The sequence below is a fragment of the Urocitellus parryii genome, chromosome 12, assembly GCF_045843805.1.
Source record: "Urocitellus parryii isolate mUroPar1 chromosome 12, mUroPar1.hap1, whole genome shotgun sequence".
Lineage (NCBI taxonomy): Eukaryota > Metazoa > Chordata > Mammalia > Rodentia > Sciuridae > Urocitellus > Urocitellus parryii.
In genome coordinates, this window is record NC_135542.1 from 55874899 (window position 1) to 56090684 (window position 215786).

General features: G+C 37.1%; 4 protein-coding genes and 1 pseudogene across 9 annotated transcripts; 3 read left to right on the top strand and 2 right to left on the bottom strand.

The window, feature by feature from the left end:
* The first annotated feature begins 18191 nt into the window (after positions 1–18191).
* On the top strand, positions 18192–77230 carry Spast (spastin). 4 transcript variants are annotated; one of them, XM_026392023.2, is made up of 17 exons: positions 18192–18871; positions 30606–30692; positions 34099–34182; positions 41174–41269; positions 46994–47181; positions 47768–47901; positions 48318–48411; positions 52973–53047; positions 53722–53793; positions 57635–57710; positions 57949–58040; positions 58555–58634; positions 61287–61329; positions 63483–63562; positions 67021–67091; positions 69125–69165; positions 74380–77230. In XM_026392023.2, exons 1-17 carry the CDS (start codon positions 18457–18459, stop codon positions 74500–74502), a joined length of 1851 nt encoding a protein of 616 aa, XP_026247808.2. In that variant the 5' UTR covers positions 18192–18456; the 3' UTR covers positions 74503–77230. The 4 variants fall into 4 exon arrangements, with proteins under 4 accessions (XP_026247808.2, XP_026247888.2, XP_026247971.2 ...); XM_026392103.2 differs by having other exon boundaries at positions 30609–30692; XM_026392186.2 differs by lacking the exon at positions 41174–41269.
* A 3964-nt stretch (positions 77231–81194) lies between these two features.
* On the top strand, positions 81195–129081 carry Slc30a6 (solute carrier family 30 member 6). Of its 3 annotated transcripts, XM_026406736.2 has the most exons (14): positions 81195–81255; positions 87384–87470; positions 95926–96010; positions 97115–97157; positions 101799–101864; positions 108377–108457; positions 109653–109688; positions 110612–110706; positions 112649–112697; positions 113608–113727; positions 116737–116839; positions 118210–118257; positions 119657–119725; positions 125577–129081. In XM_026406736.2, exons 1-14 carry the CDS (start codon positions 81253–81255, stop codon positions 126075–126077), a joined length of 1386 nt encoding a protein of 461 aa, XP_026262521.1. In that variant the 5' UTR covers positions 81195–81252; the 3' UTR covers positions 126078–129081. The 3 variants fall into 3 exon arrangements, with proteins under 3 accessions (XP_026262521.1, XP_026262597.1, XP_026262661.1); XM_026406812.2 differs by lacking the exon at positions 113608–113727; XM_026406876.2 differs by lacking the exons at positions 81195–81255; positions 87384–87470 and adding an exon at positions 95371–95444.
* On the bottom strand, positions 93713–95328 carry LOC144249732 (coiled-coil domain-containing protein 126 pseudogene; annotated as a pseudogene).
* Positions 129082–129432: 351 nt separating the features above from the next.
* On the bottom strand, positions 129433–173870 carry Nlrc4 (NLR family CARD domain containing 4). The gene is made up of 9 exons (XM_077791737.1): positions 173617–173870; positions 172659–172858; positions 157612–157872; positions 154381–156375; positions 148602–148694; positions 147018–147188; positions 144913–145005; positions 143522–143689; positions 129433–129747 (listed from the first exon to the last, which is right to left on the bottom strand). Exons 1-9 carry the CDS (start codon positions 173868–173870, stop codon positions 129455–129457), a joined length of 3528 nt encoding a protein of 1175 aa, XP_077647863.1. The 3' UTR covers positions 129433–129454.
* Positions 173871–185184: 11314 nt separating this feature from the next.
* Positions 185185–209558, top strand: Yipf4 (Yip1 domain family member 4). Its single transcript, XM_077791804.1, has 6 exons — positions 185185–185497; positions 198028–198181; positions 199772–199943; positions 201643–201720; positions 205818–205931; positions 208630–209558. The coding sequence occupies exons 1-6, from the start codon at positions 185419–185421 to the stop codon at positions 208765–208767; spliced, it is 735 nt and encodes a 244-aa protein (XP_077647930.1). The 5' UTR covers positions 185185–185418; the 3' UTR covers positions 208768–209558.
* Positions 209559–215786: the final 6228 nt, after the last annotated feature.

Consider the following 215786-nt stretch of genomic DNA (forward strand, 5'->3'; position numbering starts at 1 on the left):
CAGTTGTGGAGTGCTTACCTAGCATGTGTGAAGTACTGGGTTCAATGCTCAATACCACCAAAAAAAAAAAAAAAAAAGGAAAAAAAAAAACAGGAAGATGATAACCAAAGGATTTATCAAGAAAATAACTTCTGAAAAGGCTTGGAGGATTGGAGGATGTTGACAGCTGGGGTAGGAGAGAGCATTCTAAGGGAAAGAAAAATGACCTAAGGATTAATAGTGGTCCTGGAAAAGGGGAAAAAAATATCAGACACATTTGCCAATAGTCCACTTTAGTTAGGTTACAGTATATGTGTAGAGATACTATTCTTCATTCAACAAATATCAAGCACCAATTTGAGTGGAAGCACTGTCTGCTATACTAGTCAATATGTATCAGATCTGGAAGCAGAGTCACTACCCCAAAATTACAGAAAGTGTTAGAACAGGGATGTGAATGCAATTAGTCTACTCCAGAACCACTCAACCACTCTATTTTGGGGTGATATTATGGAAAACTTAAAAATAAAGGTCCAGTTGGGCATGGTAACACATGCCTGTAATCCCAGAAGCTCAGGAGGCTGAGGCAGAAGGATTCAGAGTTCAAAGCCAGCCTCAGCAACAGTGAGGCGCTAAGCAACTCAGTGAACCCTGTCTCTAAATAAAATACAAAATAGGGTTGGGGTTGTGGTTCAGTGGTCAAGTTCTCCTGAGTTCAATCCCGGGTACCAAAAAAAAAAAAAAAAGGCTATCAACAACTAAAAAAAGTTAATTATAGGACTGGAATTAACTCAGTTGTCTACCATGAGCACTTGTGTACCATGCATAAGTACCTGGATTTGAGCCCCAGTATCTCAAAAAAAAAAAAAAAAAAAAAAAAAAAGCAGGGGCTGGGGATGTGGCTCAAGTGGTAGCACGCTCGCCTGGCATGCATGCGGCCCAGGTTTGATCCTCAGCATCACATACAAACAAAGATGTTGTGTCCGCTGAAAACTAAAAAATAAACATTAAAAAATTCTCTCTCTCTAAAAAAAAAAAAAGGTGGGGACAGAATTAATTACTTAAGGAAAATAGCACCAAAACAAATGTCAGTCAAAAGTTGACAGGGCTGGCTCAACAGTAGAGCACTAGCCTAGCATGTGTGAGGTCCTGGGATCGATCCTCAGCACCACATTAAAAATAAATAAATAAATAAAATAAAGGTATTGTGTCTGACTATAACTAAAAAAAAAAAATTTAGAAAATAAAAGTTGACAAATATTTAACAATTGAGTAGAAAAGCAAGTTAAGAATATAAGAATTATACAGTCAAGATCAGACAAAACTGTTTCAACATATTCTTTTATGAATACATTGTGAAACTAAAATGAAAAGGGAAAGAATGATTAATAAAAAATTCAGAATAGTGGCTTCCTCCAGAGTGGGAGAAAAGAGGTTGAGATTGGAGGGGCTCACAGCATGCTGCAAGCATATTCTTTTTTTTTTTTTTTTTGGTACCGAGGATTGAACTCGGGCACTCAACCACTGAGCCACCTCCTCTCTAGTCCTATTTTGTATTTTATTTAGAAACAGGGTCTCACTGAGTTGTATAGTGCCTCATTGTTGCTGAGGCTGGCGAGGATAACAGGCCTGCACCACCATTCCTGGCTTAATATTCATTTTTATTAAATTTGATGCTGTTTATTATTTTTTTGAATTGTACATTTAAGTTGTATACATCTCATTTACATAATATATATTACATTTATATGTAATAAATTTCACACAACCACAATTACTAGAAAGTTTAAAAGAGAAATCAAGTTTATTGGAAGGAGATCAGGAACTGAAATAAGTCAGATTTGAGAGAAGAAGGCATTTCAAAATGATAAGATAAGCACAGAGATAGAAAAGAGGAAACAGTAAGAGGAAAATCCAGTATAAGTCTCTTTTGCAGCAGCCTATGATGTTTGTAGGGATCGGTGGGGTCTAATTTAGATAAAGTTGGGGCAGCATGTGGAGCTCCCCTGGCCACTTCAGTGCTGGGAATCAAACCCAGGACTTCATGAATGCCAGCCAAGCACTCTGTGAAGATTGTTGAAAGTTTTCATGAGACATTTGTAAACCTCAGTCTGTAAACAATAGGAACTTTGTATTAGTTAGCATTCCTTAGAAATTAGTTAGCATTCCAAGAAACAACTGTGGCTAACTCAAGTAAAAAGAGAAAAGATTTTTTTTTTTTTAAGAGGGAAATAGATAAGATAGAAAAAGGGAAAGGAACAAGGGAGAGAGAAATCAAAAAAGACTGAGCAATTAATTGGCTAGGTTATGTAATCAAGTGACCAGTCCAAGAAGGACCCCAGCAGATCTGGGATTTTCAATGGGATGAAATCAGCAACCAAATTGTGGAGCTCTCATTTCCAACTACCTTCTGTTTCAGTGTGTCTCCATCCAAGATGCCATTTCCCAGGAGAATCTGATTGACCTGGGTGTATGTTTTCACCTTTGTGATCTGGATTCTGTGCCTGCAGCTCATTAGAATAGAGGAACAGCTGGGCATGGTGCTGTTACTGTTGGGATGTCCGGTAGAAGTCCAGGTCCTTGGTGTCCCAAACAAAGAACTGAGTGAGACACAGGAAAGTAATAGAGTAAAGATTTACTGAGGGTGAAGATAGCACTCCATTAGTTAGAATAGAGTAGGCCAATTGGGGTTCAATGCCCCAATGTTTGGAAATTAGTGTTTTATATCCTGAACGGTGGGGTGTTCTCTACCCTATATGGACTTGGTTGAAGACTTTACTCAATTTTCTCCTATTGGTTATTTTATGATACCTGATTAGAATATTTTCCAGTCCCCCTCCATTGGTTACTTTAGTAAACCTAATTAGAATACTGCCCATTTTATTTCCATTGATCAATTTAAAATTTCAATCTCTGGTGGGAGTTGTCATGGTAATGAGATTTATTGTAAACAGGGACAGGACTGTCTCCTTGTCCTCTAGCTGCTTCTTTTTAATACCCTGTCTCTGCCATCTTGGTGTCCCTGTACTCCTACCCAACAGTTGCAAATGCCTGCAAAACCAGTGACTCAGGAGGCTGAGGTAGGAGGATGGCAAATTCAAAGCAAATTCAGCAACTTAGCAAGGCCCCAAGAAACTTAGTGAGACTCTATCACAAAATAAAATATAAAAAGAGCCGGGGATATGGCTCAATGATTAAGTGCCCCTGGGTTCAATCCTTGGTACAAAAAAAAAAGGGGGGGGGGACAGAGATGATAGGTAGTTCCCCCAAAGGAAAGAAAAGAACACCTACACACACAAAGAAACAGCACAGATTCCTTAGTAAAACTATGGGATGGTTATTGTACAAAACCTAAGAATTACCTTATTCAAATAATTAATTTTTCAGTTTAGATATATAAGCATGTACTAATTTAGTTAAACCTTTAGAATCATTAAACTTATCACACTGAGTTAACATTTTTCATTTTTAATTTCTTCTTTATTTTTTCTTTCCAGTACTGGGTATTGAACCCAGGGGTGCTTTATCACTGAGCCATACTCTCAGCCCTTTTTATTTTTTGAGAGGTCCTCACTAAATTGCTGAGGCTGGCTTTGAATTTGCAATGCTGCTTCCTCAGCCTCCAGAGTAGCTGGGAGTATAGGTGTTATGGAAAGGTCAGTCCTTGTCCCCCATGACAATGTAATAAGGAGAACACAGTTTTGAGGAAAAAGGAAAAATAATTGCTATTGCTGTGCTCAAGGACATATAACTCTGCCTAGCATGAGGAAGAAAGGTGATCCTATTTCCCTTGAGATTAGGGAAGGGGAGGAGAGATTAAGGAAGAGGAAGAAAAAGAAACATGTCAAAGCATAAAGTGGACCACTGTTTTGTCTCCCCACTGTCCATTTCTATGGAAAAAATGGATGGCAACATCTCCAAACTGCTTCCTGCTGAAAGAGGGCAAAGTTGGGGGAAATGACCCAAAGTCCTTGTTCTCTATCATGTGGGGCATGGACAATTAAGGCTATTCAGCATCAGGGCAGTCCAGAGGTCCACAGTGGCAGATGCAGGTGACTGGATAAGGCATACATAAGGCAGGGATCATGCTTGGACAACAATAAACAAGACAGCAAAGGATTACTTTTTTGTAAACAATTAGCACAAAAGCAATTAGTATTTCAGCCAGTCTCTGAAAACAGTAACTTATAATCATACCAATAAAAAAGCAAATCAAGTTTATATATATATATAGATAGATAGATAGATAGATAGATAGATAAGGAAGATTTGTAGGTCTATGAGACTAGGCTCAAATTGATCAGGTCAAACATGTGACTCTGGAGTCTTTGGTGATCATTATTATTAGGCACTCCCACATAAGAACCCTTCCTTTATAACCTCCAGTTTTATTTCCTTTTGGTAGGGCTGACACAAGTATATGTCTTAAGTTTTATATATATATATATATATATATATATATATATATATTTTTTTTTTTTTTTTTTTTTTAATATTTATTTATTTTTTTAGTTCTCCGCGGACACAACATCTTTTGTTGGTATGTGGTGCTGAGGATCGAACCCCGGCCGCATGCATGCCAGGCGAGGGCGCTACCGCTTGAGCCACATCCCCAGCCCAAGTTATATTTTTTTAAAAAAATATTGTTTTGGGGCTGGGGATGTGGCTCAAGCCGTAGCGCGCTCGCCTGGCACGAGTGCGGCCCGGGTTCGATCCTCAGCACCACATACAAACAAAGATGTTGTGTCTGCCAAGAACTAAAAAATAAATATTAAAAAAAAAATTCTCTCTCTCTCTCTCTTTCTCTCTCTCTCTCTCTCCTCTCTCACTCTCTCTTAAAAAAAAAAAAAAAACTATTGTTTTTCCTTATAAATATCCATGTAGAACTGTGCTTTGGCTATACTCTCCTGCCAGGTGTTTAAGACAAGTTAGTCAAAACTGACCATGTTCCTATCTACCCTTAAAAAGCCAGCTGAAATTCTTCCAAGATCACTCTTGGAAACATGTGAGAAGTCTCTTGGCTCCTTTATCTTTCCTCTACTGGTGGTACCAGGATGGGTCAGGGTCTTGTGGGACTATACATGACTACTCTTAGATGCATTAGGGACATTCCCTCTCTAGATCCTCCACTTTGCAGAGTGTGTAGTAGTTGACTTCCTCTTCTCTATGGTCCTCTCTGATCAGCATATCAGGTAAACTCACTGTAGTTGCTGGGCTCTTAGAAGGTTTCCGTCATTCTCTGGGTCCTGGTTGAACTTAGAGGGCAATGGCTAAATATTGGCTGCTTTTTCCTTGGCCCTTTTATTTCCTTGATTTTGTTCTCCCAAGTTTTTTTGGTTTTAAATATCCAGCAGGCCAGTTTCACCAGTCTTAAAGTGGGAACAACTGGTTATAACTTTAATATCTAGAATTTTACAATTACCCTTTCCATTTAATTCAGTAAATTAGAAGTTAGCTTTATATCCTGTGTGTCCTATAAGTTATATGACTTATTATCTCAAATTAACTCAGGTTGGGGGCTGGGCTTGTGGCTCAGTGATAGAGTGCTCGCCTAGCACTTGTGAGGCACTGGGTTCGATTCTCAGCACCACATAAAAATGAAATAAAGATATTGTGTCCACCACCTACAACTAAAAAATAAATATTAAAAAAATTAACTCAGGTTGTTTTATTAGAAGCAGAACCTATGCAAAACACTAAAAATGTAACAGTTATAAAGTTTGCAAGGAAAATGCAAAATGAAATTAACAGACCAAAACACATTCAGTTTGTGTAATAGCTGTAAACCAAGAAACATGATTTTTATAATATTAAATCTTTACTTAGTTATGTATTTATGCCCTGTTTATTTTTGTAAATTAAAAAAATTTTAGTTGTACATGGACACAATAACTTTATTTTATTTATTTATTTTTTTTGTGATGCTGAGGATCAAACCCAGTGCCTCATGTGTGCAAGGCAACATTCCACCATTGAGCTATAACCCCAGCCCTTCCCTGTTTATTTTGAGATCACAGCATCTTTACAACAAAAATTAATCTTTGGAACATGATTTTTTTAATTGTATTTTTTTGTCATTGTAGATGGACAGAATACCTTTATTTTATTTGTTTATTTTTATGTGGTGTTAAGGACTGAACCCAGTGCTTCATGCATGCTGCTAGGCAAGTGCTCTGCCATTGATCTACAGCCCCAGCCCTGGAACATAACTTTAAATGCCTTATAGTCTAGCACATGTTGGAGCCATTCTAATATGGAGTAGGGGGAGAGGCACAGCCTTATCTCAGGTAAGGTGGGACTCATGACAAATAACACAATAGAACATTACATCTGAAACAAGAATCAAACAAAGGCTAAGAGAGCTTTTAACTTTCCTTTTGTGGAAAATGTGGCAAACTGCTTCTATGTCTTACAATGTCACCTCTAAACAGATCCAGGTAATAAGATCTCCTTATTACTTTCCAATTCTAGTATAAATTCCTAGAAAAACTTGGGGTATATGATTAAATTGGCTAAAATTAGCACAGTCAACTATATTCAAATTTTAATGTAATGATATGAAGCAAAGTCTGAAACACTTAACTGCTCTTATCTATATAATTTTCTTGTATCTGTTAGGTTTAAATTTAAATTCCTATTCTAGTATAAAGAGTAACCCAAAATTTTATGTATAACTTATTGACAACAGATTATATTTATCCAGTTATTAAACATTAATGACATAAATAAATGTCAATCAAATTTGTTATTTCTGTATAAATTTGAAGGAGACTATTGCTACAGACAATTTGAGTTTGGAGAACACCAATTTGGTAGTTAATGTGCTCCCCTAAGGTTTACATTTAATTAAGTTTAACTTTTAAAGTAAAATTTAGAATCCATAGTATACAGTAAGAATAATCACAAGTCTGCATGGGTTAGCAGTACTAGCAAAAATCAAAAGATATGCTTAAATCTCTTCTACATTTAGGAAGTACTGTTATGATCAGAAATAGACTTAATTGTGGCTAGGGTTGTAGTTCAGTGGTAGAGCACTTGATTAGAATATGTGAGGCTCTGGGTTCAATATCCAGCACCACACAAGACTAAATAAACAAAATAAAGGTATTGTGTCCATCTATAACTAGAAAATATTTTTAAAAACAAAGAAAGAAATAGACTTAGTCAAAACAACAGATATCAGATAGGTCTTCAAATGGCAGTGTGGCCCATCTATGTATAAAAAAACAATATATAAAAGAGAACACTTATTGATTATCTTGCTGGTAAACCTGCAAAAACTTTCATTTTATAAACTCTTACATAATACACAAATCTCATACAAATATAGTTCTCAGATGTATACATATATCTATCTATCTAGTCACACATATTTAGGGTGTAAACTATATATTTTTTTAAGGATCCAATATTCATGATATATTAATTTCACATGTATTTCTTAATATTATTAGGCACTAAACTGGTCAATGTTGATTAAAAAAAATCAACATAAATAAGGCAGAAACAAGTAGGACTGAATCAAAGTAAAATCTCCCGTATAGCAAAGGATACTGGGCAAAAAGGCAACCTATAGAATGGGAGAAAATATTTACAAACCATGTATCTAATAACATTTAGGATCAAAAATATACAAGTAAATTATAGAATTCAACAGCAAAAACACTAATAAGCTGATTGATTTTATTATATTTTTTTCATTTGTTCTAATTAGTTATACATGACAGGAGAATGCATTTTGACACATTGTGCACAAATGGAGCACAATTTCTCATTCCTTTGGTGTCCATATAGCATCTCATGGTGCAGAGTCACACCAGTAGTGTAATCATACATTTTTTTAAATTTATTTTTATTTTTTAGTTGTAGTTGGACACAATACCTTTATTTTATTTACTTGTTTTTTTATGTGGTGCTGAGGATCGAACCCAGGGCCTTGCACGTTCAAGGCGAGTGCTCTACGGCTGAGCCACAACCCCAGCCCCAATCATACATGTTTATAAGGTAATAATGTCTGTCTCATTCTACCGTCCTTCCCATTCCCACAACCTCATCCTCCCCTCATTCCCCTCTATTGTAAACTATATCGTTATAACCTGAAATAACAGTTTGTTTATTTAACCAGTTATGAAGAGATCATTTAAATGATCTTTAAAACAGGTAAAAAGACTAATTCCTTTCAGATTTAGTTCATCTAAATAATAAAACCTAACAGATACAAGAAAATTATACAGATAAGTGCAGATCAATGTTTCAGACTTTGCTTCATATAATTACATTAAAATTTGAATATAGTTAATATATGTGTTGAGTTTAGCCAATTTAATCATATACCTAAACTTTTTGAGATTTACCTTCCATAAACCTTCTGCAACTTACTTTCACATTGTACCACTTGTTTACTTCCTTAGATTTGTCTTCTCTTACATCTTGGACTTTAGCACAAAAATATTACTTTACCAGACAAAACGTTTTCTTATCCAGAAACATTTCTTTTACTTTCTAATTTTCCATACTAAAATATATCTCCATACCTATGTGACACTGGTCTATTTTATGCTTTGAATATAGCCCTTGCTGGTAGACACAAGTAAAATTTTTTTCAACAAAATACAAATATTCCTGGTGATTCCATACAGAAACTGAGTTTGATAAAACATGTAGTTATTTCATTATTTTCAGACTCCCATATTGATAGGGTTCCATCCAGTGTAACCCCTGTCAGAGGTTGGAAGGGGCCATGGGACTGGTCTGGGATTGTTTCCAAGGTTTTATTTTCCCAATGCAAGGAGTTCTTTTTATGTCAATTAGAATCTATTTGTTTGAGTTTTGATAATTAGGGACAAGTAAGCACTCAGTAATGGCTGGGTTGGATCAGATCTCCCTAGGGAAGATGTCTCTATAGGCAGAGGATCTATTTTGACAATAGCCTGAATTTTTATTTAATAATGTGTCCTTCTTTAAAAATGGTTTCAATGAGAATCATACACGTTTTCTAAAGGGGGCAACTTGTATCACAATGGAATTAAAGTGGCCATTCTGTGGGGTAATTTTTAAGGTATGGTTGCAAAGATGGCTTTCTAATGTTTCCAAGTTATACCCAGAATTTTATTCCCTCTGGACATAGGGGGGCACGGGAACCTGAGCCTGGTTTGGGTTATAATAAGTCCTCATATTAGCAGACAAGATGAAGTTTTAGTAAGATTATTTTGATAGGACTGGAGGAGTTAAACTGTCCTTCTATTCATTGTGGGTTTTGGTCATCTCTGCAATTTGGAAGTTGTAAAAAGCATCTAAGGTCATTAGCTGGAATGCAGGACCACCTTCATATTTATGATGGAGACTCATTTTGCTAGTAGCACATATTGGGGCAGAGACAGGAATGGCAGTGTTTTCTATAGAGTTTGATGACAGGCATAGCCAACAGTCCTGTGTCAATCCAGGATGTGATTGTTTTAGGAGTTGACAAGTAAGGTTTAAGGTTTTCAAAAGGTACATTCAATCCCAAAATTGAATTGAAAGCGGTAGCTCGATTGCCTGGCATGCGTGCGGCCCGGGTTCGATCCTCAGCACCACATACAAACAAAGATGTGTCTGCCGAAAACTAGAAAATAAATATTAAAATTCTCTCTCTCTCTCTCTCTCTCTCTCAAAAAAAAAAAAAGAAAGAAAGTTAAAAAAAAAAAAAGAGACAGCAAAGGGCCATATCCTTGAGAATAGAGTCTTAGAAGTAGCACAATCCCAGACACAAGAAACCCACAGAGGAAGATAATTCCCAGAATTGGAGCCCACCTTAGGTGGGGTATAAGATCAGGAGACATTCACATATCTTTTGGTGGTTGCTTCTTGAAAATGAACTTGACAACTGGCTCACTGGTACATGTTTCCTCAAGAGGGGTGTGATGGTCAGGCAATGCTTGCTTCACCTTTGGCAGGTGAATCCAGTTGTTGATCTCCACTGCTTTTATAGTTGTGGGGGTAGCCAGAATTCCTGATAGGTACCTTTCCATTTTGGCTTCCACTGATCCTCTGAGGATCCTTCCTTCCATGTTTATATTAACATCTGTTCTCCAGGTAAACACCTGATCTTCAGGTAAAACCTGAAAGGTTTCTCCCTCTTTAGGAGTTGAAAGGACATGGTTTCCTATGGCTTGAATATCCAGTTGGAATTTGCCCAAATTCTTAGGTATTTAATGAGTTCAACAGATTCTCATCTGGCACAAGTTCTTTTGATAGAAATGGCTGCTCATATGACATCTCATAAGGGCTGATATTTAGCTGGGTCCTATATGCATTTCAAATTCTCACGAGGGTGATGGGTAGTAAGGTCACTCTATTTCAGAGGTTTCCTGACAGAGTTTATCTAAGGTCTGTTTTAGGATCTGGTTAGTTCTTTCTACCTTCACTATGATTGGGGTTTCCAAGCTGAATGTAGATGCAATGTAATTCCCTAGGCTTTGGCAAACCCTTGTCTGACCTGGGATACAAAGTGCACTGTTACTCTGTAAGCTTTAGGGAAGCCCAAATCTAGGAATTATTTCTGTTAGTAGGGCTTTCACTGCTTCTGTGCCCTTTTCTGTCCTTGAGGGGTAGGCTTCAACCCACCCAGTAAAAGTGTCTACTAGGACAAGCAGATATTTAAATCGTCAGCAAGCAGGCATATGGGTAAAATCCATCTGTCAGTCTTCTCCTGAGTATGTTACCCTGTGTTGTTTAGGTTCAACCAGTGGGGGGAGTCTGGGCCCAGGATTATTACAGGAGCAAAAGAGCAATCCCTGAAGATGTCTGTCACTGTTGTTTAGGCCAGCATCCAGAAAAAGTCCGATAGCCATTCCACAGGTGACCTCTCACCCTGGGTGGAAAGAGTCATGTAACATTTTAATGGTATTCCATTGAATTGACATGGCAGATAAAGTTGTCCATCCCTTTCCCACCATTTTCCTTCTTTAGTGACTCCTGCCCTGAGAGCAACCTATTCCTCCCCTGGAGTATAGATTGGGTGTAATTTGTCTTCCTGGAATGGGAATAAAGCCATAACCAGGGTTGGACCTACAATCATGGCTGCCTCATTGGCTATTTGATCAGCTCTTTTGTTGACTTGGGATGCTTTTGACATGTCCTTTTGATGTCCCCAGAAGTGTATGACAGCCACTCTTTTGGGGAGAGTCACAGCTTCCAACAGCTGCAATATTTATTCTGTATTATTAATGGGGGACCGTCAAGTGGCCAAGAGGCCTCTTCCTTTCCAAATGGCTGCGTGGGCACAAAACACCAAAACCACATATTTGGAGTCATGCATATATAGTGAGCATTTTATCTTGTCCTTTTATTAAGGCTCTAGTTAGGGAAATTGGCTCAGCCTTTTGAGATGAAGTCCGAGAGCAAGAGGTGAGCTCCTATTAATTTTTCTGTTCTTACTATTGCATATTCAGCCTTCCCTTGACCATTGCAGACAAAACTACTACCATCCATGAACCATTCTTCCTCTGGGTTAGGCAGAGGTTGGTCAGATAGGTCTGGGTGACTGGCATAGGACTGGAGCATTACTTCCTCACATGAATGTTCAGCTAGGAGGTCAGTGGGAATTAGAGAGGCTGGATTGAGAGTATTATATGTTCTGATATTATCCTCAGCATTATCCAAGACAACTGTCTAATATTTTGTAAGTCTTTATCCTGTTATCCATAAATGCCTTTCTGTTTCCAAGGTGGTTTTAACCTGGTGTGGGGTGAAAAACTTAAGAGGTTGCCCTAAAGTAATCTTAGTAGCCTCTATTATCAGAAGGGTTGTGGCTACCACCACTCACAAATATCCTGGTCACTTTGTAGTTACCCACCTCTAATTTCTTAGAGAAATAAGCTACTGGCCTGTGTTGGACCCCCAGGTCTTGTGTTAGTACCCCTGTAGCTATTCCCTTTCTTTCTGCCACATAAAGGGTAAACGGCTCAGTTAGTTTAGGTATTCCTAGGACTGGAACCTGGCTAAGTACCTGCTTCAATGCCCCCAAAGTCAGTTTCTTTTTCTGCATTCCATTCTAGGAGCTCTGAGTCTGGCCCTTTTATGCTCTTATAGAGGGGATTTGCAATAAGGTCAAAGTTTGGGATCCAGATTCTATAGAACCCTTCCATGCCCAAAAGGAGCACAGCTGTTGTTTATTAACTGGTGGACCCAACTCACAAATGACCCTTATCCTATCTGGGGAAATTTGTCTGGTCCCTGGAGTTAGTATATATTCCAAAGATTGCACCTTATTTTGGAGATTTGGACTTTCTTTTTAGATACCTTGAATACTCCTTCTGCCAAGAAATTGAGTGTTTGTGTGGTGTTTTGGTAGAGATATCCTTAGTTGGATTACATATTAGTATGTCATCTACCTATTGAAGGATTCCTCTCCAATTGAATTTGAGATCCCTTATGTCCCTTGTCAGGACCCAGACAAAACCTATCCCTAAACCCCCAGGGAAGGATTGCCCATGAATCTTGTTGTCTTTCCTTATTAAAAAGATTTTCATTCAAAAGCAAACAGATATTTGGGATGAAAAATGCCATAGGATTGAGAAGAATGCATTCTTGAGATCCAATACTGTAAACCAAGTAGTATGTCCTGGTATTTGGGAGTGCAAGGTATAAAGGTCTGCAACTAAGGGGTATACAGCTTCATTAACAAGTCTTAGGTCTTGTACTAGCCAGTATTCTCTGTTAGGTTTTAGAATGGTTAAAATTGGGGTGTTATGGGGGGATTGCCAGGTTTAAGAAGTCTATATTGAACTAGCTCATGTATAATAGGTTGTAATCCCCTTTTTCCCTTTTCTTTTAAAGGTTATTGTTTTTATTTGGGTAATGGCTAGCATCTTTTAGGGTTACATATACTGGAAAAGTGTAAATAACTTTTCCTGGCCTTCCTGCTTACAAGCTAAAGTATTTACTTGAGAATTAATCTCTTGAGGTACAGGATCACAAATGGCCATGAGGAGTGTTTGGGGTTTGTATCCCCAGTGGAGGAATACCCCCAGTGTGGCCATTTTATCTTATCCTAGCAGTGTAAGAGAAGAGCTGGGGATTATTAGAAATTCATGAATAAAAAACAGATTATCAAATTGGCAAGGTATGAGATGGGTAAAGTTTGTTTGTTTTTTTTCTACCTTCAAGGCCTACCACAAAAATGGACCTTGAAGAAGTCTTTCCTGTATAAGCAGTCAGAGCAGAGCAGTTCGCCCCGATATGGACAAAGAATTGGATTTCCTTACCCATAACATCCAAGATTACCTGACATTCCTCAAGAGAGATGGTAATGTCACATGGGAGCTTCTGTGGCCACCTCTGGTATCCTCAGTCAACATTTTCTCCATCAGGAGGGTCTGTGCTGCTTTGGTCTTGACTGACCTAGTCCATCTTCTGGAGTGGGGACACTCAATTCCCCAGTGCCCGGGGTCTTCTGAGGTGTTTTTACACCATTTGCAGGGACCCAGTGGTGGCCTTTGGCAATCTTTTGCCCAATGACCTGTGCTTTTACACTTAAAGCAGAAAATATTTTCCTGAGGTCCTCTTATATTTCTTCTGGACAGTTTATAGGTTTCAAGGACATTACCAATTATAGTAGCCATAAGCCTGACTTGCCATCTGGCTTTGCTCTGATTCTTTCTACTTTCCTCCAAATCCCTGTTGCAGAATTGGCTTCTGTTTTTCTGTGACCATATTTGGAGATTTTGTAATTTTCTCCTAATGTCTGGAGCTGACTGGTAAATGAAATGTTGGCCCAATAGGGCAATGCCTTCTATAGAGGAAGGGTTATATTAGTATATTTCTGGAAGGCCTCTTCTACCTTGTAATAGAATGCTGCAGGGCTTTCATCCTTTTCTTAGGTAATACTTCTTAATTTATCATAATTTTTATTTTTGCATGCCCTTTTTCATCTCTGCCCTGAAGGCTCATATCATCTGAGTTATCCTTGTCATTACTATAGGATTATTATAATCTCAGTTGGAGTCATTTGTTGGAACTGTCTCTGCCCCAGGGTGCTTTCCCTCTGGAGTATGGGCAAAGATTTCACCAGCTTCCCTGTGGGTTGCCTCAGTGATTTGTTTTTTCTCCAGTGGAGTGCTGCATACTCTTAAGATAAATTGAATATCTCTCCTAGACAAATCAAAGGCCATGGTTAGGGTCTGAAGCCCACTGGCAAATTTGTCTGGGTCTTCTGAACATTTACCTAGTATTGTTTTACACTGTTGAATTCTGTAACAGAGAAGGGGACTTGAACCCTCACAGTTCCCCTGCTTCAGCCACATCTCTGAGGGGTAGCATGAGGTAGTGGGGTCATAGGGACCATAATGAATCCCACTTCTGGTATGTTGGAGGCTTAGAAGCTATGGAGAAGAGGGTGGCTTGTGGGGTTCCTTCCTGGAAGGATCATATGGAAGGTGTTGCCATAGCTGTTCCCCCTAAGAGAAAGGAGGGCAGGTTAACAATGGGTCATCTAGGGTATTGGGATTTGGGGCAGTTTCCCTGGGGTCCCTCGTGTGGAATCTTGTCATGACATAGTAGTGGATTTTGATGTAGGGCCATGAAGGCTTGGATATAGGGGACTTCTAACCACTTGCCTTGTCTCCTGCAATAACGGTCTAGTGGCAGAATGGTATTATAATTTTGGCTTCCATTCAGAGGTCAATGTTCTAAATCCCCTAGCTCATATTGGGGCCAAGCATTATTACAATAAAAATATCAGTCATTTTTCCTCAAATTGTCAAAATGTTTCCAGTGATGGAGGATACATTCAACTGGGGAGCCCAATGAAATGGAGGTGGTCCCTACCATGTTGACTATTCTGTAAGAGAGGAGAATTTTTAGGTCCTGTAACTAGGGACCTGAATTCCACCTGAGGCATCCCTCTGGGGAATTAGGGACCTTGGGATTGGGTATTTCCTGGGTCTTCCCATAGAAATCCCACAATGAGCTTTCTAGCCAGACATCTCTGGTCCCTATGTTGCGTGCATACCACTTTCTTTTGAGTTCCTATGACCAAGACCATGAACTCTGTCCACTAATTTTGGAACACAATTTTTCTCTTTCCATTTTGAATATAGACTGTCCTTTTGGTCTGGCCCTTGGCCATGTAACTCTCTGGTGTTTTCTTTTGCTCCTAACAACTTGGTAACAACTCCTTCCTTTTCCTCTTCCTCTTCTTTCTCTTCCTCATAGCAGTGTTTAGCCTCTCTATTCACAGACCAAAAAGTACCCATGTAGTCCTATTTATGAGCAGTTGCTAAATGGCATCCCAACTTGTCCCTATCCTACCTTATGTAATCTTATTAAGCCCAGAAAATGGGGGGGGGGGGTGACCCAGTTTTATTCTGGCCTGCTTTCTTTTGACCAATGGCTAAAGATATGTGTAATAACCACAGCTAAGAGGTCCCAACTCTCATAGGAAGTTTCAGGAAAATGATTAAAGAAAAGACAACAGGTGTTTTGGAGGTGATGCCCACAATCACTTGCTTACAAGTGATTGACAGAGAAGGAGCAACTTTCCACATGAGGTAGGAAAAGGCTGTAAACTAAGCAGAAGTGGAGACAGAGCCATGTTGAGCTTGATTCAGCTAATTTCCTTTTAGAGAAGCCACAGGGTTGGAGTAACAGGATTATTGTACAATGTGCCTGTGTTAGTGAGCTTTGTCTTGTGTCCAGCATAGATTAAATCTAACTGCAGCTCACTACCAGATTATCCTGTCATGGGAGTCTTCAAGTGGCAGGTGCCCTAGTGGCTTTTAGCTGCCCGACCTGTGCCCACTGATAGTGTGGCAAAGAACCCAGAGCTCTGACTTGACATTATAAGCAAGTAAAGTGGTTGAGAAGTGGAGAAAGGGTCATGAGGAGATAAAAAACACAAACAATGAAAAATCCCAACAAGCCAGGTCAAGCACAAGGTAGGCACACTAAGCAGTACCTTCGAGTTTCATAAGGTCTCAGGATATCCACCCTTTCTGGCTAACAGAGATTCCAACATTCTGAATAGAGGTAACTTCTGATCACTCTGGGGATGACCCAGATGACTGTCAGTTGCTTTTCAGTCTGAATGTGGTACTATTGGAAAGCCTGATGAAAAGAGAGTTGGATTTATGCAGGTGCAATGGGGTGCCCTTGGAAAGGGGCTCACCTTCTGGCTGGCTCATCAAAATGTTACCATTATGATATCCAATCAAATTCCATTTCTTTGGTGTCCCGAACAAAGAATTGAATGAGACACACAGAAGTTAACAGAGTATAGATTTATTGGAGGTGAAGATGGTAACTCCATTAGGTAAAATGGAGTGGGCTGGAATAGAGAGAGAAAGGTGGGGGGAGAGAGAAAGAGGGGTGGAGGACTCAAGGTCCCAGTGTCTGGAAATTAGGGTTTTATATCCTGAACTATGGGGGTGTCTCTTCCTTATATGGATCTGATTGAAGACTTTACCCCATTTTTTCCCATGGCACCTAATTAGAATATTTACCAATTTTGTTCATTTATGAATACCCCACCAGTGAAACTCCACATCATGTATGACTGTAAGAATGAGATCCTAGGGGGTGTGGTTGTAGCTCAGTGGTAGAGCGCTTGCCTAGCATGCGTGAGGCACTGGGTTGGATCCTCGGCACCACATGAAAGAATAACAAATAAAATAAAGGTATTGTTTCCATCTACAACTAAAAAAAAATTTAAAAAAGAATTGGATCCTAATTAGAATAACTTATATTCCATGTATGTATAATATGTAAAAATATACTCTACTTTCATGTATATCTAAAAAGAACAACAAAAAAAGAATATTTTCCAACTTTCCCCCCATTAATTACTTTAAAAACCTAATTAGAATACTTTCCACTTTACTTCCATTGGTCATTTTAAAATTTGAACATGTGGTGGGAGTTGTCAGGGTAATAGGATTTATTGTAAACAGGGACAGGGCTGTCTCCTTATTCTCCAGCTGCTTCATTTTAATATTTTGTCTCCACCATCTTGGTGTCCCTGAACTCCTACCTAACAGTAGCAAACGCCTGGACTCAGAAGGCTGAGGCAGGAGGATGACAAGTTGAAAGCCAGCTTTAGCAACTTAGTGAGGCCCTGAGAAACTTAGAGATACCTCTCACAATAAAATATTTAAAGAGCTGGAGTTGTAACTTAGTGGTTAAATGACCCCTGTGTTCAATAATACAAGGAAAGAGATGAAAGGTAGTTCCCCCAAAGGAAAGAACACAAAACACACACACACACACACACACACACACACACACAGAGAAACAGCACAGATTCTTTAGTAAAACTATGGGATGGTTATTGTACAAAACCTAATAATTACCTTATTCAAATAATTAATTTTTCAGGTTAAGATATATAAGCATGTACTAATTTAAGTCTTTGGAATCATTGAACTTATCACATTGAGTTAACATTTTTCATTTTTTCTTTCTGGTACTGGGGATTGAATCCACGGGAGTTCTATCCATGAGCTCTATCACTGAGCTACACCCCCCAGCCCTTTTTATTTTTTGAGAGAGCCCTTTTCGGTTTTTATTTTTTTTTTAAGTTTTATTTATTTATCGGTACAGGGGATTGAACCCAGGGGCGCTTTATCACTGAGCAACATCTCCAGCCCTTTTTATTTTATGAGAGGGCCTCGGTAAATTGCTGAGGCTGGCTTTGAACTGGCGATCCGGCTGCCTCGGCCTCTGGAGTAGCTGGGATTACAGTCGTGCGCCAACTCGCCTTACTGAGCTAACAATTTTTATATGAGGTGACCCGAAATGTGTCAGCTTTCTCTCCAGTTAATTCCCAGATTGATATGCACGTCCTCTGAAATGGAACTCAGATCAACCACCCTTTGTATAAGAGTTAGGGCAACTGGTAGAAAATTACGAAAGAAAGATTGAAAACAATGACACCGTGAGCTAGGAGTCCTGCGAGCAAGCTGGGCGAGTCACCACAAGTCGCAAATCCTGCTTTGCGGGTGTATTACCAGGTTCCCTATTCTCATCCCACAGCAGCAGAGAAGTTGGACAAGCCTCTGGGGCTCAAGACCAATGCCGGCGGAACTACAAGTCGTGGACTGTAGTTCCCCGGGGAAGAAGTACAGAAGAGGAAGCTACACATGCGCATAGATCCCCAGGTCAACAAAGACGGCGGCGTGAGCGCGCGCCGAAGAAAGACACAGGAGGGCGTGCGCGTGCGCGTGTGCGGCCGCCACTCGCAGCTACTAGGAGGCAGAGGACACAGAGAGGGAGGGGCTGGGGTCACCGACCGCTGGAAGAACAGAAGGGGTTGTGCTCCAGGCCGGGGAAGGAGAAAGGGGCGGGGCCAGCGGGCAGCGCGTGGAGGTGTCGAGCTCCTGGGACCCGCCGGTGCGCGGGGGTCCGTGGCCCTCGCTGACGCCTTGGCCGCTGCTGCCACCGCTTGGTCGCCGTCGGTCTGCGGGAGGCGGGTTATGGCGGCCGCGGCAGTGGGCGCTGTGAATGAGTTCTCCGGGTGGACGAGGGAAGAAGAAAGGCTCCGGCGGCCCCAGCAGCCCGGTGCCTCCGAGGCCTCCGCCCTCCTGCCAGGCCCCCGCCCCTCAAGCTGCAGGGCCGGCCCCTCCGCCCCGGTCGCCGCATAAGCGGAACCTGTATTACTTCTCCTACCCGCTCATCGTAGGCTTCGCGCTGCTGCGTCTGGTGGCCTTCCACCTGGGGCTCCTCTTTGTGTGGCTCTGCCAGCGCTTCTCCCGCGCCCTCATGGCCGCCAAGAGGAGCTCCCGGGCCGCGCCGGCGCCAGCCTCGGCCTCGTCCCCTGCGCCGGAGCCGGGTGGCGAGGCCGAGCACGTTCGGGCCTTCCACAAACAGGCCTTCGAGTACATCTCCATTGCCCTGCGCATCGATGAGGACGAGAAAGGTAACTGGGGGTTGGGGGCGGTGGTCCAGGGAGGGCAACACCTGCGTTCCTTTCCTGCGGGAGGGGTGGTGCATCCCCAGATTTGGATCAGCTCCGGGACTCTTTGAGTTCCTGCAAATTGGGAATTCACAATTCCCAATTAAATCTCTCCCCTTTCAGGGCACCTCAGTTATCGACTTTGTTGCAGACACCATCCTTCTCCCTATACTTTTTCATGTCCCAAGTCTTTATAAGACACCCAGACAAGCTGGTGATAGTGACAGTTGTCCTAGAGTGACCACACGGATTCTTTCTAGCATTGTAAACCATGACTTCTCTGAGCCAGGTTTCCAAAAGTTTTTTTTTTTTTTTTTTTTTTTTGTACCAGAGATTGAATCAAGAGGCGCTTAAACATCAAACCACATCCTCGACCCTTTTCATTTTTATTTTTTTTTTGAGACAGGGTCTCACTAAGTTGCTTAGGGCCTTGCTAAGTTGCTGAGGCTGGCCTTGAACTTGGAATCCTCTCGCCTCAGCCTCCAGAGTCGCTGGGATGACAGGCGTGCGCCACCATGCCCGGCTTCCAAAAAATTTTTGCTATTGGAGAAGCTGGGTCTTGTTACAGATTTTATATATTTGTTGTATATGGACACAGTGCCTTTATATATTTTTATGTAGTACTGAGGATCAAATCCAGTGCCCCACACATGCTAGGCAAGCACTCTACCACTGAGCTACAACTACAGCCCCATTGTTACAGGTTTTTAATGAAAGCAAATACTGTAATGTCAGAATAAAAAGAACAGATGATTTAAGTTTTAAAGGAATACTTGAGTGTGATTACAGCTGAATTTGCTTTCTGTTTCATGATAGTCATCAATATAGTTGTATTTTAGCATAATACTATTGCCCTGGTTGCTTTGATTTTAATTAAATCAGTATTCCAAGGTAGCCTCTAAGTTTCTAAGTTGAAATGTTAAGTGAGTGAGTTGGATAAATTAATACATATTTTACAACAAAACCAAAAGCAGAGGTTTATGTTTCTATTATTACGTTTGGTACCAGGTCCTTTCTAGTATTTATTTATTTATTTATGAACCTTTATTTTTTATTTATTTATATTTGGTGCTGAGAATCTAACCCAGTGGCTCACACATGCTAGGCAAGTGCTCTACCACTGAGCCACAACCCCAGCCACTCTAGTTTTTATTTTGAGACATGGTTTTGCTAAATTGATGAGGATGGCCTCAAATTTGTGATCTTCCCTACAGGTGTGGGCTTGGGAGATTTATGTTTCTTTTTTCCTTTTTTTTTTTTTTGTGTGTGTGTGTGTTTACCTTTTTAAAATTTATTTTTATGTGGTGCTGAGGATCAAACCCAGGGCCTCATAGGTGCCAGGCAAGCACTCTACCACTGAGCCACAACCCCAGCCCCAGCCCCAATTTATTTTATGTTTAAAAATTTATTATTTAGTACTGGGAATTGAACCCAGAGGTGCTTTTTCCCTCTGAGCTACACCTCAGCCTTTAAAATTTTTTTAGTTTGAGATGGGTTCTTAATAAGTTGCTGAGGTTGGCCTTGAATTTGCACAGATGTATGTTTTCTAAATGAAAGCAAGAATACTACATTCTTCAGGTTTCATAACAGTTTTTTTGTGTTGTTGTTTAAATTCTGTGTGTCAGGCATTATGCTATCAACTTTGCTTGTGTTATTTAATCCTCACAGTTAACCCTATTAGGTGAAGGCAATATTGATATCAGCATTTTAGAGATGAGGGAACTGAAACTCAAAAGATTAAAGTGGGGGTACTGGGTGTTCTCATTGGTAGAGCCCATGTGTAGCATAAGTCAGGCACTGGGTTCAATTCCTAGTACCAGGAAAAAAAAGGCCGGGCGGGGGCTGGGAATGTGGCTTGTTGGTTAAATACCCCTGGGTTCAATCCCCAGTACCAAAAAAAAAAAAAAAAAAAAAAAAAAAAAAGAAAGAAAAAGAAATTATCTAAATAAAATTCTGTTTATTCCTAGTCTGTTTTAAGATACACATATTTAAAACAGCAGACTTTAAAACATTACTTGCCATAATTTAAAAATTCTGTATCCAACTTTGTGGATAAACATAAAATGTGGATAATATAAAATGCTTGTTAATATCTATTTTCCCAAGTTGAGGATAGTGAGTAGAAATCAAAGGTATCTTGGTAACTTTTACTCCTGAAAATTGCTGTGTATTAACCATTTTGAAAGGATTGATTTCAGACCTAATTTTCTTGGGCTTAATGATTCTGCTTTAATGTTTCCATGATTAGAATAAGGAAAGAATTAATCTAATAAGTGGACATTGAAATGATAACCTTTTTAAAAAAATGGACTTTTTTTTGTTTTTTTTGGTGGAGGGGTATTGGGGATTGAACTCAGGGGCACTCAACCACTGAGCTACATCCCAGTCCTATTTTGTATTTTTATTTAGAGGGAGGGTCTCACTGAGTTGCTTAGCACCTCACTGTTGCTGAAGCTGGCTTTGAACTCTAGATCCTCCTGTCTCAGCCTCCCAAGCTGTTGGTATTACAGTCATGCACCTTTGTGCCCTGCTGACATTACTTTTTAATAAATACATTTCACATTTCTCATCAAAAATATTTAGTAATGGTCTGGGGCTGTAGCTCAGTAGTAGAGCACATGCCTTACAGGTGTGAGGTCCTGGGTTCTATCCTCAGCACCACATAAAAACAAATAAATAATGTGTTCATCTACAACTAAAAAAATTTTTAAAAAATATTTAGTAGCATTTTCACTAAAGAGAGAAAAAGCCACTCTTAGGGACTTTATACCTTATTCTGTTTCAGGCTGTTCTTTTTTAAATTGTAGTTTATAGTTTCCTCAATGTTAAGTACAGTTAAACCTTATAAACTCACCTGGTATCTGGAATCACAAGATTATTGTTAGTTGTCTTGATGATAATTAAGGGATAATCAGTAAATGGATATTAAGTTATTGAAGAATGGCCTTCCCTAATCCTTCCTGCATCTTTTCCACAAACTTACTCTCTCTGTTCTACTTAATAGTGGTTCGGATTTCTGGCAAAGTATAGATTATCTATTTTTCTATACTAGTTTTCTTTATTTTTGACCTATAATAGCCCTGCCAAGCCAGTGAAGATATTAATATGCAGATGCAGCATTTTTTCCTCATTGTGAATTATTAATTACTTACACCAGCTGTAGAACAAAAAGTCTTTAAGCACAATCACATTCAGCAATTGTTCATTCTGATAAATGAGGAAACTAAAACTTCAAAATCTATAGTTTTCTTAGAGACTTAGATATTTTGCAGTTATATAAGTTTAGCATAGACATGCTGTACTTATTCACATATTTTCTGCTCCTCTTTATATATTTTTTGTTGTTAGAAGTTATGTTTTGTTTTTTGTTTTTAATGGTGTTGAGTATTAAACACAGAGCCTTGGTCATGGTAGGCAAGCACTCTGCCTCTGAAATTTATTTCTAGCCCTTAACTATTGTTGTTAAATGGACTTTGTCAGAATTCTCCAGTCAGTGATTGCCAAGATCACACCTGTGATTGAACAAGTGGGACTTGTTACTTATTCAAGCCAGGGAGAATACACACCATGTGGAACTGGGGTACTAGGAAGATCTATGGGATTTGGGATGATATTAGGTGATATCAAGGAGCAATTAAAGGAAGCAAGGTTTTGCTCTGGAGTTGGTGCTGTCAGGAATTAGTAATAATTCTATACTTTAGTTTTTAAATTCTGTCTACAAGGAAAAAAGACTAATGTGAGGGCTAAAGGTGTAATTGGTTAAAAAGCAAGGGTCCCTCAGCTGTAAGAGGGACAACAAGTTCAGTATTTCATGGATTGGACATGTTCATATTTTTTTAAAATATTTTTTTAGTTGTAGATGGACACAATACCTTCATTCTATTTGGTTTTATTTGTATGTAGTGCTGGGGACCAAACTCAGTGCCTCTTGCATACTAGGCAAGCACTCTACCACTCAGCCACAACCCCCCACCCAATGTTCATATTTTGTCTGTGTTTAAGTGTTATTATAAAGTGATATAGAGTTCCATCACCATTATACAGTGGCCTTATCTGATGTTGATATTCTTTGAAATTGTTCAGTAATTACTGGCTGTAAATGGCAGATCAGTTCCTACTTTAACCAAGGCCTAACTAATTACTAGGCCAGCTCCTGGATGTTGGAAGCTGCTTTTTATTTCTTAGCTCCAAAGTCTAATTTTACCCCTTTTCAGTTGCAGTACCTATCCAAATTGACATTTGAATCCTGACTATATAGCATTGGGCAAGTTACTGTGTGAGATAACATTTGTAAAGTGCTTAGTGCCCATGCATAGTAGGTTCTCAGTAAATAGGAACTACTATTATTTATTCAGCAGTCCTTTTAAGATTAGAGCCTCTTGAGGTTATATTAGAATATTGATTGGGCTGGGGTTGTGGCTCAATGGTAAAGCGCTCGTCTAACATGTACGAGGCCCTGGTTCGATCCTCAGCGCCACATAAAAATAAATAAATAAAGGTATTGTGTTCAACTGCGACTAAAAATATAAAATAAAATATTAAAAAAAGAATATTGATGAATCTTGAAACTAGTTTTTCTCTTTTCTTTTTTGTACTGGGGATTGAATCAGGGGCAGTCGAACACTGAGCCACATCCCCAGCCCTATTTTGTATTTCATTTAGAGACGGGGTCTCACTGAGTTGCTTAGGGCCTCCCTTTTGCAGACTGGCTTTGAACTCATTTTCCTCCTACCTCAGCCTCCCAAGCTGCTGGGATTACAGGCGTGTGCCCCCATGCCTGGCTTGCAGTTAGTTTCTGTTACTCTTTTTAGAATGCAATAGCAGCATAAAATGGGTTTGGAGAGGAAGTATCTAAAGAAACAAAATACTTGTGCTATTTGTGGTTCTTAGACATTAAAAAAAAAGGAATTCTTCTATCCTCACATCTCAATTAGTATCCATGTTTATATATTATAAAAAATTAGAAGTGGATTTTTTGTGCTCATACATAAATATAAGATCTTGGTATAGAAAATACAACTTCATTTGTGTAATGTGTCAAAATGCATTTTATTGTCATTTATAACTAACTAGAACAGATAAAAAATAAAATAAAGAATTTGGAAAATACACAGAATATTAAAATTGTCCAATACCCATAATAAATACACAGGTTGGGGGAGTGGCTTATTTGTTTTGTTTTTTATTTTTCTCTTTTTTTCCCCCTTGCTATTGGGGATTAAAATTAGAAGCATTCCCACCAGTGAGTTAAGTCCCCAGACTTTAAAATTTATTTTTACAGTATTGGGGTTAACCCACAGTGCTCTACCAGTGAACTGTATCGCAGTGCTTTTTAATTTTATTTTCTTTTATGGTACTGGGTATTGAACTCATGGTGCTTAATTGAGCCACATTCCCGCCCTTTTTATTTATTTACTTTTTAAAATTTTGAGACAGGTTCTCAATAAATTGCTTAGGATCTTGCTAATTTGCTGAGGCTGGCCTTGAACTTGCATTCCTCTTACCTTAGCCTCGTAAATTGCTGAGAATTCAGGTGTGTGCCTGGCTTAATTTTGCTGATCTTGAGCTTTACAAATGAAATCATCTGGTATGTGTTCTTCATGTGCTGAACATTATCCTTGTCAGACTAATCAATGATGTTATATGTGGCAGTGGATCATTTTCATCGCTGTATGCCAGCGATTGGCCAACTGCCTGTGAAGGGTCATTTGCCTTTTTAAAATATTATTATAGTAGTAAAATATACGTAACATAAAGTTCATCATTTTAAGTGTAGGTTCACTGGTATTAAGCACATTCACAGTGTTGTGCCGCTATCACCACTATCCATTTCTACAACTTTTTCATCATCCAAACAGAAATTCTGTACCCTTTAAACAGTAACTTCCCAATAGGTGCTCCCTATTCTCCCTTTCCCAGTTCCTGGTAACCTCTCTTCTATTTTCTGTCTCTGAATTTGCCTAGTCTGGGTATCTCATTGGTGGAGTCATACAGTATTTACCATTTTGTGTCTGGTTTATTTCATATAATTTCTTTTTTTTTTTTTTTTTGTACTGGAGCTGGGTGGAGGCTTTACCACTATGTCACATCCCTAGCCCTTTTTCATATTGGCACTGGGGATTGAACCCAGAGGTGTTCAACCACTGAACCACATTCCCAGCCCTTTTTTTTTTTTTGAGAGAGAGAATTTTTAATATTTATTTTTTAGTTGGCGGACACAACATCTTTGTTGGTATGTGGTGCTGAGGATCGAACCCGGGCCGCACGCATGCCAGGCGAGCACGCTACCGCTTGAGCCACATCCCCAGCCCCCCTTTTTCATATTTTTATTTAGAGGTAGGTCTCATTAAGTTGCTTAGGGCCTTGCTAAGGTGCTGAGGCTGGCTTTGATCCTCTTGCCTCAGCCTCCTGAGCCACTAAGATTACAGGTGTGTGCCATCATACCCAGTTTATTTTCTATTTTGAGACAAAGTCTTGCTAAGTTGGTTAGGGACTTGCTCAGTTGCTGAGGCTGCCTTGAACTTGTGATCCTCTTGGCTCAGCCTCCTGAGTTGCTGGGATTATAGGCATGTGTCATTTTGCCTAGCAGCATGTTTTCAAGATTTATCCTTATTGTAGCAATTATCAGATTTTCGTTCTTTTTTTTTTTTTTAAGTCTGAATAATATTCTGTCATCTGTATATATAAACATTTTGTTTATCCATTTTGGACATTTGGGCTGTTCCCATGTAATGAGGATAATTCTGATATGAATATCAGTATATTACCAGTGTATAAGTATTAGTTTGAGTGCCTGCTTTTAGTTTTTAGGGTGTGAAACCTAGGAGTGGGATTACTGGATCATATGGCAACTCTGTGTTAACTTTTCAAACTTTCAAATTTTTCCATAAAGGCTATACTATTTTCTCTTCCCACTGGCAGCATACAAAGGTTCCATTTTCTCCACATTTGTTATATTCTATTTTATCAGATTTTTCTTGATTCTTGAGATTGAATCCAGGGGCACTTTACCACTGAACTATATCCCCAGTCCTTTTTATTTTTTGTTTTGATACAGGGTATTGCTAAGTTTGATTATCTCCCTAAATTGCCCAGTCTTACCTCATACTACTTGTGATCATCCTGCCTTAGCCTCCCAAATTGCTGGGATTATAGGCATGTACCACCACACTTGGCCTTTCTTTCTTTTTTTCTTTTTTTTTTTTAAATAGCCACCCTACTACATAGAGTGGTATCATTTGACTTGTAGGTTGGACATCTTTTCATGTGATTAATGGCTATTTGTGTATCTCATTTTGAGAAATGTCTATTCAGGTCTTGTGTGTGGGTTTGTGTGTATGTATGTATATGTTTTTGTGGTGTGGGAGATCAAATCCAGGGCTTTGTGTGTGCTAAGGAAGAGCTGCTACTGAGCCATACAGCTTCTTTTGTCCATTTTTTTAACATCTTTATTTAATTTATTTATTTTTATGTGGTGCTGAGGATCGAACCCAGAGCCTTGCATGTTCGAGGCAAGCACTGTATCGCTGAGCCACAACCCCAGCCCCCTTTGTCCAACTTTAAATTTAATTGTTCTTATGTTGTTGAGCAATTAGTACATATTTTAAACAACTACTCGATTCTGCCATGTGACTGGATTTGAACTTTGGACCATAGTTTGCTAACTCCTGCCTTAGATAATGTAATTTATTTATACTTCATATTATTGGTTAATAATTTTAAACTACAACAAGAAGTAGTTGTAAGTTCCTGCCACCCCAATTCTTTTTCTAAAAATATTTTTAGTTCTAGATGGAAACAAAACAAAATTTAATTAATTAATTTATGTGGCGCTGAAGATCGAACCCAGTGCCTCACGCATGCAAGGCAAGTGCTCAACCACTGAGCAACAACCCCAGCCCTGCTTTCTTGATTTGATGTAGTTTGGTTATTTGAGTATGAGTTATTTGACATTGTTGGGTAAGAGGGAAATGTGTATGGAAATTTAGGAACTGTTGGGAACTATATTAAAGTAACTTTGAGACCTTTGTGCACTGGAGACCATTGGAAGATTTGATTTTCCTACCTTAAATTCACCAAAGGATGCGCAGTGGAGGTTATGGTCTGTAGTTTGCCAACTCCTAATGTAAGAGACTGAAGTAATTTAATTTGAATGTGGACTTCAGTCATTTACAGGCTAGAACTAGTTCTTCATATTCAGTGATGCAGGGTCTCAACCATGTTCCTTTGCCATAACTGCTTCTCTTTAGCATCTCTGGAATTATTATTATTATTATTATTTTGTCAGCTTAGTTATATGAGTTTGTGGGAAGTTCTGCTTAGTTGTTGGCCAATTCTGCTTTCAGAATTGCCGATGAGTTCAAGTAGGAAAGTATAGTGCCCTGGGGGGTGGGAATAGGAAAGATAGTAGAATGAATCAGACGTAACTTTCCTGTGTTCTTATATGAATACATGACCAATGGAACTCCACATCGTGTACAACTACAAAAATGCCAAGTTATACTCCATGTATGTATGATATATCAAAGTATATTCTACTGTCATGTATAACTAAAAAGAACAAATTTAAAAATTCAGATCTTTTCATGGAAACATAAAAAAAAAAAAGTGCCCAAAGTGCCATACTTGATTCTGTTGGCTTCCTTTTTCCCCCATAGTTTGGCATTTTTTAAAATGATAACCACTATAAGAATAGAATAATAGCCATTCTAATGGGTGTGAAGTGGTCCCTCTTTTCCAAATTTTAGTAATTTTCATTGTTTTGGGATCTCTCCCATTCTTTCTTGAAGATGTTTTTAAAACAGAGCTCTTCTAGTTTTTCTCTTCTTACTATTATAATAAAAAATTTAGTTCTGGGATCATAATCCAAGCTAATCTGTATATACAAATCTTGGAATATTATACTTTTTAAAAAATCAGATTTATTGAGGTAGTTATGCACAGTAAAATTTACCTGGTGTAAGAGTATAGTTCAGTGAGTTCTGATAAATAGTTGGGTAACCAACACCACATATTCAATATGTTGAATGTTTCATCACAGCAAAAGTTTCCTTGTATCCTTTCTAGTAATTCCCCTCAGCTCCTGGCGATCACTGATATGATCTGTCCCTATAGTTTTGGGCATCTTTTTACGAATTTATTGGTCGTTTATGTCTGTTTTTTGGCAAATATGTAGTAATTCATTCTTCTGCCTATTCTTCTTTATTTATTCTTTTTTGTGGTAGTGGGGATTACCCAGGTGCGGTCTACCTCTGAGCCATGTTCTCTCCCTTTTTAAATTTTATTTTTGAGACAGGGTCTCTCCAGTAGCCCAAAATGGCCTTGAACATGTGATCCTCCTGCCTCAGCCTCAGGTAGCTGGGATTACAGGCATGTGCCTCCATGCCTAGGTCACTTTTGTTTTTAAAATTTTAAGCAAATATGATATTGTTACAAATATTCTCACCACTTACATTGCAAATGCTATTATACTATTTTCTCCTTTTTTTCAAATTAAGAATCCCAAAATACATGTAAACAGATATTTTCTTTATTGAAAACAGGAAGATGAGCATCCAAACGTTTTGAGTTGATTTATAACAAACTCTTAATAATTTCTTCATGTGTCATTATTGAGTATGTATTAAACACTTATTCTCTATCAGGCACAGTAAAAAATACTATTGATAGTGTAAGAAGAAATTGGAACTGAGAGAACAGCTTAGCAGTAAAGCACCTGCTAATCATGCACAAGGCCCTGGGTCCAATCCCCAGCACTGCCACCCCCACCCCACCCCCCAAAAAAGAAATTACATACAAGAAACTGGTTAGTGATTTATTTTCAGGATAAAGAAATGAAGGGTTAAGATGTACACACTCATGAGATAACATTTTTTGGTTGCTGTATGTGATGTTTATTTAAAAAAAATCTTTCTCTATGTTATCAAAACACTCATGATATTTATTTTTAAATTTCATATTATAAAGAATTACGTGGAGATGGGGTGCTTAACCACTAAGCTACATCCCCAGCCCTTTTTTTGTTTGTTTATTAGAGATAGGGTCTTGCTGAGTTGCTGAGTCTGGTTATGAACTTGAGGTCCTCCTGCTTCAGCCTCCTAAGCCACTGGGATTACATGCTTGCACCACAACACCCAGCTTTGTTTTGATTTAATGGCATCATGAGATGAGAAAAATGAAAAGTGTTTTTTTATATATGTAAACAGATATTTTCTTTATTGAAAACAGGAAGATGAGCATCCAAACGTTTTGAGTTGCAGGCTTGCACCACCATACCCAGCTTTGTTTTGATTTAATGGCATCATGAGATGAGAAAAATGAAAAAGGTGGTTTTTGTTTTGTTTTGTTTTTGTACTGAGGGTTGAACTGAGGGACACTGGACCACTGAGCCACATCCCCAGCCCTATTTTGTATTTTATTTAGAGACAGGGTCTCACTGAGTTGCTTAGTGCTTGAAGTTGCTGGGGCTGGCTTTAACTCGTGATCCTTCTGCCTCAGCCTCCTGAGCTGCTGGGATTATAGGTGTGCACCATCACGCTTTTTTTAATCAGTGATTTCTACCTTTGCTTTACTGTATTCCATTACTAGCCACTCATGAGGCTTTGCAGAGTCCACAGACTAAGAAATTAATTTTCAAAATGAGATTTGCACATAATTATTACTTTGTAGATGCATGCTAAACATACTGACTATGCTGAATTTTTAAGTTCTTTTTAGGTTTAACTTAGAACAAGAATTAATGTTTTAAACCAGTCACTTGATTCAAAGAAAGTAGATTTATGCTTCTAAATACCACACTTGTAATCTTATATACCATTTTTTTATGATGTAATCATATGTTAAGTAGAAATTTGCTTTAGCAAGAAGGCATCTAGGGGCTGGGGATATGGCTCAAGCGATAGCACGCTCACCTAGCATGCGTGCGGCCCGGGTTCGATCTTCAGCACCACATACAAACAAAGATCTTGTGTCTGCCGAAAAACTGAAAAATAAATATTAAAAAAAAAAGAAAGAAAGGAGGCATCTAACAATGAACACATTATGTAAGATTGGATATAAACTGTGCTTTTTTCCCCTCATTTACTGAAATCTTGTTTATATTTTACAACATTATATGTTATGAACTATTTATTTAAAATAAGTTTCCCCTAAATGAAATTGATTTCACTAGTATAACCTTGCAGTGGTTATAAGCATTACTGCAATGAGACAGTGAGTAAAATGGATTCTCAGTCCTAAAATTTTGAAGAACATGTGACTATATCACTTCTCCCCCCCCTTGAAGATTCACATACATATTAAGATGTCAAAAGGACTCAGAAGTAGCCAGGCACGGTGGCATACACCTGTAACCCAGCATCTTGGGAGGCCAAGACGGGAGAATTGTAAATTTAAAGCCAGCCTCAGCAACGTCGAGGTGCTAAGCAGCAATTTGGAGACAGGAGATCCTGTCTCCAAATAAAGTACAAAAATAGGAAAATAGGGCTGGGAATATTGCTCAGTGGTAAAGTGCCACTGAGTTCAATCCCTGGTACCAAAAAAAAAAAAAAAAAAAGACTCAGAAGTCATAGTAATGTTTTTCAAACTTATTGATCACAACCTACTTTTCTTGTAGTGTCTGTCAGTGGTATGCTTTGGGAAATAAATGGCATACTCTTCATGTTTGTGATACATACAAATAATGATTTCTATTTTGAAGCAGGACAGAAGGAGCAAGCTGTGGAATGGTATAAGAAAGGTATTGAAGAACTAGAAAAAGGAATAGCTGTTATAGTTACAGGACAAGGTAAGGTTATGTTTATATTTATTTACAGCCATCCCAAATATACAGCCATCCCCTCTTATCCACCAGGCCCCTAGTGGATGCCTGAAACTGCAGACATTACCAAGCCACATATACTATGCTAATAGCCAGCATGACTTCTTAAAGTGCAGTGTAGATATGGTGAAAAAAGGCATGATTCCTGTCCTGGGTGGGACAGACAGGACAGGGTGAGATTTTATCTTACTACTCTGAACAGGGAGCAGTTTAATACTTATTACCTGTATGTTTTTGAAATTTTCCATTTAATATTTTTGGACTGCAGTTGACCACAGGTAACTGAAACTGCTGAGAACAAAACCATGGTTGGGGACAAGGGCATATGATTTCCCTGGTTTTAAATCTATTTATCTTAATAAAGGCATTTCTAACCTTTTTGTGTGTGGTAGGGAGAAGGTCCTCGAGATTGAACCCCATTGGTACTCTACCACTGAGCTATATCCTAACCCAAAATTTTAAGATCCTCAAACTTGTGATCCTCCTGCTTTAGAATCCCGAGTTGCTGGAAATACAGACATGCACTACTGCACCTGGCTAAATATTTTTAGATGTTAATATTAACATTGGTAGACATACAGTTTATTACCTATTCTAAAAATGAAGTTGTAACCAATATGCACAAACTTGTTTACCCATAGTAGTCAGGCAACAGCTACTATATTACTTGTGTCCTTCTTAGAGTTTTCTATTGGTTATCAGACATATATTTTAGCCGTGTTTTTGACACCCAGTCCTTTCTTTATTATCAAGGAGAAAAGGAACAGTTAATCCACAAATGCCCTTTGCACTTGTGTGTAATGCTCCTCCAGCCCCGTACTGGAGATTGACCCCAGGATCTTGCATCGTGCTAGCCAAGTGCTCTACCTTTTAGCTACATCCCCCAGCCTGATAATACATCTTAACTGTATGTTAGTTAGTAAATGTCTTATTTTGATTTATATTTGGCTTTTAAAAACAAAACCAGCCAGGCACAGTGGTACACAACTGTCATCTCAGCAACTTGAGAGACTGAGGCAAGAGGATCCATCTCAAGTGTGAGGCCAGCCTGGTCAATTTAATGAGACCCTGTCTCAAAACAAAAAATTTTAAAAAGGATTAGGGATATAGCTCAGTGGTAGGGTACCCTCAGTACCAACAAAACAAACCCAAACCAGTTATTTCTCATCTTTTCTATTACATCAAATTAAAATTAGAGCTCTGGCCAGGCATGGTAGCACGCACCTGTAATCCCAGCAGTTCAGGAGGCTGAAGCAGGAGGATTACAAGTTCAGAGCCAGTCTCAGAAACTTAGTGAGGCTGTAAGCAACCTAGTGAGACCCTGTCTGATAAAGGGCTGCGAATATGGCTAAGTGGTTAAGTGCCCTTGGGTTCAACCCTGGTACATACATACATACATACATACATACATACATACATATATACATAAAATTATAGTCTAATATCTTTAAATACATTTATTGCATACTTTACCACATGCCCAAGCATCATTTTTTAAGTGCTTCATATGCAGTATCTTTTTTTTTTTTTTTTTGTAGTTGTAGACTGACATAATGCCTTTATTTTATTTGTTTTATTTTTATGTGGTGCTGAGGATCGAACCCAGTGTCTCATGCACGCTAGGCAAATGTTGTGCCACTGAGCTACAGCCCCAGCCCTGTAGTATCTCTTAATTTTCTCTACAATTCAATGCTCTGTAGCTGTTAGTATCTTTATTTTTCAGATGAATAACCTGAAGTATAGAGAAGTACATTACTTAAGGTCTCTTGGCTAGCAAGTGATAAAGTCATGATGTGAACCCAAGCAGTAATTGATAGTCAAAGCCTGAATTCTTAAATAACATGTAATGAGTGTAGTATAGTATGTGAGTGACACTGTTAAATAGAGACATGTTACTTAATAGCAGGAATACATTCCAATAAATGTGTCATTACACAATTTTCTCATTGTGTGAACATCTCTGAGCATACTTACACAAACCTGGATGATACAGATCAATCATTCTATATGATTTTTGATGCAATCAAAGGATAATGGTAAACATGAGTTATGTGAGATTGCTACCTGTATAGTAGTAAATTTTTTTAATATATATTTTTTAGTTGGAGATGGACACAATACCTTCATTTTATTTATTTTTATGTGGTGCTGAGATTCGAACCCAGTGCCTCATGTGCGAAGGCAAGTGCTCTGAAACTAAGCCACAATCCCAGCCTCAGTAAATTTTTTATAACTAAAGAAAGTATAATATAGAAGTGTGGTAAATAAAACAATAGCATAGTTTTTTGTTATTAACAAGTATTATTTATACTATATGAACTATATTTATATACTACTGATAGCAGAGTAGGTTTGTTTATACCAGCTTCTTTGGAACTTTTGTCATGTGTTTAGCTATTGTTAATCAAACTGACATTATGCAGCACATGACTATACTTCAGTTTATCATAGCTAAAATACATTCAGAAGCAAAAAGTATAATATTAAGTTACAAAAAAATTCAGTATTTCAGTTAAGAATCAGTAGATGTTTTTGGGTAGCTAGATGACTCTACTATCTAATATTAGTTAAACTCTAGTAATTGTAATGTGTCCAGTATCTACCCTGTTTTCTTCCTTTCCCTTTTATATTTTGACTACTTCTGTAGCTACTGGTCTCCTGTATAAGAGAAAGCAGAATAAAACATAAATATGGGTGTGTAGGCCTTTGAGAGACTTTAAAGAACATGACTATGAATTATGTGAAAAATATATTTGCAGCTGTCAACTACATGGAGAATATTAGAAGAAAATTAATTTGTTATAAGAAAACCAGTATTTCATCAATAAAAAATGCCTTCTGTTGCATCACAAAGAGAAAAAACTGTTAATTGAACTATGATACAGTTTCTATTTAGGGATTAGAATTTTGATTTCAATTTTATTGAGTAGAATGTATTAGTCTTAATTTGCTATAGTAATAGTGTTAATATCTGTGACAGATGTGTGCATGGACAGGCAATGACAAACTATGTTCTGACTGCAGCCAGGTTGATAGCATTAGTAAGTTGGCAGTGATGATAAAATGAATCCCAATTTGAAATGTAGGTAAGAAATATCATAGGTTTCATTAAAAAAAAAAAAAAGTGATAGGTTTCATGAATTGTGTATGAAATACATAACCACAGTAGGTCAGAACCATCATTACATGGCTTCAATAGTATTATTTGAAAATATCAAAATTTATTAGCTATTATTTGAGCACATTAATTTCTTTGTAAAGACTTTGACTCTTCTTGATTAAATTGGGCTGATCTATTATCTGGAAACAATATTAGTAGAGAAAGGTAGATATTTTAATTCATCTTTTTTTGTTTGTTTGTTTTCTTTTTTAGGTGAACAGTGTGAAAGAGCTAGACGCCTTCAAGCTAAAATGATGACTAATTTGGTTATGGCCAAGGATCGTTTACAACTTCTAGGTATCAGTTAATGTGTAATTGGATATGAGATGTATTTGAAATATATGTTTAATGAATGTCTTAATTGTAGATAGAAGTAGATTAGTAATTGAAATGTGGCCTAAGCTTTTTTTTGTTTGTTTGTTTTAAATATGCTCAGGGTTTCCAAACATAAACTAAATCAGAAAGAAGAATATTTCTAAGTGTCTATTAGCTTTGATAATAATCAGTTCATGGCCATTCTTGATTTATTCATATCAGGGGCAGGCAAACTGCAGTCAATGGACAAACCCAACTTGCTGCCTATTATTATGATAGCTTTATCGATCACACAGGCACTTCTGTTTCTCTTTTTTTTTAAGAGAATTTTTTTTTTTTTAATGTTTATTTTTTAGTTTTCGGCAGTCACAACATCTTTGTTTGTATGTGGTGCTGAGGATCGAACCCGGGCTGCACGCATTCCAGGCAAGCGCACGAGCCACATCCCCAGCCCAACACTTCTGTTTCTTTATGTATTAGCCGTGACTTTCATGCTACAGTGTCAGAATGGAATAATCCATACAGAGATCATACAACCCTCAAAACCTAAAATATATAATACCTGGTCTTTTATAGAAAAAGTTTAATATATAGGACTACCTGCTTTGCTTTTCTTCTTGCATTTTGTGTGTTGAAACCAGGTCTTTGTCATATAGTTTTCCCTGCATTCTGACTGTTGTTGCATACATCTGTGTGGTGTTTTTAATTTTTATTTATTTATTTATTTATTTATTTACTTACTTACTTAGAGAGAGAGAATTTTAATATTTATTTTTTTAGTTTTCGGTGGACACAACATCTTTCTTTGTATGTGGTGCTGAGGAATCAACCGGGGCCGCACGCATGCCAGGCGAGCGCTCTACCGCTTGAGCCACTTCCCCAGCCCTGTATGGTGTTTTTTAACATGCTTTTCTGTCTTTCCTGTAAATTGATTGTTGAATATAGAACACTGATTAGATTGAAAGTTGATTTTAATTTTTTAATGACAGGACTTCTTCATAGATGGCTATATATGTGTTCATCAGTAGTTCTTCCATCTTCTTATAAGATGAGCAGAAGTTAACTAAGGCCTGATGACGTTTTAATTCTATCATTCTGTCAGAATTCATTAGCTGAAATGATATAAGGTTTTTTTTTTTTCTGTTTGTTTTTTTTTTGGGGGGGGGGAATACCAGGGATTGAACCCAGAGTCATATCTGCAACCCTTTTTTTTGGGGGGGGGTACTAGGGATTGAATTCAGGGATACTCGACCACTAAGCCACATCCCCAGCCCTATTTTTTATTTTATTTTGAGACAGGGTCTCACTGAAATGTTTAGCACATCTCTGTTTAATCTAATTTTTAAATAAGGCTAATAGATAATATCTACCTCCTATTTGTGACCATTGTGTTATTGAAGGAACTTAACCTATAGTAAGTACTTTTAAAATGTTGAGGATTTTTCAGCTGTGCTGGTGATCAAACCCAGGGCCTTTCACAAGGTCAGCAAGCATTCTACCACTGAGCTAACCTCCAGCCCCATAATATTGGTTTTTATTTTTATTTTTTTTAAATCTGTCTACCTCCCCTGCTTTAGTAGAAAAATATTTACATGTCTGTGTACTTATTTACTTATTTTGTAGTTGTTTTTTTTTTCCCTATGTAGTTAAAAAACCAACCTTCACTACAGAGGGCTAACAAGATAATGTTCCCTGACTTCTGTGGCTGAAAGGGTTTTCCTTTTTACTTCCTTTATAAAGGCTATTATATATCAAATATAATTAAAAGTTAGGGCTGGAGAATGGTACAGTGCTTGCCTAGCAGGTGTGAGGCCCTGTGTTTGATCCCCTGCAATACACATATGTCATGTGTGTGTGTTTATATATAATAAAATATTATATCAAAGGTTGTCATAGTAAAATAGTTAATTGTTCTAGTAGGTAATTTATATGTGTTTTAGCTATGAAGCCTTTCAAAGTATATTTAAAGTGTCATATGATGCAGAATAAATATGATTATGGAACAGTTTGTAACATGTTTCAAATTGAATGGGTTGACTTTTATCTTTTATTTAAAGTTCTGATACAGTATAATATTAAAAGTATATTGTCAATTATAGACCTCTTTTCCCCTTCTTGTTTTGGGGGATTAAACCCAGACCTTTACATATACTAAGCATGTTCTCTAACTGAGCTATATCCCCAGCCATTTTTATTTTGAGATAGTATCTTGCTAAGTTGTCCAGGTTGGTCTTGAGCTTGAGATCTTTCTGCCTCAACTTTGTGAATAACTAGTATTGCAAGCATGAACCACCACACCCAGCTGTATATATGCTTATTTTTCAATGTGACTTTGTAATTTATTTGCATTATTAGAAGATAGGACAAAAAGAATACAACATAAAGCTAGCTATTAAAATAATACTTTGTATGTTTTGAAATGGGTATCTGTTTTCATTCTCAAAAAAATATTTATAAAAGATATTACTTGCATATTGCAGTGTTAGGGATCAACCCCACAGCCTTATACATATTAGGTAATGAGAGAGATGTTACTTTAAAAATAGAGAGGAGATACCAGGTGTGGTGGCACGTGCCTGTAATCCCAGAAACTCTAGAGGCTGAGGCAGGAGGATCACTGTTGGAATAGCAACAGTATTATTCAGTGTTAATCAGGAATATCACAAGTTGGAGGCCAGCCTCAGCAACTCAGCTAGACCTGTCTCAAAATTTTAAAAATGGGCTGGGGATGTAGCTCAGTGATAAAGCACCTCTGGGTTCAAGCGCCAGTACAAAAACAAAAATAACAACAACAACAACAAAAAAAACCTGCAGAGGGTGGATCAAAAAGCAGACATTAACATATTCCTGTCTTCCAAGAACTGACAAGGTGTGGGAGTGGTGATACAAAAGTAGTAAAATAAACAAAAAACTGTACAGTTGCATAGTAAAGCATATTTGTGTTAAAATCTATGCTGGTTAAAAATCATTTTCCTAGAGGTGTGGTACCAGATGAATGGGGAGAATGATCCTGTGAGTTCCTCAAACAGACTGGTTTGAGAGGGAACAGCCTCTCTGATAAAGGTGGGGAGACTTTATTTATCTTGGGGTTAGTGATAATGAAAGCTAGAGTAAAGCTTAACTGCATAAGAAAGATAATTTGGCATTAGCATTTTGATATTCCTGATGGTTACACTTCATTAAACATCAGTTTTCTTATGTCTCTCTGTTCTATGCTAGGTATAGTGCCAAGAGATATAAACTGAATTTACTTGTTAACTCAGCAAATACTTGATGATGACTATGTGGTAAGCTCTGTTTTAGGCATTTGGGATATAGACAAGGATCCGACCTCCATAGAGTTTGTATTCCATCCAGGAGAAGACAGTATTTGAAAACATAAATGATAAGTTAAACAGTATTATAGAGGAAAAGTAAAACAGTAGGAGTGGATTGGGAGGTGCTTTGAGTTTTTAGTTTTGAGCAGGATGGTCAGGGTATTCTTTTTTGTGAAGGTGATATGAGTTACGCAGGAGGATATGTAGGAGAAGAATGGTTACAGAGAAGTAAGCGCCCGTGCCATTCCTTGAAGGAACATACCTGGTATGTTTGTGAAGCAGTAGAGACCACTGTACGTACAAGTAAAGTGTTAAAATAGATGAGGTCAGAGAACTAATGGGGGCAGAGGCTGTCATAACACATGGGGCTTGGATAGGCCACCATGAGGATTTGAATTTTTACGATCTGTGAAAAGAAGAGCAGCTATAAGGAATTGGGAGAAAGAAATGGCATAAGCTGGCATAAGACTTAAGTTTTAGGAATATTGCTCTGATTGTCGGGTTGCATGTAGACTATGAGGGATGAACCAGGGAGATCAGGTAGGACACTGTTACGACAATCTGAGAAAAATAATGGTGGCTTGGGCCAGCATGTAGTAAGAAAAAATGGCAATAGGTAGTTGAATTATAATATTTGAAGGTTGAACAATTTACTGGTATATTGGTTGCAGTTCTTCTGTTTAAGGATCTTATAATGGGAGAAACAGACACAAAAGTCATCATCATTGTATGTAGCATGAGCATATGTACATATTTTATAGGAGTAGAAAACAGATACCTGAGAAAGCAACCTAGAAGAAGTGAAATCTAAAATGCAGATATTAAAAGATAAATAAAAGTTATTAAATAACTCAAGAAAAGACATCTCTGGAAGAAACAGCAGCTTGAACAAAGTCTCAAGGGCAGGGTTGGGGATATAGCTCAGTTGGTTGAGTGCTTGCCTCACATGCACAAGGCCATGGATTCAATCCCCAGTACCACACACACACACACACAAAGAAAAAAACGGGTTGGGCTGGAGTTGTGGCTCAGTGGCAGAGCGCTTGCCTAGCATGTGTGAAGCTATGGGTTCGAGTCTCAGCACTGCATATAAATAAATAAAATAAAGGTCTATCAACGACTAAAAAAGAAAAAAAAAATATATATATATATATATATATATATAGAGAGAGAGAGAGAGAGAGAGAGAGAGAGACAGACAGACAGACACACTGACACTCAAGGGCAAGAAATAGCATGATGAGTAGGGAAATGTAGGTGCTGATAGAGCATAAAGTAGAGATTACTCAGCATAGGAGATGGAGACAGATCGTGGATGACCTGGATTATCGTTTAAAGGAGCTTGAGGTGCAGTCTGGGCATTTGGAAGTCATTAAGGGTTTTAAGAAGAAGGGTTATGTGTTAATATTCTCCCTCAGAGTATATCAAATAGATGATTATGTAGGGTTTGGGTATGGGTAGTTCATGAATCACTGTTTTAATTAATTATTTTTAAAAAATTATTTTGTGGTACTCGGGATAGAACCCAGGATTCATGCATGCTAGGCAGGCACTTCACCATTGAGCTATATCCCCAGCCCATCACTGTTTTAATTTAAATCATCAATTAGTCTGTAAAACCAATTCATTCTAAAAAGAAACAGTATTTTTTGGGAGTGGGGGGTGCTGGGGATTGAACCCAGAGTCTTGTTCTGTTAAGCAAATGCTCTACCACTGGGCTACATCCCCAGTTGTTTACCCTTTTTTTTTTTTTTTAAACAGAAATGAATTGGAGTAGAATCATAGTAGCAGTATACTGCTATAGTGTATGTGTATGGTTCCACACAAATAAATATAAACTCTTTGTACTTAAAAAAAGCAAGTTCTATGACTTTTTGTTCCCAATTAATGTGAAAAGAAACTGTTTAATTACTGTTTACTGTATCATGAATGTCTGTGAACTTTTTGTTACATTTAATTGAAGTGAGTATTAACTGATAAAGATGACTTATACAGATCAGTATTTTTTTTCTAATTTATGCTCTTAACACAAGTGGACTGTGTCTCATTATGGCAATTTAAAGAGTATTATTGAGAAAAATCAAATGACCTACCTGTTAGCTAAGCAAAAAAAAAAAGTCTCCAAGGTATATTGTATCAGCCAGTTCTAGAATACAAAAGGTGTGCAGTACTTTGTGCTTTGTGTAGAAAGGGTAGCTGCTATTTAACCTGTCCCAGAGGCATGTGTTGTTGTACCATAAACCAAGCATGGCGCCTGCTTGTCTGACCTTAGAAATAAAAGTTTGAGTTAGTATGTATGAGCTACTCCCCTGCCCCCTTTTATATTCTGGAGATCAAATCCAGGGTTTTGTGCATGGTAGGTAAGTGCTCTATCACTGAACTAAACCTCTACCCTCTGTGCTACAGTTTTAAATGTGTTCAATGACTTGCTAGTAAAGAAAATAAACTGTTATGGGAACTTGGACTATTCAGCAAAATAAACATGATAAAAACAGCCTCTATTACAGGTGAAGCAGAGTACCTACTTTATTATGTACATTATCTAATCTTTGAGAATTCTTAGAAAACTGAGGTTAAAAGCATGGTCGTATCATTAGTAAGTGGTGGAGCAAAGTATGCATTAGCTATCATATTAGATTGACTAATAAGAAAGAGAGTGCAACAGTGGTGGAGAATACCAAAAATCAAACTGCTGCTTTCTTGGGCTTTTGGTGTCAGATTTAGAGACTCAAGACAGTTGCAGGGTTTTTGCTGTTTGAGGTAGAGGTAGGATTGAAATAATCATGAATTGATTTATTTAATAAGTATTACCATATACACACATGCCACAAAATTTAAAAAATTCAAGTATGAATGGCATCCATTTTGAACTCTGCCCCAGCCACCCATTCCCCTCCTAAGAGGCAGCTGCATTACCAGTTTCTTAGGGTCCTTTTTAGAGTCAATCTTCCTATATACAACTGCACATGTATGTTTAAACAAATGGTTGGGTACTAAACACAAACTTCTGCAGCATGCTCATTTCACTCTGCTTTATTGCCTTTGTTTTTTTGGCTGACTTAATGTTAGTTCATGTAACCAAATATAGCATTTCTTACTCATTCCTTTTGTTTCCTTTTGTGTAATTTTAAGTGCTTTTCTCTCCTGAAATGTCCCTTCTTTTTATCTTTTCAAATCTTAGCCAACTTATCGTTGACTTACTCTGTAAAAACTTTTCAATGATGTCTTCTATACTACTTAGTCCTTTTTAAAAAATATTGTTATTTGCCAATTATATTTAGTAAGTTTATGGATGGTAGAGACCATATTCATTTTTTTATCTGATACTTTCCCAACACAGTTGATTTGAATGTATGTGATAATTCAATAAATATTTGCTGGGAGTAATGCTGGTATGTAACTGTTCAGGTTGCCAAATCTGAATAAGTCATATTTTGAACATAACCTTTCACCTGTTGGTTTCTGTTGCTATTTTCATGTCTTGAGTTTTTACTAATTACGTTTTTGAAGAGTATTTATATAAATGGAAAAACTCTTCATCATAAAATAACCTTGTAACGCCTTGAATAATATTTCATTTTCACATGCAAATTTTATTTCATTATATTTTTTCTTTTTGTTTATTTTGTCCTTTTTTAACCCCCTCTATTGCATAGAGAAGCTGCAACCAGTTTTGCAATTTTCCAAGTCACAAACGGACGTCTATAATGACAATACTAACTTGACATGCCGAAATGGACATCTTCAGTCAGGTAGGTTTAGGTTAACTAACATAAAATAATAAAAGCTTGTGTACAAACTAGAGTCTTACTTAATCTGATAACATCGATTTGCTTTTATATTGGAAGATTGAATTGTTTTTTGTTTTCATAGGGATGTGTTGAAAACATATATATCTGTCATTGATAGTGTATTTGAACACGTAAAAATAAAATACAGCCTTTCTAAACATTTTTTGCACGTTTTGCAAATTCCAATTTTTGAGATTATAAAATGAGTATACATTCTCTTAAAATATTCTTGTTTCTATTGTCTTAAGTTTTTGTATTTTTTTTTATGAATAGCTGTACCAATTTTTGGTGAAAGTTTAAGACAGATTTTAATTTTTCTTTATCAATTTTCATTGCATTTCAGAATTTCTGTATTTTATACATGAACATTTTAGAAAAAATTTGAAACATCACATTGAGGAGAAACATAGTAATATTGTTACTATGGAGTAATCTTTTTTCCATGAACTTTTAGATATCAGTTCCTGTGGAAGATTAAATGTTTTGTTTGTTTGGTTGGGTTTGATTGGGAGAAACTTCATTTCCTAGACACTCTAATATTTCAGCTCGGTTTTTCTTTTTCTTTTTGTTGTTTGTTTGTTTGTAGTGCTGGGAATGGAACCCAGAGCTTCATGCTTGCTAAACATGCAGTCTACCACTCAGCTACTCCCCCAACCTTCTCAGCTAGTTATTTTGGTGACTTTTTCAGCAATAGTTTAATGTCCAGGGCTTAAATTTTACTAAAGTAAATATTACTTTGATCAAATTATAGTAGAAAAAACTTAGGCTGTAAGACAATTGCATTTTTTATTTATATGTAATTAACAACTTTTAAGGTTTTAATAGAGAAGAGGTAGAATAAATGGATTTCTGTGGAGAGAAGAAATAGCTGGTCATCAGCTCTTTTTCCTTGTGACTTTACCTCAGCCTTTTTTTTTTTTTTAAAGAGAGAGTGAGAGAGGAGAGAGAGAGAGAGAATTCTTAATATTTATTTTTTAGTTCTTGGCGGACACAACATCTTTGTTGGTATGTGGTGCTGAGGATCGAACCTGGGCCGCACGCATGCCAGGCGAGCGCACTACCGCTTGAGCCACATCCCCAGCCCACCTCTGCCTTTAAGGAGTTCTCACTGTGGTTTAGTCTTCCAGTACAGAATCAGTGACTGTATTCCTCTGCCCATTCTTTCCTTTGTCTGATTTAAAATGCCATTTCAAGTATAGATGTTAGTATTTTGTGTGTTCTCTTAGCATGGCTGTGAAGGCATGACATTTTCATAAAGAACTTTAAAACAAAGAAATGTGAGAATGTACCACATACAGACAGTTAAATTTCCAAAGTACATATTTGAGATCTTAATACTTTTATCAGGATAAACAGTAAAAATTTTCTGTCCTTGAAAAACTAGTATGATAACTAGTAAGTATGTTATCATAATTGTCTTCTACTTCATTGAACATGTTAGATCCCGTTACATTTTTATGTCATGCCAAAAAAGTAAAGAAAAGGCAATATATTTTCTTCCTGGCACTCATTTTAAAAGCATCAAACTTTGTCTTATTTCAAATCCCAATAATCTGTCCCACTAATTCTGTATTCTTATTGGAGGGACGTTAACTTCACAACTAATTTATATAGTGTTGATATTTGATATGCAGTAATCCCTAGTGAATGAACTGTCTCACTGAGACCTAATTTATTAATATCATTCACTTCTGGAATATTATATACTTGAATGATTTATTTCACCTCTTTTTGAAAGAAATCATACCTGTCTACTCAATACTATAATGTGTTATTTATAGTATCCAATTTTCAATTCAAATTACTAGACATGTAAAGAAATCAGGAAGTGCCAGGCGTGGTGGTCCACACTTGTAATCCCAATGACTCCTGAGTCAGAAGGATAACAAGGTCAAGGCCAGCCTGGGCAACTTAGTGAGACCCTATCTCAGAATAAAAAGGGATGGGGATGTAGCTCAATGGTACAGCACCTCTGGGTTCAATCCGTAGCCCAGGAAAAAGGGAGGGAGGGAAGAAGAGAGACGGAAGGAAGGAACGAAGACCCTTACTCAAAAAAGATAGTTAATAGAAATTGAGTAGACTCAGATGTTGGGTTTAGCACTGTAAAGCACTTATTATCAATACAAAGAGTTAAAAGAAAATGTGACATTTAACAAGCAAGTATTCTCAGCAGATGATATAAACTAAGCAATAACAATAATGAGAAGCTGGGCACGGGGGTGCATGCCTGTAATCCCAGCAGCTTGGGAGGCTGAGGCAGGAGGATTGAGCGTTCAAAGCCAATAAAATATAAAATAGGGCTGGGGAGGTGGCTCGGGTCAAGTGCCCCTGCGTTCAATTCCCAGTACAACGCCCCCCCCCCAAAAAAAAAAACCAATAATAAGAAATCTTAGGGTTGGGAGTATAGTTGTAGGTCAGTGGTAGCAGTGGTAGAGCACTTGATTAGTATGCATGAGGCTCTGGGTTCTATCCCTGCACTGTAAGAAGAGGAATTGAAAATAATGAATAGTCTAAAGTTGGAAAGTATGGTTACTAAAATGAAAATTGAAAATGTGCTATTTAATCCTAACAGATTGAGACTGTCTACAGAATGATTCAGTGATATTGACCCTAAGTCAACAGAAATTACTAAATCAGTTGACTCCTGTAGTGTCAGAAAGCAAATTAATGGTTGCCTTGGACCAGCGGAGAAAGTGACAGGGAATAGCGTACCAGTGAACATGAGGAAACTTTCTGCTGGGATGGAAACATTTTATTTCATGATTTTTAGTGATTATTTCACTAACATATCTTAATGATATATATCTTTTTTAACTCTAAGTTGTTACTTTAATGGATGCGGTTCATTATTTGTAAACGATTATACTTCATAGTTGATTCAAAAATATTCAAAGGCTTATGCTGAAAAATAATAATCCCCTTATCTCTTTCTAGTTTTGCAGTACGAGGGATTGAACTCAGAGCCTTGAACATGCTAAGCAAGCACTTAACCACAGACCTACATCCCCAACCCTTTTTTATTTTGAGATGGGGTCTCATCTAGTTGTCTGGGCTGGCCTTGAACTTGTGATCCTCCTTTCTCAGCCTTCTGAGTGTCTGGCATTACATGTGTGCACCGCCACACCCAGCAACTCTGTTAGTCTTTCTATCTGAAAAAAATGCCTTCATTCTTACAACACAAGTGGCTTTTCTTTTCCCTGGACATTTTGAACATACTTATTGCCTAATGATATTTGGTATGTTTGATGAAAAGTGTGTTGTCATTCTCATAGGTGTTCCTTGAGAAACAATAATGAGAAGTCTTGAGGCCGGGGGTATAATGCTAGAGCACTTGACTAGTATGCATGATGCTCTGGGTTTGATCCCCAGCACTGCAAGAGGAATTGAAAATAATGGATAGTCTAAAGTTGGAAAGTATGGTTACTAAAATTAAAATTAAAAATTTGCTATTTAGCTGTGAAATTTTTATTCATAGTCTGACTATGAAATTTCTATTTATAGTCCCAGGACTATATATTTTCTGTCTGAAGAAATTCTTCATTTTCCTTTTTTTCCCCCTCTGAAATACTGTTTAGTACTACTCCAAAGAGGTCTTGCCTTTTTCCCCCCTACATCTTGGCTTTTATTTAAGTTGTTCCCTTTTCTGGAATGCTATCCTGCTTCTTTGCAAGAGTCAATATCTAATTAGCTCCTTGAATGTACCTTTCAGAATGTTACATTTATGTAAAAACCTTTTGATAAACTTTATTCTCAAATTCCCTGATTTTTGAGTTCTTATCATTTGAATATATATTTTCTGATTATTATAAATTATATTTGTCCTCTGTTTCTTTTCTGTAGATTGAATCTGTTTTTGTAGATACAAACTATATTTCCATTTTTTATTTTTTCTACATTTAGTATACTATACTTATTGGCCATTCGATACATTTGTTTTTGTTTTTGTGGTACTGGAGATTGAAGTCAGGGGCACTTTATCTCTGAGCTACATCCCCAGCTCTTGTTATTTTTAAATTTGAGACACTGTTCTCATTAAGTTGCTGAGGCTAACCTCCTGTCTCATCCCCTCCACCTCAAATTTCTTGGTTTACAGAGGTATGCCACTGTGCCCAACTACTTGTTAGTTTAATTAAATGGATCCCTAATCTTGAAATCTTGAGTTAGGAATGGTTTTACTTCCTGTGGTGACTAAAATAATTCCAAAAGTCATGAACGTTTATGTCTTAGAAAAACAATTCAAGATAATAAAGTGGGTCTATAATGATCCTCAGGATTTTCATAAATTTGATTATCATAATATAAATGAATGACTCAAAGTTGATCTAATATTATAAATATTTGTGTACATGGTTAAAACTGTCTCAATGCTATATATATATATATTCTACTTGTCTTAGAGGTCCTGATTTTAGTCCTATAGTGCCAATTAAAAATTCAGTCTTAAGGTTCAGATCCTCATTTGAAGGTATCCTGAAGGTAAGGTTTTTTAAAAATTTGAATTTTATTTAGTCTTTTTGATTTTATAACAGTTTACCTGAGATAAACTACTTGGTTCTCTAAATAAATAAGCTAATTTCTGGGGTTGGGGTTATGACTCAGCGGTAGAGCACTCGCCTCGCAAGTACAAAGCCCTGGGTTTGATCCTCAGCACCACATAAAAATAAATAAATAAAGTAAAGGTATTGTGTCCAACTATAACTACAAAATAAATAAATAAATACTTTTAAATAAGCTAATTCCTTATACTAGTTTAGAGTGCTTTGTTTCCTTAAACCATATTAAGGGATTTGATGACATAAAATAGGCTTTGTCTTTTCTCTTGGCCAGTCTAATTTGCTCATTGATATAATGTTTATATTTATAATAAACATTGCTATTAATAAACACTGACAGTTGCTATGTAAATCTATAAAAATATTATTTAGAAGCAGTAAAATTTTAACACTATATCATAATTCATATAGGGAGTATCAAAGAACTGGTAGCCTTCTGACTTAATCAGAGGCTTTCTATAAATGTACTGCACATAAAATACTTGGTGTGTTAAAAGTCACAACTTGATACTCTTTCTTTTTTTCTTTCTTTTGGGTACTGTCCATTGAACCCAGGACCACATCCCCAGCCCTTTTTTAATATTTTATTTAGAGACAGTGTCTCACTGTGTTGCATAGGGCCTGTATAAGTTACTGAGGCAGGCTTTGAACTGGTGATTCTCCTGCCTCAGCATCCTGAGCCACTGAGATTGATACTTTTTCAATATCAGTTAATTCAGAAAGTTCTTATAGTGGGCACAGGCTGAACTTTCATAGTAGTTTATAGTTGTTTTGGACCTTTAATGATTTATATGTGGTGTTGAGAATTGAACCCAGTGCCTCACATATGCCAGGCAAGGGCTCTACCACTGAGCTACAACTCCAGCCCCTTAGAAATACATTTCTTTATATAAAAAAAAATTAGAATATGCATCAAAAACAGGAAAAACTGAGTAATAATATTCCCGTTCACCCACTGAAAACCAGGACACCTTGGTATACATTCTAATTGAAATCTTATTTTTAAATATTTCTGAATGTAAAAAAATATTATTAGCTTTGTTTTGCAAATTTTTACTTGTCCTTATTAATACTTTTAAATTTTTTTAGCCACTATTTTCTAATGATGGTGGTTTTGCTTTTTCCTTGATAGAAAGTGGAGCTGTTCCAAAAAGAAAAGATCCCCTAACACATGCTAGTAATTCACTGCCTCGTTCAAAAACTGTTCTGAAAACTGGATCCACAGGTCTTTCTGGTCACCACAGAGCACCTAGTTGTAGTGGTTTATCCATGGTTTCTGGAGCAAGACAAGGACCTGGTCCTGCAGCTGCCACTCATAAGGTATCCTAGGACAGCAACTTTAATGATGTGTTTTTACAAATAGAAACTTTAATGTTATACTTGCTTAAGTTTATTATAAGTACTTACTTTACAGAATTTATGTTTCCACAAAGTTAAACATATAATTTTTTAATCTGCAAAGGTATCTTGCTATGAAAAAACAAATCTTTTTTATCTCCTCTTTTGGACCTAATTGAACATTTTTTTTAAAATTAAGTTCACTTATCCAGCCTATTGAATGAAATTAGTGATCTACACACACACACATATCAAATATGTACATTATATATATCACTTAGTTTATTTTTAAAAATTAATTTATGCACATATTAACAAGGATCAAAATTATATGACTATGTTGTCGTAGGGCCTTTTTCTTTTATAATAACTAAATCTCTTGGGATAATTTCTTTGTAAACCCTTTTTATGCCAGATGTTATTCAGTAGTGAATATATTTTAACCCTGGGTGAAATATATAATTTTGGGGAGTTTTATATAATTTTTCCTATTTTAATCCTTGAATCCTGTGAATTTTAAGATCAATGATAGATTGTATTTTCACATTAAATTTTTATATCCTTTAAGGGTACTCCGAAAACAAATAGAACAAATAAGCCTTCTACCCCTACAACTGCTCCTCGGAAAAAGAAAGACTTAAAGAATTTTAGGAATGTGGACAGCAACCTTGCTAATCTTATTATGAATGAAATTGTGGACAAGTAAGTTTTATTTTCTATAGTATTTCATTTTACAGTTTCTATATTAAAGTTTTATGTATAAAATGTGTCATAAGTGAAATGGTAAATACCTTATGTGATTTACATACTAAATGTTTATGCTGGCTTTCATTTATAAATGTAGAAAATAATTTTTGCTAATTAATTCAACTGTAGTTTCATAACATAAAAATGTCTTCATAGGGGCCCAGGTTGTGGTTCAGGGTTAGAGTGCTTGCTTCGCACGTGCAAAGCACTAGGTTTGACCCTGGCACCGCATAAAAATAAACAAAAATAATTTTGGGGAGTTTTATATCATGTCTGTCTACAATTAAAAAAAATGTCTTCATAGAGTTTATATTTCATAATTGTAATATCTATATTTCTGTTGTGAAATTAATTGAGTTATTGTTTCTTAGTGGAACAGCTGTTAAATTTGATGATATAGCTGGTCAAGAGTTGGCAAAACAAGCCTTGCAAGAAATTGTTATTCTTCCTTCTCTAAGACCTGAGGTAAGGGCTTTATTATATTGTCATTTTCTTATAATACCATCCATTGCTAAATCTGTTGTTGTATTACATATTTGGGCTATGCTAGAATGAATGATACATATAGGATAATCGTTGATTTAGTGTTTTTAAAAAGACATCATTAGCAACTGATGTTGGCAAGTTATTATTATAAGAGAATGAATGTGAGTGCCTAATTCCAAATCCTCCCCGCCACCCCCCGATTTTTTTTTTCTGGTATTGGGGATTGAACCCAGGGCATTTTGTCATTGAGCTACATCCCCAGCCCCCTTTTTTTTTTTTTTTTTGAGACAGGGTCTTGATAAGTTGCTTCCGGCCTCACTAAGTTGCTAAGACTGGCCTCAAACATGGGATCCTCCTGCCTCAACCTCCCGAATTGCTGAGATTACAAGGCATGCAACACTGCACTTGGCCTAAAGCCATTTTTAACTTTTGTAGAAAAATGGATAGTATGGTATAATATTTATATGAAGGTGAAAGGTTTAAAATTATGGTATAAAAATCATACTAAGAGAAGAAATTAAGATAAAAATAATTCTTCAAGTTTGAAGAATAATCTTTAAAAAAAATTTTAGAGTATTAAATCATTAAATAGATGGGGAGAGTTAGCCAATGATGTATAAGGATCTAACCTTCCATCTTATATTTTGAGACTCATTAGGAAGGTGAGTTATTGCAATTGTTTTTCCATACTTGTACTGTTTTGGGTTTTTGCGGTTCATAGATTGCATATTTAGTGCTCTTCCATTGGTATTACAGAAAATAAATCTGAGGATCAATTTTTGGGATGGTTTTTCTTCTTGAGCATGCTACTGTTATGGACTCAGTAACATCTAGTGGAAATACATAGGTACATTGTGAAAGATGCAGTTTTAAATGAATGTGCAAAGGTTGTAGGGCCCTGTGTTTTTGTTTGTTTGTTTGTTTTGTTTTTAATTTTGAAGATAGTGTCTCACTAAATAGCTTAGGGCCTCACTAAATTGCCATCTTCCTGTCTCAGCATCCCAAGCTGTGGGATTACAGGCATGACCCACCACTTCCAACTTGTAAATGACCTTTGGATATGAATTTGTTCAACCATCTCTAAGAATTATATATTGCCTATGTGTTCACTAGAGTGAAGGTAGAGAGAAGGAAGTGAGGTGGGAAAGGTTCAAGGCCAAAATGGTCATATTAGAAGAAACCTCACTGGTACATATACACAATGGAATATTACTCAACTGTAACGAAGAATGAAATTGAAGCATTTGCTGGTAAATGGATGGAACTGGAGACTATTATACTAAGTGAAACAGCCAATCTCAAAAAACCAAAGGCCATGTTCTCTCTGATATACAGATGTTGACTCACAATAAGGGTGGGGGGGTTCACTGGATTGGACAGGGTGGAGTCAGGGGAAGTTCAAGACCTGTCTCAGCAATTTAGTGAGGCCCTAAGCTATTTAGCCAGACCCTCTCTTAAACACTGAAAAGGGCTGGGGTAATGGTTCTAGTATTGCTTTGTTTCATATAAGTCTGACTTCATAACCTCAATCGTCCTCAGTAGCTGAGATTGTAGGTATGCATTAGTTTAGCAGGTTTTTGTTTTGGTAATTTACAAAATTTGGAAACAACCAAAATCACTGTCAGTATGCAAATGTTTTACAGACTGTGGTATATCCATATAATGAAATATTCAACAATTAAATATTATTCAAATGAGCTACCAAGCCACAAAAGACATAGAACCTTATTTAATGCATATTAGTAAATGAAAGAAGTTAATATGTAAAGGCTACATTTTGTATGATTGCATCTATTTGATACTCTGAAAAAGGCAAAACTATGATCAAGGATTCATGGAGAAGTAAGGAAGAATAAATTAGTGAATCACCAGGGATTTTATGGCAGTAAAACTATTTTGTATGATTCTCTAAGGATGGTATATGTTTGTCAAAACCATAGAATGGAACTGGGGCTGTGGCCTAGCAGTAGAGCGCTTGCCTAGCATGTGTGAGGCCCTGGGTTTGATCCTCAGCACCACATAAAAATAAAGGCATGTGTCCATCTACAACTACAAAAAGATAAGAATTAAAAAAAAAAAAAAAAAAAAGAATGTACCACCTTAAAGAGTGAACCCTTGGCCAGGTATGGTGGTGCACACCTATAATCCCAGGTCTCAGGAGGCTGAGGCAGGAGGATCAAGAGTTCAAAGCCAGCCTCAGCAAAGGTGAGGTGCTAAGCAACTCAGTGAAACCCTGTCTCTAAATGAAATACAAAATAGGGCTGGGGATATGTCTCAAAGTGGTTGAGTGCCCGAGTTCAATCCCCATTACCAAAAAATAAAAAAGTGAACCCTAATGTAAACTGTAGTCTTTACTTAATAATAATGTATCACAGTTGTTTCATTAGTTGTAACAAATATACCACACTAATACAAGATCTTAATGTAGGAGAAATGGGGAATAAGGGAGTGTTATGTGAGAACCTTGTATTTTCTACTAACCTAAAACTACTGAAAAACTATTTTTTAAAAAACTGAATTTCAGTCATTTCTTATGATTTAACTTAAAAGTACAGTCATCTGCCTTTGTGGGTGATTCGTTCCAGATACCAAAATCTATGGATATTCAAGTCCCTTGTATAAAATTTGTACCTAATGTACACATGTCCTCCTGTATGTTTTAAATCATGTCTAGATTACTTGTAATACCTAATATAATGTATATGTTATGCAATTAATATTATACTTCATTGCTTAGGGAATAATGATGATGAAAACATCTGTACATGCTCCGTACAGATCCAGGTTTTTTAAAAAAATACTTAAGCAGGGCAAAGTGGAGCATGCCTGTAATCTCAGTGGTTAGGGAAGCTGAGGCAGGAGGATCATGAGTTCAAAATCAGCCTCAGCAACTTAGCGGGACCCTAAGCAACTCGTCAAGATCCTGTCTCTAAATAAAATATCAAAAAGGGCTGGGGGTCTGGCGTTGTGGCTCAGTGGTAGCACGCTGGCCTAGCAAGCATGAGGCCCTGGGTTCGATCCTCAGCACCACATTTAAAAAAAAAAAAAGGGGGGTATTGTGTCCAACTACAACTAAAAAGTAAAAAAAAAATTTTTTTTTTTTAAAAAGGACTGGGGATTGCTCAGTGGTTAAGGACCCTGGGTTCAATTCCCGGTACCTAAAAAATAAATATTTTAAATTCACAGTTGGTTGAATCCGTGGATGCCAACATTTCATACACTCTCAATATGAAGTGTTCTCAGTGTAATGTTTTGCCCTTGACTCCTGCCGTCCCTAGTCTGGAGATGATTGATTTTTTTTTTTTTTTTTGACTGGAGATTGAACCGATGGGTGCTTTACCATTGAGCCACATCTCCAGTCCTTTTGATCTATTATTTTGAGACAGGGTCTTGCTAAGTTGCTGATGGTCTTGCCAGGTTGCTGGCCTCTGACTTGCAATCCTCCTGTCTCAGCCTCCCACATCACTGGGATTATATTATACACCCTGGTTGGAGATACTTGATTTAATTTAACTCCTGCTTGCTTTGATTGTTGTTGGTACTTGCCTAACTACCCTTGGTAGAAAGCAGGAACATGGGTTCAATTGCTCCTCTTACTAATTTTGACTTAGTTCTCCCTTCCTCCTGCTTTCTGTGGTCTGATGCCTCCAATTGCTGAGCTTTAGGGTTTTGTGTTCACTTCAGCTTATTTCTTGTTTCTAGGTGTCCTTTCATACACCAGTATTTAGGTTTTAGCTCATTAATCTCTGCTAAATAATATACCACACTTTATCAGTTCTCAGTCTTGCAAAAATTTGTTGTCTCCTATCTTTTAGTTTTATTTATTTATTTCCGTCCGTCATTCCTTGGAACACTGTACCATTGAGCTACATTCCCAGCCCACCTCCCCTTTTAATTTTGAGACAGTCTCTCTCACTCAATTGCTGAGGTTATCCTTGAACTTGCAATCTTCCTGCCTCAGTCTCCAGAGTAGCTGTGGTTTTAGGTGTACACCACCATGTCTTTCTTTTCTTCTTTTTTCCCACAGAGTAGGAATTGAACCCAAATTCCCACACATACTAGGTACATGGTTTACTACTGAGCCACACCCTCAGCTCTCTTTCCTGTTTCTGTTTGGAAGATTTATGACTTACTTAATATTTATTTATTTATTATTTGGTGGAATTTCTAAGTAAAGAGACATGCCCTGTTCAGTTTCTTATTTAACCAGGCTGTTTTTATTTTGGTCACTGATGACTTTTTTTTTTTTTTTTTAATTTTTTCTAGTTGTTGATAGACTTTTATTTCATTCATTTATATGCAGTGCCGAGAATTGAACCCAGTGCCTCACACTTGCCAGGCAAGTGCACTATTGCTGAGCCACAGTCCCAGCCCCTGATAATTTGGTTTTATTTATTTATTTATTTCTGTTTTAAATTATACTAACTTACTGATTTTGTGTCCCTTTAAAGCCTTAGGTATTTCTGTTTGGGATACATTTTAGATGTTGTAAAAAATTGTCTTCAGAATCACAGTTGTGAACTAATACACATTTTTAAAGTTGTTCACAGGGCTTAGAGCTCCTGCCAGAGGATTGCTACTCTTTGGTCCACCTGGAAATGGGAAGACAATGCTGGTAAGAAAAATTTTAAAAGAACTGAGTAATCTATTGAAATATTAGGGATAATATAAGTTTATTATTCCTGAGTCTGTTATGAATTGCTTTTTGCTATGATATCTTCTCTTTAAATTTTTAAACTAGTTTTCAAAGCAGAAAAAAATGGAAAACTATTTTATCCTCAGTAATGTTTGTGGTATTTTAGAACAGCTTAACTTAGTGTATTAAGTATCTCTCTAACCCCTTTTTTTAAAACTGTCTAAACAACTTAAATAATCAGTATGTTTTAGTTAGTTTGATTTTTTTATTTCCATTTCGTTTACCAATAGTTTTTACCAGTATCTGGATACCTCTTTCTTCTGCATCATTTTTCTAGATGGAAAAGATAAATAGGGAAATAGTAACTTTTCCCTTAGCTATTTGTGTTTTCACCAAAGAAGAGAATAGCATCCCCCACTACCACAACCATGCTATATATTCCCTCTTAGAAAAGAAGAGTGGGAAGAGACACAGTTCTTTCCAGAGCTTTTCCTTTTAGCTGAGAAGGAAGCATTTTTATTGCCATATGTTGGAAATTGTGTCATACCCTATATTTTTAGAGAATCTATTCTAGCACTTAAATTGATCAAATGTGGCTATGTTTTTAAAGTAAGATATTGAATTAATGTATTTGTTCTTCTGATTTTTTAAAGGCTAAAGCAGTAGCTGCAGAATCTAATGCAACCTTTTTTAATATAAGTGCTGCAAGTTTAACTTCAAAATATGTGAGTGTTCTTTTGCTGGTATTGTCATGTTTGTAAGTTAATGTCCAAATGTTACTGTGTTAAGTATAAATGATAATAATATTTTACAAAATATTTTTCTATAAATCTTTTAATCTATATATGATGAATGGTAGTCTTCAAGGTAGAAAGTTGGTATGCAATGTTAGGGTTCTTTAAAATTAGAGTCGTGTTTCAAATACCATAGTACTTTGCTAGGGCTGCATAACAAAGTACCATGAACTGGCTGGATTAAACATCAGAAGTGTATTGCCTTATAGAATTAGATTTAGGAGGCTGGCAGTCCAAGATCGAAGTGTGGGCAGAGATACTTTATTCTGAGGACTATGAGGGAGAATGTGTTAACATGCCTTTCTACTAGTTTCTGATATGTTGCTGGCAATCTTTGGCATTTCTTGGCTTGTGGACTCATTACTTTTTGGCAGGAGAGAGAGAGTACTGGCAGTTGAATCCAGGATGCTCTACCACTGAGCTATATACCCAACCATTTTTATTTTATATTTTTATTTTTATGTATTTAAAAAATTATTTTAATTGTTAATAGACCTTTATTTTATTTATTTATGTGCGGTGCTGAGTATTGAACCCAGGGCCTCACACATGCCAGGCAAGTGCACTACCGCTGAGCCACAGCCCCAGCCCCTTCAGATTTTATTTTGATACAGGGTCTTGCTAAGTTGCCCAGACTACCTTCAAACTTGCAATCCTCTTGCCTCAGCCTCTTGATTCACTTGGAATATAGGCATGCCCCACCATGCCTGACTAGATGCATCCCTTTCTTTATTTTCTTTCTCTGTACTCAAATTTCTACTTTCTTCTTTTATTTTTAATTTTTTTTAGTTGTAGATGGACACAATATCTTTTTTTTAATTTATTAATTTTTTTGTGTGGTGCTGAGGATCAAACCCAGGGCGTCATGCATGCAAGGCAAGCACTCTACCACTGAACTGCAACCCCAGCCATAAAATTGTAGATGGATACAATATCTTTATATCTTTATATATATATATATATAATTTTTTTTTTTTTTAAATGTGATGCTGAGGATCGAACCCAGTGCCTCAGGCACGTGAGGCATGTGCCCTACCACTGAGCCACAACTCCTTAAATTTCTACTTTGTATGAAGATACAGTCATTCAGAATTTGGTTCTACTCCTAATGACCTCAGCCCAACTTGGTCATCTAGAAAGACCCTGTATCCAAATAAGGTCAACTTTTATAGGTACCGAGGATAGGACTTCAGCATGGTTTGGGAGAACACAGTTCAACCCATAACTTATACCATCACTTTACACTTATACTTCAAGTGACTATCTCAGGGAATCTCATATTACCAGGTGTGAGAACAGATGGGCTAATGACCTAAACTGAGTATTTCTAGTTTTCTGATTTTGAACTAAAATGTAACACAATATTTTCCATGTTTTTAAATCATTATTATTTTACCCTGTGATTTAGATTTTTTTTTAGAGAGAGAGAGAGAGAATTTTTAATATTTATTTTTTAGTTCTTGGCGGACACAACATCTTTGATGGTATGTGGTGCTGAGGATCGAACCCTGGCCGCACGCATGCCAGATGAGCGCGCTACCGCCTGAGCCACATTCCCAGCCCCTAGATTTCTTTTTTTTTTTTTTTAATATTTATTTATTTTTTAATTTATCGGCGGACACAACATCTTTGTTTGTATGTGGTGCTGAGGATCGAACCCGGGCCGCATGCACGCCAGGCGAGCGCGCTACCACTTGAGCCACATCCCCAGCCCCCTAGATTTCTTTTTCATTTCACTTTTTTAAAAAATCTTTTTGTTGTTGCTCTTTTTAGATATACTTCATCCATTTACTGTCCACTGATCCTATAGTGATGTTCAAAGAAGAGCTCGTTCATTTTTGGGGAGTGCAGTCATAACTACAGGGCATAGCAAGAATAATTTTTCTGGTGTATAGAACCAGTGTATTGCAAAACTGTGAAGTAGATAGTGTATCAAAGCCTATACTGCTTTGTCTTTCTCTCCCCTTCCCTTCCTTTTCTGTTTGGTACCCAGTGACATATTAGTCTCTGATCCTCATCAAAATGTTTGTGGTTGAAAAGTATTTTGACAAACTTACTTAAATATAAATCTTTGATGAAAAAACATTACCTATAGCATTCTGGGGGCTGGGGATGTGGCTCAAGCGGTATCGCACTTGCCTGGCATGCGTGGGGCGCTGGTTTGGTCCTTAGCACCACATAAAAATAAGATGTTGAGTCCACCGAAAATTAGACGAGATCGGGCGCGTTCAGGGTGGTATGGCCGTAGACTGTCCACCGAAAATTAAAAAATAAATATTAAAAAATTCTCTCTCTCTCTCTCTCATATCTCTGGGATGTTGCCATTTGATTATTCATATTTGTTTCAAGTCTGTTTTCTTTCATCTTCATGATTTGTGAAACAATGTAAAGTCCATGATCTTATCCCCTAATCTGATAATTATCCCATGGCAAGGTTGTTTTTAGGAAGGTTGAAATGTCTAGACCATAATTTGGCCAGTTATACCCAATACATTTTTTTCTTATGTCCAACTGAAATATGTATTTTCTAATTTTTGTAAAGTGGATTAAAGCAGTGACACACACCTATAATCCCAGTGGCTCAGGAGGCTGAGGCAGGAAGATCATGAGTTCAAAGCCAGCCTCAGCAACTTAGATCCTAAGCAACTCAGGGAGACCCTGTCTCTAAATAAAATACAATAAATGGGCTGGGGCTGTAGCTCAGTGGCAGAGCACTTGCCTTGCACATGTAAGGCACTGGGTTCAATCCTCAGCACCACATAAAAAAATAAATAAATAAAGGCATGCTATTCATCTACAACTACAAAAAAAATTAAATTAAAAATACAATTAAAAAGGGCTGAGGATGTGGCTTTGTGGTTAAGTGGCTCTGGGTTCAATCCCCAGTACCACCCACACACCCACCCCCCACCCCCGCTAAAATTATAAAGTGGATGTAACAAAAATCTTTTCTTTTGTGAAACAGCCTTTTATACATAAAGGAATTTAGTGTTACATCTGCTTTTTTCCCTCTCTTATCTTAGTTATCTTCTTATGGTCTCATACCAGTTTGTCAGTATGCTTAGGGTATAAGAAAAGCTGAATATTTTACCCCAGACAGGATCTCAGATTTCAAGACTTAGAGTCATTTCTTGTTGTGCACCTTCTGTTTCTTATGATAAAACTTTTTGCAGAAACTTCCTCATAATTGTGGGCATTTATGTTATTAAACTAGATGTTTTTCTACAAAAACCAGTTACATATGTATCTTAATATGTTAAATTTTTATTTAACCTTGTTTATTGAATACATGTAGGAAAGTGTTTTTATACCATAAATATACAGCTCAGTGAATTGTCACAAAGTGAACACTTTCAGAATCACTATGCTGATCAAGAAGTAGAATGCTTGAGGCTAAAGCGGAGACTCACAAGTGTGAAGCTAACCTAGGCAACTCAGTGAGATTTTATCTCAAAGTAAAAAATAAAAAGGGCTGGGGGTGTAATTCAGTGGTAAATCACGCCTGGATTCCATTACAATACAGAAATAAATAAATAAGGAAGGAAGGTATTTAAGTAGGAAGGAGAGCTTAGCAATTAGGTAAATAGTCTCTTCTAAAATTATAAGGTACAGTTCAGTTACACACACTAGTACTCCCAGTTCCTTGTACCATATCTTTAGTTGTGAGGAAGAGAAATTAAAGTACTGAGTTCTAGATTGTCGATAATGAAATTTAAAGAACTGGAATAATGTTGCATTTTATTTGTTTAACAATAGATATGCTTTGTTTTAGGTGGGGGAAGGTGAGAAATTGGTGAGAGCTCTTTTTGCGGTGGCTCGAGAACTTCAGCCTTCTATAATTTTCATAGGTGAGAATGTTTTTCCAACTAAATTATTTGAATACTTGTGATATTCCCCTTTCCAAATATGAGAGGTATGATAGAAAAGATTATTCAGAAGGAAAAAGTTTTAAAGAGTGGTGACGTTGAAGACTACGTATTGAATTCAATAGAACAGGGTATGTTAATAACTTAAGTATGAACTAGATTTGTAAATGATCACATATATTGGCCTTTTATTAAAGTATTTTCCTTGTGTTTCCCCTAGATGAAGTTGATAGCCTTTTATGTGAAAGAAGAGAAGGGGAGCATGATGCTAGTAGACGTCTAAAAACTGAATTTCTAATAGAATTTGATGGTGTAAGTATATATGATTGTTGTTGGTAACAGAGTTTGAACCCAGGGGTGCTTAACCACTGACCCACATCCACAGTCCTTTTATTTTTTATTTGAGACAGGGTCTTGCTAAATTGCTAAGAGCCTTGGCCTCCCGAGCTGCTGGGATTATAGGACACCACACATGGCTATGATTTTTTTTCTTTTCTTTTTTTTTTTTTTTTTTTTTTTGATACTGGGGACTGAACTCGGGGGTACTCTACCACTGAGCCCTGTTTTGTATTTTATTTAGAGACAGGGTCTCACTGAATTGCTTAGCGAGACTGGCTTTGAGCTTGCAATCCTCCTGCCTTAGTCTGCCAAGCCACTGGGATTACAGGCATGTGCCATTGTGCCAGGCAGCTATGATATTTTTAATGTGGCAGAGTTTTTTTTTGTGTGTATTCCTATTAAATTATCCCAATTAGAAATATGTATGTATTTTTCTTTTTCATTACTTTATTTAAAAGTACTGAAAAACTTTTTTTGTGGTTTGTAGGTACAGTCTGCTGGAGATGACAGAGTACTTGTAATGGGTGCCACTAACAGGCCACAAGAACTTGATGAGGCTGTTCTCAGGTAGAGAGATTGATGTGGAAAAACATGTGTTTATTTTCTATATTTACTCATGTGTTTATCTCATATTTCTTATTTCATTACTCTTGGTTTTAAGACTAAATTATTTTCCTTCCTATGCTACCTCCTGGCCTCTTGTTATCAATTAAATAAGGAGTTTGTGGTCATGTATGGGATAATATGAGGAGAACTAGTCTTCACTTTATGGTTTTAGGCAAATTGCTTAATTCTTTCGGATGTCATTAAATTATCTTTAAATTCCAAAACTGATTCTTGCTGGGCTTCATGATTATAGCAGGATTCATGAGAACTGTCTAGTATGTTTGAACAAATTTATTCCCCTCCTACTGGAAAGACAATTTTACTCAGCATGAAATTCTTTGACCTGCTTTTTGTTTTCCAAATAATTTATAACATTGCTCCATTGTTTGTAGGATTGGATGTCACAGTGTAAAAGTCTACATAGATTCATTTCTTTCACACTTATAGATTAACTTGATTTTTTTTTCTTTTTACTAGATAGAATTTTCAACCATTTAAGTTTAATTGGACTTTGTTAATTATTTGTGGGATTCATTGTTTCTTTAAATTCATAGTTTGGAACTTCCCTTTTTTTGAAATTTATTTTAAATACTATATTTAACTTTTTTTTCCTAATAATTTTTTCTGGGTGTTTTTTTTTTCTGTTTTTGCATGTAAATTATGTATTATGTTGCATCTCTTTGTCCCTGTATCTGTAATTTTTCTTTGTTCCTTTTAAACTTTTTTGTTTTGTTCTGTTTTCCCAAGTCTGTTGCCTTTATTTCTTACTGAGTTAGTATTTATTCTCTTTCCTGTTACTACTTTTATAACTTGTTATAACCTATTCTGTGGTGATTTCTTTTTTCTTTGCATTCCTGATCCACCCTATTTTGCATCTTGTTTTTTCTTATTTCTTTGAGCCTTTGTATCCATTTCCTTAAACTCTTGTTTTAAAAAAAAAAAAAAACAACTTTTTTTCATTAAATTATTTCATTCTATGAAAAGATATTTGGTCATAATTTTAATTTGCTGTGTGACAGAATCTTATGCATGTTCTTCATTTTATCTACTTTGTTTATTGTAGGATTTCTCCTCTTCTTTTTTAAGTGAACCCTGTGACTTTTCCATTTTGCTTATTATTTTTCTTTGGATAAGAGGAGTTTTCTTAGAAAACCTACTTTTCTAAGGATATTGTTGGGTGAGGGCTAGAGAAGTAAGAGTTATCTTGAGCTGTCCCATGTATACTCTGAGCTAACAGGCAGTCATAGTGAAGCCCTACCTGCTGATGAAGGGTATGTGTGTATAAATAAGAGATAGAGTTGATTTATTATTCTTCCACTGAATAATATTGATGACAGCAAAACAGCTTGTCATCCAGCCAAAGTGGTTAGTGCCTTCTTACAAAGGTAATGTGTCTTTCAATTTCTTTGTGCAGTCTTTCCTTACATTCTTGTGTTATCAGTTCTCATGGTCTGCAGAGGTAGGCCGAACATGCTTACTTAAATAATAGGGAGTAGTTTTATTCCCTTCACGGTATGATGTCTCTGATTTCATTGAAAACTTGATGTTTGGGGCTGGGATTGTGGCTCAGCAGTAGAGGGCTTGCCTAGCACAGGCGGGACCTGGGTTTGACCCTCAGCACCACATAAAAAAATATAAAGGCAGTGTGTTGTGTCCATCTACACCTAAAAAAAATAAATATTAAAAAATAAAGAAAAGAAACTTGATATTTGGACAGTTATGTCCATTATCTGCAATAGTAGATCCTCTGTATCTTCATTTGTTAGTGTAATTTTTACCTCTACAGTAGCACTTCATATCTTTTAATTCCGTAACTGTTAACCTAGAATGATGATGATGAAGTTTCCATTCTTCTTCCTATAATCTTTTTTTTGTGTGGGTGTGTTTGTTTTGGTACCTGGGCTTGAACTCGGGGGCACTCGACCACTGAGCCACATCCCCAGTTGCATTTTGTATTTTATTTAGAAACAGGGTCTCACTGAGTTGCTAAGTACCTCACTGTTGTGAACTTGAAATCCTCCTGCCTCAGCTTCCTTGCCACTGGGATTACAGGCATGTGCCACCACTCCCAGCTATTGTATGTTATTATTGTGCATTATTACTATTAAAAACATACATCTAAATGAATGGCTGACTTAGCCATTTATTTTTTAAAATTTTTTTTAGTTGTAGTTGGACACAATACTTTTATTTGTTTATTTTTATGTGGTGCTGGGGATCGAACCCAGCGCTTCGCACGTACTAGGCGAGTGCTCTACCACTGAGCCACCGCTCCAGCCCCTTAGCCATTTATTGATTAAGGATTTTTAAACATTAACCAGAGAATTTTTTTGGGATTGAACCCAGAGGCAGTCTTTCTGAGTTGCCAAGGCCAATTCTCATCTTTCAGCCTCCCAGGTTGCTGGGATTATAAGGCATGTGCCATTGAGCCTGGCTAACCAGAGTGGTGTGGTTTTTAAAAAAATAACTAAAAATATTTTTTTTATGTTGATAACTACTATTATGTGTTCAGTTACTTTCACTATTAAAGCCTTTTCCTGTCATTTTTTTCCTGAACTGAGTTACCTTTAAATTCAAAATACTTGAATTTTTTTTTTGTTTTGTTTTTTTTAGGCGTTTCATCAAACGGGTATATGTGTCTTTACCAAATGAAGAGGTATGTATCCGAACTTCTTTTTATTAGTATAAACAAAAACCACCATCTTGATAATATTGAGTTTTCCAGTCCATGGTATAGCTACTTTCTAACAGTTTGGTAGTTAATTCAGTTTCCTTTCCCATTACTTTTCCTGTTCCTTTGTCCTTCCTTCCTTCCTTCCTTCCTTCCTTCCTTCCTTCCTTCCTTCCTTCCTTCCTTCCTTCCTTCCATCTACCTACCTACCTTTTTCTTTATTTTTTGTTTGTTTATTTATTTTTAGTTGTAGTTGGACACCACAATTTTATTGTGGTGTTGAGGATCGAACCCAGCACCTTGTGCGTGCTAGGCAAGAACTCTACCACTTACCTAGTATGCCTGGGTTTGATCTCCAGTACTGCCCCCTCCCCCCAAAAAAAATACCCAAGAGAAGTGGAAACATTCACACAAAGAAATGTGAACAGGAATTATTATAGCAGCTTTGCCATGTTAATAATAGTCAAAAACTGCTCATCAGTTGTTAAATGGATAAGCAAATGTAGTGTATACACACTAACAATAAAGGGAATTAGCCATATATGCTACATACAGTAATGTGAATGAAACTCAAAAACATTATGTTAAATGAAAGAAACCACGTGTGAACAATTTCATAGTATATGATACCATTTATATGACACATCCAGAAAAGTAAAATTTCTAGAAACATAAAAGCAAATCAGTGATTTACTAGGACAAGGGATAGATAGGAATGGGGATTAATTACAAACAGCCAAGAGTGAACTTTTTGGAGTAATAGAAATGTTCTGGACTGTGTTATTGTGATGATTGCACAACCCTGTAAATTTCTTATGTCATTGATTATATTAAACTTTATGGTATATAAATTCATACTTACATAAAACCGTTTTTAAAAAATTATGGCCACGGGGCTGGGTTTGTAGCTCAGCAGTAGAATGCTTGCCTAGCATGTGTGTTGCAATGGGTTTGATCCTCAGCACCACCTAAAAGTAAATAAACAAAATAAAGGTGTTGTGTCCATCTACAACTAAAAAAAAATTCTTTTTTAAAATTATGGTTGTAGGGCTGGGGATGTGGCTGAAGCGGTAGCGCGCTCGCCTGGCATGCGTGTGGCCTGGGTTCCATCCTCAGCACCACATACAAAGATGTTGCGTCCGCTGAAAACTAAAAAATAAATATTAAAATTCTCTCTCTCTCTCTCAAATAAATAAATAAATAAATAAATTACGGTTGTATAGCTCAGATACTTGTCATTCTTAGAGCTTTATTTGAATTGTCTCAAAAGATAGGTACCTTTTCTTTAAATAACACATTGTGGGGACTGGGGTTGTAGCTCAGTGGTAGAGCACTTGCCTTGCATCCATGAGGCACTGGGTTCAATCCTCAGCACCACATAAAAATAAATAAATAAAAAAAAAGATATTGTGTCCATCTACAGCTAAAAAAAATTAAAAACAAACAATGTGACCAGTGCAGTGGCTCACACCTGTAATCCTAGCATTTTAGGAGGCTGAGGCAGGAGGATCTTGAGTTCAAAGACAGCCTCAGCAAAAGCAAGGCTGTAAGCAACTCAGTGGTTAAATGCCTCTGAGTTCAATCCCTGGTACCAAAAAAAAAAAAAAAAAATCACATTGTATTTTGTTTATTAGAGCACTGTGATTTATATGTAGTAGTTATATTCATTTTGACAAAATCATAATGCAAGGAATTTTATTTCTGTCCCCATTCCTGCCCCCCTTTCCTTCCATCTTCAGATTCTTCCTCTGTTCTACTGGTCTTTCTTTTTGCTCCTTTAAAAATAGTTTTAAATTCCAGCCAGGTGCCTTGGCACACAGGAAGATCACAAGTTCAAAGCCAGCCTCTGCCAGGACAAGGCCTAGCAACTCAGTGAGACCCTGTCACTAAATGAAATACAAAATGGGGCTGTGAGGATGTGGCTCAGTTCTTGAGTGCCCCTGAATTCAATCCCTGGTACCAAAAAAATAAATAAAACAAAAAAGCTTAATTTTAACTATGTTTAACTGATAAAAATAAGGTTTCAATGTGACAGGATTTGAATCTGATTCCTGGACATTATATTGTTAATTCTTAGCTTATTGAGTAAGAATTATTAATTTTGACCGTAGTGATCATTCTTTATAATTTCATTTCAGACCAGACTACTTTTACTTAAGAATCTGTTATGTAAACAAGGAAGCCCACTGACGCAAAAAGAACTAGCGCAACTTGCTAGGTGAGTAATTTGATTTGGTTTATCTTATTTAATTTTTTTTAAGTAAAGTTTACTGTTTTCATTGTTATTTTAATTTTTTTAACCTTTATTTTATTTATTTTTATGTGATGTTTTAAGTGCCTCATATACACTAGGCAAATGCTCTACCACTGAGCTACAACTCCAACGCCTATTTTTTTTTAATTTTTGAGGTTAAGAATTCTCTTTCTGGCAGGCCACAGTGGTGCATGCCTGTGATCCCAGCAGCTTGGGAGGCTGAGGCAAAAGGCTCATGAGTTCAAAGTCAGCCTCAGCAACTTAGTGAGACCCTCAGCAACTTAGCAAGATCCTGTCTATAAATAAAACATAAAAAAGGGCTAAGGATGTGGCTCAGTGGTAAAGCACCTCTGGGTTCAATCCCCAGTACCAAAAGAGGAAAAAAAAAAAAAAGAAATTCTAGGGGGTGGGTTGTGGCTCAGTGGCAGAGCACTTGCCTAGCAAGTGCGAGGCCCTGGGTTCGATCCTTAGCACCACATAAAAATAAAATAAAGATATTGTGTCCAACTACAACTCAAAAATAAAATTTAAAAAAAGTTAAAAAAAGAGAAATTCTCTTTCTATATATAAGCTAAAATATAAAACAAGTAATTCATTTATCAGAAAAACTTCTCATCCTGTATCTCCTTACTATCTTAGCTTTTCTTCCTCTATATGTGGTATCTAAATTTCATATATGTGTATGTGTGTGTGTGTAATTAATATATATATATATATACATACATATATATATTAATATTAGTTGTAGATGGACTCAACATCTTTTTCTTTCTTTTCTTTTCTTTATTTATTTTCATGTGGTGTTGCGGATTGATTGCAGCGCCTCACACATGCTAGGCAAGTACTCAACCACTGAGCTGTAGCCCCAGCCCTTGTGTCTATGTTTTACTGGACTTGGCCTAAATATGTAATGATGGTGTTATTTATTTTTTTATAAATAAAACTTACGAATGGTACTAAAGTAATTTAAAAATTTCAAACATTTTGTAACTGCTCAAACCAACATAAACTATAAACTGTTCTTTTGAATTATGTAGAATAGTTTTTAAAACTTATACATCTTAAAAAATTTTTTAAGATGGTAAGGAAGACTTTTTTATTTAGAAAGGGATTAACATTATTAACATTTAGATAATTTACTAATCATATTAAAGGAATATGGTTCCAGCTCAACTTTTTAAATATAATCTCCTTTAATGGGAATGTTTTTAGAGTTCAAATGTTAAAGTTAAATGTTACGGGCTGGGATGTAGCTCAGTGGCAAAGCGTCTGCCTTGCATTCGCAAAGCCCTGGGTTCGACCCCCAGTTCCAAAAAAAACAAAAAAAACAAAAAAAAAAAAAAAAGAACCCCACCAAAAAAAATAAGATTAAAAAAAAAAAGTTAAATGTTAAACTCAGGTTAATATCATAAAAATTGAATCAAATTATGTTACTGGGGCTTGGGTTGTAGCTCAGTAGCAAAGTGCTTGCCTAACATTTGTGACACCCTGGGTTTGACCCTAAGCACCACATAAAAAAGTAGACAAGTAAAATAAAGGTTTTTTGTTGTTGTTGTTTTGTTTTTAAGAGAGAGGAGAGAGAATTTTTTTTTAGTATTTATTTTTCAGTTTTTGGCGGACACAACATTTTTATTTTTATTTTTTTTAATGTGGTGCTGAGGATTGAACCCAGCGCCCCGTGCATGCCAGGTGAGACCGTTACCACTTGAGCCACATCCCCAGCCCCCAAAATAAAGTTTTTAAAAAAGTTTTTAGGGCTGGGGTATAGCTCAGTTGGTATAGTGCTTGTCTCACATGCACAAGACCCTGGGTTCAATCCCCAGCACCAAAAAGATAAAGGAAAAAATAGTTTTTAAAAATTATATAACTGGGGCTGGGGATGTGGCTCAAGCGGTAGCGCGCTCGCCTGGCATGCGTGCGGCCCGGGTTCGATCCTCAGCACCACATACCAACAAAGATGTTGTGTCCGCCGAGAACTAAAAAATAAATATTAAAAAAAAAAAGCAAAAAAAAAAAAATAAAAATTATATAACTGCCTGAACATCCGTCCATGTATAAAAATTCTTTTGCTGATTAAGTCTGAATAATGCTAGTGCTAAAGAACTATTTTTAAAAGTTTTTTTCCAATTTTTTTTTTGTAGTTGTAGATGGATAGAACGCCTTTATTTTATTTGTTTATTTTTTATGTGGAGCTAAGGATTGAACCCAGTGCCTCACACATGCTAGGCAAGTGTCCTGCCACTGAGCTACAGCCTCATGCCTAAAGAACTATTTTCTATAATTTACTGTGACCAACAAAGGCCAAGAAGCAAGGTATGGAGGTCAGTAGATGGAAAATTACTAACAGGAAACATCATGAGTAAAAGGGATTCTTGCTGAAGGCAGGCCAGGATGATTAAGTATCAACGGTAGTCAGATACCAAGGGTGACATATATTTTCAGAATTCACTTAGCAAGTTTCTTGCTCAGGTGGATTTGTATAGCAAGTCTGAGGTTGGGCCCAGTTGAGGAGAGGGCTCACAAGAGCCTGATTACATTAAGTTATATCTTAACCTTTTTGTTTGTTTTACAGTGGACTTAAGTAGAAACTGGAGATAGGAAATTCACTCATTAACTTTAGTCCCTGAAAAATATCATGAAGTAATTTTAAAATTTTAACAAATACGTGAATAGTGAGTAATTTTTGTAAGAGCTCTGAGTTCCCAGATATCTATGAGAAGAGAATAAATTAAATACTTGAGAATATAGAGATCCTCCTTTGTCATTTCAATGAAGAGTTCTACTAATAATGTTACATCTGTTAGTTGTTTTAACATAGTACCTGATGAGTAAATACTTTTCTCCTATTTTATTTTCCTCTTCGCCTTTGTTTCTTAATTCCCTAGTTTTAATTCTCTTTAACAATCTCTTGGTTGCCCAGCACCCTTACTGTATTGTGGCATCCTTTTCAGATGTGCCTCATTCTGCCATTGTCTTTTTCTACATTTAATGAAATGTAGGAAATGTAGGTTTCATTAAATGTAGGAAAAGAAAAAGACAATGGTAAAAAGCTTGATACACATGATACACATGGAGATAAATAAGACTAATTAACTTACAGAAAAATAATTGTGGTTATGTGTCATTTGGCCACCAGTGGTTTTTACCTTTCCAGGTGATGTGTATGAAGTTTTCCACTGGGCCTCCTGGAGCGTATGCCTTAATCTAAAGGAATGGTTTTAATGTTGTGTATTAGAAGTATTATAAGGAACCAGTGGTAAATTGTTTTTTATTTATCAGATGGGCCTTTTTCTTCCCTTAAAATCAAATCACCTGTCAGCTTGCTGAAAAAGGCAGAATCATTTATATCCTCTTATTACATAAAGATTTTTAATCTGCAGAAATGAAAATGGTTTACTCTTTTTTCCTTCCATTTTTTTCAGAATGACTGATGGATACTCAGGAAGTGATCTAACAGCTCTGGCAAAAGATGCAGCACTGGGTCCTATCCGAGGTATGTGTACAGGAGCTTGAAACATTTGAACTATTTACTATTCCATTTTAGAGATTTAAAAAATCTCTACCCAGAGATCCTTTTTATTATCAGTGTGAAAGCAATAAAGCTGTCTCAGTGTAAAACTTCATACCAGTTAGTTTTTAGACTAGAGATCAACAGAGTTTTTCAGAAAAGACTTTATAGTAAATATTTCAGGTTTTGTGGACCACATCTGGTCTCTGTTGCATAGTCATCATAATTGTCTTTTCTCTTACAACAACCTTTTTTTTTTTTTAAAGAGAGAGAGAGAGAGAGAGAGAGAGAGAATTTTTAATATTTATTTTTTAGTTTTCGGCGGACACAACATCTTTGTTTGTATGTGGTGCTGAGGATCGAACCCGGGCCGCACGCACGCCAGGCGAGCGCGCTACCGCTTGAGCCACATCCCCAGCCCCTACAACAACCTTTTAAAAATGTAAAACCCTTCTTAGCTCACAGCTAATATATGAAAATAGTCCATGAGTCAGTAGACTATTACCCCTGTTTTAGACAAGAAGTTTTACTTCTTGATAATTTGTAGGGAGTGAGGAATTCAATGGAAAAGAAAACTCTTTATTTTGCCATGCAGAGGATATCCTGGGCCTTGTGCATGCTAGGCAAATGTCCTGCCTCTGAGCTACACCCCCAGCCCAAGAAAACTTTTTTAAGCAAGTAAAAAGTAATAATAAAGGGGAAAATGTTCTTGTCTGTTTTCTTTTTTCATTTTAGTAATCTAATATCATTTGAAATTAATGTGTCTGAATTTTTACGTAATATATCATTCTGTTTTGATTCAAGTAAATAATTTGTTGTTTCTGAATACCACAACTGATTTCTTTATAGTTTAGGTTAAACTCACTGTGATACACCTGAAAGTAGATGTTCTCAGCTGCTTTTCCACAGCTAGCTAGGCACTGAGTGGATGATGTACTCAGTTATGCACTCACATTGGCTATGATGATAAACAGCACAAAGAACACGAAACTTTCAGAGAACTAGATATATCTCTAGTCTTTTTCTTTTAAGAAAGTAAAACTGAAGGAAACTGAAGGAAAAGGATGTTATCTTTAGTCAAAATGTTTTGCTTTACAATAGTTCCCCATATCTGTAGTTTCACTATCTTTGGTTTCAGTTACCCACAATCACCTGTGGTTTGAAAACTCTACAGAGCACAATAAGATCTTTTGAGACAGAGAGTGACCACATGCATAGAACTTATTACACTATACTGTCATAATAATTGTTCTTTTTGATTATTATTATTAAAAGTTAAGCTTTTATGGTGTCTAATTTATAATTGAAACTTTATCACAGATATTTATATATAAGAAAAAGCATATATATAGAGTTTGATATAATCCAAGATTTAAGGCATTTATGGAGCTCATGGAATGCATCCCCCATGCATAAAGGGAAACTATAGTATTTGTTAAAAATTACTTATAGCACATCTTTCCCAGAGAATTGGAATAATATTGATTAAGAGAGGCTATTTTAAAAATAATAAATATAACCTTGTGTGTGTGTATACACATATATATAACCTCATGTATATTTTGAAACTGAGTAAACAAACTTTCTTACTATAAGAGGTATGAAATCTTGTTCAAATAGTAGACTCAGAAATAGTAGCTAATGTATAAATCATTTAAATTTTTTAGAACACTGTAGCTGTTATTCTAAAGCAGACAAAAATTTGAGATTTAAGGAAACAGACTAATGTCTTTTTGTGAAAAACAAGTTGAATTAAGTTAATTTTCAGATTCATGAACTCTATTGTTCACAGGCAGTTTGCAAGAAATCAAATGCCTCCTTCCTATTTACTTACTTCTAAGAGGGAGTATTTCTAAGCATTTATAAATTGCATATGCTCTCAATGTTAATATGTCTCTCTTAATAAAATGATTTATTAAACAGATATTATTAAACCATTGTACTTGGCATTGCCCTTAAGCCATTTAAACTTTAAAAATCTTTTATTTTTTTAAGTATCTAACTTTTACATTTTACAGAACTGAAACCAGAACAGGTGAAGAATCTGTCTGCCAGTGAGGTATCCTATTTTATGATTACTTTTCTTTGATTTTCCTCTATAAGTCTTACTTCATTTGTCTAGGGTTTTTTCATTTACTTGATCAGAAACTAGAAAAAATTAACTTTGCTTTATTTCAAAATATGGGGCCTGTGAAATTAGTATCTTATGGTGTGTGTGGTTTTTTTGGTAATGGTCAAAAATATACATAGTCATTAATTTTTTATCAAATTATGTAATGTAAATATTGAACAAAAATTATAGAAAACTTGATGCCATACATTATGAAAAGTACTCTATGATTATAATTAACCTCTATATTAAAATGTTCCATTTTGTTAGTTTTTCAATCTTTTCATCCTTCTTTAAAAAACAATATAGTCATTATTGTGCTGGGTATGGTGGCACAGGCCTGTAATCCTAGTAGCTCAGGAGGCTAAGGCAGGAGAATCACAAGTTCAAAGCCAGCCGCAGGGCTGGGGTTGTGGCTCAGTGGTAGAATGCTCGCTTTGCACGAGTGAGGCACTGGGCTTCAATCCTCAGCACCACAACTAAAAAAGCCAACCTCAGCAACTTAGCAAGGCCCTAAGCAGCTTATTAAGATCTTGATTCAAAATAAAAAGCAGAAAAGGGCTGGTTAAATGCCGCAGGGGTCAATCCCTGGTACCAAACAAAAAATTACTATTGTAATTTCTTGATATGGAAGGCTACCTCATTAAGACACTAAAGCATTTCTTTGGAAACACTTGCAAGCCAAATATAACATGAGATATGCAGGATGGTTATAGTTATATGAGAAAATTATTTATAGCAGGCTTGAAATATGTTTCTAACTCTTCTGCCAGAGATTTTTTTGTTTATTGCCCAAGTTTCAACAGCTTTTGAAGGGACAGTGAAGTGTTAACATAGAGAATGAGTATATTTGAGTGCGTTTTGGCAGTCTTTTTTCTTCAAGCTTAAGTAAAATTGAGGTTGCCTGATTAGGCAACTTGAACATTGTCAATTTAATCAACTACATTACTCAGAAAGCCCTCACTTGTCTTGTAGCCTCTCTTTATCCCCCACCTCCACAGGGCTGGAGCTCAAACCTAGGGCATTGTGCATGTTTAAGCACAGCTGCATCCCCAGCTCCACAGTATTATTTTTCTACTAAAAAAGTAAAGATTGTGTATGAACTGTTTCTTTACCACACATTACTCCCGCTAGTATTGATCAGCATAGGTACTCTAGACCCTTAGACTGAAGATGAGGAAATAACCATTTTATGCATGATTTTGGAACTCTGTCCTTTGGAAAAACTAGCAGAATAAAGGGAATAGTCACCATCTGGCATGTAAATTTAAACAGGAAGCAGTCTAGAAATTCCCAGTGTATTTAAAAGGCAAAATGCTCTGAGCTCCAGATCTGGATTTTGCCTTTTTAAAAATAGATTGGGAATTTATAGACTGCTTCTTGCAGTCTTGATGTGAGGATTATTGGGAAAGCTACTTTTGGAGTGGAATATTTTAATATACTTTTTAAAAATATACTTTTGTTAATGTCTTATAATAACTTCATGGAAACAAATAGGTGGCTCCTTGGGAAATAGACTGTCTCAGGAATCTGCATGATTAGTTCATGAGAATGATAGATTAATAGTGGGCTCTTTTAGCCATTAAGTGTGTTTCTTTTCCAGTCCTGAGAATATATCTATAACCAAACTTTGAACATTTTTATCTTCACTGAACAAAGTCAACCTAAATAAAATTACTGTTTTATCTGAGGGGTAAAGAACATTGCAGTCTATTTTCTTGTATTTTTGCAAGTGCTGGGGATAGAACTCAGGTCTTTGCACATACTAGGCAACAATGAACTATATTCCCAGCTCCTTTTTATTTTGAGACAAGATCTCACTAAGTTGCCCAGGCTGGCCCCAAACTTGGCAATCTTCTTGGTTCAGCGTCCCCTGTAGCTGGGATTATACCTGTGTGCCACCCCACCAAGATAATTATTTTCCTTTCTTAGAAGTAACTATTACGGATTCGTGACTCTAAAACAAGGTAATTCTGTTGCATGAGGTAGTTATTGCTACATAACAAATCATTCCTAAATTTAGCAGTTTAAGACAATACACATCTATTAGCACAATTTTATAGAATTAAGAGTCGAGGCACAGCTTAGACAAGTCTACTTCAGGCTATTTTTACAGGGCTGTATTCAAGATGATGACCCAGTATCTTTTACAGTGCTGTGATCAAGTTGTTAAGTCACTGCAGGGCTAGAGAAAGCTCTGCTTCCAAACCCATTGAGATGGTCATTTGCCGGATTCGTTTCCTTGTGAGTTGTTGGAATGAGTCTCAGTTTTCACTGGCACCTAGCCAGAGGCTGCTTTTAGTCCCTTGCTACTTAGGCCTCTCTGGCAAAGCAGTTAGCTTCATTAAGGCTAAAAAGGCAAGAGAATGCAACAGGATGGAGGTAATAGTCCATATAATCCAATACTGGCAGTGCTATCCCATCACATTTGCTGTATTTGGTTCTTCAAGGGGAGAGGAGTGCACACATGCATATGTAAAAGGTGAGGGTCATTTGGAGATCCTTAGAAGCTAGCCATCATATCTGTAAAACAATTTTTTTTTAATTGTTGTTGTTCAAAGGGTTACAGTTCGCCAGTGAAATTGGCTTAATTGGGATGAGCCCTCTCCACACTTTTAGAACTTTGAAAAGATAGGGATTCTGGTTCATTTTATTAGAGAACAATTTGTCTCTGGATATTGAAATGTATTCTGGATTTTTTGTTTTGTTTTGTTTTTTAAATCAGTACTGTTATTAGCTTACTAATAGTAACAAGACTTATTTATTTACTTACTTTGTTTTTGGTACTGGGGATTGAAACCAGGGGTGCTTATCCACTGACCCACATCCCTAGTCTTTTTTATTTTGAGACACAGTCTCACGAATTTACCTAGGGCCTTACTAAGTTCCTGAGGCTGGCTTTGAACTTGCAATTTTCCTGCCCCAGCCTCTCAAGTCACTGGGATTACAGGTGTGTGCCACCATACCAGCAAGACATTTTTTTAAAATGTCATGAGTTCCTCTCATTCTAATAGAGTGCATCTATTTCGGAATTACTATACAACATATCTAAAAAGATAATCATATTTGCCATTTTCAAAATGTCATAAAATTATATTTTACCAAAAAATTAAATAGCAAAACTAAAAATTAATGAATTATGAGAAGTAACATCAGTGGTACTTTTTGTGATCACCTTATTAACTATGTAAACCCAGGTTACATTCTTTTTTTTTTTTAATATTGTTTTTCAGTTATCAATGGACCTTTATTTATTTGTTTGTTTATATGCTGTTCTGACAATTGAACCCAGGGTCTCACATGTGCTAGGGAAGTTCTCTACCACTGAGCTACAACTCCAGCCCCAAGGTCACATTCTTATAATCTTTGGTTCTGCTATATACTTTATTCTTCTTTTGGTGGGGGTTACTAGGGATTGAACTCAGGGGGATTCAACCGCTGAGTCACATCCCCAGCCCTATTTTATATTTTATTTAGAGACAGAGTCTCACTGAGTTGCTTAGTGCCTCACTGTTGCTGAAGCTGGCTTTGAACATGCAATCCTCCTGCCTCAGCCTCACAAAATGCTGAGATTATAGGCATATGCCATTGTACCTGGTGGTTCTGCTGTATACTTTCATCCAGATGTGTTAAATTTATTTTTAATCTAGTGATTTTGGTATTAATAATTTGACAGTAACCTTCTGAATGATTTAACTTTCATAAAACACTTAAAATAGTCTGGAACACAGTACTACATCGGGTCTATTAAATAGTTTAAAAATATATAAATACTTAGTAGTGGTATTTGATTTCTTCTCCTCATGTTCCTCCTCCTTAATGCCAAGGATCAAACCTACGGCCTCATGCATGATAGCAAGCTCTCTATCAGTGAGCTATACTCCTGGCCTCAATAAGGGGGATTTTGAAAAGAATATAGATAAAAGTTGTTAAAGTTTTATCTAAATTTGTTTAACTTATTTTTTGTTCAAATACACAGGTTTTAACACAGATTATTTTGTGCCATACTCTCTTTTGCCTTTTAGCAATACTTGGATAGGGCAGGGGGGGAATAGCTTAGTGACAGAATATGTGCTTAACATATCTGAGGCCTTGGGTTCAATCCTCAGCACCAAAATAAATAAAAATACTTAGGTTAACCCAAGTGCAGTGGCTGTGCCTGTTAGCCCAGCTATTCAGGAGACTGAGGCAGGAGGACTGCTTGAGCCCAGGATTTCAAGCCAACATGGACAAAATAGCAAGACCTCCATCTCCAAAAAAAACCTTAGATACATATATTCATTAACTCAGCATCTGTGTTTCCAAAGGCAATGTAAAAATTGGAAAATAAGACCAAATTAAAGTAATACTAATTTTAGAAAATTGCATATACAAGCATCCTATATGTTACAGTTAAAGAACAATATTTAAATTTGCATTTGTTTCTTGTAACACCCCATTCCCCCTGAGCATAAATTTAGCTGGCGTGTAATGGTGGTAAGACTTAACAATACATAATTCCATGAAACAACATAGAAAAAAACTGAAAATCTAAGTGGTGGAATTGTGATTCCTTTTTCTGCTTGTATGTATTTTGTCAAGTCTTCTATTTTTCTTTACAGTATTGGGGATCTATCCTAGGGCCTTGCACGTGGTAGGTGACCACTCTATAATTGAGCTATATCCCCAGCCTGTGTCAAATTTTCTATAATGAGTGTGTGTTATAATGAGAAAACATTATGCTGCAAAATGTTAATACCTATGAAGTTAAACACAAGTAATAAAAGATATTAGTAGTCAAGCATGGTCATACTCTCCCGTGATTCCAGCGGCTTGGGAGCCTGAGGCAGGAGGATCACAAGTTCAAGACTAGCCTGGGCAACTTAGCAAGACCTCAAAGTAAAGAATAAAAAGAGCTGGGGATGTCGCTCATTGGCAAAATTACTTAGGTTCCATTCCCAGTACTGTAAAAGGGGGGAAAAAGTATATTTAGTATAGCATTTTTGTCAGGTATGTTATATGTCAAACTTGCTTATATATAGTAAAGAAAATATGTTAAATTGATTGGCATGATTTTCTAGGAATACATGTCTCCATAATTATAATGTTAATTAACAGCAGTGCCATTATTTTAACCCATAATTGTGTTAACTACTGTGTGTCATATGCTTTTTAAAAATCTAGATGAGAAATATTCGATTGTCTGACTTCACGGAATCCTTGAAAAAGATAAAACGCAGTGTGAGTCCTCAAACCTTAGAAGCGTACATACGGTGGAACAAGGACTTTGGAGATACCACTGTTTAAAGAAATGAATTTGTAAGCCTGCAGAACATTTTACTTAGCAAGAAAGAAACACATGATCTTCAGTGAACAATTATCAGTTACAGAAACTCAACCTAAGTTTACAAACTTTTCAAAGTCTTAAAATTATTTGTGCACCAAACTTGAAGATGAATGTGACAACAAATAAAGTACACAACATAAATGGAATATTTTGTTGTTTAAGGCCTTCTTGCCTTGATGTTCATGGTTATTTCAATGGGCACTGTAAGGTAGAGCACAAGAAAAGCTGATTCTGGTCTTCTTTACCAATGTAGTTGTAATGTAAATAATAATTTGTATATTGTGTTGCAGATGAAAGTATTCTAGAGACAGTGAACAGTAGAAGACACAGAGCCTTTGGTTATTTGTCTTATGTTTTTTTCTTAAAATAGTAATTTTTCCTATTATTCTTTCCTAATGTCTTAACTACCAGTGACTGGAAGATCAAGCATTCTTAGTTTCTTTTCTTGTTTTTCCTCATTGTTCTCTTTTTTTACAAATCCAGTGTGCCAAATGAAACTTTCCCTAATAGCAATAGGGAAAAGCTAGTTTGAGGCTTTTTTCCTTCATAAATCTACAAACATTAAACAGTTGTTTTATTCATTTTACTTTTTATTTTTCTATTACCTTACTGCCAAACAATTTAGAAAGCAATATCGAAACAAAGTAAATCTGGTAAAACAGAGGTTTGGGTTACTCTGTCATGTAACATGTAGATTAGTCTTCATATATCCTACAGGTTTTTTTTTCCTAAAATGTCAAAAATTTACTGTAGACTGTTACCTTATTCCAGATGGAATTTATTTTCTGATAGAATTATTCTGATATTTAAGAGAGCCAATTTTAACTGCTATAAAAGTGGCTCCAGTGGGACAGAAGGGAAATACTGGGAGCTAAGATGTTTCTAATTTATTGCTTATTACTTTCTTACTATTTACAGAATAATTATAAGCCTATAGAACTACCATCTTTTATCTTAATAATTATGAATCCCTTCAATGAACTTACAATACTGAATTTTTATACACTGCATACATTTTATAGGTTTCTTGTGCTTACTTTATTAAAAAGTTTTAGTCTGTTGGTTAACTTTTTGTTTCCCCAAAATGTACAGTAATTCTGTTTCTTGTTTGTATAAATATGCCTGGAGTTTTATTATAAAAATGTCATTGTAGGAAGTAGAGATTCATATCAAGGCCTTTTAAATATTATAATAAAGGCAAATGGATGTTTGCCCTAGGTTTACTGGTTAAAAGTTTGTTTACAGAATTTTTCTTTGGTGCTTAAATGTAAAATGTCGTAGTGAAAAAGAATAATTTTGTAGTAGTAACAAAGACTTTTCACTTAGGGAAAACGTTTTGAAAGAATACATTAAAATACAACAACTGCCCCTACTGGACAAGAATTTTACAATGAAGATAATACATTCTTCTTATTTGTATTCTTGGATAGAAGGTGTATGATTTCTTAGGATCAAATGCTGTTTGTACTCATAACTTAAATCATCTCTCTCAATCATGACTTTAGAACTCCCTGGCTAATAAAATGAGAGTTGAGATAAATACCAAAAGAAAAAAAAATTAAGCCAAACCTGTGCTCTTTTAGGTCATGGGTAGAGTGTATCTTTTTAAGGTATCAAATGTTAAAGCACCAATATAAAATACTGATAATGAAAAGAAGTAATAAACATATATATGAGAAGAATTGGAAAATCTCAAAACCTTTTCAATGAAGCTCACAAAATTCTTTTTTATTTAGAAAGGGATTAACATCAATATTTAGATAACTTAGCAATCATATTAAAGGACTGTGGTTCCAGCCCAAATTTTAAAATATGATTTCCCTTAAAATTATGATTTATAATTCTATTGGGAAAGTTTTTAGATAGCAAAGATTTCATAAAAGTCAAGTTAATATCATAAAATTGAGTCAATTATATTATTGTCTAAATATCTACCTACAAAAATTCCTTTGCTGATTAAGTGTGAATAATGCTAGTACTAAAGAAATATTTTCTGTGATGTACTACAACCAAGTTTTAAGTTGTGTTTCTTTTATAGAAGGGCCATGAAAGTAGAATAATTACATAGTAGGAGGTAAGGGATTGGTTTGGTCATTTTCAATAAAAATAGAAGCTGTGGATGTTTTCTGAATTAATATTAGCCATAGATTGTAACCTTTTATATTTCATGATGAGCTCTGTTATATTATTTTTTAAAACTGTTATATTCAGTGCTTGAATATGAAGCATTGGTGTGCTCTTCATGTTAATATGGCAGAGTTTTGTGAACTAAATTGAAACTTATTGTCGTTCTGAACTTTGAGCCTAAAGAAAAAAATCAGTACTATATTTCCAAAATGTATTGGGAGTGAAAGCTTATTCTGAAAACAGTATGCCCATTGAGGTTATTAGGTTTCTGGCTTGCATATGTATGCTTTGTGCTTGCGAAGAATTGGAGAAAAAGCAAGTAGAATTCTTATTTAAATACATATACAGCAGTCTTTGTTTATAGTGTAAAGTTCTTTATATTTTGTACAAAAACTAATTCTTTTGGTAAAATGAACCATTTACAGTTATTTTGGACTCTTGAGTCAAAGGATTTTCCTTTAAATGCTTGTCTCAATTTTAGTCTGGTCTTTTGTACTTATTTCAGAAAAAAAATGAATTAAAGGGTATAGCTGCATAAAATGGGTATTTATCCTAATGGATTGTAAATAAATGATAAACTTTATTTTGCCTTTATTTTATTTAAAATGTTTTTGAGATTTCAGAGTTTGCAGCCCCATAGTGGGGGCATTTTATGACTCTTTTGACAATAACATTTATAAACTCTGATCAAATATAAAAAGCAATGAGTAGAATGCCCCAATACAGCAATGAAAATCAGAGAGAAACTCTACAAAATCCTACATTAGGAGAAATTTACATTAAACAGCTTTTACCTACAGTGCAATTTATCTGGGAATAGAATTCAAGCCAAATGTGTCAGTCTTGCTGTGCTGAGTACTCATGTGGTACTTCTAGAACAGCTTGAAATTAGAGGGGATGTATTGGAAAGGCCTTAGAGAAGCAAGCCCCCAAATCTGCCTGTACATTCCTTTCAAATTCTTATTGAATTCCAAAATTGTACCTGTGTAGGGAGATATTCAAAGGAAGCCAGCACAAAGCAATAGTCTGAAGAACACAGCAGGAGATATCAAATGCTTGAGGATAGTTTTGAAATTCAAGTTCTAATAGGGGGTTGAGTAAAACACTTTGTGTTTATCATTTTAAATCAAAAGGAGTTGGGCTATAGGAATAATGACAATATACTAGTGGCTGTCCTTTACAACTAAGGGCAAAATAGATAGAAATTCATTATAACAAACCTTACTTCAACAGCATCAGGGTTATCCATTAGTAGATTAAAGCCAGAAGAAAATGGCATTTTTTAATCCTTGTCTTGTTATCTTTGCACTCTTTGCAATTACTTTGCAGTTATTGAGCATGCAAAGAAAAGTTATATGACCCATAATCAGTATATTAAAATATATAAGCTGGATGTCAGTGATGCATGCCTGTAGTCCCACCTGCTCAGGTGGCTGAGGCAGGAGAGAATCACTTGTACAGAAGTCCAAGGCCAGCCTAGGCAACACAGAACTTCATCTCAAAAAAAGAAACTGTTCGAGTAGACCCCTATAATAGCATCCTATTACAGAATGATTTTAAAATACATTTCAAAGAATTTATAGGAAAAGAGAAAATGATGAACAGATTGGGATTTTCAGCAGAGAAATAGAAATTAACCCAGTGGGAAGTCTGTTAACAAAAAGTGTGCTTTTTTGTGATCAGAAAAGTATGTTATCTGAAAAAGTTTCATTAGATGGCCATAACTAAATTGGACAGAGAGGAAAGACTGAACTGAAAGACAAGCCAATAAACTTAGCAAAGCACTGAGAAAGAAAAAAATGGAGGTTTGAGACCTGTGGGACAGTACTAAAGTATCCATAATTAGGCACAGAGAGGAAAAGATTATCAAGCAATAAATATTTGAAGCAATAAGTGAAATTTCCCCAAAATTGTCGAAAGATTTCAATAGATTCAAGCAACACAAGAATAGGTATGATGGTGGAATAACATTGCATAACCTCATGAGAAATGTTGAGATTCAGAAGATAATGAAATGACATCGATAAGTTACAAAATTAAGCAGAAGTTAAAATTCTGTAGTTATATTGTTCAAAATGTTAAAAGTAAACCCTTTTCCAGATAAACCAAAGCAAAACAATTTCTCACAGGTATACTGATGTAGAAAATACTTAAGGAAATTTTTAGACTGAAAGAAAATTATCCTTAATGAGAACTTGTATCTCCAGAAAGGAACTAAAAACTTTGGAAATTATAAATATGTTGACAAATTACTTTTTGCTGAATTTTTCTAAGTACTGCCTATTTAAAACAAAAGAAATTATAGTATTGTTATACTTGTAGAAGTAAAATACAGAACAAAAGCAACTGAAGAGAATAATAAATGGAATTAGATTTTTAAGAGTTATTTGTACGCAAAGTGGTCTAGTATTAACATAAGGTAGATTGTGGTAAATTGATGGTGCATACTATAATCTTTCACTGAAAAAACAGTGCAGTATATCTAAAAGCCATTAGAAAAAATGAGATAGCCTGCTAAGAATTATGATTCAAATTGAATCAAGAAAGGGGAAAAATAACAAGCAAATGAGATGAATACAATGAGACACAGTGGAAATGAAATACAACAACACTAACAAATTAAAAAGAATTGCCTTACTGACTTGCTTCCTGAACTACTGTTTTAAAGTCCCTTGGTGGTTGGACTCTCAAAAGACTATCAGAGATTTGATAATCCATTAGGAGCACTGAAGGGACTCAGCATATAATTATATTCATAACAGATGTTACAGCAAAAGGATATAAAGCAAATTTAGCAAAAGGTAGAAAGCACAAAGCCAAGCACCAGTTTCCATGACTCCTCACCCAGTGGAGTCAAAATACACTTAATTTCTTCAGCAGCAGGTAACAATTTGTGTGCAATTGTAAGCCTGACTGTTGGACATAGTGAGCCATTCTGTTAAGAGAATAAGGAGAACCCTCCAAATCCAGTTTTCCAGATGCCAGCCAGGAGTCAATCTTGCAAGCACGATTTTATAAAGATAATAGTCTCAGGCCTATTTTTTTTTTTTAAGGGGAGAGTGAGAGAGAGAGAATTTTTTAATATTTACTTTTTAGTTTTCGGCGGACACAACATCTTTGTATGTGGTGCTGAGGATCGAACCCGGGCCGCATGCATGCCAGGCGAGCGCGCTACCGCTTGAGCCACATCCCCAGCCTCCTGATTTTTTTTTTTTAATAACACGTTTATTTTATTTATTTTTATGTGTGCTGAAGATCGAACCCATGGCCTCAAGCAAGCTAGACACTGAGCACAACCCCAGCCCTCAGGCCTAATTTTTAACTCTTGGTGGCACAATGTTTTAGATCAAAGTTCAGTGAGGAGAGAGGTGGCTCAAATGGAGTGAGAAGGTTATCTACAATGGACAACTTAATATGGGTGTCAAGAGATAAAAAGGAAGGTAATCGGTGGGTAGGAGCATTCTGGAATAAGGTATATGAAAATAGAGGAGAGTCAATAACTGATTTTTCAATCTAATGGGAACTTGCAATCAATCATTAGGTCTTATGGCTTGCTTATACTGAAGTTTCATTGGGTTTATATGTCTGTTTAGCATGGAATATTCCCTTATAAAAATGGTCCCTAACTTAAAATGTTTTAATGATTTTTAGACTGCAATGCTATAAAAGCACATTCAGTAAAAAACATACTATAAATTTTTATCTTTGTGTGGGCTAGTAGGTACTTTCAGATCTTAAAATACAGTCTCTTTCGTCTCAGGATGTTTGCCCTACTTGTTTATAATGTCTGGAAAAAACTTCAAAGATTTTACCCAATCAGAAGTTAAATTTCATCTCCATAGAGCTTTTGATGACCACTACTGTAAATTAACCATCCAGTTAATCTGTAATGGCACTGTCCTATTTCCTACCTGACGCTAGTTAAGAATATCTTGTTTTTAAACTTATCGCTCTCCCGCTGATTTTGTCTCTTATTACCATATAATTTTCAAGAAACCAGTACCTCACACAGGTGCTCCATATTCAGTCTTCATCCAATATTAATGTATTTTTCAAGTTTTCTATAATTAATGTTATCTGCATAACAAAGTTAACTTTATAATGGTTTTAAATAATATTTTAGAGAGTCCACCACACAGTACTTGCTATTAGGCATTCCAAGTTTAACTTCTGCTACCACAGCAACCTAGTCAAGTTTCTCAATCTTCCTCTTTGTATTCACTTGTAGAACGGGAATACTATTCATTTCGTAAAAGTTTAATCACACAACATAGATATAAGTGCTTCAGCAGTCAGCGACATTTTCCCCGTGTTAAAATAAACTTTAACTGCTCCTTGTCACTGGCCTCAACAGCTCAAGTCATTGGCAAGACAGGGAAGACAGCGCAAGGAACGGTCTAGCCGCCGCCTTCACCTCCATTAGATGCTCAGCAACCGGGAAGGGGCGGGACCCCGAGGCCTGGGCACGTACTTCCGCCCCCGCGTCTTTCGCAGCCAATAGGCCTCTGGTGCCCCTCCCCTTCCGTTCTGGGCAAATTGAGCCCCCACAGCGTCTTCCGGCGGGAGCTGTGCAGCTCCTTATCATGGTGAGTTGGTCTCGGGGTAATGAGGGTTTCTGTCATAGGTGATTCCTGTTGTCTTCTCTCGTCCGAAGCTGACTTGAAATGCCTCAGCCTCTCAGAGGAGGGGTCGTCGGAGTTGCTGTCGGGCCCCCGAGGAGAAGCGGCTGTCGCCCAAATGGTTCCCCCCACATCCCTGGTCCCTTTCTGTTCTTCACCCCGTTCCTTTGCTTCTCGGGATCCGAGTTCCGCTCCAGGCCAAGCTTTCAGCTCCTGGAGAATTTCCTCTCTATAAAAATAAAAGCCTTTTCCGGCGTCAGCGACTACATGACCAGCAAAAGATCTGAAAACAAGTCCACAGCAACCACGACGATTTTGTGATGCCTAGAGAAGTGACAGTAACGCCAGGGGAAACAAAGTTAGGAGGAGGGTTTTATGACAGACACCCGAGCCTGCAACTTGGGTTTCTTGAGTGGCTGGTAGCTTGGTATGGCAGCATGTTCCGTAAGGAACAGTGATTACACAGAGCCGAGGTGTTAATAGAGCATTTTATTACTGTTTTTGTAGAAATTAGTGAACGATCCCACTATTCGTTATAATTGTTGAGATATGATGTTTCATCACAATTTATTAGAAGAATTAGTCACTTAAGGCCTTTAAAAATCAATATATAAGTGTTGCAATTTAATCTTGTAATGTCAGATGGCAAAGTGGTATGTATTTCTTGAAACTGAGAAAAATTTATTGACACTTATGGGTAGCCTATGTATGATAAAGGGATTACATTTCTTAACCTAAGCTGTTCTTCCTTAAGTGAATATGGTCGAATTTCTGTAAATTTTCTAAGTCTTTGAACAGGGAAAGTGGGTTAAAGTTTACTTCTTTCTTTTTTCCTAATGATCAAATAGTTTCTAGTTATGCTTTACTTCAAAACATTCACTATTGGATAGCTGAAATTATATTTCTAAAATTTGACCATGTCATGTCCTTGCTTAAAGTTTTTCCTTTTTTTTTTTTTTTTTTTTCTGGGCATGGTGGAACATGCCTGCCATTCTAGTTACTGGGGAGGCTGAACCAGGAAGATCAAAAGTTTGAGGCCAGTCAGAGCAGCTTAGCTAGGATCCTGTCTCAAAATAAACAGGACTGGGGGTGCAGCTCAGTAGCTTGGTGGTAGAGCACTTGACTAGCATGTATGAGGCCGTGGGTTCAATCCCTAGTACTGAAGGGAAAAAAATTTTTTTCCTGTAGCCCTCAAGGCAGAGTTATTATTTTGGTTATTACAAAACCATCCATAGTCAAGCTTCTTACCTTTTTACCTTATTAGACCCTTTTATACACACACACACACACACACACACACACACACACTCATTTCAGCCACAGTGAAAAACATGAAAAGCCTACTTTGTGCCTAATTTATATGTGGTACTCCATTTCCTGCATTGTTCTCCATCCCCAGCTCTCTATCCTTACTAACCTAACCTTTAAATATCCTTAATTTTTTCATGAACCTTTCCTTTATGACCTGGTGTCCTGAGAGCAGTTTTTCCTTTGTGCTCCTATAATTATAACTTATGCTTTTTTTCTGAAATGAATAAGCAGTTTTATTACATAAAGAAAACTTCACAAAATGCATATATATCTTAAAAACCTAACATGCCCTGAAACACTGATGAAGGGAGTGGAGGGTGAATTAAAAAGAAACTTAAAATTCAGAGGTTTTTCAGATTGTACACTTTGATTAACTTACAAATTTAAATTTGGATACCTTATGCTTTTTACCAATAGCATCTGTATCCCTTACCAGACTATATTAAAACTGTATATATGGACTGGGGTTGTGGCTCAGTGGTGGAGCGCTTGTCTAGCATGTATGAGGCATTGGGCTCAGTTCTCAGCACTACATATTAAAAAAAAATAAAGATCCATCGACATCTAAAAAAGTATTTTTTTAAAAAAACCTGTGTACTTGATTGTTCTTACCTCATAGACTGTGAGCTCATTGAGAGCAGGAACCATATGTGTCACTCTGATATTCCCAGAACTGTGTACAGTGTCCGGACCAGAGGAAGTTTTAAATAAATGTCTGTTTTTAAGTAAACTATAGCACTAAATGTTTATGCTTGAAACTTTATTATTAGTAATACAGGAAAATAATGGCATTCAAGGTTTCTGTGTATGTGTATGAGAGAGAGAGTTGCTAGAGATTTAACTCAGGGCCTCTCTCATATATATAAGGCAAGCGCTCTATCACTACACTACATCCCCAGTCCCTAGGTTTATCTTAAATATTTTAGGGAAAACACTTTTATGAGTCATTCATGGATTCATATTCTTTGTTAGAAAATATAGCCATTGTCTTTAGTGGTGTTACTAAAAATTTAACTTACAATAACAAAATGAAAATGACCCTTTGGCTAACAATAAAAATAATAAAAGTACATAGAAAGCACTACAGTTTGGAATGATCTAGGAAGAGTTCATGGAAGAAGTAAAACATTTGTTTCTTATTCACATACTTTTTTTTCTTTTTTGTATCCAGGATTGAGTCTAGGAGCACTTAATCATAGAGCCACTTCCCAGTTACTATTTATTTTGAGACAGGGTCTCCCTAAGTTCTTCAGGCTGTCCTTGAACTTGTAAGTAATCCTCCTGCCTCAGTCTCCCCAGTCACTGGGATTATATGTATGCTCCACCATACCCAGCCCTTATTCATATACTCTGAATCTAATATGTCTCTCATTTAGGTGAGGAATTAGGTGAACTGTGACAGGGTTAGTAGAGTTTGGATTACACAAGTCTCACCTTTTCACTTTGCAGTGATCAAGAGTAGGCCAGTTTAGCTAGAGTTGAGAATTTCTAACTGGAATAAGAAATAAGACTAGAAAGAAACAGGCTAAGTTATTGAAAACAAGTCAAGATTTCAGTTTGTGAAATTTGGAGTTTATCCTCATAGCAACGGAGAACCAATATAATTTTGGAAAGAATGATATGACTGTTAGAATTTTTGTTTCATTTTTAAACTGAGTATAGTATCAAAAGTAGACATCTGTCTTTTAAAAATCTTGTTGATTTTCTTAACCTGAAACTTAAAGTAATAAGCAAAATGGATTGAAGTCAAACAGAAGATTTTCAAGGAAAACAATATTAAGCAACATTTATTATCTTGGGACCAAAATATTCCACACATAATTCTTGCACAGTGTATTTGTTAACATTAACATTTATTAACATCTCAAATGAAAATAGCATATTGTACCTATCAAACTGAATTAGCTTAGCAGGGCCTTTGATTTACAGAAACACTAGTCACTTTTTTTTAATTTTGGTGGTTCTGGGGATTGAACACAGGGTCTTGTGCATGCTAGGGAAGCACTGTACCATTGAGCGACCACCACTGCCCCCACCTGTTTTTAAAATTTTGAGACAGTGTCTTATTAAGTTACTGAGGCTGGCCTTGAACTTGTAATCCTCCTGCTTCAGCCTCCTAAACTGCTGGGATTATGTGAATGTGCCACTGCACCCAGCTAAATACTAGTCTTTATTTGGATAACAAAATTAGTAACACTTCTAGTGTTTATTTTTACTTTTCAAAATGTTTTACTTTATTATTCTACTGCTTTTTAAAAAATTTTTAAATATTTTTATTCTACTTAGTTGTACATGACAGTAGGATGCATTTCAATTCATCATACACAAATGAAGTGCAACATTTCAATTCTCAGATTGTATTCTACTGCTTTTAATTATGACAGATTTCAAACATACACAAAAGTAAAGAGACTGTTAATGAGCCCTATGTACCCATATCTTGGCATCAACAATTTTTGACATCCTATTGATATTTTTCTTATACCACACTTTTATGCTTTGCCCATTCTCTGACAGGAAGTCTCAGCATAATGTAACTAATGCATGTCTAAGCTTTGAAGAATGGGACACATCTTTTTTTTTTTTTAATCTACTTAGTTATACATGACAGTAGAATGCATTTTGACACATTGTACACAAATGGAGCACAACTTATGGCTGTACATGGTGCAGAGTCGCACCAATAGTGTAATCATACATGTATATAGGGTAATAATGTCAGTCTCATTCCAAAGTCTTTCCCATCCCTGCACTCGCCCACACTCCCCTCTGCACAATCCAAAGTTCCATCATTCTTCCCTACCTCTCCCCACATTATGGATCAGCATCTGCTTATCAGAGAAAACATTTGGCCTTTGGTTTTTTGGGATTGGCTTATTTTGCTTAGCATGATATTTTCCAGCTCCATCCATTTACCCACAAATGCCATAATTTAAGGCAGAGTAATATTCCATTGTGTATGTACCACATTTTCTTTATCCATTCATCTGTTGAAGGGCACCTTCATAGTTTAGCTGTTGTGAATTGAGCTGCTATAAACATTGATATGGCAGCATCACTGTAGTATGCTAATTTTAAGTCCTTTGGGTATAAACCAAGGAGTGGGATAACTGGGTCAAATGGTGATTCCATTCCATATTTTTTGTGGAATCTACATACTGATTCCCACCAATTTGCAGTCCTACCAGCAATGAGAGGACATGCCTTCTTATAACTACTGAGATGTTTTCTTAACTGTGTAAGAAAATCATTCCTGTGTTTGAATTGAATCTGAAAGTTTTTCAGTTTTAATCTGTTAATAACCCAGTTCCAGTGTTTTCTGGAGCTTAAATAGTTGAGTGAAACTGGCCAACTTAGTGAGGTTGAAGTGTCCTATGGTTGTTAGAATGAGTGTGGCGTTTACCATCAAGGAAAGAATTTTTTTTTAAAATACAAATACTTAAGTTGTGACACATAGCAATCAAATTATTATAAATTGGGCTGTTGATATTGCTTAGTTGGTAAAGTGCTGGCCTCACATGAATAAAGCCTTGGATTCAATCCCAGCACCACACACAAAAAAATTATTATAAATTATGAAGGTCTTTGACTTAAAAGTAGCTGTAGAGTTTTGCTTATGGAAACCTATGCTAGACAGGGCCATGCCATATTTTCAGTATAAAAAGGTTTAAGTATTTTTAATGGAATAGTTAATGATCACAGATCTTTTGGCATTATTCCCATTATTTCCATTAAATATTATAACTTCATTTAACTGTAGCACACAACTAAAATACCCCTTTTGATCTTCCTCAGAGACATAAATTAGGTTTCTGCCTCTGTCCTATACCACATCCCCAACTCCAAGATGATGAAATTATAATCCATATTTTCTTCAGGCATAGTTTTGTATTTTAATTTTTAAATAACAAATCTGAATAAAGAATAGTAAGGATGCAACATTTCCTTCATTGGAATACATTTATTGAATAGCTCATATTTTCTCTCACTGCTATTAGATACTGCCTTTATCATAAGTTATTTTCTCATCTGTGTTTGAACCCTCGGTATTGGAAATCAAGCACCAGGGCACTCAACCACTGAACTATACCACCAGCCCTTTGCACTCTGTATTTTGCTAAGTTGCTGACACTGGCCTAGAACTTGAAGTTCTTCTGCCTCGTTCTCCTAAATTGCTGGGATTACAGGTGTTCTCTACCATGCCTCACCTGAACATTCCCTTAAAAGCTTTCCTAAACTTGGGCCAAAAATCTCCTCAAATTGTCACTTGGTCTGTCTCTCTGGTAACCCTACTGCCCGCCCTTTTCAGTGCTAGCCTCATGCTGTATACTGGCAGAGATCATGGATACTAGCTAGGGTGTCGAATGCTTTTGACTGAATGCCTAAGGGGTTTTACTATAATAGCTGCCAGAACTTTCATATGTTTAGGTTTGATTAGGTTAATTGTAATATTTTCTTTCTAGTGGAGCTATTTGGAAATTTCCATTTCCCCTTTCCTTTTCTAAGAGTGATCTAGAGCTAAAATGCCTAAATATGAAACCCTACCAAGATACTAGCTTTGTGACTTTGGACAACTTACCAAATGTAAAAATTGTTTCTACCACACAGGATTGTTTTGAGTATTAAATTGATAAATACATGTAAAGGGTCTAGAATAAGTGCTTTGTCATGTGGAGTACTCAATAAATGTTAGTTGTTGTTATTAGTACTATAACATCACAGGAACTAGGAAGAACATTAGATGCTTAAGTGCTGATATTATTTTTGTTTGTTTTGTTTTAAAGGGGACAATTCATCTCTTTCGAAAACCGCAAAGATCTTTTTTTGGCAAGTTATTACAGGAATTTAGACTTGTAGCAGCTGACCGAAGGGTAAGTTATCTCTTAACCCCAACTTTACTGTAAAACAACATTACAACATCTAAAAATGGTAATTTTTAAGGCAAATAGAAATCACTTTTGGCCCCACCATATTGTTCTCATTTTTCCATGTTGGATAAGTATTTTTTTAATTACAGTTTTTTTTTTAAATATTTTATTAGTTGTCAATGGATCTTTACTTTATTTGTTTACATGTGGTGTTGAGAATCAAACCCGGTGCCTCATATATGCTAGGCAAGCACTCTACCACTGAGCTACATACCCAACCTGAGTTACATTAAAGCATTTTAAATAAATTTTATTTTCTTTTATGGATTCCTTTTGTCTTTAATATTTTTTAAAAATTGAATGTAGTCTAAAGCCAAGTTTTCTCATTCATAACAGGAAAATTAATGAGGCAAGAAACTGTGTCATGCTTTGAGACTATAAATAAAAAGATAATTTTTCTCTTACTTGATCATATGTAGATCTTCTGGTTTTCATTCTTCTCAATATTAAATTATAAGCTCTTTGAGGGCAGTGACTATGTCTATTTTGCTCACCTTTTTATAGATACACAGAACAAGCACTCAATAAATGTTAATGAGCTTTAAAGCCGGTTTTCATGGAACACAGTAATAAAGAGTACCAGGGATAGTGCCCTTGAATTGTGAACTAGACTAGAAGCTTCTTTTTTTGTTATTTATCATTATATCTCCTATTCCTAAAAATTTGAAATATAGTCAGAACTCAGTAATCTAGCATTTGGAAATATTATCATCCCCTAAATGTTAGATTTAAAGAGCCAATGATAGAGGATTCATCTGTTTGATAGATACATATTTAATTTAGCATGATCTCAGAACAGATGGATATAGCACTGTAATATTGATAGAAAGCAGCTATATTATATAAGTAAAGAGACATTCTTTAACCATGCATTTTTTTTAAAAAAAAATTTTTTGTAGTTGTAGATGGATAGAATGCCTTTATTTTATTTGTATATGATGCTAAGGATCGAACCCAGGGCCTCGCACATATTAGGCAAGTGCTCTGCCATTGAGCTACAGCCCCAGTCCTAACCATGCACTTTTTTGAAGTACGATAAACCATAGAACAGGTAATAGGAACAAAACCAAAAAATAATATTTCCCCCTTATATTCAGATTTAGTTGTCTGAGGTCAACTGTAAAAATATTAAATGGAAAATTCCAGAAATAAATAATCCATAAGTTTTCAATTGTGTGCCATTCTGAGTAGCATAGCAGAATCTTACACTCTCCTACTTTGTCCCTTGTGGGACATGAGTCATGGGTTTGTCCAGTTTATACTACCCACCTGTTAGTCACTTATTAGCTGCCTTGGTTATCAGATCAACTGTCACAACATTGCTATTATAATGCTTGTGTTGAAATAATGCTAAAGTACAAGAACAGTGATGCTGGCAATTTGGATATGCCAAAGTATAGTACTTTCTTTAAATGGAAGTTGCTAATTCTAATCTTTTTTTTTTTTAATATTTTTTTAGTTGTTGATGGACCTTTATTTTTTATTTATTTGTATGTGGTGCTAAGAATTGAACCCAGTGCCTCACGCATGCTAGGCAAGTGCGCTACTGCTGAGCCATGACCCCAGCCCTAATTCTCATCTTAATAAAGAAAAATTATATGCTGAGGCTGCTAAGATACACAGTATAATAAGATATTTTCACACTCAACATAATTTTTAGTATCGTATATTATGAAAATTGTTCATTTTAATATTATTGTTATTTTTATATTCTGCTTAATTTTTAAGTAAACTTGTAGGTATATACATATAGAATAAAACATAGTGTATAGTTTATACAGGGTTCTATCCACAGTTTCAGTCATCTACTGGGACCTGGGAACAGATAATAAGGGGACTATTACATAGGAACACTTGAACTGTACATATATTCGCTATAAAAATTTAAATCTTAAGAAATACCTTGGTTCATCTCTTCACTGCTCATAAATGTTGGTTCATATTTTAAGATCCATCTCAGTTCCTTACCACCTACCACTCTCTTTTGGTGGTACTAGGGATTGACCCCAAGGCCTGCACATGCTAAGCAAGTACTCTACCACTGAGCTACATATTCAGTCCTTTGTATTTTATTTTATTTTATTTTGTTCATTTTTTTCAGACACATGGACTTAAACTTTTGTTTCTTCTCTCTCAACCTCCCAAGTATCTGGAATTGCAGACATGTGCCACCACATCCTGCTTCAGTTCCTTACTTCTTCATCATGAATAATCAATCTCGCCCTTGGTCACTCCCAGGAGTCCACTGCTCTGGTCATGTAGAAACCTTATCACTCATAAGAACTGTATCCTATTGTCTCAATTTCAAGAATTTCACCCAGCAGTCACCAGCACCTATCTTTCCAGTTTAAACTTATTACCCAAACTCCAGTCATTCTGCGATTTTACTATGACCTTCAATTTTGTGACTTCACCAAATCGTCACTGTTTTTCACCTCCCTTATCCTCATTCAGTTCCTTATCCAGGGTATTCTGTGCTCCATCATTATCATATTCTGCGCCCTTAACTGATTTGTGCCCCCATTCTATCATATTTCCTAGAAAATTCTAATGTGTACCTACATCTAAACTACAGAATCTAACCTGAGAGAAATGAAACTCTGCTTACTTGTGTCACTGTGAATTCGTGATCAAACAGGCTATTAGTGATGCTTATGCTAAAATTCCTTAGTTCATTCAGTTTCACACTTTCCTAGGTGACTATTTCATACCATTTCTTTCTTTTCTAATCTGAAACTTTCAAAACCACCGTTATCTTCCTTTTGCCTGTTTATCTTGTGTTTTTTTAAATATATTTTTAGTTGTTGATGGATCTTTATTTTATTCACTTATTTATATGTGGTGCTGAGAATTGAACCCAGTCCCTCACAAACGAGAGGCAAGCGCTGTACTATTGAGCCACAACTCCAGCTCCCTTGCTTCTTTTTTTTTAACTAAAGGAAAAGAAGTGATCTAGCTTGAGTGACAAACAATAAACAAATATATTAAGGTCAGATAGTGATAAGTACTAGGAAGAAAAAAAGTGCTGCGAATGGTGGCACACACCTGTAAACCAAGCCACTCGGGAGGTTGAGCAGAAAGAACACAAGTTCAAGGCCAGTCTGGGTGACTTAGAGAGACCCTGTTTCAAAAAAATAATAATAAGGGCTGGAGTTGTGGCTCAGTGGTAAAGCACTTGCCTAGCATGTGTAAGGCCCTGGATTTGATTCTCAGCACCGCATATAAATAAATGAATAAAATAAAGGTCCATCAACATATAAAAATAGTGCTACTGACAAAATGGGTTGGGGATGGAACTCAGTGTTAGAGTGCTAGCATGTGCAAAGACCTGGGTTCATAAAGTAGGATAAGAAGATAGTAATAGAAGATATGGAAAGGTTTATCTTCCAGATAGAGTGGTCAGAAAAGACCCTTTTGGTAAACTGACATGTGGACAGAAATCTGAATAAGGCAAAGGCAACAAGCATGCAGATATCTGGAAGAGAAAATGGGAACTGCAATGCAAATATCCTGGGGCAGAAGAGGCTTGGATGAGGATAGCTAGAGCAGAGTGAGTGAGAGGGAGTCTGGAACGGCATCAAGTATGTATTTTTTTTTTTTTTAACTGATCCATTCTTAGTTTCTAGAATAGTGTGTGGCACAAAATAGATAATGAGGCCTGAGGCTGTAGTTCAGTGGCAGAGTGTTTGCCTAGCACGTGTGAGGCGCTGGGTTCGATCCTCAGCACCACATAAAAATAAACGAATAAATAAAGGCATGCTGTCCATCTTTAAAAAAAAAAAAAGATAATGAGATATTTGTTGGGTGGATAAATAGTTTGATCCAGCAACAGAGTACAGAGTGTCATTTTTCAATATACATTCTTTTTTAACTTTTTTTTCCCCAAGACTGGGAATTGAGCTCAGGGACATTCTACAACTAAACTACACCCCCAGCCCTTTAATTTTTTATTCAAGACAGGGTCATGCCGAGTTGTTGAGTGCCTTGCTGTGTTGCTAAGGCTGGCCTAAAACTTATTATCCTCTTCCCTTAAGTCTCCCAAGTGTCTGGAATTACAGGCATGTACCATCATGCCCAGCTTTAGTGTACATTATCCTCTTTTTCTGATTGTTCTTGAATCCCTATCTTGACTAGACTCCAGGTCTGATCATTTCATTAAAGTCTTTACTAGCTTTAGAGTCTTTTGCCTCATATCACTTCTTAAAATGCAAACATCCTTACCTCACCTGCATCCCTGCTTCTGTTCTTGGCTGTAGAAGGTACAGAATGGTGTCTACCAAAAATTCTTGCTGGGCCCGGTGTGGTATTGCACGCCTGTAATTCCAGCTGCTCTGGAGGCTGAGCCAGGAAGATTGCAAGTTCAAAGCCAGCCTCAGCAAAAGTGAGGTGCTAAGCAACTCTGTGAGACCCTGAGACAAAATAGGGCTGGGGATGTGGCTCAGTAGTCAAGTGCCCCTGAGTTCAATCCCTGGTACCCTGCTTCCCCCAAAAAATAATACATGCTTGTTTTTTTTTTTAATTTTGTATGTGTGTGTGTGTGTGCACATGCACTTAGAATGAAACCTAGGGCCCTGCACATGCTAAGTACATGCTAAGCACATGATCTACCACTAAGCTGTACCCATGGTCATATACCTACGCAGGTAATTGTTGTTATCATCTTTGATGATTCAGTAGTGTGTTCATCATAATAACTCTTTGGAAGATTTACTTCTGGATTTAAATTTCCAGTTCTGCTTTTCCATATCCCTTAATTTTGGAAAATTCTCTTGTATTGTATCTTTTCTAGAGATTTGTGGACTACCAGCTTTGTGCTATTTCTTCATTCAGCCTCATAATTTCTCTGTCAGTCATCTCCTCGCCTCAGAGGGATTGTTCTTTTCTAAACCTATACTTTTCCATCTGAGTTCTAAGACCATCCTGTCCCACAACACACTTCACCTTTACAGCTAAATCTCTTTAATTTCAATACCTCCAAACAAAGGGCTTTCTTTTAATTTCTTTGCCCTCTACTTGGAAATAAGGATTGGTTTCCCTTCTTTGTATGAAGTATGGTAGGACAAAAGTTGAAAACACTTCACTTGATCTCTTCTTTCTTTTTTTTTTTTAAATACAAATAATATATTTTATTTCATCCCTGAAAACAAAAAAAAAACAAACAAAAATGTCCACATCTCAGAGAGACCAATTATTCCACACTTCACCTGGCAATTGTATATAATTAGTTTCTTCACATAAAGGTTCAGAAAAGACAATATGGAAATCATCTTTCATGAAATAATAACTTCTCACACATATTCAAACAAAAATATTATAATTATTGCTACTATTTGTGGTAGCATATTATAATGAATACAATATCTAAAACTAAATTCAATCTAGAAGCTAGCTGCACTTCAGCAGGTATTTAGAGTAATAAGTACTATGACATATAGGGGGTACCATATAGATTTGCTACAAGGGAAATTTAAATAAAGGTGTACTTCTTTCTATACTAAAATTACCCTAGATTGGTATTTCTTGTGCTGTATTCAGTATCTGAAAGGATAGCCAATTTTATAATTTAAATATATCTTAACTGTTCTTAATTATTTTAAGTGGTCTTATATTAAATGAAAACCTAATCAAAAAGGTTTCATAAAGCATGATACTCTTATATAACATCAAGTAATATTAACATTTTCTAAGCAGTGTTATATAGCACAAACACCTTCATTATACATATCTGATTAAAATCCTCAAGAGTATCTTCCTCTCCACCAACATAACAAAAGCAAACTCACCCAAACATAGAAATAATATGCATCCTGGTCATTTAAATACTCAAGGGGTCAAATGCTGTTTGTTTTGTTTGTTGTTTGTTTAGACAGGTTCTTACTATGTTGCCCAGGCCAGCCTTGTACTCTTGATCCTCCAGCCTCAGCCTCCTAAGCAGCTGGGACTGCAGTCATGGGACACTGCACCCAGCTAAGGGATTGAACTTTTAAAGCAACACTCATGTATGTGAAAAATCATGAATACTTTAGTTACTTTTAATTTCATCATAAAAATATCTCTTACTCTTTAGAATATATATAAGAAAATTTTATTTTATTTTATTTATTTTTTATTTTTTTTATTGGTTGTTCACAACATTACAAAGCTCATGAAAATTTTAAGTATGTGATTAAAGAATACTATTTTAATGTTGTTATTAAGTTGCCCTCAATGTTAAGAATAGCTTATGGACAGTGGCTGCTACCCATTTCAATATTATACTCTTACAAATGTAATTTTTAAAAATATACAATAATTAACCTTCAGTTATTTTGAAGGATAGTGCAAATGAAGACATTCTTTGGGTCATGATTTCAAAACATTTCAACATTATACTTCCTTTCTCTGCTCATATCTTAGTAACAAAATATAGTCCTGGAAGTAAAACATATTTTCTAATATCCTTAGTCAAACAGTTACATATACTGAGAACAAGTGACAGAATGAATCAATAACAATATTCTCCACTTGTCTGAAAAAAACAAGTTACATACGTAAATAAATAATTTATAGAAACAAATATGTCTTTAGTGTTTTTGCTTCAGCTTCACCTCAAACTCAAAAGATTTATACAAGATCACCTACCTGCTTAATACTACATTAACCATGTTATCAAATTCCCTTTAAGTATATATTACAGCAGTGAAGAGACTTGCCTGATAGCAAACTAATAACATTTTAAATTTTTATATACAGAATTAAGAGTTCCATGAATCCAGCACACTCCTTGAAAACACATGGAGCTTTTTAAAAGGATTCTTTTGTCCTAGCCAGCAATTCAAAAGGTTTTCTGCAATAGGATATAATCCACGGTGGATGTAGCAGCACAGGGTGATCTTCAACTGCTATCTAATGCTGCCTGATGCGTATATCCTTTTATTTGTGGTTACTGGCACCAAATTCCCACTAGTACCATTGGTTGTGTTGGTGGCAGAGCCATTCACAACCATGTAGTCGACTTTGTTTTCCAGCTTCACTAAGCGTTGCAAAATATCATCCAAAAGGACGGCGATTGTTCTTTTCAGATCCGCATATCCTGCCATAGAAGCACCATTCTCAACATCCACTGTGTTCTTATTTTCCTCTGCTAGAGCTTTAACGTATCTTTTGCTTAAATCTAGTATTTGTTCACGTAACTTGACACTGCTTTGATGTCTTGGTTGTTGAAAAGTATAATGTAATAACATCAATCCCCAAATGAGTCCAAATACAAGCAACAGTAAACTCAATTTCTGAGACATATTTTTTCTTGAGATTGTAAAAAACATTTCTGATGAAGCAAACAGACTTGATTTAAAAGCAGTAACTGGAGATAAGCCTCCGAACAATCAAGACTTTTGAAAGAAAAAACTCTTCTAATATGGTATAATCTTCATCTTCAGCAAAGTTGCCTCCACTCTTATATTAACTCTGTAAAACAGTAACCCAGGAGATGAGTTTTGAAGAGCGAGTTTAAAAAGGGCCTCTGACTTCCTCTCTCTTTCCCAAAGTAGAACAGAACTGAGCTGTCAAAAACAGAACAGGAAGTGAGAGCGGCCGCCGCCGGGCTCCCCATCGCTGCAGCTCAGGACTGAGCCCGCCCCGCTCCGCTCACGCAGCCAGAGCCAGGCTCGCTCCTCCGCCCCAGGCCCACGGGGTCGCCGCGGTGACATCCCGGGGGCAGGGTCGCAGCCGAAGGAAGAGAGGGACAAAGAGCCTTCCCGGCCACGGCAGGGGCTGCCGGCCAGTGGCCAGTCCCGAAGCCGCAGCGGCCCTCTTTCTTTACTTTTGGAATACAGTCCTCCTTCCCCTGAGTCCCGTTTTCAGGGCGTAATTCAGGGCCTCCCTGTTGTGTGAACTTCTGAACCATTGTAATTTTTCCTTTTTGCAGTCCTGTTTCATGTGAGTTATTTGGGAAATTATCAAGCATTGCCTTTTTAAAAAATTACTTCCCATTTTGCTATAATTTCCAAAGTATATAAAAGTTTCCAGATTAGTATAAGGAACGCCATTATTCCCTTTTTTTAGATTTACCAATCGTTTACATTGCCCCTTTTGCTTTATCATTGTCTGTATTTATAGATTTATAGAGAGAAAAATGATATACATATACATGCATAGTTTTCTCAACTATTTGAGAGTTTCTGTGCCAGAATTTATTTTCTCTTGAAAAATTCCCCTTTAGGAATTATTCCTTTAGATTTGTATATGATAATAATATAACAACTTTGTTGATGATAATTTTGGTGTAGAAAATGTAACATGAACTTTTTGAAGGAAGTTATGCTTGTTCTTTTGAATATCAGAGTATGAATTACAGCAACATGAACAGACCCAGTGAAATTATTACCACTGTACAAATCAAAGATTTTCCTTTCCACAGTCCTGGAAGATACTACTCTTTGGTGCAATTAACTTGATATGTACTGGCTTCCTGCTTATGTGGTGCAGTTCTACTAATAGTATAGGTATGTCATTGTCATTATTTTTACGGAGTTAGTTTAATTTTTATTTTTCTGATTTTAAATAAAGGTGTATTTTCCTTTACATAGAATATGTTCTTCTGAAATGTATATAACTCAATGATTTAAATTAAAGAATACATTTTTCCTTTGTTTTTTTAAAAATTTATTTTTTAGTTTTAGGTGGACACGATATCTTTATTTTTATGTGGTGATGAGGATCAAACCTAGTGCCTCATGCATGCTAGGCGGGCACTCTACCACTGAGCCTCAACCCAACCCCAGTCCCTTTTTTTTTTTTTAATGTCTTTAAAAACAGACCTGTGAACCATAAAGTTTTGTTGACATATTATGAAATTATCTGTTTGTTTATTTGTTTTTTATGGTACCAGGGATTGAATCCAGGAGCATTTAACCACTGAGTCACATCCCCAATTCTTTTTATTTTTCATTTTGAGACAGGGTCTTGCTAAATTGCTTAGGCTGGTTTTGAACTGCAATCCTCCTGCCTTAGCCTCCCAGTTTGCTGGGATTACAGGTGTGCCCAACCATCCCCTGCTAGGACATTATCATTTTAAATGAGCTGTTGGTTTTAAAAAACACCGTTCAATCTGGACATTTGTGAAACAGAGTTCTTTTTAGGATAATATATTAAAACCTTACATAATTTATAAGTAAGATTTTGAGGTTTGTTGACATTTCCTTAAAAATGAAATTCTGTAATCTTTTCTTGTGTCTTGATCTCTGATGTTTTGATGCATCATTATTTTCTTCAGGCTATTTAAAAGTTACATTTAAAATAGTACTGAAATGACAAAAGCAGGCAGATGTGACTATGAATATTTGGTGATTGATTTGTTCCAATGTAGAAATCTGATTCTAAAATGAGCTTTTGTGCTCACCAACCTTGGTTACATATATTAATCAGATTTACTATGTAATTTCCTATTGGAAATATATATATATTTTATATATATATGAGGGTTGCTAGTGAATCCAGGCTTTTTTTTTCGTAGTAGATAATCACTGATAAACAATTTTGGTGACTTTCTGTATTTTCTTAAGCATTAATTAAATAACATGTTAATTAGGTTTTTTGTTGTTTTGCAGCTTTAACTGCCTATACTTACCTGACCATTTTTGATCTTTTTAGGTAAGTTTTTTAAAACATCTCCTTAATGTTTTATAGCCAAAAATTGCTGCACTGAATATATGAAGAAGTTTTCTTTGCTTAAAGGAAATTAATTTAATAAATAAGTAAAATTATCAATGTAGACCATATGTACAAATTAATATTAAAGAATTATAACAGAAGAAAATATTTCATTGACTTACTAATTGAAAAGATAAATATCCAGGCATAAACATAAACTTACCTTACACATTCTATGTGAAGAAAACTTTAAAATGATTCTGCTTTCAAAAAAAAAAAGACCTGAAAAAATAAACCATATTCTTATAAAAATTCTCCCTAAATTAATTAAACCAGTCAAGCTATTCAAGTGATTATTGTAGTCCCACCTTGTTTATGGATTCTCTTTCTGCAGTTTCAGTTATCCATGACAACTGTAGTCCAGAAATATTAAATGGAAAATTCCAGAAATAAAAATTCATAAGTTTTAAATTGCTTATCTTTCTAGGTAGTGTGTTGAAATTTGGCACCATCCCATTATATCCAACCCATGATATGAATCATCCCTTTCTCCAGGGTGTCCATATCTCAGCAACTTAGAAATTGAGTCATTTAGGAGTTGTCTCAGTTATCAGATCAACTATCTATTGCAGTATGCCAGTGCTGTGTTCAAGTAATACTTACATAGTAGCATAACCCTGTGTTACAATGCCTTTGTCATTCACCTCACTGCATCTCATGATATAGGCATTGTATCATCTCACATCATCATTACAAGAAACAGAAGGGTACACTACAGTAAAATATTTGCCACATTCACATAAATCTTATTATAGTACATTATTATGATTCTATTTTATTATTATATCTCTTACTAGACTTAATTTATAAATTAAACTTTTAAAAAATAGATTTTTATTAGTTGTTGATGGACCTTTATTTTATTTCCTTATTTATATATGGTGCTGAGAATTGAACCCAGTGCTTCACACATGCTACACAGCAAGCACTCTACCACTGAGCCACAACCCCAGACCCTATAAATTAAACTTTATTATAGGTTTGTACCTATAGAAAAATCAGAGTATATGCAGTACAGGGTTCAATGCTATTCACAGTTTGGGGCATGCACTAGGCATCAGATCAACTATCTATTGCAGTATGCCAGTGTTGTGTTCAAGTAATACTTACATAGTAGCATAACCCTGTGTTACAATGCCTTTGTCCCCCCCCCCTTTTGAAATTCTAGGTAGCAAATATTACCACAAACAGAGAACAACCTGAGGAAATATTTCTTGGAAAAAAAACTAATGTTGCTGATATACTTAAAGGGCTTACCAGTTTAGTAGAATAAAGAAAACAAAACATTTAAACACAGAGTTCACAAAAGGAAAGAACTATAACTGGCTCTTATGAAAAGTTGCTCACTATATGGTGTACTATACTCATTTATTTTTATTTTTATAAATATTCATGGGAACAGTAAACAAGAAACTGATACTTACTAGGAGGAAGACTTAGTTGCAGAGGCACAAGTTTAGAATCTAAATAGCCAGGCATGGTGGCGCATACTTCTAATTCTAGCAATTTAGCAAGATTGTATGTCAGAAAAATAATTTTTTTTTAGTAATTTGCCTTTTTAATTGAAAAGATAAATTTTTAAATTTTTTTTTTTACTTGTAGATGGACACAATGGCTTTGTTTATTTATTTTTATGTGGTGCTGAGGATCGAACCCATTGCCTCACACATGTAAGGCAAGTGCTCTACCACTGAACTACAGCCCCAGCCCCCTTATGTCAAAAATTCTTAAAAGCTCTGGGAATATAGCTCAGAGGTAGAAACACTCCTGGGTTCAATGCCCAATACCACTAAATAAATAAATAAAGCAAGCAAGCTAGGCATGGTGGCACATGCCTGTGATTGTAGTGGCTCGGGGGGCTGAGGCAGGAGGATTCCTGAGTTTAAAGCCAGCCTCAGTAACTTAGTGAGGTCCTAAGAAACTCAGTGAGATCCTGTCTCTAAATAAAATCTGAAAATGGGCTAGGATGTGGCTCAGTAGTTAATACCCCTAAGTTGAATCCTCAGTACAGAGATAATAAAAATAATAAAGTATATAGAAAGGACTTGGGATGAAATCCAGCAGTAGAGTACTCTGTTAAATTCTCAGTACCACAAAAAAAAAAAAATATATATATATATATATATATATATATAGGCAGTACTGGGTGTTGAACGCAGGGGCACTTGACCACTGAGCCACATCCCCAGGCTTTTTTTTTTTTTTTCTTTTGAGACAGGGTCTCTCTTAAGTTGCTTAGGCTTTGCTAAGTTGCTGAAGCTGGCCTTGAACTTGCAATCCTCCTGCCTCAGCCTCCTAAATTGCAGGGATTACAGGCATGTGCCAGTGCATCCAGTGAGTTTTTTTTTTCTTTAGCAGTCTGTAATCTGCCATGTAATTCAATTATCAATATATAGTGTTTGAGACAAAAAGAGGTGTGATTTAGGTTTATTTAGATCTTCACTAGTCTCAGACACACACACACACACACACACACACACAAATGAATTTCTGATTTTAGAATATTAAATGTAAATAAAAGTTATTGTATTACATAGGAATATAGACATTTTAATGGAGCACATTAATACCATGATGATGTTATTAAACTATAGAGATTATTGAGAATTGATGTATACATATAAGTAAAATTAAACATTGAATGATTTATTAATGAATAGGTATTGATTTAGTAGATATTTATAGTAATGGGAAATAAAGTAGATCAGTATTGCTATATTTCATCAAATCTTTGATCTGAACAATTATGACACATAATTATGGGACATAATTATTTTATATATCCTTAAGAAAAAGAAAAAGGCTTCCAGTTCAACTGGGTGAGGTACCATAAATTCTAAGACTTATCCTGATTTCAGGATTATTACAATTTTTAAATTGTTTCTTAAAATTACTGAATTATAGGAAAGGTGTCAAAGATTTTCATTCACTTTTTAAAGGTAAAATTTTCAAAAATCAATATTCAGAAACACACATGAATTTTTTAGGTTTCTATTATTGAGGATTTTCATCTGCATTTACCAATAGCACAAAAACCATCTATCCATTCAAAATTAAACATTTTCATTATAACTTCAGTGTAAATACCAAATTCTTGTACTTAATTGAATTTGAAATGAAGTTAGCCTACTATAAAAACTTTGATGATGAATGTGAAGTACACTCGGGGAGTTAGCCAGGACCCTTTTAGTTGTAAGCATCAGATTCCCACTGAAGCTGTCTCAGGAGTGTTAGGGGCATTTCATGGAATCTGAGGACAGAAGTTTTACTGGGCTCAGAACAGAGCTCTGGATAATCTAACTTGTCCTCTCCATCTTTCATCTCTGGTTCTCTTTGCTGGACTCCCTTGAACTGCTTTTTTCCTGTAGATCTTATTTCCCTGCTCCAAAATTCAGGAATAGAAATATAAATGTTAGCTTGGCATGGTGGCGCAAGACTGTAATCCCAGCAGCTCGGAGGCTGAGGCAGAAGTATTGTGAGTTCAAAGCCAGTCTCAGCAAAAAACAAGGCGCTAAGCAACTCAGAGAGACCCTGTCTCTAAATAAAATACAAAATTGGGTTGGGGATGTAGCTCAGTGGTCGAGTGCCCCTGAGTTCAATCCAAAGTACCCCCCAAAAAAGAAAGAAAGAAAGAAATACAAATTTTGCTCCCAACTTTTACATTTGCATTTTGATTGTACAAGAAGCAGCCATATTAAGCCTAGAATGCTGCATTTCCAATTTCAGAGTTTTCTAGAGCAGGATTTTAATCGAACCTAGGTCTTTTGGAAGAGTCAGCTGTGGCCTGGGAGCAGGGTCATGTAAGAACGTACAAGTTCCCATTGTATGAGTCGGAAAAGAAATGAGAGACAGTTGATAACAGAGAAGTAAGGAATCATTATATTCCTTACAGAGATAGTCTGTTGACAATCTGCTTAATGAAACCTTTTATGTTTTCCATATGAGGATTATAAAATACTTAGACATAGATGCTTTCAAGATCCATATGATAGAAGTGTTATTATGTCTTTATATTAATCAGGTAACTAAACCTGCTTTATTAGATATACAACAGATATTGGTGACCTGAATTTCACATTGAGGAAAGTAGTTTTGTAGTGAATTTCCACTATACTTAGAAAAATAAATATAATTTTATTCCATCTAGATGTTATTAATATTTACTTTAAATTTTGATAAAAATTAAACAGAGCTTATCAATGTTAAAATGTATATGCTACAATGAAATATATTGTCGTTATTATTGTTGTATCTTTTTAAAATTGTTCTTGGCTTTGGAAACCATTTAGGGCAAATAACATTGTGTAAAGAAAACATGGGTTTAAGTTCTATTTAACTTAACAGTGAATTGGAAGTTTATTCAGTTTTTTCACATGTTAAAACTCATCATTTAGGTATACCATGTACTAGGATTATAAATTATTAGATTATAGCAATTGTCATTACATTATAAATTATTAGAATAATTTATTATTAATTTAATCTATGCCAGAATTGATCACTTTCAGCATCTTAGGAAAAAAATTATTTCTGTGTATTCTCCTCCAGGGTTCTAATGCTAAATTTTGTCTTTTTATTTAGTTTAATAACATGTTTAATAAGTTACTGGGTAATGGTGAGGAAACCTAGCCCTGTCTATTCATTTGGGTAAGTTCAAATTATTCTATTTTCTGCTATAAAATAATAATGTACTAAAGAGCAAGCTCTTGTATTTATGGAAAATAAATGCTACCTATTTACTGATATGGTGACCAAATAGTGAAAGTAGATAGAAAAGTGTCCTCTAAGAGGATTCTAGGAAAGAAACATGAATATTTAAAATATAGATCTTATTAAAATAAAATGTTCACATTTAGATCTTTATATTTTATAAAAATATTAACATAAAATGATCACATTAAGTTTTCTAATAATTTGAGAATCTCTTATTTTAGAGAAAGTATGAAGGGAAAAATGTATGAAGGATTTTAATGTAAATGTAACTTCTAGACGTTTAAGTAAATGTGATATATATTAATATGCATTGGTGAAGATGGATTTTTATTTTATCAATCACATACTTGGAGTATTATCTGTATTTAATGATGCCCTAAAATCTAGTTCTCCAGCCTTAAAACTCCCTGGAGTTGGTAGTTCTGACAGTTTCATATGGATGTCTAATTGGTGTCTTAAACTCAGCATAGAGCTGGGTACAGTTGGGCACACCTGTATTCCCAGCAACTCGGGAGGCTGAGGCAATAGGATCGAAAGTTCAAACCCAGCCTCAGCATCTTAGTGAGCCCCTAAGCAAATCAGCAAGTTCCTGTTTCTAATAAAATATAAAAAGGGCTAAAGATGTGGCTCAGTAGTTAAGCACCCCTGGGTTGAATCCCTGGTATCAAAAAAAAAAAAAAAAAAGAAACTTAGGATAGAATTCTCAGTTTCTTCCCAAAACATTCCTCTATAGTTTTCTCCATCTCAGTAAATGCCACCAGCACTCATTTTCTCAAACAAAAACTTTAAGATTTTTTTCTTTCTTATTACCCACATCTGTCCCTCAGCAGGTTATGTCAAGATAACCCACAAACATACCCAGAATTTACTCTCATAACCACTTCTGTGTCCACTGCTATCATCCCAGACCAAGCTACCTTCTTTTCGTGCCTTAACTAATGTCTGGCATCCTAACTGGTTCCCCATGCTTCTGAGCTTGCCTCAATAATATTTCATTCTCCATATAGCAATTAGAAGGTTTAAATCATACTCTCACTCTCCTACTTAGAAATATCTAATTCTTTTCCATCATACACAGAATTATATCTTGATTCTTTTCCCTAATTTACAAAAACCTTACATGAGCTGGCTTCTGCCTACTTCTTTTCAACTTGCCATTCTGAAGCTCTGTATACCACACTGACTTACTTTGTGTTATTTGAACACAAGTAACTCATTCTTTTGTTAGACCTTGGTACAAGCTGTGGCAAGATACTTTTTACCTGATCTTTGTAAGACTGGCTCCATCTTTTTTTTTTTTTTTCTTTTGGTAGTAATGGGGATGCTGCACCTTAGCAGCCCAGTGGTGCTCTACCACTGAGCTACATCCCCAGCCCTTTTTTAAAAAAAAAAAAAATTATTTATTTATTTTTTGTTCTAATTTGTTATACCTGACAGCAGAATGCATTTCAATTCATTGTATACAAATGGTTGTACACATTTTCATTTTCTCTGGTTCTACACAAAGTAGAGTCATACCATTCGTGTCTTTTTACATCTACCTAGGGGCTTGATGTCCATGTCATTCCACCAACTTTCCTACCCCCGTGTACCCTTCTTTCCCCTTCCTCTCCTTTGCCCTATCCAAAATTCCTCCATTTATCCCATGCTCTCCCCAACCCCCCATTGTGGATCAGCATCCACTTAGCAGAGAAAACATTCAGTGCTTTTTTTGGGGGATTGGCTTACTTTACTTAGCATGATATTCTCCAGCTCCATGCTTTACCTGCAAATGCCATGATTTTATTCTCTTTTAATGCAGAGTAATATTCCAGTGTGTGTGTGTGTGTGTGTGTGTATGTGTGTGTGTGTGTGTGTATTACAGTTTCCTTATCCATTCATCTATTGAGGGGTATCTAGGTTGCTTCCACAATTTTGCTATTTTAAATTGTGCTGCTATAAACATTGATGTGGATGCATCACTGTTATGCTGTTTTTAAGTTCTTTGGGTGTAAATTGAGGAGTGGGATAGCTGGATCAAATTTTCTGTGGAATCTCCATACTGCTTTCCAGATTGGTTACACGAGTTTGCAGTCCCACAAGCAATGTAAGAGTGTGCCTTTTCCTCCACATCCTTGCCAACACTTATTGTTGCTTACATTCTTTTTTTTTAATTGATTTTATTTTTTTAAATACATGACAGTGGAATGCATTATTCTTATTACACATATAGAGCACAGTTTTTCATATCTTTGTATATAAAGTTTGTTCACGCCAATTCATGTCTTTATACATGTACTTTTTTCCATTACAATTCTTATTACACATATATACCACAATGTTTCATATCTCTGTTTGTATATAAACTAGGTTGACACCCTTATATTCTTAATAACTGCCATTCTGACTGGAGTGAGATGAAATCTTAGAGTAGTTTTGATTTGCACTTCTGTAATTGCTGGAGATGTTGAACATTTTTTCATATATTTGTTGATTGATTGTATATCTTCTGAGAAGTGTCCGTTCAATTCCTTAGCCCATTTATTGATTGGGTTATTTGGTTTTTTGGTGTTAAGTTTTTTGATTTCTTTATAAATCTTGGAGATTTGTGCTCCATCTGATGTGCATGTGATAAAAATTTACTCCTATTCTGTAGGCTTTCTATTCACGTTACTGATTGTTTCTTTTGCTGAGAAGAAGCTTTTCAGTTTGAATCCATCCCAAGCCCTTTTTCATTTTGATTTTGATACAGGATTGAATTTGTGATCCTCCTACCTCAGCTTCTTGAGTTGCTGAGATTACAGGGATGGGCCAAAGCACAGAGAACTGTCTCCATCTTGTAATTCAGATCACAAATTATCATAAGTGATTGGATGACACAATCTCAAATAGCCACCTAGTTAGCCTTGTGTCACTCAGACTACTATAATTCTCAGTACAGAATTTATCAAATAAATTATTTGTTTTTCTTTCTCCTTCTTTAAATTATAAGTTTCATAGAAATAGGGACCCTATCTTGTTTCCTCATATCCTTGTGCACTTTGATGAATTTCAAAAAATAAATATAACTGTAAAGCTTCTATCTAAATCATTATATAAAATATTGCAAGTTCTCCCAAATTCTCTGGAAATCAGACCCTGTCAAAATTATGCAAATTTTTTATTTTTTTGACATTTTTTATTTGTTCTTTTTTAGTTATACATGACAGTAGAATGTATTTTGACATATCACACATACATGGATTATAACTCCTTATTCTTGTGGTTGTACATGATGTGGAGTTACCCTGAATATATTATGAACATAGGAAAGTTATGTCCAATTCATTCTGCTATCATTCTCATTCGCATCCCCACTCACTTTCCCCCATTCCACACCCCCCAATCTGGTGAACCTCCACTCTCACCCCCATTGTGAGTCAGCATTCTCATATCAGAGAGAACATTTGGCCTTTGATTTTTTGGGATTGGCTTATTACACTTAACATGATGGCCTTCAGTTTCATCCATTTACTAGAAAATGCCATAATTTCATTCGTATGCCAAAAGTATACAATTTTCTGATTTTTGTCATTACAGATGAATTTTGCATATTTCTAAATATCATATAGATGGCATCTCACATAGTAGTAGTACATTCTTATTCATTGCTCTAACATTTCATTGTATTAATATATGACAGGTTAACTATTGAAAGGCATTAGGGTGATTTTCAGCTTTCAGCTATTATAAATAAAATTACAAACAAACATACTTGGACATTTCTTTTGGTAAACCTGTGTACTCGTTTTATGTTGAGTATGTATCTTTCAAATTAGTCAAGATTGCATATGCTCATTATTAAAAGATAATTTTCCAGAATAGTTTCACCAATTTTCACTCCCATTGGCTGTGTTTTAAGTGTTTCACTAACAGTTGTCATTTTGTTTAAGGCCACTTTGGCATATGCAATGGTATTGCATTGTGGTTTTAAATTATTTCCTGATGATAGAGTATGTTTTAATATGTCTATTAATCATTCAGATTTCTTCTGTGAAATGTTAGCTAAAGTCTTTTAACTGTTTTGCCTTTTTCTTATTGAACTGTAAGAGTCAATCTACTTTATATATAAATATCTTCTTTTTCATAATAGTTTCTTATCATAAATGTAATTTTTTAAATCTCAATGATGAGGGGCTGGGAATGTGGCTCAGGCGGTAGCGTGCTTGCCTGGCATGCGTGCGGCCCGGGTTCGATCCTCAGCACCACATACCAACAAAGATGTTGTGTCCGCCGAGAACTAAAAAATAAATATTAAAAATTCTCTCTCTCTCTCTCTTCTCTCTCACTCTCCCTTTAAAAAAAAGAAACATTAAAAAAAATCTCAATGATGAGTTCAATTTGTCGTTTTTTTTCTTTTCTTTTGTGCTTAGTACATTTCATGTACCTGTTCAGAAATCCTGACCTTCCTCAAGGTCAAAGATACTCTGCTCTGCTATCAGGTAGAGAAGTCTTATTGTTGTTGTTGTTTTCAGTATTTTTTTTTTTTTTAGTTATCAGTACACCTTCATTTTATTTACTAATATGCAGTGCTTAGAATCAAACCCAGTGCTTCACACATTGCTAGGCAAGCATTCTGCCACTAAGCCACAACCCTAGCCAGAGAAGTCTTATTGTTTGACCTGTCATATTTAAGCTTATAGTCTAACTGGAGTTGATTTTTGAGTATGCTATGAGGCAGGGGTCAAGGCATGTTTGTTTTTATATAGATATTCAATTGATGCATCACTATTTAATAAAGGAAAACACCTTTGCTCTACTTCTGTGTGCTTCTTTTTCAAAAATCAGTTGACTGTATATGTATGGGTCTATTTCTGGATTCTCTTTCCCACACTATGTTAATTCTATAACTTTAAAGTAGGTCTTGATATGTGGTAGTATACATCATATAATTTTGTTCTTCAAGATTGTGTCTCTCTTGATATTAAAATGGTGATGTCACCTTTGAGAACATGAAAGAATCCATTGAGACACATTTAGTTTGAAGGATATGCATTTTAACATCAGCTTATCAATCTTTGCACATAACATTGTTGCATTTACTTATTTTTGTATTTTTTTATAACCTACTTTTTTCACTTTTACCTGACCATGTCAATAAACACACTTCTGAGTTTTGTTTTGTTTTGTTTTATTTTTTCTTCAGGCACTGGACATTGAACCTAGGGGAGCCTTATCACTGAGCTACATCCCAAGCCCTTTTCATTCTTTATTTTGAGACAGGGTCTCACCAAGATGCCGAGAGTCTCACTCAGTTGCTGAGGCTGGCCTCGAACTTGGGTTTCTCCTGCCTCAGCTTCATGAGTCACTGTAATTACAGGCATGTGCACTGTGCCATGCTCTGTTATTTTTTTTTTTTTTTAAGATTTTGTTAAAAGATGGATGCAATAGGTGGCTGGGGTGTGGCTCAGCGGTAAAGCACTGGCCTCCCACGTATGAGGCACTGAGTTAGATCCCCAGGACCACGTAAAAGCAAATCAACAAAATAAAGATGCTACGTCCATGTACAACTAAAAAATATTTTTTAAAAAATGGATGCGATAACTTTACTTTATTTATTTATTTTTTTATGTGGTGCTGAGGATTGAACCCAGTGCCTCACGTGTGCAAGGCAAGCACTCTAATGCTGAACTATAACCCCAGTCCCAAGCTCTGTTATGTTTTTAATAATGTATACTGTTATATTGTTGATTCCAACATTTTCCCCTTACAGACAGCAACATAATGAAGATCCTTAATTATATTATTCTTTTATGAACCTCCATGATTATTTCCTTAAGAAATCTTAAGCATTTACTTACCACAATTATTGGGTATGATTAATCTTTGTGTTGTGGAAGAATTAAGATGAATAAAACAATCACCCCTGACCTCCAATTTATAGTCCAGGGATATTATATATATATATATATATAATATTTATAGTGGATTATAATTATGTATAAAAATGAGAGATACTTAAAATCATGAACTCTGAAAGCAGAGTGCCTGAGTTTGAAAATCTTATTATTCCACTTGCTAAGTATATAACTTTGAACAGTTACTTTCCCTTTTAAGTTCCAAGCTCCTATATTTTCAGGAAAAGAAGAAGGGGGTAGGGTAATTCTCATAATTACTTATAAGTTTAGGTGAAGAAATAGGTTAGACACTGACAAAGTCTAACATAAGATAGGTCAATTGAGTGTTGGCTATTATTATAATAGTGGTTATTTCTAGAAAAATAAGGGCTATAAGTGGGTCCTGATAATATATGTTGTATTCTTTTTAAATGTTTATATGTAATTTTCATTGTTTGTTATCCTTCTGTTCTAACATTGTCTGACTAATAAGAGACTGCACATATGTATATTAATGAGTGTATAAATTAGTATAAATGTGTTCTACATAAACTGGTTTGTGAGTTGAAAATTTTAATTTTCTGATTTCAGGTTTGAAAGATTAGAAGTCCTTGCTGTATTTGCCTCCACAGTCTTGGCACAGTTGGGAGCCCTCTTTATTTTAAAAGAAAGGTACATTTGTATAATATGTTACTTTTTTTCCTGGTACTGAGGATTGAACCCAGGGGCACTCTACCACCAAACTGTACTCCTAGTTTTTTATTTTTAAGACAGGGTCTCACAAAGTTGTTGAGGCTGACCTTGAACTTGCAATCCTCCTGCTTCAGCCTCCTGAAGCATGTACCACTGGGCTGGCTGTATGTTATTCTAAATCCTACCTATGTCACCTTTGAGAACATGAAAGAATCCATTGAGACACATTTAGTTTGAAGGATATGCAAATTAAGACAAGAAGTGCTAGAAGTGCTTAGTACTACAATTTCTTCTTCTTTGAAACTTTTTTCCATTGTTTTTCACTTAGTTTCTGTATTTCTTCATTGTTACTAAATTCAGTCATGGCGAGGATTAATAAAAGAAAGAGATTCAGTCAAACATTTCTTTTTTGAGGGGAAGGGATACTTGGGATTGAGCTCAGGGGCACTTGACCACTGAGCCACATCCCCAGCCCTTTTTTTTTTTTTTTTAAGAGATAAGGTCAGTTGCTTAGTTCCTTGCTTTTGCTGAGGGTGGCTTTGAACACACACTCTTTCTGCCTCAGTCTTCCAAGCAACACCATGCTCAGCTAGTCAAACATTTCCTTCTTTCTTTTTCTTTTCTTTTTTTTTTTAATGTGGTGCTGGGACGAAACTCAGTCTCATGCATGCTAGGCAAGCATTCTACCACTGAGCCGCAACCCCACCTTAGTCAAACATTTCTTGATGTTTATTACAAACCTATTGAATCAGGATTGGTAGAGAAAGATTGACATTACATATTAAGGATAATTTGTGAGTCTCTGTGCTACAACACTGCTCACAATAGTTGATGATAATGTTAAAAGATTGTGAAGCTGGGCACGGTGGTGCACATCTGTAATCCCCAGTCACTTGGGAGGCTGAGGCAGGAGGATTGCAAGTTCAAAGCCAGCCTCAGTAATTTAGCAAGGCCCTGAGACAAACATGATTCAAAATTTTAAAAACTGTTTTTAAAAAAGGGCTGGAGATGTGGTTAAATGCCCCTAGGTACTACTACTATTACTGTTACTACTACTACTACTACTAATAATAAAAGATTCTGTGAACTTTCAGGTGTACTACTTATATATTCAATATAGCTTTTTAGTTCTATAATTTATAGGACTTATTTAATAAATTTTTCTTTCTTTTAGTGCAGAACGCTTTTTGGAGCAGCCCGAGATCCACACGTGAGACTCCATTGTTTACATAATATATATAATCTACTATTAAGTTTCATTACAATGATGTATTATTCAATAACAGTTACATTATCTAATATCAGTAGTTTAGAGTGTGACAATATACATTTTCACAGGCATTTCAAAAACAAAATCCCATGACTCTTACTTTTCACCCTTGACCTGTTCTTCCCAAGCCCTAGATGTTTTAATACTGCAGGAAGGTGTGTCTGTTTGGTTTCAAATCCTTTATTATTTACAGATTCAAGTCAGCACACTAAGCCGGTTCTCTCTAGTCTTCTGTAAGTTCAAATATGACCACCTAAATATTGTACTTAATCACCTATATAGTTGCCAACTGTATGGGCCTTACTTATTCTGATCAATTAATTCAAATGTTTGATTTGTCCATTGATTGTAAACCAAATACCATTAGTATTTATATAAATTATAATACTTATATAAATATTAATTATATTTTAAAAATATATTGTTGGGCCAGGCATGGTAGCACACGCCTGTAATTCCAGCAGCTTGGGAGGCTGAGGCAGAAGGATTGAGAGTTCAAAGCCAGCCTCAGTAACAGTGAGGTGCTAAGCAACTCAGTAAAACCCTGTCTCCAAATAAAATACAAAATAGGGCTGGTGATGGTGGCTCAGTGGTCGAGTGCCTCTGAATTCAATCCCCAGTACCAAAAAAATTTTAAAAATTTTAAAAAGATATTGTTACTTCTGATTCCTTTTATGTCCTAGGTAAGATAGTAGACAGGACATGGATTATGTAGGCATATTCAGATTTTGGCTCCAGAAATACCAAACCACTGAAGCAGACTATTCTTATCTTGCCTTCTCTTAGTCTTTCTACACTCTGAAATTGTAAATTAATATTTCCAAGAAAAATAAAGGTGAATATGTTACTGTTGTTCTTTTTAGGGGAAGATTATTAGTTGGTACTTTTGTGGCTCTTTCTTTCAACCTGTTCACCATGCTTTCTATTCGGAATAAACCATTTGCTTATGTCTCTGAAGGTATGTTTTTTATTTACTATTAATTTTAAAAATCCAAATAATTTCTCATTAAAACAGGTCTTTTCTTTGTTTCATTAACTCTTAAATCAACAAGAAAGTATATTCTGAAGAGAAGGGAGAATTACCTCAAAGGTTCTCAAGTCTTCTTCAAGCAGACAATCATCAAACAAAATCTTGGGCTGGGGTTGTGAATCAGTGGTAGAGCACTCACCTCACATGTGTGAGGTACTGGGTTTGATTCTCAGCACCGCATATAAATAAATGAATAAGATAAAGGTTCGTCAACAACTAAAAAAAAATTTAAAAAAAACACAAAACCTCAGTAACTTAAGCTTTAAAATAAAGTATTATTTAAAAATAGAACTGATGTATGTATTAAATGTTATGTGATGAAAAATTACATTTACCAAATACTATGAGATTTTAGATGTGTAATCTACCTAAGAAAAATCTATTGTATGCCTTTTTAGGAAGCATTATACGTAGAATAGTTGGTTTGCTAATTGGAAACAATTGTATTTTGTAAAGAAATAAGTTCTAAGAATTTTCCTTTGACATATATTTCAAAGTAGCACAGAATTATTTCTTTTGAAATATTATTTTATTTTGAAGTTTTTACAAGTTCAGATTGGTTTTTCACTTTAGTAGTGCTAATTATTGGCAATTTTCAAAATTTTGCAAGTTTTGAAATTCTACTAACCCGTAGTGTTAAACACTAAGTGATGTAGTGAGGTCAAAACGAAAGCAGATATGTGGGTCTGGAGGTATAGCTCAGTGGTAGAGCACTTGTCTAACATGCACAAAATCCAGGGTTCCATGCCCAGCACGAGGGGGAAAAAAGTGCTTTGGCATACACCTGTATGCTAGGGTCTCAGGAGGCTGAGACAGGAGGATCACAAGTTCCAGTCCAGCCTCAGCAACTTTTTGAGGCCCTATGCAACTTAGTGAGACCCTGTCTCAAAATAAGAGGGACTGGGGACCAAAAAAAAAAAAAAAAAAACCCACACTTTGAAGCATACAGAAGTAGATATAGACAAGAGTTTTTTTAGGTCTTTCTAACTTAAACAATGGGACAATCAAGAAAAGAAAGCAGCAAGGGTTGTGGCTGTGGTAGAGCACTTGCCTAGCATGTGTGAGGCATTGAGTTTGATTCTCAGTACCACATATAAATAAACTAAGCCCATTGGCAACTAAAAAAAATAATAATAAAAAAATAAATGTCCATTCACATTTAAACAGCCTCGTGTTATGAAACTGTATTGTACACAATTTCATATTCAGAGATAACATCTGTTAACATTTCTATTTTATTCCTTTCACTTTTTCTCTTTGTACACATACAGTTATTTTGCATACTTAGAATTGTACTCATTTGCAATTTTATGCCTGGAATTTTTATTAAAATTATATCTTAATATTGCTTAACTATGTCAGAACAGTATGTCTTCAGAATCTCATTAAATACTCTTTAAACAAGTGATATTTGAGTACTTGCATAGTATTCTGTCTCCTAATTTTCATTTTATAAATAATTCTGTAATCACCTTTCTATATCATATTCCTGGACTGCATTTCTATTTTTTCCTTTAAGATAAATTCCCAAAGAAGTTGAACTAGATTAAAAATAAAAAATTTTTTAACAGTTCTGGAAATTGAACTCTGGGCCTTGTGCATGCCTCGCAAGCACTCTATCACTAAGCTACACCCCTAGTTCATAATTTTTTTAAAAGGCTTTGATACATATAACCAAATTTACTTCTAAAAAGGTTAATCTATGTTTTATTTTCACTAGATGGAAATGCAGTTTCCCATAAATTTGGGGAGTAGGATTTTCTTTTGTAATTTTATGCAGTCACTGTTGAACTTACTTTTAAAAGGATAAAAAGTATTTCTAGAAACAGTTTATTCTTCTATATAGATAACAAGTATTTTCTTCTTAAAGCTGCTAGTACAAGTTGGCTTCAAGAGCATGTTGCAGATCTTAGTCGAAGGTAAGATGGCATCAAGTTTCATGATATCCATAATTTTTTAAATATTCACAAGAAATGCATCTATCAGGGCTGGGGTTGTGGCTCAGTGGTAGAGTGCTTGCCTAGCATGTGTGAGGCACTAGGTTCCATCCTCAGCACGTCATAAATGTAAAATAAAGATATTGTGTCCACCTAAAACTAAAATATATATATTAAATATTAATATTTAATATATATATTAAATATTAATATTTAATATATATTAAATATTAATATATATATTAAAAAAAGAAATACATCTATCATGGGGACTTAACATTATTTATTGCTGAGATTAGAGCATGAATCTCACATATTTGATTCTTATTCTCCCTTTTTTATTTTTAAAGAGAGAGTGAGAGAGAGAGAGCGAAAGAGAGAGAATTTTTTAACATTTATTCTCCAGTTCTCGGCAGACACAACATCTTTGTTTGTATGTGGTACTGAGGATCGAACCCAAGCTGCACACATGCCAGGCGAGCCTGATACCGCTTGAGCCACATCCCCAGTCCTCTCCCTTTTCTTTTTATTTGATTATATAGAAGTTTTGTTTCCAAATCCTTTGTGTTTTCTTTACGAGGTATATTATTTGAACTAAAATATAAGTTATCAATCTGGGTACAGTGGTGTATGCCTATTATCCCAGGGACTCAGGAGGGTGAGGCCAGAGGATCACAAGTTTGAGGCCAGCCTTAGCAACTTAGCAGAACCCTCAGCAACCTTGTAAGACTGTGTCTCAATAAAATAAAAAGGATTGGAGATGTAATGTAGTTCAGTGCTGAAGCACCCCAGTACCCTCCCTGAAGAAATATCATAAAATACAAGTTATTTTTTGCAAGGTTTTCATCAGTATTATATGAATTTTGCTAATGAATACTCTGTTTTTTCATAGCTTGTGTGGAATTATTCCGGGACTTAGCAGTATCTTCCTTCCCCGAATGAATCCATTTGTTTTGATTGATCTTGCTGGAGCATTTGCTCTTTGTATTACATACATGCTAATTGAAATTAAGTAAGTATTTTTTTATTGCCATCAAGTGTTTAGATTCCTAGGGCCTGGCATTTAAGAGCATCTGCAGGATGGATTGGAGTCAGGTTTCTAGCATTTTTGCTAATGACCTATGTAACTATGGTCAAGTCTTGTCATCAAGTGTCTTCATCTGAAAAATTAAGGGAATTGGGCTTGATAAGTATTTCTCACAACAATCTATAATGCAGACTGGAAAACGATTTAAATTCCCCACTGCTGACCTGATGAGTGAACAGAAGAGGACAGTAAGAGAGATCTAAGCTACAGCTGCTATTGCTGAGAGAGGGAGAAGAGGAAGTAGGTGTGAAGCAATTTTTTTAAAGCCTTTTAGGAAATAGATATTACCGCTCTTTTAACATTTTGACATAATCCTTTGATTCTCTTGCCCTTTAAATATTGGTGTTTATTAGAATCTTTCCTGAATTGTATTATTCTTGTTTTTTTGCTCTCCTAAAGCTGATCTACAATTACTTGTTTTTATTTATTACCTCCAAGGATTTCAAGATCTTTATTTCTAGCCTAGATCTCTATTGAAGTCCAGTAGGCTTATCTTCCTGGCTTCTATTCATGTCTGCCTCACTGGTTTCCCCTGTTGCTGAAGCTGCTTTTTCTTTTATTTCCCACCCTCAGTGAATACTATTATCTTCTATTCCAATAGATTCTTTTTTAAAAATTGTGTTAAAAGATGCACAACATAATGCATAACTATTTTGACATATATGGTTCATTGGCTTTAAGTACATTCATATTTTTCTGCAGTCATCACAACTGTCCATCTGCAGAACTTTTTCATCATCCCTTCACTGTAAGTGTGTCCAATAAACAATAACTTCAGTCTTCCCTTACCCACTGTCCCTAGCAACCACCATTCTAGTTTGTGTTTCTGATTTTGATTACTCTTAACTACCTCCCTCATATAGATAGAATCATTCAGTATTTGTCTTTTTGTAAATGGCATATTTTACACAGTATAATGTTTTTAAGGTTCATTCATGTTGTAGCATGTGTCAGAATTTCCTCCCTTTTAAGTCTGAATAACATTTTGATGTGCATACCACATTTTCTTTTCCTCATTCATCCATCAGTGGACATTTGGATTATTTCTATTTTTTTTTTTTGGCTACTATAAATAATGCCACTATGAACATAGGAATTCTTGGGAGTATATACTCAGAAATGGAATTGCTGGATCACATGGTATTTTGTTTGTTTGTTTGTTTTATGTTTTTTTGTGGTACTAGGTGAATTCTCAGTACATCTTCTGCCCTTTTTATTTTTTTATATTTTTTTGTGAGACGGAGTCTTGCTTAATTGCCAAGGCTAACCTCAAACTTGTGATCCTCCTGCCTTAGCCTACCAAGTAGCTGGGATTACAGGCATGTACCACTTCACCCAGTCCAGTGCATTCTCAAATACCTGCTTTTCTTCCCTTCTCCCCTTTCCCTCCTCTACAAATAAATTCTAATTGGTATCCAAGTCCTATTTAGTCTTTTCTTTATTTTTTACTGTCTTCTCTTTCCTATTCCTGACCCAATTAAGGCCTTTGTCATCATTACCTTGACTTAATTAGAATACTCTTCTAAACTTCTTTTTTAAAATTTGTTCTTTTGAGTTATACGTAACAATAGAATGTATTTTGACAAATCACACATACATGAATTATAACTTTGCATTTTTGTGATTGTACATGATATGAAGTTACAGTCTTCTAGACTTCTAATTTTAATTCTCATCCATCACCTGTTATTGTCTATTTTACTACTAACATGATTATTCAGAATTACTAATCTAGACATAGTGTTTTTCCACCTTAAACCCCTCTCCTTTGTATATTGGTAAAAATTCAAAGTTGTTACCAGGAACAGTGCTACACACCTATAAACCCAACAACTCTGGGAATGAGGTAGGAGGATCATAAAAGCCAGCCTGGGTAACTTAGCAGAACCCTGTCTCAAAATAAAAAGAGGAAAAAGGGCTGGGGATGTAGCTCAATAGTAGAGTATGATTCCATCCCCAGCACCACCACAAGTTTTTTTTTTTTTTTTTTTTAAGTTGTTAGCATAGAGTCCTATACAGGCAAGCTCCTGCCAACCTATCTAGCCACCCATGTGCCTATACCACATTGTTCGTGGTTTCATTGCTGTATCAGGGTTTTAATGCTCTTTTAAATGCTGCTTTTACTGTTTTGAATATTTCCCCCCTGCTTATTTTACTTGTCTTTGAAGACTTACCTCTTTTTTCATAATTAGACTTTCTGGATCATCCCCACCACAGTAGCTGCATCATTCACTCCTTTGAACATCCATGACACCATGTAGAAACTTTTATTTTAATACACAAAGTACTTCATGTTTTTCATATGTGTATTCCTGCTCTTTCTAAGGTGGAGATGCCTTATTTGTGTTTCTAGCCCCAGCATATAGCAAAAAGTTAAAAGGACAAGACCATCTTGTAACCATTGACATTTCGTTTTGTCTTCTTAATAGAATTTCAACAAAGTCTGAATTGTTCATGAGATGTTGTTCTTTATCCACAGCATTGCTATAACAGACTCCCGAAAATTTTGAAAATTTTTTATCAAAACAATTATTGTTTACAGGAAAATTGATAGAATCATTGAGGACTCCATTAGTCTCTCTATATCAGAAATTACTAGTTGAAGTTTTTTATTTGTGTATCTCAAGCAAATATATTTGAAATCTTTCTAGTTGACAAGTAGATTGAAATATATGTAGTGAGTAAATGCTTACATTTTTTCTTATCCTTTCTCTGCATGAATTAGCACAATTATTAGTTGTTTTTCTGCTGTAATTTAACAGGAAGGGACTCTAGATAGAAACTTTTTTTCTCCTTTAAGGTGCTCCTTTGTCAGTAGGGGCCATTTGTGATAAGAAACATTCTCTTGCCTTAAATAATTAGTGGTCAGTAGATTGAATTGTGAGATGCCTAGTGAAGCATACATTTAAGATTTGGAATTTTTTTTCTTTTCAGTAATTACTTTGCTGTGGACACCGCGTCTGCAATAGCCATTGCCCTGATGACATTTGGTACCATGTATCCCATGAGCGTGTACAGTGGAAAAGTGCTACTCCAGGTAAGGTTTTTGGAATATGCATGTTTACCCATGTTCTACCAATTGAAACTCTGGTTGCTAAAAATTTTATAGGAAAAAAATGATTTATTATGAAAATTTTATTAACTAGAGGGCTCTGTTAGCAATTAAGTCAAACAATACTTTCTGAAATCCATATAGTAAGAACCAGGTGGGATTTCATCAGTCCATAAAGTAGGTGAAAATCCTCCTGTGCTTCTGTGACATGCAATCATGAACTTAAAATTATTTGCCTTGGGTAATGTTTCCTAAAAAAAAAAAAAAAAAAAAAAAATTGGGGATTATCTTTTTTCCCTCAGTAAATAGGTCTTAGCTGTTATATAATCTGGTTATGATTTTTTTTCTTATTTCCTGTCTTTGGATCATTGAGATGTAAATAAATTTCAGATGTAAATATGATGAATTTCTACTTTTTAAAACAGTAGAAACACATTAAACAAGACTCAAACTAGAAAGGTGAACAGTTTCTTAGGGCTAGATAGGTATGTAAGCAATGCTCTTCCTTCTGTCTCTTACCTTCATGTCTTTTTCTTTTTAAATTTATGGGCAGTCACTCCATCTCTATAAGCAGTAATAACAATAGGATAAGCCAGACACAGCTGTACCCTAGCAAATTGAGAGCCTAGGCAAGAAGATCACAATTTTAACGTTAAGCCAGGCATGCTGGTGCACACCTATAATATCAGTGACTCATGCAGAAAGATTTCAGGTCCAAGGCCAGCTTCAGCAACTTAACAAGGCCCTAAGCAACTTAGTGAGACACTGTCTCAAAATAAATAAAAAGGGCAGGGAATATAGATCAGTGATAAAATGCCCTTGGGTTCAATTCCCAGTGCCAAAAAAAAAAAAAAAAAAGACGAAGAAGAATTGCAGAGTCCTATGCACTTACGAAATGTTACTTTTCAAACCATTTCTTGAAGACTTTTTATTGCTTGGTTGGTTCTTTGAGCTTTATTTGGTTCTAGCAATAGCAGCTTCTCTTCTTTGTGAGATAACATTATGAGTATGGACCAATTAGTGATGTTGTTCTATTAGTGAGCCAGTTGAAACCTTACTTTTTAAAATCACGATAGGGCACATGTGAAAACCAAAGATGGGTTTAAAATTCATATGGAGGGGGCTGGGGCTGTAGCTCAGTGGCAGAGCGCTTGCCTAGCATGTGTGAGGCACTGGGTTCCATCCTCAGCACCACATAAAAATAAATAAAGATATCAAAATAAGATTTAAAAAAAAGCTATGAGGTGATGGATATGCTAATTGAGTTTTAAAAAATCCAAATGGAGGGATTTCAGGACCATGGTTACAAAATTATTTTTCTCCATAGGCTATTCATATTTTATTTTTTCCCCCAGACAACACCACCCCATGTTATTGGTCAGTTGGATAAACTTATCAGAGAGGTAAGATTGAATGATAAATAAAATCATTTTAATTTATGTTAGGAATTGAAAGGGTGGGTGCATACAATATTTTATTGAAACCTACCTAAAATCTTACTCTAGGAGAGTTTGTGTTCTTTGTAGTAACAGAGTCAGAACATAGTAGCAAAAATGGAAAATAAATTGAGGAGTTGCTCAGTATGGAAGACAAATTCACTTTAAATAAGTGTGGAAGGTAATGATCTAAAGACCACCTGATTAATTTTATAAATGCTGTGATTTTTTTCTGACTCTTTATTCAAATCTAGAATTTTATAAACACAGAGTCTACTTTTATCTGTTAATTACTTCACCTGACATCTTGATCTAGACTTTAGACTTTCTATTGTTATAAATTTCAGCCTGCTTCCTAATAAAGACATAAGATAGGTGAATTATCTTGGTACTATTCTAAACTCCTGGTTGTTGGTATCACAAAGGTCACTTCTTCTAACATAGCTGTCCATGTCTCAGCTTATGAAATTGACACTGGATATGCCTTCTGTGCTACTGTACTTATAAGCCACACATTTTATGTCTGGCCCAGGAATTTCCTGACAGCCTACATTCAAATAATATTTTGTGTTGTATGGAGATTTGTTATAAGGAAATCCAGGGAAGGAATGATTGAGAAGATCAAAAAAAACTAATACACAAATGCTAAATATAAATATGTGCCATGTAGGTATAATTAAAAGAAGCATATGCTATTGAAGTGAGGGGAGAATAAGACTTAGTAGTCATGATTTGACTCTAGAAGGATTGGGGCAGTACTGTGCAATCAAGAATGTTTATCTTGCCGGGCGAGGTGGTGTACACCTGTAATCTCAGCGGCTCCGGAGGCTGAGGCAGAAGATCCTAAGTTCAAAGCCAGCCTCAGCTAAAGTGAGATGCTAAGCAACTCAATGAAACCTTGTCTTTAAATAAAATACAAAATTGGGCTGGGGATGTGGCTCAGTGGTTAAGTGCTGCTGAGTTCAATCCCCTGTACCAAAAAAAAAAAAGAATGGTGTCTTACTGGGTACAGTGGTGCATGCCTGTGATCTCAGTAACTTGGGAGGCTAAGGCAGAAGGGTTCTGAGTTCAAAGCCAGCCTCAATAACTTAGTGAGGCCCTAAGCAACTTAGTGAGAAAATTATATTCTCAAAATCAAATATAAAAAAGAGCTTGGAATATGGCTCAGTGGTTAAGTGTTCCTGGGTTCAATTCCTGGTGCAAAAAAAAAGGTGTCTTGGGTGGCTTAGTACTTCTGTTGGCTGAGTGACCTTGTGCAGGGCTCACCATAATATTCTAAGTTTAGATTAAGTCCATAATGCGACTGAAATGTGTTTCATATGTCAAATGCAGATAACTCTCATAACCTATTTCTGGTTTTGATTAGGTTTCTACCTTGGATGGAGTTTTAGAAGTCCGAAATGAACATTTTTGGACCCTAGGATTTGGTTCATTGGTATGTTTTCTACTTATTACTTAAAATATAATTTAAAACATAGTTTTTAATTTCTAAAACTGAAAAAGGTTTTTTTTTAGAATTTTTATAGGGCTTTTGATTTCCATTTCAAATCCAAATTTGGATTCAGTTACCTACCTGAGATTAATTAATTAATTTATTTTTTTAACCTTCAAACTACTGCTGATCTTAATACTGGACTGTCCAGAAAAGACAAGTCCATAGTCAGTGTTTCCTTAATATAAGAATGTTGCAAAAGTAAAAAATACAATTATGTCTTTTTAACCATAGTTCTAATTCTGTAGATTTTGCTGAGCATGTTAAAGAGTTGCAGTAACACAACTTGCTTCATCATAAAAGTCCATACTTCCTTTTGTCTTTTTGAACCCAGGCTCAACCCCTCAATCACTGAGCTACATCTCCAGTTACCACCCTACCCCACCCTCAACGACTTTTTTTTTTTTTTTTTTTTTTTTGAGACAGGATCTCAATAAGTGGTTCAGGCTGGCCTTGAACTTGGAATCTACCTGTCTCAGCCTCCCAAGTAGCTGAGATAACAGCAGGCACCACTATGCCCAGCTAAAATTCCATATTTTCTTATCCAGTTTGGACCTCAATACCAGAGAAATTTTATTATGGCATGGTTTCATTCCTGTGTCAGGATGACCAGAAAAATACAAAAACATATCCTCCCCCTAAAATTTAAATCACCCTATTATGTAGAGAAAACTGCTGTTGAAATTTTGGTGTTTATAGTTAAACTGGTTCTCCTTAGCAAATGAGACCATTCTGTTTTATAATTTGCCCTTTTCACTATTTTTTTGGTAGGATTTTTATTAAGATATCTTTAAGGGGCTGGAGTTGTGGCTCAGCAGTAGAGCACTCGCCTCACACGTGCAAGGCCCTGGGTTCAATCCTCAGCACCACATAAAATAAATAAATAAATAAAATAAAGTTGTTGTGTCCAACTACAAAAAAAAATTTTTTAAAAAAAGGTATCTTTAAAACCCTGAAACCTGGTTATTTACATCCACAAACTTTGTGTTGCCTGCCAATATTTAGGAGACTGGGATTTAGTACTGGAGCAAGACAGCTAAAATTCTTACGCAGGCTTTTCCTTATAGTGTGGGGAGACAGTAGGAGGGGGTCCAGATTTCCTTCAGCCTACTTATTACATCATAAAGTTTTCTATGTCCTTAAATACTCTTCTACAGTATAATTTTTAAAAAAGCAAAGTGGGTTTTATTTTTCTAACATGACATAAATTCCAGAAGTGGGCAGATCAGAGCTGGTCCAACAATTCAGATTATCAACCAAATTTGTAATCTTTAGTGTCAGATTTATGCACTCAGTGGAAAAATAGCTGCGTCACCTCTGCCTCTACCCACTCTTCCCCTCTCTAGTCACTTCAGATATCTAAAACTTATTCTCTGATAAACTCTTCAGAAAGGGCTAATGAGAGCAATATTTTTAAATGTTGAAAAGTTTGTAGACACTATACTTGAAAATCAGTTGGTTGGATATAAAATCACTAGTGGAGTTTGTTTTCTTGAGTTTCTTAAATACATTACCTCATCTACCTCTGGCATAAAGCACTGCTGGACAAATCCAAATGACAGTCTTTGTTTTTCCTTGTATAGGTGACTATCTTTTTGCCTGGATGTCCCCCAGCTTTTTTTCTTTAAAGGGTCTAGGAGTATTGCTCAGTGGTAGAGCTTGTGCTTAACATGCCTAGGTTCCATCCTCAAAACTAAAATAGATAGATAGATCAGTGGGTAGGTAGGTAGATAGATAGATCGATCGATCTTGGTATTGCTCATTCTGTGTCAGTTATTTCAGGTATAGTGTATCCTCTGATGAATGCTATTTCAAAAAAATTTTAAACAATATTTTCTTTAAGTATAGTTCTTAATATGTGTTCTGTTTTCTTGCTTTGGTTTCTTTCTTCCAGAATTCCTGTTCTATGCATGTTGGGGCTTTGCCTTTCTTTCATATTTGTTATTTTCTCCAAAATCCTTATCATCTTTTAATTTTTTTTCAATTTAAAAAATTTTTCTTTTTTTTGACTTTTTTTTCTTAAGGTATACTTACTTATTTTTTCATTTTGTTCTAGTACTAATCTTCATTTCTGGAATGATTTTGTTTTTCCTTGTATTTTAGCTGTCATCTCATTTCCACATTTTTGTAATTCTGATTCATGTTCTTGTTTCATGCCTTTTGACTTATTTTGAAAAAGCAGGTAATAGTTTTTACCTCATTCATAGTTACGTATTTTATATATGTGTGTGTGTGTGTGTGTGTGTGTGTGTGTGTGTGTGTGTATACACACTTCATTTTATTTATTTTTCATGTTGTGCTGAGGATTGAACCCAGTGCCTCCTCACACATACTAGGCAAGCACTCTACCACTGAGTCGCAACCCTAGCCCTCATACTAATGTCTTTCTGATCATCTTTTATAATCTCTTTTACATTTTTTTTCTTATAGTAATTTTATGTGATTTTTGACCTTGATTCTTTTCTGTTGTCCATCTTTATGAGAAATTAGCTTTCCTGTGTTTTATAATTAGGACTGGTTTAATAGTTCATATAAAATCATGAGTTTGAGCTCCCTTTTTTGATGATTTTATAAAGTGAACGTTTTTGTTTTGTTGAGTTTTTCCTCCTAACTCTTCTACTTCTGAATCTCCTTTATCCTTTGTCTCTGCTGGGCTACTCAATTGGATTCTCTTCCCAGTTGTTTCTACTTATTGTTGGGCTTTGTCCTAGAAGGGAGCTTTGCATGGCTACTTGAGAGCTCACAGGGCTCAGGCTCCTACAGCTCTTCAGACTTATGGCAGAGCCAGTGAACTCACCCAGGATTGAGATGTGGGAAGCCCCTCCTGGTTTCAGCTACCTTTTTCAGATTGACTGTCCTAGATTTCTGTTAAGTGCCATTTAGCTGCTTCTGGGTTTTTAGGTCAGTCAGGTGTCCTGTTACTTCCTTTTGTTCCTCCTGCACAGATTCTGATGCCTTGCAGGTTTTACCGATTATATTTGTAACTTCATAGGGGTACCAATGTTATTAAGTTTGGTAGTTTTTTTGGTTTTGCTTTTGTTTTCTTTTTAGTTGTAAATGAACACAAACACATTTATTTATTTGTTTGTTTGTTTGTTTGTTTTTTATGGTGCAGAGGATCAGACTCATTGCCTCACACATGCTAGGCAATGCTTTTACTGCCAAGCCAACCACAGCCCTTAAATTTTTGTTTGTTTTTTTAAACATTTTTTTTTAGTTGTGATGGACACAATATCTTATTCATTTATTTATTTTTTTATTTAGTGGCACCGAGGATCAAACCCAGTGCCTCATGCATGCAAGGCAAGCACTCAACCACTAAGCTACAACCCTAGCTCCCAGCCCTTAAGTTGTTTTGATCAATGTTGTTCATAGATTTTCAGTTTTGTTGTCTTAGCTTTTCTATTTTTGCAAGGATATTTGGGGATTTCAAAAACCACTGCCATCTTCCAAGAATCCCAACATAATTTTTAGTAGTTGCAATTTTACATTATATACATATGCCATATTTTATTATATCAATCCCCAAATGGACATTTAGATGGTTTTCTATTTTTTCCTAAACAGGATGGGATGAACATTTGGTGGAATGATCTTTACACATATCTGTTATTATTCCTTAAGATTAATTTTTAGAAGTGATTTTTGTAAGAAAATAATCACGTTTTTTGTTTTTTGGTGCAAAATGCCTTCTACCAACTTATATTCCTCCAGTTCTGCAGCTCATTTTTAACCATTCTTTTAATTATACTGACCATATTAATAAATAAGTAGACAAATGTTTCTTAAGCTGGATGGCTTATGAACACAAAGAATATAGTCATCTAAACTATTCAGAATTTTATTATCTAGAAACCATACCTACCTACATAGTCCCTCAGTAAGACCCAGGAAATTAACAGGCTTTTAAGCTGCCTAAAATGCATGTAACAAAAACCTTATATTAACACATGTAACAAACTCATAGGAAACTGTTCAAGCTCATATCCTGGAATGGTTTTTCATTTGTTTTGATTACTTTGCATTCCATGTCAAACCACAAAATGATAGTGTCAAAGAAAAGAGAGAATTAAAGATGACTTGATTTATTTTTTTAATATTTATTTTTTAGTTGTAGTTGGACACAATATCTTTATTTCACTTATTTATTTTATGTGGTATTGAGGATTGAACCCAGGGTCTTGCACATGTGAAGTGAGTGCTCTACTGCTGAGCACAACCCCAGCGCAAAGATGACTTGATTTATATACATAGCCTGTCTTACTTAAAAGTAATTAACTACAAGTCATGTTAAAGGAATATAAGGTTTTTTTTATGTTATGGTTGACAATAGCTTTTTTATTAGTATTCTATAATTAATGTTTCAAGTCATAGATTCACACACATTGTAATTAGATGCTAATTATGTACAGTTTATGTTTTGTAATAACTTTAAAAATTACTTTAAAGCTGACTTTATCTACAAATCAACAAAGCATGTTTGCTGGACATTTTATTTAATTTTATTCATTACATATTTTTATTTGGCAAATAATAGCTATTAGAAAACTAAAAACTTGTAACTTGTAAGTCACAAAGAATAGAAATCCTTAATAATTTTGCCATATAGAGATAATTGCTTTTCTTGATATTTTTCTGTTTGTCATGTGTTTTAACCAAAATAAGATCATTGTTATACCTACATTTTATTATTTACTTGAAAAATATAATGCGTGATAAACACCTTTTCATGTTAATAAATGTAATGCCTATGGCTCTCTATCCTTCTAGTATCTAGGATAGAAACCTTGAGATCATCTCAGATGAGTCCATCTCCTTCATCTATTAGTACCAGGTGGTATCAGGTCTTCTCACTTCTACCTCTGGAGTGTGACTAATCCATCTGTTCCTCTCTGATCCCACTATTTTTGTTGTAGCTCAGCTCTCCTCATTTCAAACCTAGACTGTTTCACTCATTTCCTACCTGGTTACCAGTCGTCCATACCTGCATTTTTTCCAAACTCAGATTATTTCACTTCTATTTGAATGCTATTAAATCAGAACTTCTTTATCATTTTTAGAGCCATGTATTAGCCTAACTTTTTAATGTATTGCCTACATATCTTCCCCCCTCCTTCTCTTTTCTTCTTTTTTTTAAAAATGTTTTATATTTGTAGATGGACAGAATGCCTTTATCTTATTTGTTTATTTTTATGTGATGCTAAGGATTGAACCCATTGCCTCACATGCTGGGCAAGTGCTCTGCCACTGAGCTGCAGCCCCAGCCCCTTCTCTTTCTTCTTATCGTTCCTTCTTCTGCCCCTCAAAATGTTTGTACTTCTTTATATATTAGTATAAATTACAATATTGCTTATTCTTAATAGGTATGCCATGTATTTTAATTGCTCTTCCCTCAGCACCAAATTCCTTTCTCCACTTTTTGAAATTCCATTTAATCATCCCTAGGTCAAATGCAGTCTTCTTTCGAAGTCTTCTCCAGTTGGAATTAATACTTACCTGTTGTTCCCATACACCATGTTTTCATATACTTTATTTTTTTCTGCCATGTGTCTTAACTTATACCTATCTTTGTCTTAACTGAATTTTTTATATTTTAAATAGTCAGAAATTATTTCTTCAACTTTTACATAATAATTATCAGTAAGTAGTCTTCCAGAAATAGCAAGACATTATGCTTTCTCTTATTTTAAAGAATTTTCCAAGAACTGACCAAATCATAAGTAAATTGTTTATTTCTAATGGAATTTTCAATAATATAATTCTAAGTGTTCTCTTATGATTTTGCCCCTTTTAGGCTGGATCAGTGCATGTAAGAATTCGACGAGATGCAAATGAACAAATGGTTCTTGCTCATGTCACCAACAGGCTGTATACTCTTGTATCTACTCTGACTGTTCAAATTTTCAAGGATGATTGGATCAGGCCTGCCTTACTGTCTGGGACTGTTGCAGCCAATGTCCTAAACTTTTCAGACCATCACATAATTCCAATGCCTCTCTTAAAGAGTACTGATGATTCGAACCCTGTCACATCAACTCCAGCTAAACATAGTAGTCCACCTCCAGAATTTTCGTTTAATACCCCTGGAAAAAATGTGAGTCCTGTTATTCTTCTAAACACACAAACAAGGCCCTATGGTTTGGGTCTTAATCATGGACACACACCCTATAGCAGTATGCTTAATCAAGGACTTGGAGTTCCAGGAATGGGAGCCACCCAAGGATTCAGGACTGGTTTTACAAATATACCAAGTAGATATGGAAATAACAATAGAATTGGACAACCAAGACCATGATGTACTCTAACTTATTTTTATGAAGAATATTGACTCCTAGGCTTCCAATATATTTAGTAATTCAACTTTGCATTGACTGTTCAATCATTTACACGAAATGTTAGAGAATCGTAGGCTTGTTCACATTTCATGAAACCTATAAACTATATTTTTGTAAAATGTTTTGTGGCAGTGAGATCCTTGTAAATGTTATAGTCTTTAAATAGACTTCCTTTAGAAAGCGTGTTTCTCTAAATTTGAATTTTGCTATCCTTGGTTTTGTAGCTGACTACAATGTGATACGACCCTACCTTTATAAGAGAGCCACTTCATGGAGTGGATCTATCACTTTACTAAGAAGACAATATTTTCTTTAGTGAAATTTATAAACATGCTTCTTAAATAATATACATTTTAGGAAAGGACAAAAATGCCATTTGAAAAGTAAAAGGCTCTTTTATAGCTTTTCCAAACTTACTTGCTACATTTTTTCTTTGAGGTCTTCCTGAATTATATCTTATAAAGTAAGCAAAAATTTTTATCAGAAATTTTGGGATACGTTCTACTATGTAGCACAATTTAAATTTTTGAATCCAGAGTTTTGTTAAAGTTTTTCTCATCATTTATAAGTTTTAACACATTTGTAAATAATCCATAGTGCCCAGTGTTGTAATTGGTTCAGTGAATATCAAACCTTTGGTGAAATGCAGTGAAAGAATCACAGTTTTCTATATTATATTTAATCAAATACTGACATAATAATATTTATCTCTTTAACAAATTTTAATTGGTTTACTTTAAATTTCTCATTTTATTAACAAAATATGTCAAACATGTTACTCCAAATATTTGGAATTCCAGACATCATATGGAATTTGATATCTTTTCAAATTTGCCTAAGGAATTTGACTATATATTATATCATTTTGTAGAAGTATAATGGAACTTCGATTATAGAATACAGTATTGTCAAGTCTGCAGTGAGCAGTTTCTGGCTTTTTTTGTTTTTCTTTGCTAAAGATAAAGATAGTGAATTGTTAACTGTGATGAACAGTGTGAGAATTATGTAGATTATATAATTTTTTTTGGTCATTTTCCAAATGCAGATTTTAAAGACTTTCCAATGTGGCCAGTATTTCTTTCAAAAAGTATAACAAGTAGCACTCACACATTACCTGCAAGGCTTCTTTTTGTTTTGTTTTATTATGTGTTCTATAATTGTGGTTTTGAAAAAGCATTTTGAGAATAGATTAAAGTTTTCTGGAATCCAGAGCTGGAGATTTATAACCTTCCCAGGTATCAACCAGCTATATAGACAAGAATTTTGTTTTAGTAGAATTTGCAACAATTTCTTCGGTCAACTTATTCTCTTTTAAGTAAGGACAACACTTCAAAATCCTTTCTTTAGAGTGGAATCGCAGACATTCAAGAAACCATCTCTGTCAAGCAGAATTGTAGTCATTTGTGGTAAAAAGTCAGCATGTTCTAAATACCTTTTGCTTAGTGAAGAGTGATTCATTGTCTTTGACATCTGCAACCCTGTTTGGCCACTTGACCCAATGAAGAAAAGATCCCAGACTACCTTGACTACTGGAGTAAATGAAAGCTTGTAAAATGTCATGAGGCAACCTTTTCTTGTCCTTTTTCGGTTGTTCTCCAACTATTTCTATGCCTATTGGTCTCCTGTTACTGGGTGATTTTTCCTCCACTGACCTCATCTAACTGTGAATTTGGGTCATAACATGAAATCTGAAGTACTGCCATATGCTGAGTGATAATTAAGAGGTATTTCCTGGGACTTGGGGATGTAGCTTGGTAGTTGAGTGCTTGCCTAGCATGCACAGGCCCTGGGTTCCATCCCTAACACTGCAAAACAAAAAGTATGTGCTGCTACCCCATACATGTCTTCTCCATCCCCATGGGATTTTAAAAAGTGTTCAGTTACCAACCACAGCTCTGTGTGAGGTTCTAGGCGTGCTTCCTCAACACTCATTCAGAGGCAGCACCTGCACAGCTGTCCCACCAAAGGTGCTTTAATACCTGTACTACTTGAGAAAGGACACTCAGTGACCTGTGGGTTGTGAAGGAACTGGCCCTTCTTGCTGAAAATCAGTAATGCCAACTGTTGCAGGTGATGTTGGCCTGTGTGTTATTAGAAGTGACGTCTTAGTTGCCAAGCTCCAAGAAACATGACCAGCACAGGCCTGTATAGAGCAGCCTTACTGGTAAATCCTATCACAGCACCTCTGGAAGCTAGACAAAGAAGGAAAAATCATTTCAGTGCTTGGCCCATGGTTTGTAATCAAGCTCAATGGAGTGTGATTAACCCTGCTTTTAAAAATCAATACATTATGGAAAACACTAGCCAGGAGGCAAGATGCTATGTCAGTAGTTTGTAACTAGGGTCAAGTTAGTCATTTAACTTCTCTGAGCTTTCTTATTTGTAAAATTAGGGAGAGCAGTGAATTTGTTTATTTGTAAAATAATACCTCAAAAACTTTATGACTTAATCTGCAGAATATGTGCCCCATTACTAAACAAATCTTGTGCCCAGAATTTCTGTCTAGTGACTACCTCAACACACAGGCCAAGTGTTGCCTACACCAACACCCAAGCCATTAATTTGAGGTGCCATGAAAACGAAAGGTGAATCACAGGCTAATACCACTTACATTTTGTTTTTCAGATTTGCCTCGACTTAAATCTGTAGATTAGAAAGATTTTTCTTAGACTTTTTTCTTTGTGGGGGAGGTAGAAAAAAATTAGGGCAGGGTATTCTTTGCTTCTGTGGGGTACAAAAGAATGAGATACATTTTTCCTTTCTTAGTTTTTGAAATCACAGTTGGAATTACATACAATGAATATTCCAGCTACTGGGAGAAGACCTAATTTTCAAGCCTCTGATTTAGCTGCTTGTAAATTACCAGTTTTTGTTTGACTCAAGAACGCTGCTCTTTTTTGGGAGTCTGATCTGCTTCTAAATGAGAAAGTTACATTCCACGTTGTTTGATTTATATTGTTTGAATTAAAGAGCATATATGAAGTTTTAGATAATTTTGGTTTGTTTATTTAATAGATATTTATCGGTAATTTAAATATCATATTTGGCAAAATTTGTTGAGTTTCTTACATACCCAGCACAGTACTAAATAAATATGCACACAGTATATCAATTTTTGTGACCCAGTATTCCTGGGGCTGAGAGTAACCCAAATATGAACAAGACTTCTTCAAGTTACTGATAATACCAGTTGGAGGGATGAGACACAAAGCTTACATGTAACAAATTAAACTCCCTTCCACTTCCTCATCGTCTTTGGCTCCTTTTGCAAGATTTTTAAACCATCAAGCTGAAAATAAAGGATCTAAAATGCTCATTGGCTTAGGGTACCCTTTATTTAAGCAATTACTAGTTTAAAAGCACCTTTAATAACACTGACATCATCATCATCAAATTGCCATCCAATAAGCCTAGCTTCTTGCAAAAAAGTTAACTTGGATAACACATGGCTAAGTTTTCTGACTAATGCTGCATCTGGTAAAAATCCTTCAGTACTGAAGTCAAAAAATACTAATTGCTTAAGATTCTCAAATACACTCATGAAGGCAAGCCATCCATCACTGCTCACACAATTTCCTGCCAAATCCAACTGCTGGAAGTTTTTCAGAGTCGTCTTTTCAAAAAAAGCACCTGGGTAAAGAAATAAATATGTTAATTGAAAGAAACCCGATTTTTAAAAAGATGTGTGTGTGTGTGTATATATTTGTATACACAAAAATACATCTAAGTTTTCCATTTTGAAGTGACTATGATTGTACCAGGGTTGTTATGGTTTGGATCTGGAACATCCCCCAAGCACGTGTTAGGCAATGCTGCAGTGTTTAGAGTTGAGAAGATTGGATTGTGAGGGCTCTGACCTCACTGATGGATCAATTCGTCTGATGAACTAATAATCTAAATGGACTACTGGGAGGGCAGGTGGAGCATGGCTGGAAGACGAAGGTCACTGGGGTATGATCTTGGGGATACCCCAAGGTATCTGTCCCCTGTTGCACTCTACTTCCCAGCTGCGCTGAGCTGCTTAACTTTTCTCAGCCACACCCTTCTGCCATGATGTTCTGTCTCACCTCAAGCTGGGAGCAATGGAGTAAGCTGACCATGCACCTCTGAAACAAGAGCCAAAATAAACTTCCTCCTCTAAGTTGTTCTTGTTGTGTATTTTGGTCACAAGGACAAAAAGGTAAGTAACACAGTTGTGCTTCAGAAAAAAATTAGAATTCTATAGATAGATTGTGAATATATCCCATTATATCTACAAATTTTATCTTTCCTAAAGTGTAAATGAGAACTTTTAAGTAGTAAACAAATATAAATGAATCATATTTTTCCCTTTTCCTGACTCTTCCAGGAAATGGAACTTGGCTTATATTTTGAAGTTTGAGTTTCTACTAAATATTCAGGACTTATTTTTGACACCGGAGTCAGTTAGGCAATAGTAGGTCATTTTTTTCTTTGGTGAAGTAAACATCTAACTATTGTTATCTTTGGGCATGCAGTGTTCCTAATTGTAAATCTGAGTAATCATGAGCTTCCGTCATCATCTAAAGATGGGTGCTTTTACTGGTTTTTTACCTTATCTGGCCTCTTCAGGAAATTCCTCCATTCCTTGCATAATAGGGCACTGGAAAGTACCTCCTATACTAGGAAGGAAGAAATCTTGTCCTGCTAATACATAGAGATCAGCAGGCTTTTTTAGTGTTTATGCTTTATTCCTATATGACCAGTTTAGATGCTGTCTTTCAGGTCATATTCCACCATGCAAATTGACCAACATAAAACATCAGGAGTTCGTAGAAACCCTTTATGAATTGTGTGCCTTAGGTCGTGTACAGTGTTACCCCTACGTCTTTCATGGCCTTTTCTGGGAGACTAAGTTCATTCTGATGTGTAGGTTGGAAAGTCTGGCACACTGAACAAGGAAACTCTATTTTTTGTTATGTTTATAGTTTGGACTATCAACACAAATTGCAGAAGATTTGTATGCTTGGTCTGTTAATCCACATTACTCTGCTGTTCCAGCCTCTCTTAGTTCTGTACTTCATCCTGCTTTGAGCACAGAGGTTATGTATTAAACTTACATTGCTTGAGAGGATGCATGTTATTAGATAACATTACAATCTTACAAAAATGAGTGTGCAAGGTTCAGTTTGGATTACAAATAGGAAAGGTATTTCCTGGAAAAGAATTTTTAAAACTCCCTTTCCAGGGCTGGAGTAGTGGCCCAGTGGTAGAGCACTTGCCTGGCATGGATGAGGCCCTGGGTTCAAACCTCAGCACTGCATATAAATAAAAGATCCATGGACAATTAAAAAAAATTTTAAGTCTCTTTCTATTGTCTTGGTGCCAAAGACCACTATTTCCCACAGACATATGACAAAGGAGGGCCATGGTGGTGCATAGAATCCCAATCACTTCAGAAGCTAAGGCAGGAAGGGTAGAAGTTCGAAGCCAATTTCAGCAACTTAGCAAGTTCCTGTCTCAAAATTAAAAAAAAAAAAAAAATAGAAAGGGCTGAGGATGTAGCTCAGTGGTAGAGCACCTCTGGTTTCTATCCCCAGTATGAAGGAAAAAAAAAAAAAACAGGAAACCAAAGAGTTCAGTTAGAGAAGGAAGTGTTCAGTGATATACAGCTTATGTTAAGGTTAACAAAGACAAAGCTCTGTGCCACCAATAAGGAGAGCTTTAGGACAGGAATGGTCATTCTTGTCTGACCAGTTTATGTGAGCTGAGGTCAACCTACGTATGTACTCTAACCCACTTTAAGTACAGAAATTGACCAGCCCCTTGGGGAGGAGGTCTAGGAATGTGGGGTCAGATGTCACTGTGTGGTCTTGTGTAATGTGCTTAATGCAAGTATAATATGTACTGTAAAGTGCTCACTCTAGACTGTCCTCAGTGTCAGTACTTTCATTACCTTCACAAGGCTTTGAGTTCTGAAAGCTCTCTAGGTTCTTCTTTAAATATACCTGAAGTGAATGAGCCCTGCCCGATACCGACACCAGATGCAAAAAAGGGCAGAACCAGGTAAGGGTATTTGCCACTGAGACCATCCTTGGCCCTTCCTTCTCTGCTTTTATTTCCTTCTCTGCTTTTATTTCCTTGAAAAGTGAGACAGACTACTAGTTGTTCTCCAAAACTGTCTCTCTCTCTCTCTCTCTCTGTTTTTTTAATACCAGGAATTGAACTCAGGGCACTTGACCACTGAGCCACATCCCCAGCCCTATTTTATATTTTAGAGACAGGGTCTCACTAAGTTGTTTAGTGCCTTGCCCTTGCTGAGACTAGCTTTGAACTCTCAATCCTTCTTTGTCAGCCTCCCAAGCCCCTGGGATTACAGGCATGAGCCACCACGCCCAGCGCAAAACTGTGTCCTTCTTCCATAGTGGCAGAGTTTTATCTGGGTATGTGGCCATTCATATTCCAACCTCTATTTCTACTAATTGGCTAAGTTTTTGTAAAGAAATATAAGTGATGTGTGCATCTATCATGTCACTCTGGAAAAAGATGCCTTCTGCTGCCACTTTTTCCCTCTTCCACTATGTGGAAATGCTAACATGCCAACAGCCCAGCTATGATCATGAAGTCAAAGAAAAAATATCTAAGGAATGAAAGAATTTAAAAAAAATGGTTTCTGGGGTCTAAATCAGATTCATAGAGCAAAGACACACCACCTGCCTGGACTGCTCATTTCTGGACTGACAGGGCTATCAATGTCAGCCACGGTATAGTCAAGCCTCTGCTTTATCAGTTCAGCCTGAGCCCACCTGACTAGTACATAGGTCCTCACAATCTCCTCCTTCCTCTGCCCTATAGGGGCACCTCTTTATTCCTTGCAGGGTGGCTGTCTCCCTGCTCTCACATATGTCTATGTCCTTTCTGCCCTGGCCTCCTTTCTGCATGTTCCTCCCAGCATGGTGGAGCTCAAGGTGCTTGTTGCCAGTTCCTGTGTCCATTAAGGCTCCACCCCCAAGGACCAGCTTCTGTTCCCCTCAAGTAGCAGAGCAGATTTCACCACGTGAAGGGAACTTAAAGAACTTAAAGCCAGCCAGGCACGGTGATGCACGCCTGTAATCCCATCGGCTGAGACAGGAGGATCGCAAGTTCAAAGACAGCCTCAGCAAAAGCGAGAGCCTGTCTCTAAATAAGATATAAAATAGGTCTGGGCATGTGGCTTAGTGCTCAAGTATCCCTGAGTTCAATCCCCTGTACCCAACCCAATAAAGGAAGTTAAAGCTCATTCCAACCTTGGGTAATTACTAGAATGTCTGCAAGCATAGGAACCAAGAACAAGTGACAGTTTTCATAATCCAGGGGCATGCCTCTTGCTCATTGAATTTGCAGTGCTTTTGCCACCACAAGGAGCAAATGAGATCTGAGAGAATCAGAATCACGACATTCAGAGCTATCAACTGTACGTGGACTGTGGAGATGGCAAATGGCACTACTAAATTTACAGGCAAAATCTCCAATGCTCTGGGTAGATTTGTGAAGGTCCCTGTGTCCTAACGATAACTAATATTACCCTGTAGTTCACCTGAGCCAGAACCTGAGCTCTCCACTCGCTGTTTATTCATTCTGCAAACACATTGCAGTGTCTGTTATGAATCAGATTGCGCTGGGTTCTGGGGAGATGTGAAAAAGACAGACATGGTCCCTGGCTCCCTGGGTTTACAACACAGTGTGAAGACATGCTGGAAAGTGATCAGATGGCTGATGGGTGCTGTGATAGGTGGAGTGTCCTGAGAGCACACACGAGTCTACTTTGTTCCCAGAACATCAGCAATGGGACCTGTATGCTCCAGGAGAAAGATTCGAGGATTCTTCTCAGGAGAAACCGATCTACTTCCAAGTACAGAGAACCCCCTAGTGAGACTGTTAGCAGTACAGCCAAAGAGCTGCCCCTCACTCACACTCAGAGCTTCCGACCAACTTGTGTCTCATTCTAAAATCTGAAGAGAATATACAGGATTACCAAACATAGGAGAATGGACTCCAAAAAAGACGTACAGGACCCTGGGTTCAATCCCCAAAGCTACAAAAAAATTTAAAAAATAATAAACAGAGGGACTCCCAAAGAAACAAGGTGTCTTAGCACAACCATGTTGTGAGGCTATAACACAATACCACAGATTGGGTAGCTTATAATGAACAGAAATGTATTAATTCATGGCTAAGACCAAGGTATTAGGCAAGGGCCTTCTTGGTGTGTCACCTCCTGGCAGAAGAGCAAAGAAAGGGAGAGAGTAAGCAAGAGCTCAAACTTCCAGCCTCAAGCAGTTTTATAATCAGCATGAGTCCATTCCTGAGGATGGGGCGCTCATGATTGAAATTCTTCCCCATCAGGGCCTCAACTCTCAACACTGTTGCTCTGAGGATTAAATTTCCAACACATGATTTTTAGGGAAACATTCAAACCACAGGCAACACAGAATCTAGGAAAAAACAAACTTCAAAATCTATTTTTTTTAAGAGACCCTAAAAAAGTTATAGTACACACTAACAAAGATAAGCTGCTTCCCCCACACACACTCCGGGGCTTGAACTCAGGGACACTCTAACTGAGCTCTATCCCCAGCCCTTTTTAGTTTTTATTTTGAGACAGGGTCTCATTAATTTGCCCAAGCTGGCCTCAAACTTTCAATCTTCCTGCCTCAGCCTCCTAAATAGCTGGGATCATAGGCTTGTGCCTTCATATCCAGAATTTTGAAGGACAAGAAAGAGACCTTGGAAAATAAGAATATTTATTGAATGTGGGGGAATGATTGGACCCAGATTTGTCCAAAAGCTGTCGGAACATGAGTCAGGTGTGTGACAGCTCTCTTTTTGAGAACAGGCTGAGGAATAAAGCTCAGCCTCAAATATTTAAACAGAAAGATCCCATTAACAAAGGGTTTTGATAAAGCAGATGAAATAAATCCCTGAGCTAGCAGTGATTTTTTTGCTGGTAGTTCTAAATTGCTGATGAGCTACAAGCAAAATTTTGAGGAAGAAGAGCAGAGAGCCTAGGACCAAGCTCTTGAAAAGCAGGAGCATTTAGTGCCTGGGGAGAGGAAATGCTGTTGGAAAGGACGAAGTAGGAGCCAAGGTGGCATGAAGTCAAGAGGACATTCTGAAGAGGAGGGAATGCGAAGTGTCACCTCCTCCAGATCCAGTAGGTTAAACATTTTTGAAAAGCATCCTTTGAATTAAGTCACATTGATGTGTGTTAAGAGTCAGATGGAGTGAGTAGGAAGCAGCAGATGATCAGGAAGTAGAGATACATTGGCAGTACCTAAATTCTCAAAGAGCTTTTCATCTTGCAGAAGAGAGAACGATAACCATGGGAAGTAGATAGGACTCAGGGAATTTTACCTAAAATGGGAGAGGTCTGAGCAACTTTAAAAACTGATAGGATGGCTGGACCTGGTGGTGCACATCTGTTATCCCAGCTGCTCAGGAGGCTGAGGCAGGAGGATCCTGAAATCCAAGCCAGCCTCAGCCTTTAGTGAGGACCTCAACAACTTAGTGAGACCCTGTCTCTAAATTAAAAACAAAAAGCCTGGGGATGTGGCCCAGTGGTTAAGCATACTTTTTGGAGAGAGTGTTGAATACAGAAGCACAGTAAGTTTGCCAAAATGTTCATAAAGATGTTTTTCTATTTGTTGGCGTCAGGTGTGCAGAGCCAGACTGCTCTCTAACTCACCCATCACCCATTCCCTCTCTCATGCACCTCTTGCTCAATCTGAGATCAAGAATGCAAACCATACTTGGCATCTGCCTCCTTCCTGACCAAAGGACGCTCTGTTCTGGTTTGGAATTTGTCATTCCTTTGTATTTTGACTTGGTCTACCGACCCAAATATTATTCCCTTCAAAACATCCTCACCGAAATAATGTTTTACCAGGTATCTGGGTGTCCTTTAGCCTATTCAGATTGACATACAATTCAATCAACAAAATAAATAGGTCTCAGCCAGGCATGGTGGCATATGCCTATAATTCCAGTGGTTTAGGAGGCTGAGGCAGGAGGATCCTGAGTTCAAAGCCAGCCTCAGCAAAAGCAAGGCACTAAGCAACCCAGTGAGACCCTGTCTCTAAGTAAAATACAAAAAATAGGGCTGGGAATGTGGCTCAGTGATCAAGTGCCCCTGAGTTCAATCCCCAGTAACCTACCCACCCCCCCAAAAAATAAATAGGTCTCCATTTCAATTAGTGAAATCATGATACTATTTTTTCTTGATCAGTTTTGCTTTGGTTTATTTTGTTACTCTTTTTAAAGAATTGACTTTAAATATTGTGAATCTTTTCTATTGTATTTTTTCTGTTTCATGGATTTATACTCATATTTATTGTCTTGGGGTTTACTCTACTCTTTTTCTGATTGCTTAAAGGAGAAACTTACTACTTTTCAGCTTGTGTTGTTTTGTTGACAGTACTGGGGATTGAAGCCAGAGTCTGGCACATGCTAGGCAAGCATTCTGTCACTGAGCCACATCCCAAACCTTTTTTGAAAATTTTATTTTCTTACCGTTTCTCTAAATCGCCAAAGTTGGCCTTGAAATTGCAATTCTCCTGCCTCAGGCTTCCAAGTTGATGGGATAACAGGCACGCGCCACTGTACATGGCTCCTAATTTTTTTTGGGGGGGGTGGGGATGGGGAGAGTGGTATTGGGGATTGAAGCCAGGAGTGCTTTACCACTGAGCTTCATCCCCATTCCTTTTTATTTGTTATTTTAAGACAGGGTCACACCGAGTTACTTAGGGCCTTGCTAAATTGCAGAAGCTGGCTCTGAATTTGGAATCCTTCTACCTCAGCTTCCTCAGACACTGGGATCACAGGTGTGCAACACTGTGCTCAGCTCTTATTTTTAATGAAGTATCTAAGCCCATAAGAATTTCCTTCTGTCCCTGATTTGCTGCATGCCACAGAGTTGGCATATAGTGTTTTCTTACCATTTGGTTTTAAACATTTTTGTTGAAGTTTGCCAGTATGAACTTGTAAATTATCTATCTGCCAAATTGTGGGACTTTTTTTTTTCTCTCCAGCAGCTTACACATAGGTACAGAAAAAGGATAAATTAAGGACTACTCAGGACTGGAGTTTTGCCAGGAAAGTACACCCCATCCCTTGTATTTCATTTCATATCTCCTATCTCCTATCTCACTTTCTCCTTGCATCTCCTGAGATAGTCTTTCTTTAATTAGAGACTCTGTCTCTCATTACCTCTTCATTTGATTATTGATCTAACACACATATCCTTCTCTAATTGTCATTGCTACCTTGACTTTTGATACTGGACCATGAGTTCCATCTGTTGGCTCAAGAGTGTTTGCAAGGATGGGAGCGGACTCTAGGTAGTGAGGAAAGTCAACATAGAAGGGCGCTGAGAGAAAGCAGCGAGGTGGAGAGACTGGAAGACCCAAGGAAGTAAGGAACTGGTGATCAGGAGCCACTGAGCAAGCACAATGGAAAGGAAGGAGATTACTGTTTAAGAGTGGAATATATGGTCCAGGGACATAGCTCAGATGGTAGAGTGCTTGCCTCACATACACAAGGCCCTGGGTTCAATCCCCAACACCTCAAAAAAAAAAGTGGAATATCTAAAGTTAATATCTTGGAGATAGAACAACTTTAAGTGTGAATTAAATGAATTATCATAATCTGGTCAGTCATGATCATTGAGCTGGATGAAGGAGAGTGGATGGGAAAGAAGGTCCAGGGTGCGGCTTCATTTGAGAAGGGAGGCCTGGTAGGGGAATGAGAGGAGTCAGGGCAAGGGTTCTGAAAGAACATGCTAAAGTCTTCAGTGAATAAGAAGCGGTGGCAAAAATTTCATAGCAATAAAATGGGACAGAATGTGTCCCAGCCAATGGCTGAAACCTGGTGGAAGTAGGAATATTTAATGAGGTTAGAAAAGGAGTGGACTAAAGAAGTATGCAGATTTCTTAGAAAATTGGGAATGGCACCACCATTTGACCCAGGTATTCCTCTCCTCTGTCTATACCCAAAGGACTTAAAAACAGCATACTACAGGGACACAGCCACATCAATGTTCATAGCAGCACAATTCACAATAACTAAACTGTGGAACCAACCTAGATGCCCTTCAATAGATGAATGGATTTAAAAAATGTGGCAAATATACACAATGGAATGTTACTCAGCAACAAAAGAGAATAAAATCATGGCATTTGTAGATAAATGGATGGAGTTAGAGAAGACAATGCTAAGTGAAGTTAGCCAATCCCCAAAAAACAAAATGCTGAATGTTTTCTCTGGTATAAGGAGGCTGATTCATAGTGGGTTAGAGAGGGGGGCATCTAGACAAACTGTAGATAGGGCAGAGGGGTAGGAGGGAAAGGGAGGGGCAGGGGGTGAGAAATGATGGTGGAATGTGATGGATATTATTAGCCAAACTACATGTATAAAGACATGAATTGGTATGAATATACTTTATATGCAACCAGAGATATGAAAAATTGTGCTCTATATGTGTAATAAGAATTGTAATGCATGCCATTGTTACATATAAATTTAAAACTTAATTTAAAAAAAGAAAAAAAAAAAGGAGTGGACTAGAAGAGCAGTGAGAACCAAGGAAAACCTAACTTGCCTTTTGGACTTCAAGAAGCTTGAAAATCAGAATGAGCTGGGCGCCATGGCAATTGCCTGTAATCCCAGCGACTCAGGAGGCCGAGACAGGAGGATCACAAGTTCAAGGCCAGCCTCAGCAACTTAGTGAGGCCCTCAGAAACTTAGTGAAACCCTGACTCAAAAAAAAAAAAAAAAGAAAAAAAAAAGGGCTGAGGATGGAGCTCAGGGGTAAAGCACCCCTGGGTTAGATCCCCACTACAAAAAAAGAAAGAAAAGAGAGTACAAAGTGACTACTTATGAGGCCAGGTTTCGGTTGGGACCAGGGAATGTCTAACACCTTTGATAAGAAGGCTCTTTTTTCAAAATAACCACTGTTTTCAATTCATCTCAGCCGTCCTGTTTCTCATTATGCACTGCCTCCCTCCTCCTCTTACAGAGCCTGTATTTCATTAGCCTGCCCATCGCCTATAACTGACCTGCATTCATTACCCCATTGGAGGGCACATCGTGCCTCATCCATCATGCATAGCATGTCTAAATGGGGATAGGCATCCCCAAGCCAGGTCTGATCCAGGACAGGTGTTATAGACCAGAGGCAGGAAACTTAATTAAGACTGAGGCTTTCCATTTGAACAGTCAGTTGGCTGGATATTGTAAAGAGGTTGTGAAATCATACAAATATGTTTTAGATTTAGAGATGATTTTATATGAAGGAAGACAGCATTTACTATAGCAAAGTTCAAGGCCCTAACCCACAAATACCTGAGCTTATGCTCAGGGCAAACTGCAGAACTCCTGTAGGCTTGTTTGTTCATTCATACAGTATGTATTTATTGAGCATCCACTATGGGTTATACACTCAAAACCAAGTCCAACGGCATGGCCTGTTCTCAAAGAGCTCACAGCTTACTGGGGAGCTCAACATATGAACACATTCTCTAAACACATTCTTTATTTACATAGTAGGTGCTATAAAAAAGCATTGTTTTCTGTGTGGAATAAAGAAACCATTATTTTTGTGTGTGTGGTGAGGCGTACCAGAGATTGAACTCAGGGGCACTCATCCACTGAGCCACATCCCCAGCCCTATTTTGTATTTTGCTTACAGACAGCGTCTCACTGCCTCACTTTTTTTTTAATGTTTTTTTAGTTATAGATGAACACACAGTATCGTATGGTACTGAGGTTTGAACCTGGTGCCTCACTTGGGAGGAAAGTGCTTTACCATTGAGCGACAGCCCCAGCCCAGCAGCGGTCTCAGTTTTGCTGAGTCTGGCTTTGAATTTGCTATCCTCCTGTCTCGGCTTCCAGAGCTGCTGGGATTACAGGTGTGCACCACAGCGCCCAGCCAAGAAACCATTATTTTTAAAGCTAGTGTTGGATACAGGTACATTGGAAAATTGACGCTTCTACTAAACATAAAACATGTTTACCAACAATCCAAACATATTCACAGCATCTGTTTTATTCTTTTTCTTTTTTTTTTTTTTTTTTGGTGGTACGTGGACATCAAACCCAAGACCTCACACACACTAAGCAAACACTCTACCACTAAGCCACAACCTCATAGAATCCCTTTTCATCTAGAATTACTCAACAGCAGAATGGGAAAATCAGTTGTGGTATAGTCACATAGAAGTTTTTGTTTGTTTGTTTTAAATTTTTTGGTTGTCAATAGACCTTTTTTAAAAAAACTCATTTTTATGTGGTGCTGGGGATCAAACCCAGTGCCTCACACATGCTGGGCAAGTGCTCAACCACTAAGCTACAACTCCAGCCCCACACAGAAGATTTTATTGTAATGAGGATGAACTGCAACTACACATAGTCACATCTCACACACATAGGAAGCAGACACAAAAGAATGTATACTGTATCATTCCATGTACATAAAGTGTAAAAACAGCCCATACTAATGATTGCCATTCAGGAAGAGGAAGCTATGGAGCTGATCATCTTCCATCTTTTGATCTAGGTGCTGGTATATATTCACCTTTTGAAAATTCATTGTACTATGTACTTTCATGCACTTTTCTGTGAGTATATTATGCTTCATTAAAAAAGGAAAAAACATACGATTTGAGGGTGGCTCAGTGGTAGGGCACTTGCCTAGCATGCTTGAGGCCCTGAGTTCCATCATCAGCAACACACACACTCACACACACTCACACACACACTCACACACACATACTCACACTCACACACACACACTCACACACACACTCACACAGAGTACAAAACAAAATGAACCCTATCTCTGGCTTCTCCTACTGGAAGAAATGCCATGATTCATAAAGTGGGAAATAAATCTGTTGTCCCTGATGTTTGTAGAGCCCAGCAGTAGAAGAATGGAATGAAAGGAATTCTTTTTAGAAACGCTAGAGGATTGGAAGAGATGAAGATAAAAAGAGGACAAGGCCATCGACCAGCAGCTGGCGCCTGAGTTGGCAGAAATAATCAGGCATATTTGGAGAGTGGAGAAGGGCCAATATTAAATGTGAGTAACTGGCTATTTAGAGCTATCCTATCATGCCACCCACAAGCATTCAGTAAATCTGCTACCCCCATGAGTATATTAGGGACTCTTATAGAATAAAGCACAAGTGGCTGTTCTCCCCATCTGGGTCACTTGGAGAAGAGGGAGGGGAACCACTGCAGGAAGCAAGAAGACCTAGATTGAGAGACACACAGGAGCAGAAACAGAGCCTGAAGTGACCACTGGAAACAGAAGCCCTGGGTCTAGGCTGGCATCTTGGGCAAGGATGGATTAGGGAAGTATTTGTTTTGTTTTGTTTTTCTTTTTCTCCAAGCTGCAAGGTATTCCCTCCTTTAGAAAAGCATTAGAAAAATTTTATGGGTTGCAATTGGTCTTTTAAAAAGGAAAATAAGATAGCAAAAGAAAATAACTGTATCACATAGCAAAACACTTTTTGTAAAAATGATTATGTATATGTACACATGTTTTTGATCGTGAGATAAAATGTGGTCACAGTCAAAAAGCCTGAAACATCTAGGATTCACAAGAGGGTGCAGAAGAGGAAAAAATATTTAACCATGGAGGAGATATGTAAGTTGGGTTAAAGGGAATATAGGTGAGGGACAACCTACAGGACATCCATGAACAAAAAGATGACTTGGGGAGTGCTGAGAGGACCCCAGGTGAAGCTTCATGCAGTAGGGGATGTGGCAGAAGGTAAAGGCAGAGTGCAGGGTGGGAGAGGCTCCATCATGAAAGGCCTCATGCTTCAAAGCTAAGCATGCTAGACTGTATTTTGCAAGCAGAGAAAGCTTTTTGATTTTTTTTTAAGAGAGAGTGAGAGAGGAGAGAGAGAGAGAGAGAGAGAGAGAGAGAGAGAGAATTTTTAATATTTTTTTATTTTTTAGTTCTCGGCGGACACAACATCTTTGTTGGTATGTGGTGCTGAGGATCGAACCCGGGCTGCACGCATGCCAGGCGAGCGCACTACCGCTTGAGCCACATCCCAGCCCAGCTTTTTGATTTTTAAAGGATACTAACTGTAGTATCTGTTGCCCTGGAAGTCCACAGAGGATAATGATAACAGTACCGTTTATTGAGCATCTTCTGACTTTACATGCATCAGCTCAACTACTGATTAACACATCATTGCTAATAGGGTAGGTATTATAATTGTCCTCTATTGGTAGATAAGCAAACTGGGGCTCAGAGGATTTAATCTGTTGCAGGTCACATATCCAACAAGTGGAAGGGGTGGCCAAGTGTATCTGATCCAAAATCAATGCAGCTAACCTCTTCATCAACCTAGAGCCTTAGGAGGGGCTAGACAGAGCAGTCCCAGCACCTGAATTAAGTTGCTTAGGGTCTCATTAAGATGCTGAGGCTGGCTCTGAATTTGCAACCCTCCTGTCGCAGGCTCCTGAGCTACTAGAATTACAGGCATGCACCACTGCACACAGCTCAACCCTTTTTTATGTCTAAGCTTCATTTTTTTTTAATTGTTCTTAGTTGTTGATGGATATTTATTTATTTATTTATTTATTTATTTATATGTGGTGCTGAGAATTGAACCCAGTGCCTCACATATGCCAGGCAAGGGCTCTACCACTGAGCCCCAGCCCCAGCCCCATGTCTAAGCTTCCTTATAAACCAGTATAATAATGGCTATCTTTTATGGGATATGATGATAATTCTACAAATTCTTTTCTTAGAAAATTTGGAGAATAAATCACTACTAACTAGGTGTGAGTTTTCACTCATTCATTTGCTTGCAGTTTACTTATTTATTATTGATTATTTGCAGAGCTGAGAATTGACCTAGGGCCTCACATGCCAGTGAAGCATTATGCCACTGGAGTCATATCCCCAGCCCTCACTTGCAGTTTTGCCCTCATGGAGGCTGGAAGATACCAGAATATTAAAGCCAAATGGTAAATCATTGCCTAGTTCAGTTCTTATTTCATTAAACACATCATCTCCTTCTCTGGTCTATGGCAAGCCTTGGGAATGGGCAAAGTAGGTAGCTTCCTGCTTACAGAATTGTAAAATGCTAAAAGAACCCTACCAAAAAAAAAGCCTCACCACAAGTCTAGACACCCCCAAGAGCATCTCTGAAAAGACATATCCTTTCCAACTCAATGCAACTCCTTAATATGTGTGAACACTCTTTGAACACATTTTTTTTTTTAAAGGAGGCAAAGGGCTGTGGATACGGGTCAGAGGTTAAGCGCATCTGGGTTCAATCCCTGGTACTTAAAAAAAAAAAAAAAGAAGGCAAAATAGAATAAAGGAGCAAAATAAGCCAATTAAAGAACTTTCTTTGGCCTCTTTTTTTCTTGGCTCTTGCATACCCACCTAAAACTCTAATCTCCGCATCTGTGAGTCTCCAATCTTTCAGCCCCAGCTTGACAAGCTGGGAGGCCGTCTCCAGTTGCTCCAGCAGGCTGGCCAGGCTGACTCGCACATCCCAGCACCAGGGGAGCAGCAGCACAGTGAGCTGTTCGAGGAGGTCCAGCCTGCCAACTGGAAAACAGAGCAGTTCAGGAACTAGATTATCTCAGCATCGGTGAAGGATGGAGCCATGTGGGGGACGGAAGGATCTTCCAGTGGGTGGCTCTGCAGCCCACTCCATCTGCAATGACAATCTGCTTGTTTTGTGATTATTTTACGAAAAATATTCAAACACACAGAAATATGATGTGAAACAGTGTAATGAAACTACGTGCAAATAATCCAACTTTCAACAAACGGCAAATCATGGACAAGCTCATTTAATCCTGACCTGATTCCTGATTCCTTCTGCATCCTTCTTCTTTTTTTTTTTTTTTTTTTGGTACCGGGGATTGAATTCAGGGGCAATTTACCTCTGAGCCACCTTCCAGCCCCAGCCCTTTTTATTTTGAGACAGGGTCTTGCTAAGTGCTGAGGTTGGCCTTGAACCTGCAATCCTCCTGTTTTAGCCTCCCACTGCTAGGATTACAGACCTTTGCCACCAGGCCTGACCTTCTCCATTATTTGAAGCAAATCTCAAACATATGCATCAGGGTTTTTGGTTTTTTGTTTGTTTGGGTTTTTATTATTCTTGTTGTCTTGATGCTGGGGATTGAAACCAGGGCCTCACTCATGCACTGAGCTAGGTTTACAACTCTGTATCTGTTCTTTCTTTTTAAAAATCATAACCACATATTACTACATACCTTCAAAATCTTGGGCTGGAGTTGTGGCTCAGTGGTAGAGCACTTGCTAGCACATGTGAGGCACCGAGTTTGATTCTTGGTATCACATATAAATAAATAAATAAATAAAGGTCCATCGACAACTAAAAACTATTTTATTTAAAAAGAAGTCTTATCACTACTTTTTTAAATTTTATTTTATTAGTTGTTGATAGATCTTTATTTTATTTACTTATACATGGTGCTGAGAATTGAACCCAGTGCCTCACACATGTCAGGCAAGTGTGCTACCGCTGAGCCACAGTCCCAGCCCTTATCACTACTTTTTAAAGTAAATTTGTCTTGAACTTTGAAGACTACCATCCCTGAAAGAGACAATCGTGTAGGAGCCTCAGATGCAATGAGCATGTGCAAACAGGTGACTATATAAGGATTAAAGGATTTTCCTACGGAAGGTGCATCTAGTAGGTCTCCCCTGAGTACAAGAGACCTCAGGGCCAAGGCTAGTGTTTTTCTAACTATCCAGACACATATGCAAGTATCTGACTGTGGTCAAGTTGTCATTCTTACTCAGTTCCTGTAGAGCTTCATTTCCATCCTTCCCCAGGTAATTTTCTGATAAATCAAGAATGCTCAGTTTGACCAGATTATGAAGATTCTGAGCTGAAAAACAAAATATAATAAAAATATTTTCATATAACTATATATGCCTTTTTAAATATCCTTAGAAGAATTCTGACCCTTGGCTTCTTTGCTGATGGCAATACAAACTCTCATTTGACTTGATCAACTTAATTATCCCCAAAAGTACCTGGATAGGTACTGTAACTGCCAATTCCCAAAGCCATGACCAAGTGGGCAGATATTTCCTGGTCTTAGGTTCTGATTAATGAACTCCAGGTTACACAGAGTCAAAAGCATCATGGGACATTGTTGTTATGTCACCATGGAATAGCCACTCAATGTAAGCCTCATTTTCTGCATCTATAGAATGAGGTGGTTGAAATACACTGTGCGGTTGCTTCCAATTCCAAAATACCCTTAATCATGTGGACAAACAGAAGAAGACAAAACAGGTGAGTTTTTTTTGTGTACCTCAGCCTACCTGATTTTGTTGACATCATGGTTGTGATATTAATAATAAAAACTTAGAAAGGTTTTTGTTTTTGTTGTTGTTGTTTTGTTTGTTTGTTTTGGGGACCAGGGATTGAACTCAGCAATATTTAACCACTGAGCCACATCCCCCAGACCTTTTTATATTTTATTTAGAAACAGGGTCCCACTGAGTTGCTCAGGGCCTCACTAAGTTGCTGAGGCTGGCTCTAAACTCACGTTCTTCCTGCCTCAGCCTCTCAAATTGCTGGGATTACAGGAAGGTTCCACTGTGTCCAACAAAACTTTAGAAAGTCCAAAAAAAAAAAAAAAGGGTAAGGGTAAAGAAAAAAGAAAACAAATAGGATAGAAGCAGGTGCAAATCCATCCACACTTAAGTATATTAAGTATGAATGGACTAAACGCTCCAAATAAAGGGCAGAGATAATCAGAACTGAAAAAAAAAAGTAAAACTAACTCTATGCTCACTATCAAATATATATCTTAATGACAAAGACAAATATGTTGAGATTAAAAAATACAGACAACTACTCTGCATGCAAACATTATATATCAGTATCACTGTAGCTAAGAAATGCATTCTTTAATTCATATATTTATCATGTTTGCTTAATCTAGCTGAAGGTTTCCTTATCAAAACTACTTTGAACTACTTCCTTTAAAAAAATTAGACAATGTTTCATGAGTATATACATTTGCTCTTTTCACTTCTAAGCTGGTTGCTTCCTAGTAGCAAGTAGAGAAATAAAGGAGTATACTCATCCTTCTCAGTGTTCCCAATATTTGTCTAGCCTTTTCCAACCATGGATTTCTTTGTTTTTTGTTTTTCAGTGCTGGAGATTGAACCCAGAGCCTCACATATATTATATAAGTGCTTTACCACTGAGCAACAACCCCAGCCCCAGCCATGGGTTTCTGTAGCTATAAGCTTATATTTGTAAACAAATGGCTTTCTTATAATCTGTCTAGACTCCTAGCAGTTTTATGGACTGATTTTAAAAGTGTTACACTACCTTTTTTCCAAAATTGAAAGCTTAAAACATCTGAAGTGAACAGTTTATTCAGAAATATGGAAAGATTTCTCCATAGTTAGTATGCATACCCTGTGGGGACTCCAGAGACTTAACTCCATCTCAACAGGGTAATGGGTAAGAATACAAGGCCAGAGAGAATTTAAAGAAATCCTATGTCTTTACTTTATATCATTTGTTTATCCATTCATATAAGTATTTAATGGGCAGTAGTTATATGACAGGATGTACAGTAAGTTTTAAACAAACATTTTTCAAACAATTTCCTATTTTCTTCCTTTTCACCTTCTCTCACAGTTATAACATTTTCAACTATTCTATAATTCTCTTCTATCATCCATCAATAATTAATTTTAATTCTGATCACAGAGAAATCATTAAAAACAGGATGGATAATACCTAAGCATCTTTATCATCTTTCCCAGTTTTTTTAAATTAAATTTCCATTTGTAAGATTTAGTGTGCATTAGTATAAAAGTCTCACATGTTCTGTTACTCTGTTTTCATTTAGGGCATGGAGACAATAGTTACCTAGGGTTTTCACAGAATTTGCAGAAAGGCAACAGGAAACTAATTGGATTTCTTCAAGGTCACAGGGTTGGCCTGATAGAGACTTGACTATGTAATCCATTCCCTTCCCAATGTCAGACAAGTGGGTCAGACGAAACAAACACATCTTTTTCAGGTTTGTCAGACCTTCAGCTGCAAAAAATTGAAAGGAAATACATTAAGATACCAAGTCACTTTGATTTAAACATAGATTAATGGACTGAAAAGAAGGCAAAGAACAGCACAGAGACCTTTCCATGTTCTTTCTGTAGAGAGGCCTCAAGTTACTTCAAGAGTCAGAGTTGTTTTTTCTTTAAATCCTCAATTTTCAATTTCCCAAACCATTCAAGTCCTTTTTTTTTTCTTTCTTTTTAAATATTTTTAGTTGTAGATGGACACAACACCTTCCCTTTGTCTATTTAGTTTTTTTGTGTGTGTGGTGCTGAGGATCGAACCCAGCACCTCGTGCATGCTAGGCAAAGACTCCACCACTGAGCCACAACCCCAGCCCCCATTCAAGTCTTTTCTATGGAGGTCATTCTCTCAGCAGCATGAGAAGAACTGTAGTAAAATGTGTGGTGTTTTCATGCATTTCAATGTATACTCTTATTATAACTATTTTTAAATAATTCACAATGCCTTTATTTTTTAAAATTTATTGTTAAGTGGTGCTGAAGATCAAACCCAATACCTCACATGTACTAGGCAAGTGCTTTGCCACTCAGCTACAAACCCAGCCCCAGATTTTGATTTCTTAATAACAGAATCAGACTGTCCACTTTTGTCCAAGGTCATGAGACCTTGGGCAAGTCTATAAAACATTCTAGTTTCCAATGGATTTTTTCAGGCTCCTTCCAGCTTTGATGATCTGTCCAATTCATAGGCATAGAGCAAACAGTTTAATTGGATTAATTAATTTTCTCAGGGATCCTGTAAGGAGGTGTCAGCCATATTTGAATTATAGGAATGAATTATCTTTGTGCAAAAAGTAGAAGGAAAAAGAACACTGATGAAGGAAAAAGGGAGCATTTTCCCTGCTCAAGGAGGGAGGTAAGAGGTGGAGAGAGGGAGGGAGGGAGGGAGGAAAAAGGGACATTTATTTAGACAACGCTGCTTCAACAGGAATTCCCCTTATCCTTGAGGGCCTGGATCTCTGTGACGAGTCATGGACTCTGCTGTGTTCCCAAAATTTTCTTGTTCCACCTTCTTTCCTGCATCTTATTTCATTTATGAAGTTTTAGTTATGAAACCACAGTATAAATCTTTTTATATCACCTTAAATACAAAATAGTCTATCATCCAGGGAGAAGGGAGTTAAAAATGCATCCTGCAGTTTTCTCCTCTAAAAAGGTGACAGTCAGATGGTGTACAGTTTGAATAAAATAGTGCTTAAGGATTGTAATGGGAGTGTGGGAAATGCCTAGGAAACCAGTATATTCACAGTGCATGAAACAGTGCCCCATGTAGATGCATCCAGTGCCAAAGACTCTTATGCTAACTATTCATAGTATCATAGTTACATTTTTAAAATTAAGAAAAAACAATTAGGGAAAATAAAAATCTGACCTAGTTTTATAGCATCTTCCTCATTCATCTTAATGTTATCCAGTATGAGCTTCACAAGGTTCTTCAAATTACCCAAGCTGTCAATCAGACCACCTGCCAAAAATAAATAAATAAATAAAGATTGGACTATGTTCATCTGACATCAACTATTTATTATTTACTATGTCATTTATTATTACTGTCATTTCTTTCTTTTTTCATTGATACCAGGGATTGAACCCAGGGGCACTTAACCGATTAGCTACATTCCTAGTCCTTTGTGCTTTTTTTTTTTTTTGTGGGGAGGGGGGCGGCGCGGAGAGGTGCAGGGGGGTGGTGGGGAGGGTGCTAGGGATACCAAATTCAGGGCCTTGTGCATATGAGGCAAGCACTCTACCAACTGAGCTATATCCCCAGCTCTTTTTGCTTTTTTAAAATTTTGAGACAGGGTCTTGCTAAGTTGCTTTCTGTCTCACTAAATTGTTGATACTGACTTTGAACTTGCTATCATCCTGCCTCAGCCTCTCAAGCCGCTGGGATTATAGGCATGTATCACTATACCTCACTATCACTGTCATTTCTATTACCAATCAGAATATTTTAGTGTTTACCATGGGCAAGAAATGCTCATGATATTGACACAGAAATGTGTCAGAGAGATGAGCATTGTACTTAATTATAATCATGTTTCCCAAATATAATGGAATTATACTAGACACCAGTAAGAAAGATGCAAGCTTGTAATCCCAGCTGCTTGGGAAGCTAAGACAGGAGAATCACGAGTGCTAAGCAACTCAATGAGACTCTGTCTCTAAATATAATACAAGACAGGATTGGGGATGTGGCTCAGTGGCCGTGTGCCCCTGAGTTCAATCCCCAGTACTCCCTCTTCTGTGTATGTATTTGCTAGACAAGTACTCTACCACAGCGTTGCATCCCCAGTCCCTATATTTTGAATAATACATAAAAAATAATAAAATCTAACAAATAATAAAAATCTTCAGCTAAATAATAAGTAAATAATAAAACCTTCTGTTTAGAGGGAAGATTATAACATTGAATGCTTCTAACTGGAAATAACAAAAGGTCTCAAGTCAACAACCTAGACTTAAGAGACTACAGAAAAGAGAGCAAAAATGGAAATAAGAGTAGATATCAATAAAATCACAAAAAATATAAAGCAATCAATGAAGCTGGATCTTTAAAAAGGTCAATAAAATTTATAAATTTTTAGCAAAACTGAAAAATATAAAAGGAGACATAAATTACCAATATCAGAAATGAAAAAGGGTATATCATCTCAGACACTACAGATGTTATAGAATATGAGCAAACTTACACATATGAATTGGATAACATATACGAAATTGTCCAGTTCCATGAAAACCATAAACTACCAAAACTCACCTAATATGGAAGTAGTAATCTTAAGAGTCTGACAAAAACTATTAAAGAATTTGTGATTTTAAATTTAAAAAGAAGAAGAAAAGAAGAAATCTGTGGCTGAGGATATAGCTCAGCAATATAGCATATACCTTTTGGCTTCAATCCTCAGCACTACAAAAAAAAAAAAAAACAGGAAAAGAAAGAATCTGTAGAAACAGATACTTCCACTTGCAAATTCTACCAAACTTTCAAATAAGACATAGCACCAAGTTCACAATCAGTTCCAGAAAATAGGAAAGACTTCCGAGATCTCGTGGGGAGGGTGCTAGAGCACTGAGCTATATTTCCAACCTTTTTTTTTTTTTTTTTTTAGACATGTTATGAAAGCTAGTTTCAAATTTGGAATCCTCCTGCCTCAGCTTTTGGAGTAGTTTCCCAAATCATTTTATGAAGCCATCATTAACTTAGTATGAAACCTAGAGAAAGACAGTACGAGAAAATAAAACTTTAATATCACTCAAGAACACAGAAGCAAAAATCCTCAAGGAGGGGGCTTGGATTGTAGCTCAGTGGTAGAGTGCTTGCCTAGCATATGTGAAGCACTGGGTTTAATCTTCAGCACCAAATAAAAATAAATAAAATAAAGATATTATGTTCATTTACAACTAAAAATATTTTTTTAAATCCTCAATGAGGGCTGGGGATATAACTCAGTGGCAGAGCACTTGCCTAGCATGCATGAGGCACTGGGTTTGATCCTTAGCACCACATAAAAATAAACAAATAAAATAAAGGCATTCTGTCCATCTACAACTACAACAATTTTTTTTTAAAAAAATCCTTAATGAAATAGCAAGTGGAATTCAATCAATACATGGAAAGAATATTATTACACTACTACCAAGCAAGCTTCATACAAGGAATGCAGGGCTGGTTCAGTAGTTGCATATCAACCTGTATAATCAACTTGTATAATATTAATGGTCCATGGGAGAATAACATGATCATATAAATTGATGCAGAAAATATACCTGACAAAATTCAACATTTATTTATGATTCTAGCAACCTATAAAAGGAAATTTCCTCAATTTGAAAAAAAGGCATCTATAAAAAAGCTACAGTTACTATACTTAATTGTGAAAGTCTGAATGCTTTCTCCCTAAGATCAGGAACAAGGCAGAATGTTCATTCGCTCTTACCACTGCAATTCAACATAACACTACAAGTACTAGCTAATGCAATAAGAAAATGAAATAAAAGAAATGCAGATTAGAAAGCATATATATATATATATATATATATATATATATATATGTTTTTGGAGATGAGATAATGATCTATGATGAAAATTTTAAGGAATCTACAAAAACAAACACCTTATAAAACTAATAAGTAAATTATCAGAGGTACAAAAAATAAGATGAAGATGCTAAAATTAATTGTATTTCTATATAGTAATAATCAACAATTGGAAACCAAACAAAATTTTAATGCCTTTTAAAATGGTTCCAAAAGATGGTAGAATGTGATGGACATCATTATCCAAAGTACATGTATGAAGACACAAATTGGTGTGAACATACTTTATATACAACCAGAGATATTAAAATTTGTGCTGTGTATGTGTAATAAGAATTGCGATGCATTCTACTGTCATTTATTTTTAAAAAATCAATTAAAAAATTAAAAATGGTTCCAAAAGAATGAAACAGTTGGGTATAAATCTAATAACATGTGCTGCCTCTGTATGCTGAATACTATAAAATGGTAATGAAAGAAAGCAAGCAAGATCTAAATAAATGCAAAGAGAAACCACGCTCATGGCTTAGAATACTCAACATGGTAAAGATGCTAATTCTCCCTGAATTACTCAGTAGATTTAATATAATACCAACCAAGATCTGAGTAGAAGTTTTTGTTTTTTGTGTTTTGGTGCCAGGATTGAAACCAGAGGCACTTAACCATTGGGCCATATCCCAAGCCCTATAAATTTATTTTTATTTTTATTTTTTTAAGAGAGAGAGAGAATTTTAATGTTTATTTTTTTATTTTTTGGCAGACACACATCTTTGTATGTGGTGCTGAGGATCGAACCCGGGCCGCACACAAGCCAGGCAAGCGCGCTACCGCTTGAGCCACATCCCCAGCCCCTGTTTGTTTTTATTTTAAGATAGAGTCTTACTAAGTTGCTTAGGGCCTCACTAAATTGCTGAGGCTGACCTTGAAGTTGTAATCCTCCTGTCTCAGCTTCCTGAGTCTCTAGAATTATAGGCATGCACATCTGCACCTATGTCTATTGCTTTTTGTATTCTTCAATGAACCATTAGATAGAGTACATATTTTGGTTTGAATTTCCATTTACAAGTACAATAGTTGAAATTTTTCTTGGAAAAAAATTTTGATATTAAATAAAAATTGTAATTTTTTTTCAGTGCTAGGGCAATCAAACAAGGTCCATGGGGCTTGTGGATATTAGTTAACCATTCCAACATTGGGCTATATCCCCAACACTAAATTGTGAATTTTTAAGGTTTGTGATTTATTATTGATAAATAAAACACATGAAATTTTAAGAAAAATGCTATTCAAGGGCAGTTCTTAAAGTTGAAGAGGAACCTTGGAAACCTTATGTAGTTCCTAGGGGGATACCTTCCTATCCTGGTAATTAGCCTTTCTTCAATCTACATCTGTTTTTGCAAAGGGACCTTGCATATTATGAGTGGTATATGACATTTCATTCTCAAACTAGCCCTTTTGATCTAGGAATTATATACACAGTTTAAAGATATATCTGAAAACCTTATTGCATAAACTACAAGCAAAATTTTTAAAAAGGGGCAGGAAGGTAATGTTATTATAAAAAGTAGGACAGGTGGAGTCTGTACCCATGTCTTGCCCAAGGAACACAGAAGTGGATATGTGGATTTGGCCAATTGTTCCCAATAAGGATATGAGCATACAGTGGCCAAATCTAACAAATTTGAAGAGAAATGAGAAATCTATATTTTCGTGTGATATCTCCCAATTTCAAAAGGCTGGTAGCTCCTCCAGGGAGGGTGGTCATGACTAGAAGACATGGGCAGGAGGAGACTTTTCATTTTAGGTCCTTTTAAACCTTGGACCAAGTGAACATGTTACTCTTAAAATGAATTAAATTTTACGAATTGAGAGCAAAATATTGGCAAACATTTTAAAAATCTAATTATTGTATACCCCATAAGCATATACAATTATGTGTATATGTAATATATTATGTGCTAATAATATATGTACACACATGCACACGTACACACACACACATACACACACACACACACACACACACACACACATATATATATATATATATAAATTCTAAACACCCTGTAGGCCAAATTCAGCACAAAAGTGACAACTTTGCAAGACAACTGTAAAAGAATAACTGCCAAGAGCAGATGGTCATTTCCTGGCATGAAAGGTCAGACGATAAAGTCTAGGTGACATCCAGAATCCTACAGAAGAGATTCCTGCATTGAGTAGGAGGTTGCAAAGATGATCTGGACAAAATAATTCTAGATTCTACACATCATAGAGAATTCCTCTTTGGGTAGCAAATGAAGTAGAACTGGCCAGGAACTCACTTATGACTGAAAACAAACAGTGAACAGAACAAGGTTCCTGCTGGCCGCATCTCCACCCCTAGCAGCCCTGCTCTGTTAACTGGGTTGCTCTACACAGGCAGGGAAAATGCTCATCTCTAGTATTATTTGGAATTTGAAGAAGATTCCCCTTTACCCAGAAACCTTGCCCCCACATGTGTGTGCCTGTAGTCTGAAATTTCTTCATGTTAGCCAGTATCCACTCCTAAAATCTTTTTTTTCTAAATAAACAATACTTGCAGTAACAATGGGGCAAGATATACTTTGCACTTTCCCAGATGAAAATCTAGTAACACAATTAGTCATTAGTTTCTACAAGGTGATTAACTTACAGGCTGGATTTTCTCCCAGAACAGGATGCCACTTGGCAGGGAAACAGTGGGTGTTGGGTAGAGATGGAGATGCTGATGGGGGGAAGGGTTTGCCGAAGACAAGCTTTGCCTACATTGTAAATTTTACATATATTTTAAATAATAAAAATATGTATATACTTAATAATTAGTATATCTTATTATAACAATATATACTAGATAAAAATATATTTTAGAATATATAATTTTTTATGATATATATAAAACTTCTCAGCTCTAGAAATCTTCCCTGACACTCCTCCCTCTACATAGACCTCTCTCCCCAGCCGTCTCACCTCCATTCTAAGTCCTAACATCTGCTAGAAACTATTGGAGAGCTGAAAATAAAACTACATGATATCGAATATCTCCAGAGTACCCAGCCAGACTTAGTTATAGCTTAAACTGCTCATGTATGCAATACCTGGCAGCTGTTGAGTCCGCAGGTCATGAATACTCAAAGTTGTCAGGTTTGTCACAGATGTGATGTGCTGTTCGTCTTCTATGGTGAGGGGACTGGCTTCTACCATGAGGGAATGAATATTCTTGCAGGTGCTGAGGATTGAACTGAGGCTTCCAGCCACACCGGCACATCTCTTAACAGACAGTCTGAGGCTTGCTGTGGAGCTGAATATCTTGCCTAGGTATTTGATATCTTGTTTATTCAACCTGCTGAAATCCCGGAGTGTGACCTCCAGAGTCTTGAATTCCTGTTTCCAGTTGAAGAACAAAGACACAGCCCGGTTGGGAATGTAGGTTTCCGAGGACTCTTCTGTGGGGATTCTCGTTCCATCTTTTGTAGCCTTGTCCTGTGAACCTGAGGCGCCTCCATAGAAATCCAGTTTGATGAAGTCCAGAGCACTTGCACAATTAGGCAAGTGTTCAAAGAAGTCAAATAGGTAGTCAGGGATATTGTCTGAATTGATATACAAACTTTTACCACGGAAGAAAGCTTCGAATTCTTGGCTCAGGGCCGATTTAGATATACTCTCATGGAATAAATTGATGCCACACTCTGCAAAGGAATTGATGTTGATGGCTTTCAGAATTTCTTGCTCAGTGGTGTTCTTCAAACTTTGCATAGATTCCTGTCTCCAGAGAGGCCTCTTGGTGATGGAAAGCCCTATCAGGCTGCCATGTTGATACACAGCAGCAAGGTGCCTCATGACAGCTCTGGTGGCTTCGGCAGAGGACCCACATGTATACAGGAGCAGGTTGCTATACAGGGAGGTAATGTCTGAAATGGAAACCATTTTCTGCAAGTGACTCTTCCCCTTGGTGACTTCCTCTGGCTTGGGAGACATCAATAAACTGCTGAGCCTGCGTCCCGCTACGTACTCCTGGAAGGACTTATGGAAGAATTTATACTTGGGCTTGAACCTTTGAGCTGTGTATTTACAGAGGAGTCCAGTGGTCAGCAGGACGTCCTCATTCACGCTGGACACATCCTCCAGCTCAAAGTCAAATTTGTGGGAGAACACCCCCTCCAGAGCCAGGTCTCCACAGTGCTCTAGGCTCCGGGTTAAATGACTTGCAGCTGCGCCTTTATGTTTGTGCCTGTTTTTATGTATCAGCAGATCATAGAAGGTACAGAACAGTGTGGTTTGTGTGTGAGAGTGGAACTCACTCTCACCCATCTGGATTGCACAAGTGATGACCACGAAGAGAGGGGTCTTCATCAGATTCCTCAAGCACCTGGATTTCTGAATCTGGAGCAGCAAGCCTTCAGCAAGCTCCTTAATCAGCACTTCTCGGATGAGAACCCGGGCACTGTCCTCGGTCATATCCCCCACCTCGACAGTCAGGGCACCAAACTGCCTGATGTGCCTCAGGCACTCGGTGGTGGTGGTGACTATGACCATGTTCTTGAAGCGGTGGTTTTCCTTTATCAGGGCTTCTATTTCTGGGCAGTTCTCAGGCTTGAATTCATTGTAGCCATCAAGGAGAAAAAGAGCCCCCTGCCTTAGCTTCAGCAGCATAGCCATGAAGGTGCGCTTCCTGATGGTGTCAGGTACATCCACGAGCTGATCACACAGGGTTTCAAACAGTCCACCCTGGGCTCTGCTTAGACGAAGAAAGAAGACAAATTTGAACTTGGTCAGGGCCCCACACTTCCCAGAGGCCCAGAGCATGGCGATTCTCTGTAGCAGGGTGGACTTGCCTTTGCCCGATTCCCCTTCAATGATGCAGGGGCTCTGAAGAGTCTCCAGCAGACCACTCAGGGTCAGCTGCTCCACACGGTGATGGTGTTGGTCCTTCCTCCAAAGGATAGGCTCTGTGAATGTCCTTTTCAAATTAAAAATAATATCAATATCTTCACCCAGGGGATGGAAGTTCAGAAAAGAGGGGGTATGGTATAAATCTTTTAAATCCTGAGCCAAATCATCTAAGTCTCCTTCTGATAGCTGATGAAAAAGACCTGTTAGAAAAGAGGTGATGTTAGAGAGGCCACCATTCTGTGTGCCCTCAATCCCTGGAGGTGAGGAGAAGGAAGGGGGGGGTAAAGCTGAGTGATGTCATAGGTGGCTTTCATGTCCTTCTCCAGTTCTGAGCCTGCACAAAGCGTTCCACATCTCCTGCTGCTTTCCCCTGGCACCTCTTCCCTCCTCCCCCTTTTGCCTTCCATTTCTTTCTTTCTGCTACCAATCCATGCAGCTGCTGATTTGAAATGGCTGGAGCCTGTGTTTGGATTAAGGGAAGTGGAGGATTTGGCTGAGGGTGATGGTTAGGGGCAACTTCCAGTTGAACAGCCTTCACTTTGATTAAAACCTGTCATGACATAAGCTGCTCATTTACAGGAATTAAAATTACTGTTTCATGTAAAGCAGAGTCGTCCTCCCTCGGTCAGTTGGACTGTCTTTGCCCTGGTGCTGAGGTCATAGAGAAGGTAGTCAGCTGGGCTGCTCATCCACAGGTAGATCAAGGAATTGATGAGTGTATGCTTTGAAATGATAAGAAGTCATTTATTTCCTGGCTTTCGGGTTACTTATTTGGCTTCTATAAGCAAAATAACCAAAAGAGTTTTGGCACTGTAATAAGTAACCAGGATGAGAGCAGACTTCACGGATCAGCAGTGCCTTTTATTTACCAGCGGAGTCAGGCATCAGAGGGGCTCGCTTTCTGAGTAGAAAATGGCCCCTTTTTACAGAAGGGATCTGGGTTTTTACATGTTACCCTGAGAGATGACGTAATCTCTTCAACAGAATGTGTCAGTTTGGGCATTCAGGAAAGAGCTTGTAAAAATTAGAGGCTTATTTTTACTGGGCAAGGATGGAGGGTCCAGAGTTCATCTGCTTCCTCTGGGGGGTCATTGTGTTGTCACTGGGAAAGAATTAATGTTTGGTTACTTCCTTTGAGGTTTATTGTCACTGGGAAAGAATTTATTGGGAAAGGATCAATATTTGTCCTCTTCCTCCCTCTCTCCTCCCAGGTCTCTCAGTCTTGAAGGTCGTCATTTTCCATATCCTCCAGTCTCCATATTTTGGCTCCTGCATCCTCCTTATGGGGATATCCTCTACAACTGTGTCTCATGTAATCTTAAGTGATCAAATGAGAGCTTTTCCTTAGCATGAACCAGAGCTCACTGCTAGGAAACAGGGATCCTCCTCATGGTCCATTCTAGTTGTAGAAATAGATGCAAGCAACTGATACTTACTTTGTCCATTCAAGTCCTGATACAGAGGATAGTTCCATTTTTCAAGACATTTAAGAAAGAGGTTGCAGGCCTCTGAGCCCTTTTTCAAAATCATGTGAATGATCCCTCGTGCAGCATCCTGCTCCACCTTCTCACAATAAATCATGCTTACTTCTTCACTATTCAGAACATTCCACCCAAACAGATCATCCACAATTTGCTTGGTAACAGTTATGCCCATCCTTTGAATGAGGTCTTGACTATTTTCCTTTATAAAATTCACTGAGGAGACAAGGGGAATATACATATTAATTTATATAAAATATGCATATCAGCATCTGATGTCAGAGCTCAGTACTGCTCATTCCCCACCTGCTTCCCACTGTGCACATCTTGAATTATGGAAATGTCAAGTGCCTGAATTCCAGGCCCTCAATAAATGCTGTGCAAAATTCCTTATCCCTGACTCCAGAGTCCTTGGTGAGTACGATGGTTTTGTATTGGTGATGAAGTAAGGTGAGTAATCTTGTCCTCGATATAAAAGTGTCCCCAGTGGGCTGGGGTTGTCACTCAGTGGAGAGCACTCACCTAGCATGTGTGAGATACTGGGTTCAATCTTTAGCACCACATATGAATAAATAAATAAAATAAGGGTATTGTGTCCATCTACAATTAAAAATGTTTTTTAAAAAACTGTCCCCAATGATGTCAGAGTGGTAAAACTATAGGTTTTAGAGTAATGAATTAACCTAGACTCTGACAATTGCTACCATGTAAACTTGACAAGTTGCTAAACCTCTTTGACCCTGTTAAATGATGTGTTGCTAAATGTATAACAAATTGGCTCTCTGGAGATAGAGAATATATAGCATTTACCAATCCCCATAGCTGATTCAGTATTTCCACCATGGTCAATTTCAAGCTAACAACACGTCACATGCCAAAAATCCTAAAAATTCAACAATCAGAGTATAAAAACAGAACCAGTTCTAGCATACTATATTGATTCCTCATCTGTACCAAGGGGTTGAGAACAATATTTAACTTATGAAGTTGTTTTGAGAGTTCATGTACAGTATCCCAGATAAAGTAATAGCTTGAGACATGTTAGCTATAATTTTTAGTCATTATCCTGCTGTCACCAAAGAAACAGCCTTTTTTATCTCTCAGACTTTGGTCATTTATGAAGAGTATCACTGCAAAACATTGGACTAAATCCAATCTCTAGTTTCTCTTGGTTTCTGGGAAAGCTCTATCATTTTTGCACCCAGCTTTGCAAGGTCTCTCAAAGGCACTATACCACACTGTATCCATAACAGCTCTGAGAAATATCTTCCTGGTTTTTCACTCTCAGGGTCTGCTAGTTTTCTTCCTGGCCTAGGTTGCTCCTGGTTTTCAAACCCTTCTTGATTGATCAATGAGTAAAGATGCTTCTCCTAAAACCCCTACGTCCTCTCTGGTCTGAAATGCACTCTCGAGCTCTCCAATGCCAGGATCCCATGTCACCTTCCCTTTCTCCACATCGCAGATCTCTACAGCTAACTTCAGCTGGGATGTTGTCCAACCCTGTCTACCAGTCCTATAGAAGAGTCCTGTCCCTGTCCTCTGGAGTCTCAACTGTGCTCTTGGCTCCTGCACCCTCCTTCTGGAATAACCTCTATGACTTTGTCTCATGTGACCTTAATTTTACAGCTGAAGAACATGTAGCTTCAGAAAGTTCTGGAGATTGATGCATGTTCACAAGAGAGCCTTTCAGAGGCCATGTCTTCAACTGTAAAATGAAGACACTGACACTTTCTCAGAGTATGTTAAAGATTAGTGATATTTAGTAAAGCCATATATATACAAATGTTTTAAAATTTAAAAAGTATACCTTACATACTATACATTATAAATATCCTGCGTATAACTGATATTCTTATTACTAATCATGGTATATCTCCATCCTATTTAACCTTTGACTATATATCTACATGATATAGTTGCCACTAGCCGCTATATAACTGTAAGAAACATAGTTTTTGTTAACTGTCATGATATATCTCCATAAGTGTGGACCATCATACACTTCTTTAACAAAATAGTTAAGTGAAAACAAGCTTGCTCATTCATTCATTCTTCATTTTTTTTCAGAGTATCTCTTTGTCTAGACCAGCACTTTACAGCAGAACTTTCTGAGATGATGACCATGTTCTCCATTTGCACTGTCTAGTATGGTAGCCATTAGGCACACTAGAAAATTGGCTAGAGTGACTATCCAATTGAATTTTGACATAAAATTAAATTTTAACTTAATTAAATTCACAGTCATGTAGCCATATGTGGCTAGTGGCTCTGACATTGGATAGCATACTCTCATCAGAATGGAAAGAGCTAATTTTGAGTACCACTTGGCTCTACACTGTTTCTTCCCAATGATCTTAATGCATGTAGCTCTGCTATCTGGATGGAAGAGTAAGAGTGAATAGGTGATGACAGAGAACCAACAGTCGCTCTTTGTTCTGTCCTATCTGTGGTTTGACCTTTTATTCACAGGCTGCCATATCCATAAATGAATGTGCCCAAACAACAGAACTATTGTTCTTAATTTGTTAAGAATTCTACCTCTAACAAGTCAGATGAAGGCATGAATTGATCTCCACAACTATACAACTAGGCAGATGTAATTTGTAATATACTTACTTGTTCTGAATAAAAGTGTTCTACCTTTCTATATTTAGTAGAAGATATTATTTCCAAATGGACCTGTCAAAGATGATTGCAATATTGTCTTCTTCTTTCTGTAAAATTATCCTTCATTCTATAAAACAAAACAGAACCAGAAACAATCACATTGGAGGACTGGAGCAATTATCCAGCTAATGCCCCTCTTCTTAGAGATGAGATAATGATGGTCCAAGCCAAATAAAAACTTGCTCAAAGCCATTGGCTATTTATAAGAAAAACCTAAGGAGAACCCAGGTGTCTGCACTCTTGAACTAGAGCTCTAGACTCTGTTCAAGTGGGACTCTGTCCTTCTCAAAGTTTCTTCCAGTTGATGCTGGTGAAAGCTAAGAAGGTGACTTGGAATTAAATAGCAAAAGATGGTAGGGGTAAGTGCCAAAAAGAATGGTGCTGAGGGTAAGTTCTCTCCAATTGCTCCAGGTAAGAATGAAGCATGGGTGAAGCACTGGGTTCGATTCTCAGCACCACATATAAATAAATAAAATAAAGATTCACTGACAACTAAAAAATAATATTTAAAAAAAAAAAGAGTGACACGCACTAGACTCATCCAGGGAAGAAGTTTTCAGGCAGGAGACAGCACATAATCAAGTCTTAAAGTATAGTAAGATGAGAACAGGGGGTCTGGCTGGAGGTGGCGGAAGGTAAGAAGGCTTGCATAATAGAGGAAATGAGCCACAGTATGAGACAGAGTACGAGTGACTGAAGAAACAGAAAGAGCAGGTGTGCTGTGAGGGTACAAAGGAGAGACGCCATAGAAAGACTTGTATGCCATGATGAGGCATTTGTATTTTGTTCTAGGGGCAATTGGGAGCAATGGCAATACCAAAAGCATGTTCAAAGTGATATTTTAAGATAATAAACATATTTCTACTTCTTGGTGTGGTCCTGGCCTTTCATCTTTCCAAAAACTGTAGAAATCGACTCCCTTTCTCTTTCTTGTCCCTTAGATATTTTAAAATGTGTGCTGAAAAGCAGAGACCCAGACGCCCAGTGCTTGGCCTATCGTTGCTCTCCCCATGTCCCTCCCTGAGCCAAATAAGTCAGATCACCATCTGCGCCCCCCACCACTGCTGTCTATTCACACATACACACCTCGCTGCTTTAGGATGAAGACAAAGATCCTGAATTAGAAACAGCATTATTGGACAGATAGGAAAGGGGGAAGAAAATTCCGATCACCAGGTGGAGAGAAGCAAAAATGGAAGCTAGATGATTGGGACTGAGGCATGAGAATGGGGTTGGGTTGGAAACCCATAAATATTTTCCCTAACATTTTACTATGAAAAATTTCAAACATAACAGAAATTTTTAAAAGCTATACAAAAGTATTTCATAACCACCACATAGATCCTACAATTAATATTTGGCTATGGTTACTTTATCATATGCCAATCTAATTATCCATCCCTCTATCTATTCATCAATCCTTTTTACTTATTTTTGTTTATTCAACATAAGTTATGGACATCAATACATTCTTTAATTTATTTATTTTTTGTACTAGGGATAAAATCCAGGGGTGCTTTACCACTGAGATATATCCCAGCCCTTTTTATTTTTTAATTTTTGATACAGGGTCTCACTAAGTTGCCAAGGCTGGCCTCAAACTTGAGATCCTCCTGCCTATCATCTGCCTCAGCCTCCTGGGTGCCTACAATGACACCACACCCAGCTTCGACATGAATACATTCTACATCTGTGTCATTAAGTAGAATTCAATACTGTTTTGTTTTTGTTTTTGTTTTAGAAAAAAATACATACATTGAAGGTCTGGAGATGTAGCTTGCAGATCTTAACTATACTCTTTAATGAGTTTTGAAAGGCTTACACTTCAAAAACCTGTCATGAGATAGAACTCTGCCCTCTCCTTAAAAAGTATCTCACACCCCTTCCCAAATTCCATCTCTACCACATCTTCAGAGGCAATCATTATTCTGATTTTTTCATCATAAATTAGTCTAATCTCTTTTATAAATTCATATAAATTGAATAAAGACTCCCAAAATTATGACATCATAAAATATGGAACATAGAAAACATGGTTTGATGTGCATCTTCTTACATCTTCTCAAGAGCAAGCTATTTTCATTTTCATGAAGTTCAGTGTCATGGTTTAGATATGAGGTGTCCCCAAAAGCTCCCGTGCTAGATAATGTAAGAGTCGTAACCTAATCAGTAGATTAATCCACTGACAGTGATGAACAGGACAGTAACTATAAACAGGTAGGGGATGGCGAGAGGAGGTAGGTCACTAGGGATGTATCTTTGGGTTTTATATTTTGTCCCTGGTGAACAGAGCTCTCTCTGCCTCCAGGTTGCCATGTGCTGAGCTGCTTTCCTCTGCCACATCCTTCTGCCATCCTCAGGCCCAGAGCTATGGCTCATATTTTCAGAACTGAAACTCTGAAATATGAGCCCAAATAAGCTTTTTCTCCTTTATATTGTTCTTGTCAGGTCTGTTGGTCACAGTGACGCAAAGCCGACTAAAACATCCAGCTTATTAATTTTGCTTTTTTTTGATTCATGATTTTTGTGTCCCTATTTACAAAATCATTGTTATTTAAGCCCCAAAGGTTTTTCACCCAAGTTTTTTTAGGGATCTTATGATTTTAGCTTTTGCACGGGATGTCACGATTCACTTACACTTAAGATTGTTGATTCATTTTGAGAAAATTTTTGTTTATGGTGTGAGATAAAAGGTTGAGGTTCCTGGGGCAAGGGGCTGTATCTCTGTTGTAGACTGCTTGCCTAGCATTACAAGGCCCTGGGTTATATCCTTAGCACTGGAAAAAAAATAAATTTTCTTGATTACTGTGTCCTCATAAGTGTTAAAATCAGGTAGTATGTGCTCGGAACAGTGGCACACACCTGCAAGCCCAGCAGCTTTGGAGGCTGAAGCAGAAAGATCATAAATTTGCAGCCAGACCCAGCAATTTATCTAGACCCTGTCTCAATATTTTTAAAAAAGGGTCTGGGGATGTAGCACTCCTGGTTCAATCTCAAGTACCCCTTAGCCCCCACAAAATCAGGTAGTATAATAAATCCTCCAATTTTGTTCTCCTTTGAAATCATTTACATTCCCATATAAATGTTAAAATCATTTTTACTGATTTTTTACTGATTTCTATTTTGTTTTTGTACTTTGAGATGGGGGTCTTGCCTTCTTGCCCAGGCTGGCCTTAAGTTCACAATCGTGTTTCAGCTTCCTGAGTAACTGGGTCTACAGATGTGCACTGCACACAGCTGATTTCTATATATTTTTTTAAAAACTGCTTTTTAGTTGTTGATGGATCCTTATTTTATTTATTTATATGTGGTGCTGAGACTTGAACCCAGTGCCTCACACATGCTAGGCAAATGCTCTACCACTGAGCCACAATCCCAGCCCTGATTTCTATTTTTTTTAATATTTATTTTTTATTTTATTTTTTAAACATTTTTTAGTTGTCAATGGATCTTTATTTATTTATATGTGGTGCTGAGAATCGAACCCTGTGCTTCACACATACCAGGCAAGTGCTCTACAACTGAGCCACATCCCCAGCCCCAATATTTATTTTTTAGTTGCAGTTGGACACAATACTTTTATTTTATTTATTTTTATGTGGTGCTGAGGATCGAACCCAGGTCCTCAAATGTACTAGGCGAGTGATCAACCACCAAGCCACAATTCCAGTTTCCTGATTTCTATCTTTAAGACACATTTTTTATCTTTATTCTTGGTACTCAAGATTTTTGAACCCAGGTGTGCTTTACCACTGAGCTACAACCCCAGCCCTTTTTGTTTTTCATTCAAGACAGGGCAATTTACTAATTTGCTGAGGATGAATTTGCGATTCTCTTGCCTCAGCCTCCTAAGCCACCTCACCAGGATACAAGACACTTTTTTGACCTCTGGCTTTCAGTCTGGTATGTAAAGAGGTAGAAATGTTACTTCAGTTTAATAAGTTAAAGCTGAATAAAGGAAAATCAACAACTGCAGGAAACGGAGAGTTGTTAATAGGAATAGTGTTTCAGTTTTGCAAGATGAATAAAATCTAGAACCACACCTGTAATCCCAGGGAGGCTGAGGCAGGAGAATTGAGAGTTCAAAACCAGCCTCAGCAACTTAGCCAGGCCCTACGCCATTTAGTGAGAGACTGTCTTAAAATAAAAAATAAAAAGGGCTGGGGATGTGGCTCAGTGGTTAAGCATCCCTGGATTCAACTCCTGCTACCAAACAAACAAACAAACACAAAGATTCTACAATGTGAGTATATACAATACTATAGAACTATACACTGAAAAATGGTGAAGATGATAAATTTTATGTTACATATGTCTTTCCACAATAAAAATTCTTCATAAATGGGGCTGGGGATGTGGCTCAAGCGGTAGCGCGCTCGCCTGGCATGCGTGCAGCCCGGGTTCGATCCTCAGCACCACATACCAACAAAGATGTTGTGTCTGCCGAGAACTAAAAAAAAAAAAATAAATATTAAAAAAAATTCTTCATAAATGTAAAAATGAAAAAATTCAATGCATGAATTTCTATCCATTATTAACATTAACTTCATAGTTGTTTTTGAAAATAATGTTGTTATGTAAAGGATGGGGTATTCAAAATTATTTTTTCAAATGTCAAAAAAATTAAGTGCATTCTGCTAAGATACAAATAATTATGTTTTTAGGGCCAGACTTTCTATTACTGGACAAACAAATGAGGTTAAAATACACTTTGCATTTTAGGTGGCTAGTGGATGGGGACCAAAATTTGCTTTCCTCTGAACCAAAAAACCTGGGCCCTAAGACCTCTGTTTGAAGAGTCAGAGGATTTCAGAGCTGAGAGCATCAGGAGAGTCTGTTGGAGGAAGAAAGTGTGTCTTCCAGGGCAGTTTTCCAGTGATCCGCTCGTGATAATGGGTCATGATAATAAATTAATTGGGTCACAAACACTTAAATTCTTCAAAGTATTCCATATTTTTAAAAAATAATTTTCTTTTTTTTTCCATTTGTATATTTGTTTATATTTATGTTACATATTTTCAAAACTATTTTATTTAATATTTCTATTTTTATATTATTTTCTATTTCTATTCCATATTTAAAAAAAATATGAATTAGGCTCGGCGCAGTGGTGCACCCCTGTAATCCTAGTGGCTTGGGAGGCTGAAACAGAAGGATTACAAGCTCAAAGCTAGCCTCAGCAACAGGCGAGGTGCTAGGCAAATCCGTGAGACCCTGTCTCTAAAATACAAAATAGGGCTGAGGATGTGGCTCAGTGGGTGAGTGCCCCTGAGTTCAATCCCTGGTACCCCCCCACCCAAATATGGACTAGAACTAAAATGATAAGAAACACTGTATTTTCCCATGAAAATTTTATTTCAATGATTTATGTTTCCTGGCACTAGGTGGTAATATAGTCAAGGTCAATGAATGTTTGAAGGTCAGTTTTCCAGGGAGCTCCCTCAGAGGGATGTTTAACTCTACCTGGGCGAGGTGACTTTTTTTTTTTTTTTTAAGTAGTTAAGAGTTCAGGTTTATTAGGTCCTCATGAAGTACACTTCCAGCAGTAACATTTATTACTTGTGAATATTTAGTCACAATCAAGCGAAGTGACTTTTGAGCTGTACTTGAGGGAAACCAAAGTCTACCAGGTAGTAAAGCAAAGAGGCCATTTCCAGGCAGAGAAAGCAGCATAGGGAAGAGCTGTGGGGGACAGGGGTTGGGCAGCACAGGGATATAAGCAAAGGCCTCTTCCAGTGCCAGCATAGGGTCCAAATTCCAGCTGTCTTACTAACAAGCGGAGAGTCCCAGATCAAAGGGTAGGGACTAGCACACAGAAAAAAACTTGATAAGTAGCAACTACTGTTAATTCTTCCTTCCTTTTCTACCTCCCCCAAAAGGGGTGGACCTGGGAGGAGTCAGACCACTACAGATTGGGTCAGAGTTTAAGTGAGAACAGGAAAAAAGAGGAAGAAGATGAGAAAGAAGCCTAGAAGTTCCCTCTATTCACAAGTGAACAGAATCAATTAATCCCAGAGTTGGTCATCCGGTCATTTGTCAGCTGAAAGAATTGAAATTGCTGCAGGGATCATCGGGAAAGAATCTCAGCTGATTTTGAAGGTGCTAAAAAATGCATCTTCATTTGGATACTGGAAGTAGTCTTCCTAGTCACAGAAAGTCTGTGGCCAGAATGGGGAACCAAGTCAGAGTCAATTAATGCTCCGGAGAATAAAGTCAATTCAATAAAATTAATTTGAAGAAAACCAATGAAATCCAGCAGACCAGGTTAACCATCCCTAAAGGTTTCCCTGCTCCTGTAGTCAATTCTGAGTTACCCTTTTGGTTGAAGAACAGTACTGGTACCAGTTTGCATCCCTAGACCTTGGCTCTGGCTCTGCAACTCCTCTCCTCCCAGAATTCTGTCCAGTGAAAATCTGAATTGGGTGGGAAAAGTCCTTTTCCTATAGTTGTATCTTGGAAAATAATGTTTTGAACAAATTCTAAAAATAGGTATTTTCTTCCACATGGTATGTGGAAGAAAGCTCCTCAGAGAACTAAAGTTCCTCAGGACTCATGACCCATGACTTTTGGAGTCATTCCCACAATTCATGGATGAAATGAGGGAAAGAGGAAGCACATGGAAATGGAAAATGCATTTTGACTTTGGCATTGTGAGCCTGAATTCAAGTCCTCGCTCTGCAGCTTGTGAGATGGGCACTCCAGAGTGTTAGTTGGCCTTTCTTGGTCTTGCTTTCTTTACTGAAATACTGACATGTGTATTACCCACCTCCTAGGACTTGTGTGGAGACTAAACATGGTAGTAGTTGGGGTAGAGATGGACAGTGTGTGTTATCTGTCTTCCTTTCTAGTAAAAGTCTCTAGAATGTTCTTATATCTTTAGACTCCAGCAATCTCACTTATTACTGTTAATGTTATATTTTGGGCTAAATTATCCATTCCCTTCCAAGTCCAAATGCTGAAGCTCTAAATGTGACTGTACTTGAAGATAGGGGTTTTAAAGAATGAAGTTAAAATGAAGCTATTCAGATGAGCCTAATCCAGTCTAACTGGTATCCTTATAAGAAGAGAAAATTTGGATACACAAAGGGGGTTCCCAGGGATGTGCTGATCTGTGATTCTAATGATAATCTCAGCAACAAGACTGGGTTTCCTTTCTGTAATGCCAAAATGTGTTTTCAAGGTCTCCCTGACTTTGTCTCAAAGTTAACACAAATGTACCTCCCAGACTCCAATGTACTTTTAAACATCAACTCAATGAAAACCCAGCAGACCAAGTTAACCACCCCTAAAGTTTTCCCTGCAGGCAAATCCAACCAATCATGCAAAATCACATTTCTCTGGAGGAAAACCTAACAGACATGAACTTTAAATGAATATAAACCAAAACTTTACTATTTAGCACTGAAACATACTTAAAATCCCATTCCCTCTCCCTTCGGTACCTGGCTGAATAATCCAGTTGCCCTTCTGTGGGTGGACCAAAAGCCATTTTAGAATGAAGTTTCTTTTTAACTACTTCCCATTTCATAGCAGAGCCTGGGTTTCCTCTAGATCAGACACCTTCCTGTTTTGTGAGAGGCGAGTATACAAAAAGGGGAAATGCTGAACAGCTCTTTTTCTTTTTGTCAAAGCATAGTAAGAGTGGTTGGGACACACGGACTTCAAGTTCAGAAAGGACAGATGAGTATCAGTAGAAGTAACAGGGAAGAGGTGAAATTTGAGACTTGAAGACACAAAAACTAGAAATTCACTCATTTGTTTTCTGTTTATTCACAACATAATGATCCTATTGTTTTTTATTTATCTATTCTATATCTTAAAATGAGACCCTGTGCTTTGGACATTAGATATGTATTTTTTATGATCAACAGAAAGAGAGAGAAGGAGGGAGGGGGAGAGAGGAATGGAATGTATTGATTTGGTTGAAAGCATATCACTTCAGCAGTCAAGGTCATGCTCAACTCCTTACCTTAATTTGCAGAAGACGTCCAGCAAATGAGCGTTCTCTGTCACCAGGATTCTGGGCAAGGTTAGCACAGGCACATGGATCACCAGTACCAATTCACACCCCCGATGATGTGTGGGGACACTCTTCTGCACTTGAACAGCCAGGGGCTCACACTGGCACACATATTCAAGATTTGTGGTCAGAGACTCCAGGAAGCCAGCTTATAGCTTATATTCAGCTCCGGGAATGGAGAAATCTCTCAATCTCTCTGCCCTTGTGAATGACATTCTTGCATACTCTTTCCTCTGCTTTGCACAAACTGAGACTTTTTTTTTTTCATGTTGTGTAATTTCTTGTTTCAAAATGAGCACTCTGAGATTCACCTTTCTGATGCAGAGGGATATGTGAGTTTTCCCCAAAGTGAATTTCTGCATTCTATATTTTTTAGGGAAGTATGTTTCCCACAACTGTGAGATGGGCTTCTTGGAAGTAAGATCTGGGCCTGTACTATCAGGTGGACTTTTCAATTTTAATGAAACCTTTATGTAAATATACATCCAAGGAAAAACCCTGCAAAGATAGGCATCAGAATAATAATGGTATTTACCTCTGGGAAGAAAAATTATGGAGAATTTTAAGTTGTCTTATTTTGCTTCTCTGTATATTTTAATTTCCCGTACCAAATACCCATTACTTTTGTAATAACACATGACATAGGATAAAAAGGAAAAATGTAGAAATATGGTTGTAGTGGGCTGAATAATGACCATTTGAATATATCATGTGCTAACCCCTGGCACCTGTGAAGGACATACCTTTTCACATGAGATTAGGTTACAGATCTAAAAGTGGGTGTGAAGTTTTTGGATATTCAGGTGGGTCCTTTGTAAGAGAGAAGCAGAGGGACATTTGAAACAGATAGAAGAGGGAAGGCAGAGTGACCGTGAAGTCAGAGACTGGAGTTATACGGTCATACACCAAGAATACTGATAGTCTCTTAATGCTGGAAAAGGAAAAAAAATGAAAAAATAAATAGAGTGTTGGGGGAGATTCTCCCCAAGAGCCTCCAGTGGGAGTACAGTTCTGCTGACATCTTGATTTCAGCCCTACGATACTGAGTTTTTTACAATATATTTTTAATTGTTGATAGACCTTTATTTATTCATATGCGGTGTTGAGAATCCAACCCACTGCCTCACACACGCTTGGCAACAGCTCTACCACTGAGCTACAACTCCAGACCCTAAAATACTGATTTTTGGTGGTCATTTATTATGGCAGCCACAGGAGACAGATGCAGTAGTATATCATGGTAAAATAAATAAATTGATGCCCATTTTCATAAGCATGTATCATTTATTTTTATTATCAAGAAATATTACACTGTATAAAATATGTAATCATTAGCTGATTGACTTTGAGATTATTTCCCCCTTTTGGCTATTATGAATATGCTGCTATAAACATTAGGGTATGAGTTTCTACATGGGCATGTTTTCATTTCTCATGGTTATATACCCAGAAGTGGAATTGCTAGTTCATATGGCACATTTGAGAAACTTCCAACTGCCAGATTGTCTTCCAAAGTAGCAGCACCACTTGACATTATAGAATAGTGTATAAGGGCTCTAGTTTCTCCACTCCTTGCCAACTGGTTATTGTAATTATTACTATTTTCCAGTACTAAGGATTGAATCCAGAAGCACTCTACCACTGAGCTACATCCCCAGCCCTTTTTTTATTTTGAGACAGAGTCTCACTAAGTTATCCAGGCTGGCCTTGAACTTAAAATCCTCCTGCCTTAGCCTCCTGAGTGGCTGGGAATGCAGGTGTAAACCACTGAACTCAGCCTTGTCTTTTTATACTACAGCCATTCTAAAGGATAAGTAGTATCTCACTGTGGTTTTACAATCATTTATTCTTGCCTTTATTTACTTCTTTAAAGAACAAACAGGTGCTGGGTGTGGTAGTGCATACCTGTATGTAATCTCAGGGACTCAGGAGGCTGAACCAGGAAGATCAGAAGTTTGAGGCCAGCCTCAGCAATTGAGTAAGGTCCTAAACAATGTAGTAAAACCCTGTCTCGAAATAAAACAATAAAAAGGGCTGCGGATGTAGCTCAGTGGGAAAGCACCCTTGGGTTAAATCTCCAGTACTAAAACCAAAAAACAAAGCAAAAAGACAAAAACAAAAAAACAGGTGACCAAATAAATACCATAATGACATATTTGTGATAAATACTCAGAAATAACCAGGGTAGAGATGAACATGGTAGTAAAGGAAGTTAGAAAGGTGACATTTAAGCTAAGGTCTCAAGGGTGGATGGAACCAGGCCTGAAAGTGCCAAGGAAGAACTTTCCAGTCAGAGAAAAGCAAGCATCGAGGTCTTGGCAAATTCTAAGAACAGAATAAAGGCCAGGGTAGTTGATTACAGTGGGATGAGATGGCATGACATGAGGCTGAGAGGTTGGCAAGAGATGGGTAGGAGTTTGTATTTAAACCCAAATACAATGGGAAGCTGTTCAAAGTTCTACAGTGAGAAAGTGGCATGATGGTGTTCATATTTTCAAAGATCACTTTAGCTGCTGCACTGCAAAACCAGTTAAGCAGTGATTCCATTTGTCTAAGTGAGCTAGTAGTGGCTTTTTCTTTCCACATTTTTTATTGGTGCATTATAGTTGTGCATAATGGTGGGAGTTGTTGTTACACATTCGTACATGCACTCAATGTAACGACATAATTTGACCATATCTCTCTCCAGTAGTAGTGACCTGAATCAGAATAGTAGCAATGAAAAGAAGTGCTTTGAAGTTCTGTTTGAGAGTTAAAAACAAACAAGACTTGATGGCACTTGAGGGGTTAGTGAAAAGGAGAAGTCAACAATGACTTTTAATAAGTTTCTGGCCTTAGTGGCAGGAATAATGAGGGTGCCCTTTACCAAAATAAAGAACCAACCAGTTAATGATGATTTAGGAGAGACAGGCATAGTGGCAGGCACCTGGAGAGTTGGGAAGCAGAAGTGGGAGGATCACTTGAGCTCTGGAGTTTAAAGGCCAGCCTGGGAAACACAGGCAGATCCCATCTTTTAAAAAGAGGAATGCTATTCTTATGTACTGACTGCATAATCTGCTAAATAAATCCTAGGAACTTTCAGTTTGGCTAGTTTTCCTTGAGTTAGTATCTTTTATAGGTACATCCATCTGGGGCTAGGGTTGTGGCTCAGCAATAGAGTGTTTGCCTAACACGTGTGCGAGGCCCTGGGTTCTATCCTCAGCACCACATAAAAATAAATAAATAGGGCTGGGGATGTGGCTCAAGCGGTAGCGCCCTCGCCTGGCATGCGTGCAGCCCGGGTTCGATCCTCAGCACCACATACCAACAAAGATGTTGTGTCCGCCAATAAATAAAAAATAAATAAATAAAATAAAGGTATTGTGTCCAACTACAACTAAAAAATAAATATTAAAAAAATAAGTACATCCATCTTATTTCTGGGCTATAAATGTGGTAACAACTGATCAGGGTCTTGGAATTATTTACCTTTATCCTACAGGTTGTGATGTTACATTCTCTCTCACTGATATTAGTTCAAAATTTAAAACATTTCCTTTTGTTTACATCCAGTGTCGTCTATTCCAGCCACTCTTTAGATTCTATCCATGTTTCAAGTGTTTGACATGGTATAATTTAATTGAAATCAATGAAATGAAAGTTGAAATGATAAAATATGAATCACCTATCAAATTGCATGTTGATAAAATGTGTATTCGGCTGGTCGCAGTGGTGCACACCTGTAATCCCAGTGTCTCGGGAGACTGAGGCAGGAGGATTGTAACTTTAAAGCTGTTGGGAAAAGTATAAACGGCAGCTGCACCCCAGAGAAAAAAACCCAACATGGTGCCTAAGGACCTCTTCTTCCTACCTTCCTCTTTTCTGCAATGGCACGAAAAGTTCCTGCCCCTGTGAACTCTCACCAATCTCAAATCACGCTGGTGGGGAACCTTAGCCCCAATAAGATCTAATTCCTGGGCTCCGGAGCTGATATCTAGAAGAACCTGCCATTTATCTAAACCCTACCATCTCCCCCCTTAGTTCTATATAAGCACACAGCCTTTTGCAATAAAATTGGAATTCTCGCGAAGGGTCTTTGTGTGGGAAATTCTTTCATTCTGGTGCCCGGTGTGAGGATACGGGTGAGCTCTGTCTAACAAGAGCCCGGTCCCCCACTCCACCGAGACACTCCGCCCTGGTCCACTTTTTTCAGATGCCGGCTCCCTACACTCACCATTGATCTGACCTTAGGTGAGTTTCCCCTGTGACCGTGATTGTCCGGCACACTCCAGATGCCCGGTAGGGAGGAGGGAACCCACCCGACTAAGACCTTTACCGGTCGCAGTGGACCCTCTGGCGATCCGTTTCCCTTTGGGGCGTGAGGCTTCTGAGTTTATGCGAGAGGCTCTGTGATTTCTTTCCTCCTCCGCTGCCTGCCGCTGCCAGCTAGAGCTGCTGTTTCCTGTGGGGCTGCTGTGTCCAGCTGAAGCTGCTTTTCTGCTCAGGGAAACTGAACTCCTGGCCTGGATCTGCGTTCTGCCAGAGCTGGAGTTCTGTTTTCATTGCTGACTTCTTTTCGCTGCCGTCAAAAACTTTCCTGACATCAGGTTGCCCATGGCTCCGACCCTATTGGGTCTTACAGATCGCACTTCACTGGTGACGACCGGGTAGTGCCCTCTGTATTTCCTTCCGATGGCTGGTCATTTTGGGGATGCCCACTTGATCCCCGTTCGCCCTGAGCTTCCAGGAAGCCGTTCCAGCCTGGGTTTTCTCTTTGTCCCTCTCGCTTACTCTTATTCTCTCTCTCTCTCTCTCTCTCTCTCTCTCTCTCTCTCTCTCTCTCTCTTCCATCTCTCCCTGTGACTATGGGCACCTGTACCTGAAGCCTCACCTCTCAAATGTCTAATAAAAAATCTGGCCACACTCTCCCTCACACCATCAAGCCCAAACTTCTAATCAAATTCTGTACCCAAGATTGGCCTACATATCCACTGGATAATGGCAATCATTGGCCTCCAGAAGGCTCCTTAGATTCAAACCTCCTCCGGGACCTTTTTAACTATTGCCAGCACCTGAAAAAGTGGAGGGAGATTCCCTGTGTTGAAGGTTTTAGCCTTCTCGCACAGCACCCTGCTCTCTGCTCCTCCTGTTCTCCCTCTCAAGTCCTCCTTGCTTGCAAACCCCTCTCTTCCCCTACTTCTACTCCTGACTTCGCAGATTCTTCCTCATTCGACCCGGCAGATGAACCCTCACCTTAGCTCCCAGCCCCATCTGCCCCTTCTCTCCCGCTATACCCTCCTCTTCCTCTGCCTGATTCCACAGATCCTCTGCCTTCATCCCCCTCCCCTCCGCCCTCTTCTGCCTGCTCCACCTCCTCCTCCGCAGAGACACCCCCTTCCCCTCCCTCTCCTTCCTGTCCACCGCCTGCCTCTTTCAGTCCTCCTGTTACCAGGTCTAAGGGACTCCTTCCCACCCCCAAGACACTCGCACCCCTTCGTGAGGTAGCTGGTCCCGAGGGTGTCATCAGAGTCCACGTGCCCTTCTCCATGTGGGACATTACTCAGCTAGAGAGGAAGTTAGGCTCATTCACCACCGACCCCACTACTTATATTCAGGAGCTTCAATGCAAGCATATAGCCTCACTCATCATGACATCTACATGCTCTTGGCCGATACACTTCTCCCCGAGGAAAGGCGACGGGTCTGGGAGCTAGCCCAAGCCCATGCTGATGAAAATCATAGGACCAATCCCAACCACCCCACAGGCCCTCATGCTGTTCTAGAGCAGGATCCCCTATGGGATTACAACACCCCTGGAGGCTTACAGTCTCGTGACCTTTTTACATCCTGCCTCTCAGCGGGCCTGAAGAAGGCCACCCGCAAGGCCATTAATTTTCAAAAGGTGCAGGAGGCCATTCAAAAGAAGGAAGAAACACCTTCAGAATTCCTGGATAGACTAACCAAGGCCCTTCAACAGTACACAAACCTCGACCCAAAACCCCCTGATGGCCGTCATGTCTTAATGACATATTTTCTGGCCCAAAGCTACCCTGACATTAAAGCCAAGCTTAAGAAGCTTGAACAGGGCCATGGTACTCCTCAGACCGAAATCCTCGAGGTCGCTTTCAAGGTGTTCCATAGGAGAGAGGATGAAAGCGAACGTCGTAGGCAGAGGGCTGAAAACGCCAAATTCCAAAGGCTGACCCAGGTCATTCAGAGAAGGTCATCACCACGTCGTCCCAATAAGACACCCCCTGGAGCTTGCTTCAAATGTGGTAAGGAGGGACATTGGGCCAGGGATTGTCCTTCACCGAGGACACCCTCCACCCCCTGCCCAAAATGCCATCAAAGGGGGCACTGGGGGGCAGACTGCCCATCAACCCGGAGGGGAGGTTGGTCAGCCACCCTGCAACCCCAGCCTCTCCTGGGCTTGGCAGAGGAGGATTGACGGAGCCCTGGGCCTTCCCTCCCAACTATTACCATCAAGAAGCAAGAGCCTAGGGTCACCTTCCTGGTGGATGGATGCTTCATTATCTTCCTCTTGGATACTGGTGCCGCTTTTTCGGTCTTGAGGGAGTATTGGGGTACTACCACACCCTCAAAAGCTCCTATTGTCGGGGTAGGAGGTAAACAGATTTTCCCTCGAAACCCCCCCCTTATCATGTTATATGCAGGGATCCCTTTTGTCCTTCACACACTCCTTTCTCGTTATAGGCCATTGCCCCACTCCCCTTCTGGGAAGGGACATACTCTCACTATTGAAAGTCACCATTCACATATCACCTCTCCTACCTCTCATTTCCTAGGGGCAGATACACCTCCTTCACGCACTCTTCCACAACTATCTAAACAGTTAACCCTGAGATTTGGGACACAACTACACCCTCTATGGCTAAATGCAGTCCTATTCATATTGTCTTACGGGACCCTTCAAGATATATTAGTCAACCACAATATCCACTCTCAACCACAGCCCTCCTCGGATTAGAACCCATCATCCAGGATTTATTACAAAAGGGGTATCTTATGCCTACACACCCTCCTTTCAACACCCCCATTCTGGCAGTTAAGAAACCTAACGGGTCCTACAGGCTGGTTCAAGACCTTCACCTTGTCAACTCCTCTGTGGTCCCCATCCACCCGCTAGTGCCCAACCCTTACACCCTCCTTTCTCTGATCCCTGCCACTACTACCCACTTCTCAGTCCTTGATTTGAAAGATGCCTTATTTTCTATTCCCTTGTCCTCAGAATCTCAGGATATCTTTGCTTTCACGTGGACTGACCCTCACACCCGCCATTCTCGTCAGCTTACCTGGACTGTCCTCCCGCAGGGATTCAGGGATAGCCCCCATCTCTTTGGCCAAGTTCTTGCCCAGGACCTCACATCCTTTCACTCCACCTGTCCTGACTCTACTCTCCTTCAATATGTCAATGACCTTCTTCTATGTAGTCCCTCTTGGGAACACTCTCAATCCCACACAGCCCAGCTACTTAATTTCCTAGCGGACAAGGGATATAGGGTATCTCCCCACAAGGCCCAGGTTTCCCAGTCTTCTGTCACCTACCTTGGTTTTTGCCTTATAACCAGGAAAAAGGAAATAACACTGGATAGGAGGCAACTCCTCTCTAATCTTTTGGTGCCTCATACGAAAGCCGAAATGCGATCATTCCTAGGACTGGCAGATTATTTTAGGGCCTGGATCCCAAATTACTGTCTTTTAGCCAAACCCCTGTATGACCTAGCAAAGGTACCCCCTAGTGAATCTCTTGCCTCCTCCCTCTGCTACCACTTCCGCAGGCTTCAGCAACTCCTCTTAAAGGCACCCGCCCTTCACCTTCCTGATCTTTCAAGACCATTTCATCTATATGTCCATGAAAAGGGGGGACAAACACTTGGGGTCTTAGGTCAAAACTATGGGCCTACATTTGCACCTGTGGCATATTTGTCCAAGCAACTAGACCCTACCATCCGTGGGTGGGCCCCTTGCTTAAGAGCTCTGGCTGCTGGACAAATTTTATACAAAGAAGCCTCTAAGCTGACTTTTGGGGCCCCTTTAACTATCCACTCCCCACATCACTTGAAGGGTCTTTTAGCTTATAAGGGCCTTCAAACCCTTCCTCCATCCAGAGTTCTGTCACTCCTCACTTCCTTGCTGGAAAACCCTAATATTACGTTCCTCCCCTGCCCTGCACTGAACCCTGCCTCACTGCTCCCAACGACCCCCACGTCTGACACACCAGCTCATAATTGCTTGGAAATCTTGGATGATTTCCTCCCCTGCCATTCTTCCATTTCTGAGGGACCACTCACCAAGCCTGACCTTATCTGGTTCACTGACAGCAGTTCCTTTAGGCAGAACGGCACTCATTACTCTGGATACGCTGTAGTTTCGGCCACTGAGATTATAGAGGCCAAAGCTCTGCCTTCAGGAACTACCAAACAGCAGGCTGAACTCATAGCAGCCACTCGTGCCTGCCTTCTAGCGCAAGGCAAATCCCTCACCCTTTATACTGACTCAAAGTATGTCTTCCATATTCTATTATCCCATGCTGCAATATGGAAGGAGCGAGGCCTACTTACCACCAAAGGTAATGAGATCACTAATTCAGCTCTTATAACCAATCTGATAGAGGCCTCCCACTTACCCACCCAGTTGGGAGTTGTCCATTGTAGGTCCCATCAGAAGGTTGACTCTCTTATCAGTGAGGGCAACACCAAAGCTGACCAGGCGGCACGGATGGCTGCTACCACTTCCAATTATGATCCCCCAGGGGGACATATAATGGCTGCTTTAGACAGCTCATCTGAAGCCCCTACTTCTTCCAGTAAGAACAAGGATCTTTTCGACTTCCTTCATACTCTATTCCATTCCAATTCTCAGTCTTTGACCCTCTTTTTACAGAGCTTCTTCTCCCTCACCCCCTCTGACAAAGCCACGCTACAGAATATAGCCTCCAATTGTCAGATCTGTCAGCGGACCAACCCTCATACTCCTTTAAGGCCTAAACCGTTTCCCTCCCACCAAGCCTGGGGACACACTCCTGCTGCTGACTGGCAGGTAGACTTCACCAACATGCCTGCAGTAGGCACACTAAATACCTCCTTGTCTTTGTGGACACTTTCTCTGGTTGGGTGGAGGCATTTCCCACTTGCAATAAAAAGGCTTCCACTGTAGCTTCAGTCCTACTGACAGACATCATCCCCAGGTTTGGTATGCCCACTTCCCTACAATCTGACAATGGCCCTGAGTTTATTTCTAGGATCACACAAAAGGTCTCTCAAGCCCTCTCCTTCAAGTGGCATTTCCACTGTCCATATCGCCTCCAGGCTTCAGGGAAAGTGGAAAGGGTAAATCGGACTCTAAAGGAAGTCCTTACCAAATTGACAATGGAATTAAACTTGGATTGGGTCAAACTCCTTCCTTCGAAGCTTTTCTTCGAATCAGAGCTCTCCCTAAGAAACCATCTCTACTGTCTCCCTTTGAGATAATGTATGGAAGACCTCTCATACCCCCTGGGTTGGTCGTTTCACAAGGACCTCTCACCCGAGATTTGTCTTTGCCTCTCTTGTTTCATCGCCGCTCGGAACTCTGGAAATATCAGGACTGGCTTCTTCCGGACCCAGACTCCTCTCCAAACACTCCTCCCTTAACACCTGGAAGTCTAGTCTATGATAATACCACAGAGGAGAAAGGGCCTCTTGCCCCCAAATGGGAAGGCCCCTATCCTGTCATTCTCTGTACCCCCACCGCCGCCAAACTCTCCTTACCAGACAACCGTCTCACCCCCTGGATTCACATTTCTAGGTTGAAGCCATATCACCAGGAGGCCCCACCTGCTGATGACAGGACCACCCCAGAGGAACTCCAAGAGTCACCTCCTGAACCTCCCCTTTACTCCTGCTTTCCACACCCATCTCACCCCTTTAAGTTGCGGCTCACATGATGTTCCCCGCAGCCCAATTCCTCTTAAAGAAGGCACAATGAACTTTCCCCACACCCCAGTCTTCTCTCTCTACTTGTTTTTTGTGCTCTGCTTATTTTCTGTGCTCTGTCAGGACCGGTCTTTACCCTCCTCTCCTACCATGTATCTATTCACTCTTCGGGAACGATACTCAGAACATGGCATGCAGAACGTCTGCGTAGTGGATGCAACTACTTGTTTCATCCACAACTGCACCTCTATTTCCCTAAAATTGTCACCTTCCAGGACCTTCGTTCCTGGTAGCTGGAACTGGCCTTTCATTTGCTTCCTTTTTGATCAAACCAAAGACTATTGCCATTGGTGGCCTGAGATATATAATGGGTGCCCCTATTGGTCCTGCAGGCTCCATGATGAACGCGGTAGGTATTCTTACCACTCACTTGGCTACTCTGAAGGGTGCACTTCTAGTTACCTAAAATGGCATAAAGGCTCTTCATCAGATAACCATGGATGGTATACTTTAGATATACCTGACCCCAAGGCCAAACGTTGGGACTATGTTGAGTTTGCTGTCTATGCTCGGACAACCTCAGCCAGACGCACAGGGTGGATGACTGTTGGCCGCACCCTGATTAAGCCACCTAAGGCAACCATCCAGGTAGTCGAACACATCAAGGAGTCAGAATCAAAACTTCAAGATCATATCCATCTTTATTTTATTTGTATGTGGTGCTGGGGATGGAATCCAGTGCCTCATGCATGGTAGGCGAGCACTCTACCTCTGAGCCACAGCCCCAACCCTCCAAAAGTTATTTAAAAAAAAAAAAATGTTTGTAGTTGTAGATGGACAGAATGCCTTTATTTTATTTGTTTATTTTTATGTGGTGCTGAGGACCAAACCAATGCCTCATACATGCTAGGCAAGCGTTCTGCTGCTGAGCTAAAGCCCCAGCCCTCAAGAGTCATTTTTTTTTTTTAAAGAGAGAGAGAGAATTTTTTAATATTTATTTTTTAGTTTTCGGCAGACACAACATCTTTCTTTGTATGTGGTGCCGAGGAGCGAACCCGGGCCGCACGCATGCCAGGAGAGGGCGCTACCGCTTGAGCCACATCCCCAACCCCCTCAAGAGTCATTTTTAATAAAGCATTCTATAGCTGTGAAATGAAACAAAAGGCAACATTAAAAATCCCCAAAAAAAGCTAGGCACAGTGCACACACCTGTAATCCCAGCAACTTGGGAGGCAGAGGTAGGAGGATAGTAAATTCAAACCTAGCCTCAGCAACTTACCGAGGCCCTAAGCAACTCAGTGAGACCCTGTCTCTAAAATAAAAATATATTTATTTATAAAGGCTAGGGACATGGCTCAGTGATTAAATACCACTGGGTTCAATCCCTGGTACCAAAAAAATAAAAACAGAAAAATAAACAAGTGGAGTGTGCACCCCTGTAAACCCAGTTACCCTGGAAGATGAGGCAAGAGGATCACAAGTTTGAGGCCAGCCTGGGCAGCTTAGCCATACCTGACTCAAAATAAAAATAAAAGCTGGGGCTGGGGTTGTGGCTTGGTGGTAGAGTACTTGCCTAGCATGTGTGAGACCCTGCACTTGATTCTTAGCATCACATAAATAAATAAATAAAGGTATTGTGCCATTTACAACTAAAAAAAGAAGAAAAAAAAAAGCTGGGCATGATGGTATATGCCTGAAATTCCAGCAGCTCATGAGGATGAGGCAGGAGGATCAGGAGTTCAAAGCCAGTCTCAGCAACTCAGCAAGGCACTTAGCAACTCAGCAAGAACCTATCTCTAATTTAAAAAAATATAAAATTATATATATAATATATTTTATATATACATAATATAAAATATAATATAAATATATATACACACACACATATATATATGGGCTGAGGATGTGACTCAGTGGTTAAGCACCCCTGAGTTCAATCCCCAGTACCAAAAAAAAAAAAAAAAAAGAAAGAAAGCAAGAAATAAAAAGGGATGGAGATGTAGCTCAGTGGTAAAGTATTTGCTCAGCATGTGCAAGGCCCTGGGTTTGATCCCCAATATGAAAGAAAGACAGACAGACATATTGGTGACACTGAAAACACAAATGTTATAAGTCAGTATGCTTGGAAGAATATAATTATACATAAAATGCCTATAAAAAGGATTATAAGGATTCCACCAAGATGTTAACAGTAGATACTCCTGTGGGCAATATAATAGGATAATTTTTCTTTTCTATTTTCTCCAATAAGTATGTACTACTTTTGAGATAAGAAAAAAGTTATAAGCATAAAAATGAAACAAGCTATGTATTTCCCACATAGGTGTGAAGTAGTTTCAATTACTGTCATAGACAAAGTTGCTTAGCCTGAAGAAACTAGCCATCTTAAACAATGTTTACAACAGGAAAGTGAGATTAACAAATTAAATAGAACATTTGTACCACTCCTTGAAAGTCAACAAACTCATTATTTAGAGAACCAAAGCAGGACAGAATTCCTGAAACAAGATTCCAGAAACAGGAATCGTGGTCAGTATTCTGCTTTGAGTCATACAGAACCAAATAAATAAAAACTCAAAGGAAAAACCTGAATCATCAAAGCAGGATAAGAAAGTCTGGTGTATAACAAAAAAACAATGAGGCTTCATGGTATTGTGTTTAGGATTCAGGAGTCAGAGCATTTAGGTTTATAATTGCTTTTTTTTTTCTGTCCCCTGTTCTTTATTTGCAAGATGGGGGAAATAACAATACCTACTTCATGAGGCTGTCGTAAAGATTAAAAAAAATTAATGTAAACCGACTGCCATAATGCCTGGCCATAGTAAGGGCCATCGAAGTGTTAGCTACTAACCATTACATACATGGTCCCTATTACTGTTATATATCTAACTGGAGCGTCAAAAGGAAAGGAGAGAGAACAGAATAGGAGTAATATTCAAAGAGGTAACTAAGACTTTCAAAAACTGAAGAAAGATAACAACCTTGAGGTTCAGGTTACCCAATAAATTCTAAACAGTATAAACAAAAAGAAATCCACATTACTCATTTCAGTATGCATATTTTGCACACAAAAAGGCAAGGACATATTAGAAAGCAACTAAAGAAAATAGATGAATCATCTTTACAGCTACCCACAATGGTACACAAATGTAATCCCAATGATTCTGGAAGCTGAGGCAGGAGGATGACAAGTTCCAGACTAGCCTCAACCATTTAGCGAGACCCTGACTCAAATAAACTAGAAAAGGGCTGGGGATGTGGCTCAATGGTTAAGCACCACTGAGTTCAATGCCTAGTACCAAAAATAGAAAAGAAATCATCTTTAAAGACATGAATAAGTTAATTTCTTTCTTTTTTTCTTGGTACTGGGGATTGAACTCAGGGGTACTCAACCATTGAGCCACATCCCTCTTGCTGTTGCTGAGGCTGGCTTTGAACTCATGATCCTCCTGCCTCAGCCTCCTGACCCTCTGGGATTACAGGCCTGTGCTATGGCACTGGTATTAATTTCTTAGTAGCAACCAGAAAACAAGACAGTTGCATATCTTCAAAGTATCTTCTGAGAAAAAAATAACTTTTGATCCATAATGATACTCCCAGCACAAATATCTTTTTAAAACAGTAGCAAAATAAAGCCATTTGTAGATAAAACTGAGACATTTTTTTCCACCAAGATGCCCACCCTAAATTAAACCCTTAAGGATTTACTTTAGGTAGAAGAAAGTCGAAACTTGTAGATGAAAGAATAAAAAATATCTAAAATTGCTTTTAAAAATATAATATTGACTTTACAAAATATAATGCCATTTTTTTAAGTGGGATAAGAAAGAACCATGACCCAGAACTAAAACATAAGAGAAAAAATGTAAGTCATCTGGGGACTTGCCAAAGTTAATGTTCAAGGGTTCTTGTATTGTCTGGGATTGGGTAATAACACTAATAACTTTAGATTGTGATAAGTTAAATACGCATGTTAAAAGTTTACTGTATGTAGTTGGTAAGAAAACAGAAACAGAGGGTATAATTTCTAAACTAGCAAAAGGAAAAAATAAAATGACAGACAATAACCAATGAAAAGAAAGAATAAAATAAAACAAAATTAAATTTAAAAGGCACAACAAATAGAAAGGACAACATCATATGAAAAAGTAAATGTACCAGTGACTACAAAGAGTGTCAACCTAGGGCTGGGGTTGTGGCTCACTGGTGGAGCCCTCGCCTAGCACACATGAGGCACTGAGTTTGATCCTCAACACCACGTAAAAATGAAATAAAGGTATTGTATCCACCTGCAAATAAAAAAGAAAAAAAAAGAAACTGACTTTAAAAAAGAGTGTCAACTCATAGTCAATTTAAGAGGTTAATTTCTTTTTTAAGACTAATGTTGTTACACTAGAAAAAAATAAGACACTCTGTTTACAAAAAGACATGTAGGCCAGGCATAGTGGCACACATAACTGACTTGGGAGGCTCAGGCACAAAGATCAAAAGTTCAAGGCCAGCCTCAACAACTTACCAAGACCCTAAGAAATTTGGTGAGATCCTGTTTTAAAATTAAAAATGAAAAGAGGTCTAGGGTTGTAGCTCATGGTAGCACGCTTGCCTAGTATGTGTGAGGCACTGGGTTCAATCCTCAGCACTACATAACAATAAATAAATAAATAAAGGTATATAAAAAAGAACACTAATTTTTAAAAAATGAAAAGGGTTGGGGCTGTAGTTCAGTGGTAAAAACCTTTGGGATCAACCCACACTACCATAAAAAAAAAGATAGAAAAATTAAAATGAAAAGATGGTAAGATGGGGAAGATGGCCTCCTTTTCCAGATTTCCTATTTTAAATTGCAACTCATCCTATTTCCTTTTCTGGCCAATTCTTCTTGGATTGCTTCTCAGCATACTTTACCTGGGTTATCTCATCCACACTCATTAAAGTAATTAAAACCATACACTGTTGCCTACCACGCTCTACCTCCACTTCAGAATTCTACCCACAGCACTGGATCCTTATGAGCTGAAGAATAAGTCATCATAAAATACTTATGATGCTCATAACTCTCCTCTGTCATCAGTCCAACTCCTCTTCTTCTTTTTCCACACTTACTAACACTTATAAGCACTTAACCAAAAAGCATGAATTTATCCTAAGTTCCTTCCTATTCTGTTTTTCACTTGCAATCTCTTGTAATTGATGACAAAATCCTGTAGATGATGATGATAGTATGATGATTAATATTTTTGTATTGGGGATTGAACCCAGAGGCACTTTACCACTGAGCTACTTCCCTAACCCTTGTAATTTTTCATTATGATACAAGATCTCACTAAGTTGCTGAGGCTCGTCTCAAACTTGAGATCCTGCTGCCTCAGTCTCCTGAGTAGCTGGGATCACAGGCACGTGCCACCAAGCCCAATCCTTTAGATTCTTAAACTTAAAGTCTCTCATATCAATTTTCTCTTTCCTTCCCAGAGCTGAAACCTCAAATCCAATAATTACTTAGTAGGGCTAAAAGGCTTCATACAAGTCTGCTCTCCAAGTCAAAATACTCCCAGTGTGGATATTTTAAGAATTCTAAAAGGTATATCTGACTATATCACTCTCGTGCTCTAAATCTTGTAATGGGTCCATCATTTCCAGAAAAAAAATCTAGCACACAAGTTATTTCATTATCCCTGTCTATCAAATCTCATCTGCAGCCATTCTTTCCCATGAAACCTAAATTCCAAAGAATAGAATGACTTCCATTTGCCCGAGTTCAGTAAATTGTCTCTGGAATGTTGTGATCCAGGCTGCCAACCTCCCACACGTCTTCGCCAGCAAATTTTTGTTCATATTTTAAGTTGTTACCTCTTGTGAGAATACATTCGCGAAATATCATTTAGCCCTTTAATTGGCACAGCACGGTGGCGCATGCCTGCAATCCCAGCAGCCTGGGAGGCTGAGGCAGGAGGATCGGGAATTCAAAGCCAGCCTCAGCAATTTAGAGAGGTCCTAAGCAACTTAATAAGACCATGCCTCAAAGTTAAAAAAAAAAAAAAAAAAAAAAAGCTGGGAATATGGCTCAGTGTTTAAACCCGCTGGATTCAATCCCCAGTACCTAACAAAAACATGATAATGGACATAACTGTCCATTACTCTATTGTTGACTATTGTGTATTTCTCTAATCCTGTTTTATAATAGATCCCCAAACCCTCTCTCTTCCAATTGGAAGCCACGTTTATGCAGTTTGGATTTAAACATAATTTTATTTATTTGAACATTTTAAAAATGTAGGTGTATTTGAAAACTTCGGTAAGTGTAATTGACAGGTCCTTCTAGCGAAAAGAGCACTCTCAAGAAGCCAAGAAGTTAGATATCTTCCTAACTCTGTCACTACCTTTCCTTTCCTAGTCTCAGTTGCCTTCTTCAATAAAGTAATGTAGCTAGACTACAGCCACAGCCTCTGGGTGGCAAATTACGGTTTAATCCCTCTGCGTGAGTGTACTGGGTACTGAACCCAGAGGTTCAAACACTGATAGGCCAGCGCTCAACCACCGCGCTCGGCTCCTTACCTTTTTAATTATTATTGTTATCTGCTTTGCATATATCACAGGTGAAAAAACTGAGGCTGTAATATATAAAATTACTTAATACCCGATACAATGAATTCACGACTAAAGGCAACTACTGAATCCTGATCGAAAACCAGGGGCTGAACTCTAGAAACCTGCCTATTCTAAAATGCTTTAACCACATACTCAAAGAAATCTGGAAAAGATTGGACCTAAAGGTTACAAAAACAGCCAACACAGAGTGGACTTCCGGGCCCTGAGTAAGCTTCCGGAATCAACAACAGGAAGACCCAATCAGAAGCTTTCTCCGGAAGCCAATAGGAGAGCACTTTACAAAGAGCCAATCCACGCGGCCCTGTCACTGTTATGGTCCTGTCAGGGCGCCGGCGTCGTGGTGCTTGGGCGGTCGCCACTGAGAGGACTTTGGTGGGGCAGTCTCGGGACAGCCCGGCGGCCCTCTGCGCTCGCCTTGGGTCTGTGTCCCAGCCTGCCCCCCTCAGCTCTCAGGCCGCACCGTAACGCGAGCGTGCGGGTCCGCGTCGCGGCGGCCTTGGGACCTGGGCCCAGCTGCAGCCTCCTCCACCGCAGCGGGCTCGGAGGGGCGGCGAGATGCAACCGCCGGGCCCGCCCCCGGCGTATGCCCCCACTAACGGGGACTTCACTTTTGTCTCCTCAGCTGACGCGGAAGGTGAGGCTGCGCCCCGTTAGGGCGAGTCCCCGGGAGGCGCGGGCCGGCGCGGTGGGGTCTCTCTCTGCGCAGGCGGTTGTGGCCGGGCGGGGACGGACAGGAAGCGGACTGCTGGTGAACCCAGCCCTCCTGAGGTCCAGGCCTTCGGAGAGGCCCCGAGTGGCCGAATCTGGATTCGGAGACCCGTCTCAAAAGAGTCAAGTCGCTCGGTCACCCTAGCTTTACCCACGCTGTTTGGTGGCAGGGTTTGGGGGCGGCTTATTCACCTCGGGCAGACCCACGGAGCCCAAGGGTTTTATTTGTGAAATTACTCTGTTACCCAGAAAAGGGACGGTTAGATCGGTCGAGGGAAATACCGAAAGAATGAGAAGAAAGTTGATCTGTGTTCTGTTATTCATCAACAGGGAACCTTTTTGCTGGGATTCGGTTTGGCACTGTCAATCCAAATTTCCCTTAAGGAGTTAAGGAGTTCGTGGTTTTTATAGAATTTTATATCGTGCTCTGGGTCCCAGTTTTCCTCCCATTTTATAGTGTTGGACCTTGGTATTCAGAGAAGTGTACCCATGTACACTTGAAACTTCGTGTAATCCAACTAGATTTCCCCAATAGCCTTTGCAGATTTTCTTGTAGTGTTGGAGAAAGCACTTTTTACAGCACAGGAAAATGTTTTTCTTTTTTCTCAGTTTCGAACTCATTTCCTTGTAACGTGAATCTTCCTCTGCTAGCCATTTTCAAATTTTACTTTTATAAGTCGTTGTGTATTTTTCATTGACCACACTTACTACCTGATAGGAAAAAATAGATTAGTTTAGCTACAGAAATTTCAATCTAGAGAAGATCCTAAATTCTTTATAAATCTGATTTCTCAGTGAATATAGCTTGTTTTTTTTTGTTTCCCCTGTTTTGCATTGCCTTAAAAATAGTAATAGTTATGATTTTAAAAATAAAATTTTTGATTGTTTGTTGGAACCCAGGGGCACTTAACCACCGAACCACATCCCCAGCACCCTCCTTTTTTCATATTTTATTTAGAGACAGGATCTTAAGTTGCTTAGGACCTCACCAAGTTGCTGAGGTTGTCTTTGAACTTTCCATCCTTCTGCCTCAGCCTTCCAAGCTGCTGGGATGACAGGCGGGTGTCACCTTGCCCAACTAAAAGTAAAATAAATTTTTATCTATCATAGGGAGCACAGCTGATACATTCCTTTTAAATTTAAATGGAACAACCCAAATTATTTAAATCTGTTTCATCTACATTTTGATAGCATAGTTGCTTATGGAGGAATATCTATTTTAATTTCCCAGATTTAAAAAAAATATATATTGATTATTAGAACCTGGTGTTTGTTCAGACTCATCTATCTGTGTGTGTGTGTGTGTGTGTGTGTGTGTGTATAGATTTTTTTTTTCATGTCCCTCTTTCCCCAAGGAACCGTCTTAAATACATCCAAGAAACCTTACAGAATAACATATCTAGGCTACTCATTGAATTCATAATTTAAGGGCTAGGGATGTGGCTCAAGCGGTAGCTCGGTCGCCTGGCATGCGTGGCCCAGGTTTGAGCCTCAGCACCACATACAAACAAAGATGTTGTGTCCGCCGATAACTAAAAAATAAATATTAAAATTCTCTCTCACTCTCTCTTTAAAAAAAAAAGAATTCATAATTTAAGAGACCTGGACATTGTACAGTTTAAATTTACAGAATACTTTAAGCATCTACTCTTGATTTATGTAAGAATCCTGATGAGCTTTTGATTTCTGTATTTTGTAAATAAACTGAAACCCAGGTTTAGTAACTTCTACATGATGGCTGTGGAATTAAATGCTAGTCTTCTGTCTCATATTTCTTTCCAATAAAACATGAGCCTCTTATATGTTTATAGATTGAATAGTAGTGTGTCTGAAGTCTAGAAGAGTCCTAAATTTGCATCCTGGCTTTACCATATCTATGCAATTTTGACCAAGTTACTTAACCTATTTCCTCATAAGCAAATTGGGAATAATAGTACCCAAGAGCTCAAAAATTGTACAGATATAGAGCAATTAGTGCTATATCTGGCAAAGTTACATACTCAACATATGTCAGTAATTCTACTTAGTGTTAAGTATCCTAAGACTAATTTTTTATTGTTTTCAAATGTAAACATTTTACTCTCCCAATTCCAAGGGTTTTCTCTGGTTCCTACATATGTCATGTAAATTCTACTTTTCCCTTTTTTATGCTATTTCTGTAATCATAAATGTTTTCAACTTATAGATGATTTCAATGTATACCTTTCCTTCCAGATTGTGTCCAAGTCTTTCCTTTTCTTTTTCTTTTAAATTTTTGAGATGGAGTCTCACCATGTTTGCCCAGACCTGAAATCTGGGATCCAGTGATCTGTCCACCTTAGTTTCTTGAGTACCATACCTAGCTAAAAATGTCTTATTCTTAATGATACTCATCCTTACTATTTGTCCACATTCAGCCTTTATTCTAAAACTTGCGTTGGTATTTTCTTTCCATATGTATATATATCCTGGTCTTCATACTTTAAATGCCTTTATCCTTTTTGTCCCAAAATTTAAGACTAAACTCTAATGTTCCTTCCTTGGTAAAATCTTACTTAATGCGGCTGGGGATGTGGCTCAAGCGGTAGCGCACTTGCCTGGCATGCACGCGGCCCGGGTTCGATCCTCAGCGCCACATACAAAGATGTTGTGTCCACCGAAAACTAAAAAAAATAAATATTAAAAAATTCTCTCTCTCTCTCACTCTCTCTTTAAAAAAAAATCTTACTTAACAATCCTTAGAAATATGAATTTTCCTAATATTTTCTATATACTAGCACCTGCCATAGAACCAAAAATATGTCACAAAAGTATTGTTTAATTAATAAATTATTTTTGCTTTTCTTTATATGTCATTAAAAGAAATATAAAATTTAGGTTATATGGGGCTGGGATTGAGGCTCAGTGGTAGAGCTCTTGCCTAGCATGTGTGAGGCACTGGGTTCAATTCTCAGCACCACATGTAAATAAGCAAATAAAATAAAGGTCCATCAACAATTAATAAAAATATTTTTAAAAACTTAGGTGATATAACTAAAATTGTAGTAGGTTTATAACTAGAGACTTCCGCAAAAATTTCAACTCTTAGGTTAGCTATATATTATAATGGATAAGTTAGTGTTGAGTATCTATAAGCTTCCATTTTGTCCCCTATAAAATGAAAAGCACACTTATAAGCAAGCTTTTGGGTGTGTGTGTGTGTGTTGAGAGAGAGAGAGAGAGATGCTAGGGATTGAACCCAGGGGCACTCTACACTGAACTACATTCCTGCCTTTTTTTTTTTTTTTCTAGATACTGTTTTCCTAAGTCGTTAAGGTTAGTCTCATACTTGTAATCCTTGTGTCACCCTCTTAAGTAGATGAGATTATAGGCATGTACCATCACACCTGACTAAAAAGTAAGATACTTAAATACAAATTAAAAGAACATGAGTTGTTTGTGAATGAGTCAATAACTGAATGAATAAATAGGGAAATCCATACTGAATATTTAAGTCTGTGTTATAAAAATACATCCAACAGCAACAATGAAAGCATGTGTAGCCTAGCATGATGGCACAAGCCTATAATCCCAGCAACTCGGGAGGCTGAGGCAAGAGGATCGAAAGTTCAAGGCCAACTTCAGCAACTTAGTGAAGCCCTGAGGAACTTAGTGAGACCTTGTCTCAAAATGAAAAATAAAAAAAGGGGCTGGGGATGTGGTCAGTGGTTGAGTGCCCCTGGGTACTGGGTTTAGTGCCCAGTACCAAGAAAAAAGAAATGCATGTATATAAAAGCAAGAATGTGACAGTATCACTTTATGTGTGTGTGTGTGTGTGTATGTATGTATATGTGTGTGTGTGAAGTATATGTAGAAGTCCTTAAGGTAATCTTTTGCCTTCACTTTTTACCAGAGAAGTAACTCTGTCTGGATTATGTCTGCAGATCAGCTTTGGTATTACCTGATACTTAGTAATGCAGAATCTCCCTTAATCATAATTTATATATATATATATATTTTTTTTAAATATTTAGTTTTTAGGTGTAGATGGACACAATACCTTTTATTTTTATGTGATGCTGAGGATCGAACCCGGCCCCACCTGTGCTAGGCGAGTGCTCTACCACTGAGCCACAATCCCAGCCCCATAATTTATATTTTAACAAGGTTCCTTGGTGAGTCATAAACACATTGCACTTGAAAAACATTGGTTTGGGATATCATAAAAGATCAAAAGAGGAGGAAATTATTTCTAAGTAGATGATCAGGAAAAACTTAATGGAGGTGTTATTTTGACAAACTTAAGAGGACAATTAATGTTTTTTACAGGGTGGAGGAAGGACCTCCATGTGCAAGGGACCATGTATAAGGAATTTCCTGCCAGAGAGAAATGGTCTAAAAAGATATATAAAAATTTCACTGTATAAAATATACACTATAAAAAGTATGATACAAGCCAAGCATGGTGGTGCATTCCTGTAATCCCAGCAGCTTGGGAAACGGAGACAGGATTTCAAATTCAAGGCCAGCCTTCGAAACTGAGCAAGGCTGTAATCAACTTAATGAGACCCTGTCTTAAAACTTAAAACAAAAGGGCCGGGTGACTGGGGATGTGATTCAGTGGTTAAAATGTCCCTGGGTTAAATCCCTGATACCAAAAGAAAAAAAAAAGTATGATACAAAAGAGAAAGTATCAACTGCATGAAATGCTCAAATGGTCAAGAAGGTTTGCAGAGACAGATGAGGCATATTTTGATAGATAAATGGGAGTTCTTTGGATTAAAAAATGATGGAAGAGCATTCACATAAGGACTATTTAAGGGCCAGGCATGGTGGCACATGCCTGTAATCCCAGCAACTTGGAAGACTAATGCAGGAGGATCTCAAATTCAAGGCCAACATGGGCAACTTAGGGAGACCCTGTCTCAAAGTTTAAAAAAAAAAGGGGGATGGTTGTGGTGCTAGGGTTGTAGTTCAGTGATAGAGTACCCCTGGATTCAATCCTTAGTACTGCCCCCCGCCCCCTGGCAAAAAAAAGTGAAGAAGACACAACTGTAGTAAATGAGGGTATCCTTGGGGTTAGATGCTGTGCTTTACCCACTGCCTAACACGAGCCTAGGGCATACAAACTCAGTAAATATTGAAAGAATAAATGACTATGTGATACTTTTTTTTTAGTTGTTGGTAGACCTTTATTTTTGTATTTATTTATATGCAGTGCTACAAATCGAACCCAGTGCCTCACACATGCTAGGCAAGCGCTCTACCACTGAGCTACAACTCCAGCTGCTGTGATACTTTTTGATTAAGTGCTGTGCTACACACTGAAGACAATACTAATTTAGCAGAAATTCAACAAAGAGTTGGAGAGAATGTGAACAGAAACAAAGATATTCTATTTATTTTGGGTGGGGATCACCAAGGATTAAACTCAGGGACACTTATCCCTGAGCCACATTCTCGGCCCTTTTTATTTTTTACTAGATGTGTGCCACTGCACTCAGCTAAATATCTTTGTATCTGAACTGAAACATGCATCTTTTCTCAAAAAGGAAATTTTTCTTCCTTTCATAGGATAAATCTTGGGCTGGGGTTGTAGCTCAGAGGTAGAATGCTTGTCTAGAATGTGGAAGGACCTAGATTCAACCTCTAGAACCACAAAACGAAAAACACAAGCCTAGAGTAAACCTCTACTAAGGTGTTGATTCCCATCTTTCCTTACCTCTTTTGGGATCTTTCTTTTCTGTATTTTTCTCTTTTAACATTTTTTGTTTCCTGTTTCTTCATCTCTACCATTACTCACAGATCCTTTTCTGATTAACAAATCCTTTAATTAAATCTACTTCACCAGTTTCTTATTTTTACAGCTAAACTGTCTCAATTAGTTTCTGTTTTCTCAACATTTAATGGTCTCTACCACTCTGCTAGATTATCACTTGCTTCCTATCATATCATCTACAGAAGTATCTTTGCAATATTTCCCAGAGTGGAAATGGTTCTGTAATAACATAAATTTGGTAAATAATATGTCAAACAGTTAAACAGTGTCCTCAGTTCTTAGAGCCTTTAATATGCCATTATTGATTATGAAACCCTCAGAGTTGTATGCAGAGTTTTCCCAACTTAGTGAACATCATAAGCCATTTATGGGGAATATCTCATGGGATACAGATTCCACAGGATATGCATATAGAAACATTTAGCCTATAAAATAAAAGGTTTGGGCTGGGGATATAGCTCAGTTGGTAGAGTGCTTGCCTTATATGCACGAGGCCCTGGATTCAATCCCTAGCACCACCAAAAAAAACAAAAACAAAAACAAAAAAAACACGCAAGTTTTATTTTGTTTTGTTTTTGTCTAACACATACTTAAAAATTTTGTTCCTTTCTCCCACAACTTTTGGATAAAAAACTTTACAGACATTAGTTTTCCACGCCTTTGTCCCTGCCATGTCTTTTTCATGTAATGACTTCTCATTCTTTTTTGCCTCTCCAGCCATTCCTTATGGACAAATTCAGGTTTCTACCTCTACGTACCTTACTGATCACCTGTGTAGACCTCTTTACTCTCATGGCACCTATCATCAGTCATCAGTCATAGTACTCATTGTCGTATAGTGACAAAAGGATGTACTTGCTTTACAGTGCTAGAAGTATTTTGTATGATATCCCAGTTAGGGTTCTTTTTTTTTTTTTTTTTTTGCACTGGGGACTGAACCCAGAGCTACTGATCTACATCCAAGCCCTTTTCTATTTTTTTTTTTTTGAGAAGTCACCCCAACTGGGCTGGGGATGTGGCTCAAGTGGTAGCGCGCTCGCCTGGCATGGGTACGGCCCGGGTTCGATCCTCAGTTTTCGGTCGACACAAAGATGTTGTGTCCACCGAAAACTAAAAAAATTCTCCCCCCCCCTCTTTAAAAAAAAAAAAAAAGAAGTCACCCCCACTGAGCTTAAACTTGCAATCTGTCTACCTCGGCTTTCCAAGTAGCTGGGATTACAAGTGCACACCACTGTGCTTGGCTCATTTAGATTTTTATTGAGATATAAATCACATACTATAAATTTTACCCTTTTAAAACATAAAATTCCACAGGCCTTGGTGGCACACTCCTGTAATCCTAGCATTTTAGAAAGCTGAGACAGAAGGATCACAGATTCAAAGCCAGCTTCAGCACTTAGCGAAGCCTTGAGCAACTTAGTGAGACCCTGTCTCTAAATTAGAAATAAAAAGGGCTGGGGATGTGGCTTAGTGGTTAAGCACCCCTGAGTTCAATCCCTGATACCAAAAAATAAATAAAAATAAAGCACACAGGGCTGGGATTATGGCTCAGTGGTAGAGCGCTTGCCTAGCACGCACAAGGCACTGAATTTGATCCTCAGCAACACATTAAAAATAAATAAAATTATTATGTTATTAAAAATAAAGCATGCAAATCTATGGCTTTTAGTTATTTATAGAGTTGTATAACTATCATCATTATCTAATTCTAGAATGTTTTTTAAAATTTTTTTTAGTTATTGGTAGACCTTTATTTATTTATGTGGTACTGAAAATTGAACCCAGTGCCTCACATATGCTAGGCAAGCGCTCTACCACTGAGCTACAACCCCAGCCCTAATTCTAGAACATTTTCATTACCCTATTTGTAACTTCCTATTTCTCCTTCCTCCCAGTACCTGATATCTACTAATCTACCTTCTGTCTTTGTGGTTCTGCTCTAGAAATTTCATATAAATGAAATAATATAATATGTGGCCTTTTGTGTCTGTCTTATTTTGTTTAGTTAATGTTTTTAAGATTCATCTATGTTGGGCTGGGGTTGTGGCTCAATGGTAGAGCGCTTGCCTAGCATGTGTGAGGCACCTGGTTCGATTCTCAGCATGACATATAAATAAGTAAACAAAATAAAATAAAGGTCCATCAACATCTAAAAGATTCATCTATGTTGCAGCATGAATGAGTAACCTACTTCTGTGGCTGAATGATATTTTATTATTTGGATATACTAGCAACTAGATTTTAAACTCCTCCACGTATCTCACTGTTTTGTAATACTCTCAAGGTGTTGATAGGTTGATTCATGGATGTTAAAAATGAGGAAGGCAGGCTGGGGTTGTGGCTCAGTGGTAGAGTGCTCACCTTGCACATGCAAGATCCTGGGTTCTATCCTCAGCACCACATAAAAATAAATAAGTGAGATAAAGGTATTGTGTCCAACTACAGCTAAAAAATGAATTTAAAAAATGAGGAAGGTACTAAAGTAGAAACAACTTAACGTTTGTGATATAGGTCCTCTTGCCAAAGGCCAGGAATTTGTCTTTAGTCTTTTTTTTTTTTTTTTTTTGTACCAGGGATTGAACCCAGGGGTGTTTAACCATTGAGCCATGTCCCTAGCCCTTTTATTTATTTATTTATTTTGAGACGGGCTCACTAAGCTGCTGGGCCTCACAAAGTTGCTGAGGCTGGCCTTGAACTTGCCTCAGTCTCCTGAGTTACTGGGATTACAGGTGTGCACCACCACACTTAGCTTCTTTCCCTCACTTTCTTATATTTCATTGGTCATAAAATGATTACAGAACAGCTCCAGAATAACTAATTCATCTATTTTTCTCTCTCTACTAATATTGCCTTACTTGAAGTCTTCCATCTTATCATTTGTAGACTTTTCACTATCTTCCTGACCATTCTCTCCCCTCTTAAATCAGTGCTCCATAGCATAACTAAGAGGATGTTTCCAAAATACAACTCTAATTTTATTTGTTGGCTTCATTAAAAACCTTTAATGTCATTTCTTGATTTTAGCTCTTTGGAGCTGTTTATGCTTCCATTAATTGATTCATTCAAATCATTGTGTACATCCACAAAACTGGGGTCATAATTAGAATAAGATATATTCCTGGGCTGGGGATGTGGCTCAAGCGGTAGCGTGCTCGCCTGCCATGTGTGCAGCCCAGGTTAGATCCTCAGCACCACATACAAACAAAGATGTTGTGTCCGCTGAAAACTAAAAAAAAAAAGTATTAAAATTCTCTAAAAAAATTTTTTAAAAAGATATATTCCTGCTTATATAATTGTGCCATAATGGACTCTACTGTCATGTATAACTAAAATGAATCAATAATATTTTAACAATTTATTTGGGGCTGGGGTTTGGCTTGGTGGTAGAGTACTTGCTTAGCACATGTGAGGTACTGGGTTTGAACCTCAGCCCCACATAAAATAAATAAAATAAAACTATTGTGTTCATCTACAACTAAAATTTTAAAAAATAATAATAATTTATTCAACCAGCACACATAGTTATTTGTTGCCTGCTTTGGGCCAGGCACTATTGTAAATATTTGATATATATATATATATATATATATATATATATATATATAGAGAGAGAGAGAGAGAGAGAGAGAGAGAGAGAGAGAGAGAGAGAAACAAAATAACATAAATCTCTGTATGGTCTCTCCCTTCATGAAGTTTGTACACATTAATGAAATAATCACATAAGTATGTAATTATAAACAGTGATAATGCTATAAAGGAAAAGTAGGGGGAACTGAAAAGAACCCCTGTAGACCAAGGACAAATTCCTTAATCATGTATATCTGAGAACCGAGGAATGAGTGACAGTTTAATTATCTGAGGTTAGAATAAATTGCCTGTTCCAAAATCCCTAAGGCAAAAGGGATCCATGATCATTTGAAGGATTGAGTCCTAGTGAGTGGGAAAGGGAACAGAAAATGGGTCTTGAAAAGTAGATGATTGATTCAAAAAAGCAGTGGAAGGCTACTGAAAGATTTTAAATAGAAGAATGAAAATTCCACTTCAAAAAGAGACTTCCTAGTATAGTATAGTAAAGAGTGGATTGGCCTGGGTGTGGTGGCATACATCTGTAATCTGAGTGAATTAGAAGGTTGAGGCAGAAGGATTACAAATTCAAGGCCCACCTGGGCAACTCAGCAAGGCCCTGTCTCAAGGACAGAAAAAGAAAAGGGTTGGGGATGTAGGATAGTGGTTGAGCATTTGCCTAGCATGTGCAAAACCCTAGTTTCAATTCTTATAGTACCACAAAAAAGATTGGATAGGAAGGAAACAAGACTAACTAGGGAGAGAGAACAGGCCTACACCATTATAATGCACGAAGGAGTTAACAGTTTGTACTAGGTTGTTGCTGGTAGTGGAAATGGAGAAGAGTGGACCATTTCAAAAAATATTTAGAGGTAAAGCATAGTCTACATTGGGGAGTATGCAAAAAGGAAATTATCAAGGATACTCAAGCTTCTAGCTTACAATGCTGGATAGACAGTAGTAGTATTACCATTCGCTAAATTAAAGTGGAAAAAGATTTGAGAGATCTCAGTTTATGAATATTGAATTTTATATGACTTTGAGGTAGCTACAAGGAAATGTTGACAATTGGCTGTATAAGTCTAGAGAAGAGGACTCCTCAGTACATTGCATTTTGAGCTCAACTGTGCCTCATTACCCCTATATAAGAATGATAATGTCTACAGCTCACAGTGTGTTAGTGTGATCAGTAACTTGTAGATATGCTAATTCAATAGTTATTATCAATACTCTTAAGCAAACAGTAATTTTCTGTTCATCTGTTATGTAGCCATGTACTTCATACTCTTTGTTTGAAGTTCCTCCCCAGAAAGGATATCAATTCTTTTTTTTTTTTTTGAGAGAGAATTTTTAAATATTTATTTATTTATTTTTTAGTTTTCGGTGGACACAGCATCTTTTTTTTTTTTTTTTAATGTGGTGCTGAGGATGGAACTCAGCGCCCCGTGCATGCCAGGCAAGCACGCTACCACTTGAGCCATATCCCCAGCCCAAGGATATCAATTCTAATACAGATTACTAGTGTAGAATGAGCAATCTTCAGTTTCTCTTTTAAGAAGTTTCCTGCTTTAAAAAAAAATACATCTGGTTTTATCACAAATATTTTCTCCATGATATGCTAAGTGTGAAATATGATATACATAATAAATCCAAGAACAGCTTTTTTTCCTATTTGAAAACAAAATTATCTAGTAAGCCTTTCCTTGTGGAGGGAGTAGTTATGCTAGGTTTACTTTTTTAATATTCTTTTTTTTAAGAGAGAGAATTTTTTAAATATTTATTTTTCAGTTTTTGGTGGACACAACTTCTTTATTTTTATGTGGTGCTGAAGATCGAACCCAGCGCCCTGCACATGCCAGGCAAGCGCGTTACCACTTGAGCCACATCCCCAGCCCGCCAGGTTTACTTTTTTAAAAAAAGTAATCAATTTCTTTTTTTATATAAGTTTTAAAACAAAGTAGTACATAAATATACAAATATGATAAAATTGCACAAAACTATACATACACATAATGAGTGCATATAAAACTGGCAAAATCTGAATAAGATCTTTGGATGGTACCAATGTCAATGTTCTATCAAATTAGGGTAATTTGAGCAGTGCGGGGTGGTACACACCTATAATTCCAGTGTTTAGGGAAGCTGAGGCAGGAGATTTGGATTTCAAAACCAGCCTCAGCAATTTAGTGAGGCACTTAGCAAATCAGTGAGACCCTGTCTCTAAACAAAATATAAAAAAAGGGTTAGGGATGTGGCTCAGTGGTTGAGTACCCTGGGTTCAACCTCAGTACCAAAAAAAAAAAAAAAAAAAAAAAATTAGGGTAATTTGATAGTTCCATGAGATGGTACCATTAGGGCAAATTGATGAAGGGTACAGATGACCTCTTTGTATTGTCTTGGCAAATTCTTATGAATCTATAATTTTTCAAACTGGAAAAGAAATCAGACAGCAATCAAATTTCTATTAATTAACTAGTTTATGCTAAAATGAGATTTAATCTTTCTATATAGTCTTAGGAGATTTAATTTAGTTGACTTTAATATTACTTACAATATGGAATTGCATCAACAGCCAGGCACAGTGATGCATACCTATAATTCCAGTGACTTGGGAGGCTAAGGGAGGACGATTGTAACTCTGAAGCCAGCATTAATAATTTAGTGAGACTCAAAAAACAATTAGTGAGAACTTGTCTCAAAATAAAAAGGGGTGGGGATGTAACTCAATGGTAAAGCATCACTGGGTTCAATTCCCTAGTACCAGAAAAGAAAAAGGAAAGCATGTACCAACAATATTTTTTTTTTTTTAAGAGAGAGTGAGAGAGGGGAGAGAGAGAGAGAGAGAATTTTTATTATTTATTTTTTAGTTCTCGGCGGAGACAACATCTTTGTTGGTATGTGGTGCTGAGGATCGAACCCGGGCCGCACGCATGCCAGGCGAGCGCGCTACCGCTTGAGCCACATCCCCAGCCCCCCCAACAATATTAAGTAGTAAAACAACTAAAACCATCAGCAAAGTAGTATGAATAAAATAACCTGGATGTGGGTCAGTGATCAAGTGCCTCTGAGTTCAATTCCTGGTTCCATCCCCTGCCCAACAAAAAAAGATTCACATATTTTGCCTTGGTTTATAATTTGTCCTCTTTTCTCCTAAGATCTCAGTGGTTCCATAGCATCCCCAGATGTCAAATTAAACCTCGGTGGAGATTTTATCAAAGAATCTACAGCTACTACATTTCTGAGGCAAAGAGGGTATGGCTGGCTTTTGGAAGTTGAAGATGATGATCCTGAAGATAACAAGCCACTCTTGTATGTAAAAGCAATATGTATTTTTGATTTTAAGAGCTAGTCTGTGGAATGTTTACATTTTTTCATGTTATTCAAACATGATGGAAAATCTAACTCTTTGGTCAAAAGCACTAAGAGTTTGCAATTTTAATAGAAATTTTAAAAATACAAACAATAATTAATCTATTGAATGTAAAAAAATTAAAAGAATAATAATCCTGCATCACATGTATGCACATATGCATGTACACAAATGTACTCTATGCTTACCACACTAACTCAATTGCAGTCTCAAAAAATAGAATTCTTGGGCTGGTGTTGTGTTTCAATGGTAGAGTACTTGCCTAGCACTTGTGAGGCACTAGGTTCAATCCTTAGCACCACATAAAATAAGTAAATAAATATAGTGATTTTTTAAAATAATTTCCGTTGGGGCTGGGGATGTGGCTCAAGCGGTAGCGCGCTTGCCTGGCATGCGTGCGGCCCGGGTTCGATCCTCAGCACCACATACAAAGAAAGATGTTGTGTCCGCCGAAAACTAAAAAATAAATATTAAAATTCTTTCTCTTCTCTCTCTCTCTCTCTCTCTCTCTCTCTCTCAAAAAAATAATTTCTGTTGAAATTCAGGTTTAAAACAAATTAAATTTCAAAAAAAAAAAATCCAAGATCTCTCATATAGAAATTCTAAAGTTGCCACTGGGAGAACTCTAGAAACTCTTCACTTTTCTTCACTTTTCTTGAAATTTTGTGATTGTCATCTGGGGGAAAAAGTGAAGGAAGTAATAATTTTGGAAAGAAGTTCTTATACCTTCGTAAAATTGAGGCATTACTAAATTATTCTTTGTATTAATTATTGATAGATTAAGAACTAAACATCCTATTTTTAATATGTTACACAACATCAAATCTAAGATGCTATGGATTATAAAATGAAGTTACTTTTCACATTAATGAAAAGTACAGTGCTCAAGACAGTACAAAACTGGGACATCAAAGGACTGTTTCTGGGCCAAGAACATAGATTAGCAGTGGAGCAGTTGCCTAGCATATGTGAGGTCCTTGGTTCAATCCCCAGTACCACCCAGAAAAGTTGTCTTGTTGTAAAGGTGAGTGAAAAATAACCTGTAACACAGAAAGTGACACCAAGGAAATTTGCTTCAGTTTGACACTGAGTGGAATGCTGGAAGACAAAATTTCCTCTAATAACAAACTCCACACTGGTCCTCCTGTTAGGTTTATAGTTTGAATTATCAGTATGGTCCCAAAAATCTTAAGCAGAAAAATTAAAAGTTGCCTTAAACTCCTCTAGGAGACTGACTAAAGTAAGACAGATAAATGGAAGCACTTGGTTTCATTCCAGGCTAACAACAATTACCAGATAGCAGCAATTGTGAATTATATCCCAGCTGTAGAAATGATGAAATGTTGAAACATCTCTAAAATTAATTTGGATATTTCACATTAGAATCAATCAGTGAAATATAGTACTTCAAATGCAAATGTGTTGTTGACCTTTGGGTATAATACTGTCATATTTAAACTTTTATATTCTTTTGCAACTTAGTATTCAAAACTGTGTGTCTTTTGTGAATTTTTATTTTGAAACTATAGGGAAGAATTGGATATCGATCTAAAGGATATTTACTACAAAATTCGATGTGTTTTGATGCCAATGCCATCACTTGGTTTTAACAGACAAGTGGTGAGAGACAATCCTGACTTTTGGGGTCCTCTGGCTGTTGTTCTTTTCTTTTCCATGATATCATTATATGGACAGTTTAGGGTAAGTACATCTTATTTTGTAATAAATTCAAAAATTTCAAAACTTAAATATAGACAAATATTAACTGAATTATTATGTTTGAGTAATGCTTTACCTTTGCCCAATATTTCTCACTGTGCATTCCTAAAGTTGTTCTATAATTAAATAAGTGTATCTTAGATTAATGCTTTCTAAATTTTTCCACATTGTCATTCACACAGAAAGTATTAATATTTGTATGACTCATTGGAGTAAATGTTTGGGACTGCTCCCAGTTGACCAGAACTGGCCAGAAAGACTGCCCATATCTTTTCTTCTTTCCCTGTGGCATGAAAAGTTTAAAATATGATGCACAATCATTTTTGTATCTTTTATTTACATTTTTCTGTTTTTTTAAGTGAATTAAATAATGACAAGGATTCCATCAGTATTTTTTTTTCAGTATTACTGGTATTTTAATCACTGTGTCTTCAATGTCTTTATGTTTTGAGTACAATATAAATATATCACTCTTATTCCCAGTAGTAAGGCTTTAGAGAAGTAAAAAGTAACTCTACCATAGTGGATTGACATTGAATTGATTTCTTGCTGCTGTAGCAAATTGCCACAAACTTAGTTACTTTAAACAACACAAATGTGTTCTTTTTATCATCTGGAGGTCTGGAGGCCACAATATGTCTCAAAGGACATTGATGGATCTTACATGTAGCAATTATTGCTGTAGTATTTACTGACTAGTGAATTCTTTATTTCCTTCATTCCTTCCACATTATTACTGGGAATTTTCTAAGGAACAGCTATCCCTCTTTTCTATTATGTAATTATTCAGTTATTTATGTCAGTATGAACTCATGGGTATTTATTTTTTCTCTAGTATATAATCCAGTATCATTTACTTTATTGCATAAATTGTTTCAGTTTTAGCCTTTGGAAACTCCTTCATGTTGCCCTCTGTGTTCATACTTTTTGAGCACTTCCTTTCCTGTGATCCCACAAAGTGTTCCAGGCTAATATTATATATTTCTGCAAGTAGCTTCAATGTTTGGCTTAATGGAAGCTGAATTTTAAGATCTGCTTTCTATATTCAGTCTGTAATGTTACATTGTTTTCTCTGCTCCTGACCTAGAAGCACCATTTCTCTAAGGAGTCTTAGTTTCTTTAATTACAGAGTATTTAGAAACTAAGTAATCAATGAGTTTTTGTCACTACTAGGGTGTTACTTCCAGACCTCCTAGAAGACAGAGCTTTAAATGTATACATGTATCATTAAATTAAATCTGAGCAGTTAAAAGTGTCTAAAATGTCTTCCTTGTTCTACTTGGGTAAATATGTAATTAATCGAAGTCTTAAGTATTTCTAGAGAAGATTGGCAACGTATTTTAGAAATCATTTTTCCTTGCAGAATACCATAAACCATGAAGTTAGAAGTGAATACTTCTTTTTTTCTTTTTTATACTTATATTTTATCATATGTCTTAAAATGTTGAAGTTTTCTTAGGCAATTGATAATTGCTAAATTTTCAATTTGGTTATATAATTGTATTTCACATTGCATTCTTTCTAAGTTCTGGAAAGATACCTGAAAGCTCACACAACCTATCTATGACCTGAAATTGGGTATGACAAACTATCTTTAATATAGTAGAGAACTGATTTCCTGAAAAGTTAGCAGTTTTATGTGGTACAAAGATATTAATTATGTGAATTTTTCCCCCTTGAGGTGGTCTCATGGATTATAACCATTTGGATATTTGGTTCACTGACAATTTTCTTGCTGGCCAGAGTTCTTGGTGGAGAAGTAAGTTGTTAATTTTGAAAGTACCCTTTGTTTTTTATGGTAAGCTTTATTTTTGATACTGCAGATACCATTATACTCATTATAATTACTTTTAAGTTATATTAGTTCCTTTAAGTTTTTCAATATCTGAAATGTCTTTCATATTCTACCTCTTGGATAAATATGTAATAAGAATAAGCATACTCAGTAAATGTTACAAGGAATGAAGAGAAATGGGAAGATGCCATATCACTGATCAAATAATATGTAGTTTTTTGGGGAAGAATACAATTTATTTTCTTACAGCAGTTTTCAAGTTTGTTCGTAAGTTAGTTCTCAGGTTGCCACAGAGATTTCTTTATGTGTGTTATATTTATCAATATTTTCCATGTTAGAAATTAAAATAATTTTTTAAAAATTATAAAATAATTTAAAATATTTATTTCAAGCTAACAATAAACCAACTATAAACAATACATTTTGAAGAAAATTAACTATCTTTTTCCTAAACAAAACAGTGAGAAGAGTAGCATTGCTTTAGATTTTTGCAAGTAGCTTCAATGTTTGGCTTAATGGAAGCTGAATTTTAAGATCTGCTTTCTATATTCAATCTGTAATATTACATTGTTTTGATTAAAGTATGTAGAGAAAATAAGAATTCATACAGATAAATAATTGGAAAAGGGGGCTGGGCCATAGCCCAGTGGCAGAGTGCTTGCCTAACACTTGTGAGCCCACTGGGTTTGATTATTAGCACCACATAAAAATAAACAAATAAAATAAAGGGATGCTGTTCATCTATAACTACAAAAGAAAATTAAATTTTAAAAATTGGGAAAAAATGTTTTAATAGCTTTTTCAAATAATTGTGGGTATTCTTTTCTGATACTGCACCAAAACTAAACTACTTAGTTTCTTTAAAGTTGCAGTAAGGAATCTCAAATTTTATCTATGAACTTTTCATACTGTGTTTACTTTGAATGAATCTTTATTCCCTGTGTATGATTTTTTTTTTAAAGAGAGAGTGAGAGAGGAGGAGAGAGAGAGAATTTTAATATTTATTTTTTAGTTATCAGCAGACACAACATCTTTGTTTTTTTTTGTATGTGGTGCTGAGGATCGAACCCGGGCCACACGCATGCCAGGCAAGCACGCTACCGCTTGAGCCACATCCCCAGCCCTATTCCCTGTGTATGATTTTGGACGTAAGAGAAAAAAACATCATTAGTTCACTGAGTTTTGCAGATACTTTTAAATGTTGACCATTTACTAAGTTACACAGGCTAATGTTGACCTTGCTATCCTTTTGCCTCTGCTTTTCAAGTACATGTGATTGTTCGTGTGTACCACTATGCCCACCCAAAGTTTTTAAAGTTCATATTTTTGCTGCAACAATTTACTGTTAAGTTTTTATTAATGCAGCAGATACACTTTATTAATTTTCAAAAGCATGTTTGCTGTAACCCAGTCTAAATAACCATGGTTTCTCTATCTGTTGTTCTTTGAAGTAAAAATGATGTTCCATGGAATAAGGGTTTTTTTTTAGGGGGGTGGGGGGGTATCAGGGATTGAACTCAGGGTCCTTTGACCACTGAGTCCCATCCTAAGCCCTGTTTTGTATTTTATTTAGAGACAGAGTGTCACTGAATTGCTTAGCACCTCGCCGTTGCTGAAGCTAGCTTTGAACTTGAGATCCTCCTGCCTCACCTCCCAAACCACTGGGATTACAGGCATGCGCCACTGCAGCTGGCCGCAAATAATGTTTTATTATTATTATTATTTAGTAAATTTTTTTAGTTGTAAATGGACACAGTATCTTTATTTATTTTTTTTTTATGTTGTGCTAAGGATCAAACCCAGTGCCTCACCCTAACCCTAACCCTAACCCTAACCCAACCCTAACCCTAACAAGCGTTCAACCACTGAGCTACGATCCCAGCCCTATTACTATTATTTTTAAGAATTTTGATCTTATAATCTTTGAAAACAGTCTCTGAGATCCCCAAGGGTCTAGAGGCCATTTTGAGAACCTTTAGCAGTTTATTCTGCAGAAAGAGTAAAACAGAGGAGATGCCAAAGTTATAATATGACTCATCAGGCTGACTCTATGAATAGCAAATGTTAAATGCAGAAACATTAAGCTGTCTTCTTTTTTTAATATTTATTTTTTAGTTGTAGTTGGACACAATACCTATATTTTATTTATTTTTATGTGGTGCTGAGGATCAAACCCAGGGCCTCAATCATGCCAGATGAGTGCTCTACTGATGAGCCACAACCCCAGTTCCAAGCTCTCTTCTTATATTTGATAGTAACATAAGAAGTTTGTTACTTAGCTCTAGTTGATTTGCTTTCCAACTTCCAAAATTATGTTGCTATTATCTGTATCCTCTTCTTTTCTTGTTCATGCCTCTTATAAAAAGAAGCCTCAGGATAGGATATAGCTCAGTGGTAGAGTGTCAGCCTTGCAGTATATGAAGCCCTGGGTTTGATCCCCAACACCTGCAAAAAAAAAAAAAAAAAAAAAAAAAAAAAAGTCTCTTTCTTTTCCCTTCCCATTGAATGGAGTTTCAGGAGGGAATAATATTAGATGTATAATAAGTATATAGCAACGTCTATGAAGCTTTTTCATTCTACATATGGAAATCCTAATTCTAGTATCACTTAAAATGATATTTTATTATTTTAAATTTTTTTTTAGTTGTAGATGAACATAATACCTTTATCTTATTTTTATGTGGTATGGAGGATTGAACCCAGTGCCTCACACATGCCAGGCAAGCACTCTACTACTGAGCTGGAACCCTAGCCCCTAAAATTATATTTTAATGTATATTTTTCTTATATCCTGGACAAACATAAGTCTATGTCTATGAAAAAATAGATATCACTAAAATTGTTTGTGTGATTTAAGAGTTAAGAAACCTTGATCTTAATTGAATTTCATCACTTACCAGCTTTGCTTTCCCGAGTATAGTATTTGGTCTAATCAAGAATCAGTTTCTGGGCTGGGGATGTGGCTCAAGGGGTAGCGCGCTCGCCTGGCATGCGTGCGGCCCGGGTTCGATCCTCAGCACCACATACAAACAAAGATGTTGTGTCCGCCAATAACTAAAAAATAAATTAAAAAAAAAAAAAGTTTCTTAGCCAGGTATGGTGGCGCACACTTGTAATCCTGGTGGCTGGGGAGGTGAGGCAGGAGGTTAGGGATTTCAAAGCCAGCCTCAGCAAATTCATGAGATTCTAAGCAAGATAGTGAGACCCTGTCTTTATAAAATACAAAAAGGGCCAGGCACAATGGCGCACGCCTATAATCTCAGCGGTAGGGAGGCTGAGGCAGGAAGATCATGAGTTCAAAGCCAGCCTCAGCAAAAAGTGAGGTGCTAAAAAACTCAGTGAGACCTTGTCTCTAAATAAAATACAAAATAGGATTGAGATGTTGTTCAGTGGTCATGTGTCCCTGAGTTCAATCCCTGGTACCAAAAAATCAAAAAACAAAAAGGGTTGGGGATGTTGCTCAGTCGTTAAGCGCCTCTGGGTTCTCCCTGGTACCAAAAAATTTCTTCATAATGGAACAATAATGCATACTTCATAGAGAGTTGTTTCTTAATTTGATCTTTATAGTTTGAAGGCCTCTGTCAGAACTTGGTATATAGAATTCACTAATATTTTTCTCTTCAGTCTCTCCTGGCTGCCCTCCCTCCCTTCTGGTCTGCATTTGTCACATCTAGCTTCTCTGGGCCTTGGATTTTTCATCTAACTAAGTTGTTTGTTGTGCCTTTAATCCTCCACAATTTAGGGAAAGTAGAGACAAAATAAAATGTAGATATATAAGGAAGGTGATTAGATAAATAATCCTGAAACTCAAGAGAGAGGTAGGGCTATAAATATAAATTTGAGTATCATCAGCAAATGTTAATTGAAACCAAGGTGGTTGGTGCTAGGGCCTAGGAACATTGCAGAATATATGATAATTTGAAATATATTGGGTATGATACTTTTGATTTCTTATTAATTCTCACACTTATGTAAGTACAATGAATATTTTATGATTAATAGTGATTAAAATGAGTATCTTGATTTCTATGATATTTATTTAAAATTTTGAAAATCTACAGGTTGCATATGGCCAAGTTCTTGGAGTTATAGGATATTCATTACTTCCTCTCATTGTAATAGCTCCAGTACTTTTGGTGGTTGGATCATTTGAAGTTGTGTCTACTCTTATAAAAGTAAGTTATGTGGTAATGAATTACATGAAGTAGTTTATTGTTTTCTAGTAAAGCAAAAGTTTCCTAATCCTCTAAGACTGTGATAATCTAAAACTGTTTCTCAGTTTGTATAAATATGTCAAAATAGACTCATATTGTTATGTAAAACTAAAAAGGATAAATTTTTTTTAAAAAATTAAAGAATAGTAGTATTTTGGAAAAGAGAACATCCTTTAATAATCATTGGGCATTTTGAGCCGGGTGTGTTGGCACATGTCTATAATCCCAGTGGCTCAGGAGGCTGAAACAGGAGGATCAGAAGTTCAAAGCCAGCCTCAGCAATGGCAAGGCACTAAGCAACTGAGACCCTGTCTCTAAATTAAAAATACAAAATAGGGCTGGGGATGTGGCTCAGTGATCGTCATTGAGTGCCCCTGAGTTTAATGCCCATTATCAAAAGAGAAAAAAAAAAGGAACGTGCATTTTGGAACTCCTGTTTCTACATGATTTTTTTACCTTCTAGTCTTCTGAAGGTATCTTAACTTTTCTTATTCTCAATTTGTTCATACTAATGGGAATCTCTTTTGTTCTTTTTTTTTTTTTTTCTTCTTCTTTTTTTTTTTTTTGGTAGCAGTACTAGGGATTGGGCCCAGGGACCCAATCTACTACTGCACTACATCCCCAACTCTTTTTATCTTTCTTACTTGCTGAGTAAGGCTGGCCTTGTAATCTTCCTGCCTCAGCCTCCGGTGTCACTGGGATTATCGGCCTGTGTCACTGCACCTAGCAACACTGGATGACTTAACAACTGGTTTTTAAGGATTTGTTGTGAAGATTTTAAAGTATATAGATGCAGTGGTTGGCACACAGTAGGCACTCCAAGGATAACTGTTATTACAGATATACATAAGATTATTTTGAGATCATCTTTCTTTGTTCAAACTGTTTGAATACTTCAAACCAAGAAAAGATTCCTTTCCTCTACATTCTAACCCTGAAATCTTTTTTATCTAATTGGCATTATTAGAATTTAGTTTAAAAATCTCAGGATTCAGCAGCAAGCCTCATGCTGGCATTTAATTATTCTAGCTTTATGAACTTTACTAAGTCATTTAGGGTTACTTTATGCCATGTTTTCTTTTACTTGGTTAATCATGTTTGAATATTTCTGAAACCACTTAAAATTACTAAAAGTATTGTCACTTTTAGTCATTAGCTCTAATGAAAGTTGATCCTTAATATTTTTATACAACATATGAATGTATCATAAAACAGAAATATCTTTTGAAAATATCATTTAAAATTTAGAATAAAATCAGGTTTCTTAATTTTTTTTTTTTTTGTCAGTACTGGAGATTGATCCCCAGCCCTTTTTATTTTTTTATTTTGAGACAGGGTATTGCTAAGTTGCTCAGGGCCTGGCTAAGTTGCTGAGGCTGGCTTTGAACTTAAAAATCCTCCTGCTTCAGCCTCCAGAGTCACTGGAATTACAGGTGTGCACCACTGCACCTAGCTCTTAAAATTGTTTTTAAACTTCAGATTTTTCTTTGCTAATTTTTTTCCCTAATCATTTAATCTTTTGTGGATATAGTGGACTATTATACACATTTCTAATTTCAGTCCAGTTAATTCTAGGATTACAATACAGTTTAATCTACAAGCACTAATTTTAACATTTAATTCCTATAATACATTATCTAACCATTTATAACAAAAAATCCTGATATATAAATGCAATTTGATCATAATTTTACTTTATGTATTTCTTTATATCTTTCTGTACGCTTCAGTTATTTTGTGGGTCTTTTTTTTTAATATTTAAAAAGCATGGTAGAAACTTGGACCATCCCAAGTAGGTTTCAGTCAGTTTTCCAATATCTTATTATCATCATTTATTTATTTATTTATTTATTTTTAAGAAAAACTGTTCTAGTTCTCAACTGAAGTCAATTTTTTCCCCCAGGGATGTTTAGAAATATCTAGAGGCATTTTTGAGTATCATAGACAGGAGGAGGTTATTGGCATGGTGTGTAGAGGGCACATGGTAGGCAGAGGGCAGGACAGCTCATCATAACAAAGAATTATTTGGCCTAATTGTTAACATTGCATGTTTGAGACATTCTGGCTAATGCTGTCTGTTTCTATTATAGTATCCTTGATTTTTCGCCTCATTTTATGTTATAAAATGTCTAAAGTGACTAAGCCAGGCAAAGTAGACATGCCTGTAATTCTGGCTGCTTGGGAGGCAGAGGCAGCAGGGTCACACATTGGAAGCCAGCCTGAGCAATTTAGCAAGACCCTTTCTCAAAATGGGCTTGGGAATATATATATTTTTTAATCTGTTCTCCTGCTTTTTAACAATTTTCTATCTCTTGAGGGTAATTTTGTTTTAAGAATTTGGCCCAATAACTTTTTCAAAAATTGGCTTTATCGGGATTGGGGACTGACTCAGTGGTAGGGCATTTGCAGAAGACACCCCAAGTGATTATTATGATATACAGGTTTCATTTTTTAAAAAGACCATCTCATGGTTAAGGAACAGAGCAAGGATGAACATTCTTAATGTTTTTAATATTTTTAGTTATTGTTTACCACAATTGGTGGTTGATTTTTTAAAATATTGTAAACATTATTTTTACTCTATGATAACCAAAAAGGTATTTGATTTGCTAATGTGCTGCCTTTTGTCTTTCTTTTCTTCCTTTTTCTTTTTTTTAAGCTGTTTGGTGTGTTTTGGGCTGCCTACAGTGCTGCTTCATTGTTAGTGGGTGAAGAATTCAAGACCAAAAAGCCTCTCCTGATTTATCCAATCTTTTTATTATACATTTATTTTTTGTCTTTATATACTGGGGTGTGATCCAAGTTCATTCATGAGTAGAAAAAGACAATGTTACATTTGTATGTAGGCTGGGAATTCTTGCTGACCCTTGGGAAAAAACGTTGCTGGTAAACTTTCACGTTTGAGATGAAAAGGAAGGTTTAAGATCTTTTTACACTATTTTTTGTATGTAATTAAGCAGTTACAGTTATCTGGGATTTTTTGGTCAGAATTCTAAACTGTTTGATTCTTCATATTCCAGTGAATAAAATATGAAAGCATTGTGTTTTTAATATTGTGTTAATATTCACCTAAAAATTTGTGCCAAAAGCACCTGACTCAGTAATTGTATTTCACTTGAAGGATAAATTTGACAGCATCCTGATAATCTAAAAGTGCAATGTTTTTTTTTAACGAGTTTTCTCCTGCATCACAGATCCTGTAGATATATATTTATATTTATACATATATATTTATGAAATAATTCTTATTATTCACAAAATATATTTCTTAATAGCCTAAAAATTAAAATATGATGCTTAAACTTTTCTTCAATTGGCCATTAATCTTTTTTATTTAAAATTTAAAATTTGTTTTTTAAATTGTATGTAATTTTTAAAATAATAGCTGCTGATGTAGACATGATTTGTGAAAGTATGCTTTTAAAAACCATTTTGAATGTCTTAAACAACTGACTTAAAGTTTCTGTTTATCTTTCTGACCAAAGGAACAAGAGCATATGGCATTCATTAAAGTTATTAATATATAGAAAAACAATGATATTTATAGCATCAGTAAATATTTTTAAGTGATACTCCTAAATCAGAGAAGTATGGGAAAAAGACATAAAATCTTGTGGTCCTGAGCAATGTTATATGAAGTAGAAAAAAATAAAATGTTTCCCAGCTGTGTGTTTTGTTTTATAACACCTTGTCCTGTATTACTTGATATTTTAACAAGTATCAGGCACTCTCTAACAAATGTACAATTTTTTTCTAAAGGAAATATTAAGAAATTTTTATTAGTGAAATTTTTGTTGTAAATAATTCATAGATTTTACATATATCTTTAATAGTTGTAAATCAGATAAAATATTTTGGGCTGGGAATGTAGCTCACTAGAGCACTTGTCTAGCATGTATTCAAGTCCTTGGGTTTGAGCCCCAGCACCACACACACACACACACACACAAACACAAACACACAATTTATTTATGTCCATAAAATAGCAAATGCCTACTAACTATCAGCAAATTATTGTATTTTCCTTTCTGCAGTTAACCTGGAAGAGTTAACTGCTGTCTTCAAAATGATAACATGGTTATCTCTTGGTATGTGTTCCTTTAGCAAACTTATTCATCAGGAAATATCCAGCACTTTGAAATCAAGCCTGCACATTAGCAAGGTATCAGGCCCATCTTTCTCCCTTTCCCCAATCCCTCCAAAAAAAAAAAAAGTTTATTTAATTAATTTATTTAGTTTTTGGGTGCTGGGGATTGAACACAGGACCTGTACTTGCTAGGCAAGCACTCTACCATTGAGCTATACCTTCAGCCCCCAGAAAGTTTATTTTAAACTAGGAAAAATGTAGAAAAGGGGGTTTAGGAAAACAGACTAAAAACACCAGAAACATAAAGCTTCTAGAATTTAAAACAATAAATAGTAAGGAAAAATGTATGACTATGGAAGTAGCAATTGTAAGATAAGCATTTGTCATGCTTAGAAATTTGTGAGGTCAATCCTTTGTTACAGTGTGTTTTTTGGTGTTCATAGTGTTGACTCTTGGAATCTTCCCCCAAAAGCTTAGAGGTCAGGACCAGGTCAGGGATATTTCAGACTACCTCTATCAAAAAACAGTTTAATTTTTTAAAATTATCATTGCTTTAAGATGTGCATAGAATTGGGGGTATAGCCCAGTGGTAAAATGCTTGCATCACATGGGTTCAATCCCCAGACACCCGAATCCACCCAAAAAAAGATTTACATAAAAAGTTCACTTGGGATGGGGTTGTGGCTCAATGATAAAATGCTCACCTAGCACGTGTGAAGCCCTGGGTTCAATCCTCTGCACCACATAAAAATAAATAAAATAAAGGTATTGTGTCCTACTACAACTAAAAAATTGAATATTAAAAAAAAAAGTTTACTTATGGCCTTGTGCAGTGGTACACGCCTGTATTCCCAGTGGCTTGGGAGGCTGAGGCAGGAGAGTTCAAAGCCAGCCTCAGCAAAAGTGAGGTACTAAGGAACTCAGTGAGACCCTGTCTCTAAATAAAATACAAAATACGGCTGGGGATGTGCCTCAGTGATTGAATGCCCCTGAGTTCAATACCCAGTACCCCCCCCAAAAAAAAATTCACTTATGGATCATGTTTATACCTAAAGATACAGTATAAAATTAAGTAGTCATGTTCTACAAACAGTACTTTAGGGCTGGGGATATAATTCAGTTGGTAGAGTTCCTACCCCACATGCATGAGGCCCTGGGTTCAATTCCCAGCACTACCAAAAAAAAAAAAAAAAAAAAAAGTAGTTTACTAAGATCTCTAAAATTTTATGTGCCATTATAAATCCGTTATATCTAAAGGCCTACAGACTGTTTTATATATAATAGTATGTCCATTTCTAAAAAAAAATTCCCCCAAATTAATATCATAATATGTAGTTCTAAATTAGTAAAAATTTGTATTAACATAAAATACAAAGTAGATTTTTATTTAAGTATTGTTGAAAATGTAGTCATTTTTTACTTATGTATATATGTATATATACATATATATGTTATATGAAGTAGAAAAAAATAAAATGTTTCCCAGCTGTGTGTTTTGTTTTATAACACCTTGTCCTGTATTACTTGATATTTTAACAAGTATCAGGCACTCTCTAACAAATGTACAATTTTTTTCTAAAGGAAATATTAAGAAATTTTTATTAGTGAAATTTTTGTTGTAAATAATTCATAGATTTTACATATATCTTTAATAGTTGTAAATCAGATAAAATATTTTGGGCTGGGAATGTAGCTCACTAGAGCACTTGTCTAGCATGTATTCAAGTCCTTGGGTTTGAGCCCCAGCACCACACACACACACACACACACAAACACAAACACACAATTTATTTATGTCCATAAAATAGCAAATGCCTACTAACTATCAGCAAATTATTGTATTTTCCTTTCTGCAGTTAACCTGGAAGAGTTAACTGCTGTCTTCAAAATGATAACATGGTTATCTCTTGGTATGTGTTCCTTTAGCAAACTTATTCATCAGGAAATATCCAGCACTTTGAAATCAAGCCTGCACATTAGCAAGGTATCAGGCCCATCTTTCTCCCTTTCCCCAATCCCTCCAAAAAAAAAAAAAGTTTATTTAATTAATTTATTTAGTTTTTGGGTGCTGGGGATTGAACACAGGACCTGTACTTGCTAGGCAAGCACTCTACCATTGAGCTATACCTTCAGCCCCCAGAAAGTTTATTTTAAACTAGGAAAAATGTAGAAAAGGGGGTTTAGGAAAACAGACTAAAAACACCAGAAACATAAAGCTTCTAGAATTTAAAACAATAAATAGTAAGGAAAAATGTATGACTATGGAAGTAGCAATTGTAAGATAAGCATTTGTCATGCTTAGAAATTTGTGAGGTCAATCCTTTGTTACAGTGTGTTTTTTGGTGTTCATAGTGTTGACTCTTGGAATCTTCCCCCAAAAGCTTAGAGGTCAGGACCAGGTCAGGGATATTTCAGACTACCTCTATCAAAAAACAGTTTAATTTTTTAAAATTATCATTGCTTTAAGATGTGCATAGAATTGGGGGTATAGCCCAGTGGTAAAATGCTTGCATCACATGGGTTCAATCCCCAGACACCCGAATCCACCCAAAAAAAGATTTACATAAAAAGTTCACTTGGGATGGGGTTGTGGCTCAATGATAAAATGCTCACCTAGCACGTGTGAAGCCCTGGGTTCAATCCTCTGCACCACATAAAAATAAATAAAATAAAGGTATTGTGTCCTACTACAACTAAAAAATTGAATATTAAAAAAAAAAGTTTACTTATGGCCTTGTGCAGTGGTACACGCCTGTATTCCCAGTGGCTTGGGAGGCTGAGGCAGGAGAGTTCAAAGCCAGCCTCAGCAAAAGTGAGGTACTAAGGAACTCAGTGAGACCCTGTCTCTAAATAAAATACAAAATACGGCTGGGGGTGTGCCTCAGTGATTGAATGCCCCTGAGTTCAATACCCAGTACCCCCCCCAAAAAAAAATTCACTTATGGATCATGTTTATACCTAAAGATACAGTATAAAATTAAGTAGTCATGTTCTACAAACAGTACTTTAGGGCTGGGGATATAATTCAGTTGGTAGAGTTCCTACCCCACATGCATGAGGCCCTGGGTTCAATTCCCAGCACTACCAAAAAAAAAAAAAAAAAAAAAAAAGTAGTTTACTAAGATCTCTAAAATTTTATGTGCCATTATAAATCCGTTATATCTAAAGGCCTACAGACTGTTTTATATATAATAGTATGTCCATTTCTAAAAAAAAATTCCCCCAAATTAATATCATAATATGTAGTTCTAAATTAGTAAAAATTTGTATTAACATAAAATACAAAGTAGATTTTTATTTAAGTATTGTTGAAAATGTAGTCATTTTTTACTTCTTACTTTTTTTGACAGTTCTGGGGATCGAACCCAGGGACACTCTACCATTGGGTTATATCCCCAGCCACCTCTCACCCTTTTTCTTGTCTTATTTTGAGACAAGAGTCTCTCAAATTTGCCCAAACTGGCCTTGAATTTGCTATTCTTCTATCTTAGCCCTTCTAGTTTCTGGGATGACAGGCAATGCACCCCTGTACTTGGCTTAAAATTTTTGATGTAATAAAACATTGAGCCCGGCATGGTGGTGCGAGGCAGGAGGATCACAAGTCCAAAGCTAGCCTCAGCAATTTAGCAAGACCCTAAACAACTTAGTGGGACCCTCTCTCAAAATAAAAAGTAAAAAGGGCTGGGGTATACCTCAGTGATAGAGTCCTTACCTAGAATGCCCGAGGTCCTGGGTTCAATCCCTAGCACTGGGGGAAAATTTTGAATAAAATAAAAACAGTATTTTTCGTATTCCACAAAACTAGTTGAGTATTTTTAAATGATAGTTATTTGGTTTTTACATTATTATTAGTGCACATTTTAGCTATTCTATGTCTTCAGGAACTTGTGACACTTTTGTTTTTAAAATAAAACCTTACTCCAAGCTGCATACAGTGGTGCATGCCTGTAATCCAAGCTATTCAGGAGCCTGAGGCAGGAGGATCACAAGTTCAAGGCCTGCCTGGGCAACTTAGTGAGACTGTCTAAAAATTTTAAGAGGGCTAGTGATATAGCGTAGGGTACACTGTCACTGGGTTCAATCCTCAGTACTATTAAAAAAAATATTTGGGGCTGGGGTTGTGGCTTAGCGGTAGAGCGCTCGCCTCACATGTGGGAGACCCTGGGTTCGAGCCTCAGCACCACATAAAAATAAATAAGTGAAATAAAGCTATTGTATCCAACTACAGCTAAAAAATAAATATTAAAAAATATTAAAACTTTTTCCTATAATAGATGTTATTGAGCAATTCTTATTAAAAACAAAACAAGGAAAAAAGAAAACTTGGTGAAGAATTTACATGGATGAAGTGAAATTATACAAAGAGATGTTATTGGGAGAAATTTGTCATCTGATGATAAAGGAGAAATAAAACAAATGATATCTGCTTTCCATATAATAAGGATTATTATATGAAAGCATGTTGAATTTTGTTCTATTGTATAATAGAGCTTTTATGTAATTAATTCTCCAGGTAAAGTATCTTAAATTATAAATATCATTTGATGAGACAACAATATATTTTATAATCCTATGCACAGTTACCTGCCATGATAATTAGTTTCTCCAGTAAAAGTATTCTTGTTTATGATGATGGTCATAGGTGGTAAATCCCTCATATTTGATCTTCCAAATGGGACTTAGCAAAATCTTAACCTAATACAAATTCATTTTCAAAGGATGTACCGATGAGGACCTGAAGAATGAAATGTTGCAGTTGGTACCTTGAGTGAAGGCACAATATATAGTCAAGTATTTATTGACTCCTTACATGTGCCAGGTAGTGAACTAGGTGAGGAGTATAATAACACGCAAAGAAGAGAGCACTTTAATCAGCTTATATTACTGAGGAAGACAACCAATTTATATCACAAACAAATTGTAAAACAATTGCAACAAATAAAAAAAGATTTGTGGTGGTAAGAGAATATATAATGGAGGAATTAAAAAGAAACCTTCCTTTTCCGAGACAGTGATGCTTAATCTGAAATCATGGGAATAAATAAAAGTTACCTGGACAAGGAAGGTAGGGAGGACTACTCCATTTAGAAGGATTAGCAAGTGAATGGAAGAAAATGAAAGCCACTTTGGCTAAAGTTCCATAATTAATGAAATTGAACACATATTTCAGCTTCATCTGACATTATAGGTATATGCTTGCTTTGTCAAAGCTTTTGATTAGAAATATAGAACCAGAACTCTGTGTTTTTAATACTAAGCACCAAAATATGCAGTTCTACTCTAATATACACCCAACAAAATGTCCTGAGAGACATGTAACAAGAATGTGCATAGTAAACCAGGGTGGTGGCACATACCTGTAATCCTAGAGTCTTGGAGGCCGAGGCAGAAGAACTGGCAAGTTCCATGCCAGTCTGGGCAACTTAGTAAGATCCTATCTCAAAACAAATAGGGCTGGGGATATAAGTCGTAGAGTGTTCCTGGTTAAAAAAAGTTTTTTGTTTTTTTTTTTAAATTTGTCTAGCCATGCGCGGTGGTGCATGACTATAATACCAGTGACTCAGGAGGCCAGGGCAATAGGATCACAAGTTCAAAGCCAGCCTCAGCAACCAAGGGAGGCCCTAAGCAATTTAGTAAGACCCTATCTCTAAATAAAATATTAATAAGGGCTTGGGATGTGGCTCAGTGGTTAAGTGCCACTAGGTTCAATTCACAGAACCAAAAAAAAA

What these genes read in the sequence shown, in the direction of transcription:
- Spast (XM_026392023.2), top strand. Translation starts at nt 18,457, where the DNA reads ATGAGTTCTCCGGGTGGACGAGGGAAGAAGAAAGGCTCCGGCGGCCCC. An exon ending in TGTCTTTACCAAATGAAGAG is followed by an intron (nt 61,330 to 63,482) that starts GTATGTATCCGA and finishes ATTTCATTTCAG; the next exon opens with ACCAGACTACTTTTACTTAA. An exon ending in AGCACTGGGTCCTATCCGAG is followed by an intron (nt 67,092 to 69,124) that starts GTATGTGTACAG and finishes TACATTTTACAG; the next exon opens with AACTGAAACCAGAACAGGTG.
- Slc30a6 (XM_026406736.2), top strand. An exon ending in CTCTTTATTTTAAAAGAAAG is followed by an intron (nt 108,458 to 109,652) that starts GTACATTTGTAT and finishes TCTTTCTTTTAG; the next exon opens with TGCAGAACGCTTTTTGGAGC. An exon ending in ATTTGCTTATGTCTCTGAAG is followed by an intron (nt 110,707 to 112,648) that starts GTATGTTTTTTA and finishes TTCTTCTTAAAG; the next exon opens with CTGCTAGTACAAGTTGGCTT.
- Nlrc4 (XM_077791737.1), bottom strand. Translation starts at nt 173,870, where the DNA reads ATGGAGAAGGGCACGTGGACTCTGATGACACCCTCGGGACCAGCTACC. An exon ending in TCAGGACTTGAATGGACAAA is followed by an intron (nt 156,376 to 157,611) that starts GTAAGTATCAGT and finishes CTTTTCTAACAG; the next exon opens with GTCTTTTTCATCAGCTATCA. An exon ending in AAATTCTGTGAAAACCCTAG is followed by an intron (nt 145,006 to 147,017) that starts GTAACTATTGTC and finishes TTTGTTTTTCAG; the next exon opens with CTCAGAATCTTCATAATCTG.
- Yipf4 (XM_077791804.1), top strand. Translation starts at nt 185,419, where the DNA reads ATGCAACCGCCGGGCCCGCCCCCGGCGTATGCCCCCACTAACGGGGAC. An exon ending in GAAGATAACAAGCCACTCTT is followed by an intron (nt 198,182 to 199,771) that starts GTATGTAAAAGC and finishes TTGAAACTATAG; the next exon opens with GGAAGAATTGGATATCGATC. An exon ending in CATTATATGGACAGTTTAGG is followed by an intron (nt 199,944 to 201,642) that starts GTAAGTACATCT and finishes TTCCCCCTTGAG; the next exon opens with GTGGTCTCATGGATTATAAC.